This window comes from Melanerpes formicivorus, unplaced genomic scaffold (genome assembly GCF_026170545.1).
Source record: "Melanerpes formicivorus ecotype bairdi unplaced genomic scaffold, bMelFor1.0.p_v2 SCAF_165, whole genome shotgun sequence".
In the NCBI taxonomy this organism is placed as follows: Eukaryota; Metazoa; Chordata; class Aves; order Piciformes; family Picidae; genus Melanerpes; species Melanerpes formicivorus.
This window is the reverse complement of record NW_027142517.1, coordinates 448,086-698,084: the sequence shown is the minus strand read 5'-3', so window position 1 is coordinate 698,084 and position 249,999 is coordinate 448,086. Positions and strand designations below refer to the sequence as shown.

General features: G+C 42.9%; 8 protein-coding genes across 20 annotated transcripts in view; 3 read left to right on the top strand and 5 right to left on the bottom strand.

Moving 5' to 3' along the window:
• Positions 1–12,187: 12,187 nt before the first annotated feature.
• Positions 12,188–100,831, bottom strand: MYLK4 (myosin light chain kinase family member 4). 3 transcript variants are annotated; one of them, XM_068169146.1, is made up of 15 exons: positions 100,754–100,831; positions 85,731–85,989; positions 38,440–38,506; positions 37,489–37,951; positions 36,678–36,697; positions 33,800–33,905; positions 32,812–32,905; positions 31,409–31,518; positions 30,172–30,313; positions 25,662–25,732; positions 24,800–24,928; positions 24,168–24,320; positions 23,744–23,816; positions 20,972–21,045; positions 12,188–18,778 (listed from the first exon to the last, which is right to left on the bottom strand). In XM_068169146.1, the coding sequence occupies exons 1-14, from the start codon at positions 100,807–100,809 to the stop codon at positions 20,998–21,000; spliced, it is 1,791 nt and encodes a 596-aa protein (XP_068025247.1). In that variant the 5' UTR covers positions 100,810–100,831; the 3' UTR covers positions 12,188–18,778; positions 20,972–20,997. The 3 variants fall into 3 exon arrangements, with proteins under 3 accessions (XP_068025247.1, XP_068025248.1, XP_068025245.1); XM_068169147.1 differs by lacking the exons at positions 85,731–85,989; positions 100,754–100,831 and adding an exon at positions 79,536–79,674; XM_068169144.1 differs by lacking the exons at positions 85,731–85,989; positions 100,754–100,831 and adding an exon at positions 48,588–49,260.
• On the top strand, positions 88,403–118,166 carry WRNIP1 (WRN helicase interacting protein 1). Of its 5 annotated transcripts, none has more exons than XR_010991226.1 (9): positions 88,403–88,944; positions 99,624–99,815; positions 100,816–101,060; positions 103,654–103,883; positions 109,984–110,139; positions 111,908–111,987; positions 112,484–112,744; positions 115,476–115,677; positions 116,476–116,540. XR_010991226.1 is itself a non-coding variant. In XM_068169148.1 (8 exons), exons 1-8 carry the CDS (start codon positions 88,411–88,413, stop codon positions 116,545–116,547), a joined length of 1,770 nt encoding a protein of 589 aa, XP_068025249.1. In that variant the 5' UTR covers positions 88,403–88,410; the 3' UTR covers positions 116,548–118,166. The 5 variants fall into 5 exon arrangements, 2 of the variants coding, with proteins under 2 accessions (XP_068025249.1, XP_068025250.1); XR_010991225.1 differs by having other exon boundaries at positions 115,455–115,677; XR_010991227.1 differs by lacking the exon at positions 116,476–116,540 and adding an exon at positions 114,988–115,205 and having other exon boundaries at positions 115,455–115,510.
• On the bottom strand, positions 116,131–125,763 carry LOC137457300 (leukocyte elastase inhibitor-like). 2 transcript variants are annotated; one of them, XM_068169152.1, is made up of 7 exons: positions 125,660–125,763; positions 124,037–124,212; positions 121,992–122,129; positions 121,056–121,173; positions 120,326–120,468; positions 119,055–119,222; positions 116,131–118,286 (listed from the first exon to the last, which is right to left on the bottom strand). In XM_068169152.1, the coding sequence occupies exons 2-7, from the start codon at positions 124,202–124,204 to the stop codon at positions 117,885–117,887; spliced, it is 1,137 nt and encodes a 378-aa protein (XP_068025253.1). In that variant the 5' UTR covers positions 124,205–124,212; positions 125,660–125,763; the 3' UTR covers positions 116,131–117,884. The 2 variants fall into 2 exon arrangements, with proteins under 2 accessions (XP_068025253.1, XP_068025255.1); XM_068169154.1 differs by lacking the exon at positions 125,660–125,763 and adding an exon at positions 124,717–124,885.
• A 2,081-nt stretch (positions 125,764–127,844) lies between these two features.
• LOC137457299 (serpin B6-like) lies at positions 127,845–140,818 on the bottom strand. 2 transcript variants are annotated; one of them, XM_068169151.1, is made up of 8 exons: positions 140,776–140,818; positions 137,226–137,325; positions 136,656–136,833; positions 135,478–135,615; positions 134,303–134,420; positions 133,948–134,090; positions 133,177–133,344; positions 127,845–129,133 (listed from the first exon to the last, which is right to left on the bottom strand). In XM_068169151.1, the coding sequence occupies exons 3-8, from the start codon at positions 136,821–136,823 to the stop codon at positions 128,729–128,731; spliced, it is 1,140 nt and encodes a 379-aa protein (XP_068025252.1). In that variant the 5' UTR covers positions 136,824–136,833; positions 137,226–137,325; positions 140,776–140,818; the 3' UTR covers positions 127,845–128,728. The 2 variants fall into 2 exon arrangements, with proteins under 2 accessions (XP_068025252.1, XP_068025251.1); XM_068169150.1 differs by lacking the exon at positions 140,776–140,818 and adding an exon at positions 140,561–140,744.
• A 13,533-nt stretch (positions 140,819–154,351) lies between these two features.
• Positions 154,352–196,441, top strand: KIAA0319 (KIAA0319 ortholog). Its single transcript, XM_068169142.1, has 22 exons — positions 154,352–154,536; positions 164,159–164,320; positions 164,871–165,640; positions 167,292–167,475; positions 169,485–169,589; positions 170,205–170,302; positions 170,681–170,768; positions 171,258–171,350; positions 172,432–172,564; positions 174,374–174,602; positions 176,594–176,717; positions 179,518–179,650; positions 180,538–180,686; positions 183,012–183,163; positions 184,395–184,533; positions 186,396–186,555; positions 187,921–188,063; positions 189,958–190,080; positions 190,525–190,615; positions 191,804–191,895; positions 192,731–194,147; positions 195,699–196,441. The coding sequence occupies exons 2-21, from the start codon at positions 164,272–164,274 to the stop codon at positions 192,907–192,909; spliced, it is 3,234 nt and encodes a 1,077-aa protein (XP_068025243.1). The 5' UTR covers positions 154,352–154,536; positions 164,159–164,271; the 3' UTR covers positions 192,910–194,147; positions 195,699–196,441.
• Positions 196,442–200,165: 3,724 nt separating this feature from the next.
• ALDH5A1 (aldehyde dehydrogenase 5 family member A1) lies at positions 200,166–212,130 on the bottom strand. Of its 2 annotated transcripts, none has more exons than XM_068169138.1 (10): positions 211,778–212,130; positions 211,496–211,579; positions 210,367–210,537; positions 209,969–210,085; positions 209,411–209,554; positions 206,784–206,927; positions 205,169–205,327; positions 202,839–203,008; positions 201,826–201,884; positions 200,166–201,667 (listed from the first exon to the last, which is right to left on the bottom strand). In XM_068169138.1, the coding sequence occupies exons 1-10, from the start codon at positions 212,075–212,077 to the stop codon at positions 201,462–201,464; spliced, it is 1,554 nt and encodes a 517-aa protein (XP_068025239.1). In that variant the 5' UTR covers positions 212,078–212,130; the 3' UTR covers positions 200,166–201,461. The 2 variants fall into 2 exon arrangements, with proteins under 2 accessions (XP_068025239.1, XP_068025240.1); XM_068169139.1 differs by having other exon boundaries at positions 211,496–211,595; positions 211,778–211,897.
• On the top strand, positions 212,003–244,492 carry GPLD1 (glycosylphosphatidylinositol specific phospholipase D1). 4 transcript variants are annotated; one of them, XR_010991224.1, is made up of 26 exons: positions 212,003–213,265; positions 216,012–216,064; positions 217,026–217,104; positions 220,565–220,662; positions 222,656–222,766; positions 223,035–223,083; positions 223,482–223,536; positions 224,449–224,556; positions 225,254–225,281; positions 225,370–225,509; positions 226,874–226,939; positions 228,099–228,219; positions 228,757–228,896; positions 231,390–231,576; positions 233,100–233,210; positions 234,715–234,789; positions 235,156–235,312; positions 236,766–236,907; positions 237,443–237,542; positions 237,636–237,729; positions 238,292–238,468; positions 239,680–239,837; positions 240,092–240,118; positions 240,227–240,277; positions 242,374–243,823; positions 244,451–244,492. XR_010991224.1 is itself a non-coding variant. In XM_068169135.1 (25 exons), exons 1-25 carry the CDS (start codon positions 213,169–213,171, stop codon positions 242,449–242,451), a joined length of 2,502 nt encoding a protein of 833 aa, XP_068025236.1. In that variant the 5' UTR covers positions 212,003–213,168; the 3' UTR covers positions 242,452–244,492. The 4 variants fall into 4 exon arrangements, 3 of the variants coding, with proteins under 3 accessions (XP_068025236.1, XP_068025237.1, XP_068025238.1); XM_068169135.1 differs by having other exon boundaries at positions 242,374–244,492; XM_068169136.1 differs by lacking the exons at positions 216,012–216,064; positions 217,026–217,104 and having other exon boundaries at positions 242,374–244,492.
• A 52-nt stretch (positions 244,493–244,544) lies between these two features.
• Positions 244,545–249,999, bottom strand: part of MRS2 (magnesium transporter MRS2) — a 12,235-nt gene continuing 6,780 nt past the window's right edge. The window contains exons 8-11 of the mRNA XM_068169141.1: positions 249,538–249,690; positions 248,308–248,425; positions 246,890–247,003; positions 244,545–245,302 (exon numbers count right to left, since the gene is read on the bottom strand). Coding sequence (XP_068025242.1) covers positions 245,192–245,302; positions 246,890–247,003; positions 248,308–248,425; positions 249,538–249,690 — 496 coding nt within the window. The 3' untranslated portion in view covers positions 244,545–245,191. The remainder of the gene's footprint in view (positions 245,303–246,889; positions 247,004–248,307; positions 248,426–249,537; positions 249,691–249,999) is intronic.

The following is a 249,999-nucleotide window of genomic DNA, read 5'->3' as shown; positions in this document are numbered from 1 at the left end:
GGTACTAGAGGAGCTACAGAGAAGCTGAGTCCTTTAGGAGCCTAAGTAGCATCTAACTGGCACAAGCCACTGTTGACAGCCTCATTAAAACAGCTAAGGACTTGAAAAATGTGATAGACAAATTGGGGTTCCCCACTGCAGTGATCTCTAAAGCTGAAGTAAAGCCCTTTGGAAAGGCAAACGTTTACACTGCTGTGTGTGCTTTATTAAGATTTTTTTCACATTGTACATTTTGCACAACAGGGATGAAACTCCAGAGAAAGGACCACCAACCCTCTGCAGCAACTTGGTGGCCTGCACAAAAAAAAAAAAACAAAAGGAAAGAAAGCAAAAAAATGTATTTCAGAAACTCTTACAGGAATGGTACAGATTTTCTGATATGGCAAAGAGAAACACTGCTTTGGAACAGTGTTTTGTCATCCTATATGACATGCTGCTCACTTGGCTGCAACCGAGTAAAATCGTTCTGAGCAATTTATCTTGCATCTTTTCAAAGGCTAGTTGATTAATTAACCCTTTACACCCCTTCAGCAGTGTTAATATCCTGCCTGTTGTGGTCCTCATCCATCTTCCTGTTATGCTATGGTAGCATCTGCTGGTGGAAAAGTCTGTGTTACAGTAAATGACCCTTAAATACCCAACCACTACTAAGCTGCTTCTACAGTCAGTTTAACAAGAGATGAAAGAGAGAAAGAGAGAGAGAAAGAGAGAAAGAGAGAAAGAAAGAAAGAAAGAGAGAAAGAAAGAAAGAAAGAAAGAAAGAAAGAAAGAAAGAAAGAAAGAAAGAAAGAAAGAAAGAAGAAAGAAAGAAAGAAAGAAAGAAAGAAAGAAAGAAAGAAAGAGAAAGAGAGAAAGAAAAAGAGAGAAAGAGAGAGAGAAAGAGAAAGAGAGAAAGAGAGAGAGAAAGAGAGAAAGAGAGAGAGAGAGAAGAGAGAGAAAGAGAGAGAGAGAGAAAGAGAGAAAGAGAAAGAGAGAAAGAAAGAGAGAAAGAGAGAAAGAGAGAAAGAAAGAAAGAAAGAAAGAAAGAAAAAGAAAGAAAGAAAGAAAGAAAGAAAGAAAGAAAGAAAGAAAGAAAGAAAGAAAGAAAGAGAGAAGAAAGAAAGAAAGAAAGAAAGAAAGAAAGAAAGAAAGAAAGAAAGAAAGAAAGAAAGAAAGAAAGAAAGAAAGAAAGAAAGGAAGAAAGAAAGAAAGAAAAAGAAAGAGAAAAGAAAGAAAAGAGAGAAAAGAGAGAAAGAAAGGAAAAAGAGAGAGAGAAGGGAGGAAGGGAGGAAGGAAGGAAGGAAGGAAGAGAGGGAGGAAGGGAGGAAGGGAGGAAGGGAGTTAGTTCTAGGAAATATTTTTAAGTGGTGTAGATTTCAAGTAAGAAATTTGTTCAGATCATACAAATAAACAAGAGTGGAGGAAGGTCAGTATGTTCCATCAGAGGAGCAGAATTTATTTCTCCAGCCTCAAAGTTATAAAAATATTCAGAGTTCCAGAGATTTTTCTGATTAAATGTTGAAACTTCTCTTTCAGTCTGTGGGTATTGGTACAAAATCCAGATTTCTTACACCTATCATTCAGAGGTCTGTCCAACTTAGGACATGAAGGGCTGTGTTCAGGTCAAGCACCTATGGGCAAGCTGAACATGCATGGATACAAAAAGCTATGTAAAAATTGAAGGCTCATGAAGCTTCCTTCACCAGACCTTATACCAAACAAATGAGTGTGTTCAGGAACAAACCTGTACTGAGAAGTGATTTCTGGCTGTTATGCAGAGCCCTTCATTGGGCATGGGGTGGCTGGGCTGCAGACCTGCCTTTCCCAGTTTTCTTTGCTCAGGCTTGCTTGGCAGCAGGACTGATGTGGTGCCAAAAGGCTCCTTCATCCATCAGCACCTGCAACTCTTAATGTGACAAAATGTGACAAGGATTATTTCTTTTCCACTATTCTGGATCAGAGCCTCCATGCCTCTGGTACATCCTGAGGTCCCCAGTGGGTTACTTTATGATGCCTTCCTGTGAGTTTTGAACGAGATAGAAAACAAAGGAAAATGTTTTATTTGTGTTGCAGAAGCTACAAAGGAAATAGCTTTCATATATGCCATGGGGCTCTGTTGGTAATGATTGATTTGGTGCTACCTCTCAGTCGTGGAACCATTTTGGTTGGACAAGACCTTTAAGATCATTGAGTCCACCCAGTATCTGACTGTACTAAGTCTGGTCATAAACCATGTCCTGCAGTACCACATCTCTGCATCTTTAAAACATCTCCAGGGATGGGGATTCAACCACCTTCCTGGAGAGCCTATTCTACTGTTTGATAACCCTTTCAGAATCACAGAATCACCAAGGTTGGAAGAGACCTCAAAGATCAAGTCCAACCTGTCACCACAGACCTCATGACTAAACTTCTTCAATGAAGAAGTTTCTTCTAATATCCAATCTAAACCTCCCCTGGTGCAACTTGAGGCTGTTTCCTCTCATCTTATCACTTGTTACTAGGAAGAAAAGACCAACCCCCACCTCACTGCAAATTCCTTTCAGGGAGTCGCGAGTACGTTATTCAGCAGAGAGGTGAGGTGGGGGAGCTCAACAAAATCATCAGAGTTTTCTTTCGTTCAAGCATTTCTTGTCAGGACTGACTGAGAAAAAAAATAAATATTAAAAGAGCAAAAGCAGGAAAGGGCCATTTGGCTTATCTTGTTCACTTCCTGAAGTCCAAACAAACTCTCAAAAAAATCCATATCACACCCCATCCATTCACCCTGTTTCCGTGCGCTGAGGATGGAGAGTCTAGACAAATCTGGGCTTTGGGAAACCTTTGGAACTTTTTTTTTGTTGAAAAGAGATTCCAAATATTTTGCTAAAGGCTTCAAACACGTTGGAAAATACTAGTTGAGGGGTTGAGGGAGATTTTTTGGGTTTTGCTTATTTGTTTTCACTCTAAGCACCACTGGCAAGAGCACGGGAGAGACGGACTGGGAGGTCTGTGCCAGTGAGCGATTACTCACACGAGGTAGTCTCAGTGACTTCCTTGGGACACTGTTTGCCAGCAGTGACTCAGCCAGCATAACCAAAAGTCCAGACTGAGCCCCAGTGGGATGTGACAGCATCTATGGTCCTTCCATATCAAGTACCTTGGGAAAGGACCTGCCCTTACACTTCTCATTCCAGGTACAGGAGCAGGGGTTTGCAGAGTTTACCCATCAGGCCTTCTTCCAGCTGTAGCTGCTCGTTCACTGTGAAGTCCAGTTGTGTGGCTACTCTTTTTGACATGAGATTTCCAACCCTTGGGGTGAGAAGCAGCAGCCCCTCTCCATCTCCTGTGCCTGGTCTGCACCACCTGGAAGCCAAGTCAGCAGGCATATGCAGGTTCTTAATTTCAAATGAAGTGACTAAAAGCCTGTGTGCTCCTGGGCTTTGCTCTCTGTTGACCCATAGTGTAGTTAAAGTAATGGCTGGCAATTTCTAGACTAGTGAAAATCCAGTTCTTATTTACAAGTCAGATTAAACAACAACAAAGCCAAGAAAGAATGGTGAGATATCCCCCACAATACTGGAGAGGGCACTTTATTCACAGCATTGTCACCTGCTCATTCCTCTAGCTTCCTGCTATGGTTGCCAGATGATAAATGTGATCCCATTTTATTGAATCCCACCCTTCACAAATATTCTATTCTTTCTCATGTCCTGGTAGAAGAAATACTCCAGAAATGAGCCAGTCTTGCTGGTTGTCCCCAAAAAACCTTTATGCCATACAACAGAATCAAGAAGGGCAGTCTTTGCTGTCCATAGAGATTTAATTGACAATTCACTAAGCTAGATGGGGAAGGTTGGGAGCCTTCATCACAGATTTGACTTCTTAACACCTTTCATGTAAGAACCAAGGAGTGGGCATGTTCAATCCCACATGGTTTAAGTGCTTTATCTAATAAAAGTATTTGCTTAAATGCAACCAAAGGGAAAAAAAAGATTTCAAAACACTTTCAAGACTTGTGCCAACTTTTGTTTGTTTGTTTGTTTGTTTGTTTGTTTTAAACAGCCAAAAAATCTTGGTACTGTTGAACATCTTTTAACCATTCCATGAGGCAATTAACCTTACAAAAGCTGTCAGGGAAAACAATCATTGGGCAGTGCTTCTGGGACACAACTAAGGATTCAAGGGAAAGTGTCACCAGGAAGGGAATATGAAGGAAGTTTCTACCATTTTCCAGCTACCACAAAAATCAACAATCATATTGTCATGTTGTGACCTCCTGAAGTAGCCCAGCTCCTTTTGTGCTATTTAATGGTGGCTGGATGGCTTTGGGAAGCAGTCAGTTCACATGTTCCCCTGGAATACAGGCTGGGCTTTGAGAAAGTGTGGGAAATGCACGTAAATGTTTTTCACACACTTCAGCATGTCTTGCATTTAGAAGTGGAAGAGGAGAGAGTGAAACAGAGGGATGAATAGATTTTGGTTGATCTGCATTTCTCAGATATTTGAAACCAAGACATCCTGGAGAACTGAGGAGCAATCTCTTTCTCCAAGAAAATGAGGACCAATTTCTAGTTTGGCCATGCAAAGTAACAAGTTTTGCTAACCATCTTAAAATTTGGATTAAACTGTTGATAGATTAAACCTAAGGTACAGCCAAAGATCACATCTTGCTGCTAAAATCCATATTTGATTGAAACATCCTTTGGTTTGAAAAAGGAAAGAGTATTGTGCCAGTATATTTATGCTGTTGTTTAGATCAGCACTTAATTGTCTACAGGATAGGCTCTTCTGTGACTAGCCTCGTGGCAGGGCAGAGTGGAGAGGCCAATGGGGCACAGACCTCCATGTTATCCCCACTGGCACCTCACCTGGCTCACCCTCTGACACTTTTCATTAGTAAGCTACAGGGCCTGAGTAGACCATGCTTCATTTCAGAGAGAAGACAACAAACCTAAGGCTCTCAGCCAGTTTCTAGGGATCAATAGGCCTAAATAGTCCTGGAAATGCTTGGAACTCAGCTGACTCCTAAGAAGGAAAAAAAACTAAATCAAATCCCTGGACCATGTGTGGTCCTTATATTTAAAAAGAGGTCTTCTGCTGAGCAGAAAATATAGAAAATGTTTTTCACAGATTGCTCTTTATATTCTTGACAGGAACAGAGGTAGGATTAGAAAATACAAATAGGATAGGAGATTGGATTAGAAAACTGTGGTCTCCAAATAAACAGATACCCAAATATTGCACTACGGGCAGAAATTTCTGCTTTCCTGGCCAACAAACCCCTTAGATGGATTGGCTTCTGGAGGCCCTTCATCAGGTAAGAGAGATTCAGTCAGGTAAATCTCACTGAATAGCACAGAGACAGAGGTGCTTTTTGATAGTCAAAAAGGGGGGCATGTCAGGGAAAAGGGACAAGACCGGTTTTGAAAGTTGGCAGAGGCAATCTGCCCCCTTCTATTGATTACTTTTCACCTCTGAGCTAGACTTGTTGCACAAATATGACCAACTGAAAAAGGTCAGGTTGTCAGAGCCTTAACTTTGGTAAAAAGGGAGACACTGGTGGTATGTTTAGTTGTTTACTTTGGTTTCTTTTATAAGAGGGTGGGGTTTTCCGTTCCTCCTCGTCTGAGCTCAAATCATCCATCCATCTCCTTAACTGCTGACACTTTAACCCGATACAAACACCCCACCCCACCACCACCCCCGGCCTAGCTTTCTGTCTTTTCCATTTTCAGTTCAGATTTCCCTTGTGGACTTGCAATTCACTCTCAGATCATTAATATCCTGTGCTGGCAAATCCCTCTCGATGTACTGAGCAAGAGCTCTTGCCGCTGACTGATCTTCCTCTACCTCTTCCTTCCAATGAGGAACGTAACCTCAGCTGCTTTTCAACATTTCCAGCTCCTTTTTTTCTACCTCTATCATTCGTAGTTGCATAATGGCCACTTTACCTCAGTTATCAAAGCTCTTTATTTCTGCTCACTCATTGCTGATGTTTGCCTGTAACCCCACTTTTCTAGAGGGTTGGCAGGCAGGAGACAAGAGAGACTCAGACAGCTGAGCGCAGGATTTTCTGACTATCCAGGATGTGGCACAAGCCAAGAAAGTTCTCCCTCCTTCTGAAGGGAGGGAGAAGAAACAAGGACAAGGAGGGGGTTGGGGGAAGGAAAATTGAAGAAGAAGAAAAAAAAATTAGTAGAAGAAGCAGCAGCAATCAAGTCTCAAGCACCAATTTAGGCAGAATGAATGGGTCTTTGTTCTCTAGGGCAGGGCTTGCATTTATATTTGCTGTGTTAGCCACGGTCCTGATTTAATTGCACATCTTAATGACTTTTGGTGTTTCCCTTAAAGACTCCAAAGCTGGAATCAAGAGAGTCCACAAGGCCCTTTGCGTTCATTCAGAGCAAAAGGTAAACCTTTACTTTTGCAACAAAGAGGAAGCAAAATCTCCCCCAAAGGCTGCAAAACCCAGAGGAAAATAAAAGGAAATTGACATTTGTTGTTTTTAAGAAGTCTCAAGATCTTTAAACCACTTTCAGTATTCTGGAAGGCATGATGCTTTGATGTTAAAAACTGACAATGCTGCCTTTATATTGAGTGTGCCGTTGTGCTGAGTATGTTGAGATTAATTTGAACTCTGTTCTTTTAGGCCTTGCTTTAAAACATTCTGCTAATCCCTCAGGAGTATTTTTTCCTCACTGGCAAATATGATACTGGTGGAGTTCCTCACGCCTACTCCCATCATCTTCATGTGCTTACAGTGAGCCAGATTTCTGACTTGTCTTAGGAATGGATTATTTCTATCTTGCTTTCTTCCCTTGACCCTCACAAACAAGGTCTTCCCTGATTTATGCCATAATTCCATAGCAAGTCTCCTCTGTTGATCCCACTGGCTTGTTTGAAACTTAAGCTTTGATTGAAAGAATATGTAGCTCCAGCTGTGGGTGGATGGAATGAAAACATTTGGATTGACCTGAGACACTGCTGTCACATGAGGTCTTCAGCTGGTACACAGAAAGAAGGTGAGGGCACTTGGTGAAAACTGACATTTCTGGAGTTCAGTGACCACTACCTGTGTATTAGTATCATTAACCAGAAGCCCAAAGAACATGGAGCTTGCTCATGGACTGGGACCTTCTGTGTGACCAGCCGTGAAAGACTGGTACTGGCGACTTGCAGGTCACAGCTGAAATTTAGTGACCTAACAATGAGTGAGTCTAATGGTGATCAAGAGCATGGAAAGTGAGGGCTGAGGAATGAATGGGAAGGACCCCGTGCTCCTGTTATACCTGGCACTGGGGTGACAGCTACTCATACTCATAAGACTTACCTTGGAGAACCAACATACACATGTCACAGAGACTTGTGAGAATTATTCAATCATTCTGTGATTCTCTGGTGAAAGATGGGAAAGAGCAGCACTGCTTATCATAAACACCATAAAGAGGTGAAGAGGGAGTTTTGGCAGTCAGTCTGAAAGTATTTGGGAGAGGACACATTTGTTAGTAGGGATTTCTTCAACCTAGCAAATGGAAAGCAAGAGCCAACACACAAACTATATGGTGTGGAGATTTCTGTTTGTAACAGGAGTGTGCAAGTTTCTTCATGCTTTTCTATTCCTGTCAGATGATTTGTATGCATATCCTAAATCACATCTAACTTCTGTTCATGCTCTGCAGAGGACCTCAAGTGGTGTTATTGCTAGAGGGAGAATGGTGTAAAAGGGCAGTAGGTAAGAAGCATCCCCAGCTCCACCATTCATTTCCCCACTTTTGCCTTGTCCAGGCACAAGCTCTTCAATTCCTTTTCTGATATCATGCCTCAGGCACTCCCCTGGGTCCTTCTACTTGGTGAGCTAAGAGCAAGCTTGGAGTGGGGAGAGATTAGAAGCTGTATTTATTGCAGTTTGTGTCTGAAAACAAATAATATTCTATTAGTCGGATATATTTTAAAGGTCTCTTGTCTCCACCTGCATGGTGATGGCTAACTGAGTTGAGGAGCCACAGCGCCACACAACCCGGCCAGCTCTGTCAGCTCTGTCTATAGATTGACTGTCCAAAGCAGTCCCTCACCAAGGAGATGGGAATCACTTTACCGACTAAGGAACAGCAATGCTGACCTCTCGTGGTCACTCTCCTCGTTTGCAACAAGCGCCATGCGCACATCATGCGAGGCTGTGCTGGGTACCAGTAGGACTGAGGGGGGAGTCACGAAGGGAACTGGCACCTGACCTACACACCGTCTCTTCAGATGCTTCTCATAATGGGGTCATCACCTTCCCGTTGCTACTAGCTCCTTCCCAGTGGCATTGATTGACTGTTAATTTTGGCCCCAGCTGAGGAAGGTTCCTGCATCAGGAACAGTGTGGCCAGCAGGAGCAGGGAGGTCATTCTGCCCCTGTACACTGCACTGGTTAGGCCACACCTTGAGTACTGTGTCCAGTTCTGGGCCCCTCAGTTTAGGAAGGATGTTGACTTGCTGGAACGAGTCCAGAGAAGGGCAACAAAGTTGGTGAGGAGTTTGGAACACAAGCCCTATGAGGAAAGACTGAGGGAGCTGGGGTTGCTTAGCCTGGAGAAGAGGAGACTCAGGGGTGACCTTATCACTCTCTACAACTACCTGAAGGGAGGTTGTAGACAGGCGGATGATGGTCTCTTCTCCCAGGCACCCAGTACCAGAACAAGAGGACACAGTCTCAGGCTGTGCCAGGGGAGGTTTAGGCTGGATGTTAGGAAGAAGTTCTATACAGAGAGAGTGATCTGCAGTTGGAATGGGCTGCCCAAGGAGGTGGTGGAGTCACCATCATTGGAGGTGTTCAGGAGGAGACTTGATGGGGTACTTGGTGCCATGGGTTAGCTGTTTGGGTGGGTTGGATTGGTTGATGGGTTGGACACGATGATCTTGAAGGTCTCTTCCAACCTGGTTTGGTTTATTCTAAATAAAGGTTTATTCTAAATAAAGGTGTCCAGAGTCAGGATGCAATTTGCTGCTACTGCATGGAAAGCAAACTGTCTGACCACATTTGCATAGCTGCTGCTCAGTGATCTGTGGGAAGAAGAGCAAATAAGGAGCCAAGTGCTGCTGGAGCTGCATGTATAATTGCAGTGCAACAGGAAGAATGATAAAGCATTGTCCGGACAGGTAAAAATCCACCATGAGTTGATGTAAAATAGGTTACAGAAACATGTATTGGTCATTTACATAGGGCAGTGCCACCCAAGTTCTTGCAATCATAGCATCATTTCAGTTACAAAAGACCTCCAAGATCATCAAGTCTAACCATCAAGCTAGCACCACCATGGCCACTAAACCATGTCCCAAAGTGCCATGTCTACTGTCTAGTATTTCAGGCCCTCTACACAGCTCTTAGGCGGTGCTGTCACTGAGAATAAAACAACAACAAAAAACCCCAAACAAACAAACAACAAAAAAGGAGGCAACTAATAGCCTCCTACAATTAGAAATCTTCTTCAGACCCTGAAACATGGGCACCTGCAGAGATTAAGAACAGAGCAGTAGCACAGGAGCAATGTTGCTGGAGGTGATAGTCCTGCTGCTGCACCCAGAAGAGCTTGAAAGCTGTGACTCATGGAGCAAACCCTCCAGCACGGCCTCCTACTGCCGTTAGTCCCATCACCAGCGGTGGGGGCAGACCCCAACATACTGTGCTCCCTGCCAAAGTTTCATTGATTTAGGACCTGGTCCAAAGAGGGTAAAGGTGCTCCTCACTTTTTGCAAGCTTTAAAGCCAGCCCTCAAATGGCATAGCCTGGAGTTGAGGCGCCCTTGCTTCTCACTGCAGTCACCTTGAGCTGAGGAGAGCCTGGGCCCTGCTCCTTGCTCCCACATACAGCACCGCCCTGCACTCTGGGCACAAGGGGGTTTAGCTCCCAGCTGAATACTGCTGCATGCAAGAGATGTGAATCACCCTTGGTGAAATGAATTTTTTTCTTCCCTCCCCCTTTTTTTTTTTTGGGGGGGGGGGTGAGGAGGCTCCAAGAGAGGAATCTGGAAACCTCCAGTCCCTTTCCAAAGGCTTTCATTAAAACAGCCCATAAAAACAGTCTCTGGAAACTTTAGGAGGGCCTTTAAGAAGAAAAAAAAAAAATAAAAATGAAAATGAAAATTCAGGTTTATTGAACAAATGGGCAGCGCTGAAAATATTCAGAAAACTAAAATTAATTTGAAAATAATTAAAAAGAAGAGAAGCTCAGTGTGTGCTTCCAAGTTCTGGGCAATATTAAAGTACCACTAAAAAAAATGCAAAGGAAATTTACTGTGAGCAGGTGTTTGAAATAATTGGGGGGGGAGAAAAAGGGTTGACTATTAATTAATGAAGAATTATGAATGTCCCTTGTTGAATTTTTTTTTTTCCTGCAGTCAACATATTTTTAACCACATGAACTTAGCAAACACGTTTTAAAAGCGTGGAGCTGCTTTACAGACACATACAGGGAGTTATTCTATCCCCATTGATTTTATTTTGCCAGTGACATGCATTTAGCAGGAGCTGTTGAGAGGACCAGGGTACTCTGGCAAGGTCTTCCTCATCAACTCTGAAATACAGATGCCAGTATTTTCAGGATAAAAACTCTTATCCAGGGTCAAAGGCACCAAAAACTAAACCACAGTGATGGGCTCCAAGAGGGACAAATGAAGAGCAAATGCTTAAGGCCTGGTCAGGCACAGAAACTCTGGGGTGTCACTCCAAAAGATTTTTGGATACCTACTGAACTCACCAGGGCCATGGGCCAGACATGTGCTGGAGCCCATGTCCAGGCTCAAGATGTGGCTATGGATGTGACTGTGAATGTTCCCAGAAACACTGATCACATTGGGGACCCCATGAGAAGGCATTTTTCAGGAGAAAGGGGAAACAAAGCCTTTGTGTGACGGCTCCAGTATCTGAAGGGGGCCTACAGGAAGGCTGGGGAAGGACTTCTCAGGATCTCAGGTAGTGATAGGACTAGGGGGAATGGAATGAAGCTGGAGGTGGGGAGATTCAGGCTAGATGTGAGGAGGAGGTTCTTCACCATGAGAGTGGTGAGACCCTGGAATGGGTTGTCCAGGGAGGTGGTCGAGGCCCCGTCCCTGGAGGTGTTTAAGAGCAGGCTGGATGAGGCTCTGGCCAGCCTGATCTAGTGTGGGGTGTCCCTGCCCATGGCAGGGGGGTTGGAACTAGATGATCCTTGTGGTCCCTTCCAACCCTGAATGATACTATGATACTATGATACTATGCTATACAGCCCACTGATTTGGAAGGGAAGTCTGTCATCTACGTGTACAGGAAGGACACCAAGAGAAAGGCTTTGCCTGAGCTAAGCAGTGAGGGCACTGGTGAAATGATTTGAGGTCACTGAGCTGTCTTAAGCAGGTGTAGAGTTTCATCAGGAGGATTTCTTCTTGTAAGCATAGTTCTTAGACAGGTAAAGCTCATCTCATCAAATACAAGCTGTCAATACATGGGAACCTTCCTGGGTAAGAAGGCAAAGTTGCTTCTCAATCATAGTGAATGTCAACTGCTGCAGCCAGAGATTAGCCACACAGAATAAGAGCTACTTGCTGAATACAGATGCCAAGAGCACCTCAGGTCCTAGTTGTCTGCAGAGAAAGTTGAGACTTTCTGACAAAGGATGAGTAGAAGCTGCAAGCCTGAGGGAAATTTCAACTTGGGTATCAGTGTCATGGTTTCAACTGGGAGGGACCAGTCAGGACAGCTGGCTGAAATTAGCTGATGGTTATTCAGTACCACGCTGACATCATGCCTGATGTGTAAGGAAAGGGATGGCTGGAGCAAAGGCTCATGGGGCTTATAGCCTAAACCATAACATGAGACACTTCCTGATTCCAGGCATTTCTTTGGCTTCCAGGCCTGGGGTGTTAGGCTCTTCCACTTTACTGGCTTGCTTCTGCTTTTTTGCTGTGCTTCCTGCAAAATACACAGTATACAGTATTGTATATTGCATTATTTCATTGAGCTCTACTTATTTCAATCCACAGGGCCCCTAGGTGGGTTTTTTTTTCCCCTGTTCCCCAATGTGAGCAACTGTGCTGGAGCTCAGCCAACTCAGCTGAGTCAAAACCACAACAACTGGCTTCAATGAATATTACTCTTCTTTTATCTTTACATACCTAGAAACAACAGTCAGGGAAAAGGCCATGTTTCTCTCTTTTACTTACTAGTATAACGACAGGGACATTAAATACAGCAAACAAAACCCCTGGAATAAACAAAATCAGCATTTATTCCTCAGTCATCTTTTTACAAGGCTGCTTCACTTTTTTCACAGAAGAACACATACCAGAGATAATCTACAAATCCAGATATGCAAGCCAAAGTGATACAATACAGAAAATCCACATGCTTCATAATCTAGTTCTCATGGGCCTGTCATCAAAATTTAAGAGAAGTTGCTGCAGGGTACACAAACACTAGTTCTGCTGTACCGAGCTGTGACCACTAACTCTACAGACATAGCTAAACAACGTATTTACAAAGTGTTATCTCTACCAGACTTCAGCTAAGATGTGAAATAGGTAGTTAGTTGTTCAGCTACCAAGCCTTCATGGAAGGTGAAACATTCTAATGTCCCTAAACTGATTCATGCAGTGTTTAGTTTCACTCACACGACACACAAGGACAACCGTCAGCAATGATAAAAGTAGTATGTGAAGATGCGGCATCCCCCTGGAAGGAGTTTGGAGCATTGGTGCTCATTCATTCCTCAGTGCTGTGGGTTTGACACTAAAGCAAAACCTTGATCATTATCACACGTTAAAAGTCCACAAGCTAAGATGTGCTTTGCTCACTGGTGGGGCCAGGAAAGAGAATGAGGTGCTTTCAGGTCCCCATCAGCAGAAAAGAGCTGACAAACATGTTTTGCCACAACTCCTGCTGGCGAAGGCCACTTTGCTGAAAGAGGCTGTCAGTGATTTGTAATGCCAACATTAAAGTGAGGATGGTAAAACTCCTTGACTCACTGCAACAATTCAACCACTGCAGAAAAACTGTTTCTCGATTGAGATTCCTCAACTGTTAACATTAAGGTTCTTTTTATTTTAACTGGTCAGGACTGGTGCAAAGTAGGGTGCTCGGTTTGGTTTGGTTTGGTTTTTTTGCAGGCAGTGGGGAGGGTTGAACTGGAGTTTTGTGCTACTCATAAGGTGGACTGAGCACTTCCTTTATTTAATTCTGTGGAGCTGCACTGTTATTCCTGGCTGGAATCAAGGTAAAGCATAATTTAGCTTTAACTTTATTCAGCTTCTGACAATAGAAGGAATATGAAAAAGAAACAAAGAAGTAGCTTCTGTTGCAGTCTCCAGAGTGGATAATATGAGACTGCCAACTAATGGAGTGGGTCCAGAGGAGGGCCATGGAAATGACCAGAGAGCTGGAGCACCTCTCCTGTGAAGACAGGCTGAAAGAATGGGGACTGTTTGGCCTGGAGAACAGAAGGCTCCAAAGAGACCTTATAACTACATTTCAGTGTCTAATGGGGACCTGCAGGAAGGCTGTGGAAGGACTGTTTAGAAGGGCTTGTAGTGACTGGACAAGGGCAATGGTTTTAAACTGGAGCAAGGCAGATTTAGATTGGACATAAGGAGGAAGTTCTTTACAGCAAGGGTGGTAAAATACTGGAACAGGTTGTCCAGGGATGTGGTTGAGGCCCTGTCCCTGGAGACATTCACGATCAGACTTGATGTGGCCCTGGACAGCCTAATCTAGTTGAAGGCATCCCTGCTCACTGCAGGGGGGTTGGACAAGATGACCTTTGACAGTCCCTTCCAACCTTATGCAATCTGTGAATCTGTGACTCTTTAATGCTGTGAGGGCTCTCAAGGCAGAGACTGGCTGCAGGTGTTCACAGACATGGGCAGGTAAGAGTATGGACATCTGGACATCTTTCTGTGGGTTTTTACCCATTTCATAAACCTCCATGATTTCAACATGCAAAAAGAGTTGGAAAGTCTCTAGTGTCTCATCTTGAACTAAATTTGCTTCTAATTCTGATGCTCATGTTAGAATTCTCTAGTGTACCTTGGGCAAAACTCTTTGAGATTTTCTCCCGCTAAATTTCTCCACTGCACCTAGAGAAATAGGAATAACAATCTCCTATAAGCACAAGGTGATAGCTGGTTTTGGTGCCTGACAAGTTGTGCTGTTCTGAGCACAGTTCCATCTGGGACCCTGGGAAAATCTGGCAGCTACAGAGCACTTTCAACTTCCAGAGACTTGCTTCAGATTGTCCCTGCAGAACAACCCACTTCTGATTGTCTGTAGGTATACAGCTAAATGGGGTAACAACAGCTAGTACAGTACCCTCCAAACCCAGGCCTGCTCTCAAGCACAGAATCCCAGAGTGATAGGGGTTGGAAGAGACCTCTGGATATCATCTTCTCCAATCTCCCTGCCAGAGCAGGTTAGCCTACAGCAGGTTGCACAGGATGGTGTCCAGGAGGGTTTTGAATTACTCCAGAGATGGAGACTCTGCGACCAATCCGGGCAGCCTGTTCCAGTGCTTCAGCACCCTCAAAGCAAAGTTCCTCCTCAAGTTTAGATGGAACTTCCTACGTTCAAGTTTGTGCCCATTACCTCTTGTCCTGTCATGGGGCACCACTGAAAAAAAGACTGACCCCCATGCTCCTGACACACACCTTTTAATTATTGATAAGCATTGATAAGATACTCTCTCAGACTTCTCTTCTCTAGGCTAAAATGCCCCAAGTCCCTCAGCCTTTCTTCAGAAGAGAGATGTTCTATTCCCCTGGACAAACAGTAATTCACATTTCCAAACACAGTCACTTAAATAAATAGACCACAAAAATTACAACAAGCAAACTCACACAGATGCAGTTCACTTACTAGAACCTAGTCTGCTTGCTATTACTACCTAGGAGAAAATAATCATGTCCCAAAACAATAATTTAACACAGTAGCCTCAGGCTGTTAGTCATTACAGAAAATATTTAAGGAGAATGGAACCAAACCCAGACTTGCACACACACACACAAAACAGCATGTTGCTGAAAGCAGAGTGAGACTGAATCAGAAAGCCACCAGAAAGCAGCCGTGTCAAGCTGTTATTTAACATAAATTAAAACAGTCAGAAAAGACAGAACCAAACCTCTCTGGAAATATTTTTCTCAGGCACATTGCTATACATGTCATAAATACACAGCAGTATAATTTTTTGCCCTTCATAATGATCTTGGTAATGATTCAGTGCTGCAGAGCTAGAATCTATGGGGCAGTAACAGGAAGTATGCTTTTGGATTTTTCCTTCCTCTACGAGACACGTGTAGGTTCACTCCTGTTATTAACCCTGGGCACCAAATTGCACCTCCAGTCACTGCAGAGACTCACACAGCCAAACATTTTCCAGCTGTCCCCCACCACAACTTCAACCCCCACCACAGGGGTTGTTCCAAGGATGAAATATTGGAGCCAGTTTACAGATAAAACTCAGAAGTGTGACCATCGTTATCTGTGTGGGTAAGAACAAAAGCTAAATTCCTTGAGTATACTAGCATGCTGTCCTGTTGCACAAGCAAGGGACTAGTGTGGGAGCAGGTGTTGATCTGTTGGAGGCTAGGAGGGCTCTGGCTGGGCAAATGGGCAGAGTCCAACAGCATGAGATTTAACACATCTACGTGCCAGGTTCTACACATTGGCCACAACAACCCCATGCAGTGCTACAGGCTGGGGTCAGAGTGGCTGGAGAGGGGCCAGGCAGAAAGGGACCTGGGGGTACTGGTCGATAGTAGGCTGAACATGAGCCAGCAGTGTGCCCAGGCAGCAAGAAGGCCAATGGCATCCTGGCCTGTATCAGGGAGAGTGTGGCTAGCAGGAACAGGCAAGTCATTGTGCCCCTGTACTCAGGACTGGTTAGGCCACACCTTGAGTCCTGTGTCCATTTCTGGGCCACTCAATTTAAGAAAGATGTTGAGTTGCTGGAATGTGTCCAGAGAAGGGCAACAAAGCTGGGGAGGGGTTTGGAGCACAAGCCCTATGAGGAGCAGCTGACGGAGCTGGATTTTTTAGCCTGGAGAAGAGGAGGCTCAGGGGAGAGTTCATTGCTCTCTACAACTACCTGAAGGGAGGTTGTAGCCAGGTGGGGGTTGGTCTCTTCTCCCAGGCAACCAGCATCAGAACAAGAGGACACAGTCTCGAGCTGTGCCATGGAAGGTTTAGGCTGGATGTTAGGAAGAAATTCTTCACAGAAATAGTGATTTGCCATTGGAATGGGCTGCCCAGGGAGGTGGTAGAGTCACTCTTGCTGGAAGTGTTGAAAATAAGTCTGGGTGAGGCACTTAGTGCCATGGTCTAGTTGATTAGATGGCGTTGGGTGATAGGTTGGACTTGATGATCTCGAAGGTCTTTTCCAACCTGGTTAATTCTGTGTAATTGTGTGAGCCCTCCTCAAGTTATGCCTTCTGAAAGGTCCTGGCCTCCCAAAGAGGAATGGAATATACCCAGCTCTTCCACTGTCCCTAGTAATCCAAGAGTGTGTATTTTTCATGGCATGCTGTATGGGTGAGCTCTGGGTATGTGCAGCAGAAGCCATATACTCCCACATCTCCTGTAGACTCTGCAGCTGACTCAGTACAACACACTAACACAGGGCTCATCTATATGTCTCTAAGCTCTTAATTGCTACTCAGATGTATATATCCACAAATGACAAATCTCCTTAATTCAGCTGAGCAACAAAGCAGATAAGACTCTAGTCACACTGATATTTTAGTTAACAGGATTCAAACCAACATGCAATTTATTCATACCCATGTAAAACCTACCACAGGAGAAACAAAACCCACAACCCGACCCTACAATACTGGCACTAAAGATCATAATGAGACCCTGTCATTCCAAGTGGTCTGCTGATTTCAGTCTGAGCATTTGTTTACTGTACAAAAAGATGCACTGTCTTGAAGGCAGTCAGAACAAGAGTGGGAACTCCAGCTGGAGTTTATTTTGCACAGGCAATCATAAATAGTGGCCAAACATAAGCAGCTCATTTTCTATTTAAAAGCCACATGCTCATTGTCTTGCTTTGAGGCTGCTTAGTCTTTTCCCAAGAAACCTGCATTTCTGCTAGTCAAAGTTTACATTGGTTAAGACTACATATAAGAATTTGAAGGGAGCAGTGCTCCATGTGGTATCACAGTTACATGGTGAGTCACCAAGTGAGAGTAGCAATGGGTCTTGTGTATTTGCAACAGCTAATACAACAAATCAGCATTTCTTAGATTTCCCCAGGTGTAAGAAGCCCTGTTCATTCACAGGAGCAGTCTTAAGAGATCTACTAAAACATCTTTAAAACATTGGATCAAACTGGCCGTGGAGAATGTCGTGGCCATGGTGTCCCATTAATGGGATCCTTCTGTTTCAAGACGAATGCTAACCAAGACAGGACAAAGGTATGAAAAACATTTCCTTGGGAGGTGATGATGACTAATACTGTTTTAATTTTATGTTGATCCCCTTAAAACAAAACAAAACAAAACAAAACAAAACCCTCATAATTTAAATATAAATACATATGAAAGGTATAGATAAATATATAGAGATGGCTATGTTAATATGTAGTTTGATCAGAACTGAGTTAAATCAAAGAAAATGTAAAGGTATCACAATATGTCAGCATCACTGAATCAAATACTCACTATACTTCATATTCTCGATGTCCTGAAACCAAGCAGTCAGAAAGCCATATGCTACAGCAGGAATAACTCTCTCATTTTAAAGTCACAGCCTAGGCAACTAAGACTCAGGTTCACTTAATGATGAGCCACACTCAGACAACTTCAGGTAAAGCATTCAGCTATTCTGAGTCCTAGCTTTTTATCTAGTTAAGAATAAGAAAAGCTTGGGAGCAAGATAAGGAAAGAAAACTTTACAAAAACAGAGGATTTACATTTGGGCCTGTAGCCAGAGGTTATAATGAACAGGGATCTGAGTCTCCCTTTGCCAGTGCTCTTAATCAGTCCTATTAGCATTAAACCAATTAGCTGGGATAAAGTTGCCTTCTGTTAAAATCACTGAGTTTTCCTTGCACATCGGAGAGCAGAGCCTGCATGAGCGCAAGTGAATACTGCCTTGTTCTCTCTCCTGTTTAATTAATCCAGGTGTATTTAAAGGTGAACAGTAATTCATTGGGCTCAAAAAAATATCCTACAATGCATCGTATCACAGTTGCAGCAAATCCACCTATGCGCAAGGAAAGCCTCATTTCTCACTTCACTGGTGTTCCATTAACATGGCTTTAACTTGGGTTGAGCTAATCCTTAGCTCATTTGAGTGTGACAAGAAAAACAAACTTCAAATCTTCCACATGAGGCAGCTTTAAATTGACTGGAATTTTTTTTTTGGTTGGTTTTTGGGGTTTTTTTTTTAACATTATTTGACTCCAGTGTCAAATCAACCTTGGCTACAGATGTAACACAGTGACAGACTGCCCTCTGCACTGAGATGAGAAACAGTCAATTTAACCTGCTAATTTGAACCTGAAGGAGCCTTTGATACGTAAATGAGAATGTAAGACAAATTAGTTCATTATGAATCCAAGCTAATGTCGCACTCCCAGACATGGAGAACATGATGTTCTAGAAGAAACACCTTCCTGCAATCTGGAGAAATACTTTCCTTCTTTCAACAGCTGAATAGAAAAGAAGCAGCTCAGCAATGCTGGGACTTGTCCTGCAGCTAAAGTGCTGTTGGTCCATTCAGTAGAAGTCTCGGTCACGGCAGGAGGGTAAAGCACCAGGACTGCTATATTTTCCAATCTCTTAGCAGCAGTAACCACACAGCAGCTTTTCTGCAAAATAAACAAACCAAGAATCCAGTTAATTCAGCAGTATACCATTTTTGTATTTGGTTAGGCGTTCTAGGACAACCACATGGTGGTTTCTTTGTGCATAAGGAAAAACTAGCCGAGCTGAAGCGTCTTGCTTACAAAGGGTTCTTGCAGTCACCTTATTTGTGACATGGTTTATACAACATTAAAAAGACAAGGCTTCTTTGTTAAGTCCAGAAATGGTCCTGGAAGTCTCTCTTGAAATGCAGCTACTCTGCTTTTTTGCCTCTCTTTTCATACAGGTCACAGCATGAAAAGGCATGCTACAAACCTATCTATTTATTTGCGTTACCACTGCAAGCATTTATAATTGCAGGTCTAAATTAACTGGCACTCCAGTGTATTATTTTGGGTTAAATGTGGCAACCATACCACTTGCCTGATAAAAATAGCTGAAGAGATTCTTTAAAAACAAAGCACTGCTATGACTTTAGATCCACTCATTAAGTAAACTCAAATAAACTGCAAAAAGAAAAACACACAGAGGGGAAATAACACAGCAAAAGCCAAACCCAGGCTTTCCTGCAAGTTAGATCATGGGTAGGTTACTATAAAAAGTTTATTTAAACATAATTTCGACTGCTGTTGGACAATCAATTTATCTCAAAGTTGAGTTTGGTTGTAATAGAAAAATGCTCTAATACAGTGTTTCCTGCATTAGAGGGGGAGAATTTTCACCATTTGGTTGCTGTGGCTTGAAATGGGAAAGAGATAAAACACAGTCTATGAAAAGCTCTTTAGAAAACTGCTCCACAGGAGCACCCAGGTGAGTGGACCAAAGCCTCCTGTAACCTGTCCCAGCACCAATGAAGTGGAAGGAATTCCTACCTGATTCCCACTACAAAAGTTGATGCTCAGACATATCAGGAAGTTGCTTCAGAGAGCAAGAATAATGATACCTCACTGACCTCCAGCATAGAATGGAAAAGTAGTGCAAAGCCCCCCAGACAGCTCCTTTAGTGGCCATCAAATTCCATGTTACAACACTACACAGTACAAAATCTGGTTTAATCTTACTTAGTCAAAACAGAACAAGAATTTCAACCTCTCACAATACTCTCTTTTTTACATCACTTTACAACCCAGTACATCACTTGCTCTACCAAGCAGATGATGGATGACGGCAGCATTAAAAACTCGCTTGTGGCGAAAAGTGCTCCACTATTATTTTGGCGTCCTGGTTGTTACTCATGGTGCATGACTACAGGGTAGTGGTTTCCACATTGTGTGTGTTCTCAGTCTTGTTCACATCATGACCCTCCACTGAGTTTTGCCCAGAGATGCCCCAGAACCTTTGAGTGGTTCCCATGGTCCTTCAACAGAGGTACCAATTTCTGTAGTAGTTGGTAAAGGCATCTGTGGGAATTGGTGTTCTGGTTTATGGAGATATTGTACTGCTTGAGGTAGCTTGAGTGAGCATGCTCTGGTCAAAGACCAGAAAAAGAACATAAGAACAGACTTGAGTCTCCCTAATCCCCATGGGAGACAACCAAGACAGCCTGAGAACCACTAATGAAGTGTTTATTAATGAAAGAGCAAAGACTGGGAGCTAGAAACAACAGGGCAGAGTGCGATGGTCTGTCAAAATTGTTTGGGTTGCTACAGGCTCAACAGGCAAAGAAGAACCCCAGAAGAACTGAGCCCTTGAAAGCGTGGAGCAGCTTCTTTTAGGGGAGACCTTGGTTTCATTTCACTGCAGTCAGTGGAGCAGTGGAGCTGCCCTGAGGGTCTGGTCCATGCTTCTGCTAAAAAGTAATTACTTTTCATATTTCTACCCTTTTTAAAACCCTACTCCTAACCACAGCATGAAAAGCTGAAAGCTTTCAACACAGAAAAATTATTGGGTGAAACCTTGCCCCATGAGAGCCAGTGGGAGTATAAACATTCCCTCTAAAATGGCAAGGGTTTGCAGCACATATGGCTTCATATATATGATTCTTATTTTTTTTTTTTCCTTGCACATTGCTGTGACTTGGTACAAGTGATAGGGCCAGGGTGCATTTCAACTGCTTTCCAGATAACAGCAGGGGTGGTGGTGAATACAGACTGGACTGTGCACTTTGGACTACGCAAAGTTTCCAGCTGCCCGCTGATCCCTTCTGCAGGGGCTACAGCGGTGTATGTTTGAAGAAATGCTTGGGACCTGAAACAAACCTTCTGTCTGGCAGCTCTTTCAGAGGTTATTGACCCGGGGGTGCCTGGGACACAAAGCCACTTTTAGCCTTCTTCTGTGGGAAAAGAAGAAAAGAAAAGAAAAGAAAAGAAAAGAAAAGAAAAGAAAAGAAAAGAAAAGAAAAGAAAAGAAAAGAAAAGAAAAGAAAAGAAAAGAAAGAAAAGAAAAGAAAAGAAAAGAAAAGAAAAGAAAAGAAAGAAAAGAAAAGAAAAGAAAAGAAAAGAAAAGAAAAGAAAAGGAAAAAAGAAAAGAAAAGAAAAGAAAAGAAAAGAAAAGAAAAGAAAAGAAAAGAAAAGAAAAGAAAAGAAAAGAGGAAAATAAAAGACAAGAAAAGACAAGAAAAGACAAGAGAAGAGAAAAGAAAAGACAAGAAAAGAAAAGACAAGAAAAGAAAAGAAAAGAAAAGAAAAGAAAAGAAAAGAAAAGAAAAGAAAAGAAAAGAAAGAAAAGAAAAGAAAAGAAAAGAAAAGGAAAAGAAAAGAAAAGAAAAAGAAAAGAAAAGAGAAAAGAAAAGAAAAAAGAGAAAAGAAAAGAGAAAAGAAAAGAAAAGAAAAGAAAAGAAAAGAAAAGAAAAGAAAAGAAAAGAAAAGAAAAGAAAAGAAAAGAAAAGAAAAGAAAAGAAAAGAAAAGAAAAGAAAAGAAAAGAAAAGAAAAGAAAAGAAGAAAAGAAAAGAAAAGAGAAAGAAAAGGGAAAAGAGAAAAGGAAAGGAAAGGAAAGGAAAGGAAAGGAAAGGAAAGGAAAGGAAAGGAAAGGAAAGGAAAAGGAAAGGAAAGGAAAGGAAAGGAAAGGAAAGGAAAGGAAAAGGAAAGGAAAGGAAAGGAAAGGAAAGGAAAGGAAAGGAAAGGAAAGGAAAGGAAAGGAAAGGAAAGGAAAGGAAAGGAAAGGAAAAGGAAAGGAAAGGAAAGGAAAGGAAAGGAAAAGGAAAGGAAAGGAAAGGAAAGGAAAGGAAAGGAAAGGAAAAGGAAGGAAAAAAGAAAAGAAAAAGAAGGAAAAAAGGGGGGGGGAAGGAAAAAAAAGAGAAAACAAAAGGAAGATGTCATTATTGGAACATTAATGGAAGGCCAGTTACATCTTATCTCTAGTTAATAGAATGACAGAACACTGCACATCAGCATATTTAGTAAAGCTAATTTGCAAAGCAATACAGCAGTTGCTTTATCTAACATAGATGTGCTTTGCCCGTAAAGGAGGAAGTGAATACTGCACTTCAGATGCTATAAAAACTCTGAAACCTGCTTAAAATTATCCCCTCATGAACCACTGAGCCACTCAGAACTAGCCAACAGTGAGCTCATCGATGGTGTGAAATCTCCCAAACTCACTGGCTACTTAATAAACAAAATTATTGAAAACCTTATTGACCCTCCAGCTCAGCCCAACTGACTTGTTTGTGAACAAACAACTGCTTCTTTTGTGTTTGCCACTGAGCTGGCCACTCTCAAAGTGTCGGGTTCTGCACATTGGCCACAACAACCCCATGCAGTGCTACAGGCTGGGGTCAGAGTGGCTGGAGAGCGGCTATGTTAGAGAGGGACCTGGGGGTACTGCTCGATGGTAGGCTGAATATGAGCCTGCAGTGTGCCCAGGCAGCCAAGAGGGCCAATGGCATCCTGGTCTGCATCAAGAAGTGTGGCCAGCAGGAGCAGGGAGGTCATTCTGCCCCTGTACACTGCACTGGTTAGGCCACACCTCGAGTACTGTGTCCAGTTCTGGGCCCCTCAGTTTAGGAAGGATGTTGACTTGATGGAACGTGTCCAGAGAAGGGCAACGATGTTGGTGAGGAGTTTGGAGCACAAGCCCTATGAGGAGACACTGAGGGAGCTGGGGTTGCTTAGCCTGGAGAGGAGGAGACTCAGGGGGGACCTTATTGCTCTCTACAACTACCTGAAGGGAAGTTGTAGACAGTCAGATGTTGTTCTCTTCTCCCAGGCAGCCACTACCAGAACAAGAGGACAGGGACTCAGGCTGCACCAGGGGAGGCGTAGGTTGGATGTTAGGAAGAAGTTCTATACAGAGAGAGTGATTGCCCATTGGAATGGGCTGCCTGGGGAGGTGGTGGAGTCACCATCATTGGAGGTGTTCAGGAGGAGACTTGATGGGGTGCTTGGTGCCATGGGTTAGTTGATTAGGTGGGTTGGATTGTTTGAGGGGGTTGGACACGATGATCATGAAGGTCTCTTCCAACCTGTATTATTATTATTATTATTATTATTATTATTATTATTATTATTATTATTATTATTATTATTATTATTATTATTATTATTGTTATTATTTTGGTGCTCAAGTACAAAGATATGCATTGGGGGAGGTTCCAAGCACTGCTGGGTAAGATATCCCTTGGGAAGAGGCAGGATGAAATCGAACAGCACTCATGGGGGACTTCAGGAGAGCCCAAAAAAGTTTGCAAAGGAAGCAGAATCATCCCCAGAGGGGAAGCTCTTTTCATATGGTAACTCAGTGCTTTTTTTTGGGTAAATACTCTTATTTTGCTAACAAATAGATCCAGCAACACACAGCAAATGCATGATCATATATTTCTTCCCAGATGTGCAGGAACTGATGAGCAAGTTTGAGCATGCAAACTATAGCAGTTAAAAAAAAAGCAAGGGGACACACGTGGCTCACAGTAATGCAGCAGCAAGGAAGACTCAAGACACAGATAAGAAAAGTGTCAGAGCAAATAGTGATGTGGCAACACAAGAATGCAACAGCAGATCTACAATGCACAAGCATAGTTAAATTTAGGGACCTGGAGTCTGCAGTGGAGCTTGTGGTCTGACAACCATGGGTGTTTTAAGGCAGCAGCTGCACTTAATCTCCAACTAAAGGAAAATCAGAATGCTATTAAGTGTTTGTCCCAGAATCTTACAATTCAACAATTATCTCCTACAGGTCATACATTCTGCCAGCATGAAATGCTGCCATTTCAGGACACTACACCAGATGGCAGCTAAACCGTGAAGTAATTTTTGCTTCACAGCAAACATTTATTCAGATAACTTTAGAGTTATCTGAGCACGCTATGAATACAATGAACAACATCAACAAAGTGGCATTATAATGTTCTATATGGACATAAAAAACTTATGTCACAAGAGCTCTGCAATGGAGCAACACAAGTGACACAACTATAACATAATGACACGGAACACACATTGCAAAGGATTATATACCTCTTTTCCTTGGTGAGAAGCTTTGAGATGAAATCTTTGGCCTGATCAGAAACACCTCGAAATTCCTCCACTTCAAAATCCCAGCAACAAGACAGGACATTGTTGAGGGTTTCACTGTCATTATCACCCAAAAAAGGAGACAATCCACTGAGGCTAAAGTAAAGAGAAAGATGTTCAATCCTCCTGTCTTTTCCTCTTTCTGTACATGATCTCCAATGTGCCACCTATTCCATCACTCCTGGACTATCTTGGGATATGTTACTGTCTAAGAAAGTCTTCAGACGCTTCACATTTGCTCTTCTATTTACATGTCTAAATAACTGCCCTCCTTCCCTGGCAAACCTTCCCAGACGACTCTTGCACACACCTACTGGGAGCTTATCAAGCAGCCTATGTTATCCTGGAAGTGTGAGGTTCAAGCACTCATGAGAGATGTGCAATGAAACAAAGAAGGTTAAGTTTACGGAGCTTTGAAGAGAGGAGAGATTACTGAATACAGACTTTGGAAAGAAGCCTGCATTTTCTATTTTGGATACAGATTTTGTCAATCTTCCAGCATAGCAACAAATGTGGTTGGCTGGCACAGTTCAGCTTAGAAACATCTTACAAAGCAGATACTGAATCCTACTTACAGCATATAAGCAATGACTCCTACGCTCCACATGTCTGTAGGAAAGGAGACACACTCATAGCTCACAACTTCAGGGGCAAGAAATTCTGGAGTTCCAAAGTTAACTCGAAGTTTTTCCCTGGGTTTATACCTAGGAAATGCAATCATTAACAGAGGGCATCAATTACAGCTGCAATTAAAGTTCCATTGTAAGTTGTCCAGCACTTAGAGGGATTTCAGGAGCATACAGGAAACTCAGAAGGAAAAGAAGGGCAGACAGAGGTATAAAGTAAAAGTAAATATACCCATATAGAGAATGAAAAATGTTTGCAAGCTTTATATCATGCTTTAGTGCAAACCCCAACTGGTGTACAAAGGAAAATACTCAGATTTCAAGGACTCCTCAGAGCAGCTGATATCACCCTTTTGGGACTTCTCCATATCATGGGCATGGAATTTTTAACCAGTAAATCCTTCAGTGAGGTTATGGTACCTAATTAAACTGGAAAGTGATATAGCATAGGGCGTATTGTAACAACCCTTGACGGTCTCTTATACTCTTTTTTGAAAAATCTCCTATCATCAGAGACAAGAGACCAGACAGGATGCATCACTGATTCTGTCCATTTTAGCTGTCAGAATGCTTAGTCAGAATCAGCCCTCTTTCAACCTTCTGCCTGAAAACAGGCTTCAGAGCAAATCTTTTTGATTCAGCTCCAAGCTTTCCTTACTAAAAGATTTCCCTGGTTCAAAGAGACACCCTAAATTTGTTCTAAGAAGGGTCAGTGACGATTATGTATCACACATGTCATTGTAGAGGTGCAATGCTTGTTTTTTCACAGTTTCCCAGTTGATTTATGGTGAGCAAGAACATGGGCACATACCTTCTTGCCAATCCAAAATCAATAATTTTTATTTGATTTGCTTCTCGGTTCACGCACAGAATATTCTCAGGCTGCCAAGAGAAACCAAGAAACACTTCAGTGAGAAACAAGTATGAAAAACTGGCCTTTTAGGAAACTGTAGGGAAAGAAACACTAAACCCACACCAAACATCTCACAAGCACCTTTTGCTTTCCTCCGTGTTCAGATTTCTCTGCATGAGTGCTCCACCCCAGCTAACCCAGGGCAGTTGGGGTCCTGTATTCTGTGCCTTGCAAGTGATTTTACTTCTTCTTAGCAAACCAATTTGAGATAAGGCAGCAGTTCCTATAAAGAACTGATTAGGGGGAGAGGAACAGAGAATGCAGACTTCCAAAGACAGGTTTCAGGATGCTGACATTGTGAATTTACAGATTTAATAAGCTGACAACACTTTGAGTACTGTGACCAGTTCTGGGCCCCTCAATTTAAGAAGGATGTTGAGACACTTGAACGTGTCCAGAGAAGGGCAACAAGGCTGGGGAGAGGCCTCGAGCACAAGCCCTACGAGGAAAGGCTGAAGGAGCTGGGGTTGTTTAGCCTGGAGAAGAGGAGGCTCAGGGGAGACCTTATTGCTGTCTACAACCACCTGAAGGGAGGTTGTAGCCAGGAGGGGATTGGTCTCTTCTCCCAGGCAACCAGCACCAGAACAAGGGGACACAGTCTCAAGCTTTGCCAGGGGAAGTTTATGCTGGAGGTGAGGAGAAAGTTCTTCACTGAGAGAGTCATTAGTCATTGGAATGTGCTGCCCAGGGAGGTGGTGGAGTCACTATCCCTGGAGGTGTTCAAGAGGGGATTGGACGTGGCACTTGGTGCCATGGTTTAGTCATGAGGTCTCTGGTGACAGGTTGGGGTTGATGATCTTTGAGGTCTCTCCCAACCTTGGTGACTCTGTGACACAGATTTATTTAGCTTTTTTAACAGTAAAGAAATAAACCCAATACTCATTTGTTGGCCTTTGAAGTTTATCTTGCAGCTGCAAGTTTCTGAGTTCACGAATGCTCTGGCAGTAACTATCTGATTAACACTGACATACTAAGCTGGTTACATCAACTTTATGCTTTTGTCAGATATTTTAGGAAAAGTTAAGATTCACAGGTTAAATCCCTGGGGATTTCCACAGGGCCAAACGCTGTCCTCCACTTGCCTGGCAGGAATCCTAGAATTACTCCAAATTCATACAGAAGGGCCTGAGAACAGAATTTGGCCAATTGTCTTTCAAACGTAAATACTTCAAATACAGGCTCCTATCCTCTGCCAGCAATTTTATAGCTACTCCATCTTGTTGCACATTCAGTCCTCTTTGAAACAAAACAGCCTTCAACACTTAAAGCATTAGCTAACCTTTGTCACCATTACTAATTCATTTTACATGTAGGACTTCTAAAACACCATATGTCCATAATTTCTGAGGTCCTAGATGATTCTAGTCAGGATGATTTTCTTTCAGGCTTTCTTCCCAAAACTTATTTGCTCCTGACAGCAATCTATGAACAAGCTAAAAAAGAAGGGAGAAGCCATAGCTGGCAAGTACATGAAAAGAAGCTTCTGGGAAGAATTTCTTGGATTGCATATGTATCTTTTTTGTCAGTAGTTTGACCTCATATTTAAAATGTGCCATCTCCAAGAACATAGTTAATGCCTCCCAAAGAATTGTGCAGACTTGATCTGTTAGAGGGTAGAAGGGCTCTGCGGAGGGATCTTGACAGGCTGGAGAGATGGGCAGAGTCCAGCAGTATGAGATTTAACACATCTAAGTGCTGGGTTCTACACAGTGGCCACAGCAACTCCATGCAGTGCTACAGGCTAGGTTCAGGGTGGCTGGAAAGGGGCCAGGCAGAAAGGGACCTGGGAGTACTGGTTGATAGTAGTCTGAACATGAGCCAGCAGTGTGCCCAGGCAGCCAAGAAGGGCAATGGCATCCTGGCCTGTATCAGGAACAGTGTGGCCAGCAGGAGCAGGGAGGTGATTCTGCCCCTGTACACTGCACTGGTTAGGCCACACCTTGAGTACTGTGTCCAGTTCTGGGCCCCTCAGTTTAGGAAACATGGTGACTTGCTGGAACGTGTCCAGAGAAGGGCAACAAAGTTGGTGAGGGGTTTGGAGCACAGCCCTGTGAGGAGAGGCTGAGGGAGCTGGGGTTGCTTAGCCTGGAGAAGAGGATGCTCAGGGGAGACTTTATTGCTGTCTACAACTACCTGAAGGGAAGTTGTCGACACACAGGGGCTGGTCTCTTCTCCCAGGCAACCAGCACCAGAAGAAGAGGACACAGTCTCAAGCTGTGCCAGGGGGGGTTTAGACTGGATGTTAGGAAGAAATTCTTCATAGAAAGAGTGATTTGCAATTGGAATGGGCTGCCTGGGGAGGTGGTGGAGTTGCCATCACGGGAGGTGTTTAGGAGCAGACTGGGTGGGGTGCTTGGTGTCATGGTTTAGTTGATTAGATGGAATTGGATGATTGGTTGGACATGATGATCTTCCAACCTGGTCTGGTCTGGTCTATTCTATTCTATTCTATTCTATTCTATTCTATTCTATTCTATTCTATTCTGTTCTGTTCTGTTCTGTCCTGTCCTGTTCTGTTCTAAAAAGGTGAGTGTGGTCATAGATGAGCAACTTAAACAAGTCCCAACAAGTATCTGCTCCTTTGCTTAACCACTGCAATAATATATATGTTAACAACATTAAAGATGTACTATATTAGCTGAGTTATTGCAAGCCAAAACCAGCAGCTGTAATAAAAATCTCACCAGAGAGAAAGCCATCTTATGCACTTTTTGTTTATTTTTCCTTTGCTGCAAAGCTCAGGAATCACTAGGAAGCTTTATTGCCAGTCATAAAATTAAAGACATCATCCTGTTTTATTCCTGTACTAAACAGAGGTAAGAAACAAGTCTATTATTTGATTAAAATAAGGGAGAAAGAGCCAGATCAAATGTACAGGCTAATGATAAGCACTAAATGTTTTCTAAGAGGTGACAGTTAACCATTAGCCATACACCAGAGTAGAGATTGAGGGAGACTGAGGGAGCTGGGTCTCTTTAGCTTGGAGAAGAGGTGACTAAGGGGTGACCTCATTAATGTTTATAAATATATAAAGAGTGAGTGCCAAGAAGATGGAGTCAGACTCTTCTTGGTGATGCCAAATAACAGGAAAAGGGGCAATGGGTGGAAGTTGAGGCGTAGGAAGTTCCATGTAAACATGAGGAAAAAGTTTTTCACTGTGAGGATAATGGAACACTGGAACAGGCTGTCCCAGGGGCTTGTGGAGTCTCCCTCTCTGGAGATATTCAAAACCCACCTGGATGTGTTCCTGTGTGATCTGGTGCAGGTGATCCTGCTCTGGCAGGGGGGATGGACTAGATGATCTTTCGAGGTCCCTTCCAGCCCCCAACATTTTGTGATTCTGTGATTGTGTGAATGGGCAAGTGATGGATTTGTTTGTAAAATTAGGTTAGGGTACTTTTTGTGCTAAGAGCTGGTAGGTTCAGGTAACTAAGCAAGTATGTGGCAGGGAATCTGCCACCTTCTTGGAGCTCTCAGCTGCACTACAAGCTATAGAATAGAATAGAATAGAATAGAATAGAATAGAATAGAATAGAATAGAATAGACCAGACCAGACCAGACCAGACCAGACCAGGTTGGAAGAGACCTTCAAGATCATCGTGTCCAACCCATCAATGAATCCAACCCACCTAAACAACTAAACCATGGCACCAAGCACCCCATCAAGTCTCCTCCTGAACACCTCCAATGATGGTGACTCCACCACCTCCCCGGGCAGCCCATTCCAATGGGCAATCACTCTCTCTGTATAGAACTTCTTCTTAACATCCAACCTAAACCTCCCCTGGCGCAGCCTGAGAGCCTAACCCAACACAGACATGCTAGATTTGTTACATCAGCCACTGTCTATTTTAATTTCTTTCATTTTAGCAGGATACATTTTAACATCTTTTCCCTTAAAATGGCTATTTATTGATGCCTTTTCATGACAACAGCAGTGTTGTGTAGTCAATAGAAAGATGTGCAGGGTTTCTACTGATCCTGAATGACCCTTGCATTTAGTTCCACTCAGTCATGCCTTGGTTTCTGCATGGTAAAAAATGTCACCCCGTGGCTGATGTATAAAACAGAGATCTTGTGCAGTTGAATTACATAATATTTGCACAACATCTTCAGATCCAAACACCAATATTGAAAATAGAAAGGTATTTGTAGTCAGCTGCAAGTCTTGAGTAAAATCAGTCTGGAAAATTCAAGTGCTATGAGGCTTGACCACATACGACCACAATTCCCATCTAATTTACTTACCCCTGTAGTAATTTAACAGATCTCAGTGTGGTTAAAGTAAATACACATTGGACTAAGGAAAGCAGACTTAGGCCCTTTGTTGTTTCTGCACAGGAATTTGCTAGCTGTATGGCCTTTCCACAGCTGTCATTGGACAAAACATACATCTCAGTTTGTTACCTTGAGATCCAAATGAAGAATGTACATTTGGTGCATGTACTGAATTCCCTCACAGATGTTCTTCATGAACAAGATCGTATCCATCTCTGTCAAATTGCAGTTTTCATCAATAATTCGGTCAAATAACTCTCCTCCTTCCACACTGAAGAGAGAAAGGCAATACAGCAGTGATGTAATACAAATCCAATCCCATGCAGTTAGAGCAATACTGTACTTGTGCTGCTGGCTCTTTGTATCATTCACAGTCAAGTTCAGTATGGTGGGTCTACAACATGAGCTTGTACTCTGTGCTTTCCAAGAACTGGGTTCTGATGCATACTGGCCTGAACAGCTTCAAGGTTTGAGAGTCCAGTCACCCATCCATTGGTAAGTATGAAAGTTGTGACATTTGAATCTTATGCTGTCTTGACTCATCATTTTTTGTTAGTGAAATTAATAAAGTCACATGGAAAACCAGGACATCATGCTGGAGAATCCACTGTCTCCTCCCTCTGAGTTTAAAAGGGACATGATCCAAACCTTCAAATTAAAACTATCTGAAATCAACAATTTCTCCTGACATTTCAGAATGCCTCCAGCTTACCCATCCATAGCTACACATTTACCTTTTGTGATATGGTAATCATGCAGACCAAATTCAGAGGACCATATGAATTTGTCCAGAATAATCAAGCTTATGTAACTTCAGGCCTTCTGCTATGCCTTCCCAAGTTTTAGTTACACCCTTTTAGGCTTCCACAAGACATCTCCTTAACTTGATCTTAAGGCAGCTATTTTGTGCCTAATTAGCCTGATAACCCAGCACAACAATCAGGTTTATCCCTTCAGGCACCCACTATAAGGATTAGGCAAAACAGCTAGAAATGGCTCCTCCATGGTGTTAAGATGCCTTCTCATTTGCCTCACAGAACTCGAGAGTTCTGAGAGCTCTGTTTCTTAGCTGTCACAAACTAAATTAGATATCAATGAGAAGATGTGTAACACAGCACTGTCTTCAAACAGTGCAATGGCTTTACAGCATCAGGAAGGTGGCATTGAAAAACAAATGCACAAAATAGTTGAATGGGAAAGCTTTTCTTTTAAATTACTTTTTTATTGTTGCTCCTGAGAACATCTTTCCTATGTTATTTCCCCCTGTAAGAAGCTCTATTTCTAATTTCAGGGGAAAGTAAGAACGAAATGGACAACTGTAGCAGATGTGGTAAAGGCAAAAAGGGAAAGAAAAGAACAGACTTACTATTCCATGACTAGTACAATGTCATTTTTTGATTCAAAGGCATCATATAGCTGGATGAGGTTCACATGATTCAGCTGGTTCATAACATTGATTTCATTCTTTACTTCATCCTGCAAAGAGTCATGAGTATTGTTACAAAACCCCTTGCTCTGAGAAAGCTATGTGAAACAGGACATAGTTTGAACCAGACATCTACAATATCTTCACTAGTGGCAACCAAACACATGATTTCCCTTTCATTGCTCCTGCAGTGGTAGATGAGAAGGCTGTAGGAGCTACTAGACTCAACTCAAAGCTTGAGTGGGGAACTGTTTCAGTTTAAGGGAAAAAGGAAGGGAAAACCCACATGGACAAGTGGTGGGTTCGTAGGGATGTAAAGGGAGAAGAAGAAAAGGACTTGATTCAACCAGGTGTAGGTATATAAATAAAGCTCTGCAAGAAATGTCCAGGACAGTCCACAGAACCTCCTCAGCAGGCAGAGAGGAGTGAGACTGGTACCTCCATTGAGTCCAGCTATTTTAGATGTGCAGTTTAGAGTGGGCAAATCCCTCTCCATTGACTACAAAGGGATTCTTAGTGACCAGTTTATCCACAGCTATACTTCAGCAGCTCCAGTTAACTGAGGCAAATCCTTCTTTTGAATGTCATTAATGCCACCACTGTCACACAAAGAATGCTGAGCATGTCTTTCCTGTGAAAGCAAGCACTGGGTGGTCATGAGGTTGCAACACAGGCCAGAGTAATTCTCTTCTGTATTTGTGCTGATGTCAGGAGCCCAGATCACACCTGTTATCAGCATCCCTCACAAATGACATCAAGTCACTGCAGCAAAGGCTACAGTGTGCTCAGGAGGCCCCATCCCTGGAGGTGTTTAAGACCAGGCTAGACGAGGCTCTGGCCAGCCTGATCTAGTGTGGGGTGTCCCTGCCCATGGCAGGGGGGTTGGAACTAGATGATCCTTGTGGTCCCTTCCAACCCTGAATGATACTATGATACTATGAATATGCTATGCCACAGGCCTGACAAATGTTTTTGCCACTAAAAAAAAACAAAACCAAAACCCAGTAGTAGATTGAATGGCAGAAAGCAAAAAAGAAAAACCAAAGAAACATACATCGATGAAAACAAAGCTAGAAAAAATAAGGGTTGGGGGGGTTGGGGATTTTTTTTTGTTCTGGTTTTGGGGTTTTTTTTGCTTTTTTAATGAGGGAAATTTTCCCCAAAAGACTTTGCTGACTGACTGAAAGTTGTGGAGGAGAGGGAAATAGAACTTGAGCCAGTGCTAGTCCAGCAGGTCCCATGACTGTGCTGGCTTGTGAGCCATTTGGCCATGGTCTGTATGCAACTGAAAAAAAAAGTGGGATCTACTGGGGAATGAAAGACCCATGTGATCTTCTACCAACCTTCTGTTTAGGACCTCTTGCTTTTATAATTTTGGCTGCTAGCTTCAGACCTGTTGCTTTCTCTTCACATTTGTACACTTGGCCAAATCGCCCACTAGGGAAAACAAAAAAAAGATAAGATAAAAATCACCCAGTGGTACTGGTACCAGCCCTGAAGGTAAAATAGGTTACAAACACCAGAGATATGCTATTCCAATTGCTCTGTTGCTGCTGGTTTGTTGTGTAGATTAGAGTTGCAACTACTCGATTCAGGCATGCCAAAATCACACACTATTCTAGCTGATACTGTCCCACTTGTATGACTCACCTCACAACCTGCAATGACTAATCCTGAAGAAGTCAACATACTGTAAGGGTAAGAATTCACTTGTGTGCACAGTCTGCCACTCTCCATCCCATCCCTCTCCTCCTAGAGTTGTGATTTCACGATGAAATAAAACCTTACCCCAGATGACGCTGCCATCAAAAATGGCAACATCACTCTCTCCTAAACAATGTCACTGTGAGAGATCAGCTAACTACATTACCTGTCAGATTAGCTGCTGATCTGTCTGAAAATGTGCATGTGTTTTCAGGGATGGGATCCACTAGTAGAAAGAAGGCAACATGCCTCTATGTCCTGCTGGCTGCAATGTGAGGTAAAATACTAAAGCATTGGATGCAATGATCTTGAAGGTCTCTTCCAACCTGGTCTATTCTAGTCTAGTCTAGTCTAGTCTAGTCTAGTCTATTCTAGGAGTCCCATCAGGAAGCCTGAGGGCAGCTGGCTGACCTAGAACAATGCTAAACATGAACCAAGTCTGATGGTGCCAAACCTTAAGCAAAAATTCACTTTGTAAAATCAGCCTCCTGTTTTGATCTCTCTCTAAAATGTTGTTAGAGTGAAGTGCATGGCTGCAGCTCTAGCGAGGCACATTGGTTCCCTCACCTCCTGGGGTGCACAGCTGTAAATTGGTGCCTTGTATTCCATTGGGTTCATGTGACTTACCCTCCTAGGATTTCATTCTCGCTGACATTATAATAACTGCTGATCCCCACCCTTTTGGCTGAGACAATCCGGTGGTCAAATGGTGCTGGTGGAGTAGGACTGCTATCTGCAGTAGACAAAACACAGAGACAGCATGTAAGTGGATACATGCAGTGGTTGTCTATCTTGTATTTTAGTCCCTCTTTGTCCCAGATAAGATTATTTTAGAACTGAATATACCTACAGTAAGTTTAATAGCTAGGTCTTTCTCTGTTATTTAAGATGTTTTATTCCAGGAGCTCTGGCTCAGAAAACAAGGTGGTTGGAGGAGCTACACTACTAAGAAAAGGACTCCTTTATCAAGTCAGCATCTTCTGCACAACAGTAGCAAGAGTGAAGACTGTTAGAGTAAACCAATGTAGCTTCATGCTCAAAAAGGGCCTCAGCAATTTGTTTCAAAGGAATTCAGCTTTTTCTCTGATAAACTTTTTCCCCCCTCAAGGACTGTTAATAGGTGAGTATATACTGAAACTCTCCAGTAGGGCATGAAGAGAGACTGGGCTCTCCTCTGGGCCCAGCTGAAAGATGCTGTTTCCCAGCTTTTGCTGTTCATAGTGAAGAATCCCCTTCCCTACTGACTGACAAAACTTGTCATTCTCCACAGTGTGGTCATCACCTTCAAAGATCATATTTAGAGCTTGTGCACATGAGGGAGTTTCACCCTGGCAGGCAGCACCTGGGATTTCCAGTATGGCTCAGGACCCGGTGTGGTAGGACACATGGTAACTGTCACGTGCTGCTCTGGAGAATTTCTGTCCTTAAAAAAAGACGGCAGATAAAAAGTGAAGAGGGGCACAGAGAAGTGATGGGTTCCCAACATCACACTGCAGAAGCTAGGGAGTTTTGGTACAAATGCAGGTCTCTGGTATTATTGCCCAGACCTCGACATGCTGGACTATTCTGCCGTCCTGATGTCAAAATCCTTGCTGGAGACCAGCCCTGCATGCCATATTTCTCTTTGGATTTTTCACAGGGTGTTGCAACTTCAATTTCACACCCATGCTGTTTTTCATTTGATTGATACTCTCCAGAGTGACCTTTGGCTGACCAAGGTGACAAATACTTCTTCAACTGGTTGGGAGGGCTAGAGCCCCAGCATTTCAGCATGAGCTCCCTGGTTTGGAATGCTGGCTCCTTTTTGTGTGAGGCTTGTTGAGCAATTTTTAAACCACTCATTACTACAGTGAAAATGATTAAAGCACAAACAAAATAAAAACTGTGACAGCATGTAGCTAGCAGGAACACTTTGGTCATTAACATAGTAGTAGATTGTCCTTTTTCACAGTGAATGTCCATTTTTCCAGGACACCGGCTGTGTACCTAGATTATTTTCTTTGACAGTGTTAATAACTTACATGGTCAGGAAGTTAGTTCATGGTCAAGGAATCATGAAAAGCTGGGGCTTCTGGAAGTTTACCACCTACTTTGGATTCTGCAGAGTCTGAATTGCAGGACCTCAGGTATGGGCCTTTCCCTGTTACTGAGACCCATACAATGCCAAGTGAACCCCTGCCCTGAAGGCAGAGTTTGGCTCTAACAACAGAAATGCCGAGGGCCCCAGCATTCAAGTGACAGAAGAAAATGTCTTTCTGAAAGCTCAGCTCCCAAACAGTACCAAACTTTGGGCAAGGGAGTGTTCATGTAGAGGCCAGAGTGCCTCTTTAAAACTATGCCTAAGTTATAGCCTTCAAGGTTTTCTCCTTTTTCTCCATTCTCCTTTTCCTGCACAGCAGAGAGGATCTCCCCTCCATTCAAGAACAACCTTCCATTACAGATCAAAGTTGTTCCGAGAGAGACGCTCTAAACTTTATGTCATCCCTAACAATCTGCCAGAGCTCAGGACAGGTTATAGATTTTAAAGTTTCAATACACTACTGCTTCCTGCCACAAAAGCCTAGCACAAACATTTAATAAACGTTTCCCTTTCCCACTCTCCCCCCATTCCCAAAGCAATGAAATTAATTCTGAGTCCTGTGCATGCACACACACATATCTTCAAATCCTTCAGGTCATGTTTTCATGTGCCTTCATTTCATATACAGGGACAGGCACTGAAATTCTCAAGCTGGTCTAATAGCAGAAATGTCTGCTGAGCACAGCCCCGGGGTTTGGAGCCTGAGCACCATTTATCTGGCTGTTCCACTGCATCGCTCAGGCTTCCACACAAAAATCTGTGTTTCTTTGTTTAATAGGCTGTGGTTGTTCTCACTTCAGATTGCAATGGTATGAATATGAGCAAGCTGGTTTTACAGGCTACATCCAGAGCATTTCAGATACTGTGTCAACACAGGTTCTCAGCACTTCTGCAGGCCAGTTTCGTTGCACACAAAACAATTTCTCCCACCACTCTACACTTAGGAGGTTTAGTTCTATTGTTAAAACAAGAGGGAAAGAGAATAGTACTAGGTCAAGTAGCTGTGACAGAAGTAAATTAGTTGCAGCCAACTTCTGCCAGAATAGAAGCCTCTAAGATAGAAGCAAATAGAACTGTGTTATTTTCCAGCAGGTTAGGATGTGGCCCCTGAACGACTGCTTCCCATCAGAGCTACCATGCACTCCTTTTCCCCCATTAATAACAATCACAAAATCATTCTCTTCTGTGGACGTCTCCCTCTCATTTTCACTATGATACCAGCTGAATCAAATGCCTTGTCTTTAGAAATACTCCCTGTAAGTGTTTCTTTTTCAGTTTTACATATGCCATCAGCAAATTCTGCATCTAGCTTTCTCTTCTTGTTGTCACCTTTGAACAGGCCTTCACCATTCACTCAATGCTTACTGCTACTTCTATGCTCAAATTGGCAGGTCTGCTCAGTGACTGAACTATAATTTCCTGTACCTTTTTCGCAGCCTGTACACCTGCAAGGACAAAACATGGTGTTAGAGCAGGGTACACTTAAAACACAGTAAATTCAGAAACACAGATGAACAAAGCCTACACATACATTGTATTCAGATAACATTAGGTTATTTTTGCTTCATGGTTTAAAGTAAACTATTTCAATATTCACTTTGAGAAATAAAAATGACCCTCAAATCAATAATGACAGCAAATTGTTTCTCCATTACTGAATCCCTGAGTTCTTCTAAATGTAACATTTGGCTACCAATCTCACCTTTAAAGAAATGTTCACATAGGTCCCTGAGAGTTTCAACTGGTTTATCCCTGAAGGCTATATATCAATGAAGGCAAGAAAGAAGTACAGCAAGCAAATTTATCAGTTTGCCTGGCCAAATGTTCATGTTGTTATATTATTGCTTAAGTTACTACATTTTACAGTAACTTACTTCCCAGTTAGTACGTGGCCTAATCTAACCTTACTTTGCTCCTAGGTTATATGATGCTGAAGTATTTAAACTAACAATAGGATACTTCTCCTGAGAGAGGAAGAACAGCCTAAGACAATTCCCATGCTGCTAACCTCTTCCCAAAGCAAACAACCAAAGCACACTGCTCATATGGTGTACAGTAGACTGTCTTTTTTTAAAGGTATAATTTCAGCTTAGAGCTTGGATCAGAGAGATAAATTTTACACTTTGGTGTTGGGCTGAGCTATCGCCAGTATTTGCATGAACCAGTCACTTTGAACTACACGTTTTTCTAAAGCACAGGTCTCTCAAGAATGTGCAGCCTGAGCTTCAGATCTTACCTCCCCTCTGGTTCTTCTTCTTCATGGCTTTGTTCTGCCTCATCTGCAGTTTGGGAAGGAGCTGCTGGTTCCTTAACATCTTTTTCACTCTTAGCAGCATTTTCTTCCTTTTCATTCTTCCTCTCCTCTTGTCTTTCAGCTCCAGACACCTGATGTTCCTGCTTCTTCTCCCCATCTGCTGAAGACTCACTCTCTACCTTCTGCCCAGTTACCTTTTGACAAGCATTACCAACAGCATCTTCTTCTTGCTGCTTTTCTGTAGTGAAGGATTCCTGAACGGAGCTTCCCCTATTATTATAGGAACTTTCAAAAGCCAAACTTTCTCCTTTCTCTTCTGGCTCTCCACTATGAAATTTGGAAGTATCCGTTTGAAGTAGAACAGAACTTTCCCTCTCAGCATTTTCCTTGTTGAGCTCATCAACTTCTTCCTGAGAGCAGGACTGGTTCTTCTCAATGGCCCCCTCTGTAAGTAAACAGATTACCAAGGAATCCATCAGTAATTCTCTGATAGTCAGTAGCAGTACTGCAGTAGACTTGCACATGTAGCATAGCTTCAGTTGCATTTTGAACTAAGCACATTCTTTCCTCTCCCACTTTCAAGATCAGTGTAAAAGTCTTCTAAGCATGCAGAGAATGCTACTTTTAAACAGGAATGTCATGGATCACAAACTCTTCCCGTTCAGACACAGCACTGGAAAACATTTTTCTCACTCAAACTTACTGCCAGCAAAGTCAAGGTTAATAAATTTCTCATGCAAAGCACTTTTTTTGAGCAGTTTGCCACAATGCATAGAGGCAGTTGGAAAGCAGGTTGATGTTGCTTGACCAATTCTCATTCACACTGACGAGCAAGCAATTTCACTGGAGCTGCTCATGGGAGTAATGGCTATTTCTGTGCAGCTCTACCCTTAGGAACTAGAAAATGGTCAGGAAAAAATGAGTAATTCTAACCTGTTGCATCTGGTGGCTTCTTCTCTTTTGTTCCTGTCTCATTCAAATGCGACTTTTCTTTGATGACCTGTGGAAAAGGCACTTGATGCATTTGTCAGTGTATACAGTGTTCATGTTGTATTGCTCCTTATGAAATTGCAGCCACATGGCTTTGGTCAAATCCAAGTACTTTCTGCTCTTAATTCACACTCCTCCTCTAAAGGACGGGCCTTATTTTAACCACAAACAACATGGTAAGTTTGGTGACAGTGTAGAGCAAGAGAAGTTATCTCAGCTATAATCAACATCAGTGTTGGCACAACCACAGCCCATAAAAGCTCAGGATTGAGTCTCAATGACTTGGAAAAAGAAACAGCTCCCAAACAGCCAGAAATGAGCAACTGTCCTGCACTAGCTTTTGATGTTAAAAACTAGGTTAGTTAAACCAAAGTTAAGAATATTTAATGTTCTAGTAAAATTTTCAGTGACAGACTTACTGACACATTTCAAAAAGCTTTTTGCTGATAATTGACATTTGGTAATGGCATTTTTAATGATCTAATAATGTATTACAGGCTGATCAAAAGAGGTACCAGGAATAGCATGGTACAAACCATGTCAGGTACAAACCATGTCAGCTTCGGAGTCTTCTCTTACCAACATTTTACAATGCTGCAGTGACATCTAGAGGTGATCTGTACCAAGCCAGCACCTCATAAAATCTCTGCTGTTAGTTACTTCTGCGGCTATTTACTCATATTTCACTGCCATTTGTCACTCTGTTTTCTCATCGGCCACTTCAAGACTTGCAGCAGCGTGGTGACCACAGTAAACCATGACATCTGCTGTTGCTCACTGCTCTTTTTCACCTGCCTCCTTCTTCTCACTCTGCTATGAAACTGCCACTATTGTTATTAATAATAGATCTACAAGGTATGAAAAATGCAAATACCTCCAAATATTTTCCAAAGAGGAAACTTTTGCTCTTTGAGCTACTAGCTGAAGCAGCATAATGTGCTATTTCAACCAAATATACAAGGCCAGGGACTTCACATTGAGTGTCCTAATCAGGCAAGCAGTCCTACTGCTTATTCTTATTGTACCCTGGGCACGAATCAGTCCCATTACTAAACATTTGTTTTGGTAAGTCCTCTGCATTTTTTATGCTTCTTTTGGTTTGCCTTAAATTTACTAAGCTATGTAGAAAACAGGCATGGAATTAAAGCGATGTGCTATACAAATTGAATTCAAGGGGAAGAGAACTCCATGAGAAACCAGAAGATTTGAGAAAATCTGGACGAAACCAAAAGAAAGGATTTCAGCAGGACTTGTTCCAAAAATTCTTGATCTGCAGAGGACAAAGAAAGTGTAATATAAGCATAAGAACCAACTGTATTATGAACATAAGGACAGAGACTGACAATGATTTGGGATGCACTTGGCCGGGGGAAGCTGCAAGACACAAAATGTGGTGACAGGTTGGACTTGATGATCTTTGAGGTCTCTCCCAACCTTGGTGATTCTGTGAAAAAAGCCAAAACACAACTAGACAAGTACCCTTGAAATAGAAACTGTGAGGCTTGTTCACACAGAAGTTAAATATAAATGTCTCAGTTCCAGATGGATCACAGGGAATCGAGCAATGCTCATTCTCTTTTTCTGGTGAAAAGCAGTAAAGAAGTAAGGAAAAGTCTCAGACTTACTCATTCTGCAGTGTGACCACAATTAGTAATGCATTCAGCTTCCAGTAAGTATGTCAGCCTCACCACACCACTGAGGACATCAGCTCTGATCAAACACGGTCAGCTGAACAAATAACCAGAGAAAAAGCCTCCAAGCTCTTTGATGCGTGAGGCCAGGTTTCACTCCTGCATTCAGAATTAATTGCAGGCACACAGCACTTCCTACTAAATATTGCTGCAGTTTGCAGGTGTGAAATACAGAAGCCAGCTTTTGAAAATCCATCTGGTGGAAGGAACACCGGATGATGCTGAATACCTGGAGCTGCCAGGGTGCTACATAAATTCTGGCAGTGTTTACTCAAGCATCATTCCCAATCTATTACATACGAGCAGCAGACAAGGAGCTCATACTGATTTAAATGTGATAAATAAACAAGTAAATATAAATGAAACATGTACTGGTATCTTTCACAATCAATAAATGCAGCTATTGGCTATTCAGTAGCACACTAGAATAAAAAATACAAATATGAGGACTAGATATAAGATATATATTAGATAGATAGATTTGTAGACACATGAGCAGTCTACACATCAGCATCCCAGTTTGCTCCATGTTTTGCTGTTTGTAGCAAACTCTCAGATCCTGACCCTCATTATTTCTTCCCTGTAAAAGGTTGCATTGCACCAGGTTTTCTGGAGCTGACAGAAGTCAAAGTGTCTGGTGAGAGCCTCGAGCACAAGCCCTACAAGGAGAGGCTGAGGGAGCTGGGATTGTTTAGCCTGGAGAAGAGGAGGCTCAGGGGAGACCTTATTGCTCTCTACAACTACCTGAAGGGTGGTTGTGTCCACGAGGGGGTTGGCCTCTTCTCCCAGGCAACCAGCAGCAGAACAAGAGGATACAGTCTCAAGCTGCGCCAGGGGAAGTTTAGGCTCGAGGTGAGGAGAAAGTTCTTCAGTGAGAGAGTCGTTAGCCATTGGAATGGGCTGCCCAGGGAGGTGGTGGAGTCACCATCCCTGGAGGTGTTCAAGAGGGGATTGGATGTGGCACTTGGTGGTCATGGTTTAGTCATGAGGTTTGTGCTGACAGGTTGGACTTGATGATCTTTGAGGTTCTTCCAACCTTGGTGATTCTGCGTCCCCTCCAGCCCAGCAACAGGAAGTACACAAAAACTCCTTGCAGTCTGTCAGGGACCTGAACCCATGATGTCCAACCCTAGGAAGCTGGGCCTGGCACTCTGAGAGCACACAGCCACCACATTCTTCTGAAATCTCATCTGAATGTTGTGGTGGTTTGATAATGATAGCTGACTGCCCTTCCCCACACTCCTCATCCTTGGGTCTGGTAGTAGTGCTTTCTTAACTTATCCCTAATGGGATTTCATTTATTTATATATTCTTCCTCCTGAACTTTGGTGATGTGATTTTTTTTTTCCCAGTCTATAATTTCTAAAATTATAGGATTCAGTATTTCTTAGTGCCAATTATGCCTCCACCTTATTTCTTCCCCTTTAATGACTTGAATATGCACAGTGAGGTTAATGGCACTACAGCCATTTTCGCTGCTCATACAAGCCAAATGCTTTCAACTAAAGTTTTCATTTCAGTCCACAAAAGGTTAAATATGAAAGGTTGCCTTGTGACCCTACAAAATACACCAGAGCAAAAAGGTGTCTGTACTCACACAAGTTGGTATTGTGCTTCAAACATACATTTTTCAGGCTTAAAGATACACTTTCATACAGGGTGCTGCTAGACCCCAAGTAACAGAGACAGAATAAAAGCCCATGTGACAATAACAGAATAACGTGAGGCACTCCAGAGGCTGAAACTTCAGTATAGACCAATGGGGGGAAAAAAATTAAACACACACACCCCCCCAAACAAAATCACATTGGAAAATTATTTAAATTGACTTTAGAAATTAAGCAAATGTATACATAAATGCATTTTAACAGAAATTTCAAATGCAGCAAGAAAGCAATGTTTTTATAGACATCTGACTCCTTTTTAATGAGCTGCACTTAGTTAAATTCCTTCTTTATGCTGTAGCAGTTCAACCCGTGGAATGTTTTCCTAGCTAACTTTCAAATGTTTTTTATTCACCCAATAAAACTCCTTGATTATGTTATTTTCCTGCTGCACAATATTTTGTAACAAATGGCCTCATGAAGCAGCCTCAACTTTTCAGTTAGAGGTGCTTTATCACCCCATCGCATTTCATTTGAAGTCAAGACAGTATTCTCCATTTCAATCAGCTGATACCTGGGTACAAAACTTCACACATGCCTAAACCACCTTGCGTACTCAGTGTCTCATGCCTTTAAGAGACTTTGCAGACCCTTATGGCAAGATATCCTGGGTTTGTGCAAGACCTGATCACCATCCCTTTATTGAGTTACTTGCGCTTCATGTTAACAGCCAGAAATCAGCCATAAGCTTTGGCACTTGAACATGGTATCTCCACGTCTACACAGAAGAATGCATGACATATGACAGAGAGCTTGGGGCAACCAGCATGAACAGTGATGCCTCCCCATGTTGTCCCTCAAACCTGGAATCCATCCCCTCACTCCTTTTTGTGTTCCTCTTCAACACATGCTCCTTTTTTGTCCCCCAGCAATGCAAAATATTCAGTGATTCTATTTCTGATACAAACTTACAAACCTTATGCCTAGTATCAAGTGATAGAATGAGAGAAAATGACCTTAAGTGGTGCCAGGGGAGGTTTAGATTGGTTACTAAGAAAGAATTCTTTACTGAAGGTGGTCAGGCATTGGAACAGGCTACCCAGGGAGGTGGCGGAGTCACTGTCCCTGGAGGTGCTCAAAAACAAGTAGATGTGGCACTTCAGGATATGGTTTAGGGGGCATGGTGCATTGGGTTGATGGTTGGTGTTGATGATCATAGAGGTCTTTTCCAAGTGAAATGATTCTGTTCCATTAGAATGGGAATTCTGCTCTTGCTGGCAGGTGGTACATCTGCTTCCATGGTTTTTTGTTGGTTCTTTTTTTCCTCACTACACAAATCGCTGGCTCCTTTGGGCAAAGATTTTGACTTGTCCAACATCTTTATAGAGCTCCTTGAACTAGATGAAGAAATCGTTCTTCTGTATAAACCAAACTCCAGTCACAAGTATCCTTTTTATTGCTCTCTGCCAGCCATCACCACTTCTCCTCACTGGTGCATGTCTGCAAAAGCCCAGGTGATGCCAGGATAGCACCAGACTAATTGTGTTGCAGAGCAGCTACCCTTGTCGTCCAAAGTCACTATGGTGGAGACTGCGCATTAAGCAACTCTCCTATCAGAGGAGGCATTCAAGCATGGTACCCTTGCTACTGGCAAATGTAACTGCCTCCAAATAGGAGCTAAGAGGAGTCCTCATCTGAAAACTTACTAAATGGCTTATGACAAAAGGTGGATTTTAGATGACCACAGAGAGTGAAGACCTCTTGCTGAGTAAATTCCTCCCATCACTATCTCATATCGTCAAGGAACCTCCTGCTTTTATAGGACTGCCCTCTGACGGCCTGCCTTGTCCTGCTCTCCTGCACCCACCAGAACTTCTATCTTCATCTTCATCATGAGGTCTACCTAATTTTGTGAAGGAATTGTAATGGATTCCTAAAATGGTCACTGTAATGCACAGGCATTAAGGTCATGCCCAAGGTGGTGTGCAGGTATTCAGAAATCAGCTGTGCCTGCTTTGATTCCACACATTCCTCAGAGTCATAGAGAGCACAAAACTACCACAACAGTGCCCAATGCAGGATCCTACCCAGGGATCACTTCAGAGCAAACAGCAAGTTCTAAGGCTAAGTTAAAGCAAAATTAAACAGTATTCTGAATTGGAAGGGCACAAAAAACCTCCTATGGCTGTCAGTAAGGGAGAGAATGGGGCAAAACAAAATGAAAATGTCACCTGGAGAAAATATACTGCTTTTATAGACAGAAAATTGTAACTCTATTATAACTCACTCAAAACTGTGATGCCTCTACCAAGACAATAAAGGGGAAGAACAGTCCCAAGGGGAAGAAGAGCTTTCCCTTTGCAAGGGGAAGGAGAATAGCAGCTGAAGGCACTGACTGCACTGCTCAAGCAAGGACAACCCATCTGCTGGGAATCTGCAGAAAGCCTCTACCCTCAAAACCACTGAGAGCAGCATAAACCCTTGCAGACAGATGAAAAAAAAAAAAAGTAAAATTAAGCAATTCTGGTTTATTTGGCTGGAATATGAAAAATAGAGAGAACACAGCCAATCTGGAGAGAATTTAAACAATGCATAAGGGACCCATTACGGCAAAATGAAGGACTCAGAACAACTGTTACAGACTGAGGCTAAACGGATCTTAAAACACATGGCACGCAGCAGCTTCACTGCAGACTCTTACTAATGCAGCCAGTGAATTACAATTGTAGTGTGATACCTGTATGGGAAGGATAGAGAGTTCAAACAGAAAACACAGCTCCCACTGCTGGGGTGTTTTTAGTGGAGGAAACAGCCTCCAACTGTTAATAGTTATTAGTCCTACGGCAAGGCCTGCAGAAATGGCAAGCAACCAAAGTTACAGTAACACGCAGACAACTGCAGAAAGCTCAACACCGCTTTACAATGGCAACAAAAGGAACTTTCTGACTCTCCAGGTGAGTATTTGCAGGTTAGTAATACAGAATCTCTAAACTGTTTAATTTGGAGGAAATAAGTGAAGCATTATTTTACCTCCTTTCTTTATAAGTGAAATAAATAGCATTGAAAAGGGGAGTTACAGAGTAATTTCATGACTAGATTATCACAAACTACTTTAAAGGGTGAAGTTGAGGAAAACCTCAAGACTTTTAAAGACCCTTACTGAAGAACTGCTGATTTCCCTGGGTGGTAGTAGTGAGAAAATAACTTTAAATGACAAATAATACACATTACTTGTCTCAGACATGTGGTGACAGGGTCACACAGCACTCGGCGGAAAACGGCTGGGAGACATTTGGCAGCATCAACACAGCACAGCGTCTGCAGGCTACACAACACTGTAACTCCAACCCGAAACAGAAATAAACTAACCTCCTGTACAAGGATGGCAATAAGAGGCAGGAAAGCAGAAAGAGGACAAGTGCACGAAACGTCCCTGTGGTGCCTATGATCTGGAAACTGTTCCAGCTGCTGCTGAAGCCAGAAGAGAGCCTACATACGCCAGCTGCTTATCACCCCTTCTTTACCTCTTTCACATTCTCCCCTCCCCGTTGTTCTGTTTTTTTCTTGCTCGTGATCTGGTTCTATAAAGAGGCCAGTTAGGAAAAAATTAAAAGAAATCCTACAACTAATAAAGCAAAGAGCAGCACCCCTCTAGAGAGGGAAGGATGGGAAGGCAGGTGATTAAGCAGACTGTAAACACAATCCGCTGCTTTATCCAGATACATCAGTGGCCACCTATCACCGCACCTACCGGTAACAAAGAATGACTAGATTATTTTTGCAGAACCAGGCCAGGGACAACCAAGTATTTGTCAGACAGATCATCCATTAGAACTAAGAGGTGGCATTCACTCGTTGTTGGGGCTGAGTGGAGGACAAACAGGCACATCATCCAAAACATGAAACATCTGCTCATCGCTGTAAGGAAAAAGAATGGGGTTGTGTATGTCTAAACTAGTTGTAGGGCTGCTCAGTATGGAGTCCACCTAGGATAAAAGATGTTGGTACTTCTGCCTGGCAGCCTGTTCTTCTGCAGAGTCAGCATTGTCCAGACCTGCTGTCAGGTGGGGACTAGAGACAGCAACAAGGATTAACAAGGATTGATTTCTGCATCATCAGATAATTTTATTCATTGTTATGCCACCAGGCCTCAGTGGTGTATTTCAGGTGTAAAACTGTGCAAGGGTGAGATCCCCTACTTCTCCATTCTCTTGATTTTCTTCTTCCTTCTGCCATAACAATGTAAAATCTTATTTGTAAATCTAATTTGAATACTTGGCAGGCAGAGAGACAAGCAACCAACTTCACTATGTCTCATGGAGCAGACTCTTCACTAACTTGCTCAGAGATGCTTTTCTACCCCTCACACTAAGGAGGTAGCTCCGACTAAGCTGACAGACGAGCTCAGCAGTCTCCATGTTCCATTATTCATAACACAAGGCTGAATTCAAGTCTGTTTTTACTTAAACCCAAGATGACTGTTTACTAAAGCCAGCTGTTGTTCACAGGATAGCTCGATAATTTTATGATGGTCCTTGACTAATAAATCAAACACACAGTGAGGAAGGTAATGACAAGCTAACATATGTATGCTATCTAATAAAACAAACAAAATATTAACAACGTAATAATATTACCAGCACGATTCCAGACATGCTTGTGCTGCCTTTCCTAAGCCTTCACACTAGACAAACTCCTACCAAGCCTACTCAACGTTGTCAAGAGTTTGCCTAAACAAGAATTAATCATCGAGGGATTACAAATGGGGCTGGTGTTGGAAACAGAGACTCCGCTCACCCCTCTGATCTTTGGGTCTTTATCAGTAGCTGCCTCTGTTTCCATCATGTTCAAGGCCCTCCATTTCCAGTCCCAGACCTCTGATCACTCAGCTGGGCACATGGATCTCCCTTCTGGCCTGCCAGAAGGACAACTTCCTCCTCTGTCCTCCCTCTTCCACTGCACCCATAGGTTCCCACATACTCACCAGCAAAGCCCACAGTCCACTCTGTTCTCTTACCCTACATTTCTAGAGCAGAAAGCCTCACACCTACTGGGACTCCCAGAAGCTTCCAGTGCATTAACATCCTGCCTGATTCAATTTATATTTATGAAGAGTTTAGATGAATATGACATTTTACCAAGACAGGTAGAGCTCTGCCACAAACTGTAGCGACCAAAGCTACACAGAGACAACCAGTGGGTCTTATTATAATGGGGCTTTTACAACAGAGGTTTCCACTGATGTTTTGAAAAGTAAAACAAGCCCTAAACTTAGATGCTCAAAATAACTAGTCTTTTCTCATCAAAGTCATGGTATAAAACAAGAAAACTTCTCTTGTTTTTAAAACCCCTTTATTAGTATCAGTCCAAAGCTATGTTCAAGAAGCGTGTATGAAAACCAGGGTGCTTGGTGACATGGTTTAGTTGATTAGGTGGGTTGGATAATAGGTCGGATGCGATGATCTTGAAGGTCTCTTCCAACCTGTTCTATTCTATTCTATTCTATTCTATTCTATTCTATTCTATTCTATTCTATTCTATTCTGTTGTCAGTCTCCTTTGGCAGGGCAGCAACTCTTCCCTTCAGCTAACAATGCTCTGGAAACAAGACTGCACATTTTATATCCTTGCATAGTGGTGGATCAGCCAGTTCAGCTGACACAGCTTTACAAGATGCTCTTCTGCTGCTACCCAGCAATGACCACTATTTTTATAGTTTCCTGTGATGGCTCAGATGTTTTTTGTCTACCTGATAAGTGGAGCTGCCTAAGAGCAACCATGCTCAAAAGCAAACGTTTTGCTGACCAGACTAGTCTGAGTAATATTGGGTGTTTCTTCTTTCAAGAATTGCCATTTCTAATAATACATTCACAAGATGCTTTTTCGACTCAAAAACTTTAGAAAAACAAGATCAAGAATTAATCTTTCAATGAATCCACATGTGAACCCTCTATGTGACTTTTTTTGGGGGGGTGGGGGAGAAAAGCAGAAAAAAAAAATTAAAGGCAACCTTTTTGGTTCACTGTAAGTTAATAAAACATCAACATATTTTGTCTGAAGAAATTCCTTCATTTTTCTAATGCTACTGGGCTTCTTTCCCCCAAAATAGAATAGTCAAACTATCTCAACAAGAGTCTGTTATAGTCAATGAAGCCTTACAAGAGATTTTTGTGGTCTTTTAATCTGACCTGTCAAGAACACGACGGAACTCCCGCTACGGTGACACAGGCATTTTTCCCCCAAAGAAGTTTACAGGAGCCACAGCTCCAGTTACAGTAACCCTACCTTAGATCCCAGTTTAGAACTCCTCCCCCTCCCCATCGATGTCAGCAGAAATACCAGATTGGAACAGCACATTTAAGATGTTCGTTGAAATATGTTCGTGCCCTGACCCAAGAAGGAGTTTTACCAGTTTCACCGAGCTCTAGATGTCACTGCGTATAACATGGCTGCTGCAACTTGATCCCCCCAGAGAATTATAAATCCAGAGAAGATCATAGCAAAATGTATGGCCAGGAGTCACCCAAACCTCCTGAACTCTGTGTCAATCATTGTCACCCATGTCAGTGACCCCCAGCTCTGTTTTACAGCTGTAAAGAAAAAAGCTGTCTATCACTCAGTAGATTCCTATCTTTTTCCACTGAAACCTGCTCGGTTTGTCCTCATACTTTTCAGTTTTAGAGCACATTGGTTATTTTCTCTTAAATGTTAATGAAAGAAAATAGCTAAGCATATAGCAGAAGGTATCTGTAGCTTGCAATGACTCCTGACAAGATGAAACACAAACCTGGGCTCACCTTTTCTCTCTTCTTCTTGAGCAGCCCATCAGCTGTTGTCTCCGAGAAAATCTGCATTCTATAAAGATGTCCAGCTGCCGTTGTACCATCACCTGCCTTGCAAACTTTACGTTTTTGAACACAGCGTTTTACACTTGAACTGTGAATTACTACTGTTTTAACCTTCTCAACCAGAGGCCCTACAAGCTTCTGTAGTCCAGAAACGCTTTTTTCCAGTCCATCTAGTCTCTTAACCTGCCGCTCTGCATTCCTGTTTATGTTAGAAAGAGATTTTTCCATTTTAAGGCAAAGTCTCTTCCTTTCATTACTTCTCAGATTTTTGTTTCTTCCCATCCTTGATCCAGGTTCAGATGTTTCCGCCTTTACAGTCTCAATGTCTTTTTCAATGCAACAGATTTCCTGGGAAACGCTATTAAGCTTCGTAAGGACAATGTCTTGCAGAGTCAAGAGCTTATCTATTTTCTCTTCAAGAGAGGCAAACTTCATATCCATGATGATCAAACATTCAGATGGGATGACATCACAGCTTGGAAAATGAGGAATTTGGGGAGGGTCCATTTCATTATCAGGCCCTTGGTTTTGCAAAGCGTTTGGACCAAATATTTTGGCCAAGTTGTTTACTATAGACGTGGAAGAGCTCTGCGTGCTGGTCATTTGGCTGGTTTGGGCAGGGGAAGGAAATGCCCTGATGATCAGCTGCTTGAGGCCAATATCAATTGCAAAAGCTTCCCATCCAGGCTGCTCAGATATACAGCCAAGTTTGGCAACTCCAGCTCGACTACTTTATAAACATATATTTGACTAAATCAGACAAAAGAGACATCTGAATTATTTAGGAAGAAAAATTAAACTGATCAATATCTTTTTTAAATAAATAAATATCTAGATAAATAAATATATGTTCCCAAATTAAGTGAATGTAGAGATATGCATCCTGAATGCACTTGGTTCAGTGACATAACTCTAGCAGGGACTGAACTCCAGTGGAATTTGACAGCAAAAAGGATACATGATACATGAGAAGTTTTTAAGGGCAGAGACCCTTAGGCAGTGGTGTTGTTGCCTTTCAAAAGCCTAGTCTGTAATGTGACCCCTGCTCTGTAGAGAATAAGGGTCCTTACAGGGACCTCAAGTGTGGCTGTTGGAAATTACTGTGTCTTGAAAAGCCTGTAATGTCAGGCAGGTAGTCAGACTGGTGAAAAATAAAATACATTTTGAAAAGTAAAAGAATGAGACAGTGCAATGAAGTTGTTTTAGAAAATAAATAAAAGCAGAGCCCCTTGCTCTACCCTGTATTTCAGCTACCACACAGACAGCTCTTTATGCACAAGCAATTCTCCTCATCGCCGATAAATTAATTCACTTTTGGTTTATTATGATCTGGTTACTCAAATTCAAAAGTACTATTTGATAGACTGAGTTCTGTGCTTTGTTTGCCTGCTCTAAGTGTCTCAAACCCAGTGAGTAGCGTTTATAACTCAAACAATGTGCCTAAGTTTTGCTTTTGCAAAAAGCCTTGACTTCTTTCAGAAAGACAACACTGGACAAAGAAGAAATAGCATGACTGGGAACAGGATTCCTCTAAGCATAGGTCTGAGTTGCTGAATACTGTTTTCATGTTGGTTAGGAAAATAAAAACAGAATTAAAAACAGAATTAAAAACAAAATATAAAACCTGACCTTCCCATTTCAAGTCAACTATATTTCACATGAGCAGGACGCAACTCGGTGTGGATCACCCTGAAGAAGAAAGGCTGCCTCTGAAATACAAAGAAAAGGCTACCCTGAGCAAATAGCTGTCAGAGACTGACCACATGTAGGTCAGTCTGCATTTGTGCCATACCCCTTATAGAAATCACCAAGTGAAGTCAGTCAGCTAGCTGGAAAACAGCCAGACTGCTGCCCTACTCAAAAAAAATGAGAGCCTCTTTTGTGATGCCAGTGAATAATTTCTTTTGCCAGCATCAATTTCACCATCCTTTAAATGGGGAGTGTGAGAGGTAACTAAGTAAAGCATACAGAGAGTTCTGAGTATCTAACACACTAAAGAGCCTTCCAAAATTGCATCTGTTCACTAAAGAACATGAAAGGTTGTCTCTTTATTTTTAGGTGCCAAAGATGTCTTTTAGAGTCAATCACAAGTGAGGCTTTTTAAAATCTCCAAAGGCATTCTGCCACAGTCATTTATGAATCAATGTGTAGTCAGCGTTCATAAGTTAATTCAGGAGCTGGTTCTCTGGTTACCACAGCTTAATAAAGGAAAGAAAGCTCCTAGGTACATTTGTCACTTACTTAGGGCAGTGTGGTACTGTGAGTGAACGATGACCTGTATCCATGCACAATCCTGAAACATGGACTGAAATCTCTTTTCACGTAGCAGCCATTACCAAGGGGTGACCGCCATGTGGTGTTGTTCATAGCATATTCACTGAGCAGACTGAGAAGGTTAAATGGATTTAAAATAAGAAACACGATAGAAGAAGAAAAGACAGGGAGTTTAGGGACCCCTCTTTCAGGGGAAGAATACTATACAGGGCAGCAGTTTTAAAAAGAGAAGAATTCTGAAGCAAAGAACATCACCCTAGTTCCAGCAGAGAGCAGTCATTTTGGAAAATCTTTGCCTTCTTACATTCATCTCTGTTAGAAACACAAACTGAACCCTCCTGACAGTTCCACACTTGCAGAAGCTCTTGTTCGAGACAAACTTCCATGAGAGGTGTTTGCATATCTGTAAAATGGGCAGGTTTGAAGAGGCATTTATCCTGGATGAAACACCTCTGAAGGAGTTCACAGTGGGCTTCCCCACTGTCCCCCACATCCCCTGCACAGAAAAAAAAGTTAAAGGTTTACTTGGCCTTGCCCTCTATCCGGCTAGGACTCCTCCTCTGGGGGACTTCATAGGTCAAGCCTGTTGGCCACAAGGATCCTCCCTAAAAGGACCATTACGTTGTCAAAGCAAAGAAATTATTTAAGAAAGGACACCAAGACAGTAATGGTAAAATCATGTGCTGTATTAGAGCACACAGCCACATATGTTAAACATTTACATCTCTCCTAACAGTTGTCCAGGGAAACATTATGTGAAATACCTCAAACCAATACTATAAACACTAATAAAAATTTTAAGCTCTGTGAGGTGAGATACCATTATCAAATATCATCTGTAAAGTCTGATTGATTTAGCATTGTGCCATGACACACAAGAATGCCAGACACGTTTAAAATGTAGAAAGCAAACTACAAAAATGGCTCATTAAAAACTCATCTGGATGCTAGTAGTTCTGAGGCTGAATTGAATTGGAAGAACACTACCTGCTGTGTAAGACAAGAGGAACAAAAGAAAGCAAGCTAACATCAGCTTGCTCTCTGGGCTCAGAAAGCTCCTGCCAGTAACTTCTTCAGACCTGGGAATTTGTGATCACCGACTCTTGCTCTGTAAACTGAAAAAAACTTACAGATTCGGATCCCTTCCAAGAGTCCAGTGAGAATTAATTACTTAAGACTAAACCTTCTGTAAAAAAAATAGGGTTAAAGTATTGGGTAAGTTCTTTCTTTTATGTAAAAAGCAGTCTGGTTGGCTTTGTTTTGTGAAGTTGAGCTGAAAATGCGTGAAAGCAGCACGTGTAACTTTCAAAGTATAGAGGCATCTCAAATTTGTACGAAATACCAACAAAGTACCAGTAGACAGGTCACTGCTACTGGGACTTGCACACTTCTAACATGTCTGCAGATGTGGTACAATGAATCTGTAAGAGATGTGCTAAAACTCCATACCTTCTATAGATACAGTTAAAGGAGCTAACGGTGAAGACTGGACAGGCTGGTGAAGTCAAGTCTTCCTTCTTCTTTCTCTCTTGAACTCAAACTGAGGCCAATGGTATTTTCTCTGCACATACAAATATGGAAACCTGGCTAGCATTAGCAAATTGTCACAGACAAGTCAGTTTGCTACCCCAGCTCTGTCAGCTAGCTGCTTCTGAACGGTGACTCTCATGTTCAGAGACACCCAGACCAAGCTTTTAGCACCTCCTGACCTAAAGCCTGGGAAGGACAGGAGAACGGCAGGTTCCACAGCATTTGGATGTCAGTCTCACAAAATATCCTTTAAAACATTATCACAGCCCAGTTCAACTGAACCCATGACACCCAAAATATCCAGTCTCAAATCAGTAGAAAGAGGTTATTGTAACTTCACACGACTACTTACCACTGCAAACAAAAACTGCTTTCTCTTTTAAAATGCTGTCCACTTTGTTCTCACCAATTATTAGTCCTCTGCTCATCCTGCTGTGATGTTAACTACTCTGGCTTACCTTACTTTCTTTGACTGGATGCATGTTAAAAGGAGGTTTCCTCCCTCTCCCCACTTATTTAGTCTGAGTCTTTTTAACTTAGTTCAGTTCAGTCTCACCCTCCATATTTCCTAACAATAAAGACCCAGACACAGCACCTCATAAAAATATGGCTGCTGAAATAAAACATCATCAACAAGAGAACAAGTGAAAATGTGTAAGTTGTAAAGTCCAAGTCCAACTTCCTCAAGCTGTAAGACATGTACTGTGATATGCTGCACTCCATGGAAGACTGGTATCAGTGAACCTCATCTGGAGAACATGGTACTATGTTCATCAATCTCAAGCTGCTCTAGACAAGGTCTCCAACTCTCCCGTGTCCAGTTTGCTATTTTACTGCAGGCTTGGGGTGTTTCTTCCCCAGAAGTAACACAGGGATGCCTCTCATGCATGAGTTTGCAGAATGTGTGTATGAAGCACACTCCACGTTCCAGACATTGCTCACTCCCAAGTGCAAGGAGCACATATTCCCCTGCTATTTCTGTACCTACATCCTGGCAAGGATCAGATATGCACAGGGTATGTATTAAGGGCAGTGGGAGGGGACTGTGAACAATTAGCTCTGAGTTAGAACCAGAAACTTAGACCAGGCCACTGTGACCTCCACCTCTGGGGAAAAAAAAAAAGTTGTTATTAAGTGACCTCCCTCAATCACTCAGGAGATGCTTTATATGAAATTTTATATAATCTAGGTATGGATAGGGCATGATGTATCTCAGGTTACATCCACACTGAATCTTCATGCACATTTATTACCAGTAACAGAGCAGGAAGTGAGCTGTCTTTATTCATCTAAGAGACAATGTGAAGCAAATACGGTTCTTGAACTCATCTGAAAGTTTATCTCACACATGAAGCTTTAACACTGCCAGTGCTGGAGCTTCCATAACTTCTTCAAGCAAGCTGGTGCACTCCTGATAATTTTCTGCTAGAGGGTTTTTTTAAAGCATGATCTAAACTTCCCTTGGTGCAAGTGAAGTTGATTTGTTCTTGTCCTAACCATGGATGACAAGAACACTTTTGTTCCCTTCTTCTTTGCAAATACCTTTTAGGTAATTGAAGTTTATTGCTGCATCTCCCTCCCAGTATTCTCTCAAGTGTATAGTTACACTGCACACAAAAAGATATGACAAGGTTTCAGAACTGATCAGTATTGAGAGAAAAGGGGGACATTTTTTCTTGAATATTTTTGTCCTATACAGAAAGACATTGAAGGTACTCTGTGTGTGTCTGTAATAAACTCCTTTGTGAAAACAGTGTACAAGTCAACATGCCATGTTCTATTTCCCAGAAAACAATGTGAGTTTTGGTTTTCCCTTTGAACATCTTGATTTCTTTTTCTATTAAAACAATTGCTCAAATCCCTACAATAAAATCTCAGGATAGTTTAAAACATCAAGTCACAAACACACAGTAGGAGTCACCTTTTCAGAATCTAGATAACAAAATCATTATACCCTTGTTTATATTTTAATTACTTAAGACCTTTGTGATATTATCCTTATCTAACACTCCCTGGTGGTTTTTCACTTATTTTTATTCCTTTCAGTGCCTGTTTCATGCCTGATATATCCCTACACTATATAACTGGAACTTCTGAGTTCTTCCTTCCTTAATAATTCATTCCTTTCAGCAACCCTGACCACTTTCTTGTCTTCAGCTTTCATCCTACTGTTTATCTGGATCATTTCAGCCAACATGGATGAAGGAACAGAGTGTACTCTCAGCAAATTTACTGGTGATACAAAACTGGGAAGAGTGACTGACACCCCAGAAGGCTGTGCTGCCATTTAGCATGACCTGGACAGACTGGAGAGTTGGGCAGAGATGAACCTCACTAAGTTCAACAAAGGAGGTTCACCTGCTGGAAAGCAGCTCTGTGGAGGACCTAGGAGTGCTGGTGGACCACAAGTTTGATGGCAGCCAACTACTCTGCAGTACATTAAGAACAGAGTGGCCAGCAGGTCAAGGGAGGCTCTCCACTCCCTCTACTCTGCCCTGGTGAGGCCAAATCTGGAGTATTTTGTCCAGTTCTGGGGTGGAGGAGTCCAACAGAGTGCCACAAAGCATGATTAGGGAACTGGAACATCTCTCTTACAAGGAGATGCTGAGAGACCTAGAGGCTCTTAGCCTGAAAAAGAGAAGACTGAGAGGGGACCTTATCAATACATACAAATATCTAAAGGATGTGGGTCAGGAGGTTTAGGGCTGTTCTCTCTTCAGTGGTGGCCAGTGATAGGACAAGGAAAAAGAGGTACAAACTAGTTCACATGAGGTTTCATTTGAACTTAAGGAGGAACATCTTTCCTGTGAGGGTGCTCGAGCACTGGAACAGGGTGCCCAGAGAGGCTGCCTCCTTAAATCATCTGCAATGGCAGAAATATTATAGAATACTTCTGTAGAATCTCAGTATGATTCAAATCCCAATGAGCCTGCAAAAAGAAACAACTCTAGACTCTGGGAAATAAGTGAGCCACTCTCTAAAATATTTGAGGATTGCTATATCCTAGTCATGAAGGAGAAGTATTGTACACAGTAGTACACAAATGGGAGCTAAAGCTTGTCTGCTCTTTCTCCAGCACTCAACAGCACTGTGAGAAACAATATGAGTTAACAGCTGCTCAGCTCTGAAATAGATTAGAAAATGAGCATGAAAGCTATTAACCAGATCCAGAAAGTCAGAAACTCACACTGTTTATTGAAAGCTCACAGATATCAGTGATGGTAGATCAGAAAAAAACCCTCTCCTACCTCTCCCCTCCTTCTTCCTATCTTTCCCAACAAAAAGCAAATACATCAAGATGGGGGAAATTCTTCTAAATGATGCATTTCTACAATCAGCAGTCATGTTGGACTCTTGTACCATGAGGGGCTGAAATACGCCTACGAGTAAGTGACATACTGTGTCATAAGTGGTATACCTTCACAGCTCCCCTGAGGCCTGCCCAAACCACTCATCTGGAACTCTGCTTATGGTCAGAAACTCTGGCACAGAATTTCATGAAGTAGAATTTACTGCTCCACAGGGCTCTCTGCATACAACTACTCTACAGCCTGTTAATTAATTAGGAATTCTGACTTCCTTTACTGTAATGACCCTGATGACTACTAAGTATCTTGGAGATACCCTAGTGATAAATGATGAGAGCAAGGGTCTGAAACAAACTACAGAGAGATCCCAGCCAGAGTTCAGTGATCAATCTTGCAGGTGTCACATAGTATGTGACCCTTGCAAATACACCACCACCTCCAAACTCTGAGCCCCTCTGCAGGTGCTCATGTGACCATTTTTGACAGACAAAAAAATAATAAATAAGTCAACTGATCTATAGATCACAGAATCAGAGAAAACATCTCTGTAGAAAACATCTGGGTCTTTGAAGATAAAAATGACAGTGGAATCATAGAATCAACAAGGTTGGAAGAGACCTCAAGGATCACCGAGTCCAACCTGTCACCCAAGACCTCATGACTACTAAACCATGGCACCAAGTGCCATGTCCAATCTCCTCTAGAACACCTCCAGGGATGGGGACTCTGCCACCTCCCTGGGCAGCACATTCCAATGGCTAACAACTCTCTCTGTGAAGAACTTTCTCCTCACCTCCAGCCTAAACTTCCCCTGGCACAGCTTGAGACTGTGTCCTCTTGTTCTGGTGCTGGTTGCCTGGGAGAAGAGACCAACCTCTTCCTGGCTACAACCTCCCTTCAGGTAGTTGTAGACAGCAATAAGGTCACCCCTGAGCCTCCTCTTCTCCAGGCTAAACAATCCCAGCTCCCTCAGCCACTCCTCATAGGGCTTGTGCTCGAGGCCTCTCACCACCCTCATTGCCTGTCTCTGGACACATTCAAGTGTCTCGATGTCCTTCTTAAATTGAGAGGCCCAGAACTGGACACATTACTCAAGGTGTGGCCTGAGCAGTACTGAGTACAGGGGCACAATGACTTCCCTGCTCCTGCTGGCCACACTATTCTTGATGCAGGCCAGGATGCCACTGGCCTTCTTGGCCACCTGAGCACACTGCTGTCTCATGTTCAACTGGCTCTCAATCAGTACCCCCAGGTCCCTCTCTGTTTGGCAGCTCTCCAGCCACTCTGACCCCAGCCTGTAGCTCTGCATGGGGTTGTTGTGACCAAAGTGCAGCACCCGGCACTTGGACTTGTTGAATGACATCCCATTGGACTCTGCCCATCTGTCCAGCCTGTCAAGGTCCCTCTGGAGAGCCCTTCAACCCTCTAACAGATCAACATCTGCTCCCAACTTGGTGTCATCTGCAAACCCCCTTATCCAGATCATCAATGAAGATATTGAACACGATGGGGCCCAACACTGATCCCTGGGCTCAGCCCTCCAGCCAGTTCCTAACCCAGCACAGAGTGCTGCTGTCCAAGCCATGAGCTGACAGCTTGGCCAGCAGTTTGCTGTGGGGAACGGTGTCAAAGGCCTTGCTGAAGTCCAGGTAGACCATATCCACAGCCTTCCCCACATCCACCAGGCGGGTCACCTGATCATAGAAGGAGATCAGGTTGGTCAGACAGGACCTGCCCTTCCTAAATCCATGTTGGCTCGACCTGAGCACTTGGCCATCCTTTAGGTGCACAGTGATTGCCCCCAAGATGATCTGCTCCATAATTTTCCTTGGCACTGAGGTCAGGCTGACAGGCCTGAAGTTTCCAGGTTCCTCCATCCAGCCCTTCTTGTGGGTGGAAGACACTATCCATGTTCTGGGAGCAGTACTTCTCATACTCTGGGGCTCCACAGGTCTCTTTCATATGGAAAATCATCTGGACAGGAAAGGTGATCCACTGCAAGTTGCACAGTGCAGCACTTATCCAGGTCAAGCACAACTCCCTCATGCATGACTTCCCACTGTTAGTGGGTTTCTTTGGGTAAAAAACTACACAGCACATGCAAAATCCACCATAATCAGCATGTGTCTACTTCACAGCTGAAGCTGAGGTTCAAAGAACTTCACTGTCCAAGCACATGATGTTCTTTCACTGTTAGTCTCCATGATCACCATCTCCTGCTGTCTCAAGACATCACATCAAGAGTCTCACCTCTGCTTAGCTGTCCCCAATTTACTACACTAAAACCAAAACAAACCTCAGAACCCAAAGTTTCTCAAGGTTGAAAAATACTGCATGATAAATTACCCATTAATAGTCTAAAACTCTATTTCCAGGGAGCCTGTTTAAAGGAAAATTCCTGACTTTCTAAGGCTAAAGCAGAGGTGTCATAACTCTGAAACAGAGCAATGAAAGAAGTACTGTCTCCAGGTGCAGCAGGAGCTGTACCTCATTTCATCTGCTGGGCAGACTGGTTAAAATCTTTGGTTGAAATCCAAAACCTTCTGGCAGCTAGCATCCTGTATTAAAATTTATAAACCACAAAAGGCCTTTTCTTACAAAAAAAAAGTTAATTCAGGATGGATAGGCTGAAAAGACTTGAAAGGGACAGTCATCAGAAGTGGTTATATGGAAAATTGGATGTAAGTAACACCTTTCACACCATCAGAACATTCTAAAAATACAGTTAATGCAATTTCAGAGGGAAAGGGAAACTCTATTGATTAAAAGATCTTTAAAAGAGCTATGGAGAGAAGAGCCCTGAAGCTTCCTGGTGAGTTGGGAGGTCAAAGTTTTACAAAGGATGTATTATTCCCTCCTGAAGAAACATACTGATAGCTCAGCTTCCTTCAAGCTGCAGAATCCAACGTCATGAGATTTAACACATCCAAGTGCTGGGTTCTGCACATCGGCCACAACAACCCCATGCAGTGCTACAGACTGGGGTCAGAGTGGCTGGAGAGCAGCCAGGCAGAGAGGGACCTGGGGGTACTGGTTGATGGTAGCCTGAACACGAGCCTGCAGTGTGTCCATGCAGCCAAGAAGGCCAATGGCATCCTGGCCAGTATCAGAAAGAGTGTGGCCAGCAGGAGCAGGGAGGTCATTCTGCCCCTGTACACTGCACTGGTTAGGCCACACCTGTGTCCAGTTCTAGGCCCCTCAGTTTAGGAAACATGTTGAGCTGCTGGAACGAGTCCAGAGAAGGGCAACAAAGTTGGTGAGGGGCTTGGAGCACAAGCCCTATCAGAAGAGGCTGAGGGAGCTGAGGGAGCTGGAAGAAGAGGAGGTTCAGGGGAGACCTTATTGCTCTCTACAACTACCTGAAGGGAGGTTGTAGCCAGGTGGGGGTTGGTCTCTTCTCCCAGGCAATCAGCACCAGAACAAGAGGACACAGTCTCAAGCTGCACCAGGGGAGGTTTAGACTGGATGTTTGGAAGAAATTCTTCGTAGAGAGAGTGATTGCCCATTGGAATGGGCTGCCCGGGGAGGTGGTGGAGTCACCATCATTGGAAGTGTTCAGGAGGAGGCTTGATAGGGTGCTTGGTGCCATGGGTTAGTTGATTAGGTGGTGTTGGATGATAGGTTGGATGCGATGATCTCAAAGGTCTCTTCCAACCTGGTCTGGTCTATTCTATGTTATGCTATGCTATGCTATGCTATGCTATGCTATGCTATGCTATGCTATGCTATGCTATGCTATGCTATGCTATGCTGTGCTATGCTATGCTACACTATGCTATTCTATTCTAAAACTTGCCTACTGTTCAGCCTATGATATCAGATCCCTGGTTAGAAATAGTGGGCACACTCAACAGACATATCAACATAAAGAACAGTGAAAGCCGATGTGTGCCTCCGGCTGTCACTCTGTGATCAGCTAGCTTTATTAAACTGACCTTTACAAAGCGAAAGCACTGCTCTTTGGATTCACTATGAGTTAACAACACCCAGGACAGAAAAAGTCCCAGTCTGGCAACAACAGGAATGTAGAGCTCTTCTGCTGGATTAATGCTGATTCATTTTCAGTTGGTGGTTTGTTCCCAGCTGCCTTCTACTGTGAGACCAGCTATGGGAGTGCAGAACTGGGAAGGAGGGCTTGGGGAGTTTTTGCTTGTTTGTTAGTTTTGTTTGTCTTGGGTTGTGTTTGTTGGTTTCATTTGTCTTGGGTTTTGTTTGTTAGGGTTTTTTTGTGTGGTTTGTTTTTTTTCCTAAAAAATCCCAGCAGACACCCTCCACAACTATTAGTCCATTTCTGCAGAAATCAAGAATTTATTTTATCCTGCTCTACTGCTAAGGTACTGCACCAGGCACAGGAATCCACTCATTCTGTAGGTCAGCCAGGGCACTTGTTATTCATGCAAACAGGTTCTGCTAAAGCAAACACTTTTTTTACCAGTATGACTGCAACCAGAGTTGGAATTAAACAGACTTGAACTAAGTAAATCAGCACAAAATGCTGCATGCAGGAAATACATTCACCCATCTCTTTCTCTTCTAGAAAGGCTAGTGTCAAAAAAAGTGGAATAAATGGCACATTCATATTCAGCATGGAGGTCAGAATGCAGGACTGTGTAGAAGCACCATGAGTTGCATATGCTGGAAACCAGTGTTTTTAGGCAATGGGCAATTTGAGCTGCTTTTGTTTGTGCATTTGGGTAATTCTGGTGGATATTTCTTATTTTATACAGATTGGGACTCATGCCTGGCAAGATTTTATAGTATACATTTGTGCTTGAGGGATGATGAAGAATTCAAAGGAAGGGTGTCACATAAAATTTAACTTCTGAGCTGTATTGAAAAGCCCTAAAATCCAGGAAGTATTACAAATTTTCTCCTTTTTGATCTGTTTGCATTATACCAATATTACAGAGCCTACTCTGCTAAATTTAATAGGATAGAATGAATGGATATGGCATAAATACAAGTCACAGAAATCTTGCTTTCTGTCTTCCTACCCTGCCCAGGGATAATTGCTGACAATTGCCTGACTTTGCTAACAGAATAAAACCAAATAAGAAAATAACTCAGACCTCACTAACTATTGAGGCTCTTAGGCCAGAGATTCCATAGAGTCTTTTCATAGCTATGTGCAAGCTGCATGGAGTCTGCTTTCCTGGAGGCCATGGAGTTAAGGGAGGACTTTCATTGCATTAATTAACCTTGCAGATGCTTCTCTCACTTTCAAGAGCCTGCAGAGGCACTGGCAGACATATCCTTGCACACTCACATCTCTCCTGCTTTCATTTCTCTCTGTGACACCCTTCAGGCAGCCTAGAACCAGTAAAGAACCTGTTTAAATGGAGTGGAGTGAGTAACACATAGAAAGGTGCACACAAGGGGAAGAAAAATGCTCAGAGAACTTGTCAGCAGGCTCCTGTTTACCATCCAGGGAGGTCCCAAACAAAATACTATGTTATCTGATGTTAGACAGTCCATAGGAACTGAAGGAGAAACCCTGAAGCTGCACTTTTACAGATTTTCAACTTCTCAGTGCTTTTCTTGGGAAGCAGTGTCCCTTAAGGCAGGCCAGAAGTCAAATAACAGCTGCATCCTTCCTAAAGAAGATGAGCTAAGTTTTTATTTCCTAGAAACTGCTTCCAGAGGCCAGAATGGGCATCTGGTGAGCACAATGACCCAAAAGACACACAGCTGGATTACAGCACCTATAACTGAAACACTATTTCCCTACTTTAATGCCCAGACTACATAAAATCATGTAAGATTTTAAATGTTTGGCCTTATGGCCAGTTGGCTAACCAGAAAGAGTGCTTCCTTTGGCCAGCTGTTCCCAGAGATTTCTTTTCATTGAAATTTTATCAATAAGTAATGAAAGGTAAGTCTTCAGTTTTAATAAACAGTAAAGTACACCAGGGCTACAGAAGTTGTACTTAGCACTGCTGAGGCCATACCTTGAGTACTGTGTTCAGTTTCGGGCACCACAGTACAAGAGAGATGTCAAGGTGCTGGAGTGAGTGCAGAGGAAGGCAACAAAGCTGGTGAAGGGCCTGGAGAATAAATCTTGTGAAGAGCAACTGAAAGAGCTGGAGCTTTTTAGTCAGGAAAATAGGCAGCTGAGGGTAGACCTCATTGCTCTCTACAACTGCCTGAAAGGACATTGTGGAGAGGCTGGTGCTAGCCTCTTCTCACAGATAATTAGTGACAGAACAAGAGGGAATGGCCTCAAACTGTGACTGGGGAGGTTTAGATGGGACACTAGGAATTATTTATTTTTTTTCACAGAAAGAATGATCAGACATTGGACTAGAGGTGGTTGAGTCACCAATCCTAGACATGTTTAAAGGTTGTTTTGATGTGGTGCTTGGGGATATGGTTTAGGGGTGAATCTTGTAGAGCAGGGTTATTGGTTGGACTTGGTGATCCCAAGGGTCTTTTCCAACCTGAACATTTCTGTGATTCTGTGAAATAAAAGAGAGTCTGGCATTACCAATTCATAATATTCCACTGCAGAAACAATATATTTCAGCCTGTAATTGCTGATAAATTGCTTCTGTTTGATTTTTGTCTGTTTTCACCTTTTAGGAAAAAATGTGTTACTAGTGCTGCACTGCCTGCGGAGAAGCCCCACCTCCCTACCATGGTCATCGTATCACTTACATAATTGCAATCCTTCCTATTAACCCTCTGATTTCATGCAACTACCACAGCTTTCTCCTTTTTTTTTTTTGTTCCTTCCAGAAAGTGTGAGGTGGTCTTTCATTAGATTTTTGTAGAACTCCAGTTGTCAGTATGAGAACTGGAGAAAAATCCAGGGGTGGTCACTCAGTCTTTATCTCTGGCCTTGGAAGATGGCCAAGGACAAACTGTGGGTGAAATAGCTAGCAGGTTCCAGCAATGCAAATGGAGTCTTTCTTCCTCTGTACAGGCCTGCTTCAGCTGTGAAGGAACTGGCCTGGAAGGTGAAGCGAATCCAAGAGAACCTGTCCTATTCCCCACCTCTATGGTTCCATGTTGCAGCCATAAGGGCGGGTGCTTCCCCATCCAAGGGAGAGAATCTGGGAGGTACACACCATGGCATACCCTGTGGTTCTACTTACATGACCACTGGAGGGTATGAGGAATTGGGTTGGAAAACCCACTTCAGACCTAGCCGCACAAGTCTGTGAATTACAAGGAAATTCTCCCCAGAAGAACGCTGTTCCGGTTTCCAGTGGAAAATCCCCCAAAAAGAGCAGACAAACTGATACCAATTCTGATCTTCCTGAAGGGATTTCCAAAGCATCTTCACAGGATGCAAGTGATTCCAGTCACAATTAGAGGGGCCCAGCCTCCAACCAGATGGAGGAGAGGAAAAATTTGGCTTATTTGACTGTATGGATTCATTGGCTTGGCAAGCTGAACCCACAAGAGTATAAAGCTTTAGTAAATACAGGCGCCCAGTGTAACCTGATGCCATCAAACTATGAGGCGTGGAACCCATCTGTATTTCTGGTGTGACAGGGGGATCCCAACAGCTGGATGTGTTGGAAGCTGAGCACCAGAATGCAGGCCACAGATTGCTTTCACTCAGAGAGGTGGAAGGAGTCACTGGATTCAACTGTCCCAGGGGTGGAAACACACCCCCACCATTTGGACTCCTCATAGACTGATGCAGACTGTACAGGAACAGGATGAAGCTTCAGAGCATCTGCAGTAAGTCATCCATTTTGTAGAGGAAGGCAATCTCATTTTGAGTGAGAATGGACAGTGAATGATGTGTGATGCATCTTGTATGAGGCTAATTGCTGCTGGGCATGATGCATATCATATACAATAAGGGGTGGATAATGCAATGGGCTAATTTGAATCAGCTGTTGACATTCAATACCATGATGCCATCATGCCAGCTTTAAAAAGAAAGTGTTGGCTGGATCAAACTATCATGGGGCTTGAAGTTCAGATTGTAACATGCAAAGCTTCCTGTTCTGGTTGCTGCTTCTGGTTTCCAGGTTTAGGGTGTTGGCTGCTTCTGCTGTGCTGGCTGCTGCATGTTTGCAGTAGGGAAGTTGAGGAAACAACAGTTTTATCCCTGGCTTCTGTTGCTGCTTCTAGTTTTGCTAATGTAACTGTACAGAATATCTATCTTGACCCAAAGGTTTTCTTGTGTTACTTTCCCTCCCATCTGCTGGCGGAGAAGGGGACTTATGAGAACAGACTGTGTTAACCCAGGACAGTTGTCACCTGCTCCACATGAATATTCAGACAGTGCACACCTGCAGGCTACTCCCACAGAGGCTTTAAGCCTTTGCTAAACCCATGCTGCAGGACTCAGTGTTACTTTATGACCAGAATTTTAAGCTAAAGACACTAGAACTGAAGTACAATGCATTTAGGAAGGAACCTCCACACAGGTGTCCAGAACATGTCAAGGCAATCTGTGCTGAGAGTGGGCACGTTTCAGTGTACTTCACCATGTGATATCAGGATGTGCATCCAGAAGTCTTTTAGGCTTCTCTGTGGGGAAAAGTTTTGCCTGCTGTTCAAACTTGTGAATTTCTGAAACACCTGCTGAATGTTCAGGTGGAAGTAATTGCTCTGCTATGTTATAGGAGCTGGAACCCTTCAGAAGCTGAAGAGCAGTCGTTCTCTGAACAGCTCATGCAGGACACCAGGTCCCAGGCCTGGATTTTGAGTAAGTGAAAAAGGTGGTCAGAGCAAGTACTGCCCTTGGGAGAGCATCAGTGCTCTCCTAGAAACCTGTCCAGCAAAAAATGAAGGCAGTTGAAGAGTTTGTACCCTTACCTTTCCCATTTGTCTCATGCAATTTGCTCAGTCAGTGACTGGATTTCTTACCCTGTCTAAGAATACAAAAGGGAGTGACAATGGTCTGCTTGCACCTGTAATCTCCCTGGGTTATATGCAATATAACAAAACTAACATTCCCTAGAAGCCAGATCCTTTGCATTTTTTCATTGTGTTTTCAGGCTAAATTGTTACCTATTCTCCATAATTTTAAAAGTAAGCATGACATTGCTTAGAATAAGTTTGTTGTATTTATTTTAATGAAAGATCAGATTTGGATTCCTCAGTGTCTAGTGACTCTGCCTGTGGGACAGGGAAACATGAGAAGAGCAGTCTTGTTATGAAACAAACTCTCCTCTTACCTCAGAGGCTCTCTCCTCTCTTTCCCTGACCTATCCTTATCTGCTCACTTCTTCTATTTACAGAACTCCATTAATGTTACTTGTTCTAATTTGATCACAAGATTTTCAGTTCCATACCAAAACTGCCTGGCTGATTTCCATGGCCTCTGCCCTGTGGAAGGGCAGAGCAGAGGTTCGAAGTGGTCCCTTCTCACTTCACACATCTAGTAGAAGCTTATCTTACAGGTCTTTATTTCTTTCAAGCCTTTACTTCTTTTAAACTCCGCAATGCCTTAGGGATCACAGATTGTCACACCCTTTTTCCTGCTTGAAGGAAAAACATAAGTAGATAAAACTCTGGTGATAGTCCTGTCTAGATTTCCTCTGCTTCTCACTCTGCCTACACATCACAAATGAGCGTTGCAGAAGGGATTATTCCCCTGAAAACATTCTTTGGAAAGGCAGTTTTCACTAGCTGGAAGAGCTCTTGGGAAAGGTAGGGCAATTTCACACAGAAGTCTCACTTGGCAGTGAGGCCATGATGTTCAGTTTGTTGTAAGGGTGCTCAGCTCTTCACTTCCTCTCTTTCTTCATTTTTTAAAAGAAATATGCTGTTTCTAACTAATGCTTTTACTTTAACATCAGTACTTACTGAAAAGGCATGCATACAACTGTAAGAACTATCATGGCTCTAGAAAACCATGACTGCTGTGACAAAATGAAAGAGGAGTGAGCAACTGCCATTTCTACCAGTGCAAGAGGATGGAGACACTCAACACAAGTATTGCACATCAGTTTCAAGTGAGAAACAACAGATTCTCACAATAATTACCTGTTGTGAAGCTTACTGCCACAGAATATTGTGGGAGTAATGGGATAAATGGAGAGATAGAAAGGCACTGGACAATATGACAAAGAATAGCATCATTAGTGGCAATAGTGAAAATGTAACCTCTGGCCATGGGCTGCTGGCTATCTTAAGCTAAAAGGGTCTCACCAGGAAAGAATTTTACCTCATGATCCCAAATTTTATATACTGCTACTAGCTACCTGCATCTGGGATGCTGGCTGACCTCTAAGTCCAGGATATTCACATGAAAACCCCTTAATCATTGTAATTTTCTGCTGCTAGAACATAGGGGAAATGGTAATTACTTCTAGGTCTGCCCTGCCTAACAGTGTGGAACATTTCAAGCTCTTTGGGTTCTTTCCCATCCTGCATTCACCTAGAAACATTTGGAAGCCTTTTTGTGACCTCACTCACCTCTTTGCTGGCATGATTCAGTTTCATGAATGCCACCTTGGGGTTTTTTAACCTACATTTTTCATCTGATGCTTATTCCCTAAGGAATATATATCATCCAGCGTGAGAATTAAAAATAGTTGTTACTGGAGCTAACGAAAGAAACAAAACACTGGAATGCTTTGGAAAATGATGGCTCATGAAAACAGAAGACTTTGATGGACACATGAGGATGTGCTACTTCCAAATAAAGCAATGCTTGAAACCCTACTGGAATGAAGCATGTCTACTTTTCATTTCAGTGCAGTTTGGCTTATTGCATCCCCTCTTCAGGGGTAAAACACTATTATAATGAAACTGAAAACCATGCAAAATAAGACAGATTATAAATCTATATAAATCTCTACAAACTAATTTCAACCAGTTGCTTAGTCAAAGGCTTTGTCACCTTCCAGCAGCCTCCTGACTGAAATGAATATACTTATTGTGAAACAGAAGCAATTAAATTTGACATTAAAAGATTATTTCACCTGAAGTTGGGGGTAGCTATTTTCGAGTTTTAAATGCTAGTTTGTGTTGAAGACAGCATGGAGAGTCAAGGTGGAGCACTGAGCTCTGACAAGAGATGTAACTGTTGGGATCTGCATATATTTGGTTTAGTATCTCCTCTTTCTTTGCTACTTTTATCCCTGTACTACTACTTCTTGCAACTGTCCTTAAAAGATATGGCTTCTTAACATTATGCTTCATCTACAGTATACACAGAGTACACCAAATCCTTTAATTCTTCAGTTTTGCTGTACTAGCTGTTTCAAATTTACTCTGTGGTAAACAAGCTACAATGGGGAACATCACCATATATCAAGTAGCTGTGATCAGGCAGATCAGGTACCAGTAATTTTCCTAATGGAGATCCAGTATCAGAGACTAAGCATGAAGGATCAGATATCTGTATTGCCACCATCCAGAATCAAGTGTCATGGATGAGAGCTGTAACTGCAAGGAATGAAGTCTCATGTGTGGTAAAACAGGGAGCAGATACTGCCCTGGACCTCTGTGGGGGAGCTGTGTTCCCACAACTACACTACTGGGCGTGAAAGATTAACAGCAAAGACAAAGCTGGATAAATGATTGTTCTCTTAGGAAAGCCAATGCCTCTTTGCCAAGCATTGATTTGGTCACGCAGGTGTGGGCCTGGGTAAGCAGCACCTGCAATACTCTGTATGCAGTTAATGATTTTAGACACTGCTAGTCATGAATTTGACCTGCTGCTCAGTATCTAAATACTTAGAGGTGTTTTAAGGAACACACCCCAAATGCATGCTTTGACAAGGGAACATCCCAAACTTAGTTTGTTTTAAGACCTAGTTTGTTTTTAAAATACTCAACAAAATAATCCAAAATAACAAAATACAAAGGAGAAAGAGGCAGGCAGATTGGAAGGAAAATAAATAAAACAGTAATTCCAGCTCTTCCACTCTTCCCTCTTTTCCCACCTTACCTCCCCAGTCTATAGGTAGACATAATAATTTAAAACATGTAACCCTGCAAATGTCTTTAAAGTGGTGAGTGTTTCAGTGGCTTGCATCCCAGTCTGCCTTCATCCAAGGTGGGACAGATGGGAGTCTCTAAAGAATACATCAGAAGTGTACAGCGATACTGCTCAGTCATGTCCCACTCAGTGATTTTCTAGAGCCACAAATCTGCCCCACTTCATCTTGAGCTGCAAAATAAGGTTGGTGGAGGCAAGCAGTCCACCACCACACAGAGTCCCAGACCTTTAGATTTTAGGACATGCTGAGAAGTTTACATTTAAGTTATTCTAATTAGCCTACATTTGATTCTAAAGATTCTCAAGAATCCCCTAGAAAACATCTCATTGTCAAGATGCCTACCACTGCTGTACCACAAAAGGAAACATCACTGTCCTCCAGAAGCACTCCTGGGAACTACTGATGCAAGAAGATTCATGGACAACATCCAAAAGCATGATATGAACCTATGACACATTGTGATAGTGCTTGGTATTAAGTCCTTGATACATGAGCCATCTGTAAATCCCATCTATTATTAGCAGGGATAAAGGAGTATGTCTGGAGCCATTTAAGGAGCAGAAACAATTGCAGAGAGGTGGATTTGTTATAGTTAACATTCATACCACTGAACACCATGTTTAGAAAACCTCCTAAGCCCACAAGACTTGTCACCATCTGAAGGTACTTCAGGTCCTAGCTAGCTTTGATTTAAATGTCTAATAAGCCAGAACAGAGGAGCCAGCTATAGCTGTTGCACCATTACTTTTCATGTCACAAGTCAAAACCTTTGTCACTGCAACACCTGCTGCACTGCTGACAACTAGAGTCTTCTCATTTTTCAAGCTGCTCTCACACCATCTCCATCTCTTCAGAGGTCCACAGCCTCTCAAAGAGGCATGAAACCTGATGTCTGTGTTCCACTGGCCAGAGATTATGGGTGAAACCTTACAGGGTAGGTGGTACATACCTGTCACTGCAGAACCAGCCAGGGCTACAGCTATCTCCAGTTCTTTACCTCAACTCCAGTGTGAGCCCTGAGTTTTGGCAGCTAGGAAAACCAAATTAATGATCTCTTCTTATACCTGTTTATTCCACAGCTATTAGAAATATGCAGTCGTTTCCAGGCATTTGCAGGGTTCACAAGGAGCAGGTTACCAAGAGATTCCCAGGATGTCACCTGGATCCTCACCTGCATGACACCAAGGCTCCCTATCTCTGAAGACTTGAATATTCCCATTTACAAGCATAGTCGTTCCCTTGCATCCCAGAGTAAGGAAGGCAGAATTGTGGTCAAGAAGGACAACTCCTGTACAGAAAGCCTCTCTAAAGGAAATGCAACAGCACCTGGATGATTTCTTTGGACAAAGCCATTCTTTGGGCAAAGCCAGTCCAATCACAGTTTGCAGAACTCTTGCTTTATCTTTCAGTCTCCTACTCTACTGTGGTGCTTAACTACTTACTTTGTTTTCCAGATTTTAGCCCATCAGGGTACTCCATTCTGACACTCTCTCAAATACCATCCCAAAGAAAGTTCATGAGCATTAAGGACCCATTATAACCTGCAGAAAGTGGTTCAGAAAGTCAGCAAGCAGGACTTCTTTTGCAAAATCCAAAAAGTGATCCCTATACCTGACTGTTGTTGTTGGGGTTGGTTTGTTTGTGGGTTTTTTTGTTTCTCTGTGTAGACATTCCCAGGTAAAGACAACCGCCATTATAATGTTGTTGGCAACTCAGAATATGTCCACTCAAATCATGCACAACTGAATTTTACATTCACAGCAGCTGGCTGAAGTCTGATGACTTCTGGTTCCTTGTATGTCTACCACAGGGTACTTGGTGTATGTAGCACAAAAGAATGAAAATCATCTGGGAAAGGCAAGCTATTCCTGTATCATATTAACCCCCAAAAATCTCATAGTCCCCTCCATCAAACCACAAACGACCTGACATCATGACTGCCCTTTGTAGAATCCAGCTCCATTCTCATTCCTGAAGTCAGCACTGTTTTCTATGGGGAAAGGTCAGTAATGCCAAGTAATGGCAGTCAAGAATGCCATTCACTTGTCAGCAACCAGGCTAACCTGTGTTGCCCACAGTATAGAAGTCAGCCTAAGCAAAGACAAGGCTACTTCTGTTAAAATTGCTATGAAGGATTGTAAAGCACAGAGGTATATTCTGCCTTGTAGAACATGGGAATATCTTCCCCAATGCCATATTCCAGCATTACTAATTCCAAAAATCTACTCTGTCTTGGTGGGTGTGTGAGAGACTAAACCTTGTCTCTCTTGGTGTGACTTAACAAAGATGAAATCACCTTTGCTGCTTGCCCAGAAAGTAGCTGACGTGTATGGGTAGTGGCCACTGGAACGATAATGATTGCTCATGAGACTGCAGCTGTCCTGGAAATGGGCAGAGATACTCTCTGGAATATACATACCTAAAAACTGTATAAAAGATCTGAGCAACTAATGGCTTGCAAGAAGGAAAACACAGGAGTAGGAAAACACAGAATGAAAAGACCTGGACAATGCCACTGAGAAGAAAAACAGGAGAGAAGGAAAAGCCCAGGGCAATGCTGCTCTGAAGAAAAATGGAGAGAATACCAGGAGAGAAAAAATGATGAGACATCACCATGAAGCCTGGAAGAAGCAGACCAAGAGAAATACTCTCTCCTTGTCCTAAGTTCCACCTGCTGCAACTCATGGAGCTGAAGAGGCTGCCCAGAGGACATCTCTACATCCAAAGCTGCAGCACCTTTCCTCCACAGACTCAAAGTGTCTTGGGGGGTGAGGGGTATGGTAATATAATTCCTTTCCTCTTTCTCTCGCCCTCTTCTCTCTCACTCTATTCTCTCTCTCTCTCCTTCTGATCTATCCACTTTATTTGTGTAATAAATAGTCTAGCTGTTGATATTTTGACCTCATTTGTGCCTCTAATTTCATAACACAGGAATATTCCAAAGAACTGAATCTCTTTCCCTCTCCAGACCAAGACAGTGGGGTCTGGGCTATGTAGATGACTAAACCATTGCAGAATCAGCCCTTAACACAGAACACTGAAGTCAGATTAACAGAAATGGAAAGAGTCCTCAACAAATAACATGTAAGAGACTGTAAATATATAGGGGAGCCAGAAAGGTTGATGTGGAAGGAGCTGAAAGATACTGTGAGCATTGAGGAGAACTACAGAAAATGAGATTTGAAGGGAGAAAGACCAGAACTGATCTCATGCTGTTATACAAGGAAACACAGAGTCAGCAAAGCTTCATACACTGACAACTATTGTCAACTATTGTCAATCCTAAAAGCAAGAAGATCCTGAGAAGAGGAAGAGCAGCAATAAGATTTTTTTTTCCAAAGGCAACAACAAGACACAAAACATGATAAGTAAATCTGAATGTAATATGCTTTAGAGAACTGAAAATTGCATCACCTAAACCCTCTGAGGAATGACTTCCAGCCAAAATTGGGATATTAGGCGTGTCATTCTTCCAGAAAGGTTTTCACCACTGGAGGTCACTGTAAACTGTAGCTGCTTTCCAGCAGTCAAAGAAAAAAAAAAAAGGCAGAGAAACTGGCAGAATGAGGAATGTTAGACACATATCTGTGTATGTTGTGCATTTTTCAGCCTGCCTCTCTTGATGATCTTGCAGTCATTCTTCCAGAATACCAGCAAGCTAACAACAGGTAAGGTGATGGGGACACAATAGGAGACCTACTACTGCAGCTCATAGAAGTGACAGGATTTTTTTTGTACATTAACATAGGATTATCTGCATTAGGATCTCTGAAAAAAAGACAAAGGTTTGGCAGCAGTTCCTAATAATTATGTGAGCCTGTTAGGTTTGAAGGTTTACATCCTATATAATCCACAGATCGCAGTTCATCTGAATGCAGTTTTCCTCTCTTTTCATTGCACTCAGATGACTATTATGAGGAACAATCACTCAAACAGTTCCTAGCCCACCCCATTGAATCAGATAGCAGTGTGTGCATACTATATATATTACAGATCATAGGATCACAGGATGTTAGGGGTTGGAAGGGACCTCCAAAGATCATCGAGTCCAACCCCCCTGCCAGAGCAGGATTGTCTCCAGAGAAGGAGACTCCACAATCTCTCTGAGAAGCTGTTCCAGTGCTCTGTGACCCTCACAGTGAAGAAGTTCCTCCTCATGTTGAGGTGGAACCTCCTGTGCTGTAGTTTATATCCATTACCCCTTGTCCTATCACACAGTGCAACTGAGAAGAGCCTGTCCCCTCCCTCTTGACACTCAGTCCTCAGATATTTATAAACATTCATTAAATCCCCTCTCAGTCGTCTCCAGACTGAAAAGCCCCAGGGCTCTCAGCCTCTCCTCATAGGGCATGTGTTCCAGTCCCTTAATTATCCTGGTAGCTCTCTGTTGGACTCTCTCCAGCAGGTCCTTGTCCCTCTTGAACTGGAGAGCCCAAAACTGGATGCAATATTCCAGAAGAGGTCTCACCAGGGCAGAGTAGAGGGGGAGAAGAACCTCCCTCAATCTGGTGGACACAATCCTCTTAATGCACACCAGGACACAATTGGCCTTCTTGGTGACAAGGGCATATCGCTGACCCATGGATAACTTGTTATCCACTAGGACTCCCAGGTCCTGCTCAGACAGTAATGGGATGCTAGTTCACATTCCTGTCTCCTATGCTGCAGGAGTCCTAGGGGTATGAGCATCAGCGGATGTTCACAGAACAGAGATACTCGGTCACTGTCAGGGAACTGACAGTAACTTCATTGCTTTGTTGTGTCATTCTCCTTTTGTTTTTATTTGCATATGGAATATGACCTCATTGAAAGAGTAATTGTCTTTTTACTGAATGTATGCTCAGACAACCTCATTGTGAATAAATACATAACACCACATAACTGCAATTAACAAAGCGTTTCAGCATACGCTTAACTTCAAACATGTGAACTGACTCGCTGCAAACAATGTGCAATCCAAGACCACCCACATGGTGAAGTATCTCCAGTCACATTCTTTATCATGTCATTTTAGCTCACTGGAAGGTAGAAAATCTCAACTTTCCACTGGGACAAACAGTACTTGCTTCTCCAGAGAGTTATGCTTTAGTTTCATCTTTGGAATACAGTGCAGTACCACAAGGACTGAGCTGAGGATCAAAAACCCAGAACAGATGTTCAACAATGGATAAACAGATGCTCCAAAGAAATCATCTGGGGTTGTTTGTTTTACCTAGAAAATGTTTATTTGTCATAAACCTCAGTTGCATTTCACACTCAGATTAATTCCTATTCCAAATTCATGCTGATAAGTCTTGTATGTAACATTCCAGACAGGCACTTCTCTTCTTCTTGACCACCCTTGAACTGATGGGTCCCTATAAATTATTATTTCCAAGGTAAAACACAAAATGTAGTTTCTAAGGTCAAATATAAGTGTAAGATAATGTGGGGTTTTTTCACTTTGATGAGTCTAATTTTTAATTTGGTGTTTGTTGCATACATTAAGAGTACAATTCCAGATGCAAGAGATCCTGGGAACTATGAGAAACTTGGCAGATCTGGAAGTAGAGCTTAAATCATTATTGCCAACCCATATTTTTTCATTCAGCAGATTTTGGAACCCAGAGATAGCTGAGAGGCCAATTTTCTCTACCACAGTTACATGATGCTGAAATGGAGCTGACTGAAGAATTTGTGGGGAAAAATACCTCCCACATACTTGGCAAATGCTAGCTAATGACATAAAGGCTTTCATGCAACGTGTCAGAGAATACAACTCCAGATGTCAGAAACAGGTGTGATGAGGAAGACAGTTCTTTCAATGCAAGCAGATCATGCTGTGGTAGCAGTATGCCTCACACCCTGGCCTGCAAGTCAGAACACCCTGTTTCTGCCAGAGATCTGCTGAGTGACCTTGGGTGCCTCTTTTCATCCCTCTGCTTCCCTGGTCCTTACACTCCTGTCTACATAGACTGCCAGGTCTCTGATGTGACAACTGTAACTCACAGTGTCCATAAACAACCTCTAATGCAGTGAAACTTTGTATTGTCTGAGCATATAAGGAGGAAACCTCATGCTGAGCTGACCTCCTGAAACATCTAACCATGAATGAAACTACTGCTAAAGAAGCTGGGGAACCCGGTATAGCCCAGGCATGAGCCAGGAATGGTACACAAAAGCATCATTCAAACTTTCTGTACAAGTCCCACACAAGCTCTCACAAACACTTCCAATCAATCCTCTCACAATTGATGGCGGCAAGGAAATACTACACAGAGATTCTTTAAGAACATGATTTAAAAGATAATAAATCTGTTTGACTTGTTAGGAGTTGCAAACATGACTTCCTAGATAAAGCTTTTCATGTTTGTTCTCTAGAGTAGCTGCTTGATAAGTGTAAACAACTTTGATAGGTGACTTGCACTTCAATTTACAACTTGTATTTGCTGCACAACATTACAAATCTTTTTTAATACAGATATTATTATGCAGAATTGTGTGTACAAGGTGGTCTCTTTACATAAGACACCTGGTAATTAACATGACAGGAGAGGCAGTAGTTGTATGTAGATCAGGAAGACAAAGAGAAAATACCTTCAGAAACCTAAGCAATTTCAAATATTTGGATAAATCCTTACCTTTGCATGTATCCCTGTTTGAACAGAGTTATTCTACAACTAAAAGTGAAGCGTGTGCACAATAGAGTTTAAAGATACAGATCTTCCAGTATCTGAAGGGGGCCTACAGGAAGGCTGGGGAGGGACTTCTCAGGGTATCAGGTAGTGATAGGACTAGGGGGAATGGAGTGCAGCTGGAGGTGGGGAGATTCAGACTGGATGTGAGGAGGAAGTTCTTCACCATGAGAGTGGTGAAGCCCTGGAATGGGTTGTCCAGGGAGGTGGTTGAGGACCCATCCCTGGAGGTATCACGGTATCACAGTATCACCAAGGGTGGAAGAGACCTCAAGGATCATCGAGTCCAACCTGTCACCACAGTCCAACCTGTCACCACACAGTTGTTTAACACAGGCTGTTTAACACAGTTGTTTAACACCACACAGGTGTTTAAGACCAGGCTGGATGAGGCTGTGGCCAGCCTGATCTAGTGTGGGGTGTCCCTGCCCATGGCAGGGGGGTTGGAACTAGATGATCCTTGTGGTCCCTTCCAACCCTGATTGATACTATGATCTTGGATGTAGTGCTGGAAAGTTGCAGCAAGGAGACAGATCTGACGGTTAGCAGCTAGAATATTGTCTTAGGTAAGGACAGCTTAGAGGATTAGAAGTGGCTAAAATAAAAATTCCTCTTGATATAGGAACATAAGTAGTTTTAGTCAATTTGTCTGATTCACAGAATCACAGAATGTTAGGGGTTGGAAGGGACCTCACTCCTTTGCCCTAATTTTGATTTTGTTTGCTCTTCCATTTCAGTGGTGTTATATAAACAAACTTATTCTTGAAGGTCTCTTCCAACCTGGTTCATTATTCTATTCTATTATTATTTTTCTGCCTTTCACCTCTTTAGATGCCCTCACCAGCAAGCTGCCTTTCCATTCTGTACATTTCTACTTTTACAGAATGGAATAAGTTTCATAGGAAACCACAGTGCAGCCCTGGTAACATACAAGTTGGAAGAAATATAGCAGATAGGTATAAATGGGGTGTCTAAGAAGCCTCTGGGATGGTCTAAAAGGCTTTAGGCAATTTCTCCAGATTTAGAATACAAACATGGGTCTACCATGAAAGCCAAAGAGAGCAGAAAGCAACAACTCCCTTGGTGAACATGTCCTTTAACATGTGATGATGACATTAAGGGCTGTGGCATCCTCAAAGGTCAACAGAAAATCATCCTGCACCTTGTTGTCTCATTGCCAACAGTTAAGATAAAAGGCAGTAATTTTCTCCTGTCGTCTTCATCTACACTCACTATTCAAGATATGAGGGCAATTAGACAGGCTCATAACTACATAGGGTCATAGCTGAAATTAAATCTATCTGCCCACGTATCTGCTCCAGCACTGTTCAAGCATGGAGTTAAGGAGACATACTGTGCACCAGCATGGCTGTTTAGTTGTGTCTATTACAACAGCATCCTGTGCAAGGTCATAAAGCCCCATTGTCATTTCTCTCAGGAAATTCATTTGTAAATGACAATCAAGCACTCAGTACTTGACTACATGATACTTTTTCAATTACATTTAAGTTACATTTTCAATATTAGTAGTTAAGGGATTTGCTTAACTCAGCAGTGAAAAATAAACTATTTTCAGCAAACACCAGGTATTACGTTGGATTGTCCACCTAAGAGTAAAAAAAGAAGATGCACAGCTCCTCAAAATGCTGATTACATGTGAGATTTCCATTCAAGGTGACAGAAATGTGACCTGTCCTGTGCAAGGTCCCTTGTCTGGAATCCTCACACCGTGTTCAGCACTGAAGAGTCACTTTTACTGCACCGTGACTTCTGCTAAACGTGTCCACTAGACACTGCGCAAGGGTGCCAGAAGAGAAAGGTCACAGGGACAGCCTGGATGTATCTCCCTGCACCTCCGTGTGTGTTACAAATTGGCTTGGCAGACAACCTGTAACAAGACACCTTTGAATGACCATGCCCAAGAGATTTCTTTGCTAAGCCATGTATCTAAGGTCAAAGAAGAGTTTTTAAGGGGAAGCAGACAAGAGCTTACATTTTTAGTCTGAAATAAATGTCTTTGATAACAGCAAAGGCTGTATCAAAACTGATCTGATGTTCATATGTTTTAACAGTCACATATTCCAAAGGTTATGACAAGCCTCTCACCATGGTATTCATAGGATCTAAATAAAAACCCAGGAGAATGAACTGGAGGAGGAAGGAGTGAATTGCATGTAAATGAACACCAGAAAAGACAGAACATGCTACAGATCTTTTAAATTTTAGATCCCAGCCCAAATGGTGTGCAGGACCTTTGTAAAGTAATCCACATTGATATAAGGGCTGGGATCCAGTGGGTTGAAGGCTGGGAGGCGTGCCTCCCCTCAGATGTCAGCAGATAGCCCTGTAAACAGGACACCAGACAGAGTCAGTAATTTCATTTCCACGTTACAGACGTCTCTGCATGTTTGTCACTGACTCACAGCATGACCTGAGGAGACTCTTCATCCATCTCTGTCCTTGCTTGTCACAACACATGTAATAATTGCCCAAAGCCTTTTATGACCCACTGAACAGATAAAGGATCACCAAAAGCACAGTTACCTGACACTGATGGTAATATTCTGCTGTAGCATCATATACATAAAAAAAAAAATAAAAATTATTTACTAGAAGTTACTTGCTATAACTCTGAATTTTCTCCTGGAGGAATGAGTGTGTCACGACCAAAGGGTAGCACTATTCCCTCACAAACTTTCATTTTATTCCAGAACTGCATGAGCGAGACCCATCCCCTATCTTTCCTCACTTCAAATATGAACTCTGGTAGATAACACCAGCCTTTCTGACCACACCAACCACATGTCCAAATCTTGACAGGTCTGAGAGATGCAGGACACATCAGCATGCAGAGGAAGGGTTTGCTTGCAGTTAACAACAACACTTCTCTAGAAAGAGGGGGGGAAGTATGAATCGGGAATAGACGTGCCACAAGGTCCTGAGATGACACAGAAATCTTAGTCCTAACCTTCTGTTGCCTCATTTCCTCCCAAAGCTAAGGATTCAGATTATCCAGGAGACCCTGAACAAGCACAGTCAGTCCCTGCCAAGGACACTTGCCCTGCACTTGAAATACCTCAAGAGCCCATACCACCTTTTTATGCACCTTTTATACCAGACACCCTGGGAAACTTATACTTCACAAGGTACCCTTTAACGTGAAAGAACAAACATAATTTACACACAGAGCAATCCACAAGCATGTGTCTGACAGATGTTACCACTCTGGATTTTGAAAGTGGGTTTGTGACATATACCCCAAAAATGGCAAAGAGCTCCAACAGTCACTGGCTTAAGCAAAAATCAGGACAAAATACATTCATGCAGGTAAGGAGTAGGAAGCACGGTAGTATTGGTACTTGGTAGACTTAACACAGGGTAATTTATACATCTGTTTTCTTCTCAGTGCGATAGATATAATTCTATTGCTAGCAAATACCATGTAACACAGTGGCTTTAAGTCTTAAAAAGTGGGAAATAAATTGACAGCAACAAAACAGAAGCAGCGTAAAAGTAGAGGCATAAAAAAAAGTAGCTCTTTTTTCAAGCTCCTCTGTGAGTATGGCAAGAGCCTCAGACTGCACCAGAGACAAAATGCAAACCACCAGCAATAGACTTGGTTGCTTTTATTTGCAAATGTATCTACAGAAACCACTCTTTATAAAGAACCCAGTGCTAGTATGTTTTTTATGTCTGTAATTATCCTCTCAAGACCGCTCTTGTTTGGCTGTCCTGCAAGAAACACAATTCTATACCCTTAGCGGTTTTAGAGACTCAGTGTGACTGAACTTGAAATTCAACAGATGCATATCAGGGACAACATTGTCCTTGTAGAATGGTACTGAACAGCTACTTCTTCATCTACTAGCAAGCTGGCTAAAGAATGGACTTGAAAGATCATTACTTAAAGTGAACACTTAAAAAATATATATCATTCAGTAACTGACACTACCAAATTCATTGACAACATGAATAAAGACATTTCTAACACGGTTACTTTCTGACTGTCCCTGTACTTTTTCCTTTCTTTCTATTTATCCACACAGATATGTCACAGAAGCAGAATCAGTCTCAAAGGGAACAGCCTCAAAAACCTCAATAACATCTAGCTATTTGCTTTTACTGAGAAACATGAGTAGAGCTTTCTGAAAGAACAATTGTTCTGATGGATTAGAGAACATTTCTGTAGTAAGCTTCTCAGTGCATCACAGAAGAGTACAGAAATTGTTCTACACTTACTTTCTTTCTTCATTGTATTTAGGAATCTCACTAGTCTTGAGTGATGATAGCTAATATGTGTAGAAATATTTCTGTGATCACTGACCTGAGAGCTCCTTATCTAATATGTGAAAAATTGTTATATATTCATACTAAGTCACAGCTTTTTTGGCTTATAGTATGAGAAGAATAATCAAGTGTGAGGCTGCAGACTTTTCAGATCTCAAACCTTTGACATGACATCAGTTTTGAGATTCTGTAGGTGTATCTCTTTACTGAAAAACCAAAACTTAACTTGCAGTAAACTAATTCCAATCCTAAGCATTCTGGCCATCTACATACTCGAAGCTACTTTAGAACAAGTGTCTTCCTTTGTGCCCATCTAAACCCATATATTTCTTCTGTTTAAGCAAAGTTTCCTGTTAAGAATTCTTCTAAAAGCTCTTGAGTTAAAATGTGATAGGTCATCAGGTCATCACAGCATTGTATTACTTCCTGGGAAGTAACAGCAAATATCCATGCTGTCTTTGACTGCAGTATCTGTAATAACTAGCAATGCTCTTCTCTTGGGAGTTAATGATAGGTTTGCAACAGGAAAATAACCGGCATGATACATACTGGGGATCTCGAGTCCCACAGGAAGGGTTGGCAACCTTGCTCCCACGGTGGCCCGAGAATAACCTTGAGGCAATCCCCTGTACTGCACCCAGTAGAGGTCACTAGAGGATAGGTCATGTTGTAAATGTCACAACAAAGCCCTCCAACAAGGGGGAAAGATGGACTTTCCTGAAAAGCACAGCAGCTGTCCAGGGCTTGCTGTGAGGTAGACTCTCAGGACAGAAAGGGATACATGCTGCTCCACCAAAAACCAGAGAAGTTTAACTGGACACATCCAAACACAAGCAGCATTCATCCAGTTAAACAATACTGATAAGGATCAGTGACATAGATCTAACTTATTAAAAGTATTTCTACTACCTGTGCATTTCCAGAAGCAGGGATCTTTTTCTTCCTTCCACAGCTTAATACAGTCCACAAGGTATGCCAGAGATATGAAACCAAAAGGCAGAAACTATCTGCAAGCCAGGCAGCATTTCTTTGCAGGGGCAGATCCATCCCTTTATTTTTGATCAACTGATTAACTCGGCTCTCCTGCCGTAGCAGATGCAATTTGGCACGCATGCCCAAAACCCTCCCCAGCTCTGTCAGTACCACCTAGCTAGACAAGGCTCAGACATGCAGCAGGATCCTATCTCACACTTCAACACATTCCCTAGACCTATAAGGAAAAGAAGTGATGGTCTAATGACAAGCGTGCAACAGGTGCACGTGTGCATAGCACAGACTTGAAAGGTGATTACTCTGACACCCCAGAAATTCTCAAATGAAAGCAATCCCTTTGTAATTAGCAGTTCAGGCCACTAGTTAGCTGCCTTTTTTCTTTTTTTTTTTTTTTTCCCTTTCAATAGGCACAAAATGGGGGGGAAAAAATCCAAAGAGAAAATTCAAGGCAATCACTTAAAATGTATCGTGGTGCAGATGCACAGAAAGGTCAGTTTGAAATACCGTGGCTTTACCTACTGCAGTTGCTTCTCTACCTGTGCTTGCAGTCTGTCTATGTTGCTCCCATATCCAAACCACCACCATGCAAAAGGCAGGTCTTAGGGGAATTGTTGTGGTGGTGGTGGTGTTAGGAAGAAAGAAGGCTCAAAGGAGACAGGGCTGATCACATTCTGACTGGAGGCAAGGAATTAGAGGACAAGTTGCCATCCTCAGGCCTAGCTTAACTGAACACCAAATACTGAGTATATATGATATTTAGCCTGGATGAAACTACTGAAGTTAGTCTTTAAACTGATTGCAAAATATCATCAAAGGGATTCCCAACTCAAAAACCAAATTACAAATTAGAAGTACTTTTCCACCTGTCCTGAACTGAAAGTACTCCCATTAGCTCCAGAACTTCAAAATAAACTGGCATAGCATCTACTCAAATAAAACTAGCTTTAAAAGATCAAGACTAACAAATCCAGAAACAAGTAAGGGAAGAGCAGCTTTGCCTCTTGCCACTTCTATTCTTCCATGAAGGGCAGCAAGGGAAGTAAAGTTACTACAGGTTATTGCTTATCCAACAGTCAGTTGCAAATGATACGGGAAAGCTTGCTCACATACATGCATGGGGAGGCATCTCTATTGTCACAGCATTCTGCCTAAATGGATGCACTGGCACCACATAGCAAACAAGAAAAAGAGATGGACGGTAATGGCCCTCAGGTGACAGCCAAGACTTGTGGATACAAAATGACAAGATCAAAAAACCCTACAGTTGTGCTAGTGACTGTAATAGCTTCAACCACGGGAACTGCAGCTGCAGCTGTAGCTCTCCCTGCTGCAACAATTTTAAAAGCAGTAACATTAAGGGAGGTTGTAGCCAGGTGGGGGTTGGTATCTTCTCCCAGGCAGTCAGCACCAGAACAAGAGTACACAGTCTCAAGCTGTGCCAGGGGAGGTTTACTTTATATAGAAGAATTACTTTATATAGCATAAACCAGGTTGGAAGAGACCTTCAACATCATCGCGTCCAACCCATCAACCAATCCAACCCACCTAAACAACTAACCCATGGCACCAAGCTCCCTGTCAAGTCTCCTCCTGAACACCTCCAATGACGGCGACTCCACCACCTCCCCAGGCAGCCCATTCCAATAGCCAATCACTCTTTCTGTGTAGAACTTCTTCCTAACATCCAACCTAAACCTCCCCTGGCGCAGCCTGAGACTGTGTTTAGGCTGGATGTTAGGAAGAGGTTCTTCCCAGAGTGACTGCCCATTGGAATGGGCTGCTCAGAGAGGTGGTGCAGTCACCATCACTGAAGGTGTTTAGGAAGAGACTGGATGGGGTGCTTGGTGCCATGGTTTAGTTGATTCAATAGTGTTGGATGATAGGTTGGACTCAGTGATCTCAAAGGTCTTTTCCAGCCTGGTTAATTTTATTCTATTACGCTTGTGGAGATACCCTGAATTTCAAACCTGTTTCCCTGAGTGGTCTGCCAGAGTTCAGGAAGCATTGAAGCTTCACTGAGGAGCAGATTCAGCTTTTGATTAATGTTTATTTAATATTGTTCTCCTGAAAAGAAAAAAAAATAAAAGTGGTCATGTCATTACTATCCAGTTGCTTTTGTTATTAACACCATAAATAGGAGCCCAGGAGCTTCTGAACATTACTAATAGGAAAGAATCAGGCTGCACACATGTGAATCACCAAGCAAGGGTTTAGAACAAGCCACAGTGCCAAAGAAGCTGATTTTACAGTATTTAAAAGTGAACAGTCATTAGGGAGAAGGAGTTTGTGCCCTAATTTTAGATAGTTATTCAGAATTGAACAATTTGAATTGTATTCTCACACCATCACTAACCAGGCAAGGGCCACAGGCTGCTGACCAACAGCACGCAGCTTTGGCAGGGCCACCAGAAGCACTGGGGAACATGGAGCTCGCTGTGAGCTAAGCCATCTAATTGTGAGGCAGTTCCACAATCCATTTACCTTTGCAGAAGCTTGTGCTGCTGCCAAAAGAGGTGGTTTCACCTTCTCACACCAGCTGGTTCCCACCCTGTGCCACTCCCTCCCTTGAGCCAGCACAACCTCTTGGTGTGGCTGTTCAGTGCAACGGCTCGAGGGTGGACCTGCATTTCTATTATGTTTTTATCTGGTTCTCATGCATGAAAACCTTTCTTAGAGAACAAAATGTCTTTCACTTGTTAATGTATGACCTGAAACAAAAGTCTGTGTTCATTCCTCAATACGTCTGCCAACTGTGTAACGGCGGGGGGGGGTGGGGGGTGGGGGGGGGGGTGTCAGGACGACATTTTCAACAAAATATCTGTAAAACAGGTGAAGAGCAGTTTTGTCATGAGTTATTCTGAGTCGTTCTCTCTTCAAGAGCAAACTGGTGGTGGTGGAGGGCTGCTGCGGCAAATAGTGCCATCTAGAGGACACCACTCCACAGCGGATGGAAATCATGCCGTGAGGTCGCTATTCATAACGGATGGGCAACAATGGCTAGCTCTGATTTTCGTAGTTGCATTTTAAGGTCTCCGAAAGTTGTTTGGGGTTTTTTTTTTTTTTTCATTGTTATTATCATAGTTTTGGATTTAGAAGAATACACTTTACTGAAAGATGAAAGGTATGGTTTCTTATTTTATTAAAAGTGTATCTAGAAAAACTTTTTTTTTTTTTTTTTTCCAGTATGGGGATAATTTTATTCTCTAATTACAATCGGGTTTAGACAGCATTATTTCCTAAAGCAAGTACACACTTGGACCATTCTCTGCTAGATGGTCTCTTGGGTTGCAACCTCCTCCCACTGAAGTTAACAGATATTCCGCCACGGCTTCCATAGAATCATAGAAACATAGACTCAGTCAGGGTTGGAAGGGACCACAAGGATCATCTAGTTCCAACCCCCCTGTCATGGTTAGGGACACCCCACACTAGATCAGGCTGGCCAGAGCCTCATCCAGCCTGGTCTTAAACACCTCCAGGTACAGGGCCTCAACCACCTCCCTGGACAACCCATTCCAGGGCTTCACCACTCTCATGGTGAAGAACTTCTTTCTCATGTGCAGTCTGAATCTCCCCACCTCCAGCTTCATTCCATTCCCCCTAGTCCTATCACTACCTGATATCCTAAGAAGTCCCTCCCCAGCCTTCCAAAGCAAGCAGAACTTCATCCACAGAAATTATGAACATATACCCACACACAAAAAAATAAATGCAAACACCTGAGCAAAGTTTACTGTATTTCCTGCCAGCACAATCTTCTTTCCTTCCCTTCCTGATCAGTGCATAAAACTGCTCATCAGGCAAGCAGGCCAAGTTGAGACCTTTCAAAGGAAGGTCTTGGTTTTCCTTTCACTGGCATCAACAGCACAGCTAGGGCCAAATTCCCACTGAGAAATTCCTAAAAAACTTTTATGACAGTTTTAAAAGCTTAGGAGAAATATAACTAATGCTCATGTATCTGGAAGCCTCACTCCAGTGAGGTATATTACCAGAGTTCTGATGGACTGCTTTTCACCTTTGAAGTCTTGTCCCCGGGAGACTGAAGAGCTAAAATGGGAATACAGAGCTATTTCTTCAGACTGCAACTAGCCACCAGCTGTTCATCTTCTAAATGTATTCCCTTCTTCCCTACTGCCCCTCCAAACTCTCCCTGCCTTTACTTACAGCACTATTACCAAAGAGCCAGGACCAACCATTGCTCTGATGAAGCAAACATCAAGGGTTAGAGATTTTGCAGCCAAAAGTAGGGGCAAATCCCACCACCTCAGCTACTACCTGCAATTCAGCATCAAACTAAAGTACATTAACACAGGTAAAGCAGCTCTTGTAGACTGTTACCTGACCCTTAAGAGACAAAACTCAGAGGAAGAGCTACATGACATCAACAGCAGGTTTTACTTTCTCACCTGTGCAAGCTGTGCATTCCTGAATGTTATATATGCCTAGATGGACAAGATGATGAGCTTGGAGTAGTTTTTTTGGATGTTAGGTTAAAGTTGAAAAGACTTATGAACTGATTGTGTTTGTGCCCAGAAAAGTGGAATCAACTTACTTGCTTTTGGCAAGTATCTTTACTACTGCATGTAACAAAAACAAACAAACAAAATATATATTTGCTTATATAGAGAAATTTGTTATGTTTATTCCTCTATACAGCAAAACCTGAATACTTTCAGGTTGTAGTGAGGTGGGTGTTGGTCTCCTCTCACAAGTCACAACTGGTAAGATGAGAGGAATTGCCTCAAGTTACTCCAGGGAATGTTTAGATTGGGTATTAGAGAAAACTTTTTCACTGAAAGGGTTCTCAAAGACTGGAACAGGCTCTCTAGGGAGATGGTTGAATTCCCATCCCTGGAGATGTTTAAAAGAGGCAGAGATGTGGTGCTGAGGAACATGGTTTAGCACCAGACTTAAGAGAGAAAGAGAAAATGGTTGGACTCGATGATCTAAGAGGTCTTTTCTGACCAGAACAATTCTATGATTCAAATATGCCAGGATTTAAGTACAAACACGGTGACTAGAAACATCTGCTGAAGCTGTGATTTCCAGTGGAAGAAAACCATCTTCAAAGAGACAATATCAATCTCCAAACCACCCCCACCCCCCAGATTTCTTTTTAAAAATTTATTCTCATTTTCACTGTAACACTAAATGAAAATCTCTAAAATGAACACATCCTACTTATGACAGACATGCTTCATTTGTTTTAACGTAGAGATAAAACCATTTCTCTACAAAGTAAACATGGCAGTAGGCTACTGAAGCCAGGAAACATTCAGACAAAAAAACATTCAGAATACTTGAAAAATTTCCTCTACCATGCCAGCACAATCAGCACACAACCACAGCACATGTTTGTCAATTTTTTTTTCACAAACTTCTGTGTAAACTTAATTCTTCCTTGTCCCGCTGCAAATAGATTTCCTCATTTCTTGTCTAAATGACAGATCAATACGAATACTGGTTCCTCTGAACTGTTCCAAAGAAAAAGCATAATACAAATTAATGTGTTATTATTTCCAAACACATTTTGGCTGCTTGTAGAGCCATTTTTCTGCCAAAGACATATTCTGTGATGTCCAGCACCTTTCTTACCAGAGACAGGAGCACCACTGAGCTACAGTGGACAATGTTTGGTTCTGCAATCATAGCCCACAGCATGTAAGTGTCCTGCTCCCCAAGTAATAGGGAGAAAAGGACAAACCTGCCTTAGTTCCTCTGAGAAATTTTCTCTTTCCATGGGATTCCTTGGGTGGCCACTAACTCCAGAGCTGTTAGGTAAAAAAAATGCTTTCAAAACATGAAAACAACAAAATCTATGTTTACCTTCTGATCTTGAAGAGCTGCAGAACCAGACAACTTCTTTACAACTTCTAAATATAAGTGCAGCTGTAAATAAACCCCAGAACAAAACCATACAAGCTTTACTTCTGTGAATCCAAAAGATTAAAAGACGCTGACCAGACTCTCAGAGCTGCAATACATTTTCACAGATGGTAATGAAGAATTCAGCTCTGCTGGGAAACACCATAGTAAACCCTTTAACCAGCTGAAAAAAGAAAGGGACAGTGCTTTGGGAAGATGAAATTAATTGTGCAGTTAGTTAGTTACCTTTTCATCTTCTGTTCCAAGACCTGATTCCGTGATTTCTTCTTCCTGAAAGCTTCTGGTCCTCTCCATTCTTTCCATGCTCTGAAAAAAGGCTGTTTTTTCCAGTCTGTTGTGGCTGTATCGTGTATTGATCTCCTCCAATCTATTAATTTTAAGTAGCTTCATGCTCTGCCCAGTGAATTTACTCTCGGTTTTCCTCTCCACCTTAGATTCATAAACCAGTGAACACTCATACCTTCTGATCTCTCCTCTTTCTTGGCTGTACAGAAGAAACACAAATAAGAGGCATCAGTGTTACTGGTGTGTTTTTGCTTAGAAAACAGCCTTTGTTGCAATACTTTCTATTTTATAAATTCTCTCTCCTTACACTCTCTGAACCAATACACAAATAAGAGTTAACAGTGCTAGTTGTTCACAGATGCCGTTCTACCTGTCTATGTTCAACACCAGATAATTCAAGCAGGCTACAAGACCAATGTAATTTAATTTGTTCATAGAAACTATTTAGCTTTATCAAATCAGTAGATATTGCTTTTGCTTACAGACCTTGCTTAGGGATTGCTCCCCACTTTTTAACCATTTCAGTGGTCCCCTGTTGCTTAGTGTGTTCTCTTTGCATTTCCAGCAAGTTGACGTGCAAGGATTCTGTTATTAAGGCCATTAACATTTTAGACACTAAAGTGGTTTAGGCCTGAACACAGTCCTTTCCACTCTTCCCACTACTCTATACCACAGAAACAGGTAATTTCCAAAATGGTGGTAATTTCAGACCCCCTGCTGAAAGCTGCAGAAGAGCATAGGCCTCAGCTGGGTTTCTTTACACCACAGGCCCTCATTGTACACCTAGTATCACAGTATCACTTAGGTTGGAAAGGACCTCGAGGATCATCGAGTCCAACCTATCAACACAGACCCCATGACTAGACCATGGCACCAAGTGCCACGTCCAATCTCCTCTTGAACGCCTCCAGGGATGGTGACTCAACCACCTCCCTGGGCAACCCGTTCCAATGACGAATGACTCGCTCGGTGAAGAACTTCCTCCTCACCTCGAGTCTAAACCTCCCCTGGCGCAGCTATATGTGATATAGGATCGAGGCTTGTCTAATGGTAAGACTGGCTGAGAAGTAAATCCAAATCAAGCTGTTAGATTTGATTAATTCTCTGTAGAAGGGCTTTTATTCCACAGCATGGTGGAACGTTCCTTCCCCAAGTAATCACTTGGTAACTATGCCATTTTGTACAAGCAATTTTAAGAGATTAAGAGAAACTACTCTAAATGTTCTAAATTTTCACTTAAAACCTTCCTCCCAGCATTTACATTGCCCAGTTTTGGCCTGGGAGATGCTTTCTTCTAGGTCATCTTCAGCAAGCTAATCTCTCACTTTAAGCAAAACAGCTTGCTTCATGAACCACATCCTCACTTACGTACACAGAAAATACACACACATCACCAACCCACAGATACTTGCATAGCTGTGTGCATAGCTGCGTGTACCTACAGTCCTACTGCTTTTCCTACTGCTTTTCCTGTCCAACAGCAGAAAGCAAATAAATTTGCACAATAAAAATACAAACAATACCGCAAATCTTTATAAAACTGACGAGAAATAGATGTAGGCAGGCAAATAGGTTATCAGCCAAAAACTACCCACAATCAACCTTTTTTGACTTGAAACTCAGTCTTTTGCCAGTCTTTTCTGACCAACTGGCCATTTGCAAAACAGTCATTTCCAAAATTTAAGCCTAGGGAACTGGTACCTTTGCCAGTAGCCTGGCCTGTTTACTTCCCAGTACACCCTGACATTAGACTGACCTGAATTTTACAAGCTGGAAAAGATTATGTAACAGTATATAATTAAACCTAAATATGTAATTTAAGAAAGAAAACAAGATGTAACGTGGAAAGAATTGCCACTGGGTCAAGTTCAGGTGCAAATACCACTTACTGTGCTTTTCTTTCAAATACAACCTGCCTTGCATTCTGTGTGATACATTTGCCTTATTAAGAAGAATTTATTGGTAACTCTTCAACTAAGACATTTTTCAAGTTCTTCAATGTACAACCAGGTGAAACCCAAAAAAACCACACAGGTCTTGGCAATATTTATTAGAGTAAGCCCAAAGCAGCTCCACTTGAAGGGACCCACTGTGGTCTTGCCCTTCTCCCACCTCTTCCCAGGTTTGGCTGCAGAACCCCTCAGAGGCAGCGTGCTGGCTAGCGACCCGCACAGCGCAAAGCGGCGGGGAGAACTCTGCGCTTCCCCCAGTCGCATCCTGAGAGACCACAGCGACACTGCGTACCCCAAAGTGTTTGCAACACTTTGTGTCAAGGCAGAAAACCAGGAGAGCAGGTTACAGGCCCAACTGACGACGGCCGTTTGCCCCGCCATGCCCTAGGAGTGCAGGATGCTGAGAGCGGGCTCCTCTCAGCATCCTCCTGCCTGCAGTGGCCTTTACGCCCCTGCCAGAAGCCTCCACGGCGTGGGGGGCACTGAGGGCGCATCGGGAACGTGTGCTCTTCACGCCTCGGAGATACCGAGACGGGAAAACGGCGCTTCGCCTTCCCGCATTGGGACCCAGCGAACTACAGCTCCCGAAGGGCTGCGAGCGAGAGCCAATCTCGCTTCCTGCCCCGGTCTCGCCTCGCGCGGCCTGGCTCCGGCCGTGGCGGGAGGCGATGGGGGACGCCGGGAAGGAGTCGCTGGTGCAGTGCCCCGTGTGCCTGCGGGAGCTGCCCGGCGCGCACATCAACTCGCACCTGGACCAGTGCTTGCAGGCCGGGAAGAATGAATCGGAGCCGGGCTCGTCGCCCCCCTCCAAGCGGCTGTGCCTCGCCACCGCACCGGCGGGGAAGCCGGAGGAGGCCCGCCCGGCCGCCTCCAGCCCTGTCTTCTCTCTCTTTCACAAGGGCCGTGACGGGGGACAGAGTCCAGGAGCCCCCGGCAGGAGGAGCGGGACAGGGCGGGAGGAGGCCTCTGTGAAGCCGGAGGAAGGAGGCTCGGCGGCGGCGGGCAGCGAGTTGGCGCTGCGCGGGGCGAGCCTGGCGCAGAGGCTGGAGGGGAAGCCCCTGGCCGAACAGCTGCGGCCGGACACACTGGGGGACTACGTAGGGCAGGAGCGGGTGCTGGGAGCGGAGACCCTGCTACGATCCCTGCTGGAGTCCCACGAAGTTCCCTCCCTCATCCTCTGGGGGCCACCGGGCTGCGGCAAGGTGAGTGCTGCCGCCGGGCCCCCACCGCTGCGCCCGCACTGTCCCGCCCCGCCGGCGGGCAGCAGTCCCGGGACTGAGGCGCCTGGCCCCGGCTTCACGCCCTGCAGCTGGGGCTCCATGTTCAGGTCCTCCTCTGATTCCTGTAGTTTTCGAGGCTTGACGGACTTAAAAGAGCGAGACCTGTTTGTTGTTCTGAACTACCTGTTTTTTTCCTGTCTTCTTGGTTGGCTGATGCCTCCAACTTTCACTTTGGTTACAAAAGCACAGCCTGCCTCCTGAATAAAATAGAAGTGGCTCAGAACTGGCCCCACTAGCCCAGCTTCCTGCAGCTTACACTTTGGTTTACACACACGCTTTGTTGAATGCGAGAGCTGTTAATTAAAACACAGAAGCTGCAAAGGTTTAAAACAATAGAAGCTATAAAAAATTACTGGGAGATGGGGTGAAGTACTGGCACATTGCCAGTATAGAGGTTTGTTTCAACTCACACATTATAGCCCCTGACAGAAGGGAGCCGAGCTTATGGCCAAGCACTCATGCACATCTAAAGAAACCCTCTGAAACTGGTAGGTAGGTGTCTGCAGGATCTGACTGCTGAATGTTCTTGTTCTGCTTTGATACTGAGGCAAACCTGTGGTGAATCCTGAATTGCAGCGCAGTGGTGGAGAAATCCACAGCTATAGTGAGGGAAGGAGCAAATGAATGCCTCAGGTGTAATCAGGGGAAAGTGCTGTAAAGATCCTGCCTTCATTTTGCGTGTTTTCTGTGTCTATTACACTGGGGAGGAGGGCAGGGTTGAAACTAGACAAGCAAGACACATGGTTATGTCATTATACATACACATATGTCAGTGTAACGTGCACAGTGCTAAGTTTTGTGTATTATATATGTGGATGTCTTGGCTCTGTGTGAACACATGGAAAATCTGGGGTAGGGAAAGTACTGACCAACGAATAATGCTAGCCTGAAGGGACAGAGAAGCAGCTTGCTCTTCTCAGCATACTAACTGGAAGGTAGAAGAGTTGATATGTGTGGTGTTTGAATAATAATACCAGTTAATTACGGTTAATAAGGAGCAGGTATGAGAATACTTGATAGATGAGTACTGTTGGCAGTGATGCAACTGGTTATTTAGGCTGGATAACGTACACATGAAATGAACCAGCTGGTAAATTCTAAAATAACAAGGTAATACCAGAAAGATCAGAGAAGATGAGGCAAAGGGCTGTTTCTTAAAAAAACATATTAGAAAAGGGGAGGTGAATTGACTGAAGCAAAATGGACAGAGAGGTGGAGCTGAATTCTTTGATAAATAGGAATATACTTTACTGAATGAGCAATATGTTCAGGGGCCTGCTTCTGTCTTCTCTACTCTCTGCCTTTCACTACTTGTTATCTGTGCCAACAGTGCTTGCTCTTTCTTGAGGCCCCTTTTCCTTAGGAAGTATAGTGCCAGATACAGTGGTAACAAATCCAAAGCCACATAGTCTCTGAAAACTGAAACTGAATTCAGTGACATTTGGGTTGTAATCTGATGATCCCCCCCCCATTTTTTTATTATAGAATTGCTTTTTTGTGAGCTTTTGACAGCTTGTGTCTCAGGTCTTCTTTGGGAACCTTCTGTGATGTGTTTTCGTATCTGTAATAACCACACAGCTTTCATTCTTCTTTCTCCTGATCTGTCTTCCTCACACGTATCCCTTATGTGGATCCCTTACTTGGTAAACTTCCTTCTCGCAGAGTTTCAACACTCCCGCTCCTCAGTCTTCTCACTTGCTTTGAGGTTGTGCCTTTTGCCCCACAAAGTAATAGTTCCACAATTTGTTTTCTCTCTCCAAGTACTTAAGCTGTTAGGTAGCTCATCTCTCTCCAAAGTTACTTATTCTCAGCGGAACCTATGCTTTCAGTTAGCTCTTGATGGCACCATTCAATTCTGGCTGAATCACAAAGGTGTACTGCAATAAGTTGAGCATTTCCCCTCACACGTGCTTATCGGTATTCCTAGGACAGTGCTAGAGTTTAGTTCTCTCTCAGGCATTCTTCCTCATAAATCATATTGTCTGTTTCAGATAAATGTCTGAAAGGAATGTCTGTTACTAGGACATTTTTTGTTAAATTCCTGTCCTTACAGAGTTAATATGCAAAGCAAAGTAGGGCCACTTAAAAATGGAAAAAGAAGTCTGTGATTGCCTGCCTGCCTCATTCACTTACTTTTTGAGATTGTACATAACAATGTAAAAAAAAAAATCTCATAACATTTCATGTGGAAATAACCTGAAAGAAATGGAGGATGGACAGATGAAAAGGAAACCTGTTTGCATTTTTGCATGAAGAATCACATAACGTAGTGCTTCAACGTGAAAGACCTTGTGAAGGATAAATAAGTATTCTCACTGCCTCGGGACCTGGTTGGACTGATAATCTAATAAGCTTTGTTAAGCATGTTGTTTTTTTCAGTGGGGAAAATATTAGGAACTAATTGTGTGTTATGTAGCTTCAAATGTAACAAGCCCACATGCTAAGCCTGGTCCCCAAAGGAAATAGCCTTACATTAGAGGTTAGGTGCTAAAATAGGAGTATAATTAGATATGTTGGTCTAAATTAGGAGTGCTATGTAAGATGGTCAGAGACTCCTTAAAAACTTTTCGTGCTTCTGCTGCCCATGGGATCTGGTTATGGCAGCCCAACTGTGCTGTTCCATTTCTACAGCCAAGTGCCATGCTAACTGATGCTGCTTCTGAAAGGGGTCAAACAGGGCTAAGTAAAAAGTAAAAGTAACTGGAGATGAATTAATCCTTGGCGCCAAATTTCAAACTCATTAATTGATTATTCATCAATATTTATCAAGCAGCAGTTCAGCACACCTTCTCAGCAAAAAGGGAATACTTGGCTATGAAACATCTGTAAAGGGCAGTAATTTTTGAGACTTTTTGTCATTAAAGCAGTAAGACTGGATACCCAAGGAAAAATGCATGTGCTTTGCATTGCTCTGCCCATGTTGATTTCAGCCTCAGTTGCACTTGAATATTTTGAATTTCCATCTTTATTGAGTCTTACTTTAAGGGAGTGTGATCCTTGTGCTTTTAACTTGTCCTCCTTATTCCTTAGGAAGTCAGGGTGAAAAGGCTTTGAGTCTTTGTTTATATTTTTTGTCACTAGTAAGTGTTGAACACAAGGATGTATTTTCTGCTTTCAAGAAGCTGAGCGGGCACAGGCGAGAAGCAGCAGCAGAGACTCCGTGGTGATTAAGTTAGGAACGGTTAGCTTGTTCATCCTGACGATGCAGATTTTTAGAAGTCTGTATGAATCCTACTGTAATCCGAGTAAGCCATGCTGTGATTTACAACACCTTAATGCAGGGATTTAGATTTTTGCTTCTCTGCCACAGGGCACCAATTTTAGGAAAGAGTTAGCAGGGGGATACAGTGTAACTTGAGCACAAAAATAATCTTCCTGCCACAGATATGCTTTAAGGCTGACACACTTGAACATTCTGCATTTAAATACCATAAACATTCCCTGTTATAAAATCATAGAATCAACAAGGTTGGAAAAGACCTCAGAGATCATCGAGTCCAACCTAGCACCCAACACCTCATGACTAATTAAACCATGGCTTCAAGTGCCACGTCCAATACTTTTTTTGAACACTTCCAGGGATGACAACCCCACCACTTCCCTGGGCAGCACATTCCAATGGCCAATTTCTCCTGTGAAGAATTTTCTCCTCACCTCAAGTCTAAACCTCCCCTGGTGCAGCTTGAGACTGTGTCCTCTTGTTCTGGTTGCCCAGGAGAAGAGACCAACCCCCACCTGCCTACAACCTCCTTTCAGGTAGTTGTAGAGAGTAATAAGGTCTTCCCTGAGCCTCCTCTTCTCCAGGCTAAGCGACCCCAGCTCCCTCAGCCTCTCCTCATAAGGCTTGTGCTCAAGACCTCTCACCAGCCTTGTTGCCCTTCTCTCAACACGTTCAAGTGTCTCAATATCCTTAAATTGAGGGGCTCAGAACTGCATGCAGTACTGAAGATGTGGCCTAACCAGTGCTGAGTACAGGGGTAGAATGAGTTCCCTTCTCCTGTTGGCCACACTATTCCTGATGCAGGCCAGGATGCCATTGGCCTTCTTGGCCACCTGGGCACACTGCTGTCTCATGTTCAGCCTACTGTCAGCCAGTACCCCCAGGTCCCTTTCTGCCTTGCCACTCTCCAGCCACTCCAACCCCAGCCTGTTGGCACTGCATGCGGTTGTTGTGACCAAAGTGCAGCACCTGGCACTTGTTGAATGCCGTCATGTTGGACTCTGCACAGCTGTCCAGCCTGTCAAGGTCCCTCTGGAGAGCCCATCTACCCTCTAACAGATCAATACCTGCTCCCAACTTGGTGTTTTCTGCAAACCTACTAATGGTGGACTCAATCCCCTCATCTAGATCATCAAGAAAGCAACTGAATAGGATTGGGCCCAACACTGGTCCCTGGGGGACACCACTAGTGACTGGCTGCCAGCTGGATTTGGTGTTTAACAAGAAACAAGAAAAAAAATGTAGGCAGCAAGTGTCCAGAACCCATTCCCCCCCAAAAGATAAAGAATATTCAAGTGTGATTTTTCTTGGCACCATCTCTGCAATCTAGTACTGAGGAAAAAAAAAATGCCATCTTGATATGAGTACAAAGCATTAAAAACCACCACTAAACTATCTTGGAAGTTTCTATCAAATCTCCACTGAGTCTATATTTGAGAACTCCATTGCATTTCCTTTACTTGTTATATATTTCATATATATATATATATATATATGTTATATATATATATATATATATATATGTTCAGAACTTTGTTGTATGGCATACTGAAGCAAAGGCTGTAAGTCCAACTTACATACGTTGCTCCCCATGTATTTATTGTCCATTCCCTCCAGTGTTTTCTGATTTGCTAATTCAAGTGATTACTTAAATAGCTATCTGATTGTTTCTTGGAATCATAGAATTGTTTTGGTTGGAAAAGACCTTCAAAATCCTTGTGTCCAGATACTATCTAACTCTACTAAGTCTGGTGCTAAACCATGTTCCTCAGCACCACATCTCTGCAGCTTTTAAGCACCTCCTGGGATGGGGATTCAGCCACCTCCCTGGGAAGCCTGTTCCAGTGTTTGAGAAGCCTTTCAGTGAAGAAGTTGTGTCTAATATCCAACCTAAATCTCCCCTGATGCAGCTTGAGGCCACTTCCTCTCATCCTATCACTTGTTACTAGGGAGAAGAGGGCAACCTCCACTTCGCTACAATCTGCTTTCATGGAGTTGCAGAGAGTAAGAATGTCACCCCTCATCTTCTCTTATTCACACTGCTTGCAGCCTGATTTGAGCTGTTTGAATTAATGAGTTATTTTGATGGTATACCATGAGATTTTTAACTGAAAATGTGTGATACCTTTTACAGTAGCATAAAGTGAAAGCCCAGAAAAACTGAAAAATGGGGTTTGTGTTTGCAGTTGCCTGGGAAAGTCTTTGGATCCAGAGTGTGCTTGATTGTATTTTGCCAATTCAAATGAGGAATAACTTTGGATAGCTCTCTATAGAGAAAAATGGAAGAGAAAATACAGTTGTATTTATAAAGCAGTTGGAATATAAGGAGAAAAATCTGAATGCAGCAAAGGGGGGAACAGCTCCATTTCAGTAAATATTATGCAGTGACTTTGCATCTGTTGGTGTTGGTTGGACTTTGGACTTGGGTTCTGAAGCACTGTAAACAACATGCTGTGGCTGTTGTTCAGTGACACCTTACTCCTCCAGTAGTCTCACAGTGGGCTATTTGGGATGTGAGGAACTAAACAAGATGGGTAAGAATAGCATCTGCCCTTATATAAATGCCAGCTGCTGCCACTTTTGATTGTGTTTATAGACGGTGCCCCTGGGCCACGTTCATCTGCTATCCTGCCAGTTTCCTTGAGAAACAGTTCATCTCCTGTGATGCAGCCTGGTAGCTCACGGTCAGCTCAGCCATTTGGTAGGATAGACCCCAGCTTTTTAAGCTGCACTCCAGGGAACCACTCCCCTGGCATCCAAGGATACTGGCACTTTGTTGTCTTACTCAGGGCAGTGAAATGGAGTGTGGCCTTTTCCTGACTGCATGTCAACTTACTTTATGGCCCTGTTACCCTCAAAGGGAGTGATGAGGGTCAGAAGAGGGTGTTGATGGCAACTCTATGTAAGCAAAGATATAAAAATATCATCCAGAATAAAGGAGAAGGTAAAATTACAGGGGAAGTCATGCTCAAAGGGCAGCAGAAAAAAGCAGGATGCCAGTTCAGAACCCTAGTAAGGTAGTTTAGACCCTACAAGTCTACCAGTGGAGCAGGACTGTTGGGCTTGTGTTTTACACTGAGCTGTCAATCTTTTATCATTCCTGCCACAAACAAATTTACAGTGTGGTTCTGGAACAAACCAGCCAGGTCACTTGGTGGAGAAGCCTATATGCCAACTAGATGATCCCCTCAGGAATAACTGATGCTGTGCTGCAATCTGTACACTAGTGCAGATCTGTGCCAGATCTTCTTTGGTGACCAAGGCACACCTAAGTGCTCCCATAAGTGTAGCATGAATGTCAGCTCCTCATGAAAAGGGCTATGAGGCTGGAACAGAGCAACTGGTAGCTATTCTGTACACCTTCCAGGAGATCTCTGATGTGACTGCTGGACACAGTGTAGATGTAACCGCAGAGAGCATAGGTTTGCTGTGACTGGAGGTGGTGGAGTCACCATCCCTAGAGGTGTTCAAAAAGGGGTTGGACATGGCACTTGAAGCCATGAGGTCTTGGGTGACAGGTTGGACTTGATGATCTTTGAGGTCTTTTCCAGCCTTATTGATTCTATGGTTCTGTGACATGCTGAATGACTGTTTTGCTAAATTGTGTGAGGAAAGTCTCTGTTAACAGGCAGCCTTAGGCAGATCCACTAGCAAGGTCCACCTGGTCTTGAAACAAGAGTGAGGTAAGAAAGTCTTCTTAACTGGAGTCTTCTTGATTACAATCTGACCATATACACTAATCTCAATTTTTTCAATTCCACTTTCTGAAGAGGGCTAGGCAGTACTACTCTTTATTCTTGGAAGGGACTTTGCTGAGCTCATGCAGTGGGCACAGTTTACTGGCCTGGTAGCACCACCTTATTCCTAAGGCAGTTCATGTTAGTCACTGGACAGCAGCATCAATAGGATGGTTTAATTTATACTTGCCTTTTACTGTTTTCTTCCTGCCATGGGTGTGAGGTTGCATTGACCAGTGGAAGCACAGAGAATAGAGTATTAGATTGTACCCAAAGAAAATTGCCCACTCAAGGAGACCTAATGTATAGAAAATTCTTCTACCAAAACAGCAAATCTTACTGACTTATCTGCTGACAGGGCCATGTGGAGCCAAGCATGTTTTGTGGGCTACTTCAAGTTATGTTTACCATAACTTGCATCCAATTCTGGGAAAACTGGTAGCATGGCTGCTGGGAGTGGGCTTGTTTGGCTATTTTTGTGTTTGTTTGGTGGGTTCTTGTAAGTCTTGGATGGTTGCAGCCTTTGGGAAAGGTTATTCTTGTTTGGGTTAACGTGAAGAAATTTGGAAGACAGTGGAGTTTCAGAAGTTGTGTGTGTTCTGCATGTAATGGATCTGGTTATTAGTGACCACAGGCTCAAGTTGGAGGTGTTACTCATTAGTCAGTAATGGTTCATCATGGGTTTCTTGCTGGATATGTTTCCACATTTCAGAATGGCTCCTGATGCTGGCAACACTACAGCCTGTCAATAAAGTCCTGCCATTTTCAGCATAAAACTGGAGATAATAGGTGTGAGTTTGGACAGTTTGGTGGGATAACAGAAAAGAACTGGGAGTGATTTCTGGGAGGGGAAAGGGTATTTGTAAGGTGCAATTTTTAATGAAGTTAGCAAAAAAGTTAGTTTGCAGGAGCACTCCTGGTTGATATCAATACTGCTTAATTTAGGGCAAGCTCCTCGCTGTAAAGGGAAAAGAATCTAAAGAAGAAAGATCTATATAAGGAGAGGAGGAGAATATCAACTTTTCAAGATTTTGTCTTCCTGCATATTGTGTAGGTTCTGATGTGGATGTGTCGCTATTTTTAAATGTAGCAGTCAAACCTACTTCAAAAGTTGTTTGAGATGCTGAGGGATATTCAGTGCATTTTCTCCTCCTGTCTTCTGTATCAGATACCTTTCTCCTTATCCCTTAATACATTGGCCACAAATTTGGTGAGAGTAGGGGGTTAGCATACTAATGGCAGTTTTGTGCCAGTGCCTTTATACTTAGGCTTCTTAGTTTAAATTAAGGCTCCACAGGCTTATGTGTTTCTTGGTTGTAACCTGATAGCACTGTTACTGACTTTTGCTGAGATGGTAGGAGAAAAAGCAGCATAAAAACACAGTGTTCATAGGAAATAACAGGCAGAGAGAACAGGAACAGAGAATCATAGAATCATTATGTTTGGCAAAGACCTCTAACATCAGCAAGTCCAGTTGTCAACCCTACACTACCATGCCACATGTCCTGAAGTGCTGTGTTTACATATTTTTTTAACATCTCCAGGAATGGTGACTCCTGTGCTTCCCTGGGCAGCGTATTCCAATGCCTGACCAAAGGTTTGACCTGTATGTGACTTGCTAAATGTTTGATGGTGCCAAACAGAAGGAGGAGGCCGTAGCCTGCTGCCTGTCTGTGTTGAGCACTGTCCATTTGAAAGCAATATACGTGATTCCTATTACAACCTTTGTTGACCTAGAAGTTGGCAGAGCAGGAGAGGTACTGCTTGAGAGCTGTGCAGCAGTTTTTAAATAGATTCTTGGTCTAATAGCAACTTTCAAACAACTCTGTGGGGTTGTTTTCTACATTAGGGGTTGAAATACCGACTCCTGTGCATGTGTTTATAAAACAATTCCTTGCTGCTTATTTTAAACAGCAAAACTGTCTGTAATTTGGTGAATGACAGCCAGGATGCAGTATGAGCTACCGGTTCAAGTGGACCTACAAGAAGAGTACCCACTTGATTTATTTCCTCCCCCCTCTCACCACTGGCACTTTTAGAGTAGGAAGAGGTAGATTTTTCTTTTTCATCCTCACATTTTAAGTACTGGGGGCTTCCATGCTTTCAGTGATTTTGAAGGCATGAGTACATCCTCTGAAGGTACATTTTGTAGGGAAACACCAATTTTGGTTTCATATTGCCAGCTTTGTTTCAGGGATAGTTTCACTTTTTCATCTTGGCTTCCTAAATCTTCCTGATTGCTGTGGCCTTTGCTGTAAGTGCTGTCCAGTGTATCTTTCCTATCTTGTCTTCTGCAGTGATACAAGGATAAGAGGCTGGTGCTTTGAGCTCCAGGGAGTGAGAAATGATCTGACACAGGGTGCAAGTCTTGTGTCAGGATGTGAAATGACACCTCTTTGGAAGCCCCTACTAAAATGAATGCACAAATAAATAGCAATACATCCTGCCCCTTAGCCTCCCCGTTCCCTTGGGCGGGTTGCATTTCCAGGGATGCATTAGAGGGACAGAGCAGTGCTGCAGTACCACTGGTGACCATGTGGTGGGTGGTTGATTCTGCAGCCTCCCTGCAAAGAGGATCAGGTTGTCAGCACCTGTCGCTTTAACCTCAGTACTTGGATTATCTTCTGAAGTGGCTTTGTCAGCACCTGTCCCACTCCTCATCTGCTGTGGCTCTCCTGTCTTTAGATTCCTTGGGCAGCTTCTTTAATAGAAGATTGAGCATGATGGAAGAATCACCTGTTTTTCTCTCTGTCATTGCTTTTAAATAGAGATACCATCATTACTACGGGTTGTGAAGGAAGGTCTGAAAATGATGTCTATAATGTGTTGAGGTGCAGTAAATCTGCCTTCAGGGTAGTACCTGAGGTTGCTCCTGTGCTTTGGTATGCTCAGTGAAATTCCCTGTAAATAAATTCTGAGCTGAGGGAGTTGTCTATAAGGAAAGAAAACCAGCACAGCTGCTCACTAAAACCAGCCAAAAATCTGTTTGGTCAGCTGCCTGTTACTTCCCTGGGCCAACATTTGTTTGCGGTTGACTATTTAGACTTAAAGTGCTACATTTTCTTCCAGATATGAACAATTTTTCAGTCCTAACATCCTCACCATTTTGTAGAGACGTGCTGGCTGATGAATTTCATTGTTATGTGTAGTGGAAATAGAACAGTTTATATTTAACAGCATTGCAACGTTTTATTTCTTAAATGTGGTTGCACTGCAAACTCTTCTGCAGGTGTCTTGGAGCAGTGCAGCTCCTTTATCCATTAACACGCTCTACAGAATAACTGCACCACAAATTGCAGTCACTCCGTCTGCTGTCACAGACATGTGTTTGGCAAAGAGTTCGTATTCTGTGGTAAAGGGGGCAGCTGTCATTGCTGGCCTTTTCAGTATTGAGATGGAATTGGTCTGGGATGTAAAAGTGCAAGCATTAGAAACACAGTGGTGGAATTGGCAGCTGCCTCTCGCAGGAAGTTTTTAAGTCTTCTATGTGCTAGAATAACATCATCTAAAATACTTCACTGTATAAACTGTCAACACTATCCCTGGCCAGAATATATGGCTTTGTTCTTTACATATTTCCTCCAAATTAGTACTTTCTGTGTCCAAAACCATTTTTACAAAGCTTTTTCCTGTTGCTCTTTCAGACTACACTGGCACACATCATAGCCAACAGCAGCAAAAAGAACGGCACGAGGTTTGTGACGCTGTCGGCCACGAGTGCTAAGACAAATGATGTCCGAGATGTCATCAGCCAAGCCCAGAATGAAAAAAGACTCTTCAAGAGAAAAACCATCCTCTTTATTGATGAGATCCATCGTTTCAATAAATCTCAGCAGGTATTGTGCTGTCCCTGTTTTTCAGACAAGCCTTTGTCAGCGCTTATGTAACGTTCCCCACTTTGCCTTAAGAGAATAGCTCCCTATGGGCTTTTGATTTTAATGTTTTTAGTAGATTAACTGGGGAAAAACATAAAAAATTCCATATCTAACTTCCAGTCAGTGTTTAGTTATTGCAGTTCAAAGATTCTGATAAAAAAGCTGAGCTGTAGCTGCAGTTGACTTACATGCTGGGCTTTAGATGGTGGGTTTGGGGTATTTTGTTTCAGCACAACCGTGTGAGTAACGCTTGCTGCACACATCTTCATTTCAGCCTCCAGCCTCAGAGTAGCACTAAAAATGTCTAAAATATCAATGTGCCTAAGGTGTGTTCGTGTTTTTGTGTTGTCCCCTCTGCTCTGTGAGGAAAGAGAAAAATATGGCATGGCATGGTACTTTGGGATTCTTTTTTTTCCTCTTTCTTTTCCTGGGTATGTTTTATGTCATCATAACCGTGGAAAGCTTGAATTCTATACTGCAAGTTACAGTTTTTACACTGGACTATATTGCAGTCTTCCTGCAGTTTTCTGAGACATCCTGTGGAATTGTGTGGGGAATTGTAAACCTAAGGGTTGATTCAAAGAGTATGTAGAAGTAGCCTCACTCTTTGTTTCATTCAATAAGGCAATTTCATGATGTCTTATCTTTGACAAGCAATAAACCAAAGTCACGTCAATAAAAGAAAAATCTGCAGTTTTTTCACTGCTTCCTTTCAGCTGGTAGGGTCATTCTCAGTACAAGCATGAGTTATTAAGCTAAACAGCCCATAACGTGCTGTGTGCTTGAAATTAAATCATTTTGATAGCTGAGCAGATGAGCTGCCTTGTCAGTGAGGTTATTTGTCATACCAACAGGGAACCCAAAGACTCACAAGAGGCAAAAACCCATAGCCTACTCACATGGGATGTTTCAGGTTGTCATTGATTGAGATCAGCTTTTTCTGCTTCCCTCCCATCTTCAGGACACGTTCCTTCCTCACGTCGAGTGTGGGACGGTGACCCTGATAGGAGCAACCACAGAAAACCCTTCCTTTCAAGTCAACGCTGCTCTCCTGAGCCGCTGCCGGGTGATCGTCCTGGAGAAGCTCTCAGTCGAAGCTATGGAGGCAATTCTGCTGAGGGCCGTCAGGTCCTTGGGAGTCCAGGTTTTGGGCCAAGGCAAGCAGCACAGCAGCTCTGTGACTGGCAGTGACAGCAAAAGCTCGGAGTGAGTACTTTATGGGCTGCAGGGTGTTAACGCACACGGCCTGAGGAATTGACTGCCTGCCAGGGAGAGAATGGAGCAGTTGAGGGGTGGGAAGAGAAACTCTAGCTAGTAAAGAAAAGAAGTGGCAGCATATGGCAGGGGCAGGGGATTACAGGAGAGAGAGAATTCAAAGCACTGGCTCTCTCCATCCAAAACATAATCTCACCCTCTGGGCTGGAAGAGAGTTTTATACTTGAACCTGTAGCTCCTGACTCACCCTCTGAGGATATTTAAATCTGTTCTGCTGCTGAGAATTTGCTGCGGAAGCCTGTAGCTGGGTCTTTGTCATGTTCTAATGTGGTCTGGCTACTGTCTGTAAAAGCATCATGTTATATTAAGTGATTGATGGGGCATCCCTTCTTAAATTTAGTTGGAAATGCTCAGTAGACTTTTACTGTCTTCTGAGAAGGGAGGACACTACTGTTCCTTAGTTGCAGAATAAGTGCTGCAGTGTGGTTTATGGTGTGCTGTGTGGAGAGAGAACTATTGCTGGCATGTTAACAGATTGTTTTAAGAGCTAGTTTCTCTGCTCCTTGTTGTCCAAAGAGTCACATTTGAGAGAGTTTTGGGAAAAAACAAAAGTCCAGATTTGTCCATAACAGATGTTACCTGACCTCCAGAATGGCTAGCTGGCAAGTAAGAACAATGCTTGGTGCTGTGCTACTGCCATGCAAGTTACTGCACTTCGTGTCGATGCTTGCTTGTGCTGGTAATTTACAGTGTACTGACATTGTGGTGACTGAAATGAATCAGGAGGAATCCACTTTGTCCTTTAGCTTTATCACAGAATGTAAACACCAGAGTAGGTAACCTGAAGGCTGAGGTCAGAGCAGGGGCAGAAAACTACTCCTTTTTTTAGGATACCCTGCCTCGTGGTTTTACCCATTTGTAGCTTCTACTTACTGCAGCAAAGTGAATTTTAGAAGAGAAGACAGCGCTGCACGTCAGCTGTAATGCAATGGCACAGCTGTGGCTGTAGCTACACCCTGAATGTGGTTGGGAGACCTTCCTTTCTGTGCAGGATTAAAGTACAAGGCATAGTTTCAGCTGCAGTTGTTTGGGTTTGGGTTTCGCTAGACTGCATATCTGTAACCTTCCGTTAGCTCTGGGTGATTTAAACAGCACAGTGTGGTGCTTCATCAAAATGAAAGAAGTCTGGCAGGCAGTCTGTCAGACTAGCAGTTACAGAAATCTGTCCATGAAGAGAGAGGGCCTCACTCCTGTGGCCAGTGTGGGAGCCAAGCATTTAAAAATATAAAAATGAGGTTCAGAATTTGGGAGCATTTGTTGCATTTCTGTGTGAAGTCTCTCTTGTCTTCCCTGCCACTCTGCAGTTGATGCATACCATTGCTCATGAGTTTGGCTTTTTATAAGTCTTTCCTGTTCCTTACTGTGGTTCCAGTTTTGGTCTCCATGATACACCCTCCTCCTTGTCCATACCATTTCTGCTCCTTCATTTTGTTTCCACTTCCTACTCTGCAGGAGCAGCTGTGTCTTGTCTCTATGAGTCATGGCTGTTGTTAGACGCAGGCAAGTAACAGTGTTCCTGCTGTCCTGGGGGACAATGGAAGTCACCAATTGCAGTTGAATCGTCTGTTCACTCTGCTCACCAGAGTTGGAACAGGAGCTGTAAGGGAACATGTCCCCAAATGTGGGGCATGCCCACTTTGAAAGTGCTGCAAAAATCTAGCCAGAAGGCACAAAAGATGTGCACATTGCATTTGGGATTTAATTCCCCATGTGAGTCTCCCTTCCCAAACCATGAAAGTGTAGTTTCAAGTCCTTCATGTGCTGCATGGCCTCACTTTATCAGGTCCCTAGGAGTCCAGCAGCCCAACAGAGTAAAACCTGGAGAAAGAGCTTGAGGACTTATTTTACTTTCCCATATTTTCCATAGACCCACTGTGAGAACTCAGGAGACCCTTCACCTGTTGCTGCTCTTCTCAACTCTTCCTGTCACGTTCATTTAGAGCATGTGTTGGAATTTGGCTTTTTCATGTATTTGTATAGTCCTGGCACACCTACAGAGGTAGATGGCCAGAAGAGTGACCTACATGCACTGGGATGCCTTTCTCTAGTAAGATATTTTTGGTGCCCCACTGACTACATTGTAATACCTGTTGCTGTTTAAAAAAAATAATGTAGGATGCATATATGGTTTACAATGTAAACTGTCCTTCCAGTTGTTGCTTTTTAGAGAGCATCCAATAACAGCTCTTGCTGCTGTTAGTTCAAAACATCATGCTAAGTATACCTTGCTATATTCTCTCACATGCATTTGGATAGCTTCCTACCTTTTGGTTGTCTTTACAGTAAGGAATATGAAGTGCTAGCTATGAAATACTGATGAAGTGAAACCCTCTGAAGTTCATCTGGCTGTAGCAGAATTGTGCTCTGCCAAAACCCTAACCCTTGCTTCCGTTCGGTTTAATGAGATAACTTAAGGGAGTTCAAGAGATGAGAGCTCCTGCCCTACCTTTGAAATGCCATCACTAGCATAATGTGCAAGGAGAGGAGTGTGATGGGACTCACAGTGATGGGCATTATGTTGCAGGTTCCAGGTGTACATAGAGGAGAAAGCTCTCAGTACCCTAGCCTACCTTTGTGATGGTGATGCAAGGACGGGACTGAACGGACTCCAGCTAGCGGTTCAGGCCAGATTAGCAGCAGGGAAGATCACTCCTTTGAACCCTACCAAAAGTGATTCTGCAGATGGCATTCTGATAACTGAAGAACATGTAAAGGAGGGGCTGCAGCGATCTCACATCCTGTACGACCGAGCAGGTAAGTATCACAGTATCACAGTATAAATAAGGTTGGAAGAGACCTCGAGGATCATCGAGTCCAACCTCATCGAGTCCTGTACCTCATACAGTTTATAAGATGCAGCATTCTCAAGAGCTGATAGCTTCTTCTAATTTCTGTGTCTTCTTCCCCTTTCATACCAGCTGTTCTGGTGAAAGTGGACTGAAATTTGTCCTAAAAATTACTTTACAGTTGTAGCAGGCTCACCCAGAAATTCCTTCTAAACCAGGTTTCTTTCTGCTTACCACTTGGGAAGTGAAATATGAAAGACATATTTGCTTTTAAAAGTAATGAACTTCGTGGCTTGCTTAGGGCAGGTGGCATAATTGCATTTAAGGTGATAACCACTTAATGTGATAACCAGTCTTGCTAAGTTTGTGACTTGGCAATGTTGGGCATCACAGGAGTTGGCCACTACCATTTTTCATGTGAGAGAGGGTTAAAAATTAGAGACTAAAGATTAGAGATTAGGTGAATCTCCTCAATACATAAGCTGGTTCTTCAGCAATACTTAATCACCCTGCAGTAGAGTATCAAATGATTATGCCAAGTAGTGTTTTAAGAAACTACTTACTTTTGTTTTTGCCACCATATCTGATATGTTCAATTAACTGTCACAGCTCAAAACGTGTGTTGAGGGATTTCTCAGGGTATAACATCTATGCCTGCTTGCAGCCTTGTTGCTGCAAAGAGGAAATGATGGCTTGTTGTCAGGAAGAAGTCATTTGGACACATACTGATAGGATGGCAGCTGAGAAGTTGAGGGTAGGCAGGGGAAGGGAATAAAAATATGTTATGTTGTCTGTTATCAGAAAGAAGTCAGGCATAGGAGGAAGCAAGAAATCTGACCAGTTTGCTAGTGTGAGTCTCTTGCACCAAGTAGGTCCCTTGAGTGTTTGCTGTCGCCTTGTGGCCGCTGTCACACAGAACTCTTGGCTGTGTCCCTTGCTCCCAGCCCTCCTACACCCACCTGCTCTGTTAGAGGTAGTGCAGAGTGCCTCTTCCTGAGGCTCATATAAAGTGCAGGTGGCACGTGTCAGCCATGTGACAGAAATGCTTTGAGATCTGTGCAGAGGGGGGTTTCTGTCAAAGGTTTTTGATGAGGTTGCAAGGTAAAAAATTCTCTTTTTCTTGATGTACAGATTCCATAGAGCCTGCCACAGATAGTGTCACTGTAGCATATTGACTGAATACATTCTTTTACAAAGGTTTCTCCCCTGTGAAGTAGCAGTAGCCTGTGTCTTGTTTGGCCACTGTTGTCCGCAGCAGAGACAGCTGTTTGTCCTTTTAGGTACAAAAGGCTTCAGACAGAGGCTACTGTTTAAATAAAAATATTTTTGTAGCATGCTTTATCTAATACTTTTACAATCACAGTCCTGTAATACAAAGTGCTTCAGCCTTATAAAGTTGAGGGACATGATGCTGTCTGATTGTGATAGCAGCAACAGACATTTGAGAGTAGTGTGTTTGTGTAGAAAGCACTGAATAATTAGGCTTCAGAGTTGTGTAAATGGAATTCTGATTATACATCGTTAATTATTTCCTGAGTACGTGTAGTTGGGCATTCTTTCATGTGCTTACCAGTCACTAGGTTGTTTGGATCTGAAGAGGGCCTACAAGAAGGGTAGAGGGAGACTGTTTACAAAGGCCTGAAGTGACAGCATGAGGAGTAGTGGCTTCAAACTAGAGCAGATTTAGATTGGATGTTAGGAACAGGCTCTTTACCATGAGGGTGGTGGAACACTGGAACAGGTTGCCCCGGGAGGTGGTTGGGGCCCCAGATCTGGAGATATTCAAAAGTGAGGCTTGACAAGGCTCTGGGCAGCCTCATCTAGTTGAGGATGCCCCTGCTTACTGCAGAGAGGCTTAGATGAGATGACCTTTGGAGGTCCCTTCCAGTCCAGACCATTCTGGGATTCTATAAAGACAAGGATCTGTGTGTTTTAGGTGAATCATAGCATCAGTAAGGTTGGAAAAGACCTCAAAGATCATCAAGTCCAACCTGTCACACAAGACCTCATGACTACTAAACCATGGCACCAAGTGCCACATCCAGTCCCCTCCTGAACACCTCCAGGGACAGTGACTCCACCACCTCCCTGGGCAGAAAGGACAAAGAAACAGCTCTAGTCAAATCTGACTGCAGCAGCCACCTGTAACCCCTTCAGTGTGAGAGGAAACAAGCCAGTCAGATTTTAGACTTTAATAGCAGGGGTTTAAAATTTTGACTTTTCTTTTTCTTGAGAAAATGATGCAGCAACCAGATGAATTGGAGTTTACCTGCACATGGACAGTAAATAAGTTTTAAGATAGAGTTTTATTGTCTCTTCTTTTCTCTTGTGTCTGTCTGCTAACACTGATTGGATAGCAAACACCGAGATAAATGTCAGAATAATGGCAGGATTTTTGTCTCACTGTCTGTGTGGTAACATAACTTCAGATATAAGGGAGACTGGGAGTGTATTAAGCTGAAGTTAAATTTTCCTGTAATCCAGAACATAGTTGTTCCTTCCTCCTGTATGGAAGAGGGAAGAGGAGGTGCTTGACATCATCAGGATTCATGCCAGCTTGCTTATTTTCTGCTGGACCAGAATGAGAAGTCTTTCTTACCCATGATGTTGCTCTAGTCTTTCTCCTAAGGCTTTATTCTGTTGCTTATCAGTGAACAGTTGATGAGTACTTTTGGCTAAGAAAATAAGGCAAGATGGGAACTCTGATTTTACTTTCATTCACTACCTCATAAATAGAGATTGCTTGAGAAGTCCAAATATGAATTATGGTCAGTGAACAAGGCCTTTTCTCTCTGGTCTTCTGATAACACTTTAGGTAAATCAACATCTTAGTTTATCTGGGAAACTCTTCATGAGCACATAAAGCAATTTAGGCACATAAATTACCAAGATTTATGCATCCCTGTAGATAAGATACTACACAAGAGGCTTTGTAGAGGACAAGTTTTTCTAGTGTCTGCTTTCTCTTCAGAATGGTATCTGCCTTTGTGGGAAAGACATAGAGCAAATGTATTTTGATTCCAAACACTCTTGAGTTTTGATTTCAAGAGTCATCTGAGCTGCAGAACAGCAGTGATATCAGAGGAGTTGGTATGTGTCTCCAACTGAAGAGATGAAGCCAGAATGTGTACATTTGATGACCAGCCTGAGAGACAGAGCTAATAAAATAAAGGTCTGTGAAAAGTTTGCCTTTTTTTTTAAACTGCTCCTGGTATCTCACACAGAATACAGGTAGACCTTTTTTGAAAAGAAATGTAAAAAGCCTTTGGCCAATGCATGCAATTGTATTTTCTTTAATTGAAACTGCATTTAAAGTGCAATTGCAGAGGTTTTCTCAACTGAGTCTGGTTGTCATCAGACTCATGACTCAGTCACCAACATTAACTTTGGAGGAGATGACAGGAGAAAACTGTCTCTTTCTCAGGCTGCTGTACTCTGAAGTTCCCTGCAAGTGCATTCTCTAGTCCCAACTTAGCCACTGGATTCCTTCTGCCTCTCCAGCTGGTATCCCAAGTGTGACACTTTACAGTAGTCAAACCTGTGTATAAATGCACTCTAGCAAAACAAACAAACAAACAAAACCAAAACACAACCACCCCCACCCCCCAAAACCAGCAAACCAAATCAAACCCCACAAACACAAAAGCTACAATAAACACCTGTGTGAGTGCAACCTCTGGATATATTTAAAGGCCATCTTCTTTACTTGAAGGGACAGACACCTCTCTTCCAAGAGGGTGGTATGAGTTCAGCTGCTGGGGTTTAATTGCTACTAACCCAAGAGTTCGGAGGGAGCACAGACACACTGTTTGTGTTGGCAGAAGTGATGACTGCATACCACAGGGCTCTTTGTGTGGAGTCCCAGCAGAAATAGTTGTCTCCCAGCCTGCCTGCACTGACAATGTGTGTGTTGAATTCCCCATGGGACTGCAATGCAGGAAGATGGACCCAGTTTCTGAGCTAGGAGGTAGAGGTCTTGCTGGCTTTGAAAGGAGCAGTTGCAGCGATATGGGGGCTTCAGTTTTCGCACTCATGCCTGTGGCCTTTTATTTTGTAGCACTACAAGCAACAGTGATGTGTTCTGATATGGGCCTCAGGCTCTAAATCCTTTTAGCTGTGGGGAGCAATACTAACAGATGGCTGTGCATGCAGCCAGTTGCCTCTATAATACAGAGTTAGCTGTGAGCCAAGGAATGCCAGGCACTTAACAATGTAAAATTAAAAAATAAAAAAAAAAGATGATTTGTTTGGAAAGTTTAACAACCATATTGCAGCAAAATACTCTTACACATTTGATGAAAAGCAATGCATGGGAATCAAAACCGGCTGCACAGAGTAAAACTGCAAGCAGGTTCTCGTTCAGCACTTGTAATGTTGACCCTCTGTATCCCTAGAAGATCTGTGGAATGGCTTTGTTTTTCCTTGGAGTCCATATCTAATCATGTATTAAACATTCACAGAATGACAGAATGTTAGGGGCTGGAAGGGATTTAGAAAGATCATCTAGTCCATTCCCCCTGCCAGAGCAGAATCACCTATGCCAGATCACACAGGAATGCATCCAGGTGGGTTTTGAATATCTCCGGAGAGAGAGACTCCACAACCTCCCTGGGCAGCCTGTTCCAGTGTTCTGTCACCCTCATAGTGAATACATTTTTCCTTATAGTTACATGTAAATTTCTGTGCCTCAACTTCTGCCTGTTGCCCCTTGTCCTGTCATTTGGCATCAGTGAGAAGAGCCTGACTCCATCCTCTTGGTACTCACCCTTTACATATTTATAAACATTAATGAGGCCACCCTTTAGTCTCCTCTTCTCCAAGCTAAAGAGCCCCAGCTCCCACAGTCTCTCCTTGTAAGGAAGATATTCCACTCCCTTAAGCATTTTTGTGGCTCTACCCTCAACTCTTTCAAGCAGTGCCCTCTCTTTCTTGGACTGAGGGGCCCAGAGCTGGACACAATATTCCAGATGCAGCCTTAGCAGGGCAGAGTGGAAGGGGAGGAGAACCTCTTTCAACCTACTAACCACACCCCTTCTAATACAGCCCAGAATGGCATTGGCATTCATGGCCACAAGAGCACATTGCTGACTCATGGTCATCCTTCAATAATGTTAAAAAAAAATCCTTGTAATTCATTCAGTCTTCCTATTCCTTATTTAGCACTGTGGTATTTCATGTTTCATTTGTGTGTGCTGACACTTCACCCCTTGTCATTTAGGAGATATTCATATAGAGTCCTCTTTCTAACTGCTTAAAATATCTGGGTTTGTTTCATGTGGTTTATTTTTTTTCTTTTGAAGGAAACATCATTAGTGTTAAAAAAACAACACCTTCCCCTTCATCTGCAGTTGCTCTGTTATGCTTGTGTAGTTTGTAGGATGTTCCAAGTGTCAAAACATGAAGATGGTGAAAACACGAATCACAGAAACATTCAGGTTGGAAAAGACCCTCAGAATCACCAAGTCCAACCAATAACCCTACTCTACAAAGTTCATCCCTAAACCATATCACCAAGCACCACATCCAAATGACCTTTAAACACATCCAGGATTGGTGACTCAACCACCTCCCTGGGCAGCACATTCCAATGACTGACCATTCTTTCTGTGGAAAATGTTTTTCTAATGTCCAGTCTAAACCTACCCACTTGCTGCTTGAGGCCTTTCCCTCTTGTTCTGTCACTAATTACCTGTGAGAAGAGACCAGCACCAGCCTATCTACAACGTCTTTTCAGGTAGTTGTAGAGAGTGATGAAGTCTCCTCTTAGCCTCCTCTTTTTCAAACTGAACCCCAAAGGAGCCCAGCTCCTTCAGATGCTCTTCATAAGATTTATTCTCCAGGCCCTTCACCAGCTTTATTGCCTCCTCTGCACTGACTCCACTACACTAAACAGAGCACTAAACTGTACACTAAAGTAGCTCAACACTAAAATTACATACACATCAGAAAAACTTGATAAAGCTGTTGACCTGCTGTGATCTAGTAAAATACTTGCTGTTTCCTTAAATGCATTTCACTCAGTTTCCTCCTAACAGCCTTGTCTTTCTTTTCTCCCCTACTCTAAATAGGAGAGGAACACTACAACTGCATCTCTGCCCTGCATAAGTCTATGAGAGGCTCAGATGAAAACGCTTCCCTTTACTGGCTTGCTCGAATGCTTGAAGGTGGTGAGGATCCACTCTATGTGGCCAGGAGGCTGGTGAGGTTTGCAAGTGAAGACATAGGTCAGTATTTGCAGTGTTTCATGTTGAAATACAGTGTTGAATGAAGATCTGCCATGCTTCGGGTTTCCAAAAACTGGTATTTGAGAAAAAACAACCCCAAAACTGCTGTGTGCAAAAAAAAGGTGTAAAATGCTGAACTGCTTCACATCCTGTCTGTTTGAATAGAATAGAATAGAATAGAATAGACCAGGTTGGAAGAGACCTTCATGATCATCGTGTCCAACCTATTATCCAACCCACCTAATCAATTAAACCATGGCACCAAGCACCCCATTAAGTCTACTCCTGAACACCTCCAATGATGGTGACTCCACCACCTCCCCGGGCAGCCCATTCCAACAGGCAATCACTCTCCCTGTGTAGAACTTCTTCCTAACATCCAGCCTAAACCTCCCCTGGTGCAGCCTGAGACTGTGTCCTCTTGTTCTGGTACTGGGTGCCTGGGAAAAGAGACCAACATCCACCTGTCCAAAACCTCCCTTCAGGTAGTTGTAGAGAGCAATAAGGTCACCCCTGAGTCTCCTCTTCTCCAGGCTAAGCAGCCCCAGCTCCTTCAGCATCTCCTCATAGGGCTTGTGTTCCAAACCCCTCACCAACTTCGTTACCCTTCTCTGGACACGCTCCAGCAAGTCAACATCCTTCCTAAACTGAGGGGCCCAGAACTGGACACAGTACTCAAGATGTGGCCTAACCAGTGCAGTGTACAGGGGCAGAATGACCTCCCTGCTCCTGCTGGCCACACTGTTCCTGATGCAGGCCAGGATGCCATTGGCCCTCTTGGCTGCCTGGGCACACTGCAGGCTCATGTTCATCCTACCATCAACCAGCACCCCCAGGTCCCTCTCTGCCTGGCTGCTCTCAGCCACTCTGACCCTAGCCTGTAGCTCTGCATGGGGTTGTTGTGGCCAATGTGCAGAACCCGGCACTTGGATGTGTTAAATCTCATGCCATTGGACTCTGCCCATCTGTCCAGCCTGTCGAGGTCTCTCTGCAGAGCCTCTCTACCCTCCAGCAGATCAACTCCTGCCCCCAGCTTGGTGTTGTCAGCAAATTTACTGATGATGGACTCAATGCCCTCATGCAGATCATCAATAAAGATGTTAAAGAGCATGGGGCCCAGCACTGATCCCTGGGGCACACCACTAGTGACTGGCTGCCAGCTGGATGTGGCACCATTCAATCTCTGGGCTCAGCCCTCCAGCCAGTTCCTAACCCAATGCAGTGTGCTCCCGTCCAAGCCATGGGTTGATAGAAATGGCTCTGGAAGATGACCTGCAAACTTCTGACTCAATAGCTGTCTCCCTAGTTGTAAGGCATCTTGAATTGACCTATCCAAAGTAGCAGAAGCAGCAGCACTTCTAGCACACATGTGATGGGTGAGGTTACAAGGTCTGGGTGAGCTCCATCTTTACAGTGGTATTTCCACGTCTTTCATAATTCCAGAAAATAAGGGAATCTCATACATAGGAAGCTGCTGCTCAGGCTGCCACCATCTGGCAGCAGATTCCCTCTCTAAATCATATCCTTGACTTAGACCTTTTTGTTTTGGGAGCAGGCAGGAGAAGGAATGCTGTGGATGGAGTTGAGTATATGTTATGTACTGCAGAGTATTGCAACAGGAGTTCCGACATCTGAGAAAGCAACTTTGAAATGTGTGTGGGTAACCTTCTGTCTTGCAGGAAGCGGGGGGAATAAAGAGGAGAAAAAAGAAGAACCAGTAACTCAAGTAAACTGATTTTAACCTGCTTTCTCTGATCCCTTTTTGTAGGGCTGGCAGACCCTCTGGCTTTGACACAAGCAGTTGCTGCTTATCAAGGCTGCCACTTCATTGGAATGCCAGAGTGCGAGGTAAACACTTGCTTCATTCATTTGAAAGTATTGTAAAGCCTACCTGTAATTTGAAAGTGATTTGAAAGTACTGTAAACCCTATCTGTAAATATAAAAAGAGATTGCAAGTACAAGGCAGATTTAGTTAGTTGTTTGTTCAGCATGTCCCTTCATTGACAAAAGGAGATTGCAGCTCTTCAGGTAGGTGTTGTGGCATGAAATAGAATTTACTGCGTATTTGCTACATGTACTAACAGATTTTTGCTCTGTACTTTTTTTTCCTCTCTGTTACAAATAAAATAATATATTCTGATACTCTGAAGTAGATGTTCTTTTCTAGTAGTGAAAATCATGAAAAGCTGTGCTGTTAAATAATAAAGGTCATGCTATAGTGGCAGGCAGGGGTCAGTTTTAAAACATAATCCCTGTCGTTGTACACAAATCACCCGAATAACAGGCCTTTTCCCAAAGAGCTTGGAAGAAGCTATTTAACATTTTCCCTCTTCTTTTTTCCAGGTGATTCTAGCACAATGTGTAGTGTATTTTGCCAGAGCACCAAAGTCCATAGAGGTATACCAGGCATATAACAATGTCAAAGAGTGTCTGAGAATGCACACGGGACCTCTGCCGCCTGTACCGCTGCACCTGAGGAATGCCCCGACAAAGCTCATGAAGAACTTGGGTTATGGTAAAGGCTACAAATATAACCCCATGTACAAGGAACCTGTGGACCAGGACTATCTACCAGAAGAGTTGAAAGGAAGAGACTTCTTCAAGGTACAAAAAACCTGATGGCCTGATTGTAGTGGAATAATGGAACTTACCCAGCTGTTACTGTGGTTGAAAGTATTAAACCACTGAGCCTTTTGGATGCTTTCTTGCCCTTCTGGTTTTACTACTGTTACTCTGAAGGTGTTTCATGAAGATTTGCAGTTAAGCAGTATAGACAGGGAAAAAGTAAGCTGTGTCAGCGTAGTGCTCTCACTCTCTGATTCAAACTAAACAAAGCAAAAATGAGGGACTTGTCTTTCTGGCTCTTGCTGTGAGACCAGGAATGTTCTTGTGCTGCTTTTAAAAATCATTACCTAGTTCAGGTTTTGAGAATGTTTGTTTTCCAGGAAAAAAAAACCCAGCAAATTGTATCCTCCCTACTAAAATAATGTAAGCAAAATATAATTACAATGTAATTACTGCTCTTATGATGTTCCAGCAACTATTTTTTTTTACATTTATTATATCAATAAAGTTGTTAAAAATAGCATCTCTGCATTTGCTTAAACATTCTTGTGAGAGCAGCATGGTTTTGAAAACTTGGAAGTTTCTTTCTCAACTTGGAAGTTTCTTTCTCGTTCCTACTTTCCAAAGTTTTAGTGGCTGTTCTGCTTCCAAAATTGCTTACAGTAGCTGAATTAAGTTTGGGTTTGAAGTTGCATCACTTAAAGTTTTTGCTACATGATGACCTTTTGGGAAGTGCTCTTGAAAATAAGATTCCTGGTAATGAAACACTCATTTCTATCTTGTGCTTCAAGAATTCCTTAGGCTTGGAATTGGAAAGTTGAAGGACAGGAATTGGCTTACTGCTGTTGTAAGGAGTTTGGCTGCCTCTTCCTACTGAAAACATCCACATCTAAGGCTGCTGTTAACTGGTCATTTCAGTAGGTGGTATCACAGAATATATCTGGTTGGAAGAGCTCTCAAAAATCGTCCAATCCAACACTCAACCTGGCACCGTAGGGTCAGCACTAAACCATTTCCCTAAGCACCAGGTCCACATGCTACCTGAACCAGGGATAGCAACTCCACCACTCCTGTGGGCAGACTATTCCAATGTTTGATAACCCCTTTAGTGAAAAAGTATTTCCTAATATCCAGCCTAAACCTTCCCTGGTGCAGCTTGTGACCATTTCCTCTCTTCCTGTCACTTGTCATGGAGAAGAGGCTGTCCACCTTCTTGCTCAAACCTCCCTTCAGGTAGTTGCGGAAAGTGTTGAGGTCTCCCCTCACCTCCTCTCCTCTAGGCTGAGCAACCCCAGCTCCCTAACACACTCCTTGTAGGCCCTGTGCTCCAGGCCCTTCATGAGCCTCATTGCCTTTCTCTGGACATGCTCCAGCACCTCAGTATCCTTCCTGTAGTGAGGGGCCCAGAACCAAACACAGTACTTGAGCTGGGGGCTCACCAGTGCTGAGTACAGCAGGATGATCACCTCCCTGTTCCTGCTGGCCAGAGTGTTTCTAATACAAGCCATTGCTATTGGGTTTCTGAGCCACTGGGGCACACTGCTGACTCATACTCAGTCGGTTATCGACAAAGACTCCCAGGTCCCTTTCCAACGTACAGTCGTGGCAGTGTCCCTGTTGTGGGCAACATTCCACCACTATGCTGTTTATTTTTCTTCTCGGTACTCCCTTCTTAAGTGTGCAGTGGTCCAGTGTGCTAAAAAGCCAGCAACTGCTCCAGCTGTGTGTAACTGGCCTAACTAGCAGCTGGGTGAGAGAAGAGGACTGTGTTTGGCTAGAATTACAGTAGGTAATGAGCAAAGAAGTGTTTCATTGCTGGAATACTGAGCAGCCCCTGGGGCAGCATGTCAAAGTGCCCTTGGATAAACTAGCCACCAGTGATGAGGATGGATGTCTTGGCTGAAAATTCCACCCTACACTGTAGCTGAGTGCAATTACAGCTGGATTTGCTCAGTAACGACTCAGGATTTGCGTGCTACATGTTTCCTATACTTTTGTTACTTGTTACCTACTGTAACTGTATGTCCAGAGAAGTTGTGGATGCCTCATCCCTGGAAGTGTTTAAGAACAGTCTGAATGAGGCTTTGAGCAACTTGGTCTAGTAGAAGGTGTGTCTGCCCCCATGACAGGGTGGTTGGAACTAGATGATCTTTGAGGCCGCTTCCAACTCAAGCCATTCTGTGATTCTGTGGTGACAATTCCTGTCCTGATCCTGCTTAGTTGTGAAATGTGAGGTCAAAACTTAGAATGCTTTATGTATAGCTTCTGATTTTCTTTTGCAGTTGAACTAAGGATGCCACATGCCTGCTACATGGTATACACAAGTTGCAGGTCATTATTTCTTGACTGCAGAGAACTTGGTACTGTGTGGCACTTAGATCTGAGGGGTTGCCACAACACACCTCTCACAGACCAGGAGGTCTGTGCTCTGAGGATGCAGTTTCAATCAGGAAGCCACTTCCCTGTAGCAGGAAATTCAGCTGATGACTCATGTTTCAAGGTAGATTACCTGACCTTTACCCTGATCAAAGGTTTTCAATATACAACCTGCAAAGCTTTTGTATTACTGTCTTCTCTCAACCAAAGGGTGTTTGTATTGGAGATTAATTTTGTTGTGAGGGTCCCAGCTTGGTATTCTCCATATTAAGTTCTGCATAGCAAAAACATAGTGCTTAAGAGAAAGATGTAACTGAAATGTTTCAGAAATTAAACTGATTGCATTTTTGCATACTGTTGTTCTTCCTCACAGAAGTTCCTCTGTTCTTCACAGGAGGATGATTTAGCAGGGTAGGAGCTGCTACTCCACATTTTTGTCAGCCCTTTCAAGACATGTAGAAGAATGGAAACATAAGGGTCTGTGTGTATATTGTCTGCACAACCAATCAACATGTGTTTTAATTCTTAAGACACAGAGAATTGAGGTCAATAGTTAAATGCCCCATGATTTGCAAGCTGACCCAGTCAATGGAATGGTAAGCTCCAAGACATTTTTCTGTCTTATGGGTGTGCAAGAGGTTGGTGTGCTTCCTTTTGCACCTGGCAGTTAGAAGTGCTGGGCTAATGCAATCTGAGGTATTTTTGCAATCTTCTTTTCTTCTACTAGCCAAAAGACTGAGATCACCTCACCAGGTATTTTTAATTCTGCTGCCTACTAGGACTTCAGCCGAATTTACTACAAAGTTTTACACATGGAAAACCTCAGACTATAGTTTCTTTCCTGTGGGTGACAAATCTTTTAAAGCTCCATCTACAAAATTTGACATGATACTTCATTTTATAAGGTACTGAGATATTCAGGGAAAAAGGATAAGGGATTTATTCTCCACTCTCTCCTGCTGGTGATGAGGCCATGCCTGTTCATTGGCTAAACTGGATTGGGCCCAACACTGATCAGTTTAACCCAATATTTACTAACAAACACTGAAGACAGTAATAAAAATGTGTTTATTTTGCTTTGCTGGATTTGGTATTTGGAAGACATAAAACATTGCTATTTGGGTCAGATATTGGAGAACATTCCTGGGGCATGCTTATGCAGTATGCTAGGCAAAGGATTTAGCAATGAAGATACCAGAAAAGTGTAAAGACTGGTTTAGAATTCCTAGTAAGACATTTCAGATTCTTATTCTTGGTAATGTCAGCTTTTATGTATTGCAAGAAATGGAAACTTGAGGTTGTGTCATTTCATATAAACCACGATGATCTTTGAGGTCTCTTCCAACCTTAGTGATACTGAATACTGAATATTACTCTCTCTTTGTGCCTTCTAGGTGCTGGCAGCTGGGGTCACTGCACTTACAGGGAAGCTGATGGTTCATACCATCACCTCTTCCACTGAGTAAATTGGTTTTCAGTATTTTCACCTGCTCTGAACAAGGCCAAGGACTTCATACAGCTGATCACACTTGCTGCACCTGTGTTTTTTCTCTGAAGCTAGCCTTCAGGTAGACAGTTGTTTTTGTGTTCTGAAATACTAAATTGTGTACAGAAATTTCCATTTTGACCATAAGTTAAAGACTTTTATTTGTTGCCAAAAGACAAAAGTATGATACAGCTTGCAATTAATAGGAATTGTTTTGCCCTACTTAGAACTGAGGTTGTACAGGTAAAAGTTAGAGTATCCAAGATATACAGGATGCAAACAAACAAGCTCCAGAGATAAACTGAGAACATTACCAGTATGTAATTTCAGTGGCTCCCAGGCATAAGGCAGTTGTGTAGTATAACAGGTTTGTGTATAAAGAGGTAGTGGATGTCAGCTCAGTAAATGCTGAATCCTTGTACATAAAAAGACACATAGGGTATTTGCTGCAGATTGTACACAGTCATTCTCTGGGAAGCTGGAGTATTTTTTTAGGCTCTCCAAGGTTTTGGCCAGAATGCCACGCTAAAATCTTCTGATCATGCAGAAAGGCACCCATGAGCTTCAAGCTCCTAAGACCTCTAAAGCCCTGACATATTTTCCTATTTTCAGTAACTAAACCAGCATTATATATGAAACATATATATATATAAAACAGATTATACATTTTAAAAATCTTTCAACATATCACATGATTATTATGTATGTCTTCTCCTCCTCATTCAAAAGCTGAGTTGCAAGTTTTCTGGCTAATGCTTAGAAGGAGATACTTTTGTTTAAATAGCTTAATCCTTTGTCTATTAATAGATGTCTCCAAACAAACGGGTTCTGACCTTCTATTTAACAACAGAACTGGGTAAACTCAGCTGTTCAGGAACATGCCTTTTGGTGCCCAGAAGTACTTTATTACATTATCTTTGAAAAACAAGACTTCAGTGGAGGAAGAGCTTTGCAAGAACAGCCTAGTACACATGCATAAAGAATGACTGGGTTATTACAAGTTATTACAACAAGGGACTGTGTCAGCACAGAGAAACCCCTGCAAGGATGCATACCTGGTGATCCTCTGCTTTAAAAGACAAAAGTCACTTCCAAGAGTATTTCTAGACCACTTTGAAAATATTTCTTCTGCCTGAAGTTAAGATTTTTCTAATTACTAATGATTATGTCAATCTCAAGAAATACAATTAAATTACTCCCCAGTTTCTCTGGGATTGATCAAATAGGAAAGGTAGAATCAAGACAGGAGCATTAATTTTCTACAGGAGTGAAACTTGGACTACAGCAGGAACTGATCTGCAAATGCTAAATTCCCTTTCATGGAGAAGTACACCTGCCAAAGAACAGTATGCTTTGCGTTGGGTTGTGGCGAATAAAGAAAAGGAAAGGATGGTCAGCATTGAAATGCTCTTCCAGAACCATGCAGAGCATAGCAATGCCAGCAGTAGCAGCTGCAGCTTCTGTGCCTTCCTCATTCACTTCTACGAAAGCCTTGTGGACAATTTTAGAGATAAAGAGGTCACGTGCCCCTGACATTCCTGACAAGTCAGCCTTGCCACTGTCAAATAAATCCAACAAGCCCATAGTGGCTAAATCCGATTCAAGGTCGTAGCTTTCTTCTAGCTTGAACTTGGGCAAACGCACGTGAACATCAGTGGAATATAGATGCTCTGGACATGTCCATTCCTGGAGCTTCTCTAAGGTAAGCTGCTTTTCCAGCTAGAATTAAGAAGACAAGAGATCATTACACATTACTCCATTTTCAGTAACATTTACAAGGCACTATACAAATAAGACCATGCCCATATTGTAGACAGCTCCATGAAGTTGAAACAAATGCCATTCAAATTTAGTGGAGTCAGTGCAGGTTTTACATTACAAACCAATGCAAACATTTTGCTTCTTGCTGCAGCATACAGAAGGGAAACTGATAGGAACTGAACTTAGTCATTCTTTCAAGTAACAGAAGTCTCTCAAAGACATTGAAGACTCATAGAATGGTTTGGGTTGGAAGGGACCTCCAAAGGTTGTCTAGTTCAACCTCTCTGCAATGAGCAGGGACATCCTCCATTAGATCAAGTTGCCCAGAGCTCCATTGAAAAGCTGGTGTGTTCCTGGTCATTTAATGGAAAACAGTCTCACTACCTTGAGGCTAAGAAAATAAAGACTCTGAAAGGTAATAAAAGTTATGTAATTAAAAAAAACTAAGCAAGGCAAATTAATTCCTATAGTTAGCTTTGTTTTCACAGTCTTCTTTATGGTTCAGTCCAGCAAGCAAAAGGACACACAAATGCAAGCTACAAAACTGAACACAGCTTCTCTTTCTGGTGCAGCACATGCATGTATTCTTTACTGAAGTGGTAACAGACCATTGTCTAAAATTATGCTTGATAGATACAAGGCTCTCAGAACATGGATTTGCTAAAGCTTTAATTTTGAAGGCCTACACCTATCCATTAATTAAATGCATTAACTTAGGTGGGTCACCTTTTGCAGTCCAGTGGAGTCATCTTCAATGTCATCAGGTAACAGGATGATCATACTAAGTTCTTCTTGCTCGTAAGGCAGCTCTAGAACGCGGATCTTCACTTCAGGGATGTACGTGAAGCGGAATTTGTTTTTCTGATACATCATTTTCACTGTCTTTCTTTCATTCTGGATGGATGGATGAAAGGTACCAAAAGTAACAGTTGAGAAGATAGTAATTTAAAAAACTTTTAGGAAAAAAGTAAGGTGACAATTGCATAACTGAAAAAAAAACTTCCTCCGTTGTATCAGGCAATTATAAAGCTGCCTTCATCGGTAATAACAGTACAGTACCACAGTATAACTAAGGTTGGAAGAGACCTCGAGGATCATCGAGTCCAACCCATCACCACAGACCTCATGACTAAACCATGGCACCAAGTGCCACGTCCAATCCCCTCTTGAACACCTCCAGGGATGGTGACTCCACCACCTCCCTGGGCAGCACATTCCAATGACGAATGAGTCGCTCGGTGAAGAACTTTCTCCTCACCTCGAGTCTAAACCTCCCCTGGCGCAGCTTGAGACTGTGTCCCCTTGTTCTGGTGCTGGTTGCCTGGGAGAAGAGACCAACCCCTTCTTGGCTACAAACACCTTTCAGGTAGTTGTAGAGGGCAATAAGGTCTCCCCTGAGCCTCCTCTTCTCCAGGCTAAACAATCCCAGCTCACTCAGCCTCTCCTCACAGGGCTTGTGCTCAAGGCCTCTCCCCAGCCTTGTTGCCCTTCCCTGGACACGTTCAAGTGTTTCGATGTCCTTCTTAAACTGAGGGGCCCAGAACTGGACACAGGACTCAAGGTGCGGCCTAACCAGTGCAGAGTACAGGGGCACAATGACTTCCCTGCTGCTGCTGGCCACACTATTCCTAATGCAGGCCAGGATGCCATTGGCCTTCTTGGCCACCTGGGCACACTGCTGCCTTCATCAGTAATAACAGGTTCTTCTGATGACTTAATGAGTTGCTGTTAGATTTGGTTCTCCTTTGGCTTCTATAGCACAACCCTCACAAAACCTGAAAAATTTATTCAAGACACTGTACCTTTGTATTGTTCTAGCCTGAAAGATGACAATGTTTAAAGTCAAAAGGGGTCAACTCTGTGCAGCATACAGATGCCTGTATAGAGTACCCTGTAATTTTTAATTGTTATTTTAGCTGTAAGCAAAACTTCACTTTAGCACCTATACTATGTGATCTTTTCATTTAATGTACACTACCAAGACATCTCTATCTTACCTTACTCAAACGAAATGGCATGTCAGTGGTGTCAGCATCTCGAAATTTCTCTGCCCAGTTCCCTTTGAAATAAATAGCATTCACCAGTACTAGCTTGGTCATACTATCAACTGAGCCTTCAGACAGCAGATCAGGGATTTTACCTTCAGAAGAGGCAGAAAAAAAAGTCAAAACTAAATCTTGTAGTAAGTTGATAGCATATAAAACATACACAAAGAAACTGATGCTGCAGAAATACTGTAGCTATAGAACCCTAGGTCAGTAACGAAGTGCACTTCAGTACCTGTCTCTTCACCAAGCTTTTCACACTATTAGAAACTTTTGCTATCATTTGATTAAAGTGTAATCTTTTTAGCTTGACCTGTCATGTATGACTTATCATACAAGAACTAGGAAACAGTCACACTTAGGACTACTCAATTTAGAACTATGTATATATATATATATACACACACTATGGACTCAGATTGGCTAAAACAAATTCTTAAGAGCATAAATCTGTGCTTAGCCCTCTCTCTTGCACTTGTCAGCCTGAACACAAAACAGCTAAAAGAGTCTCTGGACTTAGGGAACTGTTTAAGTGTCTTGCTTAAGTACTTTCCGCTTCTATCAGTGCATCAACTGAGTATCACAGGGAAAAGTCAAATTGTTCTAAAGGCAGCAGTGAATAAACCCTATTCCTGCTCTCAAAGTGTGAAACACTGCCAGTTAATTAGCCAAAATGGTTTACCTTCAGTTTTCTCCTTTACCCACTGGTTAATTTCTTTCCTGGCTTCATCAGAAGCCTGAACAAAATCAACTGGAGCCAAGTCAGCGCCATATAATTTCTGAGTATTAGTCAGGAAATCCTAGATTTTGGAACGATAAGAAGCACTCTTATTGCATGCAGATAAGAAAGTATCTCTTTATGATGTAGATAAGGTGCCCATCAAACAGATTATTACCTACTCTAAGGTGGGGCTCTAACAGAGCATTGCTTGGGGCGTTTCTGAGGTTACTGGGTTTTTTTCTGTCTCAGAATAAGCCTCAGAGGACATCTGCCACGTATACACCTGATGGAGTGCTTTCCGCAGGTGTGGCAATAGTTACCTGTCATGCTACCGAAACAGGCTCAAGCAGAGCTAGGATAAAACAAAACTCTCCAAAAGAGCTGAAGAGGGATTAAAATAGCAACCTAGGTACACTTTATACAAGGGTGTAACTCCCCAGTGAAGAGGCCTGTTGTTCAGCCATGTTGGGCATCCCCTCCCAAACCAATGCAGTGTTTGCAGGAATATTTAAATAATGTGGTGCTAGACCAATGGAAGCCCTAAAAAACCCTGATTGCAACAGACACAGCTGGTTGCATCCTAAAAAGCTGGTTGCAACAGAGTGGGCTGTTACAACAGTTACTGTAAACTAAGAACACAGACAAGAAATTTTTCTCTTGAGGCCAAGAGCAGCAGAGTGAAACAAGCAATGAAAATCTTTTACTGTGTTCACGGCTCTTAGGTGAGAGGCACAGATGCCTACACATCTGGAAACAACTGTGCATGTTTACAAAGTAACACTGACTGGCCAGTAACACTTAGAAATATGCCTAGAAATATTTCTACTTTATAAATACTCAAGACACTGCACTTTCCTACCAGGCTTCACCACACCATCACGATCTGCACCAACGTACGGGCAAAAAGCTGTAGGTCTTCTCTCCAAAAAGCCGATTGGCAAGCCGTAAGAGGTAGGGAGCATTGCTTCTGTTCACATCCATAGTCAGACTCTGAAATCTTGAATGAACATCTTCAACTTTGTCAAAATGAAGTGTCTGAAATAAAAGAAGCAAATTAGCTGCCGCTAATACTGTCTTAAAAGACCATACAGTATACCTATAAGGTAGGTCTGATCCAGCAGGTAGGAAGGTTGAAGAAAGAGAAGAGTCTGGAAGCTGCTCAGAGACTTCTGTAAGCCTCAAAGAATGAATGACACTGTTTCCTAGTGCTATACTGCCTGTGTCAATCTCTTATATTAACTCCTGGTTCATACCTACACACAGCTGAAGCCATTGATCATAACCCCAAGTCCTGTTCGTAACCCCAAGTCCTGTTCATGATTTCCTCCTGTGGGCTTCTGGGCACACAGGCTCATTCTCAGTTGGGGAAACAAAAGAGACAAGCCCACAGAAACACTCAGGCTGTCTTGCTTCCCCACTTAGGCCAAAGGTAACTTGAGGTTTCTCTTTTCAGAGCATAAAATCAAAACCAGCACAGGTGAGGCCTTAAGAAATCTTAGAAAATTATCTTTTACAGTTTTATGGAAGTAGAACTGCTTAGATACATTAAAACACAGCATCATCTTAAAAGTCAAATGCATTACTGCAGTTTCTCTTTCCCAAAGGCAAACTGGCTGGTCAAGGCTCACAGATGCAAGAGCCAGACCTCACAGGCAGGGAACAGTAAACCAATCAGGGATATTCACATGCAAACTGAAGTCATGCATTTCTCAGCAGGGAAGTGCTGTGAAACACCCACTGGATTAAAAGGAAGATCCTCAGTTTATCTCACTAGTGTTTTTGGTCAGGACTTTGTGCACATATTAATGCACATCTGAACAAACACATCATGGAGCAAAACCAAACTTAAAATAGTACTACAATCACGGAAACAGAATCCTATATGCTTGCAAACAGCCTTGGACAGTCAACAATCACTGCCTTCTTCATTAATTATGTTGTCCCAAGTAAAGCACTATGGTATGAATACATGGATTATTGAAGGTGACTGTGTTGAAATACTCCCCCATCCTCCCTGCTCCCCAGGTTCCTTTCGCATGATTTCTGCTGTCAGTAGGTTTATCCTGGGTGGGGCTGTCAGTCTGATTACATGAAATTTATGTTCCAGGTCTGTTTGTACAAGTAGTGAGAAAATAATTTTATTGTCTTATTCAGTAAGCACAAGATCAGCCAACAGCTCCTTCTAAAGTCCAGGATACAAAGGTGAAATTATTCGTAGGCAAATCTATGCTGATGACTGCAGTGGGAAGTCTCACACACCTTTCTGCACTAGCAGGCATTAACCTAGCAAAAGGAAACTGTAAAAGTGACCAAGGCCCCTTCAGACAGGAGGCTTCAGGGAGAGACTGGTCTACACCACTTGTGCAATTTAGAATGAGGATTTCTAAACTGTGCTACCTAACTACCTAAGGCTATGGTGAAAATAAGCACCTGGGCTCAGCTCCTTCGAGATATCCCAAGTGCCTAGCTGTAACTAAGATACAAATACTTAGTAGCATCATCATGGATTATCACAGTGGTTATGCTTTAAAGATGAAACTAAAGATTACTACCGTGTTCCTTACAGAAATGCACAGCATTATTAGCAATAAGCATGCCATTGGTGGCCTGGTATTACAAAACAAGAGTTCCTTGTCAGAATGTCTCACGGAAACTACTAAAGCTTTGGCTGCTGGAAACTCCCATCATTTTCAATGGGAGATTGATGCATCAATTAAATTAGCTGCCTACTTAAAGAATTAACATGTGAAATAAAATGAGAAACAATGGCCATCACAAATATGGGAAGAAGGCCCTGGAGCAGAGCAGGCAAAAGGTAACCACACAAAGGCGCCTGAGGAAGCCTCAGTGAGCACGATGGATATCCCCCTTTCATGTTCCCTCTTCTAAAACACAACAACTTTTAATGTGAAAAAGTGAGCTTTAAATTGTTTTTTACTAACCTTCAGCATCTGTGACTCTGTGTTACCTCTGGCCCCTGAAAGGACCATGGCCAGAGCAGCGGAGACACTGAGAGGAGAGAAGAACACATTTCCTGTTGGGTTGGTCTCGTTAAACCTTCTGAAGAGGTCAAGTGCAAACCTGCTGTTGGTGTTAGCCAGGTCCTCCATGGTTATAGCTGAAAAATACATCAGTCAGATAAGGACATCAGGAAACACTCTTAGAAAACATAACCTTGTGTGACTCAGAGTGAAAACTGGATCAATCTGAGTGCAGCTGGGTACAGAAACAGCAAGAATTTCATTGCCAGTGCATTTTCTTCAAATAGGAGAACCAGTCACACTGAAAAAGTTTTTTTTCCCCACATAAATTGTATCTCTCAACCTTCCCCACCACACTAACTCTAAATACGTTGGTTTTTAAAAATGCCTTTCCTTCTAACTTGAAATTGGAGATATGTGTGCTGACAGAGTTGCAAGTTGAAGTCTTTGCGTCTCACAGACCAGCACACCCCACATCCCAGAGTGCTTCAGAACGGCTTTCCCCTCCACTTTTCTACTTGACTCCTCCACAGAGAACACTGACAGTAACTGCTGAGAGAGATGCAGACACCTTTCAACAAGCTGCCTGTCCTCACACCACAGGTGTCAGTCTCCTGACAAAGACTGAGGTGGACCATTACCTTCAGCACTACTGTCTCACCAGCCTGCAAAGTTGTGGCATGCTGCACCTCGATATAAACAACAGTCCCAGCCAGGCTGAGCAGCCCTAAATGCAGGGGCAGAGCCTGGGGTCTTGTTAGCCGAAGGTGAGGTACCGGCCAGCAAGGCTGAGATGAGGAGCACAGCAGATAGAGCTTTAGGGCTGATGCTGCACCCAGAGCAGTGATTCCTTTGGGAGAGATGCTCCTGGGAGGCCCCTGGAGTGGGAGGGAAGGTGAGAGGGCTGGGTCAGGTATAAAATCCCACCCAAAGGCTGATAGCAGCACTGCTTGATGATGCAAAGCTTTCCTGCTTGCCCAGCTCTGATTCCCGCTTCTCTTTTGATTGCCTGCAAAAGGACTTCTGGATTTGATGGTTTCTGGTTCCTTTCCTCAAGCAGCTGGATTTGTGCATCTGCCACCAGGAACCACACCAGCAGCCCAGGAAGTTACAACTGCTGTCCTAAGCCAGCTGCACGGAGGAGTCTGCATCAAATATTTCTACAGAGACTTCCTACAGCAACGGCAAAGTAACGTTATCTGCTGCCACTGCCGTTTAGGTGAACGCCCCACACCTTTGCACTGTGCCAAGAAACAAACCATAAATCCCCAACAAACCCAATCGAAAAGAGAAAAAGCAAAAACCGACACCGCCTCAAACGTCTGCTTTTACTTTCGGTTACTAAAGCCACACCACTTTGCAAGCGCTGCGTCGTGAAAAGCCAATCTACAGCCCCCGCCCCATGGCTACCGGCAGGGCCCCGCCGCAGACCTCGCCGCCGCGGCAGCGGGAGGGCACAGGCAGCAGAGGAAAAATTCCCATTTTCGTCCCGTTATCCCACCGGTCACGTAGAAGGACCCCGAGGACACAGGCTGTCCTGACCTCATCCGGCCCAGTTTAGCCGAGGGCCGCGGCTCTGCCTACCTGCCTGCCCGGTGCTGAGCGATGCGATGCGCTGCGGTGCGGTGCGCTGTTAAACGGTCCGGTCCTGAGCAGTGCGGGGCAGAGCCGCGCGTAAGGCAAGGCCCTACCGGGGCGGGACTCGGGGCGGGCCACGGGGCGGGGGCACCAGGGGCACCGGGGGCACCGGGAGAGGCATGAATCTACCGGCGGACGAAAGCGAGCGCCCCGAAACACCTCCTGCAAGATCTATGCTGGTTTAGGAGGATTTGCCCCGGAGACGCCCAAAGCTGCGCGGCTATTTCCCCATCGCGCTGCTCTGCTTGCCCTCAATGTGTAGATCACAGTTCTCTTTACTTTTATAGTATGAGGAGATTAAGAGCACCGAGGGCTCTCTCTGGTTCCACCCAGTAACTTTTTCTCCACTAAACGGACACGCCACGCACACTGCCTGCTCATGCTTTGGATGCATAGCACTACCCCTTCACCTGCAGTTAAAGGTGATTAAACTGTTCCCCTTCTTCCAGTCGTGCTTTTGTTGTCTTCACCCGAGGCAGCATGAGGCAGATTAGGACCCTCTGAACAATCGCCACTGAGCCGTGATTCAGAGTTGTGCTGTCTATAAGAAACAAACACCTGGCTCAGGACCCCTCTGCTGCAAGTCCTTTCTAAGGCCAATCCCAAACTCCCCAGGAACCCAGGTAAGCATCCCAGGTTTGCAGTATTCAGAAATCCCACATTTACCAATGAAGAGTATCAAATGTAACACCTATCTACAAGAAAGGAGGATCTGGGAAACTATAGACCTGTCAGTCTGACCTTGGTACCAGGGAAAGTGATGGAGCAGGTATCTCAAGCACCATTATATGACGTACAGACACCAACCAGAGGATCAGGCCCAGGCAGCATGGGTTTATGAAGGGAGGTCCTGCCTGACCAACCTGATCTCCTACGACAGGATGACCCAACTGTTGGATGAGGGAAAGGCTGTGGATATTGTCTACCTAGACTTACTTTCTAAAAGCCTTTGACACTGTTTCCCACAGAATTCTTGTGGACAAACTGGCTGCTCACGGCTTGGATGAGCACACACTCTGCTGGATAAAGCACTGGCTGGGCAAACAGGCCCAAAGAGTGGTGGTCAGTGGAGTTAAATCCAGCCGGCAGCCAGTCACAAGTGATGTTCCTCAGGGCTCAGTGTTGGGACCACTTCTGTTTAACATCCTTATTGATGATCTTGATGAAGACATAGAGTGTGTCATCAGTGAGTTTGCAGATGATATGAAGTTAGGTGAAAGTATTGATCTGCACAAGGGCAGGGAGGCTCTACAGATGGACTTGGATAGACTGGATGGATGGGCTAACATTAACAGAATGAACTTCAACAAGGCCAGATGATAGGTCCTGCACTTGGGTCACAACAACCCCAAGCAACGCTACAGGATTGGGGAAGTGTGGCTGGCGAGCTGTCTGTCAGAAAGGGACCTGGGGATTCTAATCCACAAACAACTGAACATAAGCAAGCTGTGTGGCCAGGTGGCCAAGAAAGCCAATGGCATCCTGGCTTGTATCAGAAATGCTGTGTCCAGCAGGTGTAGGGAGGTGATTGTCCCCTTGTACTCAGCACTGGTGAGGCCGCACCTTGAGTATTGTGTCCAGTTTGGGGCACCTCAATACAAGAGAGATATTGAGGTGCTAGAGCCAGCGCAGAAGAGGGCAAGGAAGCTGCCAAAGGGCCTGAAGAATAAATCGTATGAAGAGCGACTGAAGGAGCTGGGGCTGGTTAGCTTGGAAAGGAGGAAGCCGAGGGCAGACCTCATTGCTCTCTACAACTGCCTGAAAGGACATTGTGGAGAGGCTGGTGCTGGTCTCTTCTCACAGGTAATTAGTGAGAGAACAAGAGGGAATGGCCTCAAACTGTGACTGGGTAGGTTTAGACTGGGCATTAGGAAAAATTTTTCACATCAAGAGTGGTCAGACAATGGAATGTGCTGCCCAGGGAGGTGGCTGAGTCACCAACCCTGGATGTGTTTAAATGTCATTTGGATGTGGTGCTTGGGGATATGGTTTAGGGGTGAACCTTGTAGAGAGTAGGGCTAGTGGTCTTTTCCAATGTTTCTGTGATTCCATGATTATGTGAATTCCCACAAAGCTCCACACAGCCTGGCAGTACTCCATTAGGAAATAATCTTCACACTACAAATGTATCTTAAATGCATCATTTGTGGTTTAATAAAAGGAAACATGCCCCACACCACTCTCAGTTCTTTATTTCAGAAACAGAAAGAACAGAACAAATCATACCACTCTAGTAGGAAAGATAATTCAGCTGTCTTTGGTACTATTCAGTTAAACTGAAGTGCTCAGAAACTATGAACGGGAAAAATACAAGCATTAAAACTTTGCCATTTAAATATTGCATAGGCACCATATGCTTTTCCATTACATTCTTTGTTAAAGGGCTAGAACTAGGTGAGAGGTAATAAACCTCAGTCTCCCCTGGTGATAAAACAATGCTGCTCACCCCAGGAATTCCCTGCAAGGACATCTGGTGCAAAGACACATTTTATTCCTGTTCTTGCACAAGTGCTTGTCCAGTTATTATCCACAAAATCCCTGCCTGCTCAGGATGCTTAGCAATACTTAGAACAGGCTCACAGAGATTCCTTCCATCTCTAGGGAATGTATCAAGTCATTAAATGTATCAGTGTGGAAGAAAAAGGGATGAGAAGGGAAAAGGGTGGAGGGGAGCTAAAGATGCGCCTCAGCCTTCTTGGAAACAGAATTTAAGTCTTCACTACATGGTGGCCACAAAAAGAGAACTTGCAAAGGGAACTGCAGTAAGAGATTAAACCTTCACAGAGCAGGTGGAGTGTTTCTCATGTCAGCAGGGAGCGAAAGACTCTGCACCCAGGGCAAGAATTGTTCTAAATGGCGGTTGCTGGTTATGTGTAAGTAGCTTGGTTATTCTGATACGAGCCTGAACTGAAGACCCCAGAAATGGATTCAGGCACAGCGGGAAGAGACAGTGCAAAAGCAATAGCCCTATTTTAAAGGAGGAAGTTACTGTGTAAGGGTGGCTCTGCTGTCCTTTTAGGGAGAGCAAAATCTGCCACAGAACAAAATGCTTGAGGTTTTGTTGTGCCGGATGAAGAAGAGGAAGGGATGATTGGCGTTGAAATCCGGAATGATCATTGCGCAGCGCATAGTCATCACTGCTGCCGTGGCAGCTGCTGCTTCAGTGCCTTCTTCATTGACTTCCACGAAAGACTTGTGAACCACTTTGGAGAGCACCAGCTCATTCCCAGCTGAGATTCCTGAGAAATCTGCCTTCCCTAAGTTAAATGCATCTGTCATTCCCATGCTGCTCAGAAGGGGTTTCAGATCATAACCTTCTTCCAGTTTAAATCTGGGTAAAGACACCTTCACCTGTGTACAGTCCATCATTTCTGGGTTGATCCAGTCTATCAGCATCTCATATGTAAGTTCTCTTTCCAGCTAAAGAAAACCCAAAGTTTGCATAATTAAAATGAGAAGAGAGTCAGTTTTACACAGCCAAAAATAGGGACTCCTTTACATAGTGCATAAAATGCATCTTTCTTTCAGGGTTTAGAGTGTCTCAAGCCAAAAGTGCAACTTACACTTCTCAGTGCAGACCGGTCCCAGCTGAGACCTATCCCATATGCCTTTTGGTATATACAGCAGGGATCAGTCCCTTCCATGTAAAGTTTGCTTTAATAAAACATGTTAATTGGGTTTTTATTTACATTTTTATGTATAGGAAGCAAAAGCAAAGAACTGACAACAAGGTCATAAAGAAAGTGAACCCAGCTCTCCTGTCTCTTAACCAAAGGATTCTCCTTCAGGCTGAAAGGCCAATAAACATAGTCTGCTCAATAACACCCTTTGCAGTCACAATGCCCTTACTGATAAATTCCTTGTCCAGAGCAGAAAATGACCAAAACATGTATCTCCTCAACAAAAAAAAAAAAAAGATTCTATAGGCCATTCTTTTTTCAGTCACAGAATCACACAATGTTAGGGGTCATAAGGGGCCTTGAAAGGTTATGAAGTCCAACACCCCTGCCAGAGCAGGATCACCTAGAACAGGTCACACAGGAATGCATCCAGGCAGGTTTTAGAAGTCTCCAGAGAAGGAGACTCCACAACCTCTCTGAGCAGCCTGTTCCAGTGTTCTGTCACCCTCAGTGGAAAAGTTTTTCCTTACATTCACATGGCACCTCCTATAGTCTCCCAACACTCTGGCTCTGGTCTCCCAATACTCACCCTTCATGCATTTATAAACATAAATGAGATTCCCTCTCAGTCTCCTCCAAGCTAAAGAGCCCCAGCTCCCTCAGCCTCTCCTCATAGTGGAGAAGTTCCACTCCCTGAATCATCTTTGTGGCTCTGTGCCGGACTCTCAAGCAGTTCCCTGTCCTTGAACCGGACACAATATTCCAGATGTGGCCTCAACAGGACAGAGTAGACAGGGAGGAGAACCTCTCTTGACCTACTGACAACAGCCCTTCTAATACCCCCCAGGATGTCATTCATGGCCAGGCACATTGCTGGCTCATATTCAGCCACTTGTGAGAACCCTCAGGTCCCTTTCTGCTAGACAGATTTCCAGCCATGCTTCCCCAAGCCTGTAGCATTGCTTGGGGTTGTTGTGGCCCAAATGTCTACCAGGACCCTCAGATCCCTTTCCCCCACACAGCTCTCCAACAGGTCAGTCCCCAGCCTGTACTGATACATGAGGCTGATCTTCCCCAGATGCAATACTCTACAATTGTCCTTGTATTTCATTAAATCTCTCCCCACCCAACTCTCCAGCCTGTCTAGGTCTCAATGAATGGCAACACAGCCTTCAGGTGTGTCAGCCACTCCACCCAGTTTTGTGTCATCAGCAAACTTGCTGACAGTGCACTCTCTTCCCTCATCGAGGCTGTTGATGAATAGATTGAATAGTACTGATCCCAGTACTGACCCCTGAGGGACTCCACTAGATACAGACCTCCAACTAGACTCTGTCCCATTGACCACAACTCTCTGACTTCTTTCCTTCAACCAGTTCACAATCCACCTTACTGCCCGATCATCTAGACCACACTGCCTCAGTTTAGCTGCAAGGGTGCTGTGGGAGATGGTGTCAAATGCTTTCCCAAGATCAAGATAAACCACATCTACTGCTCTACCATCCACCTACTTATGTCCTCATAAAAGGTTATCAGGTTGATTATACATGACCTCCCCTTGGTAAAACCACGCTGACTGCTCCCAGTGACTTTCTTATCCTTGATATGCCTAGAGATAGCACCAAGAATAAGTTGCTTCATCACCTTTCCAAGGATCAAGGTGAGGCTGACCAGTCTATAGTTACCCAGGTCCTCCCTCTTGCCTTTTCTGAAGACTGGAGTGATATTTGCTTTCCTCCAGTCCTCAGGCACCTCTCCTGTTTCCCATGACTTAAAGATGATGGAAAGCGACCTAGCAGTGCTTCTGCCAGCTCCCCCAGCACCCATGGGTGAATATTATCTGGACTCATGGATTTATAGATGTCCAGATTGCCTAACTGGACCCTAAACCAGTCCTTATCAACTAAGGCAAACTCCTCCTTTATCCTGACTTGCTCAGGGACCTTAGGGGTCTGGGGCTCCTGTGGACAGCCTCCAGCAGTATAGACAAAGAAGGCATTCAGTAGCCCTGCCTTCATGTCCTGTCACCAGGGCACCCACCATGGGCAATTGCTTGAAAAGGCCAACATTCACCCTCCTGAAGTCCAGGGTTGTGATCCTGCTTGGCATTCTGTTTCTGCTGCACAAAATCCTGACCTCCACCATCTCATGGTCGCTGCAGCCAGGGCTGCCTTTAACCTTCACCACTTCAACCAGACCCCCCCTTGTTAGTAAGGATAAGATCCAGCAGCTCTTATAGTTGGCTCATCCACCATTTGCATCAAGAAGTTATCATCAATGCACTGGAGGAACCCCCTGATCTGTAAATAGCTGGCTGAGTAGGTCTTCTAGCAAATATCTGGGTAGTTTACATGCCCCATGAGAACCAGAGCCTGTAATTGTGAGGCTGCTATCAGCTGCCTGTAAAAGGCCTTATCAACTTCCCTGTCCTGATCAGGCAACTTTTAATAGAAACCCACAAAAGTATCCCCCATGCTAGCCTGCCACTTAATTCACACCCCCTCTAACTCTCAACTCACCCACCCCTGGACAGAACTCAGCACATTCTAGTTGCACTCTCATGTAAAGGGCAACTCCACCATCTTGCCTTGTTGACCTGTCTTTTCCAAAAAGGCCATAGCCCCCCATGACTACATTCCAGCCATGAGAGCTGTCCCACCATGTCTAACTGCCACCAGATCATAACCCCTTGACCGCACACAGGTTTCTAACTCCCCCTGTTTGTTCCCCATTCTGCAAGTGTTGGTGTGCAGGCATTTCAGGAAGCGAGCTGAGCACACCTATGCCACCCAGGGGGAAGGAGGCCTTCTGGTCTTCGTTAATTCTACAACGCTGCCCCACTGGTGCAAACCCAGCTACAACCCCATCCCCCTTGGAATCTAGTTTAAAGCTCTATGAATGAACCCTGCCCAAGTTGCAACCATAGCTGTTCCTGCCCGTGACTAACCCCACAAACCGCCATGGCATGCCCAGATGACTCACCAGGACCCCTCCTGTTGGACCTTGTTTGGTGAGGTGCTCCTGAGGCATTTAAGTAGCCCGCTGAGACTACAGCTCCACCCACGCCGCACCCACCTCTCGCAAGGGCGGCTGCCTTGGTGAGGGGGTCACTCTGCTCACCACATGTATCCTGGCTTGGGGAAGAAACCACCCTGTCCACTGAGCACTGCTGCTCTGCCAAAGAGCCATGGGAAATGTTAGGCTCCAGACACTGATCTTGGAGGTTGATCTCTGTGATCTGAGAGTGTTGCCCAGTGACCAGACAAGAGGTAATAGTCCCTAACTTGAACTCAGGAACTTCTATCTAAACCTAAGGAGGAACTTTTTTATGTTGAGAGGGACGGAGCACTGAACAGGCTGCCCAGAGAGGTGGTGGAGTCTTCTTCTCTGGACTCATTCAAAACCCACCTGGATGCCACCCTGTGCAACCTGCTCTAGGTGAACTTTCTCAGGCAGAGGGGGTCAGACTAGATGATCTTGAGGTCCCTTCCAAACCCTATTATTCTGTGATTCTGATTCCCTATGAGCCTGTTTCCAGGTGGTGGGCCAGAGAACAGATCTATGGAACAAGCTGCCTCTCACCACATATGGTGCTCACTGTAACTACAGCTAACCTTTGCTCCTGAAGAGGATCAAGTCCTCTTCTTGAGTCTCTGGCTAAGAGGGGAACATACAACTTGGCCAGTAATGACACAAGACACGCCAGTCACTTAGGGCAGGGAGGTATGGGACACTTCAGATGGTGCTGAGCATGAGTAAAATAATACACTGGAGCAGAACCACAGGTCAGCATGTGCTATCAAGCTTTGTACCCTGGCAGAGACATTCAGCTCAAAAACTTACACGTTCCAAGCCAGTGGATCCATCCTGAATTGCATCAGGGAGAAGGATGATCATGCTGAGTTCATTACCAACATAAGGGAGCTCAAGGATTTTGGTTTGGAAGTCACCAATATAGGTCATGTTAAATCTGTCCTTCATTGTCATCATCTGCACAGGTTTGGTCTCATTCTAAAAACGGAGATATCAAGAGTTAGTGCTGTGTCAGTATGCTGGTCTCAAAATGTGAATTTTGACTCTAGGCAAATTAAACTAAGTACAACTAAATACACCAGAGCACAGCCCCACCACTGTCTTCGTACAGAAGAAGGATCCCCAAGATTTAGATTTATTAATGTGGAAATGTCTGCCAAGTTTCCTTTAAGGCAAGGAGGCCAGGACAAATATTTGCTCTCCTAAAAACTAGTGACAAGCTTTAAACAGAGCTAGTAAGAAGCAGGGCGTGTGTTTCTTGCTTTAAATGAAGACAAAATAATTTCAGTGGAGAGGTTTTCATTTTTAGCCCATGTGGCTCCAAGTGCTGTAATAAAAAGGTATTAAAGTAAGTTAAAATGATACTAAAAATGCCAAGAAAGTGAGGGCATTATTTTGAATCCTTGAAAGTCACATAGATAGCAAAGAGGGGAAAGGGTTTTTCATTTCAATTAAGGTAGAAGGCATTTCATACAGCCTACCCAAGGCAGCCAAGCTTGAATGATTTTTTTTTTCCTTCAGAGTTCAATGTATTCACTTCAGAGTACTTCAGATTAACACAGTATTGTCAGCACATCATACCTCACTGATGTAAAATGGCATTTCTACTGTTTTCCCCTTGTTGAACTCCTTTTCCCAGTTGCCTTTGAAATAGATGGCATTCACCAACACAAGTCTGGTCTGTGAATCCAGAATCCCCTTTGGCAACAGGTTCTGAATTTTACCTTTATGATGCATACAAAAAAAAGAGGCGTGACAAACTGCTAATTTTATCTGCTCTGTAATTAATACACAGTAATTAAGAGAATTAGGCACCAAACTGAGCGAGAGGTTAGTGTTTGGGGGTTTTAAATTCACCGTATTGTATGCTGAAATAGTTGTCTATTCAAGCCCTAGCTGCCATTGAATACAACAGGGCACTGTGCAAAATACTCACCTTCAGTCTTTTCCTCTACCCAGGCATTTATCTGCTTTGCGGACTCCCCCGAGGCATGCACGAAGTCAGTCTGTTCTAGTCCAGCATGGTAGAGTTTCTGACTCGACTCTATAAATGACTAACATGGACATTCAGAACAGCTTTTCATATTTTACTCTCATTCACCCACAGATGATTCTTAGATACACCAAGAAAATCTGCCCACTTTCCTCTTGCTTCATATAAAGCCATTAAAGTTTTGTCTGACACATTCTCACTAGGTTTTATACCACCCACCACACACCAGCAGTGTGTGCTATTAAGTCAAACAACTGATTCACCAAGCCACACAGTTCTACATAACTGATAAATGATGTGGCTAGTTTAAGGTTGGTTTTTTGGCACCAGTGAGGGAGTGCATGATTTTGTAAGCTTCTTTCGGTATGAATTTTATTGTTGAACCTCTCAGACTAATAGGAAACTTTTCATTCAGAGTGTAAACTAGTTTTTCTTAGGGAAAAAAGTACACACTTTGACTTAAAATATTTAGATCTTTATTATATGGATTGTAGTCAAACTTTGCATCTATGTTATCTACTAGACAAGCATTCTTCATAAAAAGAATCACTGCAAATTACTTCCAGGGGAAAAAAAGTAAATTAAAAATAGACCTTTACCTCATCTTGCTTCTAGGGAAGCATCTACAAGAACATGTGTAACATAATACCTAGTATCCTTGTTTGGATTTTCTGATAAGGAAAATCCTAAGTGTCATGTACTCCTCAGTGTGATGATCTCTGAATTTAACAGTTGAGAGGAAGCACAAAATACTGCCCCACGCTTAAAAGCAACACCAACACTCTTTTAACATATTTACACACAATCAGCAGAAGAAAGATATGTCAACCATTTGTCCCACAGCCAAAAGTATTAATTTATCCTGGAAGTCTGAAGAGTCTGATGAATTTCATAGTGCTTGGCACCAGAGGAGCATTCAAATCCTAAGTTATCTAAACGGGAGTTTCTTCACTGAATTCAGGTACCAGGCTCTGGCATAATCTACTGCATTGGTAGGTCTCAGCCTATCACATTTGGAAAGTGCTTCCCAAAGCCTGCTGTGAGTCCTTTGACTTCCAAAGGAAATAGGCAGCAAGTAGATTATAGTAAAAAATGCCACAAATTCAATGGTTACTCACTGAGAGAAACTGAAATGTCTTTTCTCCATAAAGGCGGTTAGCAGTTCTCAGTATGTATTTGGTGTTGGGATTGTTAATTACAGGAAGGAGTGATTGATAGTTATTGTGAGCATCCTCAGCTTTGTCCAGAGAAAGCACCTGTAGAAGACAAACACCTGAGCAAGAGTCCATGCCTTCTCGAAATATGCTTGCTTCAGCACTTTGTTTTTTTCTCTAATGAGTTTTAAAAATGTGACTTAGAGCCCAAAGGTTTTTCATCACACCTCCCATCTGGAGACAAACATATGTGATACACCCAGGCAGATGTTTTACAAGTAACAAATAAGGGATAAGAGAGACAGCAGCACTGAGTTTTCCTCACTCAAGTTGAACACTGGAGAATCACAGGATGGTTGAGATTGGAAGGGATCCCTGGAGGTTATCTGGTACAATCCCCTTTTCCAAGCATGGCCACACCCAGGACCCTGTCCAGACAGCTTTTGAATCTCCATGTATGGCAACAATATAATGATGTCATTTTGGAGAGCCTTTTAGAGATGTGTTTATACCCCTTTTCCACTTGGCAGAAGAGGCAAACATCATGACAAATGACTGAGTGTGCATTTACTGCTGTCAATTGTGCATGTAAAGATATGTCAAGTGGTATTTGTCGCCTGAGTAAGTTTAAAAACACCCCAACCAAACCAACTAAATGCAGCTCAATTCTGATGTGCACACAAGGTGGGTTTTTTCACTTTTTTTGTTTTTTAATATATGTGCCTGGCTATGTTTTCAAAGCATGTGTAGTGTGATATTAAGCCCAAAGAAGACGGAAGAAACTATTTTGTATAGCTATAGATTCAATTAATCAAACCTACAAAAACACACCAAAAAAAACCCAACCAAGTACCTCTTGTAGGAAGATCTCTCCATCTCAGAAAAACCAACAAAACCAAACCAAATCAAACCAGAAAGCCCAACCAACAAAAAATACAGGAACCTCTTTCACAGGAAAGAAATTGCCCCTGTAAAACTAATAAAACCAGTACTGCTTATATATGTGCTGAAGGAAGACCTCTGCTCTCCAAGACCAGAATGGCTGTAGTAGTTGAGCAGTAGTTCAGGCCACAGACTGTAACTCAAATTTGTGGCTCATATGGTCCTGTCAAATTCAATATATTAAGTTTACTCAGATGTACCTTTGCTATTTGTGCTTCGGTGTTACCTTTGGAACCCAGCAAAACCATAGACAAAGCAGAAGAAATACTAAAAGGAGAAAAGAAGAGATTCTGCTTGCTGTTGTTCTCACACAGCTTTCTTAAGAGGTCAAGTGCAAAAGTGGTATTTGCTTTGCAGAGGCTGTCCATGGTTCAGAGCCTGGAAGACAAAGACACAAAACAAGAATGGCTCAGATATATTTGAATACAAAACAGTAAATTACTTCTGCTTTTACATTTTCCAATATAAACTAGGCAGCAAATATTGTAATTAGGTTGAAAACTTATTAACTGACTGAAAAGCCAGTTTGGTGAAACCCCATACTAGCCACTTTTTAGGGATTTAATGTTTCTGTTTTGTGTTTCAATCCCATACCTATAGCAAAGGCAGCAGCTTTCACTGATGACATTAGACGCTACACGGACTAAAAAGATGTTGCATCTTTTGAGATGATCAGATAGAACAATATTTTATGACTTCACAATTATTTGCCTTTATAGGCAAATCAGAGCAAAAAAAGGCATCAGAATGGAAGAATTATCAATGCTTACCTTCCCTAACTCTGTGTATCTTCAGTATTACCTTCAGCTTACTTAGATGTATGCACGCCGTGTTTTAAAGCTGACAATCTGGTAGAAGTCAGCAGAATGACTTGACATAAGAGATTAAAAAAGGGATAAAAAAGAAAGAAGTTATTTAGTCAGCAGGACAGGTTACTGTAATTTCCTCCTGTAGTACAAAGGAGGAAAAAAAAAGTATCAAAGTCCAGAAACATACACAATAAAACAGCTTATAGACAAGCCTATAGGACTGCCCACTTCAATGTGTGTAACTGGATCCCTGCCATACTCTACAGACATCAATTGCATAGGTTAACTAACCTGAGATCAAACCACACAGCTATAAAAGGAACAATAAATACTAAAAAGATGAGTTAACTAGAGATGAGTAACTTTCACCAGACATGGTAAGCTGCTAGTAAGTTTTGTTCCTTCCTTAAGGCAGGGCCTTGATATATTACTTGGAAAAAAACACCACCTAATTCATACTGATTCATTATCTGAAACAAAAAGGTGGGATACACAAGTTTCTGCACGCATGATGTTTCACCTAAGAAAATTAATAGAACAGAATAGAGTAGACCAGGTTGGAAGAGACCTTTGAGATCACTGCAAGTCTATGAGAGGCTCAGATGAAAACGCTTCCCTTTACTGGCTTGCTCGAATGCTTGAAGGTGGTGAGGATCCACTCTATGTGGCCAGGAGGCTGGTGAGGTTTGCAAGTGAAGATATAGGTCAGTATTTGCAGTGTTTCATGTTGAAATACAGTGTTGAATGAAGATCTGCCATGCTTCGGGTTTCCAAAAACTGGTATTTGAGAAAAAACAACCCCAAAACTGCTGTGTGCAAAAAAAAGGTGTAAAATGCTGAACTGCTTCACATCCTGTCTGTTTGTTTGAATAGAATAGAATAGACCAGACCAGGTTGGAAGAGACCTTCATGATCGTCGTGTCCAACCTATTATCCAACCCACCTAATCAATTAAACCATGGCACCAAGCACCCCATTAAGTCTACTCCTGAACACCTCCAATGATGGTGACTCCACCACCTCCCTGGGCAGCCCATTCCAATGGGCAATCACTCTCTCTGTGTAGAACTTCCTCCCAACATCCAGCCTAAACCTCCCCTGACGCAGCCTGAGACTGTGTCCTCTTGTTCTGGTGCTGGTTGCCTGGGAGAAGAGACCAACCTCTGCCTGTCTACAACCCCCCTTCAGGTAGTTGTAGAGAGCAAGAAGGTCACCCCTGAGTCTTCTCTTCTCCAGGCTAAGCAACACCAGCTCCTTCAGTCTTTCCTCATAGGGCTTGTGCTCCAAACCCCTCACCAACTTTGTTGCCCTTCTCTGGACACATTCCAGCAAGTCAACATCCTTCCTAAACTGAGGGGCCCAGAACTGGACACAGGACTCGAGGTGTGGCCTAACCAGTGCAGTGTACAGGGGCAGAATGACCTCCCTGCTCCTGCTGGCCACACTGTTCTTGATGCAGGCCAGGATGCCATTGGCCCTCTTGCCTGCCTGGACACACTGCAGGCTCATGTTCATTCTACCATTGACCAGTACCCCCAGGTCCCTCTCTGCATTAATGCATTGCTAGTAGCTTTTCTGGACTTTTCTCCTATTTCTTTTATCCCGTACCTGGTATATGGGGGGGGAGGGGAGGGAGTGTTGTAAAAGCAATCTCAGATGGAACAGTCTTCCAGTTCTGCTCTGGACAACCTGACCTAATGGAGGGTGTCCCTGCCCATGGCAGGAAGGTTGGAACTAAATGATCCTTGGGGTCCATTCAAACCCTGACAATTCTGTGAAATATCAACTACATGCCTTTTACAGAAGTAGGTGGCACTTAGCATATTCATCTCTTGTTGGCTAGACTGACTAGAATTTTCCTACAGTACTAAGGATTTTTGACCTGGAGGTCAAAGTGAACATGACTAGTGACAGCAGCAAGTAGTTATTATCTAGTAAGTTTTTGTAGGGCTTCCATGACAGGCAAGAATTTACAGGGGGAAGGGAAAAAAAAAAATAAAAGAAAAAAAATTATTTTCTTGTCTGAAAATCAATGCATTTAACTAAATTGTAAGTAATATTTCAGCAGATAGGACACAAAGCTAGGAGTCCTATCCATCCAGTTATAAATGCTTTCTCTGCAGCTCAGGAATAACAACGTAACTACTGATGGGAATGGTGTTAGAACTGTTCTGGAGACAACAGGCAATGTGCACACTTTAAGGAACAAAGCCCATATGCTACAAGCACATTATTTGTCAGCCAGTTGTGAAATGTTTCCTGCACAACCCTCAATGATCAGAGATAGCAACTCGTTCCTCACTCTGGGATCCCCATAGGTTCTGGAGGCGACAGGTGAGGAGATTTCTGGATGCCCTCACCCTGTGCATTCCTACCACTATGAATTTGAAGCACGTATTGCCATTAGTAGATAGCTGTTCGTTAGTGCAGTCTTTATGGACAGAATGGCTGTTACCTAGACTAAACATCAGATACACACTGCGGTGCCTCTCCCAGCTACTGGTTGCGACACGGGGGAAGCCGGGGACGGCTTTCCAGCAGCTTACTGCCCAAGAGACACATCACACCCAAACTGTCACGTAGATCGCCGCCCAGTATTTGCGGAAGCATCCCTGCCTGTGCCCCGAAGAAGTGACAGGACGACTGTTTTCAGCACAGCCAGAGGCAGAACTCAAGCGATGAACACTGGCCGTGTCCATCTCCACAGGGAAAGCTGTGCCTGTAGCTCAGACATCCCTTCTCCCATCCTCTGAACCAATGGCAGCGTTCTTGAGGAAAAGAGGTTAATTTAGGATCGGGAGAGGTGGGAGTGATGTTAAAACACCGTGAGTGTGAGAGCACTGGTAGCTCCGGGTAACGGCTGCTCAGCAGCTGGCGGTGACGCAGCGCCGCCACTGCCCCCCGCCGCCGGCTCTCGGCCCTGTGTGCTTCAGCAGGAACGGAGAGGGGCAAGGAAGAGACCCGCCAAGGGCTGACCCTGCTCCAGCCAGTCAGGCTCGGGAGCCCAAGGGTCTGGCACTGCCCTAGGCGAGAAGCTTCTCCGCCCCCTCACAGGACATAGCACCATAAACAACGTTAAACTGCAGCATTCCCGTGGTGCCCCCCTCGCTGCTACGCATCAAAAATGTTCCCTACGCACTACTGAGACTCCTGTTGACAAGAAGCAGAAACTATGTCAAGGAAGAGGAAAAAAAGTATCAAAAGCACGGTTATACAGCCTTTCGTTCTTTAAAAACATCAGCGCAAGCTTGCAGGGGAAAAAGAGACCTCCGGGGCAGCTGAGCTGTTGCACTCACCCCTCCGTGCGCCGCGCACCGTTCCGGCCGGAGCTTTTCCCTTTCCCCGGAAGGATTGCAAGGCTGCGAGAAAGGGCGGAGGCTCGGCCCCTCCTCAGCCGCGCCCCGATCTTTGACCGGCAACTGCGGCGCTTCCCCGAGGGCCGCCATAGGAGGGGAAGCGCTGCAGCCCCTCTGGACAAAATGGCCGCTACCCACCGCCGACCAGCCCTTACCTTAGTTTGCCCTCCCTCTGTCTCCACAGACCTTGCCTCGCCGGTGATTTTCGGATTCTGCCTCCCTCTCGTGGCAGAGCCGATAGAGAACACCCCCAGACCGTGGAGATTCTTTTGTTGTTGTTACTAACAATTTTTGCAGCGAGGGTTGTTGTGAAAAAGGTGAACTGTTGTGTCGGAGGCCATAGGGGCTGCCCCCCTGCGCGCATACCTGAGGGCCTGAATTAGGCCAATAGCCCTTACAGAGGTGTACTTACTTGTGAGAGGAAGGAAGGGGATGGCCGCAGGCCTTGGATAGGGAAGCTCTGCGTCCAGTTGTCATGCAAGGACCTCTTAACGGGCTAAACTGGAGCCCCGTGTAACTGTTGCAGGCTGGGATTAAGTGCAAAGACTACACCTGGATCCGGGCTCTAATCATGAAGGTGAGGAGCGGGACTGTGTCAGCACACACTGGTACGTGCTGCTGTGCGAGGAAGGGATAGAAATGCCATAGCTGACAGTGGTTAGGACAGGGATCTGAATGACAGCCAGAATTGCTTGGTGGATGCAAGGCACCCAGCATCCCCTTGTCATTGTCGTGGTTGTCCCTCGGGGTAGCAAGGAGGCACAGGATGACCTGTACCCCAAGTCCTGAGGTGATGTAGAGCTCAGGACACGAGGGAAGAACAGTCTCATAAAAAGTTAAAACAAGGTTTTCTTCAGTGGTGAGGGACCCTGTCAACAGTTTATGAGGACAATGGAGGATCAAGTATAAAGGGAATGTTCTGGTAGAATAAAATCATAGCAGAAAAGCAGAACTAATGTTTGCATTACCGCCTGCTGCGAAACAGCTCATGGAGATCCCCATCAGGAAAACAGATTCTCTGTAATGCATAGGTGCAGGAGATTATGGAGAAAATTAGCAACAAGCATTCAGAAGGACAAATTACTAATTACTGAGGAGACCAAAACATAGCCCAAGATCAAAGAATAGCAATCTCATTTAAAGCCACCTTCCAAGTAATTATAAGATGATTAATACAATGTCATTTAAAAAAATTATTTCAGAGATAAGAGGCAATTACAATCTCATGAGTCTATACAGGGCAAATGAATAGGATAGGTTTAGTGGGCATAGGGATAATCATGGTGTATTGGAGGAGTGTCAGTAACATTTTGTAAAAGGAAGTCCTAAATCCTGGCTCTGCTGGAGTTTTTTGAAGGCATGATAAAGCCTGGAAGTAAGAATGTTGAGCCACTACAGTATATTCAGATTACCATAAAAAGAGTATTTTGTGAGGCTTCTCACCAAAGACTGAGCATCCATGGGACTACACAGATAGGTCTTGTTTGTTTAAACTGGAAACCGAGAGTAGGAGAGTGATTATTACTATTCAGAAATTAGGTGTTGATGCTGTAATGGACAGCTGCACGACAAACCCACCCAATAGTAGCCAAAAAGGCAAATGCAATTTTAAGAGCTGCAAAGAAAGGAATGAGGAACCAAAGAGAATATATTAAGAGTGCTACTATATAAAACTATTGGCTCAATTCTCTCTGCAGCTTTGGCCTCCCCAGCCTCAGAAATGCTGGAGTATAAAAGATACTGAGATGGGTGATGAGGATGACCAGAGATACAGAGAAGTGTTGTTCAGAGGAAAACCAAACCAATAGTGATGCCAACAAGACCGTCTTAAAGTGTGTATTTCCAGCTGCGGAACTGCTGGTGCTAAGGGTCATAATAGATTTGAAAGCCAAGTCTGCAAATTCATGAAAGAATGGTAGCTTATCAGGGTCTATTAAGTGGACAGACTGTCTGATTCAGGAAGTCCCTGTGCTGCTGCTTGGTGAACAGAGCAGATTCTAGAGATGCATTGCTATGCAGTGCACCTTGGTTCCCTAACTGTTGCCCACTGTTTTCTGTAGTGCTGTGTAGGCCTTTGGGGACATCAGCTGATGGTGCATCTGGGAAGCTTAACCTCCTCATTTCAGTCATGGTCAGGCCTAACTTTCAGTGTCACAATGATCCATCAAGGCAGCCTTGTGGCTTTTGAGGAGGCGCTCTCTTCTGAAAGACACCAATATCAGGGCATGCGCTTACCCACTATTCACATTGTCTATTTCACATTAATTTTGCTATTGCTGGATTTTTGGGGACAGTTTGTCCTGGATATCAGTGCTTATGGTTTTAAGGAACTCGAGCTTGCTTGACAGCTCTTGCCAGCTGTTGTTTTGCTAATGGAGGAATAAGCTGCTACCTGTTAGCTGCTCTCTTCCAACTGCTTAGGTGCAGTCTCCCCCTCCATGGCACATACCGTGCCCTCTGTGCATGAGACATTGAGACTGTGTCACTGACTCATGGTGACTTGTCATAAGGTTGGTCAGGTGGCATTCCTTGATGTGATGTTTTCTCACTCAAACTGAAACATGGCCTGCTAGGAAGGACACCTGGGAAAGAATTTGGTAGCCAGTGGCCACAGGATAAGAAAAGTTGGGTTTTGGGCATAGACTGAAGAGGCAGTGGAGGGAAATACCTGAAGGATCTGATTAAGCGATTTTCCTACAACTCAGAAAATCAGTGAGTTGATAAAATGAAGGTGGACATAATGATTCATCTTGAAGGTTCACCTGCCAACTAGAATGATGTAACCTCCTCCCTGCATTTATTTACAGTTACTCTAATATGGTTTCTTTGAGCTTTCTTGTAGTTTCAGTGCTCAAGATATCAGTGCTTAGAGAGTGCATTTGATGAAAACTGCATTATTGTGGAGCTTGGTCTCATCTCCCAGGCCACCAGCAACAGAACAAGAGGACACAGTCTCAAGCTGCACCAGGGGAAGTTTAGGTTCGAGGTGGGGAGAAAGTTCTTTGCAGAAAGAGTAATTGGCCATTGGAATGGGCTGCCCAGGGAGGTGGTGGAGTCACCATCCCTGGAGGTGTTCAAGAGGGGATTGGACGTGGCACTCGAAGCCATGGGCAAGCCATGGGCAAGTCATGAGGTGTTAGGTAGTGGGCTGGTAATAGGTGCAGTCACCATACTTTGAGACAGAGAAAAATGTTTGACTATCTAAAGGCTAACTAACGTTAGTGTTAGAAATGGATTTCATAAACACAGAAATAATTAGACCAAGTATCAAGATATAAAAGTACGGATAAATCTGAATCAACATTTTTCTTGATGTTTTTGGACAGTTAAACAATTGAACTGTTGATATGTCCTTGGCATGATGGCTATCAACAGCTTTGCTTTTTCAGAGGTTAGTTTTGAGTCATCTGTGAAAGCAAGGCAGTTACTCTTTGGTTGCTGAGTAATGCCATACTTGTACATTTTACATCCACAAGATACTGCATTTCAAGGATAGAAGAGCTTACCTATATAAATATTCTGTTACTAAAAACAAAAAGCCAAACTGATCAAACAGAGTAGCAGAAGGATATCATGAATAATCTGCTTTTGGACACTGCTTTCCAAATCACAGAATCATGTTACCTTGAAAATTAAAAGCTTTAATATTTGAAACTGAGGAGAGTATGAGGTTCCTGAGAGGATTTCCAGAGTGACAGCATCTTTTAGTTCAAAAAACAGGGACATCTCTTTCTAGTATCCCTTTTGCACCACTTTGTGTTACAGCCTGAAATCTCTGTACCTTCCTGTGATCAGATTGTCAAGAGCTCTAAATCAAGCCTGTTCCCTTCATTGTTTTTCACTCAGATTGTCTGCACAATTCCAGGTCTGTGAAAATTTGTAAAAATTAGTTAATGAAATCACATTGTAAGGACCTTACTGTAAATATCCTCTCATCTAATGGACACTAGTAAATTAATTGGCTTCCAGTGATTGAGTCCTTCTGCATGTTCTGGCTTTTTGGAGTTTACTATCACTCATACCAAAGCTAAATGTCATCCTAGAAATATACCAATTCAGCTCAATGCATAGTATTTAATTACTAATTTGACTCAAAGTATACTACTGCAGGAGAAAGAATTAGATATTTTGTTTGTTTGAACATCTAACAGAAAAAAAATTCTCTATTCCTGTTTCTAGTTCCCTATTTGAAATTTCCTCCTTTCCCTCATTAAGCAATGCAAACAACAGCCTTAAACTTACCGGGGTCATTCTGCTGAGCTGGCCACACCCCCATGTCCTCTTCTGAGTTGGTGTCAAGGGAGAGGGGGTCGTATTTCACCTGCTGTTGGATTAAGACAAAACTGAGGTCAAATGTTGTCCAACAGCTTATTGAAGTGAGGAAAGGAGGAGTGATAGAAAAGATATGGATATGGAGAGAGAGAGATAATTACCACCATGGACCAGTTCCATTGATCCATTGTCCTTGATGGTCTGGTGCGGAAGGGTTTCTCTTCGATTCCTGGATCTGATCTCTAGATCTCGGACTTGAAAAGCCTTTGTCCTTTATAATGTCCCCCTGTGGCTATGTTTTTAGCCAGCCCGTTAAAGCCAGCAGGCGTGCGGCTGTCGCATGGGCTCTGCTGTGCATGCCCAACACGCATGGGCATCCTCCCCCTCCTTGAAGCGGTCTGGCCGGTTCCCTGCTCCAGCTGGTTCTCACTGGCTGCAGGGTCCTACGCGCTCCCCTGACAGCAAAGTGCATTTCATATTTATTTATAAAAACTCTTCTAGTTTCATTAGCCTATTCTATTTCATTTTCTCTTTACAATATGGTTACATTTGATTCTTAAAGAAAGCCCTGTAAGACTTTAATATGAAGTTTTATAGGGCGGTATTCTTTTATTTCTGTCCAGGAGATACATGGGGATAGCTCCGCCAAGTGTGTCTGCCTCGTTATTACAGGCACAAAGCTTATATAGCCTCATTATACACATATATATCAAATTCATAGTGTCTGCTTCCCACCTGCACATGTGCTGTGAACTTCTTGGGTCTTGTGTGATGTCTGCCTCTCACCCACACATGCGCTCTGGTCCTCCTGGGGTCTGTTGTGAGGGTGTCTAGTGTCCTCAGGGGTCCTTAGGGGTCTCCTCTACTTGAACTTCCGGGGGTACATGCACAGTATCAACTCTCTCACTGAACTTATTTCTCTTTGTTTTTCTCCCTCACCACACACCAGCCCCAACCAGTTCCCCACCAGGAAACTCCTGGCCTCTTCCATCTTTGCCTCCCTCCTGCCTGATGACTGAAAGCCCACCAAGACAAGCCTAAAGTGAAACTCCTCTGCCAGTCCCTCCCCTCCCCAAAGTTAGGTACACAACCATAAACCCAGAACTTTCCTATGGCTTAATGCATCAGTAAGACCCTTTAATTTTGCAAATGTGTCTCCAAACAGATGCTTTACGGACTCAGACAAACCATGAGGAGAAAACCCATTTCATTAGGTGGAACTTTGATCCTATGTAACATAGAGTACTACACATAGAAATGCACACTTTGAAAGGGATCTCCAGAGGTCTGAAGCATGAAGTCTACCATATCAGTAGTTAATAATGAGTTCCCAGGGAGGGGTGCTGCAGTGTAGCCTCTGTGAGAAGAAGCCAGGGTTGCCCTGTGTGGAACACAGCTGGTTCCAGCTTGTTCCATTTGCTTCCAACAGCCCCATCACAGAGCTGAGCTGACGGGAGGTGGTGGTACCTCTGAAGGTGTTTTCTTCAAGTGTTTAAATACGTGCTTTCTTTGTTTCTCAATACCCAACACAGCAATTATATTATTAACTGGCAATAAATTAAATTCCCCACCTTTTATTGCCCTATGCTTCCCCATTTGGATGCAATAGCTGGCCACCATGAGATAAAGGCAGTTTTACGTAAGTTAGCCTTCAGCTGCAAGTTTAATTATGTCACTGCAGTAACCACAGTCCCTACTGCTTCATCCCTGCCAAGTTCTCTCACCAGGCTCAGCAATAAGAACTCCAGGCCCATAAAAAAAGATGCAGCATGACAATTTAAGGTAAAGAAAGGATCAAGCCTCCTGCACTGTGTTAATAGTCTCCCCTCCTCCATGCCAGTTTCTTCTCAAAGGATGCTGTGCCATTCCTAGATAAAAGTATCTCGTAAAAACCAAGTTAAATGTCATTTTTTAAATGGCATTTCACTGATTTGCTTCCCATAGCAGTTCCCTGATATAGCTGAAGCCAGCTGCTGTTTTCTATGACAATTGTAGAGAGCAGTCATGATGCTCACATTTCTTGACTGCCTTCCATCATTCCTCAGACAACAATCTTGTTCTGATCATCCTACTCAAAACAACAACAGATACCATTTTTCATTATGAAAGTACTTCACATTATTTGACTCCTCTTAGTCCTCCAGAACCTTGTTTCTTGAATAACATGGGAAAATAGTTTATTTCAAAGCCAAATCAAGGCCAGATCAGAATTCAGTAATTCTCTGAATGACATCTAAAATGAATACTGAATAAAGAACATCCTCATAGTGCAAGGATATTTTACTCCTTTAGAGACATGCTCCTGGGGATCTTTTGCCACATACTTGTATGATGCTGGTCTGCATGGGGATGTCCAGGAATGTACATGTTTGGTGTGGTTGTATGATGCTGGTCTGCATGGGGATGTCCAGGAATGTACATGTTTGGTGTGGTGAAGTGGCACTGCGCAGTGAATGCACAAATTCCCTCTGTTAGTGGCTACGCATACAGAACAACAGAACTCTTGTTACTTGATCTGATCAGAAGGAAAAAAGGCTACAAAGAGACATTTAGTTTTAATTCATCACACTTTGCATATGGCATTTTGCTTTATGTTTTGTAAGTCACAAGTCATTCCAAATGATTAATTTTAAGCTAGTGTCTCCAGGTCTTAAATACCAAATATTTTTTATATCATTTAGGTAGGTTACTTATCCAAGTATCCATAAACTTTGTTTTGATCTCCATGGTTACTCAGGTGATTTTAGCATTTTTTCTTCCACACCACTGGTTGCCAAGGATACAAGTTGTTATAAAATAGAGCAGCTACAACTCAAGGTTGCAGGGTATAGTCCTTCTGCGTACAGCAGTCCTGTGTAATAAATCTTGCTTGACATAGCACTTGAATCCTGAAGGCATTCTCTATGGAGTTCATTAATAAATTACAAAAGGAAAGGATGCTCATCAAAGCTATCAAGCATAAAATGTGGATGGCAAAACTACATCACCTGAAACAAAGCACTTGAGTACCTTCTGGCAAAGGAAGAAATATCCTAACTATATTATTCTCAAATAGATTTCCAACACAGACCAATGGAAACTAAATCAGAGCAGAACACGTCCTACATTTAAGGCCAGTGCTACCTTACCAACAGGCTTAACCTCCTGCACTCTGAAATAGCTACTTGTTAAAACGAATCACAAATACTTGCAAATGGCCCCTGTAAAGGGACAAAATGAGACAAAACTATCTATAAACACAAAAAGGGACAGAACAGGAAGTGCATTTAAATAGGGTGACATTTTTCTGCCCCCAGAATAGCAAAGATAACTTTATGTAGACATTTGTATGTTTAAATATCTGAACTGTGCAGAGAATACACAGCTGAATCCATTGAATTGTAGTCAGAAATGGAACACTTCATGATCTGCATCATATAGAAAATACATGTTGTTTGTAATTTTGCAGTTCATATGTTCTAAATGATAAGCCCCTGTATCTTCATCAGAGTACAGTTTTCTGAACTCCAGCCTTTTCAGTTCTTTTGAGTTGAGTTGAATTGAGTCCAGTTCTTTTGAACTGAGAAAGGAGTATCTATACTTCTCAGATGTGTGACCCCCTAAAACCAAAGCACCACTACCATGTAAAAGGATCAAAGGTTGCTAGTGTGCACATTACATCATCCTAGTAGCTATAATATTTACTCTTAAAAAAACTGAAACAGAATATAATGGAAAAAAAAACCCTTTGGTATATTGTTGCTATCTAAAATGACAGATCACACCTCTCAACCATAATATTACTCTGAATAAAAAATATCCTTCCTCTCAAGAAAGAAAAAGTTGATTTTTTTTTTTTTCCCTTCAAGTATCTGAAATAAAATCTTGAATTATTTTTGTTCTGTCTTGTGATTTTTTGGGAACTGTTCTCATCAAGGGGTATGTCTTTATTTCCTTCTATAAGATAAGACATGTAAATCTGATCACACAGAGACTTTTTTGGTTTTATCTGTACAGGAAATTTTTAGTCATTTTTTTCATATTATTAACAACGTATTATCAGTAAGAACTTTCTTAATGCACAAAATGTGCATTAGGGGGGAAAAAAAAGATAAGGAAGGCTTTCCTTTCTGAAATATACTTTATCCTTCTAAAGTCAGATAAAGATAATGGCCAGTCATGCCATCTGCTTAGGAACACAGATCCAGAATGTGCCTTTTAAAACAAATTGCCACTGTAAATATTTGACTGTTCTTATACTAAGGTGCTACGCAATCTGTGAGGGGAGTACGATGAGCTGCAGAACCAAAAAGTTTCTTTGGGTTTTTAAAATGTAATTAGGCATGTATTTTTTTGCCTGTCAAATTGCCTCCTTTCATTTTGTGAAACAGATTTTACTGATGTATGTCAAAGTCTGCATTTTCAGTTGGTTAGCTGAGTGAGAATGCTGCGAGCTAGCCAACTAAACTCCTCTGTGAAGAGATTTGCAAATGTATAGTTGTCGTACTTTATTTAGGACCAAATTCAATTTTACTAACTGGAGATGGGGAATGACTTCTAGCCTACCAGTGTTATAAATCTAAGGCATTAAAATTATGTTTGGAATTAATTAGGAAGTTGCAAGTTTTATGTGAAAGCTAGTCCTCAAAATATCATGAACTGAGCAGAAAACATTCTGGTAAAACTGTCGAAAGTACTGAAATTAAGCACAGACCTAAATCTTTGCTACCTTTAGGCTTGTCCTCAACACAAAAGTAAAACCTAGATGTTTAGCTCCGGCATTAGGGAGCTTTTGAGTCCAGCATTTTCATGAGATCCATTATTCAAGAGCTGGCTGAGATCATCTTTCTAGAAGAGTTGCAGCCCATTCCATGCAACATGCTTCTGTGCATCTGAAAATAGCTGCATAGATAATAACATAGATCTAGTAACAGAAAAGATACTGCAAAGTTTCAACAGCACAAGAAAATTGTACAAAGCAGGAATGTGCTGCGCAGTGCATGGTGTGGATGTTGAGGAATTTGGATTTTTCTGGTGCCTCTTTTGAGTAACTTCTTTGAAAATTCAACTTGCCTGTGCTTTTTATCAGCTAGCAAGTTGTGGGTGTTTGAAACTAGAGCTTTTGCATCCTCTTGCCAACAGATGGTATGGAAACAAAGAGCTAACATAATTCAAAAGGATCTTGGGTGCTCATGGACATTAGTTTAGGAAGGATGTTGACTTGCTGGAACGTGTCCAGAGAAGGGCAACAAAGTTGGTGAGGGGTTTGGAACACAAGCCCTATGGGGAGAGACTGAGGGAGCTGAGATTGCTTAGCCTGGAGGAGACTCAGGGGTGACCTTATTGCTCTCTACAACTACCTTAAGGGGGGTTGTAGACAGGCAGAAGTTGGTCTCTCCTCCCAGGCAACGAGCACCAGAACAAGAGGACACAGTCTCAGGCTGCGCCAGGGGAGGTTTAGGCTGGAGGTCAGGAGAAAGTTTTACACAGAGAGAGTGATTGCCCATTGGAATGGGCTGCCCGGGGAGGTGGTGGAGTCACCATCACTGGAGGAGTTCAGGAGGAGACTTGATAGGGTTCTTGGTTGCATGGTTTAGTTGATTAGGTGGTGCTGGATGATAGGTTGGATGTGATGATTTCGAAGCTCTCTTCCAACCTGGTCTATTCTATTCTATTCTATTCTATTCTATTCTATTCTATTCTATTCTATTCTATTCTATTCCATTCTATTCCATTCCATTCCATTCCATTCCATTCCATTCCATTCCATTCCATTCCATTCCATTCCATTCCACTTGAAATACACAGAATTACCACAACCAGCTCACAAATCCTGAGCCACATACAGCTAGGCCAGGCAGATGATAAAGCTATCATGTGTATGTTTCCCTCACTATCTACTTTTGACAATGATATGGGACAAAGTAAAGTGTTATGGATACAAAAATGGACCTGATAACACAATTTCTTTTTCAAAGAAAATTGTATCTGCTTTAATATCCCATATTCCATTTTGGAAGGGTGGCCTTGTAGGGCCATTTCCAGTTCAGTAAATTTGCCATCACAGACCAAAGGTCACACAGAGTCAGCTGAGAAATCAGAAAGGTGGCAAGACCAGTCATTTTACTCTAATTAAATGTGTTTAATTCTTTTGTTTCCACAGATGACTTTTCTAAAGACCAGTTAATACTATGGGAATCAACTATTGCAGGCAACAGCAACAAACTTTCAAGACATTAGGGAAAGACTGCTGCAGGGATGGGAAGGGAAAGAGCGCCCATCCCAGCTCCTGTCAGCACCTCACAGCACTCTTGCCACTCCTGCTGTAAAAGTGCCTTTTATACTCCATTGGCCTATGTGTGTTTTGACAAGGAATCAACCTGATGTTAAATTGCTCTCTCCGGTTTAAGTGATTTGGAACATTTCAGTGCTAAATGAATTGGACTGGACTCAGTCAAAAGAACATTTTTTGGTACCAATATTCAAGTCTAATACTAACCTTTGCATACATATGAGAACTGGGACTATGCTTTAAACTATACCAGTAGTATAAAATTTGGAACTCAAATATCAGATTGTTAGTGCTATATGACACAAAAAGGAGTCTAGTTAAGACTCACAATGTCAGATCATGTGTCATTTTTAAGGAGTTATTTCTGCACCAGCTGACTTTAGATTGCAAGAGGGATTATGTCTATCAGTAACTTTGCTGAAGCAAGTCTTTCCTGTCTTCCTGCAGCTGGTTCCAAGTGAGAATGCCGGTACAAGCCACTCAAATCAGCACAAGCAATTTTCACATGCTGCATACTCTTCCTTGCTAAGAGTAAAGAAATGTCATGAGGTTTGCTTTTGCCGCTTACACATTCTTCCCCTCACAGGTGGTTACAACCAATGGATTCATGGGGAAAGGGATGGCAATTTAATATTCCCAAAGGTCCTGAAGAAAGGTAGAAAACAATGAACTCCTGCTTTGCCAAAGAAACATCAGTTTGTTATGGCTAGTTTTGTTTATGTATGCACTTTATGGACAAGTTTGAAAGATATGAAAAATGCTACTGGCTGATGCTGTAGGATAGGTTTTTAATTTGGGGATGAAAGAAAAAAACAGGCTTCAGACCCATGTGTTACTTCTTATCACAATGCCTAAATTGCAGATTCAACTCTATCATTGACTAACTGACCTTTTCTTTGATTGACAGTTCCTCAGCCTTTGAAATAGTGAGTATGTTATATTTTTATTAGGACCAAGCAAAGTCATCATACTTTGTAACCGTTCTTTTCTAGTTATAAAGATAGACATGAGGAAGACTATATTCAGTAAAATCTGTGATTAATTATCCTTCCAGAATGAGGAAATCATGTGTACAGTTTAATAAAACCCTTCCTGAACAATCATAGTTTAAAAAAAAGATAAAGGGTGTAAATGCTAAATGTTTTACTGACTACTGAATGCTAAACAACCACTACATCTTTAATTAAATACACTTTACACCCCTCAATAAGTACACAAATTGTTGACAATAGAGTCCAAGCCTGTATATTAATTTGCCTCTTACACTGATTGAAAAGATAAAAAAGCTGCTGAATATGGCAACTAAAACTTGTGAGAACATCATAAATATTTAATAGCATGGAAACAGCAAAGTAATGTGAAGTAAAATATTTCTGATACAACTTAAAATTGGGTTTCTTTTCTTGATTCAGTGATACGATGTTACAGCATCTACACATACACAGAACATATACAAATATGGTAACCAATGACAACAATGGACCTTGAGGAAATCCTGTACAATCAGAAGCCATTACTTTAGTAATACTTTGATTCAGATATCAAAAGATATTATTAACGAGGCAAACCCCCAGTAACAGCAGAAAATCATGTTTTCATGATGCCATGGGTTGAGTTTACTGCTATTCATACCATGCTGCTGTCGGTTCAACTTCAAAATAAAAGCACTGGCTAGAGCAAAGTGTTACGGGGTTTGAGGTTCAGATTGTAATATAAGAGGCTTCCTGTTCCAATTGCTGTGTTTGGGTTCTGAGTTTTGAGTGTTGGCATGAGGTGGAGGGATGTTGGGATTTAGCTCACTGGCTTCTATATACTGCTTCTTTATGCTGTGTTTTCTGCACATAGACTAAGGTCTATGCATTGTGTTATCTCATTTATATTAAAACTCTTTTTACCTTTTTATTTAACCCGGGTGTTTGGGTTTTGTGTGTGTTACTTCCCCTCATTTCTGTGTTGTATGGAAAAGCACATACGAGTAAAAGTATACACCTAAAGGAATGCCTGTAACTAGTGGAAGTAATCTGAAAGCATAACTAATAACAATTTGTTTTACAAAGAGACGGTACATGGAAGATTACAGCTGTCAGTATCAAAGTTTGGAGGTCAATTTGATGCACGGACAAAGACAACGTATCCAAAATCACTAGCTCAAAATACAAACAAAGGTGGCTCATTGTCAGTGGTTTCCAATAAAGGATTGTGACTTTGGAACCAGCTCTCTACCTCTGTCTCAGCTCCTCTGGCCACCTGGTGCAACAGGTCGCCTGTGTATACCTTAAACAGTCATTTACCGTCACATCATTAGAAGCTTCTAGGTACCTGATACAATCCACTCCTGCACCGAAATGTCTTCCCTTACCTCCAGGGATGGTGGCTACACCACTGCCCTAGGCAGACTATTCCAACGTTTGATAACCCTTTCAGTGAAGAACTATTTCCTGACACCCAGCCTGAACCTCCCCTGGTACAGCTTGCAAGCATTTCTTCTAGTCCTGTCGGTTGACACGAAGAAGAGGTTGGCCCCCTCCTCGCTCCGATCTCCCTTCACATAGCCGTTAAGAGCGGTAGCACTCGCTCCGCGTGCTGAAGGCGCCATTTTCAAGTTCTATTTGCTGCCCCCCTGCGCTCCCTTTGCCTCCCGCGTCCCGTCCCCAAGATGGAGCTGCGGCCCCTCTACACCTTGTGCCACTGCCGGCAGGAAGCCCCTGTGCTCCCTCTGGGGTTGCAGCGGGATCAGCCCTGCGTCCCTGACCGAGTACCGCTTCTCTCCCCATTTCTCCTTTTTTCGGGGTTGCTGCCGCTGCCCACTAGTGTGGCCCCGTTCCACGCCGGCGAGCTCGGCGGCGTCAGTCCCGGGGCGATGACGGGCAGTGCGTGTTGGCGGGGGTGTGTGCGGGGGTGTGTGTGTCTCTGGGCAGTGATCCTGCGCGGAACGCGGCGGCCGCCCTCGAGAGATGTGCGGAGGGACGGCGCCTGCTCCTGAGTCAGCAGCGGCTAGGAGGCGGGCTCGCCCCCCGCCCCGGCCCCGCCGAGCTTTCTCGGCCCCCCAGCATCGCGCTGGCTGTCAGTCTCCCTCGCCGAGCGCCTGCCTGGGGAAAGGGGCTGTGGCGGCGTCGCCCTGTGCTGCTACTGGGTAGGCTCGCCGCCGCAGCCTGGGCGCGGCCGCAGGTGCCGGTGTGGGTGGGGAAGGGGTGGAAAATGGAGTCGGCGCTGCCCAGCGCCCCGCTTAGGCGTCGGCTCACTGAGTTCCCGAGCTGAGCGCTCGGCAGCTGTCCCCAGTTCACCGGCGAGGCAGCGCAGCCTGGAGCCGGCCCCCGGACGGGCGCCCTCCCGGTGTGAAGGGCTCCAGGGAAAGCAGTGCTCTGGCACGACTGTAAGTATCGTGCTGAAATGCTGACGGGACAGCAGTAGCGATGATCCGGCTTTGGGGGAAATGTGTTACATGTGTGTGCAACCTGTTAGGCCAGGAGTGTGGGGAGAAACAACAGTGGGCAGTGTTGGGTGAATGCGTTTATGCTTTAGTATCTAATTTGCAGATATATTTATTTATATATTTATAGATATGTAATGCATATTTTTATACATGAAGGATCAAACAGTTTCGATGAGGTGTTTCCTAAGTGTGTATGTGCATTTAGCTCTATCTGATCTGAGCCCTGAAATCATAGTTCTGGGTAGCCCTCTGTCTGTGTGCATGCATTTGGATAGTTGGGTATCCAGAGAATCTAAGAATATTACTTTGTCGAGGTGCTCTCAATTTGGGTTTTTGTCAGCATGTGCTTGTTAAAATACATATTTATGTGTGAGTGATGGTGAGGGTGCTAATGTGTTGTATGTGACATGTTTTGTCACGTTGCATTCTGAGCCAGTAGAGCAGAGTTTAAACGGAAGGAAATACTATGTGTAATTTTTGTCTCACAGCAGTTTTGGATGCTATCTACACTGTGATTGCTATGTGAAAGAAGACAGTTCCATCATTCCCCTGATCCTCTTCAGGATCATATCACAGATAACTTGTGGATGGTCAGTTGAGGGAACAAAATTCAAGAGCACAAGCTGGTTTTGATCACTGTTCCTATCTGTGCAGTAGAAAGACTCACTCATGTGCCTTTCACTGACTGCATGACATAGTAGTGGACTTGAGGTAGGGTATAGTAGCTTTTAAACTCCTTGGAATAGGTTTGTATCTGCCTTTGCTTTCTTCTAGTAGGTGACTGATCCTTAGCCATGCAACTCTAATAGGTGTTTATTTTGTTGAGTTATCCACGCCTGTTTTGCAGAGTTGACTTCTGTAGTTGATACTTCAAAATTAGACATTGCTTTGAGCTAAATCCGAGTCATTAAAAGCCTTACACAGTGCAAACTTAATAGGTAAGAGTGTCCACATTTGTTTTGGTGGCTTAGGTGATAGTGGAGGCTGAGCTGCTAAGTATGCTACATATCTAATTGTGTGCCTGAGTGGTGCAGGTGGGGTGTATATATGCAAGCTTCATTGGTTGATGCTTTTTCCTTAAGCACATGTCAATGAAGAATGTACTGTAGTCTGGATTTTACATTATTAATGCTAATTTGAGTTATTGTCAAGGTCTGTGGAGGAGACTGTGCTGTGGGCATGCTTGCTTAGTTCAGTCTTTCCCCACCTTTCCTTCTGGGAGTACTGGGATGGACAGCAAAAGGTGCACTTCTGAAAACTTTAGATTCCACAGGAAACACATGCAAATGTGAATCTGTTACATCTTCACTAGGTGCCTATCAATAAGCTGCAATTCTATCAATTCTAATGAGCTGTGTGGAGTGAAGAAGTTTTGGTTATCTGTAGTTCATACAACTGACCTCTCACTTCATTAGTTTTGGCTGCTGTCTGAGCAGGCTGCTAATTTAAATGGTGTAGAGGTGGGGGAATTTCCATGAACAGGTTTCCAAACTTGCTAGTGAGGTCTCCATCAGGGTGCTTTAAAAATACTGATTCTTCCTTCTTTCTGTGTGTACAGACATGGTATCTGTTTCTGGTCGAGTGCTTCAGACCCTTTCTAGCTGTACCTTCTGTGGTGTTGAATAAAATAGGTTGTGGAGGGGGCTTTGAGCCTTGGTTGTATGGACTTTCCATATAGATCACAGAATAGAATCACAGAACAATTTTGGTTGGAAAAGACCTTTAAGATCATTGAGTCTAACAGTTATCTAACTAGGAAGTCTGGTGCTAAACTATAGAATCATAAAATGGTTTGACTTGGAAGGGACCTCCAAAGGTCATCTAGTCCAGCCCCCCATATTCCTTAGCACCACATCTTCTAAACACCTCCAGGAATGGGGATGCAACCACCTTCCTGGGGAGCCTATTCCATTGTTTGATAATCCTTTCAGTGAATAATTTTCTTTTAATATGCAACCTAAACCTCCTTAGCGTAACCTGAGGCCATTTCATCTCATCCTATCACTTGATATTGGGGAGAAGAGGCTGACCTCCACTTTGCTACACCCTTGTTTCAGGTAGTTGTAGAGAGTGAGAAGGTCTCCCCTCATCCTCCTTTTCTCCTTGCTGAACAACCCCAGTTCCTGCAGCTGCTCTTCATAAAACCTGTTTTCCGGACCCTTCATCAGCTTTGTTGCACTTCTCTGGACACACACCAGCAACTTGGTGCCCTTCTTGTGGTGAGGGGCTCAAGGTGTAGCCTCACCAGTGTTGAATACAGGGGAACAGTCACTTCCTTGGTCCTGCTGGTCACACTGTGCCAGATACAAGCCAGGATGCTTGGCCACCCAAGCACATTGCTGGCGACTCATGTTCAGTTGGTTGTTGATAACATGCCCAAGTCTTTCCCCAGTGGACAGCTTTCAAGCCACTCTACTTCAAGCCTGTAGCATGGAATAGGATCATTTTGACTGAAGTGCAGGACCTGGCATTTGGCCTTACTGAATCTCATAAAACTGGCTGTGGTCCATCAATCCTGCCTGTCCAGGTCCCTCTGTAGAGCCTTGCTACCCTCAAGAAAATCAGCACTCCCTGCCAGCTTGGAGTCATCTGCAATCTTACTGAGGGTGCACTTGATCCCCTCATAAAGGTCATTGATAAAAATGTTAAAGAGAACTGGCCCCAAAACAGTTCTGGGGAGTACTGCTTATGACCAGCTGCCAGCTGGATTTATCTGCATTCACCACCACTCTTTGGACCTAGCCATCCAGCCTTTTTCTACCCAGTGAAGAGTCCATCCATCCAATCCACGAGCAGACAGTTTCACCAGGAGGATGTTGTGGAAGACAGTGTCAAATGCTTTACTGAAGCCTAAGCAAATGACATCCACTGCCTTTCCATCATCCATAAGCAGGTCACCTTCATGTAGAAGGAGATCAGATTGGTCAAGAGGGCCTGCCCTTCATGAGCCCATGCTGACTGTGTCTGATCATCTGGTCAGCTCAGACTTCACCAGTTAACCAGGACTGCCGGCAAGTGATGGGATGTAGCTTGTTGAGCACTCCACCAGCTCCCTCAGTACCCTCGTTTGTATGCCATCTGACCTCATAGACTTGTGTGTGTCTAAGTGGTGCAGAAGGTCACTAAACATCTCCTGTTTGATGGTGGGGGCTTCATTCTGCTCCCCATCCCTATCTTCCAGTTTGCAGTGTCTCCAGCAAACCACTGATGTTACCACAAAAGACTGATGCAAAGAAGGTATTGACTACTTCAATGTTTTCCTCATCCTTGACTGCTGTGTTCCACCCCACATACAATAAAGGATAGAGATTCCCCTTAGTTCTCCTTCTGTTGCAAATGTGCTTTTATAGAACACAGGGTGGCAGGGCATTGGAGCAGCCTGCCCAGAGAGCTTGTGGAGTTGTCTTCTCTGGAGACTTTCAAAAACTTCCTGGGTGTGTTTCTGTGTGACCTGCACTAGGTGATCTGGCAGGGGGCTTGGACCTGATGATCTCTGGAGGTCTCTTCCAATCCCTAACATTCTGTGACTCTGTAGAAGCATTTATTCTTGTCTTTGATGGCTTAAGAAAGATTAATTTCCAGTTTGGCTTTGGCCCTTCTGATCTTGCCCATGCATAGTCTCATGATAAACTTGTAGTCTGTTTGAGAAAGCATGTGATTATGCTTTATGTTTGCTAGTGGTATTAAATCTAAATGTAGATCCTTAGTAGGAAATTGGTGCTTACAGGTGGAATTGTTATCAAGTGCTGTCTATCCAGCAGTCTCCAATTGCAGTGCTGTAGAGGAAGCACAGAACCACTGTAATGTACCCACAGGGAAAGTCTTTACTGTCAGGCAATTATCTTTCAATTCCTGTCACAAAGTGTCTTTCAGCACAAACATATAATTTAATTTAACTGCAGATGCAGTTGCTTTTTCATTTAAGTACCTGATATCTTTCTGAATGGTGCCAGGGTATGACTGTTGAGTGTTTTTCAGGATGATGGGACTTCATCCTGAGCACATAGGAGCTCTAACCCTTAGAGTTAATGTGAGTGTGGGTAGCCTGATCCCCTTTTTCAGTTGGTTAACCTTGGGGAAGGAGCAGTTTAGTGCTTGCTTCCTGTCCTACAGCATTTTTCTTAATAAACCTGTCCTCTATACCATTTATTAACCCTTCTGCATGTTACAGAGGGTTCCAGTGGTTAAATATAGATGAATTTTAAAGAAACAAAATGTGCTTTGATGTTTGCTTCTTAGTGAAGTGTGTGTGCATGTGTGTGCTTTATCTGTTTAAAACAAGCAGTTTGCTGGACAGCAGAGTTAAGGAAGATTTCTGTGAACTTGCATTTTGAGATCAAACAAAGATTTTTTCAACTGTCTTTGCATGTGCTTCTACATTTTTTTCCACATAGCCTTCACTTTCTGCAGACTGCACTGATGGAGTAATGTGGGCTGCTGTAGAAGTTCAAATTGCAGTTTTGCTTTCTCTGGCTTCAATGCCTTTTACAGAAGTGGTAGGAACTTAACTACCTGCTGGTAACCTGTTCTGCTCTGGTTGAAATTGCTTAAAGGGTACTTTGTTGTGGTTTTGGTTTTGTTTTTTCTTTAGAGTAATTGTCCAGTAGTTTGTCTCTCTTCTGAGAGGATATATAGCAATGGCCTTGGTCTGTCAGCGGAGAGTGCAGGGCTCATGGATGTTTAATGATCTTACTCCATGCTACTAACTCTACAGAGGTTAGTTGTTGCTTCATGAGTGTCCCCTCCCTGCTGGTCTGACTGAACTCAGTGCTATACAAATGCCTCTATTGCAAAGCTGCAAATCCTGAACTTTTTGGACCTTTTTCCACTTCTTATTGTATGCCATAATATGTTGAAAATCCTTACACTAACAATGGTGTAAATTCTCAGCAGACCAGTTCCACCATTCACTGGTGGTTTAAAATGGTTTTTCCTTCCCTCTGAATAATTTTTGACACCACGCACTCCTACTAAGCATTTCACTTGTCGGATTTCCACTGTTTGCTTCCTCCACAGGAAGTGTAATAAAGGCTACTTAAATCTTGTAGAATCAAATTACACTTTCCATTATGTGCTGCTGTTTTGTTTTTATTTGACCAGTTGGTGTCACTTAGCAGTTAACAGATCAGTGGGGACCAGTGGAACTAGTGGAGCATGTAGTCCATCCAGTGTAACAGGGCAAGGTGTTGTCAAATAGCCAATTTGTTGTTTCATCACCATTGTGTTCATGGCGTTGTGATACCTTCCACATCTGCTGTATTCAGGCTAACCTGTGGATGTTTTGAACTGTGTGCATAGAGTACCTGTTAATATTAGAACTAGTAATGTCTGTACACATCCTGAGTTTTACTGTGTTAAATGGGACAAATGCTACTGACACTTAGTTCTCTTTTTCTTTCTTCAGTATTAATACACTATTAATGCTCAGTTATTAACTAACTGACTCAGGTATTAATGCAGGTACAATAGCTGATGAAATGACTAATTTGAATTCTTCTTCTTTTTTTTTTTTTTTTGTTTAAATCATGGCTGCCATTCCTCACCTAGATGACAGTACAAGTCAGGCATGAGCCAAGACATTCCAAAGCCAAGTCAGACAGAGACAAGAAATTCTGAAGTCATTACCAGCAATGCTGTCTGCTTGTACTTGTTACAAAAACATAACAGGCTTTGTGATTTCAGTGTAGGATAGAGGTTCATCTAGAAAATTAATCTTGCAGCCTTACTTGTTTTTAACTACTAGAATCTCCTGTCTGGCCACCTTCTTAAATCTTGATGTCTCCTGTGTTTGTGTGATGAAACTTGCACTTGTGGGGAACCATATGGTATCATGCAGCGTACACTGCAGTGGTGTTGGTAATTAAATTCTCATCAGTGGATCAGAAGCTGTGCACTGAATTGTGACTGCTTGTGCTTAGTTTCTGAGCCTGAGCCTAATACAAGGAAATACAAGCTATTTTTGCAGTGAATGGGCTTTTGTTATGTGGAAATTATACATCAATAGGTATATAGCAACTTAGAAGCATGGGAGGACACAGTTCTGCTTTTGTGTACTAGCTGTATGCTTACATGGTGTGTCCTGTAAGGATTCGGTGAACATAGAATCATAGAATCAATAAGGTTGGAAAAGACCTCAGAGATCATCAAGTCCAACCTGTCACCCAACACCTCATGATTAACTAAACCATGGCTTCGAGTGCCATGTCCAATCCTTTTTTGAACACCTCCAGGGACGGTGACTCCCCCACCTCCCTGGGCAGTCCATTCCAATGGCCAGTTACTCTTTCTGGGAAGAACTCTCTGCTCACCTCCAGCCTAAACTTCCCCTGGCATAGCTTGAGACTGTGTCCTCTTGTTCTGGTGGTGGTTGTCTGGCAGAAGAGACCAACCCCCCTCCTGGCTACACCTCCCTTCAGGGAGTTGTAGAGAGCAATAAGGTCTCCCCTGAGCCTCTTCTCCAGGCTAAGCAATCCCAGCTCCCTCAGCCCCTCCTCCTAGGGCTTGTGCTCAAGACCTCTGCCAAGCCTTGTTGCCCTTCTCTGGACACATTCAAGAGTCTCAATATCCTTCTTAAACTGAGGGCCCCAGAACTGGACACAGCACTCAAGGTGTGGCCTAACCAGTACTGAGTACAGGGGCACAAGGGGGATTAAGGGACAGGAACATCTGTCTGGTGAGGAAAGGCTGAGAGCCCAGGGGCTGGTTAGTCTGGAGAGGAAAAGACTGAGAGGGCATCTGATCACAGTCTATCAATATCTGAAGGTTGGGTGTCACAAAGAAAGGGCCAGACTCTTTTCACTGGTGCCCAGTGATAGGCCAAGGTGCAATGGACATCATGCTTGCAGTCCAAACTTTGGCATTTTGCAGTTTCAGTAACTTATTTTTTTAATATAAACAACAAATAAACCCACAGCTGTTTGCTACAAGTATTTGTGTTCCTGAATTCAGGAGAAGTAATGCTGCAAAAATCAAGATGATTTGTGTGATGTCTTAGTGTTGCTGGAAGTAATTACGTGTACTCCTCAGTCAACTCTTTGGTAGAATAAAGAAGCTGCTATTTGTCTCCTTGTAGTGGCAAAGAGTAGTAGGTTTGGCCTTGTGGAGGAAAAAGGCCTAACAAATAAATAAAACTATTTTTCTGGCCCTCATATCAGGGTTAATTCTGACCTTGTGATACTCTGCTGCTGAGCTTGGTGTATTTTTCATTGGGCTAACTAGCTGAAAGACCCTCTTAGGCACCTGGTCCATTTAGTGCTTTTGGAATGACTGAAGGTTAAAGCAAATGCACAGTGTCTCAGGAACCTTGAGTTTTAGCAATAAGCTCTTCTGCAAGTCACAGTTTTTGGTGGCTACCAAATTTGGCAAATGTAGACAGATTTCCATAGAAATAATAAAAAGACTGTGTGAAATTATGTTCTTACTGCAATAATACCTTCCCTTCTTCTCAGTCTGCTGAGGTATTTGAGGTGTTGTTTGAGGTTGTCCATTCTATCTGTTTCTCTGTTCTTATTCTCAAAAGCAACAGAAGCTATCCCAGAAGGTGAAGTTTATAAATTGTTTGTCATGTTCATAATCACTTTCAGTAATGTATTAGAATAAGTGTGCAGATGATCAGCATGGGCAGGTATATGCTAGTGGGTTCAGCTGTGAAGGCTTAAGATACTGTTTTCAACTGGAGATCACTGCCTTCATAACTGAGAACCAAGATAGATTCACCAAGGGAAGGTCATGCTTGACCAGCTTCTTGTTATTTCAGTATGGAAGTCTGACTTGGTAGATGAGGGGTGAGGAGTTACAACCCCTACCATCCTATGATCCTGTGACACTACCCAGTTTGTGCAGCGATCGAGGGTGTTTCAGGGGCCTGAGTCAGAGCTGGGGCCTGTTCATCTAGTGGTGTTGCTCCTGTAAGCATGGTAGTTGAGATGCCAGGGGTATGAAGCTGGCCTTTTCCCCTGCTTGTGATGCCCCCACTGGCCTGAACTGGTCTGACAGGAGCCTGTGGTTGGCTTCTGCAGCTCTTTGTGATGTTACAGGTGACCATGTTGGTGATAAGTCTTGGGCAGGAGCCATCTTTGCACAGCAGTTTAGCCTATTTCATGGGAATGGGTGGCAGGTAGGGCAGGAGCAGGCCTTGGCCTGTTCAGCTCCTGGTGAAGTCCCACTTGACTGGGAAGTCAAGTGGGCAGGACTATGCAGCTGAGCTTTGCACCTGCTTGCGGTGTCCCTTATGGCTCTGCCTGAGCCAATCTGAAAGGAGCTTGTGGCTTGCTTCTGCAGCCTTTTGTGCAGTCACGTGGTTGGAGCAGTGGTGTGACTGGCACAGGCAAGGAACCCTCTTTGTGCAGCAGTTTAGGATGTCTCAGGGGCCTGTGTTGGAAGTACGGCAGGAGTATGCCCTGTCCTATGCAGCTCCTGGTGTCATCCCTGTTGGCTTTGTAGTTAGAGGCTGGGAGTAGGCAGGTGACCTTTTGCCCTTCTGTGACTTTACCGATTGCTCTGCCAGAGCTGATCCAGCGCAAGCCAGATAATATAGCTGTCTGATTTGCAAAAGCTGTGCTCAGTCACACCCTACTTTATTCCCTGGGCCTGTTGTCCTTGCTCATTTCCTCTGAGTGTTCTTCTGTTGTAGGGATTTATTGGTCAGTCACAAAAGTACAAGCTGCCAGGCATGGTCTGGATGCTCTTGTGCTGTACGGACATGCCATCCACAAGAGATCCTTCCTCGGAGAGAAGTCCGTCTGCTGAGCAGCTAGGGTTTCTAGTTCTGTTCAGTCAGCCTTAGGAAGAGTAGCATGAGTAAGCAACTACCTTCTTCCTTTTGCGAGGGAACAAAGATAGATGGTCTTCCATCATAGAAAACTGCCTGTGTTTTCATTGAGAGAGGTCATTTTTAGTCATGCATTTACTTGGGATCTTTTATGTGGTGGGAGTTGTGTGATTGGTTAAACAAGTTTTTTCCTTGCATAAGTATAATGTTGCTTGGAACTACCTGTTCTTTAGTAGACCTATTTGTTGCTTAGGCTGCTTTATTTGGAGAATTCAGTATCCTGGCAATTCAGGATACTAAGTCTCCCTTCAGAAGCGCCTGCTTGCATTACCTTGATGGCTGGGAGAGAATAGCTTGAGGGCTGTCTAAAGAGCTGACTTAACACCTCATGGATTTTAGCACAGACTAAAGGGTGTGGTGTAATAGTGGCCCTAGCAGTTAGATAATAGTTGGACCTGTTGATCTTAAAGGTCTTTTCCAACCATGGTGATTTTGTAATACTGGCTGTGATTCCTCAGTTAAAGATACCTGCTAGTTTCTGTTTAAAGTCAGAGCTAACCCAGGGTCCTGCAGATTTGTGGAATTTGAGGTAAGAAGACCAATTTCTGCATCTCCAGAGAATGAGATTTCCAGGTAGGTAATGTGTTCTGTGTCTTCAGCTTGCCTAATGTCATCCATCAAGAAGCCAGAAAGTAACAATAAAGCCTGCATTTAAGCTGTCTATGGAATCTATTGTGACATTCTAATGAATGCTTAGAGCTGATCAATTTTTTCCTGTGCTGTTTGTTGCAGTGCTTTGTGGCCACAGCAGGATACTAAACAATATTAGAGGAAACCAACTTAAGACCTGTAATTTCCATAGAGCTGGTTGGAGAAGCAGTTGTCCACTGCCTTCCTGTTGCAGCATGGCATTTGAACTTGATGTTCTCTGCCTGGTACTATGGGCAATAACAGGTAGGAATTTGTTTCTTGTGTGTCCAAGTCACACAGAGTGAAACAAGTGCCCCTGGAGTGTGTATGCAGGTGCAAATGAAATATAAAGCAAGTGGACTCGATGATCCTCGAGGTCCTTTCCAACCTAAGTTATACTGTGATACTGTGATCTTGAGACTTCTGTTTTAAAAACTTGTTTTGCTCGCTGTGCTATGGGGGTGATGGAGGTACCTCTCTATCTTTTTGTGTTCCCTCCTTTGTTCTTAAGTACTGGCAATTCACTTTCATCTCTCTGTGTTTCTATTGGCAAGGGAGTAAGAGGTACTTTGCAAAACCTATCAAGATCCTGCACTGAAAAATCCTCCCAGGTACAAACACTTCTGCAAAGGGACATGCTGAAAAAGAATTTCAAAAGTAGTGGAGTTGTTAGTGAAAGGAAATGAGCTTCTTGAAGCAGGGTACCAACTCTCTTTATCTTGGTCTCCTGTGATGAGCCATTTTTGGTCACTGTAAACTATATCATGGCTTGGTTGTAGTGTGTTGTGTCTTACATCCAGTGGTGTTGTTTCAGGTTTCAGTTGTGAGCAGTGCAGAGAAGGAGCCACGTACTCAGGTGCTGTAATCTCACCCAACTTAGAAACCACTAAAATCGTGCGAGTTCCTCACGCTGTGTCGCTGTCCGACTGCATCGCCGCGTGTTGTGACCTCTCTGCTTGTGACTTGTCCTGGATGTTTGAACGACGCTGTTACATCGTCAACTGCCAGCGCAAAGAGAACTGTGAACCTAAAAAAATTGACACTGTAAAGTCCTACCTTACTTTTGTGCTGAGGCCTTCTCAGAGGCCAGCCTCATTACTGGGATTTGGGCAAGTGATCCCAAGCATGGTTCACTCTGTGGGGCTCCAGATTGAGCCATCTGAGGTAAGTAGCCTGAAGGAGCTGTCTCTGCTCGGCAAAGATCCTAGCCTTGAGGAGATACCTGAATATATTGATGATTATAAAGAGTTGGAGCAGGACCCCTTTCAGGTGAACATCAAACATGGGCAGAAAGAGAGCACAGATTATGCCGAGTGGGGCCTGATGGTGGCAGGTGACAACGGCTTTAACTCTTCCATGGGTGATGATAGAGAAAACCAGGAAGACTTTGCTGCAAAGAAAGGGGCTGCTGAGAAGGTGGAAAGACTTCTGAATAAAACCATCTCTGAGCTGAACTCTGTGACTGAGCACTCCGTAGAGAGGTTGTCATCCCTCCCAGAGATTACACCATTCCCTGGGAAGACATTTGAAAGTGAAGCCGCTGTTCAACTGCTTGCACAACCTGCTGATGCTTTGCCAAAAGAGGTATGTTTGCCCTTCAGGAAGCAGGCAGAGTATGGTCAGCCACCTTGTAATTATTTTGGTTTTCAGATCAGATTAGGTTGTTGCTTTGGAATGTAACCTTAACACTCAAATAACATACAGTCCTGCTACAGTGTTAGGAAAGGCTGAAGGGGAGAGGATTGTTTTAATAGCCAGATGAATTGCTAAAGAACTCTTTTCTATCAGGTAATAAGGAGCAGAGCTCCTTTTGGGACACTGTGGAGTTTCCTTAGAGGCGTATAGATAAATGGACTTGGACCTGGTGTTAATAGTGTTACAATATTTCCTTCTGACCTCTGGGGACTCATTAGAAGTTAATGGAAGTTCCTCCTTATGTCTAACCTAAATCTACCCTGCTTCAGTTTAAAACCATTGCTGCTCATCCTATCACAAGCCCTTTTAAACAGTCCTTCCCCAGCTTTCCTGTAAGTCCCTTTCAGGTACTGAAATGTAGCTATAAGGTATCCCCAGAGCCTTCTCTTCTGCAGGCTGAACAACCTCAATGCTTTCAGCCTCTCTTCATCAGATTGGTGCTCCAACCCTCTGATAATCTTTGTGGCCCTCCTCTGGACCTGCTTCAGCAGGTCTATGTCCCCCTTGTGTTGGCAGTCTCCTAGATGGGCCCAGTACTGAGTAGAGAGATTTAAGGTGTTTTAGTAGTGATGAGGAAATAAGAAAACATGAGCAAGTTCTGGTCTGAGCAGATGTAATAAAACACAGCAATTCTGTTATGCTCATGTGTGTACAGCATGAAGGCAGTAATACTCATCACACAGACTGTCACTGGCTTTTAAAGGTATATTTAAACCTTCACACTGTTCTTTATTGGGTTTGGGAACTGATGGTTTTAGTTGTATTCCAGGTTACCTCATTCTGATAACCGTAGCTCACACCCTTTTGCATCTGAAACTTCAAAAATGATTAGCATTTCTTACAAAACCAACCACCACCAACAAAACCCAAAACCAAACAGTCTTTCCTTGACAGATATTCTGTATATGAATAAAATCTCTTAGTAGCAAGTAAGGCCTCACTTGGAGTACAGTGTCCACCTATGGGACCCCCAACACAAGGAAGACATAGACTTGCTGGAGTGAGTCCAGAGGAGTGCCACAAGGATGATAGGAGGTCTGGAGCACCTCTCCTATGAAGACAGGTGGAAAGGATTGAGATTGTCCAGCCTAGAGAAGAGAAGGCACCAGGAAGACCTTATAACTACATTTTAATATCAGAAATGGACCTAGAGAAAAGCTGGGGAAGGACTGTTTAGAATGGCTTGTAATGATATGATGAGAGGCAATGGTTTTAAACTAGAGCCGGGTAGATGGAGGTTAGACACAAGAAGTTCTTTACAGTGAGATGGGTGTGGTTGAAGCTGTGTTCCTGGAGACATTCAATATCAGACTTGATGAGTCCCTGGGCAACCTGATCTAGGAGGAGGCTCCCATGTCCACTGCAGGGGAGGTTGGACAAGATGACCTTTGATGGTCCCTTCCAAACCAGCGCAGTCTGTGGATCTGTGAAGTCAGTGGGTTCACCCTACGTGCTATTTAAAAGCCAGCATCCTTCTAAATCTAGAAATGTGAAAAATGGTTCACTTGTGTCAACTCTTTCCCTATAATTGATTTTTCAGGCTGCTACACCTTCCCCTTCTGCAGGCAAACTGGATTTCTCCCCAGGTGTGTCAGAGAAAACCCAGACTCCCACTATGGCCCCTGAGAATGCCACTGAAGGTGGGATCACGCTGCTTCCCACTAGTACTGTGCCATCTGAGCTCATACAGCAATTCACAGCACCCACTGCTGCTGCTAAAGCAGGTAATGCTTCAACATAGCCAGAGATCTGATGGGTTACCTGCAGGTTGGATAGCAGGTAGGGATATCAAGCTTCCAGTCTGTGTTGTTAGTTATGAATTTACTCTTTATCCAGATGTAACATCATTCTTCTTGAAGTCTGGAGACCTACAGTAACAGTGCAAACTCCAAAACCCTTAGCCAGTTACTTTAGAGGCAAAACTCTGACCAAATCCATCATTAATGGGAAACTATAACTCAAAACAAATACAGTAAAGTAAAAAGCAGAGATTAAGAGCCTTTTAAAAAATGGGTTGATTTTAATACTTGGTTGGAAATACCAGAAGTTTTTATTTTGAAGATGACATGTTCAACCATGATGTCCTCTGCAGTTGTGTTAAATTCCGTGTGTATGTTAGAGTATCTCCTTTCTTCTGCTAGGTTTCTCATCATCTTGTGCACCCTGACAAAGTGTTGGAAGGGCCACAAAATGCAGAGAAGCACAAGTCTGCACTCCTGATATACTGAGGGATATGGAGAGCTAAAACTCTTGCTCCTGGCAGACCAAATCTGTTTTGGGACATTCTTGGCATCCTCTGCTAAGCTGCAGACAGGATAGCAGTGGGAGGTATCAGGAGAGATGAGCTGCAAGAGATCCCTCTCTAAGGCAATGGGTCATCATTACCACTGAATGCTGACTAGGCAGCTCCTCCTCCTCCTTCACAGGAGGAGGTTGAAGAGGCCTCAAAACGGGTCTTGGAAGAAGCTGAAGGGAAGTTTGTTCTGAATTCACTGTAAATACTGCTTTATGCAAGGATGTTTGTGTATTCTCAGCCCTGCTGGCTTAGAAGTCTTGAAGACAGTCCCTCTTTCTCTCATTTAGTCATCACCCTCATCTAGCTATTTTGTTCTCATCTCCTGTGGAGGTCAAGCTACAAACTTCCAGTGGTGCCTGGAGTAACTCCCATGAGCAATTATTGAGCCTTGGATGCATTTAAGTATCAGTGACAGGAAGTGTGCTCTCAATGTGCTTCCACACATTGTCCACTTTTAGACCTGTCAGTTGCCACTGCTGAGCAGCATCTTGCTAATCTATTCAGAGTTTAAGCTGGATGTTTAGATGCTAGTCAGTGTTGCTTTTGGAGAACCTTTGCTCTGTAGGGTCCTAATATCAAGAGAAATACACTTAAAACCTTTTAAATACAGATCTAATGGGAACCTTTCCTGAAGCTACTGCTGGAGACTGGATTTGTGAACTTTGGCATTTTTGGAAAAGGATTTTTCACAGAAGAGGAATGGGAGGGTGTTGCTGGGTGGTGAACAAATTGAATGCTCAGCTCTGCTGAGAATAGCCTCATATACCTTTCATGTATCCAAATGGAATTTTTGAAAGGGGTGCTGGGCTGGGCATTGAGATTTGTCTCACAAGAGCCACACAGACATAGAAATCGTGCTTCTTGGTGAAAGAAGGCCTGATATCAGAGCTCTGGTATAGACTATGTTGCTTCAATGAGGTTTGTTCTGGTGCAGATGGCTTGGTTTTGTCTTCTGTAATTGTGTATTTTTCAGTTCCTGCACTTCCATTCAGCTACTGAGAAAAGTGTGTAATTTTTTTTATGTGGAGCCACGTTACTTGTAATATACAGGGATAATCAGAATGCTTTTCTCTTTAGGAGGAGACTTGGTGGGGTGCTTGGTGCCATGGTTTAGTTGATTAGATGGTGTTGGATGATGGGTTGGAGACGATGACCTTGAAGGTCTCTTCCAACCTGGCTTATTCCATTCCATTCCTTTCTATAAGTCAGGGAAATAATATTTGGAGAAGAAGAAAATTTTGGTTGGGTAAAAAGTGAAGGAACAATAGTCACAATTGTAATAGTTTATTATTTGGTTATATATTGAGGAATCAATTTTTGTTATTTATCTACTGCAGGGTGTTTATCAGATTTTACTTAATCCATTACAAATATCTGAAGATAATAAATGTCTATCCATCCCATCTGTTAAAACATAGTGTATGTATTCTGTCGTAGATACAGTGAAAGAACTTGTTGTGTCTGCTGGAGATAACATACAAGTGATGCTACCCAAAAATGAAGTTGAACTGAATGCCTTTGTTGTCCCACCACCACCTACAGGTGAGTTGAATGGCCTTAGCATGCAAGAAGATGTACACACTACCAGCCTTCAAATGCAGACAAGCCCTGGGTTATGTGAACATCTGTACCTTAGTCATTCTCATCTCCTCCTCCTACCTTTTTTGTAGCTCCATCTGCAGAGCAGACTTCCTCCTTTGTATTTTAAAGATTGAAATATTTTTAAGTGACTGTTTTTTTTCAGAACCTGAATTTATTAGCCAGATGGTTCAATAGAAAGCTTATCATTTCTCTGGGTTTTCTTCTAGTGGGAAAAGTAGGTCTTGAATGCAGCATTTACCTTAAAGCTACTGGCTTCTGAACTACAGCAGCAAAGAATACATGTTTCATAGGTTGCTCTGCAAAACACATCCATTTGTGTGATTCTGTTTTTTGTGAAGAACCTTATGGTTGGTGAAGTCCACAACATCCTTGCTGCTTTACCAAGTGGAAGTTCAATGTGTGTTCATACTGCTTCATTTTGCAGGCTTAAACGGTAGCAGTCATGATTTCTTACTGTAGTATTTTATCTGACAAATGGTGAACTTGATTTGTCTGTTTCCTGGGCTTACCTTGAAGGCAAAGCTGATTACTCTTATGCTGTGTTACTGCTCTTAGAAACAGCCTACACTTACGAATGGAGCTTAATCAGTCACCCTGCTGACTATGGTGGTGAAATGGAGCGCAGGCACAGCCAGACCTTGAAGCTCTCTCATGTAAGTGAGCTCATTGCATTTCTGTGGTCCTTTCACAGGATTCTAATCTGTGGGGATGAGCACACTGATTCAAAGAGTTTGAAAGACTGAGTCTCTTTTTTTTCCTGTATCATTAAATATTTGCTATATTAGAAGTGTCTTTTTTAGGTAATCTAATAATTTTCCAAGACAGAGTGAAAATTCCTCCGTGTTTGCTTTGTATTCCTCACTTTTGTGCAGTGATTACTAGCCTTTCATGTATGTATTCATAAAAGGAGTTCTTTGTTTAAGATATCCATCTTTTTTCCCTCTTTATAGTATGATTGGCAGATTTATGCATGCTGCTTTTGTACAACTTGTCATGTAACCCGATTTTCTTTTTGTGTGTGTTTGTCTCAGTTATCAGTGGGACTTTATGCCTTCAAAGTGACAGTTTCTGGTGAAAATGCCTTTGGTGAAGGTTTTGTAAATGTCACAGTCAAACCAGGTAAATTAGTTGGCCAAAATACTGAAATTAATTTCTTTAATTCCAGGAGTTGCTTATCTAACAGTCTGTCTGTTACTGTCTGTCAAGGGCATCCAGTCATGTAGAGATGTGTCATATTTCAGTGCCTGGAAAACATTAAAAGGTGATCACAGTGTTAGGTGCTCTAGGATATTGTACCTCCTCAGGCAAGGCCTTGCAACCTTTTATGTTCTCCTTCTCCCCTGGGATCAATTAGGTGTTGAACTGGCCCTACCTGCAAGTTACAGTGCACACATCTGATCTAAATTGCACCAGCTAGAAGTGACTACATTGAGAGACTGATGCATCAGTGCACTGTCCAAAGAGGACAGCAGGTGATGCGAAGCTGTCAATCATAGATTTAAATCACTGAGGATGTTGATCTGTAGAGTGAACAGGTTTCTTTTGCCTGGGGTTTCACAACCTTTTTTTTTTTACCTCTTTTTTTTTTTTCCCCTGTCTTTCTCATAGCAATCAGAGTTAACCAGCCACCTGTTGCCATTGCTTCACCCAAAGCACAAGAGATTTCTTTGCCTACAACTTCTACCTTCATTGATGGCAGTCGTATGTACCGAACCATTCTGTGTTTATAGCCTGTATTTGTAGTATACAGTTTCAATGTCATTGTTGTTTGCCAATTACAAGTAAAATTCCTTATCACTCTGCTTAGGAGTTCATAGTATCAGTCAGGGTTGGAAGGGACCACAAGGATCATCTAGTTCCAACCCCCCTGCCATGGGCAGGGACACCCCACACTAGATCAGGCTGGACAGAGCCTCGTCCAGCCTGCTCTTAAACACCTCCAGGGATGGGGCCTCAACCACCTCCCTGGACAACCCATTCCAGGGCTTCACCACTCTCATGGTGAAGAACCTCCTCCTCACGTCCAGCCTGAATCTCCCCACTTCCAACTTCATTCCATTCCCCCTAGTCCTATCACTACCTGAGATCCTGAGATGTCCCTCCCCAGCCTTCTTGTAGGCCCCCTTCAGATACTGGAAGGCCACAATTAGGTCACCTTGGAGCCTTCTCTTCTGCAGACTGAACAGCCCCAACTCCTTCAGTCTGTCCTCATAGTAGAGGTGCTTCAGCCCTCTGAGCATCCTCCTGGCCCTTCTCTGGACACCTTCCAGCACATCCATATCCTTCTTGTAAGAGGGGCTCCTGTTTGGGGTGATTTGAGTCCAGTTATAAATTATTTGAATAAAGTGATAAAATGTAACCTTCTACTTGGGGACTGAGATGGAGTGTGTTAGAGGCTGCTGCATCCAAAAAGCTGCTACTCTTAAAACTTCTTCCTGTCCTTTCCAAAAGACTTCTGGTGCCAGAACAGCTTGGGCCATGATAGAGAGCTGTCACATAGGTATGATGAGATGTCGTAATTAGATTCATAATTACTGAGAATGTGCAGAGCTGGATATTGGGTTTTATTTGTGTGTATGTGAAGAAATTTTTTTTGTCAAAATAAACCATACCAAATGTAATTTGGAATCTGTGGTTTCACACCTGTGGTGCATGAACCATGTTTGAGTATGCTTGAAAAGATAATTGAAAGCAGTTAGGCATTAGTGCGTGAAAGACTTTAGTAGGATTAATTCCAGAAATTGCTACAAGAAGCTAATGTGTTCTTCTTTACTGAATGTAGAAAGTATAGATGATATGAAGATAGTGAGCTACCACTGGGAGGAAATTAAAGGTCCTTTGAGGGAGCAGAAGGCATCTGCTGACACAGCTGTCCTGCACTTGTCTAACCTTGTTCCTGGAAACTACACTTTCAGGTACCTGCACAGAAGCTTTCCTTTGGGGTTTTAACTGTTTCTGTGATGTCAGCTAAATGCTTTTTTCTCTTCATGCTCACATGTACCTCCTCAAACGAAAACCCACTTTTTGTCTTGCATTCTGTTACTCTTCATTTTGCACAGTGGAGAGACATATGGAGGTGTTTATTAATAAATGGATGCAGTGATTCTGTGATAGGGTGTAGTGATGTTTTACAGCACAAAGATATGCAAAACAAGATAGCAGTAATTAAATGCCTCCCACTCCCAGCAGTAGCTGTGACAGAACTTTTATTTTTGACTTTATTTTTTTCCATCTTTGAAGCTGGCAAGAGCCCTGATGTGAAAGTCTGCAGTCAGGCTGTGAAAGTCATCCCCTGAAGAGTGGTGGCAGACAGAACAGTATTGGGAGACTGATCTTTGCAAGGCATTGTTGTGTGCTGATTTTAATGAGTCATTCTGTTCTTCACATAATCTTTTGCCTTGCTGCTATTTTGCCATGTTTATGCATTGCTGAGGCCAGAGGGAGAAGCTAGTAGCTTCCCCTGGTCTTTGACCAAGGGAGTGCTTGTGCTGTTTATTATTTGTAAATAGTGTAAATAAACCTTTATTAGAATAACCTTTATTAGAATAAACCAAACCAGGTTGGAAGAGACCTTCAAGATCATCATGTCCAACCCATCAACCAATCCAACCCACCCAAACAGCTAACCCATGGCAAATACTGTGTATTTTCTACATATTCATTGCATTTCATTGTAGATTGTACTTTTGCTTGTAAATACAGCTTTCATTTACTTCCAGCTGAGCTGGTCTGGCAAAATTTAATGTTGGGGGGGGGGAATAGAATAGAATGCGATTAACCAGGTTGGAAAAGACCTTTGAGATCGTGGAGTCCAACCTATCATCCAACACTAATCAACTAACCTGTGGCACCAAGCACCCCATCCAGGCTCTTCCTAAACACCTCCAGTGATGGTGACTCCACCACCTCCCTGGGCAGCCCATTCCAAGCCCAGCCCACCACCCAGATACATGCAGTTTTCATGAGAGGTGAATTTGGAATGTCGTCGGTTAGCTCATTGTGGAGGACAGGCTTTCATCATTTTTCGCTGTCGGCAGCAGTCTCATTTTAGGACAATGTAGCCTTGTGTTCCTGAGAGGCAGTAGTGGTTTGGATTTTCCCAAAACTTGTACATTTTGGGTTTTGTGACTTGACATCTTCAAAAATCTTTGCTGATAATTCAGCTCAATTTTAAAATTAGCAATTGTGTGCTACAAGGAAGTTGGGAACTATGTCTGTGCTAGAAGCAGAGCTTCTGGGCATCTGGGGTAGTTTTGGATGTGGATGTAGAATAGAATAGAATAAACCAGGTTGGAAGAGACCTTCAAGATCATCACGTCCAACCCATCATCCAACACTACCTAATCAACTAAACCATGCAACCAAGCACCCCATCAAGGCTCCTTCTAAACACCTCCAATGATGGTGACTCCACCACCTCCCCAGGCAGCACATTCCAGTGGCTGTTCCACTATGATGAATGCAATCCCTCTGTTTTTACTGAGCAATTTACAGTTGAAATTACTGAAGTTACCATTGACTGCAGGAAAAGAGTTTTATCTGTGATCCAGAATAGCTAGGCTCTTCTTACATGTTTCCTACCTTAGTTGAGGCATACCTATTTCTGAGGAAAAAAGTCATATAATCTAGTCAGTGGTGCTGGTGCCAGCAAATTTAACCTTTGAATGTAGGACTTGGAAGAAGTTCATCTTAACATATTTCCAATATTATTTTTCCTTTTGAAGACTCACAGTGATTGACTCAGATGGAGCAGCCAATTCCACCATTGCATCTCTGACTGTCAACAAACCAGTGGACTACCCACCTATTGCTAATGCAGGACCTAATCAAGCAGTCACCTTGCCCCAGAACTTCATCACCCTGAACGGAAATCAGAGCAGTGATGACCATGAAATTGTCAGCTATGAGTGGTCACTCAGTCCTAAAAGCAAAGGCAAGGTTGTAGCAATGCAGGTATGTCCATTTCTCCTTCCAGAGGATTGGAAAGCTCTTTGATCTTTGCCTCTAACATGAGCAAAGACATACCAAAGTAACTACTGTTACTCTTTTCTATTAGTGGTTTTAGGGTTTTTTGTTCCTCTCTGATGCATTCCACTCTTACTTTAGATACTACTTTTAATTTCTCCTCAATATGTTTTTTCCATTCCATGTGACCGTTTCTGATTTGTGCTGTTTTTTGCTTCCCAGTAAATTGTAAAGACTTAGCTTTTACAATGTCTGTCCTTGGACTGTAGAGCCTGCTACACAGGTTTTCACCTTCTGACATGTTGAATGCTTTTTGGGAGTGCATAGGGGTAGTGAGGATTTTCCTGTAAGGTATTCTCTCAGAGAAAGTAGGACTCAAACAGAAACTTACTTTTTTGAGTCAAAAGATGACAGGACTTTTGCAAGTGTTATACAACCATACTCTGTGGTGAAATCACTGTGCTCATCAAAACACAGGTTTGCTATGAAGGCTAACTGAATTTATTTTCTCATTTTCATGGCTTTGGGCTTTTGTTCTGGTTTTGGTTTGTTTGTCTTTTATAGCTGACAAAATCTAAAAGAAATTCATCACACTCTACACTCATTAATTTAGAGGTTCTTGTAGCTCTGGGGGCAGTTGAGGTAGTGAATGTAATGAAGCCAGCTGAAACTTAGAAGCTATCTTTTATAAGAAACCTGATTTCTGCTATATTGCAAATGCTTTAGACTTTCAGAGTTGTAGAGATCACTTTCTGTTCAGGGAAGTAGTAATACACTGATGCAAGCATATGTTGTAGAGACTTACAAAACAATTGAGGGGTTTAGAGCAGAAGGCTTATTTCTGTTCATGTACCAAGACAAAACACTTTCCAAAAAGCATTTGTGCAACCTGAACCTGTAGTTCTCAAGAGATGTTCAAACTTAAAGCAACCTTCCTGAATGGAGGGAACAACTGCTTGAGGTTTCTAATGGATTCTTGAGTATTTAATGTGGAAATACAAGAGCAATTAAGAGTTTCTTTTCAAATGTCTAGTAATCTTCCTCATGTCCCTGAAGCTGAGGATTCTGGCCTCAGGTGTGTTATGTGGTATCCATGGTTAGAGTGCACTTCAACAAGTACCTTGCTGGTTAGTAAATCATTTATCAAGTTCCTTAGTTGTCATCATCATCTTTATTGCAAAAAAATAAAAGAACAACCTAATTGTATTGTGATTTATTATTCCTCATCTGAGAGATGCCACAAATATTCATTTCATTAGGAAAAGGCTGGGCCCAGCCACTTAGGAGCTTATAGAGATGTCAACTAATACTGCTGGAAGAGTATAACTCTGCTGGACAGAGTTACCTTGTTGAATGTGTTTTTTTTCCATAAGCCTATCTGTTTGGGATCAAGTCAAGCTTAGTTTTGTGTTTAACAACTTTTATGCAAGTTAAAGAATGTCGTGAAGTTTGTTTCTAAAATATCCCTAAGGAAATGGAATAAACTGCATTCATTTCCATCAGTGTTTAATTTTCTGGTTATGAAAGTTAATGTCCTATGCATTTCAGATTTTTTTGGGTTCAGAAACAATGCAGCAGTTACACTAAACATAAGAAATGAAGGTTTATTGTCTATGTGTATTTTCTGGATTGGAGATCACAGAATCAACCAGGTTGGAAAAGACCTCAGAGATCATCAAGTCCAACCTATGACCCAACACCACCTGACAACTAAACATAGAATAGAATACATAGAATAAACCAGGTTGGAATAAACCAGGATTGGTAGGGAGATTTGCAATAGCGAATATGTGACATCTGTCTGTGCACCAGTGTAAGTCTCCTCTTTGTCTACAAGGTGCTTCAACTTGCTCAGTACGCTGTACTTATGAATTAAAACACTTTGTATTTTTTTCCTCCACGTTTGTTCTGTAAGACCTTTCGTAATCCATGAGTGGTTTTGTTTCATCTCACGCTCTGTCTTCGTAAATGCCGTGTAGGGAGTGCGGACGCCGTACCTCCAGTTATCTGCAATGCAGGAAGGGGATTACACCTTTCAGCTGACTGTCACAGACTCTGCAAGGCAGCGCTCCACAGCTGAGGTCACGCTGATCGTACAGCCTGGTAAGTCAGCGGCAGGCACGTCTGGGTACCTCAAGGGTGGGCCAGCCTGATGCCTCAGCACTGCCCTTGAATGCCTCAATCTGAATGTCTGGCATCCCTGCATCAGAGACTCTTCCACCTCCATCTTCTGTCAAAGGAAACAGTTAAAACAACTGTAGAATTGTGGAAAGCTCAGGTGGTCATCCTGAGGGCTCACACTGGCTTGATTGTGTAGGCAACCTTCAGAGAGGTGTATTTGAGTGTACTTCTCAAAGCTAAAATGTAGTTCTTGAGTTTGATATCCTGCAAAGTCTATTTTGGACAACTGTTCAAAGCATCAGTCAGTGCTTTGCTCAGTTCTCTTACTGTTTTGCAGCTCTTCAAGAGTCGTTGTGAGGTTTAAATTCTCACTAGAACTGCATTGCACTTTCTAGGGAAAAGTGTCAAGCGGGGGATTTTCAAAAGCTGTATCTTTCAGACATTTGTATAGATGTGGGAGCTGAGTGAACAAGTCCAGGTGTCATGAGATTGGTTTTTGTTTTATTTTATTTGGTTTGGTTTTTTAGTTTGTTTGACTGGGGTTTTTTGGTAATGTGTTGGCCTATTACATCAAAACTGGCTTTTTCTGCCTCTCTGAAAGTCTCTCATTCCACCACATGGCAGTGTTTTATCTTCCTGTTGTTGCTTATTACATATCTTTTTGTAGATGACCCCTTCTGGGCAAACTTTACAGTGGACATGTACTGTGGGAATCAAGAACATGAATTGAAGTACAGCATGTGGTGTAGTGCCTTTTAAACCCATTCTAATATGGAGCTAGAAAGATGCTATTGCTGAAGTCAGGTCTCAGGGTAAATAAATACCCAGGAAAATGATAGCATTGCCAGTTTCACCATGCCACAAAAGCAGATGTTGAAAATAGAATAAGAGGTTATATGTTTCTGCACTAAATCCTCAAAGGCTCTAAATTTGCATTAACTTAGTGGCATTGTGCTGACCTTGAGCCGCAAAATAACTGGCCCACTGTGGTTTTTATTCCCCATAGTTCTGTTACTCACTAAATCTCAGTAGGATACCTGAACCATTACAGAACAATGTAGTTTGTTCTCTTTTAGAAAAGTGCCTTTTCTGCTTCCATGTATGTTGATAGTAATTAATAATGAGACACATCTCTTAATTGCTTTCCTCCTTTTAATTACTGGTTAATGACCTAATTTTAGTAGACTTCTTTGTTGTGTAACAAAGGTTCTCACCGAGTTGTAATTTCTGTCACTTTGCATGGACAGAATGTCTGCTAACTTGCAATAACTAAAGGTACAGCTCATCCTGGCCCTTCAGTAAAGGGAAGCAGGAGACCTGAGTACAGTGCTGAACAGAATGGAGACTAATGTTTCCTTGTCTTCTTCTCTGCCTTGTCATAGCCACTCAAAAATTCACTGCATTTTTTTCAAATACAATTCAATTCAAATTCAATTCAAATTTCTACCCTTAAAACACAATGATGGGACTAAAAAGTGATGCCTGTGAGCTTTCTAGTGTAGCTGGTTGGATTTTAGTACCTGGAACCATTCCTAATGCTGTATTCAGGGAGGTGGTGGAGTCACCGTCCCTGGAGGCGTTCAAGAGGAGATTGGATGTGGCACTTGGTGCCATGGTCTAGTCATAGGGTCTGTGTTGATAGGTTGGACTCGATGATCCTCGAGGTCCTTTCCAACCTAAGTTATACTGTGATACTGTGATACTGTATTAATCATTCTTCAAGGACAAACAGCCATATTCCTGTGGGTGGTTTTGAAAGGGATGCAGTGATGGAACCAATGGAATACCCTACCCCTCTTGTTATAAAACATTTTATACAATGCATTGAATGTGTTGCAGATTTTCTGGAGCATGACTGTGCCTTCAGGTACAACTGTGAAAAAGGGAAGTACTTGCTGTGATAGTTGGTTTATGGCAGAGTTTGTCTCTCCCACCTAGTATCTTCTGCTGGCTTGTGCACATTTGAGTCAAGATATCAAATCCGCAATGCAGTATTCTGTGTTAAATCTCCCCTCTGATTGGCAGTCCTTGCAAGTGACTGCCTAACAAATATAGACTCAGAGAATCAACAAGGTTGGAAAAGACCTCAGAGATCATCAAGTCCAACCTATCCCCCAGCACAGTGTCACAGTATAACTAAGGTTGGAAGAGACCTCGAGGATCATCAAGTCCAACCTATCAACACAGACCTCATGACTAGACCATGGCACCAAGTGCCACGTCCCATCTCCTCTTGAACACCTCCAGGGACGGCGACTCCACCACCTCCCTGGGCAGCACATTCCATTGACGAACGACTCGCTCGGTGAAGAACTTTCTCCTCACCTCGAGTCTAAACCTCCCCTGGCACAGCTTGAGACTGTGTCCCCTTATTCTGGTGCTGGTTGCCTGGGAGAAGAGGCCAACCCCTTCCTGGCTACAACCACCTTTCAGGTAGTTGTAGAGGGCAAACACCACATGACTAACTAAACCATGGTTTCAAGTGCCACATCCAATCCTTTTTTTAACACCTCCAGGGATGGTGACTTCACTACTTCCCTGGGCAGCCCATTCCAGTGGCCAATTACTCTCTCTGTGAAGAACTTTCTCCTCATGTTGAGCCTAATCTTTCCCTGGCACAGCTTGAGACTGTGTCCTCTTGTTCTGGTGCTGGTTGCCTGGGAGAAGAGACCAACCCCCACCTGTCTACAACCTCCTTTCAGGTAGTTGTAGAGAGCAATAAGATCTCCCCTGAGCCTCCTCTTCTCCAGGCATATCATGTGTTAAATATTGTTTTCTACAGAAAATAACAGTCCTCCAGTAGCAGTGACTGGACCTGACAAGGAATTGACCTTCCCGGTAGAAAGTACTATCCTGGATGGAAGCAAAAGCCAAGATGACCAAGGCATTGTGTTCTATCAGTGGGAAAATGTCAGGTACATAGAGATTTTACTAATCTTCAGTAAAATAGAGAACAAAGAGAAAGCTGATTTGGGTCCCAGCACCCTCTTATGCAATGGTGTTGCTATTCTCACTGTTTGAGAACTTCATTGACGATTTTCTTGTTCAGGTGGTAATAGGATGAGACAGGAGTTTTTAAGTTCAGCTTGGAATGATTAGGCAACCTCTGCCTATGTTTTGCAATGTATCAGTTTGAGCCTTACTGTTAGAAAGGTAAGAGAAAGTTACTGGAATTTCCATGTCTCCTGTTACAAAGCAAGTGAAGTGCTCTCTGTAATGTACAGGGGTTTTCCATCAGTGCTTAGAACTGGGCTTTCTCAGTCCCTTGTTCATTAAATAATAAAGCAAATTGACAAGTTTAGCCTGAGCTTTCAGTAGGAGGTGACTAAAGCACGCTTGAATGGTGATTTGAAAATGTTTTACAAAAGTTTGTATGCTTATGTGCAAAGCAAACTGATACTTAATAGAAGGACGAGGTATTAGCTCATGCAACTGTCATATCCATGGTAGAGGAAACAATTTACTGGCTTCTTGTACACGTTGTCAGTTGCTCTTAGAGCAACAACAGATGCATGCTCCCATGAAATAGCACAACCAAGAGGTTGAACTTCTGGGGTGCATTTTTACTTGTACTAATAACTGGATATGTGATCCTTGGGTGCTTTATGAATTCTTGGTGTGATTTATGAATTCTGTAAACTAAATTCATATCTTATGGGTCTTTAACTATCAGTGCTTGTAATAGTGAACTTAGAGCTTGTAGAAGTAAAATACACATGAAGGCAGATGGCATGAGCAGTGCTGCTGGAAGAAGAATGTAGCTGGCTGTGCAGGATTGTTTTTCTAAGATGTTTCATTTCAGTGGCCCCAGCTCTGTGCAGATGGAAAACAGCGACAAAGCAATAGCGACTGTGACAGGTCTCCAGGTTGGCACCTATCGCTTCAGATTGACCGTGAAAGACCAGCAGGGCTTAAGCAGTGCATCTGTGCTATCGATTACTGTGAAAGAAGGTAAGCCTAGTTGCTACTTCTTGGGATATGGTAGGCAATTTACCAGTTAATTCAGTTACTGACAATGTGAAAGAAACCTGAACAGAAAGGGATAATGAATCTGTTGTTGTATTTCAAGGACACTGAAGAAGTTACTGCTGTTTATTCTAAAGCAGTATCATGAGTGACTAGTAGAATTAATTTTGCATACTTGAAAGCTTGTATGAAGAATGTATGCAGAATCAGTTGTAGTAAAAATACTCTAAAATAGTACTTTTGACCATGATGTCTCTCCTTCATTAAGAGGATGCTTTTATGTTTTGTTCAAAGTGAAGTTTTGAGTAGAAAAGTTCTACTGCAGGTTTTAAGTACCATCCAAGAAACACAGTCTTAGAGTATACCAATTTCCTCTTAAAAAGTTAACACTGAAAGACCTGTAATTATTTTGATATTTAATTTTTTTTTAATCAGCAGTTGCCCTGGTGGGTTTTTTTGGTTTTCTGTTTTGTTCCCTCAGCATGCATGCTTTAGGATAATAGTATGTATTATGTGAGATCATAGAATTACTTATGTTGGGAAAGGCCTGTAAGATCAAGTCCAACCATTAACAGCCCTGCCAAGTTTAGCACTAAACCATGTCCCTAGGCACCACATCTACCTTCAAGGATGGCAACTTTGCCACTTCCCTAGGCAGGAATGCTTCTAATGCTTGCCAACCCTTTCAGTGAAGAAATTTTTCCTCATATTCAATCTAAACATTCCCTGTCGCAACTGGAGACCATTTCCTCTCATCCTATCATTTGTTACTTGTGAGAAGAGACTGACTCCCACCTTGCTACGAGATTCTTTCAGGGAGTTGTAGAAAGCTTCCTCTTCTCCAGGCCCAAACAACCACAATTTCCTTATCCATGCTTCATAAGACCTGTTCTCTAGACCTGTTGTCAATTTAGTTGCTTTTCTGACAGAGGTCTGGTCAGATCCTCCCGACAGATTTTGTAGCTTTTACTTATGTTTCTTGCCATTTGGGTTTTTCCACAGCCAAAAACCCAACAGGACAGATGTAGGTTGCTCCCCTCTCTCCCTTGTGAAGGCAGGGGAGCAAATCAGGAAGTTGCTCTCCCTATATAGAGTCCAGAGAGGAAATGGGAGTGGAATAAATATTACTCATGGACCCTCCCCTGGGGTCAGGTTTCCCACCCTCCTGGGTCCAATTTCCCCACCCACCTTAGGTCCTCCTCCTGCCCATCTGGGGTGTCAGGTTCCCAGCCCCCTCCCCACCCTATCAGGCTTGAACCTACAAGATCATTGCATCCTTGAGTTTGCAGATAGTGATAATTCAACCATCTTTTGCCTCATGTTGTTCCTTAGGGAGTGATTTTAGCAATTTCCCTGGGCCATTGCCTCCTTTTAAAAAAGGTGACACAATACAGTTCAAATCTTGTTTGGTCCAGAGCTTGGCTTTTTGTTACACACTTTGTTTTTTGGGGGAGCAATGCACTCTGGCTCTGCAAGTGTGGTACCTATACCATTTATGAAATGATAGTAGGGTTGCATTAGAGTCTTAGATGTTGAATTTCTTATAAACAGTGCAGCCTTGTTTCTTTTTCATATCTTATCAGTGTGGAACAAATGAATCTTGAAGAAGCAGCTAGGGTCAGTTTTATCCATGTGCATCATTGGTTGGACTGTTCCAGAGTTTAAGTGTTTGGTCAGAAACACATGACAACAGCTCAGCCAAGATGCATCTCTGGACACATTTCTCTCTGGAAGGAGAATGTGTTTGTGGTTATTGCCTGTACTCCCAATGCATGTCTTAATTGCACTGCTAATGGAAAGCAAAAAGCATTTGGGAACTGAGTTTAAGTTTCCTGATTTTACTTTGCCTAAATACAGACAATGTGAAAATACAAGACCTTACACAAGCTTCACTTAAGTAATAAGTGATTCTCAAGACAAAAGGAGCCCAGCAAGTTAATCACATGCCGGACTCTGTTTCTAAGTAGGCAGAAAACACTTTGGCTTGCCCAAGAAGGTCTGACACTCATGTTATTGTGAGACTGCAAATACAGTACCCCACAATGCTTTTTTGGAAAAGAACTTTTTGGATGGCACCTCTGACTGCTGTCCTCCTCATTGTGCAGCTCTGCTTTTGTCAGGTTGTAATAGTCCCGGAGGCAAATTTTGTACACCCACTTATCCTTTTCCCTGTGCCTTTGACATGAGATTCTGTTGTCACTGCCTGTAATCATCAGATAAAGAATTGCAGTGTGGGTGAATTGGCAATGGCATGTCACATTTTGCATGTTGTGAAAGCAAGTCCTTCTCCTTCACTATTTTTATGGCTAGAAAACAACAGGCCACCCCGAGCGCATGCTGGTGGGAAGCATGTTCTAGTGCTTCCAAATAACTCTGTTACCTTGGATGGCTCAAGGTCTGCTGATGACCAAGGGATTGTGTCGTATTTGTGGATTCGGGATGGTCAAAGCCCGGCAGCTGGGGTAAGTTTCTTGAAGGTTGCAATGAGTCATGTTTGACTCTTGTTATATGCACGTCACATCACTGCAGCAGAGCGAGCAGGTACAACTCATACTGTTAGGCATGCTGTCTGTTTCTGATTTGTCTCCCCTGCTCTCTCTGATGCCTTGGTTCAAGGGGCATGTTGTATTTTTAGCACAGCTATAGAATACGGTAGTTAAGAGGTCTGCATCAGTGTGGCCTTAGCTGGGAAGGACTTGAGATTAAAAAATAACGTTGTATCTCTTAAAGAGTATTTTGTGATAGTACCAGGCTAAACTGTCACAGCTTGAGAGAAGAGTTCTGTGAAATCCAGCTATTCCAAAGGAGCAAGGCTCTGAGAGAACAAGTATCAATAAAGACCAGGGATTCATGTCTGGTACCACATGACATGAAATTTGCAGTTTAAGGTAAAAATGGTGTTTGGCACTAGATTAACCTTGCCTGAGAGACCACAGTCACTAGGGCAGTGGAATCTGCTCTCCAAGCAGGGACAGAAGCATCTCATGATAAATTGAAGCATGATAATAAACTAAAGATCTGATAATTCCTACACAAAGTGTTGTGGACAGCTCTTTACAGTCAGAAAGATCATAGAATCAATAAGGTTGGAAAAGACCTCAAAGATCATCAAGTCCAACCTGTCACCCAAGACCTTATGACTGCTAAACCATGGCACCAAGTGCCACATCCAATCCCCCTTTTGAACACCTCCAGGGATGGTGACTCCACCACCTCCCTGGGCAGCACATTCCAATGGCGAAGAAATCAGCAAGAACTGGGAGCAGTGAAAGAGTAAAATTGTAACAAAGCTTCTATAAGTTCACTTGAGGATATGAGAAGAATTGAAGAGGTTTAGTTTGAATATAGCTGGAAGAGATAGTAGTTGGAAATACATGAATTTGAAGGAAAGAAAATACTTTGGGAATTAAAGCATGGCTTAAGTGAAAATGAGGAATAATGAAGTGACTGCCTCAGATTTTCAGGCTGACGAGTACTTGAGAATGGCAGCTATGCTGTCTGGAGCTCTTTCTAATGAAAATGCCCATAGTGTGCAGACATCCTCTATATTACTTTGCTATAAACACAGTTGTCCCAAAAGCCAAACCAAGAACTCAGACTGTTATACCTGACTTGAAAGTCACACCTGCAACATTCTCCGAGGGTATCGTCATCGCAACACCTTTCTTTTTTTTCCTCTTTTTTTTTCTCCAGGATGTGATCCATGGCTCAGATCATGAGGCAGTACTGCAGCTAACTAATTTAGTGGAAGGAACCTATACTTTTCATTTGAAAGTGACTGATGCCAAAGGAGACTCAGATATTGATTCAGCCACAGTTGAAGTGCGGCCTGGTATGGCAATTAAAAGGTCATCGATACGTTGTGAATACCTCATCTTTGTCCTCCTTTTCATTTCTATACTTCATAGAATCATAGGATCAATAAGGTTGGAAAAGACCTCAAAGATCATCTAGTCCAACCTGTCACCCAAGAGCTCATGACCTCTAAACCATGGCACCGAGTGCCACATCCAGTCCTCTCTTGAACACCTCCAGGGGTGGTGACTCCACCACCTCCCTGGGTAGCCCATTCCAATGGCTAACAACTCTCTCTGTGAAGAACTTTCTCCTCACCTCAAGCCTAAACATCCTGATGGTGACAGGATTCTCTTAAGCTAAAGCACAAAGACCTCTCTCTCTTCATACCCTCTTACTGTTCTCTCAGTAGGCCTGAGTGTGTTAGAAGATGGTATACCAGAATTCTTAACTCCCAGCTACACCATTGCATTACTGACAGCATAAATAAAGATCTATCTTCCTAGTTAATATTTTAATTAGTATTTTGTTGCTTTTCATTCAGTGTAGGGTTTTGTTTCTTTTTGCTGGTGGTTAATCTGTTTTGCTAATGGAAAGAGATGGGACCTGAGCATTAAGTTTAGGTACAAATGCTGCGACTGTATGTTTGATGGTTGAAAGCGTGGGGTTTATGCTTGTCTTCCTTCTTTCATCCTGAAGGACAAAAACAAAGCTCAAAGAATTTCAGGGGTTTTGAATTAATCTTTTCCTATATGGTTTCCTGTACTTGAATATAGACTTGTTTTCAGATGCAGGATAAATGACAGCGATGGAAGCATAAGTTGAGGTTTCAGGAAATTAGTTTTAGGTCTGTCAGAGGTTTCTTGTTTGTCTGGCTCCTGGGCAATTATTTTATTTCTGTTCCTCACTCCATTGTTGAATGTAGTCACAGTAATTGGCTCAGGATTCTCATCGGATATCTGTGAAGCTTGTTTTGTTTGCAAGGCACTCTAGAAGCTCAAGTAGTATTTAGCAGAACCCTCACTTTGAGAAGTAACAACTACATTTACCTTCACAGATTGAGCATCCTCATTATGACTCACCCATGCAGTCTTAAGAGACCTTATGAGTCCAACCCTGCCTCCCTTTTCATGGGTGGTAGCCAGTAGTAGATAACCATCAGGGAACCTCAGAATTAGTCTCACCTAGTGCTTGCCACTGATCTTAAAACGGCAGCATTTAGAATCATAGAGTCAACAAGGTTGTAAAAGACCTCAAAGATCACCAAGTCCAACCTGTCACCCAACACCTCATGACTACTAGACCATGGCACCAAGGGCCACATCCAATCCTCTCTTGAACACCTCCAGGGATGGTGACTCCACCACCTCCCTGGGCAGTCCATTCCAATGACTAACAGCTCTCCCTGTTGAAGAACTTTCTCCTCATCTCAAGCCTAAACTTCCCCTGGTGCAGCTTGGGACTGTGTCCTCTTGTTCTGGTGCTGGTTGCCTGGGAGAAGAGACCAACCCCTCCTGGCTACAACTACCCTTCAGGTAGTTGCAGACAGCAATAAGGTCTCCCCTGAGCCTCCTCTTCTCCAGGCTAAACAATCCCAGCTACTTCAGCCTCTCCTCATAGAGCTTGTGCTCGAGACCTCTCAACAGCCTTGTTGCCCTTCTCTGGACACATTCAAGAATCTCAATGTCCTTGGAACCCATCAGGATTGTTTCAGAGGGAATATGAAAACATAGGCCAAGTACTGCTCTGAGAGCACAAAAAGGTTGCGTTATAAAGGATATGGGCCTTACGCGGGAAAATACATATTTAATGAATACTTTGGAGTACTGCATGTTGTCTTCAGTTGATACTGAAATATTTGCCAGGCTTTGAAAGAATGGCATGTTCTTCTTCTGTCAGATCCCAAAAGGAGTGGTCTGGTGGAGCTGATCCTGCAAGTTGGAGTGGGACAGCTGAGTGAACAGCAGAAGGACACCCTGGTGAGACAGCTGGCTGTGTTGCTGAATGTTTTGGATTCAGATATCAAAGTTCAGAAGATACAAGCATATTCAGATATAAGGTACAAAGATACTCTGCTGTGCTAGGGAGATTTGTGATTTTGGAGGTGGTGGAGTCGCCATCATTGGGGGTGTTTAGGAGGAGACTTGATGGGGTGCTTGGTGCCATGGTTTAGTTGATTAGAGCGTGTTGGATGATGGTCTGGATGTGATGACCTTGAAGGTCTCTTCCAACCTGGTCTGGTCTATTCTGTTCTATTCCATTGGTGTTTTCACAGTTTATAATTAATATCAAAATAATCTTTCCTAAGATGATAAAAAATCCTAGAGTTCTCAGCAGCATATGCTTTAAAAGAGTAATTTCTTATGCTGTGTTAAAAAAAAATCAATGAAGATCTGTGGAGGCTTAGAACTGCAATGTTTTGTTTAAAAATATCTATAGTTGTCTTCAGTTTATTCCTTTAAAGAAAGTGCATGCACATATTTCAGTGGTTTTGTTCCATACAGTGCTGTTATTTTTCCCAAATGCTGGATGGAGACAAGAGATTTCTCACAGTGAAGCTAATACTGCCTCTGATCAGACCTTTCATATTCCTCTTCTACTTGATCTCTTTTTGATACTCCAAGTACTTTTATAAACATTTTCCCCAGGTAACTGGTGACAAAAATCCATATTTTTTTTCCAGAGAATGCCCAGTGGATACTCCTAAGTGTGGTATCTTACTCTGAAGTAGAAATATCTGCTCTACTTGGTGTAGAGGGCTAGAGATGGCTGTGTGTACTCAGTGAAACTTCTCAGCATGATTGGTAGAACTATTCATAGCTATTTGGTAATTAAAACCCCATTTTTGGTGTCTGTTTAGTTCTTGGGGAGCACCTTAAAGTTTTAAAGTTTTGAAAATCTGGTATTTATAGTTGTCATTTTTTTTAATCACAGCTTTCAATTGCTGCTTTTCAGATAAAGGTTTTACCTGAGGTGTCTGATACAGGATAAGATCAAAACCATCCAGCTTAAAAAGAGGCGAGGGAGGAGAATTCCCACATGAAATTCCCTCCCTCCCTTGCTTCTGAGCTTTACCTCCTCCTAAATTCTGTTTCCTAAAGTTACTCAAACGCTTCAGAGTGCTTTGTGACAGGTTCTAGACAAAAGTGGGGAAAGAAAATGTACATACTTTGCTTACAGCAAGATTCAGGAAGATGAGGGGAAAGCAACATTTGCTGTTGTCCTCACCTTTCTTCTGTGGAACTGAGAAACTAGAGAACTGCTGCTGCTCCTGTCCATGCCATCTAAATAGTTAACTGACCCCCACACAGAGTTCCCTAAACTTACCAATGGTGACACTTGCTTTCCAGAAACAAGTAAACTGTGGGTGTCTGACAAAAGTGACCTTTGACCACAGTTGTGACCATCACTGTTCTTTCTGCAGCACCGCGGTTGTGTTCTATGTGCAAAATGGGCATTCTTCCAAGGTGATCAAGGCATCGGACGTCTCACAAACTCTGCATGTGCAGCTCCTGAAAGAGAAGGCTGACTTCCTGCTTTATAAAGTCCTGAGGGTTGACACTGCTGGTATGTTCTGGATCCTGTTTGCTTGTCTCTGAACTTTGTAGACATTTGGCTAACACAGCATCTAAAATCAGCGTCTGAAGGCTTTCTATTTGCTGTCTGGTGTCAGGGTTTTGAATGTAGCTTTCTGAAAGATGATGTTCAACACAGTGCTTAAAATGCTTACTCATTTGTGGTAGACTGGTGCCAGTTAGAATCATAGAATTGTAGAATGGTTTGGATTAGAAGGGACCTCCAAAGGTCATGTAGTCCAACCCCTCTGCAGTAAGCAGGGGCATCCTTAACTAAATCAGCCCGCCTAGAGCCCTATTGAGCCTCACCTTGAATATCTCCAGGGATGAGGCATCAATCACCTACCTGGGCAACTTGTTGCAGTGTTCCACTATCCTCATGGTGAAGAACTTGTTCTTAACATCCAATCTAAATCTGCTTTTCTCTAGTTTGAAGTCGTTGCCCCTCATCCTATCTCCATAGGCCTTCGGAAACAGTCACTCTCCATCCTTCTCGTGGGCCCCCTTCAGGTACTGTAAGGCCACTATTAGGTCTGTCCGGAGCCTTCACTTCTGCAGGCTGAACAACCCCAGATCCCTCAGCCTGTCTTCGTAGCAGAGGTGTTCCAACCCCCTGATGATTTTCGTGGCCCTCCTCTGGAGACACTCATGTTCTTTTAAAATACATCATCTGTAACAGTAGGCAAAAGCATCTGTTAATCTGTCCTGCATCAGAAGGCCTAGGGAATAGTGGTAAAGGTACCCCACTGATACCATCTTCTGCTGGAAAATACACAAAACTTAATACAGCAGTAATAGAGAATGTTTAATGGCTCTGCTTCCTTCAAGGCTTTTAGTGCTCAGTAATAGGGTTGTAATACAACTTGGTTTTGTCTGTATCGGGCAAAACAGTTAGGTGATTACTGTGTTATAACTTCATTTTCTAATATTTGTCATGTAGACAGGCTGCTGGGGTTTCATATAATGAACTCTTTATTCTCCCCAAAAAGAGGCTTGAAATTCTGAGCCTATTTTAGACTTCACTAGTAATGTGAACCCTTTATGATGCATGGATATGACACATAGGACTTCTCTGTAATTTAAAATCAGGACATAATGACCCAAATGCAAACAAAGTGAACAAGCTCTGGCAATAAAAGTAGTAAACTCTGTCTGTCTTTACCCCTTGAAAGGTACAGTTGTTCTATTGTAAAGGTACTTGGATTGCTGAAATGCATAGTTGTCACTAGAAAATATGTATTAACATTTTTCTTGACATAGTGTATCTGCTACTCAAGTTTTAAGGGAAATAACTTTATTTTAGTCTGATATGATGCAGTGATCTAGCAATAGGTACTGCCAGAAGTTCATGAGGGATGTAAATGTTCTGGCCTCAGAGTCTGTAATTCAGTTTTCAAATATTCTTTGGAAATACTGAAATAATTTAGTTTATTGGTATGATGCTTACATTCTAGTACCTGACAAATGAAAAGTATCAGTGTTCTCAGGAACTTTGGCGGTTCTTACTCATATGTCAAAAAGACATCAGCAGATCTGAATTCCATAACTTCAACTCATCTTTACTTCTAGTTAGAATAGACAGTTCTTGTCTTGCCTGCAGTTTCAATATTGTATGCATAAGATCTGTTCTTATATTCACAGACAGCAGACTGCTGAGCTGTAGATCTACTTAGCATGTAACACTAAAGGAAAGGGGTCTACTGACCTACAACTCTGGGGGGTGAAGATGTCTCACCCCTGGTCCCCTTCATCCCAGCTTCTCTGCTTCCTCCCAGCCCTGCTTCACCGGTGGCAGGGAAGGGCTTTGGATTGTACTGCCCTACAGAGTGAGAGGCTAGGTGAAAAGTCCATTTACACAACTGACCCTATTTTTGTTTTCCTATTAGCCTGTCTTTTAAAATGCTCTGGACATGGACGCTGTGACCCCATAACAAAGCGCTGCATTTGCTACCATCTGTGGATGGAAAACTTGATTGATCGTTATTTAAATGATGGAGAGAGTAATTGTGGTGAGTTAGGGTCTTGTGGGATGTGTTTAAAGAATAATTTGTCATCTTGTAAAAGCATTGGTTATTTACTGTCAGAATCAAGACCCTTCAGAGGTAGATGCTGAGGGAAGAGTAAAAGAGTGTGTCTGTTTTCCAGCCCAGCAATATCTATGTGTATTTCAGTTACAGAATGACAACTGATGTGGTAACAGCGCCCTTTTGACTTTCAGTTTCCACATAGATGGGGTGTTAAAATGTATTGGAGTGGAAGAAAATTAAACATGCACTTTCAATCTGGAAGCTTGAGAGTTCTAGGAATTCTTGTGAGAATACAAAGGAGCTAAATTTCCCTGGGTTCCTGTTGCCACTCCCCCTTTCCTCAGGATTTGTTATTTTAATAGAGTTGTATTAGAAATTGTCCTGTTCTTACTACTTTACAAAAATCTGTTGTGTTTCTGTTTACAGAGTGGAGTATACTCTATGTGACTGTATCTGTGTTTATTTTGATTGTGGTCATGGTAGGACTTGCCTGGTTCTGCATCTACTGCTGCAAAAGGTACTTGATTTGTGCTTCTTTTTGAAGGCATGTATACCAAAAAAAACAAAACAGCACCAGAACAAGAGGACACAGTTTCAAGCTGCACCAGGGGAGGTTTAGGCTGGATGTTAGGAAGAAGTTCTTCATAGAAAGAGTGATTGCCCATTGGAATGGGCTGCCCAGGGAGGTGGAGGAGTCACCATCACTGGAGGTGTTTAGGAAGAGACTTGATGGGGTGCTTGGTGCTGTGGTTCAGTTGATTAGATAGTGTTGGATGATAGGTTGGACTTGATGATCTCAAAGGTCTCTTCCAACCTGGTTAATTCTATTCTATTCTAAAAACTGCACACAACTGCCACATTTTAGTCCAATCCTTAGCACTAAACCACTGAACTCTTTTCAGACATGAGATGATTGTCTTGCAGCTATTTCTGTATAGACACACTTCCATTGAAAAAAGGAGTATCTGTTTGTGCTGGTGATGGCAGCACAAGCACTACACTGAACTAATCCAATTCTCAATCCAATCCAACAAACAGTTCTGCATCTGTTCCTCTATCTTCAGGACTTACTTTCTGTATTAATGAGCAGATGAGTAATTACTGCAAATAGCTTCAAGATTGTACTGTTTTAAGAATTATGGAGGTAGATGGTGGGGAAAGATTTTAGTGGAGAAAAAACAAGTGGGGGGTTGCCTGTAGACCACTGAGCCTTTGACCCTGCAGATGGAATATATGAGGGAGGCTATCTTCATTTTTGTCTGTTCTTATCTGTAAGCATAACCAGACAAGTAGCACTTAAGTTCTCTCAGCTAAAAAACCCAAGCAAACAAAAAAACCCCAACCCAAACCCCAGACTAACCAATTCTCACAGAAATTCTGTTTAGAAACAATTAAATGTATGTCTACCTTGTCTCTCCTTACTGCGTTGAAATTGAACAAAGTGAATCCCTGTGGCCTGGGAAAGCAAGTCAGTCTTTCTTGCTTTCTTCATCTCTGTATCAGAGAGAAAATAAATTATACCCTCTGGTCCAGGTTGTGCTGATGTTTTATACAGGTATAAATTGGAACAGCTCTTTTTAGTTGTGTGAGAAAATACAATGAGGTTCTCTGTAGTGGGGTATGTAGCTGTGAGTACAAAAAGGGAGGGAGAGTGGATTTGTGTGTACGTGAGAATTAAATGTCTTTGTGGTAACTTTCTTTTTAGCAGAAAGAGGACAAAGATAAGAAAGAAAACAAAATATACTATCCTTGATAACATAGATGAGCAGGAAAGAATGGAGCTACGACCTAAATATGGTAAGTGTTCTCCGTTTCATCTGGGAATTCATTCACCAAGCTTCCACTCAATGTTTTTGAATTGACTCCTGCAGTCAGGAGAAGCCCAGAAGACGGCAGTCAAGTTTTGGAATGGCAGAGGCAAGCAAAGACAATGAAATGGTTGGGGGAGAATCACTTCATTTCTTCCATGAGGCCTTGGGCTCAGCCTCTGCTCTAAGCTTTTTTGTTTATCTTCGTTGAGAACATACAATTGTCTCACAGGCTTTCTCCATGTAAACCCTCCTCCCCTACACACGCTTTAATTTGGAGCTGTTCTTATGGCTGCACAGCAGTTCCCTCTAGCACATAAATGGTACATCAGTAGACTGCAGCTGCTACCCTTTGTTCTCATGTATTTTGATTTACCTCAGATCTGTTTTTAGCAGAGGAAATACTGGAATCCAGGGATATAACATCAACCTGAGAAATTACTGTCCTAGAAACCATGACCTTCCATTGCTACTCACGTTAATCAGGTAGTTGAGTCAACAGACTAATTTCCAGATTCAAGCTATTAAAAATACATTATATGTGTACTAAGGTCATCCAGTTGTTTAATATTGAAGTGCACATACTCAAATTTCAGAGCCAAAAACTGATGGCCCTGCAGGGAATTCAAAAGAGCATCTGCCCAACAGTCTGTGATCAGCCTCTTAAGTCAGTTTTTTGTATTGATGCTGGCAGTGGTGCACACTGTTAATGCTGAATTGCAGACAATGTTTTCACTTCTCTTTCATGTAACAGCAAAGGTGAGGATGGTTAACTGTTACTAAAAAAGTGAAACTTTTCTAATGAATTTGATTTACTTTTTCAGGTATAAAACACAGAAGTACAGAACACAACTCCAGCCTGATGGTCTCTGAGTCAGAGTTTGACAGTGATCAAGACACGATCTTCTGCAGAGAAAAGATTGAAAGAGAGAATCCTAAAACTCTCATAAATGGATCCATAAGAAATGGAGTTTCCTTCAACTACAGCTCCAAAGACAGATAAACTGAATGAGTGACAAAATACAGCACATGCTGGCCCAACTCTGTTTCTCCAGAGCTAAAAGCTTCCTGAAATACAAGCAATTGCAGATAAAAGGGTAAATTTCTGGCACAGTTAGGGGAAAGAAGGATGGTCAGCCAACTCCTCTGGACACCATTTATTAAAACAAGGAAAAGCACATTTATTTATTTCACTTTCCATGCTGAATGCTTGTCTGAACCTTGGAAGGACTTTTTTTTCCTGTATCATTGCTACAGAACCAGATAGACTATTACGCTACCAATGATGGTAACTGAGATACATACACATTTGTGTCATGGAACCCAAAAGCAGCAAGTGGAACAGGAAGCTTCTCATGTTACAATTTGAACTTCAGGCCCCAGAATACTTTGCTCCAGCCAGCATTTTGATTTTGAAGCTGGCATGAGGCAGATGGTTTTGAATAACAGCAGCGAATATTCAGCTCAGCCCATGACACCTGTGCTGCTGTTTCTGTCTCAGAGAATACAGTGATTATGATGCTGACCTGAAACAGTGAAAGCCAGTATGGATTGTCCTGGTTTCACCGTCTGTTGTCCAAGTGAATCGTACACGCACACACAGATAGGAGGGAAAACAACACTCAATAAAACCCTGGGTTGAGATAAGGAGTTTGATCAGATGATGTGATGCACAATTACCTTGGGCTGTTTTGCAGAAAAGCACAGCAGATGCAGCAGCAGAAGCCAGCGATAAAATGCCCCCCCACCCCCTCAAGCACACATCCAGCCCGTCAGAAAAGACAACAGCCTAAAACTGGAAACAGGAAGCCTCTGAACTTCAAGCACCATGACACTTTGCTCCAGCCAGCACTTCCATTTTGAAGCTAATATGGTACTGAATACTCATCAGCAGATGCAACTCAACCCATGACATAGATAAATTCTCTTCTAACTACAAAGACCTATATGTGACCAGAGGCTCCTTCTTTATTTTCAGTTTAGGTTTGGAACACAGAGAGAGCATCTTTAGTGCACTGTACTTATCTCTGACTGTGCTTTGTGACTTTCTTTTCTAGGGTAATGCTCATCAGATGGAAATGTCTTTGTTTTCAAAGGATGTTTACAATTAGCACTTGCACTTAAATCACCTGTAAAGTAACATCATGCATCTGTGTCCTGTAGGATGCAATGTTTGCTGTATTTGCATAGACAGTATGGTGCCTGCAAGAAAGTCCAGTCCAGTCTTCTGTAATGATGAAGGTACTTTGGTTCTCTAAGGTCAGCTATGCCCAGGCAGGGACCAATAACAGAGAGGTGGGACTTAGTGGAACTGCCTTCAGAAACATTTTGAGCATCCCAAATAACCCTTTGCTTAGAGTACACTTTTATGGATCTCTGGACTTTTTAAGAGAGAACCCTCAGCTGAGATGAGTTTTCATCTGTCATCTTCAGTGCTCACATAAAGAATGCACCAGGTGCTTGTGTAGTGCAGTGCTTGTGGCAAAATAAACCCATGTGGAATGGGAGCTTCAGCCTTTGTTGTTATGGGAAGTGGTATTGAAAAAGGTTTTTGCTTGAACAGTAGATTGTTTTACTTTTTCCTCTGTGGCTATTCAGTGCTAGATGTGTTGGCCTAAACAGATCCCTCGAGGCGTTTGGGAAGGGTGGGTGTGTTGGACTTCTGGTGTTTGCAGTCTGGATAATTTTGCACAGCATGCTTGTTAGGCTTTAAAAGGCACACCCCCAATACTGCTTGTAAAATCCCAAACTGAAGACCTGACTTTTCTATATGAGCCTTATTTATGGGGGCATCTGTGTCAGTGGTTCTGTCTGGCCATGCTGTCAGCCTTTCCTGAGGGTCCTTTGCTGACATGCTGGACTGTTGGGCTGAATTGAAGGAATGATGAAGACCATGTTCCCCTGGGAGCCTTTTGGAGAGGTTTGGGATTATTTTGTGTAACTTTTTAATTTGGTGGTGGAGAATCTGTTACGAGAGAAGTGTGAAAGAGTAGAGAGATTAAGGGGAGCAGATGCGAAGAGTCAGGGAGCAGGGATAAGGTCTACCTCCATCGTGAAGAGTAATTCAATGGAGAGTTTTTTGGCTTTCTCCATCTTTACCCAAAGTGTGACATGAGAGAGTAGCTGAGTTGAATTCTGTGGCTTCTGTTCTTCTCTTGTTGGAAGAGCTGTCTAGGTTGCAAGGAATCCAGTAGCCAAAGGTTGCAGTAACACAGCATGCACATAACTAGTTTCATACCTTTGATTCTCAAATTCAGCCAGGAATGGTCCTCAGGGGTACTAATGCTGTGCAGAGGAGCATTTATCCTGTGCCTAGCCCTGCATTTCTCTGGAGAGATGTGTGGCTGCAGGAGTCAGAGTGGTGGGAGAGGTGGTGAAGATCTAAAAAGAACTAATGCAGGTGCTTTCCATGTTTTTCTCATACTCACTAGCGAGATAATGTGCTTTCTTCAGAAGCTAAGTTTTAACTGTGTATTGGGGAGGTTAGGCTATTTATTGATTTATTTATTGATTATGGTGGTGTTTAAAAAATACCAACCAAAAGCCAACCCACCAGAAAAAGTCATCCCCCCCAAACCAACCAATCAAAGAACCCCCAAAAGTGACCAATGAAAAGACTCCATCCCAACACAAAAATAAACTTATATAAAAAAACACCCAAGAACAAAAATCAACCAAAAAAACACAATCAAAAAACATCCAACCACAATGTGCATAACAATTACAATTTCTGTATTTGCCCCTGATGTTCTAATTGATGTTCAGGCAAATTTTCTATTCCTCTTTTCACAGAATCACAAAACGTTAGGGGTTTTAAGGGACCTCAGAAGGTCATCTAGTCCAACCCCCCTGCCAGAGCAGGATCAGCTAGAGAGGTCACACAGAAACACATCCAGGTGAGTTTTGAATGTCTCCAGAGGAGACTCCACAGCATTTCTGGGCAGCCTGTTCCAGTCTTTAAGCCTCAAGTGAAACTACTTTTGCCCATCAATACACTGACACTGGGCTGTAGTCAGCTAGACCTTTGGCATGGTAGCAATAAAGTGACAGCTACTTTTAAGTCTCCTGAACCATTTATGTGAGGTTTAAGAAAGGTAAACATTCCTAGAGGAAGAGAAACAGATTAGAGGTGAATTACATTCTTTACACCAGTTACTGTTTATCACTGATCCCTAACTAGAATACTAATTCCTTGCTTCTGCAGCGAATGAGAACCCATTTCCCATGCCTTTTAGGTCCTGAACTCCCCATGGCAAGGGAGGGAACCTTAAAGCTCAGAAAGAAAATGTCAAAAAGGAGCATGAAAAGGCAAACTCTTTCTTCTTTTGCATAGGCTACAGATCCCAGGCAGATGTGCCACACATGCATAGTTTGTACAGGAGCGCTTCTCTCTCTGGATGGCTGGGTGAGCTATTTACAGAATTTCTATTAGGAGTCTTTCTAGAAAATGTTATTTATTGCAAATGATAATGTGCTGTAGCTGGAACCATTTCTGAGCTGAAATGACTAAATTTATGTATCTGTTAATAAAGTTTTGTCTTTCCATCTAGGAACTTGTCAGGTACTCTTTTAGACGTGGTATCACGTATTGAACTCAATGTGCAGGTCAGGCTAAGAGAGGTATATTGCACACCATAGCTTATGTCTGTACTCAAAAGCAGTGCAGTATCTGATCCCTTCCCCTCCTAGTGGCAAAGGCAAAAAACATTTATTGTTTTTTAGAGAAGTAATAGAAGTCAACACTTCAGAGAGCAGAAAAAGAAATAATTACTGCAGTTTGACAGGAAGAGTTTTCATGTGATGCCTGCTCTTACTTTCATGGGCTTTGTATATTCCCCAGCTACCATGCCAAGTGTGATGATTTCACAAGTTTTCTGGCTTGTTCTATAGCAAATCCAATACTTGAGTGTTTTGAAGTACAACTGCTTTGCAGTAATCACAGATATTAGGATACAGTACAACCCAAAATTCTGCTATTAGCTAGGGGTAAATTATGCTGCCTGTTTCTGACCTGGAAAAGAAAAATCCATGCATCAGTGTGTGTGACATCTGTGCTAAATTATGGTAATAAAAGGCACTATGAAACACTAGTGTCTTTCTATAAGGAAAAAGCACACACCATGAAGGCAACTACACAGTACCTCTTACTTTGATACTTGACTACAAGGGAGTAGTGACTGCTGAATGAGCTGATGAGATAGAGAGTCCTTTATTGAAGATACAATCTGTTGGTTTGTTACTGCACTGGACATTTGGTAACAGCAGTAGACTCTTCCATCCCCTCTGAGTAGGCTGATGAAAGCTTTTAGGCTTGTGAAACAAGTAGTGATTCCTAAACAACCTAAGCCAGTTGTGCTAAATAGCATTAGCATTCACTGATTAAGTGAATAAACCAGCTTCTCCTGTCTTGGGAATATCCTAGGCAGAGAGTTTTGACATTGAAAACACTTTAAAAAAGTATTAGAGTTTAACTTGGAGCTTCTGAGCACCATAGTGGAACCTTCTCCTTTAAGACAGTTCAACCCTTCCATAAGCTACAACCAGTTACTCTTATAACTCAGGTTAGTGAGATGGTAATTTCAATGTTAAGTCAAAGCATGGAGTTTCTTTTACTTCAAAGGATCACCCACCGTGTGCTAGATTGATTTAAACCAGTAAAAACTCCTTTACTCTGTGCAAACCATTTATACTGCTGTTCTGTAACTTAATCATGACAGCATAAAATGTGTCTGAAAACACCAGTCTCTGAGATAGAGGCTTTAGAACTCTAGCCTGCTTACACGTTTCCTTGATCATGGAGACGAGATAACAAAGTACACTTTCACAGCTGCTGTAAAAAAGAGTTAAGTATGAGAGACAGGTCAGACTTGACATACTTCTGATTGTCTTCATTGGTATTGGGCAGTTACAAGCATCATGAGCCTTCCTCTCTTACTCTGAGCACCTAAGGTAACTTTGCCAGCTTAGCATATCACTGGCCAAGTATTACCTAGACTGACTTGCCCAAAAAATCTTGCATGCACTGTGCTTGGAGATAACTTCTGCCCATTTAAGCTAAAAATGTTGCAGTGTAGAATCATAGAATGGTCCAGACTCAAAGGGACCTCCAAAGATCATCTAGTCTGACCTGACATCCCCAACTAGACCAGGCTCCCCAGGGCTCCATTGAGCCTCACCTTGAATATCTCCAGGGAAAGGGCCTCAACTACCTCCCTGGGCAACCTCTTCCACTGTTCCACTACCCTCATAGTAAAGAACTTGTTCCTAACATCCAATCTAAATCTGCTTTTCTCCAGCTGAAATCCATTGCCCCTCATCCTGTCACTGCAGGCATTTGCCTGCCTGTAGCATGTGCCCACCCTTACTGCAAACCTGCTACAGGCAGGCAAATGCCATCATTCTATATGCAAGTTCCCAATTTATTAGAAGATATTTATGCATTTTTCACTTCCACACCCACATCCTACTGACCCTTAGATTTTTGCCTCACATGGCTCTGCAGGTGGTTTTCCAGCCTGCTGTTCCCACATGCTTTGCAACAGGTGTTCCACTGTCACGTTTTTTTTCCACAGAGGCATTTCTTATCTGAAGATCAGCTTACACTCTGATTCCCACATTAAATCTTACTAAATGAAGTAAAGAATTATGCAAGTAATCACATCCTGAAAGCAGGGAAGGGCACTCTGCTCCACAAAGCCTCGTATCTGGTGGTAAAATCAGTCAGCGTAAGACTGGCATATGAAAGGAATGATGGCTTAAGTACATCAGTCTCACCCATTTGATTTGGATTCAAGGGTCTGTAATTGGGGTAACCAAAATCTTACACCTCATGACCATGTAGATGCATGTCTTTTTTCCCAGTGCTAAAGCTGACAGAACAGAAAGTTCTGTGCAAATCTGAGACTGAACTTAATGCAGCTGGCTGTCAGTTTAGCATTGAATAAGGTAATGAACCACAAACCCCAGTGTTCTCACAGAAGTAATTTATTAGCTGAAAACATTTTTCATCACAGGTTCAAGATCCAGAAATTGCTAAACTATCACAAGTGTAATCAACATAACCAAGGTGTGAGAATTCAAGTATGTCTTTTGTTGAAGAATCACAGTTTTTGCTATGAAGACAACGTTAAGATTATTCTGTGCTCAACTGATGTAGACCTTACTGACACAAGGGTAGTAAGTTGGAATCCAACCACAATCCAATCTAGACAAAGGTATTGAAAGTTTATTACATACCTTATCTTTAATTACAGTTTGTGCTTGTTATCAGACATATAACAAAGGTGTTATTTGGCAGGGGGGGAAAAAAAGGTAAACATTTACTCATTAACAGTGCTATTCTCAGAAAAGACAATGATTTTAAATGCACCACTGCATCAGATCAGTAACTTCACAATGAACAGAGCAGTGAGTTAAAGTTTTTATCCTCCAACTGCACCAACATTCAGGACTGCAGTCATATGGAAATAACTTGCAGTTTAAACCTTATACTGTGTTTTGCAGACAGTCTGTGCCGTTTCAGGGGCAAATGTTCTATTTGTGCACAATACCTCTAAGTGTGCTTGCCTCACTGAACTGTGGTACCTAGGCACCAAGTTGTGAGCACCTTCTACCCAGTTACTCTTGCCTCAAATAAATAAAGGTGTATTGGCAGCCAAGGCATCTTCTTCCACAACACTGTATCCCCTGAATTCAGGCAGCCTGTGCACACAATAGTGCAAGCTTAGAAATTGAGTGTAAGAAAGTTTCTTGCAACGAGTGTAGAAATAGGCCATCCTTTTGTTGTTCTTGCCTGCAAGCACACATGCTGCAACTGATGACAGTATTAAGTCCTCACCATCTTAAATGTGCAGGATTGGTACATTGAGGATTACTGGAAAGGCAGTAAATGTCCTTTAGCTGACCTTCAGCTGGCACAATGCACACACAGTCCACTAACAGATAATGTACTCCAGACTCAGCCGGTCTCAAGTGTTACACAACTACAGCCATAAAAAAGCACTTAGAAGCAATTAAGTAGCAGTCAATGCTACCTTATGTGCGCTTTAAAAAAACCCGGCTTGCTTCACCCACCCCCAGCCCCGAGTCCTGTGCTACCTGGTACCTCATTGCATGATTGGATAAAGTATCTTAAAATACCCCATTTCACAGGGTGTACATTCATTAGTGGAAAGAACTCTGTTGCTGCCTTCTAATAATTTTTAATAACTAATGGCTAAAGCCTCACCAAATAAAGTTAATGAAGACAGAAAACATAAATTTGTTCCCTTAGCCTCTGCAGAGATGATTTATTTGCCAAATTACCATTGAGTAGTTTTAAAAAGTGCTTCTTTTGACTGCCATTACAATAATGTTTAATCAGCGTTGTGTATTTCATGTTAAGGAAGAAACTGTCTTTTGAAGGTGACAAAATAGTGATGTGTAGAAGGCTCTCCTCTAATCTATTTAAATCTTTATTATGTCACAAGTTATCCAAGTTCAAAGGTTTTTAAACCTTCTTCCCTACCAGACATTCATTCACCTGTGTAACCACAAATCCAATTCAAGGCACAAAGCCCATAGGAACAGAACAAGCTCTCTGCTCCTATTCTTTGGAGGTGGTGTGTAATGCTTTTGACACTGAGCACTATTTCCATCAGTGACTATACTTCTACCCAAGAAGTCATGTTCTTTTCATGGGAGTTTATCTACATACAGCATCATGTCACCACTTGTGCTTCCGTCACAGAGCCCTTAGAGCTTTCTGCAAGTTATTCCTGCAAGTAAGGCTTCTGTCTTTCTCCTGCTACTCACTGAGCCTTGTTCTCCTTGTCCTGGACTCTCTTGTTCCCAGACTGCTGGGGCTCACAAAAATCAAACAATGGCCATATTTGATTCCAGGCATGCAAGCTGTTAGGCACAAATTACAACCCTTTTTCTCAGAAGCCCAAAGCTGATCAGGTAGCAGCTCTGTAGCCAGCATTAACGTGCACTTTAAAAGCTGTTTGCCTGTATGGATGCCTAGCTGTAGCTCAAAGCAATACCTGACCTTCCACAAGCAGCATAATCTCCCACAACCAAAAGAAAACACACACCTGCTTCTAGAAGAAGATCACATAACCACATCAGAAAAAAAAAAGAGTATTTACACAAAATTCTAAAGGGAGACTGCCATCGTCAAAGCCTCCCCACATCCACACCAAAACACTTGGAAACAGTAGAAAATGGTGGTCTAGTTTCCCCTTGCCATAGGTTATTTTCATGATGGACAAGTGTCCAAATCCTCCTGGTTACACAGAGGTAATCCAAGAATAATAAGTGTGCATTCTCCCTTACTCTGTACTAAAAATGATGGACATTGTGACAGCATTGCTGAACCCTGAATACATAAATACAGAACATGAGAAAACATATGGCAGCACAGAATACTGCAATTATCTCTACACGTACAGAACAGGGGTGCTGAGTTTTAAGAAGGTAGAAGTTGCATTCATACGGATGTCTGGGTGGTCAAGAAGCTTATTAAAACTAGAGCACTCTTCTCCAAGCTGTTAGAATTCTGCTTTTTGAACATCTTTATAAGCCTCCAAAGCAGACATACTTGATTTCTAAGTATTCATCAATGCCGTATTTTGAGCCCTCTCGCCCTAAGCCAGACTCTTTTACCCCACCAAAAGGACATTCCACTGAGGAGATTATGCCTTCATTGACACCAACCATTCCAACTTCCAGCTGTTCTGCAACTCTCCAGATCTGAGCTGGATCTTGGGAATAGAAATATCCTGCCGTGCAGACACAAGAGATACAGGAATGAAAATTAAAATCAGGAAGGATGATATGCGGAAGACAGTATGAAAGACACTTGCTGACATTAGAAATCATCACCCCATAATACTGAAGCTGATAAACCCAAAGAAACACATTTGACAGAAAGGCATACCTGCTAAACCCACATTAGCAGCGTTTGCTATAGCAACAGCTTCTGCTTCAGTCTCAAATCTGTCAATACAAGGAGAAAAATACGAGTGAGGCCTGCAATTCATCTACTGCCTTGCTGGCTTACTGAGAAGCAGCCTTTCCAGAAGGAAAGTCAAGATTAACATTGTTCCCAAAAGTGTACTTTAAGCATCTAATTTAATTTTCACTTTGAAACAATGGAGGAGTTTTTACCAATTAATTTAAACTGTAGTTAAGTAGTGGTGGAGTCACCGCCATTGGAGGTGTTCAGGAGGAGACTTGGTAAGGTGCTTGGTTGCATGGGTTAGTTGATTAGGTGGGCTGGGTGATAGGTTGGACACGATGATCTTGAAGGTCTCTTCCAACCTGGTCTGCTCTGGTCCTATTCTATTCTATTCTATTCTATTCTATTCTATTCTATTCTATTCTATTCTATTCTATTCTATTCTATTCTATTCTATTCTATTCTAATTCTACCTTTATCCTCCATAGATACTAGCAGCTGAAACATGGGCCAGCCCACCCATTTCCCAAACTAGGCAAGCACTCTCAACAATGAGAGATAACCAAATACTGTCCCATCACATCCATTTGCCCTGGATGGAGGCAGGGAAGGTGTTAAGGAGAAAAGAAAGCTCTAACATATCTATCAGCAAAACTTAGGATGAGCAAACCACGTGACAAACTGCAAAGTCCTGCCTCCTACTTCGTACCACAAATCAGGAAGTTGATGGAGGTTTTGCTGCTACCTACACTTTCTTAGCTGCTGGTAGAATTTAAAAGAAAATGATTTTTCAAGAAGTTGCAGAGATACTAAAATCAGGTTGAGACAGAGAAAGAAATGAGCCACTTAAGTGAGTTTTCACGTGTGCCCCAGTCTCATTACAAGACTTGCATGGCAGTACAAAAACATCTACTGACAAATTGTCATTCAACTCTTATTAAAAAGTAGTATTTTTAATTGCTATTTGTAATCAGGAAAATGAATAATCTTACTTGATTACTGGTGCTAAAGGGCCAAATGTCTCCTCTTGGGTGCAAAGCATTTTTGTTGTAACATTACTGAGCAATGTTGGCTCAAAGAAATTCTTCCCCAAGCTGTGTCGTTTCCCTCCAGTCACTATAGAAGCTCCTTGAGAAACTGCATCGCTGATGTGTCTCTCTACCTGAGGTATGCAAAAGACAAATTTCACTCAGCATTTGGAAATGAACAGTATCTATTTTAGTAAAGACATAATACTCCAGTATTAAACAGATCATTTTTGAAGAGAGGTGTGTACTTTACTGTGGTAGTATAGATGTTTTAAGTACCCACAGTAATGCTTCCAGGACAAGATGTAAGCAGGCGAAGACATTTATTATGTTATTCAGCAGAGTTATATGGTCTATCAGAAGGCACATGTGTCACCTCCCAACTGGTCATTTTCTAGTGGCATATGTGTAATTAAGGCATACAATAGGTCAAAATAACCAAACAATATTTTAACACATCCAATCAAATTCTGCCCAGTTTCTCTCCTTCAGTTCCAAGGTGTTTACATTACATTACAAAACATAGCTTTCTCTAATTCGAGCAAAGGCAAATCTTCCCTATAGTCTCCTAAAGCTGTCTGAAAACAATCCTTCTCCCACACTTTACAAAAGACCATTTGCATGCATTATTTAAAATTTCTCTTGAATTTCTGTTTCTCTCTGACATAATTTCAGAGGGATAAATTATGAGTATGGTCCCAGTCTCACGGATATTACGGATTCAGTTTTCCGGTTGAAATGAAAAGGTTACATCTAACCTGAGAAAAAGTCTGTGCAGGACTAAGAAGTACACCTGAAATAGGTGATCAAATACTATGAAAACAGAAGAACAACTGTCACTGAAAGAGAAACAGACAGCTTTCCAGATGGTACTGGCAAGAACTTTTTCCATCCCCTACATCCACAATTCATCCAAAGGGAAGAAAATAATGACAAAACTAAAGTAGCAGTCTCCACACACAGAGACATAACACATACTTTAGTGATGCACAAAGAGAAGGCACAAAGATAAGCAAAGTACTGTAACCTCTGTCTCCCACATAGCTCTGAACATTTTCATATTCTGTTATTTTATAAACAGAAAGAATCTGGCAGCATTCAAGTACAATAACATTCAAGCCAAGCCTGAGCTATAGTATTTTAGAAAATATGAAGTACTTTAACAAATGAAGTCATGCACTGGTTAGGCCACACCTCGAGTACTGTGGCCAGTTCTGGGCCCCTCAGTTTAGGAAGGATGTTGACTTGCTGGAGCGTGTCCAGAGAAGGGCAACAAAGCTGGTGAGGGGTTTGGAGCACAAGCCCTATGAGGAGAGGCTGAGGGAGCTGGGGTTGCTTAGCCTGGAGAAGAGGAGACTCACGGGTGACCTTATTGTTCTCTACAACTACCTTAAGGGGGGTTGTAGACAGGCAGAGGTTGGTCTCTCCTCCCAGGCAACCAGCACCAGAACAAGAAGACACAGTCTCAGGCTGTGCCAGGGGAGGTTTAGGCTGGAGGTTAGGGGGAAGTTTTACACAGAGAGAGTGATTGCCCATTGGAATGGGCTGCCCGGGGAGGTGGTGGAGTCACCATCACTGGAGGTGTTCAGGAGGAGACTTGATAGGGTGCTTGGTGCCATGGTTTAGTTGATTAGGTGGTGTTGGATGATAGGTGGGACATGATGATCTTGAAGGTCTCTTCCAACCTGGTCTGGTCTGGTCTGGTCTGGTCTAGTCTATTCTATTCTATTCAACAATCTTTAACCTTAGGAAGGGTGAAATATTACAGAAAATGTGACTTTACTGAGATTTTAAATAAATCTAATTTCCTGGAGTTACCACTCATCTAAAACAAAAGACTCAAACCATGGGTGTAAGGTTTCAAGTGATAGCAACCTCCAGAGCTCCACTATTTTTACCTTTGGTGTATACTTCTGCTTAGGTTTTACCAAACAGAGGCACCATTCCTCAAACTAAGCTGTCATTCACAGTGCTTCAGAACTGATGGATCACCACACAAGTCTCACAATGCTTCCCATTTCAGTAAATATTCTTGAGAATAGTTTAGGAAGTAATCAGGAGAAGCAGATTCTCCTACAGGAGGTATCTCTTTTTCCCTTAATAGAAGTGATGCATTAACTGACCCACACGTTTGTCTGTGTGTATACATGCACTTGGGAGGACAGAACACACTTCCAGCCACGCTGCAAATACCTTCTAACAAAACAAGCATGAAAAAAGGGAAATGCAAAGTTACTTCATGCATCATGAAAAAAGGGAATTAAGATGTCAAAAGCTAAATCTTTTACTGGTACCTTCTCCACTGCTTTTTCATTAATTAGTGGCCCTTGGGTAGTTTTTGCATCAAATCCATTTCCGACGTGTAGCTCGCTCTCTATAGCTTTAGCAAATTTTTCCACAAATTTATCATGGATTCCCTTTTGCACCAGGAATCGGTTTGTGCAAACACAGGTCTGAAAACAAGCATGACAAGAAAACAAACAAGAAACAACTGTTTATCTTGAATTTACTTTATCCATTAATCCTTCATGCCACAGTATCGGGTTACTACAGTGATCTATCTTCTGCTGCTTCTCCATCATCCTAAGATGGGTCCTGTCTCTGCCTCTTCTTTCACCACCCCTCTCACTTTAGACATACAACATCAGCAAGCTGTCAGTGTGTGCGTGAAATATGCCATACTGCTGAATTTAAATTGGTTACGCTGGGAAAAGGTTTTGTGAGTTCTGTGGGTGATATATGGATCAACAAAGGTCCAGAAGCTTTGAGAAATGCCTCCTAATGAGAATGAAGAATGATGGACTGAGCAGCAGAACCTAAAATCACACTTGGTGATGTAGGGTCTTTTTCATTATTCTAACTCCTTTAGTAACTAAAGTTTGAGTTTGTCTTCTTTCTGGAATTTAAGTGCTTTCAGTGGCTTACTTATTTGTGCTGCCCCTTTGCTCTGACCGCATCTTACTTTTGAGTGGTACAGTCTCTCAGAGGTAACAGCTACTTTATCCGTATATGCAAGAGGGGTGCAACAGCAGAGGTGTTAGATCTTGTCCAGTCTGTGTCTGATCACTCACTGGTCCTTGTGAATATTCTATTCTAGTTTCTTTTCTTTCTTGTCAAGATTAGTCTTAGTTTTCTTGTTATTCAAGCAACATTTTCCCAACTAAATGGCCTCCTAATCAGACTGAAAACTTGCAGCTTCTCTGAAATGTGAGTTTGCCAACTTCCATGTATTCATAAGGCTGGAACGCTCTCCACACAGCTCTGCTCAGCTGACTGTTCTGCAAAGTGATGCTCTTTTTTCTCTTTTTACTGTACATAAAACACATTTGAAGCAATGCACATTCAAACCCTGTCTATCTCTTTAAGCTGCTCACTGCGGAAAAATCTAGCCATGAGAATCTTAGAGATTTCAATTGCCTCAACTGCTGATGGGTGCGATCGAACACACAGACTGGAACTCACAATCATACAGAAACATTTACCATGAGACTTGAGGCCATTATTTTAAGAACTAACTAGGCACACTATAAAACATAATCCTGTGTACCGAGGCAGGATGATGTCTTTTCACAGCTCTAGTTCTCCAATGAATTTAATGCTGACAAAGCACATGGCAAAATCCCTTGTCACTTCTCACGCTCTTAGTAAGGGTCCTAGTGAACATCTTGTGATCTTGTGGTATTATTACCTGCCATGCATGTTGTTAGAAGTACATGGGATTTCAGTGTTGTTACTTGGACTTGCTGATAAATGGCTTGAATGCCCAGAGCAATGTACAATTCCAGCATCTTTCTCTTCACAATGAAGTGTTCTATGCTGTCCTTTTACATAAAATAGGTTACTTACAGCTTTAACTGTATGTGGAGCTCTTCACTCTCCAGAAAGAGAGGACAAAAAGATTACTCTTACCTGCCCTGAATTTCTATACTTGGAAGCAAGGGCTCCTGCAACAGCACGGTCCACGTTGGCGCTGTCAAACACTATAAAAGGAGCATGTCCTCCAAGCTCCATGGAAACTCGCTTCACAGTGCCAGCTGCATGTTTCAGCAGTATCTGCAGGCAACAGAGGAGACATAGAAATCTGTACCTCTACCAGATGTGAGCTGTGGAATACAGATGGAAGGCAGTGAAAAATGTTAACTCTGGCAAGGAATTGATTTACATAGTTTTTATAATGCTAGATGACCTGTTTTCTCCCATGACAAAAAGCAAGGACTAATTTCCTTCGTTAAGATCTTTAGAGACCAGATTCTAGCCAAGAAATAATAAAGAGAAGAATTCCCATCAACCTCAGTTCAGCTCAGGCTTTTATACACTAATATAGTCACTCTTGTTTGCTTGTTCTTTTCTATTTGGGTAGTAAAAATCATGACTTCTCTTAAAAATCTCTTCCTAGATCACACAGAATTCTGGATTAAGATTTGTCTTGTTACCAGACTTTCTTCATTCTGCATACAGGCATCCCACAGAATTCTATCATCTTCTCGCCACACTCTGCAGTTTCTGGTTTCGTTAGAGATAGTGACAAGATTTCTTATTGCCTAAGGTTGATAGGAGATATTCAGGGTCCTCACTAATGCTTTCTCTCAACTTCAGAAACCAATCCTAATTAATGCCCTGGAAACTCAGTTTCAGTGTTCTTCTTACTACACTGTCACACTATGATATGACACAGCAGCACCTTGCGCCAGACTGTTCATATGGCCAGGGACGGGGAGGAAGAACTGCCCATTGTAAGTGCAGATCAGGTTCATGATCATCTGAAGAACCTGAAAGTGTTCAAGTCCATGGGACCCGACGGGTTACACCCACGGGTGCTGAAAGAACTGGCAGATGAGGTTGCTAAACCCCTCTCTATTATATTTCAAAAGTCCTGGCAGTCTGGTGAAGTCCCCACAGACTGGAAAAGGGGAAACATTGCCCCCATCTTCAAAAAGGGTAAGAAGGAGGAACCAGGGAACTACAGGCCAGTCAGTCTCACCTCTGTGCCTGGAAAGATCATGGAACAGATCCTCCTGGAGTCACTACTCGCTCAAAAGAATACAGAAGAGGTGATTGGGAACAGTCAGCATGGCTTTGCCAAGGGCAAATCCTGCCTGACCAACCTGGTGGCCTTCTATGAGCAGGTGACAAAATTAATAGATGAGGGGCGAGCAACTGATGTCGTTTACCTGGACCTGAGCAAAGCCTTCGACACTGTCCCGCACCACATCCTGGTCTCCAGGCTGGTGACACATGGGTTTGATGGGTGGACCACTAGATGGATAAGGAACTGGCTTGATGGCCACACCCAAAGAGTGGCTGTCAATGGCTCCATGTCCCAGTGGAGGCCAGGGACAAGCGGAGTCCCTCAGGGATCAGTCCTGGGGCCTGTCTTGTTCAACATCTTTGTGGGTGACATGGACAGTGGCATTGAGTGCACCCTCAGCAAGTCTGCTGATGACACCAAGCTGTGTGGTGCAGCAGACACGCTGGAGGGAAGGGAGGCCATCCAGAGGGACCTTGACAGGCTGGAGAGGTGGGCACAGGCCAACCTCATGAAGTTCAATAAGAGCAAGTGCAGGGTCCTGCAGCTGGGTCAAGGCAATCCCAGGCACAAATACAGGCTGGGCAGTGACTGGCTGGAAAGCAGCCCTGAGGAGAGAGACTTGGGGGTGCTGGTGGACAAAAAGCTCAACGTGAGCTCTCAGTGTGCACTTGCAGCCCGCAAAGCCAATCAGATCCTGGGCTGCATCAGGAGAAGTGTGGCTAGCAGGTCGAGGGAGGTGATCCTCCCCCTCTACTCAGCCCTGGTGAGACCCCACCTGGAGTACTGTGTCCAGTTCTGGAGCCCCTATTACAAGAGGGATGTGGAGGTGCTGGAACGTGTCCAGAGAAGGGCCACAAGGATGATCAGAGGGCTGGAGCACCTCTCCTATGAGGACAGACTGAAGGAGTTGGGGCTGTTCAGTCTGCAGAAGAGAAGGCTCCGAGGTGACCTAATTGTGGCCTTCCAGTATCTGAAGGGGGCCTACAGGAAGGCTGGGGAAGGACTTCTCAGGATCTCAGGTAGTGATAGGACTAGGGGGAATGGGATGAAGCTGGAGGTGGGGATATTCAGGCTGGATGTGAGGAGGAGGTTCTTCACCATGAGAGTGGTGAAACCCTGGAATGGGTTGTCCAGGGAGGTGGTCGAGGCCCCGTCCCTGGGGGTGTTTAAGATCAGGCTGGATGAGGCTCTGTCCAGCCTGATCTAGTGTGGGGTGTCCCTGCCCATGGCAGGGGGGTTGGAACTAAATGATCCTTGTGGTCCCTTCCAACCCTGAATGAAACTATGAAACTATAAGTAACATGCAGGTTATCCAGAAGTTGCACACAAGCATCCTTCTGTGAAGTACTGACTCTAAAGAAAACAAGCAGCATCTCAAGTACACAAATAATTTTGGCAATCTGTCTACAGCAGACAGAAGACCTTGTATAAAGGCACACACTTTACCCCTACCTTTTCAGTATAACCACAGTAATAATCTTCGAGGATATTCTCTGCCCTTATGTACCTTTCCTGTTGCTGTAGAGCCAGTAAAAGATATCTTTGCTACCAGTGGATCAGTGCACAGAACTTCCCCTACAGCTGGTGTCTGTTGTCTGGAACAAGGAACAACATTATACACTCCTGCTGGAATTCCAGCCTGGTTTGCAAGCTGCAACAAAAGAAACATAGAATTTGCATTATTGGTGCATTTTGTATGAGGAATAGTCAAGGCTTATCATTTTGATGAAACCAGCCTCTAAGTTAATGGGAGCCAAAATTGCAAAGTGCAACCAGTGACAGATGTCATGGAGTCAAGACAGCAACTTCACTCCAGTTTAAGCTGGGTGTGATTCAAAGTAACCAAAGGAAAGATAACATGTTTTGTATAACTAAATGGCTGGGTTCTCTAGACCATATTAGAAGCAATTTTCAAAGATTGTTACTAAACTAAAACCTCTGGATTGAGTCAACCAATCTGTCTTCTCTTCGTGTATGAAGCTGGCCAGTTATCTTCAAAGCCCATCAGATTCCCCATTCACAGCTTCAGTCCACAGCAAAGGTAATGCTTAGCATAAAAACTCACCTCCCCAAGAGCTAATGCTGATAAAGGTGTGTCCTCTGCAGGTTTCACTACCACTGTACAGCCAGCTGCCAGAGCTGCACCAACCTTCCGGGTAATCATAGCACTGGGGAAATTCCACTAGGATGTGAGAAAAAAGTACAATCAATTCTGGCAAAGTAATGCTTCCTGATTTTGCAGAAATAGCCGACATTTTCTCTAAGTGTGTGACCTAAACAGCCCTGCATGATGGGCTTTGTCCTTAGTGAACATCACAAAGATGTACTGCAAGTCCAGGAAGAAATGATTACAAGGTAGAAATGAAACTAAACAAGAGCATCTGCCAGGGCTGGAAGAATCAGTAAGGCTAGAGTTCTGTGCTGTAAACCTTCACACAACCTTAAAAATTCAGCTGTGCTTACTGGGGTTATAATGGCTGCCACTCCTACTGGCTGCTTCAGCACCAGGATTCGTCTGTCTTTTGCAGATGCTGGAATGACATCGCCATAAACCCGGCGAGCTTCCTCCGCAAACCACTCCAGAAAAGAGGCAGAATACAGGATTTCACCCTGTGCTTCTTTCAGAGGCTTCCCCTTTGATTAAATCAGAATGAAGAAACCATGTAAGCAGCAGGCTGAAGCAAAAAAAAAACCCACCCATATTCAAGTAATTAAGTTTCTGTTATTTTCAGAGTAGTTTATAATCACATACGCTGTGATGTCCAAAATGGATGATATGACTGGCCCAGCAATAGTTGTGTGGCTTCAATATATCCTCATTCTACAGTCAACATTTTGTATGTTGTGCTTGGTATTCATACGTGCCCAAGACTGGAAGAGCAAATGGGGCATGTCTTTATTTGCAAACTCTGCAGTTAGCTGTTACCATTCAGAAGATGACACAAATCATGGGAAAGGAGTGAGAGACTTTTGCCAGGACCATTTGGTATTACTATGGACTGATCCTGTTAGCAGCTGGAACAGAGATGAGCTGTATTTTCTTGCATGATTTTAACCCAAAGGATGCCATTTGTGAGCTCCTAGACTGCTCTGTGATGCAAACCAATGCATGATGAGTGAATCCAACTTGGAGACTTGCTTTAATAGTACTGCAATTCTTTCTGAATCAATGATACTGGTAAGACACAAACATTTCTAGCATGAAGACCATGGTTTAGATTGATATATGCTTTTGCACAACGTGAAACACAGCATGGGTCTAATTTCCACTGGACTGTCAGGTATAACTGTCATGAAAATAACACGCAGTATGTATCGAAGAAAATGTTTGAAGCATTCTCCAATGACCTAACAGAGCAATGTGAATGCACAATGTGTCTGCTGCGCCCAACCTTTTAAGTATTAAAACCCGACATGATGGTTAACTGGTGAAATGCACACAGGGTGTTTTGGTGGCTGTCAGCTTTATTTTACTTCAATGGTAGCATCCCTGTGTTAGGTTTTTGAACAGGCTGAATGCTAGCACAGGGCAGTCCCCACGCTCAGAGGGGTAGCCGGCCCCGGCAGAGGCGGGCCCTGCCGCCGTACTCACGTTCTCAGCTGTTATGATCCTCGCCAGCGCGTCCTTGTTCTCTATCATCAGCTCGTACCATCTCCGTAGGCGCACGCTCTTCTCCTGGGAAGAGATAAGGCTGCCGTGCCCGCCGCCCGCCAGGCGCCTGGGATGAGCTTCTCCGAAAGAGAAGCGAAACCCCACAAACCCCCCGGGGCAGCCCCGCAGCCCGGCCGCCTCGCGCGCCAGGCGGCGCTAGGAGCGCGTCCCGCCGGGGGCCGCCGACTGCCCCGGCGGGCGCCATCTTTCGCTGCCGCTCACCTTGGCGGGGAGGCGGCTCCATACGGCGCCGGCCTCATGCGCGGCCCGCACAGCCGCCCGCGCCTCGGCCGCCCCGCAGTCGGCCACCCGGGCCAGTTCCTGGCCGCTGGCCGGGTCCTGTACGGGAAAAGCGGCGGGCGTCTCCACCCATTGGCCGCCCACCAAGCCGCCCTGGCGTACCAGGGCAGCGGGCAGCGCCGAGCTGCTGCGCCGCGCTGCCGCCAAACCTGGGGGTGGAGAGGGTAAAAGGAGAAAGCGGCGGCGGGCCACAGCTGCCCGCCACGGGAAGAGGGTCGCCATGGCCGCGCACCGGCGACAGGCGGCGAAGCCTTCACGGAGCTGCCCGCGCCGCCCCGGAGGAGGAGCTGCGCAGGGGCCGGGCCAGAAGTGGCCTCTCGCTGGGGCACGGAGTTGGGCGAGGGGCACTGCTGTATTTGCTCTGTTCTTGCAAGGATTGGGGGGCATGCTGGCGGTGGTTTTGTGCTTCTTGGAGCTCTGCTTCCCCAGCCCGATCGAGATGCTCCTCCGGAGGGAGAGGAGGGACTTGGCCTTTCGTGGCTTTACTTCAGGAGCACCGGACGGTGGGAGGCTGGGCTACAAGTGGGCCGGTGGCCCCCGTCTCCGGCCGCTGGACCCTATGGCACCTGCGGTCAGCCTCTGGCAGAGGGCCATACAAGGCCACAGCCTAGTGCCACCATCTCGCTAGGGACCGGCGGGGCGGTGCTAGGCGTGCCAGCCGTGCCCGCAGACTGAGCAGTGTCTGGCGCTGCGGCCAGGCCACGTTTGCATGGGGATGTTTGGGAGCCACAGCGTGTCCAGCCTTTGCAGTAAGACAGATGTTCATAGCAATATGTATGGCAGGACTACACTCATGATTTCCACCTGTGTATCAACTAGGCTTTCAGTTTGGATCGTAAGACCCAGGCTTATGTATGCAGTTCCCTATCAGCTCACCGAAGTTTATGCATTTGTGTTGCCTACAGCTCAGGAGCTAGCGTGTTTGTACTGTGTGCTGCTTTGGCAATTGGCTCTCACTTTTTGTGGAATCCTGCATAGCTGTTTTAAGACAAGTGCACCATGATCTCGAGGGATGCTCTGCTGTGGTTTTGTATATTAACAGAGCCCTGACTACGGCAGACAGAGCTACTAGAGTTCCAGAGGGGGAAATGCCTTCAAATTTTGTTTTGTTTTTGTTTGTTTGTTTGTTTGTTGTATTAATTATTTGAGGTAGAGAAAATCATTGATACAACATAGCCTTTCAAACACAGCAGTCGCCCACTTGCTGTGTCAGCAATATGTCTGAAAGAAAAAGACATGCTCCGTAACCTAGATTTCAAAGGTCACAGTGCTACTGCTCCAGGATTCTGAACTTTACAGTTTAAGCCAGCATCATGGCTGGCTTGAAGACTTGGTCTGTTTTGCTGCTTACACTATACTGCTTCTGCCAGAGAGGTATCCCAAGTGGAATCTCGACACATGTTGAAATAGGTAAGGCACGTTCAGAATGAATTTTTGTATCTTTTGAGTTGCTTGGGAAGAGAAATTCACATTCATATGAAAAGCAAAGGGAGGAAGTGAAGTAATAAGCAAGTGGCATAACACATAGGCTAGAGGAGTAGTTTTGTTTAGGAATTGTAAACTTTTTACTGGTTTTGCAAGCAAAATACTCCTCAGCAGTGTGGTGGTGTATTTTTCTGTCGTCTGAAACAGGCATTATGTAACGGGAATGTTTGTGTCTGAGTCTTACGCAGACAGGGTTTGGTTTGGAGAAAGAAGAGGAACGCTTCAGACAATTTATGGGATTGTTATATTTAAACTAGAAAATAACACAGGTTGTTCAAATTGCCATGTATACATTTTGCTGTGTCTCCATAAAGTAGTCAAAATACTGTAGTGTATTTATGACTAACATCATGAAAACGTTGTGTGATGTTTATTGCATGTGGGTTGCTACCCGTAGCCGGCACAGCTTAGTTTTGCAAAGGAGGAGAGAATGAAGAACATGAAAGTGGTGGAGACATTTCTGCTTTGAATTTCTTGTTTAGGTGTATTGTTTTTAAAATCTGGTTTCTGCTTAATTCTTGCAAGAACACTCGTCAGTAGTGTGAGGTTTTTCTGAAAGGTTTACTCACAATAAATGGTCAGTTTTGTTTATTCTTCTGTTTCTAAATTCATTGCTCAAACAGATGGTAAAACGTGTGATGTTGTCTCTATTCAGGTCACCTCAGACTTGAGGTACTGGATACATGCAACTTTGAACAAGTTAAAAGCTGAAATTATTCATGGCTTTTGAGACTGTGTTCACTCAGTATTGTATCCTTGGTCAGCATCCTGCAAACGTTCACTTTTCCTTAACAGCAGGTCAAGTAACCTGTGATAATTAATGGAAGTCACATTGCCTGAGCTTAGTCAAGTGCATACAACTTTGCAAGCTCAGGGTTCTAATTACTGAGTACACACTTCAGAAAACTTGAAATAATAGATTTGGAAGGCTAGAGTGTATTTGCATGAAGCCTACGACGAGAAACAACAGCTTAGGGATCTGTCCCAAAGCAGCCATTTTTTTAAATCGTGTTTTTCTTTCTTCTAATCAAGGAAGCATATTGCAGAAAACCTGCATTTATATGGTTTAAAGATCTTGGTTGTAATGTGTGCACTGAGTCATAGTTTAGCACAAATTTTGTCCTTTTTGTTTGAAATTGACGTTAAACCAGGTGCAGCTCTCCTGCTGCTAAAATCAGTCATTTTGTTTCCGTCCAAAGAAAAGTCTATGGTGATAAAGTACTGAAAGTTACTGCTGAATCCAAACACTGACTATTCCATACCAAAAAAACCCCAACCCAAACAACCTAACAAACAAACAAGACTAATAACACCACCACCACAACAAAACAACAAAAAACCCACCACAACAAACCACAGAAAAGAACTCCTTTGACTACAAACCGTCACCGAAGTCTATCCTGGACAGACTTAGGAGAGTACTTTTAAAACAGTGAAAAGCTCTGCCTGTTCAAAATGTTGATCATGTTCAATGTGCTCAGCAGAGCTGTGTCCTACTTGCCACGGCTTCTTGCTGGAGGCAGGTCGTAGTGGGGAGGCTCTTCCTCTCTCATCCTGGGACTAGAATCACGCCTCTGGGAGTTTGTGAAACTGTTGGGATCCATCACAAACTGTCAAACTTGGACTCTTCCACGCTGAAAAGAGAGGTCTGTGTTGAAATGGATGAATCTCAGTATTGTACACTTTTTATATTATTGTTTTCCAGTTATTCCTGTTTTGGTGCAAGTTTGGTCCCTAAGGTATCTTAATGTACTTGCCTAAGAATGGTTTAGATCAGGATAAAATTCATAGTGAAGTATCACTCAAACCCACACAGTTTTGTCCAGATCTTATTCCAGAATGAGAGTGCAGGTATTTTTTAATGATGTATTTGGTAAGGATCAAATTAAGTTCAGCAAGTCGGGGTTATCTTGGTTAGTCTTAGTTTGTAAATAGCTTCAAGTCAGGAGTAAAACTTAATGTGAGAAGGAAAGATGATGACCCATGCATGCACTCTCAACCAAATAATTTTAGATGCAATGTTAGGTATTTTTAGAATAGTGTTGATAGAGCATCCCTGGGATCTAACAGTAATTAGGAGACTTCGTTACAGAAAAGTGATGTCAGTTTGTTTCATTCTCTCTTTCTGCTTGCTCAGTAAATATTTAGGCAGTAAGAGTGTCTGTCTATTTAGTGACTAAATAGTATTATTTACCTTGCTGGTTTTAGATTATTGTTGGTTTTCATACATGTTAAAAATTAATCAAGCTGTTCACTATCCATGTCGATTTCTGAGGTACCTCTTTGAATGCTAAGGGCAGCAGTGAAACTTAACAAGAACTTTATGATTGGTACTCTGTACTTGCTGGCTGCAATCTTGTCAGTTCACTGCTGTAGCTCAGTTGTGTACTTCTTCCCTGCAGTTCCAGCTTTCTTGGTCAGCTTGGGAACTGGGGATTATGAAGAGGCTTGTAAGACCACAGTGCACAAATGTGCCACAGAAGCAGCACTTCCTTATTAGCTCCTTAGGAGAGAAAACCCAAAGAATTTTTTGAGAAGTTGTGTTTCATGTGCTTGTGCCACTTGGCTTAGCTATGGCAATGCAGCATCTTCTGGTTTGCTAATGCTTCTAACAACACATAGGCCTGGCCACAGCACCTATAAATCAATATGTCTATGTCTTGTTTTTCAGCACACAGAGCTCTGGAATTTTTCATACATGAAGGGAGTGTTAATTATAGACAGGTAGGAAACATACTATTGCTTCATTGTGCACACCTTTCTTCTGAATGTTTGCCTGTGTGTCTTCTGTGATTCTTGCCTTTATTATTAATTCTCAGTAATATGTGTGTGAATATGTTGCCTAGACAACGTTTTTACCTTTTCTATTGAAGATCACTTGAATCCTGAATACTACTACAAATGTGTAATATTTTTAGTATTGTGTGGACACTGTGTGTGGCTTCTTGCGTGTTTTGCATCTTCTGAAGTCATACCCTCCATGCATAGTTCTCTTAGAAGAATCAGTAGAGGATTTTTGGAAAGACAATAACTGTAAGGACAGCAAAATGACAGCAAAGTTTTTAATTTAGTCCACCACATATATTATTTAACAATTTCTGATTGATGCAAATAGGTTTTTCTTTCGTGGGCTGCAGAGCAGTGTAAGCATGTGGGCTGTTTTCATAATGACATAAATGGAACACACGAGTTTCGTGATTAAAACCATGTAAAGAAGACCATTTTATATAACTTCATCTTTTGGAATCATTGCATTGTTTTGGTTGGAAGAGCCCTTTAAGATCATTGAGTCCCAACATTAAGCCAACACAACTTTAATCAAAGCAGGAGATCACTCAAGGGAAGTATTTAGATTGTCCACAGTAGACAGCTGTGCTGTGATTCAGAGGATGTAAGTTAGCAGCCTAGGCTTTGTTCCAAGAGGAGGTGGCTCCACCAGAACTGGAAGGTGACTTCACCAGCACCCAAGGTAGATCATATGAATACTTTCCTAACTAGCCTTTCCAATCACCATGTATACTGATTAATGTAGTTTCACTTGAAAGGATTTGGGAGGTAGGTGAGGAAGTGGTGGAGGGGACAATGACACTGAAATGACTTTGGAATTTTATCAAAGTTGTAGTTGAATGTCTTTTCATGCTGCACAATAACAGTTATGAGTCTCTTTTCCCCCATCCTTTTCCAGTTGTTACTAAATCACCAAGATGCATTTCAGGCTGGGAGCATTTACCCTGATGCCTTTTATTCTCCAATCTGCAAAAATGGTAGGAAAAGCTTTATAAGTCCCAATATTGTAACAGTTGTATTTTAATTGTGTCGATCCTCTTTAGTTGGGATGCAAATAGTTATGCTGTTAGAAATTAAGTATGGTCAAAAATACCTTCCATACACCATTTTTGTTAGTGTTTTGTGCCTTTTTGTAAAACTTTATAGGAGAGCAGTACATGTAATGAAAATGGTTTTGGAAAGTAGCTTCTGGGTAAATTTAACTAATGTGTAGGGCAATTTGACAGAACGATGCTCTTTGACTAAATTAGGTCAGTTTACTGAGTACTGTCTTCAGGAAAAACTGAGAGGAGAGAAATGTTTTTTTCTAAGTGTTAGGAAAAGCCTACAGGTAACTTCCATGTTAGGAAGTATTAGTTTCTATCAGATCAGTCATAAAGATGAATATAAAAAACCTTCACAAAGCCTCAATAGTGTAGGACTTGAGACGGGGGGGGGGGGGGGGGGGAAGTGTTAGTAACATCCTAGTTTAAAGCCTTTATTTTCCAGGCTGCTGTCTTTGCCTTTTTCTGCTTCTTGTTTGAAATTAATGTCAGTCTTAGTTTTGTTTGTTGCAGTGGTTGTAAAAAATATGGCTTGACTTGCAGGTGGTCCCCTGTTTTTTCAGCTCGAGTAGGTCAGCTCTTCACACAATTACAGAATCACACAAAACATTAGGGATAGAAAGGACCTTGAAAGATTATCTAGTCCCATTCCCCTGCCAGAGCAGGATCACCTAGAGTAGATCACACAGGAATATGTCCAGGTGGGTTTTGAGTGTCTCCACAGAAGACAACTCCACTCTCTGGGCAGCATGTTCCAGTGTTCTGCCACCCTCAGAGTGAAAAAGCTTTTTCTTATATTTAGGCAGAACCTCCTGTCCTCCAGCTTGCACTCATTGACCCTTGTGCTATGGTTGGACATCACTGACAAGAGCTTGGCTCCATCCTCCTGACACTCACCCTTCAAGTATTTATGAACATGAATGAGGTTGTCACTCAGTCTCCTCCAAGTTAAAGAGCACCATCTCCCTCAGCCTTTCCTCATAAGGAAGATATTCCACTCCCATAATCACCTTTGTGGATCTATGCTGGACTCTTTCAAGAAGTTCCCTGTCTTTCTTGAACGGGGGGGCCCAGAACTGGACACAATATTCTAGGTGTGGCCTCACCGGGGCAAAGTAGAGGGGGAGAAGTACCTCACTTGACCTACTAACCACACCCCTTCCAATACACCCCGGGATGCCATTATCGTTCTTGGCCACAAGGGCACGTGGTCATCCACCAGGATATCTGGCCAGTTGGTTGTTGAAATCGTACTGAAAGTCTCAAGTAGGAGAAGTGGTTTATTTTAGTGGGTCATGCCAGTTTGGATCCATTAAATTCAAAGTGTTCCTAGGATCTTTCTTTGGTTTGCCTAATCTTACATGTTTTTCAGCTGAATGCCTCTGCTTGTCTTAGTATATATATTTCCTGCCTCAAACTTCAAACCCCTTGATTATATTTCCAGGGACACTTCCCTATTTTTTCTCATTGTCTGTTCTGCTTATAGTCTTATATTACCCAATGGCAGCTAGATTTACTGGTTTTCAGTCATACTTTGTTGATGCTGACTGTTGTTTATGCCAGCTGTAGGCTTCTTGGTTTATGTCCTGATGGGCAAGATTGCCCCATTCAGCTTGCCTAATGGGTGATCTTCTCTGTTGTTACATTGTAGTGCTCACTTCATGTCCAGATTGCTCCTCTGTTCTTAACATTTGATACTGATTTTATCTCCTATCACTCATCAGGTTACTGTTCCGGTCTTCTGCCTGGCTCTGCTAACATCTTGTCCCAGACTTCAGTCTTGCTTGGCTTATTTTCAGGACTGATTTTCATCTGGCATTTCTTCAGTTCCTACCTTAACTTGGTTAGTTCTACTCCATCTTTCCCATCCAAGAGTTTTGATTACTGCCTTATACCATACCAGTCATCAGAGCCTCTCTATCTGCAGCCACCAGACCATATTCTTTGCTTTACTTGGGCCACTTGTCAGCAGTGTGTTTATTTAGTGTGGAATAAATAGGTACAAATAGGATACAAATTCAGATGTAGTAGTTTATTACTCGCTATTTAATTTTGATCTAGCAATTCCCATCCTTATGTTATCTAGTTCAGCTGTACTGTAAAATGTCAAGTGGCCAGGAGGTGACTGACCTATAAGGTCTGCTCTCTCAATTTAATATGCTGTATTCTTCTGCAGTTTGACAGTTCTGCATGAACAAACGCATACTCTTCCTCCAAGTGTATTGATGACCCAAACAATCTATCCTCTACTTGTCTTTTTCTCCCTGAGTATAGTGCTCCTTAGTATGTCAGCATCACTTTGCCCATAGCTTTATGTAGGTACATAGAAATTTTTAGACAAGGTCATTGTTAGATCTCACATAAATCTGCATAAATCCAAATGAGAGTATTAATTGATACTTCAAAGGAAAACCTCGTTTTTCCTCTTTCCTCTGTCCTTCTGCTCCTACACTGACTGTATCTTGGCAAGTTTGCCATTCTGTTGAAAATCATTGTGATGATGACATATGCCTCTACTGCCTTGTGGAAATTGATACCTGACCCAAAGGCATTCTTGGCCACAAGGGCACATGGTCATCCACCAGGATATCTGGCCAGTTGGTCGTAGAAATTAGAATAGAATAGAATATTGGATATTTGGAGTTGGATATTGGAATATAGAATATTCCATATTTTGGACTGGCTGCATTGCTCATCAGATTTTCTGCTGTACAATTTGATGCATTCATTTAGTCAGCAGCTTCTCTGTTACCTCTCTTTAACCTCTCCACTCTGGACTCAGGTTTTCATTGCCTTATACATACTCACAGTCACAGAGAAAGTGAGCAGGCACAACATTTTCAGGTGCTTCAAACCAAAATCATAGGAGGTAAATCTGCTCTTTTGACAGTATACATCATATAACAATACACCTCATTTGGCTCTTTTCATGTGTAATATATATATTCAGTATCACTAAGGTATGTGAGTGGATTGCAAAATATATCATAATATCAGGGTTGGAAGGGACCACAAGGACCATCTAGTTCCAGCCCCCCTGCCATGGGCAGGGACACCCCACACTAGATCAGGCTGGCCAGAGCCTCATCCAGCCTGCTCTTAAACATCTCCAGGGATGGGGCCTCAACCACCTCCCTGGACAACCCATTCCAGGGCTTCACCACTCTCATGGTGAAGAACTTCTTCCTCACGTCCAATCTGAATCTCTCCACCTTCAGCTTCATTCCATTATAGAATCATAGAATCAGTAAGGTTGGAAAAGACCTCAAAGATCATCAAGTCCAACCTGATAGGAAATAGAGCAAAAGTCTATGTCTTTTTTCACATAGAAAAACTGATATCTTTTTTCCTCTCAAAGAATAGATCAAACATTGACATAATTTCTTTACAACAGGAGTATTCCATGATGTGTCTGAGGACACTCACTGGTCACCATTTCTCAGTGCAAGTATTCAGTACATCAGAAGGAAATACCCTCAGCCTTGGGAAGAGGTAAAAAAAAAATCCTTTACTTTTGACTTTGCTTCCTACTCTTTGCTTTGCTTGTACTTGTTGTTGCAGTTCCCCAGGCCTTGGGTATGTGTAGTAAAAAGACACATTTTAAAATTACATCTTTACTGGTAAAGGAAACATTGAAATCCTGTTTTCTGCTTTGCCAGACAAAAAGCTACAGTTTCCATATGAAGTCTATCAATTGTGTTAAGGGATTGAAAAATATATGTAAATTTGTCTCACCATTGTTGGGAGAATGGTTTGAGCTCTGGAAGATTTGTCCCTATGGCTGCCTCGCAGGCAGTGCTACATGTGGAGCTCACACAAGGAATCTAACCTTAGAACCCTGCTCCTGCACCTGGGGTCCACCGAGGGACATTAGGACCCTGAAGACTTCCTAGCCGCGGTACCAGGCATGAGTTGCACTGCCGAGTGGGGGGGCATGGCTATTTTTAGCAACAGTGTGAAGTTTCAGAGGAAGTCACAGTGGTGCTGCGTGTGTGGCTGCTGGGGATCTGCTGGGGCCCAGTTGCTGCCCTGTTGCCGCCTTCATCTCTGGGAGCCCCTATTTCTCCTGTGGAGCTGCCATCTCTGCCACCTGCCATTGCTGCTGTTCCTGAGCTGCCCTTTCTACTCACTGCTGGCACTGTTCCTGCTTGCCACCCCTGCTTGTGCCGCTCCTGCTCGTGCCACTCCTGCTCATTCCTGCTGACACTATTCCTGCTCGCGCCATCGCAGCACAGTGCTCCCTGCAGATCAGACCACCGTGGTGGTAGCTATGCAGCCTGTTAAAGAAAGTGTCTTGGCACACGACTCTGTTTTGAGTCTTAATTCTGTTTCCAAGAACATTAAGCTAGTCACAATAAAAGATCCAGCTGGACATCACTCAGAAGTTAAGCTCAGCCCCCCCCCTGCCTGTCTGATATCTGAGGACAAGCTGGAAAGCGAGGGGCTTTAACCTCTGCCAGGTTATTCACCATTGGGTCATGACAGTTGTTCGCAGCGCGGTCTGGTGCTCAGGATGTATTTCACCGGTCCAAACTTTGATTGGTGGTCCTTGCATTTTTGTCAGGTCTGGTTGAGTGTTTACCACTTGAAAACCAGATGTCTTCTAGAATTCTCACTTGTGAAATCTTGGGCTTAGGCCTGATTTACTCATGTTTGTGATACATGAGCTTCATAGGAGGAGAAAAACATACTGTCAAAAGTGAGAATGACTTTAAGAAGAGTGCTGCTTTATTTTCCTTACTGGATACTTTGCTGCTCTCTCTCTGCTCAGGAGGGTCATGCAGATAGAGCAGCATTTGAGAACATGCACCATTTAAAACCTAAACAAGCCTGTCTGCCTATTAATGGCTGTTGGTGACACTGATCTTGTGAACTGTTGACCCTCACGATCTATAAATTCATCAAAAAATGTGATTCAGTTACAGACTTTAAAAGATTTCTGAAACTTGCAGTGATTCAATGCAGAGAAGTCTTTTCTGGAGAAGTGAAATTTCTGCTGCTAACAAATTTATTCCAAATGCTGACAAATTTATTCCAAATAACTTTACTGTTTGCAGCAATAAGATGAGGAAAATAAGAGGTGTGAAATACAATCAGGTACTTTTACAGTGAACAGCACTTGGACAGAAATAGTTTTCTCTTCTTCATGTGCCTGCATCTCAGCCATGGTGGCAGAAGGGGTTGAAAGTGGAGATGTTTGTCCCCAGGCCTAAAAAAGACTTCAGTACACATCTAGCTTGAAGTATAGAAGTTGTCCTGACTTCAACCATGTAGTTTAATGGCCTTGGACAGTATGAATTGCTTAAAGTGTAAGTTGCAAATAGTGACTCCAGCATGAAGGAGTGAGTGGCCAACACTTTGTCATTCTAAGTTCTTTGATTGTAAGTTTCATATCTATATCCCTATCTAATGTAAAATGCTCACCTCTTCTTAAAGCCAAGAGTAAAATTACTCACTTGACTACAAGTGGATTGTTGTTGTGTAGGCTACAGAGAAGCTGGTGGCTTTCCTGTTTGGAATTGCCTCACATATGGTGGCAGATGTGAGCTGGCATAGCCTGGGCATCGACCAAGGATTTCTAAAGGCCATGGGAGAAGTAAGCCTGTATTATTCTGTTTATTTGTATAGCTGGATATAGTGATTCATAGCTGGGCTTTGGACTCTGTTGGGGAGGGAAGAGAAAAGCTTGGGCACCCTGTTTAATGAAGATTTTCAGAGACATAATGTCACAAACTCCTTAAGAGCAAAGTTGGTCAAGCCTGAAGCCTGTGAACTTCAGAACTGCTTGGGCAATTTGGTTTTGCTCAGATGCTTGAAGGGAAGGATGAGTAAAATAAAGGGACACTTCTCTTGTTTTTCTCCAGATTGATTTTCATGGTTCATACTCAGAAGCTCACAGTGCTGGTGATTTTGGTAATGTTTCTGTTTGCTGGTTGTAGATCCTTCTATTTGAATAACCAGTCCCCTTCAAAATCACAGTGGGTGATTCTGGTTCTTACCCTGTGCAATGCTGAGGTCAAGAATGAATCGCTCTCCTCCATAGCTTGCAAAACTCTGCTAAACCTGTCCTCATTGTCCAAGTTTCAGGTGATGTGATAAGGCATATGGGCAGAAAACACATGCTGAAAGGATGCTAAAATTGAAGTGGAATCACTGCTGTGGTTTTAAATTTTACATTATGCTTATTCTCTAGAAAATATATGCAGCATACTTTCAAGTGAGCCACTCTTCTATCCATGGTAGATACTTAACTATTTGATTTCTTGGCCTTTGTGGGTTCTGTTTTTCTTTTTTCATTCTTCCATCCACAGGAGGAGATGTACTGAGTCAATTTGAGCTGGACTTCAGTTATCTGGCATCAAATTGGTGAGATAATGAGGTTATTTCTGCTATTTCTGCTTGCTCTGTATACTCAACTGTGTTTTAACAAGATGCTGTCCTTTCTTTCAAAAGAAACTCATTTGGCTCTTGGAACATTTCTGAGTTTGGTATTCCTTATATGTATATTTTCCATTCCTCGACATGAAAAACTGGAAAGAGAGAATTAAAAAGAGTTTTACCTACAGTAACGTAGCAAGAAAGACTAAATTTTTTTTTATCTATGAAGACGCTTACAAATAATTATATAAAATTATCAGTGAAAAAGGTTTGATGGAATGCCCCAGCTGTTAGCTAAATAAGTCAGTTTAACTCAGAGTTCCATATAAAATTTTGGAAGTTGAGGATGTTTCTGGTTATAGATACTGTGGAATTTGGATAGGTTTTAATGGCATAAAAAGAAGTTTTAAATGTACACAATTTTTTTCCTCATGTATTTTAACTGAAGAACTCGCGTGCCTTTTTTTCTGCTTATAAAATAGATCATTTGAGTCATTTTGTTTGAGTAGGATGTGGTTCTTCGCAGTGTGGATGAACAGTTAATTAATACAATTCCATCACAGCTATTTGGCTAGGAGTAGATTTGGCACAGTGGAGAGCTGGAGTACATCCTCCAAGATCGTGTGATCATCAAGCATGGGGAGCATAGAAACTCTGCAAGCAGCAGGCATAGAGGAACGATTCTGCAGGCTTCTGATTTTTGAATCTAAAACAAAGGATAGTGTTCTGTAGAGCAACTGCATCTGCAGTCCAGGTCTTCCTGTCACTAATGAATCTTCATGACCTTCTGCAGTCTTCTGAAATTCAGAATATTTAAAAGCAGGCTATTGTTGCAACTTTACTCTTTCGTCAGGCAAGGTGGAAAAATCTCATGTTAAAATACCTTCATCTTGTTTTTAGGTATGTTCCTGTCAAAGACCTAGCAGCAATCTACAAGGAATTTTATAAAAGAGAGATCATCACTGAAAGCACAATCACTGACTGTGCTTACTTGCTGTTTCTTGAACTGTAAGTTGAATAGCTTTGTCTGGGTTTTTGTAAGTGAAACCTGTGTAGGAAAGCTATGATAATCCTATTTGAAATGCCTTATGCATTGATGGCAGCAATATAGACTCCCTATTAGACCCCAAAATCCTAAAACACCTGATGTTTTTTAATGGCTAGAGTACAACTTTGCACTGGATAATGGCTGTTCATCGTTAAACCACAAACTCAGCATCTTAGCTATTTAAAACATTTATGCATTTAACATAGTGATGCTTGTTTATTTGAGAACAGCTGTGTCTTCAGCTGCCATTGCATTATGGCTTGTTGGCAATCAAATTTTCATATACTGAGGGAGTAGTGTGCTTATGTAAATACATAGCTTACCTACACTTCATGTAGATCCTTTCAAGTCTAAGAGTAATTCAAAAGAGACTTGATACCTGACAATACCTGCTTTTGAATATGCAGCCTAGCTGTATTCTTTATTTCAGTTAATTGGCAGTAGTCACACAGCGTTTACACACAATGAATCCCTCCAAATTAAGGGCAGCAATAATGTTAATATCATTGCTTCTCACATTACAGCTTTTAAAAATGTATTAACAACAAGCAAGGAAGTGTAATGACTTGCCTAGGAAGTATTCACCACAGGGAAGTCTTGTAAATAACTATTTCAATAATTAATAGCAAATTTACTTCTGAAGACTTTTTTTTCCAGGCATGGAGAAAGGCTTGCTGTTGCCAAGGTTGGTTTTCTGTTTTCTATACAAAAATGAAGCTACACTATTCAAGACAAGGTAATCTGTCTTATTAAGTGTGTTGCTTGTCTCTTAGCTTTTTCCAACATATGCTCGTAAGTCTCCATTTCTGGTGGAGAAGTTCCATGAGTATTTCCTGGGAGGAGTGGATGACATGGCGTTCTGGACAAACAATATTTTTGAGCTGACAAGCCATATGCTAGAGGAAGGAACCAGGTATAGCATGTTTCCTGCAATATGAAACATAGGTAATCAAGGCCTGAAACCCTTTTAACTGTTCTTCTGAAGGCAGATTCTTTTCTAGAAGAGGTGCTGTGCTTTAAATCCTCAGCTGGGCAGAGGTATTTCTGTGCCTATCCTTTACTGAGGTGCACAGGAATACATAGGCCTTGAGTTCATATTGGTTACATGTTCATGCTTCTTACCACAGGCAAGGCCCTGGCATGCCTGGAGGTGTTCAAGAGGGGATTGGACGTGGCACTTGGTGCCATGGTCTAGTAGTCATGAGGTGTTGGGTGACCAGTTGGACTTGATGATCTTTGAGGTCTTTTCCAACCCTATTGATCCTATGATTCTATGCCCAGCTGATAGGCAACAGGGAAAATTTGGGGCATTCTGTAAGACATACTGACAGGCCTGCTTAAATGTTCCATAGCCATGCCCTCAAGTTCTGCCTGGTATGACAGTCTGACCTGTGTCTGTGGCAGCACCTTCTGGCTGCCATCATCAGCCAGCAAAGATGTCCCTTGCTTGGGGAGTTCAGATACTGTGTTCAGACACTTAAGGCAAATAGCATTAGAAAGAGTAAGAGTATATCCTGTGATCCTGTATATTCTAGTACTGGAAGCTTAAACTTGTATTCAGAATATCATGTTTTTGTAGGAGATCTGGCCTTGTGCTGCTCTGTTCCAAGGATAACCTTCACAGAGTCAACCTGGTTGGGAAAGACCTCAGAGATCATCAAGTCCCTCAGCACTGTGGCTCAGTTGGTAGTGCATAAGACCCTTAATGGGACGGTCTTGAGTTCAAGCCTGCAGTGGGCAGTAGTGTCCTCCCTATTCTAGTCATGAGGTCTGTGGTGGCAGGTTGGACTCGATGATCTTTGAGGTCTCTTCCAACCTTAGTGATACTGAATACTGAAAGTCCAACCTTACTATAAATAACTTTGTAAGAACTACAGTGGCTATTCATTCATTCAGTTATGTGGAAGATAACACTGCAGTGGCATTGGGAAAATATATTTAAAGTACAATATGACATAATCTGTTGTGTTCTGTGTTTCAGAATGGCACTTTCATTAAAAGTGCTTTAGATTAATAGAAATATTATGACATATTACAGTAAGTTTCCTTTAAGACTTATATAATGACATGTGAAATTCCTCTGGAACCTAAGTAAGGTCATTAAAACAAATATCAGAAGTACTTCTGCAAATTATAATGATGGTCTGATTTTGAGTAAGTAGGATGTCTTGAGAAAACTGAAGACTTCTGACAGACCAGTTGGTAAGGATAAGTTATATTTTTAGTTTTGCTTCAGTTGCAGTAAGATCTTCAACATGTGTTTCATATTTTTTTTAGTGGCTGCTATCTTCCTGAGAATCCTCTGTTTATAAACTGCACAAGAGAGCACAAGGAGAGCTATGTGTAAGTAAAGCTCTGAAGGTTCAAAGATTTACTGATGAATGGAGAGTCTTCCACTAATGTGGACAGTGAGCTACTGGAAATTAGAGATCTTTCAGTTTATCTTTTTCTGTGTGAGTTTGAAATTCTCTTACTGTGGATAAATGAGTTTCATTAACAGGAACTGTGTAGAACCTGGGTGAGATTTTTACCTTCCAGCCTTAGGACGAGAATACTTACCTAACACTTGAAGTGCTAAGTCTTCATGATTTATTTGATTGTCACTCTTTCTTCTGCTAACCATGAAACTACTGATTCATATTTACCCTTACCATACCTAAATTCTCTCCTAATTTATGGACAGAACTATGGAACTCAGCAGTAGGGAGCACAAGTACATGTATTCCTCTAGCAAACTGGCCAGCAGGAGCAGGGAGGTCATTCTCCCCCTGTACACAGCACTGGTTAGGCCACACCTTGAATACTGTGTCCAGTTCTGGGCCACTCAGTTTAGGAAAGATGTTGAGTTGCTGGAACATGTCCAGAGGAGGGCAACAAAGATGGTGAAGGGTTTGGAGCACGAGCCCTATGAGGAGAGGCTGAAGGAGCTGGGGTTGCTTAGCCTGGAGAAGAGGAGGCTCAAGGGAGACCTTACTGCTCTCTACAACTACCTGAAGGGAGGTTGTAGCCAGGTGGGGGACTTGTCTGTTCTCCCAGGGAACCATCACCAGAACAAGAGGACACAGTCTCAAGCTGTGCCAGGGGAGGTTTAGACTGGATGTTAGGAAGAAGTTCTTCATAGAAAGAGTGATTGGCCGTTGGAATGGGCTGCCTGGGTAGGTGGTAGAGTTGCCATCACTGGAGGTGTTTAGGAGGAGACTTAATGGGGTGCTTGGTGCCATGGTTTAGTTGATTAGATAGTGCTGGATGATGGGTTGGACACGATGATCTCGAAGGTTTCTTCCTAGCTGGTCTGGTCTGGTCTGGTGTATTCTATTCTATTCTATTCTATTCATGCCAAGGGAAAACATCTTAGCTGGTATCTCTTGAGAACTGCATTTACTTGTAGAAGAAGTGGCCTCCTGATTATATGAAATATGTTTGCTTCTCCTAACTTTGTCATAAAATAACTCATGAATTCAGTTATATTAATTGTTTTTTACTGCCTTATTTATTTTGTCAGAAACAGACAATCAAAACTTGAGCATCAAAAGAATGCAACTTCTTTGCTTACAAAAACACTTGAAAAGAACCTGACTTACACAGAGAGAGGAGTTCGCTTCAATATACAATCTTGGGCAACAGTAAGTAAGAAGTGACAAATGTGCCAGGTAAAATTCAGCTTGGAATAAATTTGTTTCAATTTCCATGTGAAATGATGCATGGTAGAGCAGGGTCTCTGGATTTCACTTCATGCCTCAGATTTCACGTCATGGAGATTCCAGTGCCGTCGTTGATCTGTATATTTATAGGCACATCATAAACACTTAATTTTTGCACTTTACTCATTGTACAGTGAAGTTCGAGCACATCTTGCAGTGCCAAAAGTGACAACATGTTTCTTTAGTATTTACGGTTTACAGAATCCTAAGAACACTTCTGGGGATTAAGAGGTCCCAACAAAGCAGAGCAGTGAACAATTAGCAATGCTTTTTTTTTTTTAGAGCCTACAGATTTAATGTCTCTTTCTAAAATGCTTATGACCTGGCTTCAAGAGTCCACTTGTATCAGTGTGGTGATTTCCACTGCTGATGACTTGGTTTCTGAGGTACTCCATAATGCTCTGAAGTGTCAGCCTGTGTTTTAACCATTCTTGTGTCTCTTTGTTATTTTTATTCCAGAATTCACTCCGCTTTATAAACCAGGCTTTTGCAGCCAAAGTCTGGGGAGCATTAGCAGCTACGCATCAAGAATCTTCTAAGCACATCTCCAAGCCTGTAGCTTCATATTTTCTGACTTCACCCTATGCTAGACTTGGATGGTTGGTAATTTTTTTGTCCTCCCATCTCCCTCTTTTATTTATGAAAGTTTGGAGTACTTGCCAAAAGGTTAATGTTTATTCTTTGGATACTCTTTAAACATGACAATCCAAATCAATTAGTGGTACAAATCTGGCTGAATGGCTTGTATTACAAAACTGTTTAGGTTGGAAAAGACTTTTAAAGTCATTGAGTCCAGCTGTTATTGTCTGTCCAGTACAACAAGTTAACCCATAAACCTTTCTTTCAGTTATTAGTGAAAATCTCTTTGTGTCAGTGCTGCATATCAAGAGAGAGGTTTCCATTCAGGTGTGAATTCTAGTCAGATAATCCCTTTCTTTGGAAGGGTTGTCTTGTTGTTTTGTTTGTTGTTTTTTTACAGTCTCTCCTTGGGGAGGGAGCTCAATGCTCTGTATGTGATTGGGCTCAGAATGGAGGAACCAAAATTACAACAAACATCAATTCCAGTTCTGAACAGCACAGGAACACTGTTACCCTTTCTTGGTTATTGATTGATGTTTGCTAAGAATTAATTGATTGTCCCAAACTCATAGGAAGGTGGGTTAGATGATTGGACCATGATGTGGATTCTTAACTGGCTCAACAACAGAGTCCAGAGAGTTGTGATCAGCAGCAGAGTCCAGCTGTGGCTATTGCTGTTCCACAGGGATAAATACTGGGTCATATTTTGTTCCATATCTTCATCAATGGCCTGGATGAGGGGATAGAGTGTGCCCTCAGCAAATTCTCGTGTGGTACAAAACAGGGAGGGGGGTGGCTGGTATAGCAGAAAGCTGTGCTGCCATCCTGTGAGATCTGGATAGGCTGGAAAGCTGAGTGAAGGGGAACTTCATGAAGTTCAGTAAGGACAAATGTAGAATCCTGAATCTGGGGAGGAATAACACCAAGCACCAGTACAGGTTAGGGTTTGTCCTGCTGGAAAGCAGCTGCTTGGAGTCCTAGTGGACAGCAAGTTATCCATGGGATAGCAGTGTGCCCTTGTGGGCCAGAGAGGGCCAATGGCATCCTGGGGAGTATCAAGAAAAGTGTGTCCAGCAGGTCTAGGGAGGTTTGCCTCTGCCACTCTTCTGCCCTGGTGAGACCACACCTGGAATACTGTGTCCAGTTGTGAGCTCCCCAGTTCAAGAGAGACAAGAATCTACTGGAGGGAGTCCCAATGGAGAGCTAAGAGGGTGACTGGGGGACTTGGAACATCTCTCATATAAAAAAAGACTGAGGGAACTGGGACTGTTAAGTCTTGAGAAGGCTGAGAGGGAAGCTTATTGTCTATAAATACCTGAGGGATGGTTGTCAAGATGAAGATTATGGTCTCTTTTTGGTGATGCCTGGTGATAGGATGAGGAACAATGGGCACAAGCTAAAACACAGGAGGTTCTGCCTCAATATGAGGAGAAACTTTGTATGGTGAGAGTGACAGCCCTGGAACAGGCTGCCCAGAGGCATTGTGGAGTTTCCTTCTCTGGAGTCTTTCAAAATTCTCCTGGATGTGTTCCCGTGAGGCCTACTCTAGGTGATTGTGCTTCTGGCAGGGGGCTGTACTCGACCTCTAGAGGTCCCTTCCAGCCCCTAACATTCTGTGATCACTGGTGATGCTTAGTGTGTTCTTGGAAACACTCTAAGACTAACAGATAGTTTAAAGATAGAATCAGGACACAGAAAGAGGCATACTCTCTCTGCTTGACAGAGAGGTTCTAGGGCATCTGGCCCCCAACCAGGGTGAAACTGCCACAACTTCTCCTGCTTAGCCTGGAGAAGAGGAGACTCAGGGGTGACATCACTCTCTACAACTACCTGAAGGGAGGTTGTACACAGGCGGATGTTGGTCTCTTCTCCCAGGCAGCCAGTACCAGAACAAGAGGACACAGTCTCAGGCTGTGCCAAGGGAGGTTTAGGCTGGATGTTAGGAAGAAGTTCTATACAGAGAGAGTGATTGCCCATTGGAATGGGCTGCCTGGGGGGGTGGTGGAGTCGCCGTCATTGGAGGTGTTCAGGAGGAGACTTGATGGGGTGCTTGGTGCCATGGTTTAGTTGTTTAGGTGGGTTGGATTGGTTGAAGGGTTGGACGCAATGATCTTGAAGGTCTCTTCCAACCTGGTTTATTCTATTCTATTCTAACTTGTTACTGAGACCTATGATCCCTTTGCATAGTTTAATCTTCTGTATCCTGTGTCGTATGCAAGCAGCTCTTTTTCATGCTCCTTGCTCTGATTGCTCTCGGGTACCTTGTGTCAATAAGTAAAAAGCAATTCCTAGAGATATAGTAATGGAAGAGGAATGTTCAGGACTCTGTATTTAATTCAAGAAAACAAAAAGTCAGATATATAATATGAAAAATGCTGTGTAGATTTTTATGAAAACAGATGAGGAAAAACAGGTGTTGGTTTACCTGAAAGAGATAAAAGTGTTTATTTTCTGATAGCATTGTGGTAGTTTAGAAGCTAATGCTATGATTTTATTGACTTCTTGCTGTGCAGGGCAATGACCTCAGCTGACTTAAACCAGGATGGATATGAAGATCTGGTGGTTGGAGCACCAGGGTACAGCACGTTGCGCCACGTTCAGATAGGACGAGTGTATGTGGTCTATGGCAACCAATCAGGTTTGCCACCAGAGGATATGGATCTTGATGGTAAAGCTGACCAAGTACTACAGGGTCATCAGGTGAGAGGTCAAGTCAGATATTTGGGTTGTTTGCCTGAAAGTATGGTAAATTTTGACTGAGCAACAATATCATTAATATGTATGAGGATTGTTCCCAAAATGCCTCTCCTGGTAAAAGGCTATCATATACTTTCCATGAAAATAAGTCATAGGAACAAGTAAAGCAATCTGTAATTTCACTTTTATTACTGTGCCAGGTAAGGTCATTACTTGGCAGACAGAAGATAATTTGCCTTCAAATAAAACTGAGGTACTGTCTCTAACTCACAGTATGTCTCATTTGGGTCCCTGCTTGTAAGACAATATTGTGATTTTTTTCCCTTCCTTTTTCCTCTAAAATTACTCATTCTAAAATTAATTCATCTAAAACTCTTAATTATTAATAAATATAAATTCCTTTGAAGCTACATTTTTTTTCATTAATTGATGAATTCTCACAAAACCATTGTTTGGCTTTACTAAGACTGCATGCTTTAAAGAAAAGATAAAACTACAATTTGATGTGATGTGACGAATGAGTTGTAACTGAGAAGCAGGACCAAATGATCTTGTTGAGGAATAAAGATGATCCTTCGTGGCAAAAGTCTTTAATCACAAAGGAAAGAACAGACAGAGATGGGATACATTTGTTTTAATCTGTTTTCTGTAGTAATAAACTGTGGAGTAACAACTACTATCTTCTTACAGTGGTTTAGTGGTTCACAGTTAGAGTGCTCCTGTAAGAAGAAATCATAAGCTTAATATAGTTTCATAGTTTCATTCAGGGTTGGAAGGGACCACAAGGATCATCTAGTTCCAACCCCCCTGCCATGGGCAGGGACACCCCACACTAGATCAGGCTGGACAGAGCCTCATCCAGCCTGCTCTTAAACACCCTCAGGGACGGGGCCTCGACCACCTCCCTGGACAACCCATTCCAGGGTCTCACCACTCTCATGGTGAAGAACCTCCTCCTCACATCTAGCCTGAATCTCCCCACCTCCAGCTTCATTCCATTCCCCCTAGTCCTATCACTACCTGAGATCCTGAGAAGTCCTTCCCCAGCCTTCCTGTAGGTCCCCTTCAGATACTGGAAGGCCACAATTAGGTCACCTTGGAGCCTTCTCTTCTCCAGACTGAACAGCCCCAACTCCCTCAGTCTGTCCTCATAGGAGAGGTGCTCCAGCCCTCTGATCATCCTTGTGGTCCTTCTCTGGACACGTTCCAGCACCTCCATATCCCTCTTGTAATATCAATGCTGCAGTAGGCACAGAAGAGAAAATAGCAAAGCAGCACCATATTGTGGTGTTATCTTATATTTTTAACAATTCCACATCCTCAAACAGAGAACAGTTGACTCTGAGCTAGTGCAATTAGTATGAAAATTACTACTTGTGAGAACAGTGACCCTTAGAAAATCTTAAGAGTTGTTGGAATAGATCTTTGCCACCTCTGCTCCCAGTTCCAAGATTGCAAATGTGGTTTTGATGATTTTGTCCTGGAAACATCTCTTATTTTTGTGAGAGTAATCTCTCTTCTTTTAGCCTTCAGGAAGATTCGGTTCTGCCTTGGCAGTCTTGGACTTCAATGAGGATGGAGTGCCAGATCTGGCAATTGGAGCACCTTCTGTGGGATCTCAGTTTCTTACTTACAAAGTAAGCCAAACACATAGGCTTGGGTTTTCTTTTTCTCTTCCAAACAGAATATTTTTTTATTGCTATGTATTTTTTTTAAACAGTGAAATGAGAGAATTTCTGTTGTTGCTCAAGGTGACGTTGTGACCTTTGTTTGTACTTAGACTAGTGACAGCTACCTGTGTTTTTCTTTCAGTGCCCTTTATGCACATTAGAAATCCAAATCAGACTGCAACTTTGCAGCAGTGATACACTGGAAATGTAAGGAGCTATTCATGAAATACAAGTGTAGCCTTTTAATTTAGGAACAGAGAGTCTGGGATGGACCTTGTGGGTCCAGTGACCCTTGTCATCTGCTGTCACAAGTCAATAGATGATCTCTAAACCATGATATGAACACAGACATACTTGCTAAATAATCAAGTTACAGAGGCTTGATGACTTGCAGCTTTACCAGATGTATTGGTTGTAGCTGGTTGATTTCACACAGAGGGAGTAGGGGGAACTACCCCACCACTGCCACAGTGGTGAAGTTATTCAACAGCATGCTGACATGATGCTCACTGCGCACAGAAAGGACTGGCTGGGGAGAAAGGGATTTGTGGGATTTGGAGTGTATCCTGTGGCTTCTAAAGTTGCCTCTTCCAGGTTTTTCTTGCTTTTTCCCTGCTTCTGCATGGGGGTGCTTTCATTCTGGCTCTGTTTCACTTGTGTGTGAGGTTTGTGTTTTGTCAGTTCCCATGCTGCTACATACCACAGTATTTTGCTTTGTATTAGCTGGTACCAGTAAATCTCCCTTATTGCAGCTCTGTTTCCTGGGTCTTTTTTCCTCCTTGCCCACCCAGAGCGGGGGGAACAGGGAGAGCATTGCAGTAGTGGTTCAGTGGTAGAATTCTCACCTGCTACACAGGAAGCCCTGGTTTGATTCCCAACCTGGGATGTTGTCAGCAGACTGTTAGAGCTCAGCTGCTGGCTGGGTTAAAACCAGGACAGCAGATAAGACCATGTCATGGTTCCTGAATATTTTTGGCTCGTGCAAACTGAGAGGCAAAATGTTTTTGTTTAAACTTCATCCATTAAGCTTAAAATTCTTCAGAATTTCAGATAGAAGTTTAGCTGGCTAAAGAGGAATTTAAATGCTTTTATGTAGATCCACTAGTTTGGCAAGTTGCATGCATCTGTTGTGCCTGCCACTGCATGCCATTGCATTAAGAATTCAATAACTTCTGAGTCACTTGAATGTGTGTATAACAAATGTAAATACACAGTGTACTGTCCTTCCTCCTTATCCACAGTGTGATCAAAATATACCTCTCTAGTTTGTTGCCTGCTGATAGCAGTACCCCTTACAGCATTGGTATTCTTTGGGATGCAAGAGACAGTATTATGAGAAGGCTCCAACAGGGAAAACACCATTAATAGCCCTTGTAGAGCTGTTTCTCTTCAAGTGCTTTGTTTTGGGTCTCATACTTGGTGCTGACATGCAGATGCTTTCATGCTGTGTTTGTTTTTTCCTGCTGTTTAGGGTGCTGTGTATGTCTATTTTGGCACTGCAGGAAGAGGCTTGGCATCTCAACCCAACATTACCGTAACTTGTCAGGTATTATTGACCAGAATAATAAGAGGGCTACACAAGCAGGAGCTGAGGTAAAAGGGAATGGGCTTAAGGAAAAAGAATATTAAGAAAGAATTTAGACTGATGAGGATAGTACAAGAAGGTGCTTGTCCAGCCTGGTTGTAAGTGGGAGAGTTATTTGTATTCCAATGCGGGGGAAGCAGCAGGGGGAACAGAAAGATGTATGGACTTCCAAAGAAACAAAGAAGGCAAAACTGAAGCCAGGGAGTGGGAGGACAATTTAGTCAGAAACAGGCAAAAAGTTAGTTCTTTAGAAGTTAATTGGTCTGTTTTGTTACAGAATTGATGGTTACAGTTCCATTTCAGGATTAAACTAATTTTTTATTGCAGTACACCTACTGTAATCTTGGCTGGTCCCTCCTGGCAGCTGATGTTGATGGGGATGGAAATGCTGATCTGGTTGTGGGCTCTCCATATGCACCTGGTGGTGGGCAGCAGAGAGGGCTTGTGGTTGCATTTTACTCCTATTTCAACAGGAGTGACCAAGGTAATATTTATTGAGTAACTGAACTCTCCCATATTTTATGTGACTAATTAATGACAACCCACTACACAGCATAATTCAGGTTCAAAGAGATGTCAAAAGATATCTAGTCTAGCTTCTTACTCAATAAGGTAGCGAAGTCAGACCAGATTGCTCAGAGCTTTATCCAGCTGAGTCTTAAAAACCTCCAATGACAGAGATTGTGCATGCACTCTGGGCAGCTGTTCCACTTCTTGTTATAGCCAGTGTGAACCTCTCTTGTTTCAGCTTCTGCTTGTTATCTATCATCCTCCCACCATGCACAGTGAAGTCAGAGACACAAAAGGCTTTGAGTGCCCCAGAATGCTGGGAATAGCCAGTACTGCCAGGCTACTCTTAGGTCCTCTAACAACCTTCTCTTCTCTAGGTTGAATAAGTCCTGGTCCTCAGTCTCTGCTCACAGTGCAAGTGCTCCAGCCCCCAACCATCTACAAAATTTGCTCCAGTTAATCCACATCTTTCCTCTTTTGTGGGATGTAAAATTGGACACTGTATTATGGTGCTGTCTAGAGAGAAGTAAAGAGGGAATGATTGCTTCTCTCAGTCCCTTTGCCATGCTTGTGCTTGGGTGATGCTGTTGATCATCCCTGCTGTCAGAGCCTCGTGCTCAGCCCTTTGCCCATCAGGATCTTCAGGGCCTTTTCCATATGGCTTCTTCCCAGACAGTCAGTCCCCAGCCTTTATCACTGCAAGGGCATCTCCTTTCCTAAGGGGAGAGCTTTGTGTTTGTCCTCACTAAATTTTATGAGGTTTCTGCCAGCCTGCTAAGTCCCTCTGTATAGTAGCCCTGCCCTCAAGTGATAGCACCCCCAATCTCCTGTCATCTGCCAGCTTCATGAAAGGGCATGTTGTTGTCTTCTCCAAATAATTTATAGAAGTGTTTAACAGAATGAGTGTAAAGATAGACCCTTGAAGGCAATCCACCGTAGCTTACTCCATGTAGAATCAGAAACCACAAGGAAGATGAGTTTAGAAATACTGCTAACTGACATTGTTGCAAAACCAAATCACAGAATGAATTATATCAATTAAGGCCAGAATTATCAGAACCTCCCCTTCCCATCACCCTTGATGAATTACAAGCTCTGATAAACAATTTCAATGTTGTCCTATCCCTATACGGAATCACTAGTTTAGGGCAGGCTTGACTGATAGCTTTCATGTACTTTGTGTAGGCTGGTGCAGGATTTAGAAGCAGGCTGTGTAGGAATACTGAGTGAAGAAAATAAAGGCTTTCACCAGCCAGTAGAGTTGCAGACTGAGCAAATGAAATTAGCTGGTGCCATGCATCATGGATGGTGTGATTTCATATACAGAAACTTCACATAGGATGAATCAGTGGAGGATTGCTAATAGATGATTTTTCTATGCCAGGGGACACCAAGATTTGATTCATATTTTTCTGGTTTTTTTTCAGGACTTCTGTCAGTACTGGATGCCAACTGGATAGTGAAGGGAGAAGAAGACTATGCTTGGTTTGGATTTTCACTTGCCAGCTGCCAGCTGGAGAACATAACTTTACTGCTTATTGGTAGCCCTACCTTAAAGAGTTGTGCTGGGTGTGTTGCATGTGACAACCTGTTCCTTCTTCCATTCTGCCCTACTTCAATGTTTAAGATTTGTCATAGAGTAGACTTCAGGCTTTTTAGGGAGTTTCCTCTTTGTCCTGCTTAGCATATTTCTATTAAATTTATGTTTTTATGTTTTCACCCTTCCTCGTGAAGAGAGGGATCTTTGTTCTTTAGAGGCAGTCAAGAATTTCTTGGGTTTTCTTGGGGAGGGGGAAAAGGGGCACAAAATGCTGACAGGTAATCACATCTAAAATAATCCTAAAGATAGCACTTCCTTTGCTTTTTTAAAGTAAACCAAACACAAGAATGTTACTGGGTGATAGAGAAGCGGCTAGGCAGATGAAGTCTGCGCTCCAAACATTGTGTAACTGATTACAAGCATGGATGGGAATTCTGAAGTAGATTTCTAGAATTTGGCAGCCATTATTATTTTAAGGGAAAAGGGGAAAGCATTTTAAGAACAGCACTCCTAGATGAATGCATGGAAATGTGTTGTTACACACAGATACATTTTGCATTGCAGTTCAGGCTGCAAGCCCTCCTCATCAGATGTCAGCGTTGGGAAGGTGTATGGGTATAACCCACCAAGCACAGAGCACTGGTTTGCAGTAGCTGGCAACAAGGTAGGGCTCTTTCTGTGCTGGGGGATCTTAGGAATAATTTAAAGTGCAGTGACATTCTGGAGAAATGACATAGGTGTCTTAAAAATCTAACAGGCGATGGGCAGAATGGGCTTGTCTCTGGCTAGTGGTGTCATGTCTGTGGCTGGGATCACAAAGACAGTTGTAGTGGTGGGTGCACCTACTACAGGTATGTACTGAAAACTGGAAAGCATTTCTGCTTTGGGGCCTCCGTTCCTGTATGACCAGAGGACAGATACAAAATTGAAAGTTAGAAAGGGGCCTTTAAATTGCCACATAAGAAATCAGAAATAGCCACTGTGACCACCCCTAAGTGTCTTACATGTAGTCCTCTCTACTATGCCTCAATTTCAATGTGTTTCTCTTTTTTTCTTTCCCCTAAAATTAGTTGAGCAGCATTACTACCTTGTGTTTTATGCAGTAGCAATTTGCTAGTAGAGCATACTTTTTCCTGGCATTAAAACGACACAGTGTTTTGTCCATACTCTGGCAGCAGACAGTAAGGAATTAGGAAGCTCAAAATGAGGAACTCTGTGTTTAACTTGAAGGTTCCCCTATTATTAAGAGATTATTTCTATGGTAATTAATGTTAATGCCATATAACACTTGATCTTGTTTCATACTGATTTTGCCTGTGTTATATAATGCTAGCAGTACTTGCTCTCAGTGTATTCCAGGTATTAAACCTGTATTCCTGTGTCTGATGCTCAACCTCTGTTACTTTTTTCCAGACAGTGTGTCTAGGATTTCATTTATATCCTCAGTGCTGCATCAAGCTGGTCTGGCCCTAGTATATGATCTGACAGACAGCACCAAGCCATCTTTGCTCAGCACATTCAGTGGGGACAGGAAGTTTTCTCGCTTTGGAGGAAAAGTATACTTAAGTGACCTGGATAATGATGGATTAGGTAAAGCTTGATGAAGCTAGATCAGAGTTGAAATGTTTTGGTTTTTGGCAACAGGGAGACTGGTCACCTAAATATTAACACACATGCTAAACAGAGTCTGCTTCCTTGTTTGGCTTGTACCAGTATCCTATTGTGCCTTGTGGGGAGGCATTTCTAAAAGCCCAAGCAACTCAGTGTTGGGTAAATTGAGGGGTAAATTTAATAAGAGATGAAGCCCCTTGCATTCTAGCCAAGTCCTCAGAGATCAGAGAGGCTAGGTGCAGCTGGAGTTACCTCTTAATAGGAATGCCAGTTAGAATGGGTTGCTATAGGTCCAACACCCTAACAGCGTGGTTTTGCTGCAGACCCAGTTCTCTTCAAAGGGAGCTGTTGGATGCACCAGCACCAGATGCTTGAACAGCTCACTTTCCTGTAGGTCTGGTTGCATTTAAGCAACCAGATGCACGAATACCAGGATTTATTTACACTTGCAACATACATACAGATTCTTTATGACTGGTGGCAAGAGGAACTTCACTGCATAAATCACTGTGCAGCTGTAAGAAAATGCAATTGTCATTACAAATGTAATTACACAGGCCAAAATACACCTGGTAGCACCGAGGTCACACCTTACCAAAGGGATCCCTTCTGGGGAGGGTAAGGAGGACAAAACCCATCAATGTGTCCCTAGGGCTTTATTGTCCCACCCACACATTGGGTTCCAAAAGGGCTAGTATTTATACTTTGGTTTTCTATTGTGTAAAGTGTGAGGGTGAGACTGTAGCCACTAAGGGGGCTTTTGGTTGCACAAACACTTCGTCATGAGCCTTTCAGACTTGATGTCTTCTGCTGGGGTGGGAAATCAACTTCTGCCAGTTAAGGTTGATTGTGGCCTGGAGTAGTGAGCTGTTGCAATAAGAAAGACAAAAGGAATGCCAGAGGCACACCTGGCATTGACCAACATTCCTTTTTTTTTTGATCCCATCACAAACACAGACAGCTGGGCCTTCTTCCAGGCACAAGTCTGTTTTGGACCTGGATGCTTAGCAGCAGTTATGCTTTCCCATTTCCGATATTTGTGCTTCCAAGAGTCAGAAACTGAAACATTTAAACTGCCATCATTAATAGGAATTGTGGTGTCTAGAGGTATGCCAATGCCAAGTCTTTTGTGTTCTGGTCTAGTGTTGTTTCACTTCTGATGTATTCCATCAATCTGACAATCTTTGCAGATGAAATGATCGTGACATCCCCGCTGCGAACTAGAGATATCTCAGTCCTGTTTGGGGGGGCAGCTGGCCGTGTTTACATTTACAATGGAAACCAGACATCCTCAGGGGATGTGACAGGCCACTGCAAATCATGGGCATCTCCCTGTCCTGAGGACTGGGTAAGAAAACATAGAACTGAAATCAGGGCATGAGGTCATAATGACAGCTAATCAATTACATCCAGTACAAATATCTCATGCATTCCAATTTGGTTTCAGGAAACTGAATGTTTGTTTCTGAATCTGTGTGATTTGGCTCTTCCTGTCTGTTCTTGAATTACTTTGGTGTTTACCAGCTAGGGTTATTGCACTAGTCTTCTACTCTACTAGTGTGGTTCTTTCCACTGACTTGTTCTTTTTTCCCCCTTCTTCAGGCACAGTATGTCCTGATTTCTCCTGAGGTAAGTAAACAGAAACCAAACTGCTGGGAGAAACAAACAAGCAAACTATTAACTTTAAAAAAAATTAACACAAAACATTTAATTATAACAAGCAATGTTATTTTACAGGAACTATCAAGATTTGGGAGTTCTGTTATCTCTGTGAAATCTGAAAGAAAGGTGAGAAAAATTACTGCTGCCCCATGCTCTTTAATATCTTCATTGATGATCTGGATGAGGGCATTGAGTCTATCATCAATAAATTTGCAGACAACACCAAGCTGGGGGCAGGTGTTGATCTGATAGAGGGTAGGAGAGCTCTGCAGAGGGACCTTGACAGGCTGGCCAGATGGGCAGAGTCCAAGGGCATGAGATTTAACACCTCCAAGTCCTGGGTTCTGCACATTGGCCACAACAACCCCATGCAGAGCTACAGGCTAGGGTCAGAGTGGCTGGAGAGCGGCCAGGCAGAGAGGGACCTGGGGGTACTGGTCGATAGTGGGCTGAACATGAGCCAGCAGTGTGCCCAGGCGGCCAAGAAGGCCAATGGCATCCTGGCCTGTATCGGGAACAGTGTGGCCAGCAGGAGCAGGGAGGTCATTCTGCCCCTGTACACTTCACTGGTTAGGCCACACCTTGAGTCCTGTGTCCAGTTCTGGGCCCCTCAGTTTAGGAAGGATGTTGACTTGCTGGAGCATGTCCAGAGAAGGGCGACCAAGTTGGTGAGGGGTTTGGAGCACAAGCCCTAGGAGGAGAGGTTGAGGGAGCTGGGGTTGCTTAACCTGGAGAAGAGGAGGCTCAGGGGAGACCTTACTGCTCTCTACAACTACCTGAAGGGAGGTTGTAGCCAGGTGGGTGTTGGTCTCTTCTCCCAGGCAACCAGCACCAGAACAAGAGGACACAGTCTCAAACTGCACCAGGGAGGTTTAGACTGGATGTCAGGAAGGAATTCTTCATAGAGAGGGTGGCTGCCCACTGGAATGGGCTGCCTGGGGAGGTGGTGGAATTGCCATCACTGGACGTGTTTAGGAGACTTGATGGGGTGCTTGGTGCCATGGTTTAGTTGATTAGGTGGTGTTGGATGATAGGTTGGATGCGATGATCTTGAAGGTCTCTTCCAACCTGGTTTATTCTTTTCTATTCTTTGTAACATCTTTTTACCTGACTTGCATATACTAGCCAACACCTCACATATGTATCTTACTCATCTGCAGAAGTCTGAAGTGCTTTGCATAGTTAATTAGGCTTTCATTTAAGTTACTCTCCAAACTGATCAAACTATTCCATAGGTGAATGAATGCGTTGCCAAAATGTTGGCATCTGACACTTGAACTGAGGCATCAGTTTGAAACGGCCTGAAATCTAAATTACTTAGGAGTTTGCTGGAAGGTTTCATGGTAAATCCAGTGTAGCTGCCAACTGGCTTTGCTGTTCATACCAACCTGCATGCAACTGGGATGCTCAGCTATGGAATAAACCAGGCCCCAAAACACCCCATTTTAATACTTACAGGCTCGTGGCCCTAGCTATCACTTGCAGTGAACACTGTTCCTATGTCAAGCATTTCCAAACAGAGAGAGGATTTTGGATGTTTGTGCAGCTCTTCATTTCCCTCAGATGCCTGTCATTTTTACCAGAAGTCAATCCCTATGTTTGTATGATGCTCTGAGGACCTTTTTTTTTTTCAGATGGAAGGTTACTTAGTGTTTTTTCACCTGAGGGAAGCACAATATTCTGGTTACTCTGACATAACCTGAGAAATGAGGTCCTTAGTGTGAGTACTGAAAAACCCTCAGCACTAGGCTGAGGAGCTGTGCAACTGCTCTTCCAATAAATGGTGTTTAACTTCTTGCTGTTAAAACATGCAGTGGAGAAACCCCTGGAAATGTGAATGCCTCTCTGTGAGGTTATGGTGCATAATCCACCACCCAACACACAAGCCAGTTTCTCATTGAGTGTGAGACCATTCTCCAAGCAACTGTGTTCCTCCCAGTCCACACTCTAGCTTCCTCTGTATTGATCTTACCCCTGAGAAACAGTTTGTATTGGCAAGAGATTTGATTTGCCCCAGCTTCTTGCAGCTCTCCAAATGAAGCAAGTGTCAAATAATTTTGTTTACCAATATTCTGATGAGGTAGATTGCTTTCTCATTTCTCCTTATCACATTTCTGTATGACACTACTGATACGGACAAAATCTGGTTTCCATTAGGGAAACTTTAGGCACTCATGCAATTGAAGTTGTGTTTTGCTAACCCTCGTTCTGTATCTCTGCAGAAAGAAATTGTAGTGGCAGCAGAGAGAAGTTCGGCGAAAGCTCGACTCGGTGGAAGGCTTTTTATCTACTCGCTCTAAAGGTCATGGTAGCCTTTAATACCAGAGCACAGCTGGTCTTTTAGTGAAGAATCTGTAGAATTTGTGATACTTTCCTTAACCCATGCAAACCAGCAGACAGCAGAATCTTGATAGGTGTTCTGGATGGAGAGATAGGGTCCTAGATAGTATTAATGAAGGGATAGTCACTTTTTTTTAAGTGAAGGAGAATGTGAACATTCATGGTGGCTTTGACTTACAAACCAACCAAAGCTTTGTCAGTCATGTAAAAGCACAAATTGATTCTGTTGTGAGCAGTAGCACCACTTAACCTAGAAAAAGCAAGCTGGTCTCAAAACCTTTTAGAGGCTGAAATGAGCAGGCTAAATTTTAGTAGCAATATTTGGCTGTATAAGGCATGTTCAGTGGTCAGCTTCTTTGCTGGTCAGACTTTAGCATTTTGACAAAACCATCGAAGAATACAGACAGGGACTGTTACCAAGAGTTGCTGTCAAAATAATAAGTATGGAGGGGGATCTCATGTAAGCCAGAGAGAAAGGTGAGTGCCAATCAAAAGGATTGCTGCTGTCTGTAACAAGTCTGGAAGCCTGCATTCAGAGTGCAGAACAGCTGGAATCTCCCAGGGAAAAAAGCACAAGCAAGACTGATTACATCTTAGGAAATGCTTTTGCACTTGTGCTCAAGGCTACTCTGACATCCTGACTTTACTTTTTTTTATATAAAGTTTCATGACCATGGGAATTCAGAATTGCTAACAGCTATTATTGTCAACGAGTATTGTCTTCGACTAATTAATTTTGTGTGATGCAGGTTTAACATGTGCATCAGCTATCTATTAAACAATTTAAGCAGCAAGATGTGATGCTGTTTATTACTAACACTAGTCTGTGCACAACATAGATGTATTTTTCCCTTTCTTACCTCCTTTGCAAAAATAAGGAAGCACAGAATTCTGGAGGCTATACTCTAAGGTGACACTCCTTACCTTACCTTTGTAGGAATTCTCTCTCACACATGGAGACAATATACAGCCTCCACTGGCTTTGGTGGTTTTGTGTTTGTTTGTGGGGAGTTTTTGTTTGTGAAGGTAGTTTTAATGCACTTGAGTGCATTTTGGTTACTTGAACTGTAAGAAAACCATTAAACATAGGCATATGTGTGTAGAGAGAAAGGCAGTTGTGTCTCTCAGTGCTTTTATTGTGCTTTTCATCAGCCATGTACAGGAAAACAAGCCAGTACGGTTCACAGAAGCTTCTCTGCACAAAAGACAGAGCTTGGAAAGCTTACATGAAAGCATCCCAGACAGCTGCAGCTGCACATTTTAGTAGAGGCCTAATACAACTTGGTTAAAAACATCAGCATCCATATCCCTTTACCCACCAGACTTTCTAAGGTATGTAAAACCACTGTTTTTTTTCTACTGAATTGCTCAGTTTAGAGGTTTTTTAAATCTCTAACTGCTAAGCAATGAGGCTGCCAAAAACTCAGCCAAAACCTCAAAAACATTCCAAATGCCATTCATTTTTTTACCTTCACCTGTCTTTCATATCTGTAGTTGAAGTCACACACAGAGCAAGAACAAACAAATCTGTAAAGCCAATTTTAACCAAACAAGGATCACAGGCCTGTCTAATTTTAATGTATGTGCCTTTTTCATTTTTGATTCATTAGTCCTGAGTAAATATATTCACAGCCACAACTATTGTCTTTTCAACCTCTGCCAGCAGAGCAATTCATATGGTGGCACCTAAGGAGCTGCTCACTGCATGCTAGAGAGATTTAAAAAACCTAAACAAGAATTTGAGACCCGATTTAGAAGGAGGTCATGCTCCCTCTACAGACTGAGACAGTAGTGCAAAACTTCACCCTCACAGTTCAGAGGAAAGTCAAGAAAAGCAGTGGGCACAAGAACTTTCCTCCTTCCTTCAGTTCACCACAGGACACCAGGCTTCCACACCTTTTACTAACCCAGGTACTTACTGTGATGCAGGCTAGACTGTGCTTTATCTTGTCTTTTCAGAGAAAAGTAGAGAAAGCAGAACCCAGTTTAAGAGAAACCCATGACTGGTCTGTTCAGTCTTCATTTTCACCAGCATCTCCATCAGTCCCATTAACATGAGAAGTTGTTCCATGGATGATGCCAAGCACAAACGTGTGTTACAATCAGCCTGGTCTTCTTGTTATTTAAACTGCACGTTCTGAGCCTAAATTAATTGTTAAGAAATACCCAAGTAGCTACATTTCAAAGCCAATGTTATTGCTCACTCACAATCAGGGAAACTATTATTTTTGGTTATTGCTGATTGAGACATGATGCTTCACAAAAATATAATTCAGAAAACCTGTTCTCTGCAAAGAGAAATGGCCTTAAAACTCCATTAAAAAGGCCACATTTGGGATTATTTTCCTTTGACACTTAAATTGGACTCCTAGATCTGCAGCTCAGAACCAGAATTACTGATGAATGCTGACTGCTGTCATCCTTTAAGCTAGCAATACTGTGTATGTGACTCATAAACCTAATAGAACATACATGGGGTGGAGGTGAGATTACTGTGGAAAGCATGTTACCAGTTTCCCTTGTGTTTCTCTCCTTTCCTCTATAAGAATTAAAATCTCACCATATTTTTTTCTTTGGCACTATATATATAAATTAAATTAGCAAATGTAAAAATTCTTGTGGTTTTCAGTAAGGAAGAACAAATGCAGGGGCAGTATCCAAAGTCTGCCCTGTAACAAAGTCTCTTTATTCTTACTCTTCCTATCGATTCATTAATGCACTTCTGCTGAGCCCAAATGTTTCTGCTTTAAGGCTGTTCTTGATCTCCACTCTTCCAGCTGCTGGTTGGGATTTCTTCAGAACTTCAGGAACCTAGGCAAAATACAAAATAGCTTGTGTTGACATGAGAAGATGCTCTATGGGCAGTAGAAGGAAACAGAGATTCACAGAGGCCCAAATTCTGATTTTTCTCCTCTGACTTCCAGGACATTGTCTGTGGCAGCTTCCACCCTAATCCCCTGTCAGTACATTTCTCCAAGACAGAGTCAGTATTTGCTGGGGTTGATTGTGAGCAACACTTGAGGAAAAGTCAGTCAGTCATAGCCAGTCAACAATCCACAATGAACTAATTGTATCTGCCTCTTGGTGGCAAGGGAGAGTAGGGAAGGGAGTTGTCGTAGTTTGGGCTGGGTGCCCTTCTGCTACAGGGGTGCTTCCTGTGTCCAGAAGTCCAGCCCAGTGGGTGGACACAGGAAATTAGGTTATTTCCTACCATGATCCCTTGCACCACTTAAGTTTTGCGGCGGGGTCTGGCACTTCCTCTTTTCTTCCTCCTCCATCAGCCGGTAACATGGGGGAGAGATCTCCTGGCTTTGGGCCTGGCTAGGCCCAAGGCCACGGGGGGATGGGCAGTCTCAGATCTGGCCAGCTGAGACTAGCCTAGCAATGGGAGGGGGAAGAAGGAGCCCTGAGGGTCTTGGGTGTACCCTCAGGTAGGGATGGGTTTCTCTGGGTCTGTTTTTGGGTTTCTCTCTCTTGTCACTGTATTTTTAGTTTTTTTTTTTTTCCCTGCACGCACTCACTGTTCTATTTAAACTTTCCATCACCTTTGCAATCCGTTTGTCTGAGTCGTTATTTCTGCGCGTGGTGGGGAGGGGGGCCTGCCCCAACCCATTACAGGAGTTTACCCGAGTCTCATTTTTGTCATTTGTAGCAGCCTAACTTTTGAATGTACTGCTACTGCCTTGTTATAAACACCAGAGCGCTGAGCAGTGGTAGACAATGCAGTCCTGCAAGCTTTATCAGGAAATGGTGGTCACCAGCAAAGATGGCCTGTAAAAACCGTTGCTGATCTGAAGATGGAAATCTTCACGCAGCTTGCTGCAATAGGGCTCTAAGCTGCCACTGGTGTCAAGGGAAAAGAAAAGACAGCTTGTGTGTGTGTGTAAGGAGCCATTACAAACGTCATAGTGGCAGTCAGAACATCACAACCATGGCATCATTCTCCAGAAAGATGCTACAGGTAGTAGCATCATCCTTTTATAGTTACCTCCTCTTTTACAAGACAGGGATTAGAGATCCAGAGTTAGTATGTGGGTGGGAGAAAGAAGGCAGCATCAGTTTATGTCCCTCACTATGAACAGCAGCAGCCTGAGAAAGCAAGCTAGGGCTGCTTCTAAGATTAACCTCAACTTCCAGGTGAAAGTAAATACAGCATATGTCAGGAGCCTGCAGCTTCACTTCTGGCAACAGCAAACAGTATCTTATTCCTCAAGCACATCTTTGCCAGAGCACCCCATCTCATTCTGTCCAGCTAGGGAGAACCTTCTCTTTCATCAAGGAGCAGACAGCTGAATTCTCCCATGCTCTATGTAGTAGAGGGGTGGGCCAGCTTATTTTGTTTAGAAATGGACTGAACATGCAGAGTCTGAAGCAGAAGTCCTAGTCAGCCATACATACGTGAGGAGGTAGTGGAGGTTCTAGGTGCCGCCCAAGGAAGGAAAGCAAGCGTCGCCATATCAGACCGCTTCCCAGAAACATAATCCCCGTCACCAGCCAAAATATTCTGGGGTCCTACCAAAAGAATGTTTCTATTAGTCATACACTCTTTCTTCAGAACAGGATTTATCCACATCTCTCACTCTGCACCAGTGATCTCCTGTATGGGAAGTGGTAAACTACCATCAACAGCTGAGCCCTACCTTGGGAAGAGAGCTGTTCCACAGCAAAGTGTTTTATTTAGGAAATCAGTGTATTCTGTTACTGTCCCCTGAAGGTTTTCCTTCCATTCTTCACCAGAAGTTTGGAAATTCAACTTGTACATATTGAATGTGGAAAGCAAGAAGTCTTTGCTTTCATATAATCATAGTTTAGGTTGGAACAGGTCTTAAAGATCAACTAGTTCCAAGCCCCTACTATGCACAGGGACACCTTCCATTAGATGAAGTTGCTCAAGGCCTCATCCAACCTGCCCTTGAACACTTCTGGGAGGGGGCATCCACAACCTCCCTGGGCAACCTGTTCCAGTGTCTTAGCACCTTCAACGTGAAGAATTTCTTCTTAATAATCCAGTCTAAATCTACCCTCTTCCAGCTTTAATCCATTCCCTCTCATCCTATCACTGCAAACCCTTGCAAACAGTCCCTTTCCAGCTTTCTTGTAGCCCTCCATCAGGTACTGGAAGGCTGCTATAAGGTCCCCCTGGAACCTTCTCTTCTACCAGGCTAAACAGCTCCAACTTTCATAGCCTGTCCCCACAGGGAAGGTGCTTCATCCCTCTGATCATCTTCATGGCCCTCCTCTGGACCTGGATGTAAAACAGTACTGACCCCTGAGGGCCACTTGTCACTGGTCTCCATTTGGACATTGCTTGTTTATTTGTTGTTTTTTGTTTGTTTAAAGATAGCATATGCAATTGTGGATTTGTACACCTGAGACTGTACACCCACAACACTCCAGTGTGGGTATAAACATGTAATTGACAATAGAGTATTTCCTCTCCTGCTGGAAATGCCCTGGCTGCCTGCCTGATACCTTTGTATCTGGAAAACAAAGCTGATCTTTTCAGAAGAACAGATGATCATTACGAACCCTTTAATGCTGATTCAGAGTCAGTCCTTATGCAACTGTAGATCTGTTGTTTTCCATGGATATTAAATGGGGAAAAAAGGCTGCAATACTGTGAAAGTAGCCATACACTAATTTGCTTACAAAAAAGTGGCTATGTGAACATAGGAATCACTGAACTAAATAATGTTCACACATGAATGTAAATCTGGAGCTTTACCTATGGAAGAATGTTTTACCAAGTACAAAATGTGCCGTGAGTGTAGGGCCCGTGTTTTATGTCACCGATAAAAGCAGCATTCATTCCATACCTCTTCAAGAGATGACTCCAAGTTCATACCAAAGGCAACTCCTATCAGTCCAAAGAGAGAGAGAGAGAAAGTCCCCATAGTCAGCTGCAAGTTCAGTCTCATCATCACATTACGGTGGCTAAAGAAGGGAGAAACATCTGTAAGAGGAACCCAAAAGTTGATTTGCTGCCTCAATTCTCAAATTCCATACAGCATGCACTAACACCAAAGAGCAAAGAGTCATGCTGGAATTAGGCAACCCAGTGACAAAGCTCAGTACAAAAAAAGACTACCATTTTGAAATTGCTGCACCAGGATACCTCTAAAGCAGCAGCTTCTGCTTAATCATCAGCATGCTTCCCAGCATCACTCACTGCTTAGAGATGTACATACAGAAAGCAACAGTAAATTTCCATGGAAAAGTGTGTTCTCACCACTAACTGCCTGGAATGTGCATGTCCATATTCACAAGAGGAAAAAAAATTCTGTTATCTTGCAAATTAATTACTTACAAAAAATAGAGTAAGTGCTGCAGATTATAAACTTCAAGCCTGTTTTGGAGAATTCTCTATTCAAGTTTTCCCCAAAAGGATTTTTGTGGTTTCCTGATGCAGCATCCATCAATTGCTTCTACTACTAGCTCCCCAATAAGGAGGAGAAAGAGTATGAAACTCTGACCTCAAAGATAGTGTGGTATATGCTGGTGAATGCAAGCTACAATTATTTTTCAGTAAGAAAGCGGACTAGCAGTGAAAATGTTAGGATACAGAGAGAAAAACCCCACTTCTGTTGCAAGATACTCATTCCAAAGTTGTTATGCCACAGCGTGATAATGCAGCTGGTACTGAACACCTCAGTAGCCTAACCAGACTCTTCCATAACTCTTTCTGGTTTTCTGGATTAAGAGTAAACTTTCCTGATTAGAATTTTATTTTTGTCCCTGAATTTGCAGACATTTCCTTTGGTGAATAGCTGTCCAGAAGGACCCAGGAGAAGCTAGGTTTCTCCTGCTAGAGAAAACTGATGGCAACAGAGAGGGTTTCACACATATTAATTAGACCATCCTATTGCTTTGCTTTAGCCAGATCACTGATAAGAGAAATGCTATGCAGCTTCTTATGCAGTTCAAATCCATATAAACCCTCAGGGAGATGGAACTCCCCAACTTTCCTTGCAGGCAGACTTGAAAAGGACTAGGCATCATTTAATTCTGCTCAACTTCTGGCAGTCCAGAATAGATAGGTAGCTAACCTGTCCAGGTTGATAAAGATTATGCTTTCCGAGTCGTCAATCAGCACTCTGAGTTCACGAGCTTCATTTGCAAGATCCTCTGCTTGTCTGTAGTAGTTCTCCAGCAGCAGCTCCATTTCCTCTGCATGGTCAATCCCAGATGTACTCTCCTCACTGTGAGCAACAATTTATATTTTTCTGGTTAGCTACACTTTGCACAGAAGTGTGCTATTGATGTGTTAAGGCACGTAAGGTTTGCAGGGAACATTAGATCTCAAATTCCAATCTTTTCAGTAAGGAGCTTCCATCAATACCAACCGCTTAAAACAAAGGCATGTATTTATACCCATCAGCTGATCAGTGGAGGCAACTGAGTAAAGCAGTTAGCATTTGATATGCCCATGGCATGCACAACACCACAAATCTTAGTTTCTCATATAATAGAAAGTTACAAAGTTATATAGATTTTATATGATTTATAAA

What these genes read in the sequence shown, in the direction of transcription:
- MYLK4 (XM_068169144.1), bottom strand. Translation starts at nt 49,241, where the DNA reads ATGACCAGCACGCAGAGCTCTTCCACGTCTATAGTAAACAACTTGGCC. An exon ending in ATTGTACTAGTCATGGAATA is followed by an intron (nt 30,314 to 31,408) that starts GTAAGTCTGTTC and finishes TTCTCTCTTCAG; the next exon opens with TGTGGAAGGAGGAGAGTTAT. An exon ending in GGAGTCATTGCTTATATGCT is followed by an intron (nt 24,321 to 24,799) that starts GTAAGTAGGATT and finishes TCTTTACTTTAG; the next exon opens with CCTCAGTGGATTGTCTCCTT.
- WRNIP1 (XM_068169148.1), top strand. Translation starts at nt 88,411, where the DNA reads ATGGGGGACGCCGGGAAGGAGTCGCTGGTGCAGTGCCCCGTGTGCCTG. An exon ending in GTTTCAATAAATCTCAGCAG is followed by an intron (nt 99,816 to 100,815) that starts GTATTGTGCTGT and finishes TCCCATCTTCAG; the next exon opens with GACACGTTCCTTCCTCACGT. An exon ending in CATCCTGTACGACCGAGCAG is followed by an intron (nt 103,884 to 109,983) that starts GTAAGTATCACA and finishes TACTCTAAATAG; the next exon opens with GAGAGGAACACTACAACTGC.
- LOC137457300 (XM_068169152.1), bottom strand. Translation starts at nt 124,204, where the DNA reads ATGGAGGACCTGGCTAACACCAACAGCAGGTTTGCACTTGACCTCTTC. An exon ending in TGCCATTTCGTTTGAGTAAG is followed by an intron (nt 119,223 to 120,325) that starts GTAAGATAGAGA and finishes CCATCCATCCAG; the next exon opens with AATGAAAGAAAGACAGTGAA. An exon ending in ACTCCACTGGACTGCAAAAG is followed by an intron (nt 118,287 to 119,054) that starts GTGACCCACCTA and finishes TCTTAATTCTAG; the next exon opens with CTGGAAAAGCAGCTTACCTT.
- LOC137457299 (XM_068169151.1), bottom strand. Translation starts at nt 136,823, where the DNA reads ATGGACAGCCTCTGCAAAGCAAATACCACTTTTGCACTTGACCTCTTA. An exon ending in AGACATTTCAGTTTCTCTCA is followed by an intron (nt 134,421 to 135,477) that starts GTGAGTAACCAT and finishes TGTCCATGTTAG; the next exon opens with TCATTTATAGAGTCGAGTCA. An exon ending in GGTAGAGGAAAAGACTGAAG is followed by an intron (nt 134,091 to 134,302) that starts GTGAGTATTTTG and finishes TGCATCATAAAG; the next exon opens with GTAAAATTCAGAACCTGTTG.
- KIAA0319 (XM_068169142.1), top strand. Translation starts at nt 164,272, where the DNA reads ATGGCATTTGAACTTGATGTTCTCTGCCTGGTACTATGGGCAATAACA. An exon ending in CTGATGCTTTGCCAAAAGAG is followed by an intron (nt 165,641 to 167,291) that starts GTATGTTTGCCC and finishes TTGATTTTTCAG; the next exon opens with GCTGCTACACCTTCCCCTTC. An exon ending in CCTGAGGGTTGACACTGCTG is followed by an intron (nt 188,064 to 189,957) that starts GTATGTTCTGGA and finishes TTTTCCTATTAG; the next exon opens with CCTGTCTTTTAAAATGCTCT.
- ALDH5A1 (XM_068169138.1), bottom strand. Translation starts at nt 212,077, where the DNA reads ATGGCGACCCTCTTCCCGTGGCGGGCAGCTGTGGCCCGCCGCCGCTTT. An exon ending in AGTATAGAAATTCAGGGCAG is followed by an intron (nt 205,328 to 206,783) that starts GTAAGAGTAATC and finishes GCTTGTTTTCAG; the next exon opens with ACCTGTGTTTGCACAAACCG. An exon ending in ATGAAAAAGCAGTGGAGAAG is followed by an intron (nt 203,009 to 205,168) that starts GTACCAGTAAAA and finishes TGCATACCTCAG; the next exon opens with GTAGAGAGACACATCAGCGA.
- GPLD1 (XM_068169135.1), top strand. Translation starts at nt 213,169, where the DNA reads ATGGCTGGCTTGAAGACTTGGTCTGTTTTGCTGCTTACACTATACTGC. An exon ending in ACCCTCAGCCTTGGGAAGAG is followed by an intron (nt 220,663 to 222,655) that starts GTAAAAAAAAAA and finishes GTTGTTGTGTAG; the next exon opens with GCTACAGAGAAGCTGGTGGC. An exon ending in CCCTATGCTAGACTTGGATG is followed by an intron (nt 228,897 to 231,389) that starts GTTGGTAATTTT and finishes CTTGCTGTGCAG; the next exon opens with GGCAATGACCTCAGCTGACT.